This window comes from Daphnia carinata, chromosome 1 (assembly GCF_022539665.2).
Source record: "Daphnia carinata strain CSIRO-1 chromosome 1, CSIRO_AGI_Dcar_HiC_V3, whole genome shotgun sequence".
NCBI classification, from domain to species: Eukaryota; Metazoa; Arthropoda; class Branchiopoda; order Diplostraca; family Daphniidae; genus Daphnia; species Daphnia carinata.
In genome coordinates this window covers 5,957,037-6,168,461 of record NC_081331.1, presented here as the reverse complement: position 1 = coordinate 6,168,461, position 211,425 = coordinate 5,957,037, and the positions used below count along the sequence as shown (strand labels likewise).

Genomic DNA, 211,425 nt, shown 5'->3' with positions numbered 1-211,425 from the left:
GCAAAATAATTGAGATCTCTATAAAAGGTTAATCGGATAAGCGCGTTAGAGAAAAAAAAAACCGGAAATCGGATAATAACCATAAAACAGACAACATTGGTTTACGAATAGGGAAATCTCGTGTCCCCCTTTTCCCTCTCACGCTGAAATTTAAGAAGAGGATAAATAGAAAAGCCCAACGGGTTGAACTTGTTCGGAATTTAATACCGACCGAAGATGAAAAGAAATTTCTTCATTCCCCATCACTCGTATAACAATAACAGAAAAGGGGTACCTCCAAATGGTGTTACTCATAAACGAGTCATTTTCACACAAAACATGTGAATTATTGAACAGATAAATTTTTATTAGGTTAAACATGCAAATGAATTTTGACTGTTCTGAAATGAACAAGCTTTAACTTACATGTTTGAGTTGAGGGGGGGGGAAGCTTGAACACGAAGAAATAGAATTTTCGAGGAATATAGTAACATTTCTTTCCTTCACCCCAATAAAGCGTGATGCTCAAATGCCTATTGGGCGCCGGTTAAGGCAACCAGCGTGAAATGAACTTCTTCGGGATCGACGGCCATCAGTTCGCGGCATACTTTGGCTGCGTCCTGCAGTATACAGAAAATAGCATCACATGAAAATGTCGGAGAAAAAGAAGATGAGACACGAGGGAGAAAGCATTAGGTAAATAATGGAAAATGACTGGAAAATAAACAGTAGAGATGGGAAGCGACGACGCCTGTTGATTCAACAGCTACCCGATGTTGACTGAGATTTCTGTCGCTTCTACGGTAAAAGCAATTGACTACACCGAAAGGAATTATTGACGTCTCGTTATTTCCCCACAAGAGAACAAACAAGATTTTAAGCATGGCCAAAACCGGAAGCCACAAAAATCTCTTACAACATGTGGACAAAGTGAGACCCTTAAAGCGCTAGAGGCGACATGAAAAAGACATGCACGCAACGACGGACGCACTTCCAGAAAAAAAAGGAGTGTTTGGCGCATCAAAAGCTATGTGCAGCTGAACTGATGAATTTTTAATGATTTTGGCGTGGGATATCGTATGATGTACTTGAAAAAGGAAAAAAAAGAAATTTCCCTTACCTCAAGAAACGTTTCTGGTGTGGTATTGCCGTGCGGCATCGGACGAGACTTGCGGCCATCTACCGTCGAGGAAGAAAGTTTCGATGCACAAACCAGGAGTTTTAAAAACAAGATATTTAGACCAACTTGTCAATTTCGGTAATGACCGCAAACTAACCTAATTCGTATAGTCCTCCAGAATGGTGGATCAACGTAATAAAATGTAAGTTAACATTCTCGTCACGGCTCGGGGCTTCAGTTTGGCCTCCTTGCGCGCTTTCTTCGTGGGCAGAAGAAAGACCCTCGTCGGCCTCCAGCTTTTCTGCCCTAGCTTCCGGAGAGAGATCTTTAGTGGCGTCCAAAAAATTCTTCAAATGTCCAGGAGTCAGATCAATTCTACAAGTATAATTCAGTTAAATTTCCATAACTGACATAGTTTAACTACAACTATATAATGTGTACTTGTCCAAGTTGTTGGCCACAGCATGGATCAAAGCGATAGTGCCACACGCATTGCCAACTGTCTGTTTCATAAAGTAGAGACTGGGAGAAATAGCTTCAGATTTCTTCTCCTCCTCTTGCTTCTTGAAATAGCTTTCAAACTAGAATATTAAATTTTAGTATAGCCATCTTTCACAACCCAATTTTGTGCTAACCTTCTCGTTGATGGGAAACAGCAAGAGAACAGCCAAAACAGGTTGAGGAACGGTGGCCAACAATTCAGAGTCCAAGCCATAAACATCATTGATTTTCCACGTGCTTGATACCCCAACAGTTGTGAGAAACTACGTTTCCAAACATAAATTTAAATAACTTATGCATTAAGGTGTCTTCTACAGTGAAATATGTATGTACCTTGTTCATCACCTAGTATGAAGAAGAGATAAGAAAGGGTTGAATTAGTGGCTCAATATATGTTAATTGTATTTAAGTTACTACCTCGGGGTTCGACTCAAGTGGGATCCAGCGTTTATTGCCTGACATTTTACTTGGAAATACCTACAACAACGTGATAAGAGAATAACTTTACTGGACTTCGTAGCTACGGCGTGGACGATTCCAAAGTGAAGCACCCGACTCGTCGGACACTGACGTCGATTGCTCGAAACCTAATGAAAGAAGGAAATCGCAAAAGCAACGTGATCTAGACTAGTGGACAGCCTGCAGGGATAAAATGTGCCCCTGAATTGTCCCTAGAATATGGAACGTAACCATAGTAACGGGCTTACGAAGCCAATGGCAGACAAGAATACAGGCACGTGTGACATATCTGGGGATTTTTCATATTTACGGTACGTGCAATCCAATTTGGAAGGAGTGATGTAGTCTATGAAATAATTAGGGTTATCTGCCTCGCAGTTCATTTTTGACGTTTGCATTCCCACTATATTCAGAAATCCTTCTTATTGTTCTTACGAAAAGATGGCGTTGGTTTTATCTACCAGACAAGGAAAGATAATGACACATACAGCGGGCAGTTGTACCGTTCGAATTCCATGGAATACGTGATTCGTGAAATTAGATAAAATTCTCGCTTTACAGTTTTCCCACAAAAAAAAATCAAGTCCCCCTTTACATATCTTGTACAGCACCTTATTCTGGAATCTTCCCATTACATGCTGGTCGTTTCAGTTGGGTCATCAAAATTAAAATTTGTCTGCTGCATTGATACTTAAATGTAATAGAATAAAGCTAAAATTTGTCTTTCAAAGTCATTACACTTCTCAAAAGTTTCTCACGGCTTTTTTATCGATCGCAGCTTTGCACATTTCCATAAATAGATTATGAATTTAGTGCAAGTAGCGCGCGTGGCAGTTGTGCTGTATGTGCAAACCAACGTAAATGAGTGGTTACTGGTTAGGCAAGCCTCCACGGTAGGTCGTTGGCAGGTAAGGCTGTGTTGTCAAAGTTTCTAGACCGAAAGTTTGTTCACGCTCCCTTTTTCGCGAAATAAAAAAAAGTGGAAAATTAATTGGATCACACTTTTTCTGTTTTACATTTTATGTTGATGTTTCTCATTTCAATGGGGCAACGCGTGGATGTCACAACTCGGTCTTCTGCGAAAGTCGCCCTTCATACACGTTTTTCCATCTTGCAGCCAATAGTGTCAAGCTCAGTCAAACACATAAAAAAAAAATAATAATAAAAAATGAAATTCATTTTCTTGTTTATGTACTTTGCATTCGAAGTACGACAGCTGACGGTGGCATCCAGAATGGTGTTCACATGGGTTTCTCTGAAATGGAAAGAAACAAAATAATAGAATAAGTCCTCTCAGCCGTCGAGAACTGGAAATCAAACAAGACATTTTAAAGGCACAAGCTCCATATGGCACGTGGAGATAGAAACATTCTTTGCTGGCTAGCTTGTGTCAATGCAAGGCTCCAAACTAAGCAGTTAGTATGCTTCAATCAAGTACTTTAGCATTAATCAAATTATTGTCATGTGACTCTGTAAACGCGAAAGTGACCTCGTGAACTTTCAGAAAAAAACATTAATTGTGTAGGTAAATTACCGTCACTACCACACCCATAAAAAATCTCACACTCTGTCGAACAGTATTTTTCTGGGGCGCTCATTTTGCCGCCATTTTTTCTTTCTTCCCTTTTTCTTCCACCCCGCCAAAACCGAGAATTACAATAATTTACTCCCTTAGCTATGACGCTATCGTTTTTCTTTTGTTTTTTTTTTCTTTCGTTGGTCGGAATTTTTTCTTTCTTCTTTTTCGTCCATCCCGCCAAAACCGAGAATTACAATAATTTACTCCTTAAGATATGACGCTATCGTTTTTCTTTGTTTGCTTTCGTTGGTCGGGGAGAGGTTTAGCCAGCCACTACTCTTCTTTTTTATTTACATTTATAAAAATAATAAAAATTTTTTTGAAGCAATGGCGTCTATAAGAACCGAACACGGACAGTCGACGTATGATCTCAGTGCTATACCACAGCGCCCTACCACAGCGCAACACCACTATTAGTCACATATTATATAGCTCCGGTATTAGAACGAAGGTCGATGAAAAATAAATTTGTTTGAGATGTGCGGTCCTGGCACAGTGGTTACCACCTTCGCTTCGCATTCTGAAGGCCCTGGGTTCAAGTCCCGACACCGCCAATTTCCCCCCTCCCTTTCCCTCCAAATCTTCATTCAAGATAATCAAGATACGCAACATTCATCGGATTACGCAAGCTTCTACAACAGATCAAGACGCAAAATTCTACGCCTCTTTCAAGAAAGAAAAAAAGAAGAGAGAAAAAAAGAAGAAAGAAAAGAAAAGAGAAAAAAGAAGAGCCATGCCTACTATAAAGGGGCTAAATGGCACACCAAAAAAAAGCATTGCCAGGCTAAAAATCGATCTGTAGTACTGTTCACTACCTTGAAGATCGAACCACAAGCTGAAAGGTAGAGAAGAGGTGATCGTTGAACGTAGGCTGTTCGTTAGCCTCCCCACGGCCTGAAAGACGGCTCGTGGATGCAGGCAGCTTATCATCGGGATATGTGACCCAATTCGCTACCCGTAAGTTTTTGTTGTTATAATAGTTTATGTTGGTATCTAACAATATTTTTCTCTAATATTTTTCTCTAACTTTCTGTAACGTGCCGATGAAGTTCAAGCATGAAAGAGGTTGGTTTTGTAAGTAGAGAATGGTAATATTATTTATTGACAACAAGCTATATATAAGCTATATAATGTTATGCTATATATATGTTATATAACAATATAACAAGCTATATATAAGCTGGAGATCCGAGCCTCAGTCATTTCTTTTTTCCCTTTCCTACCGTAAGCTGGCCACGCGCGGCGCTAGGTTCCACTTTCCACTGTTTTTCCCACACATTTCAATTCTGCATTCGTTACCAAACAGTGGAAAGTGGAGCTCGGTTTGGGGTATTACGCCCCTCTGGCAATGCACAGACAGGCCGTTATTATAGTAGGCCATGTGAGTATGCCATGAAAGTAACAGGGATTTTTCTGGGGATTTTATTTTTTTTAAATAGGGATTTATGTCCCCAGTCTGGCAACGTTCTAGGGATACCACTTTGCGGAAAGTGGAAACACTGGGTTAGCGAGGTCAGTTACTTTTTTTGCTTAGCCCTAGCTTGTGGTATCGTTTTCGCTCTCGTGCTCATTTATTCTAAAGTGCTATCTCAGCGTTTTGTATTAAACCTCTGGATGAAATATGGTGTACGGACACACTAATGGTATTGTGGTTACTTGCACAATTTCTAATATACTCGTAACTTGTAATTGCTAAGATAAAATATTTCGTGTTTTGTAAGTTCCGGCGGTAAAAATAAAGAGCCATCTAGCGGTCGCTATTTTAAACAGCTTTCTAAAAAGCAGTTCGTTCCCATGAAACGTTCGACTTCAGAGAAATTTGCCACTGTGGAACTTCATTTGTTCTTCGTGAATACTTACTTTGCAAAATGTTCTCTCTTTTCGTGACAGCCGTAATTTCATCAAGACATATCTAGTGTTGAATTCTGCTTATGCAAAACTTTGACTAACGCTTCGTTGCGAAAAAGAAAAAAACGGATGTGAAAGTGAAAGCCAAATAGACGACATAATATCATTACGAAATAATACGGAGAGTTCCAAATTTTTATCGTTTTTCTCTTTAAAAAAAATCCTTTCTTTTCGTATCCTGCTGACGAAAAATAGGTCGGATGAAACTTCCAACATCTATTTACATTCCTGAGGAGACAGGGACTTTTTTTTCTTGGGTTCGATGCTTCGCCAATCCATTGTATGTCGAGCTCCACTTGTTCGCTTTGCCAATTTTTTTTTTCTCTTTCATTCTCATCAAACCATTCTGACCGGTATTAAAAGTTCACGAAACTTTTGTTCCCGTGTGCGAATAATGCTGGCGAGGACAGCATTAAAAGAGGCTTTTGTCTGCTGGACTTTGTGCCAGAGACTTCGACGATGATTTAATACGATATAAAGCTCAAAAAAATAGAAAAACTCTGAACTTCTTTTCTTTATCAATCCTCTTTTCATTCGTCTTTTATTGCTAGATTCGGCTGTTCTCATCCAAGTTTTCCCCCCTCGTGGCCAATATATTATTTGCGGGCCCTTTGAGTTAAGCAGTCAAATTTAAATATTATGCGCCATGCTGAAGAGTTAAGATGTTTCTCAGCCACTCGCAAAGGTCGTGGCACATCCGTTTCGAATGAAAAAAGGGGGGGTTTCTAACTTTGGATATCAAATGTTTGCATCGATTCCAAATTTAGTAGCGAGACGCGATGTGGATGTTTAATGTGTAGGAAAAAAGAACCCGATTTGAAGTTTTATTCACGAATTATTTATTCCGCATTTTCGAGCCCATACAATACGATAGGATGTAAATCTATACTTAAAAAAAAACGGCTTAATTCCGTTTCTTTGCTTTTCTTGTTACAGTTTTGCGTCTGTGGGGACGTACGGAGGGCTTATTTCTATAACGATGGAAATCTCTGAGTAATAGTCCTAAAGATTTATTATTATTTTTTTCTAAATAAGAAAAAATCAGGTCTGGAAGAAGCAGCAAACCGCAAGTTGGTTGTCCTGGACGCATTGTTAAACTTTTTTTTATTATTATTTCCTCCTTTCCCTCTGGCCTCGTAGAAAAGTTATTCCGCATTGATATAAGGCCGGGTAAAATTCGATTTATTTTAATTGGATAGATTTTGAAAATGCAGCCAACTCTATTGTATGCACTATTTACACAAAATACCAGAGAAAAAAAAAAAATAAATAAAAATAAATAACTTCCCAGGAATGGGGCGTGTCGTTGGCAATGCATCGATCGTCGACTTTATGCGTTCTGCAATTTTTGTGTTACTGTTGACAAGTTTCATATCACGCGAGGGCTGTTATTCCAATGGCCCGAGACGACGCTTCCCGTCTGACATGGCTAATAAAACGGAAGTATATAGAGGTATCTAGAACGCAGGCTATTGTTTATGCTAACTAGTAGACTCTGCTCACAAGGAAAAGTATAATGGAAAAGTTCACGGAACATGTGCATACGTCAGCTGTCAACTTTCTCCATGCCACTTAATATCTTGGGACACGCAATTTACCTGCGCTGGCAAATAGCTCGACGCCTAATTCATTATCTCTTGAAAACTCCCATGTGCACAGATCGCGTCCTTGTCGAGTACCAGACATCAGAGTTTCTAATTAACAACAACTTGTTGTTTTTTCTTTTCTTTCTTTCTTTTTCTGAACGAGCAGAGGATACATGGCACGAATATTCTTTAGAGAACCGCAGAAACAAGAGATGATGAAGTGCTTGTCTCACTCACACGACGCAGTAATTCCATTGTTACGCAAATTGCAGATGGCTTCTTTCGACGTTGAACGAGATCGTTTGATAAGCAGTTCACTTATTTCAGCCATTACATTTTATGTGCTTCTTTTTTTTTAGTATTTACATGTGTCTGTTCTGCTATTGAAAATTCAATGACAATTCAAAAGAGCAATGGATTATTATCATTTTTTTTTATTTGGTTCAACCTTCGTATGACAAATGAATCACGAGACAGAAAAGGGTGTCACGAATCCGACAACCATACATTATAAACAATGACAGGGTTTTATGAGATATGGACATTTTTTATTTCTATACGTATGTTTATTTCATTTTTTTATTTGTTTTCGTTTTTTTTTTTATGGCGAGAAGTAGACGTTTTCGCCTTATGTACACAAAATAGGTACGGCAGAGTTGTTTAATAACACACAACTAAAAAAAAATGGAGAGATGCAACGTCAGTAAAGTACCGAATGACCAATCACGAAGAGAAGAATCCAAACGCTAAAGTGCCGTACGGCCACGCCCGTCAATTCTTGAACGGCCGCCTGCTGTTCACCTGTTTCGCCCGTCCCAATATTTAAAATAAGTCAATAATCAATTCAAAAGCATGGCATTTTCAAATGCAAATTAGCAACTCGTTCACGTGTCCTATTTCTGTATTGGTGTAAATCATTATTCCTTCTTCATTGCCATTAGAATTATTACCTTGGATGACGTGAACAGACACGATGGCCTCTGACCGGTTGTCCACTGAACAGCTGTAGATTCCCGAATCGCGTGAATTCGCCCTAGCCATCAGAAGCCAGCTGACAGCGTCCCGACCTTTCCGCTCCGTCTTGACACTTTCATGTGCCAACGACGGGGTACATCAACAAGATTAATCGAAAAAGATGGCTTTAGAAATCAGCAACAGTCGATGGACCTACCTGACACCACCTCGCTGTGTGTCGTGATTGAGAATGGTCGATCCGAATTTCCAGTGCAGTGAGAAATTGTCCCTGTCGGCCTGTCGCACTTGGCACACCAACCGGATTAAAGCGCCATTTTTGAAAACAGCTTCGCTAATAGAAATGTTTCCTTCGTCCACAATGGCCACAGCTGGACCTGCATGAAGAAGTGCATTTTTTTTTTTTTTTCATATCTCTGCGCCGCGAGGTAATTTAATCAATAACAGTCAAGTTTAGCCTTCGCCGAGTATCTGCTTAGCATTTCCTGCTTCTTCTTCTTCTTCTTTTTTCTGTTTGCTGCTGAGACATTTAGATTGATGTCAAACACAGACAAAAGTTTTTTTTTTTTCGTTTAATAGAAAAATTCCATTGTCCCCCCCAAAAAAAAGTTTTTTTGAAAATAAGGGGTGGGAGGAGGAACTAAAGGACTGGGTAAGGGATTGGAACGCTTTACAGTACATGTATGCAACATGATACACGTACAGTACTTATGAGAGTATGCGACATCATGGATTATGACAGCAGCGGTTTATTTAGACGGAAAACTTTTTTAGTTCCCCTCCTCTCCCTGTACCCGTCCAACTTTGGCTCCAGTCTGTCCCGCACGACTTTTCAACCATAAATGCACTACCCCGTTGACAGACATGACACGTCTCTCCGGATTTGCTTCTTTTCCAAAAAAATAAAAATAAAATAAGAAATACGCGACTTAAGAGAGGCCGCATTTACGTTTGAACTGTGCGGCATCTCTCTGACGCGTTTCTTAACGCAGACAATCTCATGGGGGAAAGGGTGGGGGAAGGGTTTTGAATTTCCTGCCGATATGTCAGATAGCTAAAGGCAATCAAGCGTACACGATGATCGTAATAGATGCATATATGGCAAGCAGTTTCGCTATGCTCTTTGAATGTTCCGAATTTGAAATAAGAAAAAGAGGTGCAAGGAGATGAAAGAAGGACGTTGCGTTATTACGTAGCCGAATTGAAATGTCGAGTTCGTTACATCGGTATCGGTTTGCCATTGATCGATATGAACAACCCCCCTCCGCACGTCATCTCGGTCTTTATTTTGGATGGAGGCCTCCCCCAAAAGAAAGATAGAAGCGATACTTAATTTTAAATGTAAAAAAACAAGAAAAATTGAGAGCATATGTAATTTGACAGTTGATCCTGATGGGGATTTTTTTTTTTTTTTTTTTTTTAAGAAATGCCCGTCTTTTGATGTCTCGATTTGTCCTTTTTTTTTTTTTTGTTACCTCTTTTGTTTCAAAATGAAGCCTTTTTATTAGGTTTTCGGGTTATTGAGTATTCACGGAAACGCCGTGATTCTGCTTTGCATCTGCTTCGAAGAGGCTTCAAACACGAACGGCAAGGGTATTTTTATTTTTTTATTTTTAAAGAAAAAAAAATAAATGTTTCAAAATAAAACTGTCGGCTTTTTTGTGGCGTAGTTTCCGCTTTTTTTTTTTTTTTTTTTTTTTTTTTGGCAAGAGGGACCTTGACAGTGTGATACATTCAAGCCTTTTGTGATCCTCTACACACTCTCGGGACTGGATCTATCCCGGCACAGGAGCAATCTGAAAGACTTGCGCTTGAGAAGTCAACAAACTAAAGCAAAAAAAAAAAAAAAAACCAATTCTGTACAGACTCACGCCTTACTTTCAACTATCTGTTGACGAAAGAAAGGAAAACAACATATGAACCTCTCACTCGTTGCCTTCTGGTTCCAACATCTCTGAGCAAGACACGGGCCGCAAAGGGAAAGATTCGGCCGTTTGATGCTATAAGAAAGCCACTTATTTTTTTTTTTTGTGTTTTTCACGCAAAAGAAAAACAGTTGTAAAAAAAAAAAAAAATGATTAAGATAGAACGCCTACGTGAGCGCGTCCAGTTCCTCTTGCAAAAAACAGAAATTTAATGAGTAGACCAAGTCTTAGCCCCGGATGGATGTCAAAACAAGATGGACCGCACTCTGGGCTGGCAATGGGATTGATGAGGGCCTGCAGTGCCGTATATACTTTGCGGCAATGGTCGAATCGATAACAAAGTAGGATTGATGCCGACCCAAGGGTCAAAGACAACTTAAATATTATATATCCACGCTCACGAAAGAGCATTTTTTTTTTTTTGTTGATTAAAATCTCTTTTTTTTTTTATTACATACCTCGAATGTGCAGATAGACGAAGAGGCCGATAGGCGGATGTGTATTGACCTACGCCAATATGAGAAAAAAAAAATCGCGTGAAATTAGTTTTTATTTCATGTCGTGTAATGTATAAAAATAAATCACACGAAAAATCAATATGTACTTGACACTGGTAGCAGCCGGTGTCCTGCAGTTCGAGCGAAGATATCTGCAGCGTCCAGTTGCCGGGGTAACGCCACGCGATGGCTAACCGATTGTCATTGGAATACGTTCCGTTGCCCACAGTCAGTAGTTGGACGCTGTCCTCAGAATGTTTCATCCAAGAAACCTGTTTTTTTCATTTTTTTTTACGCATCCCCCCCAAAAAAGAAATACAAAGAAAAAACGTGTTGTATACACATTCATTAGTAAACAAACAATCATCCGACTGTATAACAGCCCATCGGCAACATCGTCCCTTGTCTATTAGCGGAACGTTGCTAGGAGGACATCGACGTGGCTACATGATCTAATCTACAATACCAACGGCTATTCCCAACGTTCCTTTTTTTTTTAAATTAATCAAATGATAGCGACGTCTCTTGTTTTTTTGTTTTTTCGGTACTGCGTTCGTGTAAGTGCTTCATAAAAGAGCCGTCGGACGTCAAGTTCATTGAGGGAAATTAGAAAATAAAAGAACTATATCAAAGTTTTGCTTTCGAAAATCAAAAGGGAACAGGCACATTGGACAAAGAAAATGGTAATTAAAAAGAAAAAGAAAGTAAAGTTTTCTTCAGCTTGCACACCCGCCCTCGGAGGAATTAAACGCGGATGAGAGGGCATTGTGCGAATGAGGCGAAGTTTGAATTCCCCGCGCTTGCACACGCCATTACAACAGTTCTCCCTAAATCGGATGACATGCTTCTTGATGAAGCTCTTTTGACTTGCTTGACGAAGCCTTTCAATTCTCCAAGCAAATAACAAGTGATGTGTCTTGATATTACACTCTCTCTCTCTCTCTCACCCTCCCACAAATAACATTTGATTGAAAGCTAAGTTTGCGTCCGTGTTTGCAAATGGCCAAGTTGAGGTCAAAACGACGTCTTAATAAAAAAATGCGAGACAAATTGTGTTTACTGTCTTGTTGCCCAGTTGCCTGACTGGACAGGGCAGACGAGCTACGCCTCCGTAAGCGATGGCCATTTTGACGGTGACGTGATGATTAGGCGATTGGATTCCGTACGGCGGCCTCATCTCCATGCGCATCGGTTCCAACTCGGGCAGATACTGGTGACGGTGATGATGATGGTGGTGATGATGCTGCCCACTAGACCGAATGCTCGTCCAACCAGCATCCAAATCCAGGATGTCTTTCTGCCAGCATTTACTCTGCGCGAATGCCTGATCGCTGTCTCTCCACACTAAATCAATATTTAAATGACAATCATCTCTATATGTTCTTCCCTATATAATCTTTAGCGCTTCGTTAAACTTTGATTTCCGGCGGAAATGAAACCAATTCACCACGTCTGAGTCCCGCCCCCCCCCCCCAAAAAAAAAGGGAGTTTTCTTTCGATGTTTACAAGATTTATCGTTAATGCAATAACGTCAACGGCTGAGATATACATCCACGCATTTAGATGTTTTTTTAATGACGATACATTATGGACCCCGGGATGGCTAGTCCTGCGCGGTTAAGTGCAAAGTTTGTCGTTACGTTAACTACCTGGACGATTTACAGTCCTTCTTATTTATTATTTCTATTTTCTCCTCTTCTTGTGACATCTATATTTGGGGTCTTTGTCGCAACAAACTTTTAGGACAACCATACACGCAGTCCACGCCAAAACCTTATGCTGTCATGGTGATCAATCTCACTACATTTATATAGAACCATTATTCCCGTTTGGCCAGGCAGCACTACACACACTGAGGATCAGCCACTCAAAAGTTTTATTTTTGTTGTTGTTGGGATTTCAACTTGGACGTAAATCCTGAATTAATGCCCAAGTTAAAGGTTTGGGTACAATCATGACTTCGATCATCTTTATTAGAGTTTCATTAAAAGTGCGGGATGAGGGGGGGGGGGGGCGAAACATTGTTATAGCCTTTCTTCTTGGAAGATCTTTTTAATCTCCCGCCTTGATTTTGTACTTTTTTTTTTCACCTTCATTTTATTTTATTTTTTATATATATTTAACCTACGCAACAAAACAAAAAAAAAAAAAGGCTTTACGTTCTACGAATAAGTCTAGACGGAGGTGTTCTCTTATTTCGCAGCAGGAGGTTCTTTTTTTCTGTGTACTGTGTGTGTGTGTGTGTGTGTGTGTGTAAGAGATCGTCAATGCCGACGGAGCTTCCTCGTGTGCCATTAGCAACGCTTCGAATGTGCCGGTAATTAGATCAGCAAGTATAAGACTCTGACATCGAGTACGAGATCCATCAGTATCCTTTTCTGTGTGCGCTAGATACAGAGAAGTAGGTTCTATGTGTGTGTGTGTGTGTGTATCAATATAGTGCAATACAACTGCATCAAAAGGGCCAACACACACGCTGATGTTCTACTGTCTTTTTTTTTTTTTCCTAGTCACGATCTTGTTCCTCGCTAGTGGCAAAGCTTTATTTTTTGCAGCTTCTATCGCAGATGCTGAGTGCTGTTCTAATCAAAAGAAACACACTTGAAAAGCTGTCGAGAATGAAAAAAAGAAAGGCTTTCACGTAGCTCCGTTCAAATTCATCGTGTTATTAAACGTTAATAAATCATCGTTTAAAAGGGTGGCAGGTGATGTAGTACGCATTTATTATTTCCGGTGGGGAAGTCCTTACACTACGGCTTTAAAAAAAGCCGAACAATAGAAAACATAATAACCGTTAATTTTTTTTTCTTTTTTTTTTTTCACATCCTACATCCGCAGCCATACGTCAACTGTCAATGCCCCCGTTTATGATGTGCACCCTCCTTATAATTTCACACTCGGAAGTGGGCGGCGTGAAAAAAACAAAACAAACAAAAACTAAGAGGAGGGCTGTATAGGATAACTCCAACATTATCGATCGGTCTTTTTCCTATATATATATATATATATACAACGTCTGGAACAAACAGAGCGCGGGGCCTGTACACAGGAATGAAATAGAGCTCCAGTATATGTGTCTCCTTCATTCGCTCCTTAAGTCTCAAATTTTTTTTTTTTTTTGTTCTGCTGTTATATATTCAACCAATATAAACAAAACACGCCCCCCCCCTTCCATATTTTTCATTTAGTTTTTTTTTAACTATTTCCTAATACATATATTTTTGAAACGCGATTTACGTAAAAAGGCAGTGGGCCATGCAGAGCATCAAATGTCGTTGGAACCAAAAGTTTAACCTAATAGAGTAGAAAATGCGATTATCGTGGCTGTCGCTCCGTTTGGCCCGCCTATTTTTCAAATCATAAAAAAAAAGAAAAGGAGGAGGGAAGAGGACAATCAGCACGAAAACATCAAACGAGTTTCTCGCATCAGCAACAAAAACGGAGTGGAGGGGAGGGAGAAGAAAAGAAACTAAACGATTCATTTGTTTCTGCGTGCGTTTGAAAATCGAACTGCTTGATTGCGATCTGTCTTGATCAATGGCGAGCAGAAAAAAAAGGAAGTGTGGCGGCCAACGACAAACTATACGGGACCGATGGGTACTGATTCAAAGTCGTTGCTTTTTATTGTGTTCAACTTGGCTCTCGTTCGGCTCCTACTGGAACAGAAAATGGGTGGCTGCATTTATTGACTCGACCGCCTGATGATCACCTCTCTTTCTTTTTGCATTTCTCTTTTAAATCTTGCGCAATTCTGGCATCGGCAATGTAACACATTGTGTATCACGGCATATCGAATAACGCGAATAAACAAAACGATAAAGAGAAAAAAAAAATGTAATAATAAAAAATGGAATATGTGCGTGTCGCGTCGGGACAGTCCAACGGCCATCCATTTGAAAAGAAAAACTCACACCCGAATAAAAATAAAATAAAAACAAATCTAGCGGTTCGTTCTTTGATTGCCATCACATTTATCCCAAAGAGATATGGCACACATCCAAGCTCTGACGTCATCTAAAATAAACGAGCGAACAATAAAGAAAAAAAAAAAAAAAAAAAAAAGCGGACAGACGGGCGGGACTATTCTTTTACCCTCATCGCCGGGATGGACAAATACTTTTGATTTTTCTCCCACACGTCTGCGAGACATCGTTGACGACATTTATCGCACGTCACGGTCGATTCCTTTTAAAAAACGCACATCTAATATGAGCGCCCCAGCTTCCCTCCACCCCATCCGTTTGTTTCTGTCCTCCCACCAACGGGAGCAAAGACAACAGAACGGGCCAAAATCTCTTTTGCAAGTCACGCGTCGTCGTCCAACCGAGCCGCTCTTTGCTGGACGTTTCTGTTTGTTTTTCAAAGTTAAAAGGGGGAAAACGCGGGACTCATATATATATATATATATATACGTATATATACATAGCTCCTTCTCATCCCTATTTATGGTGTTGCTTTTATCCTTTTGATCTCCATTCTTTTTCTTGAATGGTCTCCAAAGGCGACGCCAGGTGCATTATCTTTAAGAAAAAAAAAAACGCGAAGCCGCAAAATATATATATATATATATATAAGAGACAATGAACAATTTAGCCACGTGTGGTGCCAACCGAGAAATGATGAAAAACCTTTGTAAATGAAAAATATTATTAATTAAGAAAAAAGCTTTATTTTGTTTTCCCTCTTTTGTGTGTGTGATTTCGAGACGCGGTTATTCGTTATTTTGCGTGCGTCTTTCTTTTGTTTGTCTCACTTTGTTGTTGTTGCGAAAAAGAGACGGGGGCTTTCGCTTCCAGGATTTTCGTTGTCGTGTGTTCCACCGAAAACAGAACAAAACAAAAATAAATAAACACCGAGGACTCCGCATATATGAAGTTTGATGTGGCAGACCGAGTGGAAAACATTGGCGACCGGCTGCCTTTCCTTTTGTAATTCATTTCCTTTTTATTTTCTCAACGCGGGCAAACGCAAAAGCAAAAAAAGAAAAAGGGAGTCTTCTTTGAATAGCAACATTGTTTTTTACGTACTGGCCAGTCGCGTGTATCGCGGCACACGCAGCTGCTCGATTTATCGAGCGGACGGTACAACAAAAAAATAAGCGACCCGTGAAGAAAGATCCAAGTCGATGAGACGCAAAGTCAATTGTCTTTCCTTTATTTAAAAAAACAAAAACAAACAAAGTGTGTGCCCTTGTATTATGACCGACTGTTCAATTGGATATCGAAAACCACTTTGTTCGTTCATCTTCGTTTCATCTTCCGGTTATAACACTCTCCCTTTTTTTTCCCCCAAACAACACCTACAGAGATTGATTGCCAAGTAGAGGGGGGGGGGGGACACGCCTTGCCATCAATTGCCTTTCATTTTGGTGTGGCACGCCGCTATTTTATTCACTTATATCAATCAAAACGACAATGCGAAAAGAGAATTGCGAGAAAGTCCTTTTTACTAAAAAGAAAGGTCGCCTACATATACATAACACGTAAGCGATCCAACGAAAAGATTAGGTATTCAAAGGCACCTGTGGCCCCCCTCCCCCCCGCCCGACATGGAAGGGGATTTACATTTTCCTTTTCGCGCAGCAGCAGCCAGTTGTTTGCTGGCAAGGTTACCCATCTTAATAATGAGCTTAACAATAACTCAAACGAAAAAGAGGAGAAAAACGGGCCGACGTGAATGTTTCATTTCCACGGATCTGAGTTCTGCAAACGCGGGACGCTATCCCCCCCCCAAAAAAACAAATGGGTTTCGCTGCTTATTATTTTTTTTTTACTCGCACCGGATTAATAATGGGTACGGATGTTTTCTTTTTCGATTGTGTAGCGTTTGCTGATCTCGTTTTTACTCTTGTCGAGATGAAAGAGGATAACCAAAAGAAAAACGTGCACTTTTGTTTTTTCATCTGCTATTATTTTGTTTTTAATTACTCGTGAGAGCAAACATAAACCGACATTAAAGTACGATGTAAAACATTAATTACACGCACCCCGCGTGATTAAATCGAAACATCACAGATACACGTAAAAAGCAGCCAGGGGTTTTTCTATACGTTTTTTTTATCGCTATCAATTTGATCTCGGGGAATGAAAAGCGTTCGCGTTGCCTAACCGAACGTTTGACTTTTCCCAATCAAAATTGAAGGGCGGGGTGATGAGATTTCAAATGTTGGGGCTCTTACCGTCTTTAACGTCGGTCTCGTAAGCGACACCGACGTGATGCACGGCAAGGTAACACAAGACCAACAGTCGGCCATAGACGATCCTGGATGGCCATATTTCGGCCGCCATTGTAGGTACCAGTTGGGGACGACTAACGGCTGATTAGGTCTTCGCTAATGTACGTCGCACGGCTCTATGCACGCCAATGAAAAAGAAAAAAAAAAAAAAGAAAATCTTTAGAAATGGAATCGTGAGTGAACACATAGACGGGGGCATAGGTATATCGTAAAAAGTCAAACGTATAGTTCCTTAAAAAAAAAAAAGGGAACAGTAACGATGGTGGATTTCTTTCCACTAGATGTGTCGCTCGATGTGGATATCTTCCAAAAAAAAGGGGGGATTTCTCTTCGTGTCTTAGACTTTGTACGTACCAAGCCGAGTGTAAAGTGACTTAGAGAACTGTCGTCTAAAGTCGTTCCAAAAAGCGAATGAAAAAAAAAAGACCTAGATCACGTTATTGCAGTATGTAATTAGATTACACTTGTACAGTTTGCCACTCTGTTGTATGAAAAAAAATTGAGGCCCATCGGCACCACTCAGAGCATATTGATTCACTTGCGTAAAGATTGCGAGAATTGCTTTGAATCGTTCAGCAAATTGAGAGGTGTAACGTAACGATGTCGAACGCCCATCTTCTTTTCGCCCGCAATAATAACGAAACGTCGATAAATAAAAAGGAAGAAACTGTCCCAGCTGTAGAGCAAAGCTTTCCTTTCTGTTATTGGCCGTGCGATGAGACAACTCTGCGTTAGTTTATGTGGCTCTCAACACTTCGAACGGAAGGAAAGGAGGAGACGCAGATGATAACCGTTCGTCACGAACGTCCGCAACATACTGAAGAGATCCTGGCCCGTTCGGTGCGCCGGCCGACGAGACACACACCGTCCTTCGTGTATAAGGACCCTTTTGCGCGATTAGACGGACGTGTTTTTTTTTTTCACATCCCCTATCAGGAAAGCGCGCACATTCCGAATTGTTTTTGGAATCCATTTAAGAAATTCTAGGATCACCTCCATCAGAGTGTTGCACCTTTCCAACTGTCGAATCCGAAGGGGGGACTGATTTATCTGAATTTCATCGACTAGTATTGCATTCCGGTTGTTCTTTTTTGTTTTTGTTTTTGTTTTTCCCGGAAATAAAATAAAAAAACCAAAAACAATAAAAAAAATTCCGCTATAGACGCGCAAAGGGTTTTTTCATGTGCCTTCTGGTGTGATATTGATCGTAAGCAAAAATGGAGAGAGCGTGACGGCCTGCCTTCTCTATTCGCCCGAAAAGATGGGTGCAAAAAAAAAAAGAAAAAAAAAAAATCCGTTGAATACTTGAAGTTGATCGCCCAGTGCCCGGTGTTGGCATCTGCAATGCTGCGACATTATATGTGGCCGTTGACGATGGACGCAACCGCTGATTTGATGGCTATTCACGAGAATGTCATCAGGCCGAACGACTCTGTCGTGGCCGCCTGACCAAAACCATCAACTCGCAAAACAAAATAAATAAATAAATAAATAAATAAAAATAAATAAATACCCGGTCACGATATACAAAGTTGAGTTCCACGTATGCTCGGCTATAAGGTCAAAACGCACGCATAATGGCATGCGTGGAAAAAATAAATTTCTTGTTTATGATTGTTTTTGATCAAACAACAACACAAAGTTACAGGGCAAGTTATACTCGCACGTTGGTGAGGCTAAAAATATTTCAAAAAAAAAGATAAATAATTCATTCTTGATAAGTAAGTCATGTGAGGGCTTGACAACGAACGTATGGCCAAGTGGGTTTCCAGACGTCTCTTTAGATTTGCGTCTCGTGCAAAAAAAAAAAAAAAGAAAGAAAGAAAGAGAGAGAGAGAGAGAGAGTAGCGCAATGTAATTAAGCGACAGTAAAAGGCGAACAGAACTTAGTTATACGAACGACCCTAGAGATGATATAAACTCTTAGTGTTCAACACTAAACGAGATTTTGTTTTTCGTACATATAGGATAAGAAATCACGCGGCCCATGCAGTCGAAATTCTGTGTCATGTATTTTGTATTTATTTATTTCTTTATTTTTTTTTACCCGCAAAATACTCGGCGAGGCTCCGTCATCGCATAGCGAAACCATCGATCTTGATTAGTTGTAGCTCAGCCCGACGATTCGATGTGGCTATTCGGGCAATTCGCCCCCCCCCCTTCCCTTTAAGCTTCGCTCTCGTGTGATTGCTCATCGTGATCTATTTCATCGCACAATTATTTCGTCCCTGAAAGACTAAACAATGCGCTGTAACGCTACAATTTGTTTGATCGATCTATAAATAAATCGTGCGAAATACTCGGCGACGTTCTACTTTGTTTCAACTGGCGCAAAATTGACGATCATAAAAAAATGCGGTTTAGTTTGAATTTTTTATTAAGGCTTTGCTTTATTCGTATATTAAAACAAAAACAAAAAAACAAAGCCAATTGGAACTGTGGGGTATAGCCAATGCGGCCGCTATTCCATTCGTCCATAAAATTCGTCATAAGAGCGGAGATGCCTGAAGTCAACTACTGGGGCCTGCCCCAAGAATCCAGTTACCAGCATCATTATCCTTTTGCAGTGAATGCATAGGTATCCTGCAGAAGCGAAATAGAAAATTTCCCTCTGAAAAAAAAAAAAACATAAAAGAAAAAAAGAGAAAAAAAAATGGAGAGAAATTACCTTTGGAACTCCCGGAGGCAATAAACTGACCGTGCAGACGGCCAAAGAACTAGAGAGGGGAGGGGGGGTTGACAAATCCTGTTGCTTTAGGTAATTCTCCACTTGACAAGAGCACAGAGACGAAAGTGATGTGTATTGGACGAATGAAATAAAATAAGAGGGGAGCTCTTCACGGGCCGGGTAACTTGCCTCTCAACTATTTGATGTATTGCCTCTCCACTCGTGTGGAAATACCTGGAAAATGCAGGTAATGAACGAAATACTTAAGACATACAACATATCTGATAAATACTTTTATTTCTATTCCATGTTTTCCTTTTTTTTTTTAATTAAAAAAAAAAAAAGAATAAGAAAAAGTTTGAAAACAAAATGTGAAGAAGCTCGTGAACCGTTTGACATTCGAAAGATGTTTTAATAATAATTTTTATATGAATTTAATATTAAAAAAAAAAAGGGTGGGTACACGATGAAGGTACCAAAAATAAGGTCTCCTTGTTATCGAGTTTGCCATTTGATGCCTCTTTTTATGTCTTTTCCTTTTAACAAAGAAGAAGAAACAGTATTTATTTTTTTCCTTCTGTCTATTTTCTTTATCTTGGGCCCTGCATCCGTTTACGGTCTCTTTCACACGTAAGAGGTCTGATGTCGTCCCGCAATGTTATTACTTAGCGGCTCGGGGCAAGCAGCAAAAAAAAAAAAAAAAATAGAAATCCAATCCCCTTTAGACGCCCACTAATTAATTGGAAATGTCCACCTTCTTTTTTTTAAAAGTTTTGCAATTGCTTAAAAATTCTGTTTGAATTCGTGGATTTTATTTTTGTCTTAATCATTTAAATATTCATAAAACTCTTCAGTGTTCGTGTTTCTTTTTTTATTTCTTTTTTTTTTTGCAAATGTCTGTTGCTGGCGAACGATGTTCGAATAGCGCACGAGAAAGTGTAATCAACTATTCAAGTTCCGGCTCGACGATTTCCATTTCGGAATTTCGAATGCAATTCCCGCGTGCGATTTTTCCCTGACATTCAAACGAAAAAAAAATAAATAACGGCATTAGGTCAAACAATGAAGAAATCAGCGTGAGCCAGAAAAAAAGGGAAAACATGATTTTTTGTTTGGCACACTTGTCGGACGCACTTTCCAATGAATACACAAACAGGGAAAACCAAAAATTCTTCCATTTCCGTTTCAGCGGTCACTTTGAACGCGCTTCATTTTTTTTGCCTTTTATCCAATCCGTAAACATTAAGAAACACGAGTATGTTTTTTTTAAAATTATTATTTCACTTTCACCCGACCACTAGAAATCGTGTAGGCTTTTCGCCGTTCATATACCAACGCAATTTCCACGAATGTATTTGCAAAGTGGCTGCGCTAACGTCGTCATTGGCGGATCGATCGTGCATACGAAATTCATTGATTTCTACAAAGCGCAAATGAAGCAAAAGAAAACATGTTGATCAAACAACAGAGTCTTTACACACACGTACAAAGTTGCTTGATGTTAAAATATATATATATATATATATATAGGGGGCTTATAGTTTTCTTCTATAGCATTTGTCGTGTTTGACATGCTATCCGGCTCGGGAAATATCCCTGTTTTATCCGCCGCTTCCTTTCCCTTAATCGATAAAAGCCTCACGTTGCGAATAGGCCTCGCTATAATGTCCGCTATATACGGCGAAGAGATCTTCCATCCCGCCGGTTCGGGCTTTTGCCCCGCTCAACTGTCGCTCATCAAGGACACACACATTTTTTTTTTTTTCTTGTTTTTCTCATATTACAAATGAATCCAATCGTTGTGATGTAGCCGCTTCTCGGCATACAGAAGAGCCGCGAGCTGATTTGAATATTCTCACCATCAACGTGTTTGACCTGATTATACAGGCGGCGCACCTCTCGCGCAGCTGACGATCAACCTTTTGTTGTTGTTTTTTTAGGTGGACTGAGCGTCTCCTAAGGCGCGAAATTTTGAAAATAACGTGGCGTGGGTTTGTGGCTGTTAAAATTGTTACAGTTTTCTTTTATTACACGGCTCTTTTTTTCTTTTTTTTTTCATCGCGTAATTACGAAATTGACGTTGTAATCATTTTTATTGGGCGGATGAGTTGCTCGCGTCGGCCGAATGGGGGCAGAATTTCCGTCTCACCTCGATCAGCGAGACTAATGAGCCCCCGATTCACGTTGTTCTCTCTCACCTGATGGTCGGTTATTGCCATTTTTGTTGTTCTTCTCCCCACGAACCAGTAAATGGGGGGTCTGCATCCAAGGTACGCAGAGTACGCAATGGTATCATGTTGTGCTTTAAACAAAAACGCGGGTTTCCTCGTACGCGCACGCGGCCGAAACGGCAGGTCAAACACCTGACTCACCAAAAATTTAGTTGGAAGAATAAGTTTTGTCATCGACGTAGATGTCACTACGTGTTGTATATATTGCGAAGTCGAGAGAACTGTCGTTACTTGTCGCAACGAAACCTGACGAAAAACTTACAAAAAAAACAAGAAGAGAAAGCAAAGAAACAAATGGACGAGGGGTTTGAGACTCAGCCAGCGCTGAAGATGCGTAAGAAATAAAATAAATAAAAAACAACGACAAGGAGAGAAAAAGGAGGAAAAAAAAAGAGGAACGTTGGCCTCATTTTTTTTTTTTTTTTTTTACCGGGGCTGCTGGTTATATAGTATGTCTATATAGCAGCAGTTTTCTTCGACCCAGTGAGAGAGAGAGTTTGATGGAGAAAGCGTTGACCTCGTTACCGGAGCTGCGGACCTGTTTTCGTTTTGTTTTCTTTCTTTCTTCTTCTTCTTCTTCTTTTTCATTCTCCTTTTTTTCTTTTTGCCTTCTTCTTCTTTGATAGTTGGGCTACCCTGGGTAAAAGAAGAAGGGAGAAAATATAAAAAAAAGAAGTTTTGCGCTTAAGACACATTTTCACCTCCCCTCTTTCCGTCTCTCCTTTTTCTTTTTTATCTCATCATAGTTTAGTCGACTCGGGAATTCCGGCCAGTGCGGGCGCTGGTACAAGTTTTTCTATCCCTTTATAAAAAAAAAAAGAAAATATTATATTTTCATGCCCTTTGATCTGGAGCTGTATATATCTCTTGTTCCACCTTTTTTTTTATCTTTCTTAAACCTCCGGCCGTCGTGGAGGTTACATCCTCAGCCACCGCACAGCAACATTACAGTTTCAATTCTTGAGTGTGTATGTGTGTGTCTGTGTGTGTGTGTTGTGTGCAACAGTGCGACGTCCATCTTACGTCCTTTGATATCGAAGCACGTTTGTTGTTGGGATTCGAACTCGTTGACAGGTGTAATTGAATTGTGAATTGATTTGAAAAACAAAACAAAAATTCAATGGATTACATCGTGCGGAATCTGTACAGGCCTACCGGCATCCTCATCAGCCTAGTTTTAGTTTCGATCCGGCAGCCCGTAGTCATAGCTCGTTCTCAAGTGAATGTTGCTCCCTACGCCTCCGGTACATGCCCGCTTTTTCTTATTTCTTATTATAATTTTTTTTTTTGTTCAAAAAAAAAAACAAAAAAACAAACGTGTTGTTATATTTTTCAAAACACCTCCGGCTTTTGTAAGGTTCTGTGTGACTGGAACGTGATTTGATTTTGATTTTTGAAGGGGGAAGTGGACTTCAATTTAAATTTTTTTATTTTTATTTTACCTGGACGTATAGGACGGGCGGGCCCGTTCGAGGCTTGTTTGAATGTCACCAGCGGAGAAGAGGGCCGGTGCATGTTTGCTATGGTAATTTCGTTTTTTTTTTTTTTCTTGTATTCTCCCCTTTTTTTCCTTGTTTGACGGCTTGACATCCATCTAATCCAACACCTTAGCCAAGGCGCTAGCGTGTCACCAATTTGACACGACCGCGCTCGATGTTGTACCTCACCCCTTTGAAAATGTATATATAAAAAAAAAAAAAAAATTCAGCTGCTTGTGTATTTATTTATTTATTATTTTCTTCCTTTTTTAAAAATTCTTGTGTTCCAGGATTGTTTCCGCGCCAGAGGACGACACGTTGGCATCTGCACGAAAGGTTTTTACTTTGGCTCGTGTTGCTCGTTGCCGACCTATTCATCATCGACTGCCGATCCACCACGTCCTGAGCGGCCAACGCCAACGCCACCGCGTCCTGAGCGGCCAACGCCAACGCCACCGCCGCTGTCAGCCGTCCAATCGCCGGCGATGCCGCGTCCGCCGCCTCCGCTGCCGTTGACATCATCCGACACGCTGCCTCGGGTGCCAATCGTTTTCGAGAGCAACGATATTGACGGCCCCGCGGCATCACCTTTCGATCCGCTTGACTTGAGCTTTTGGCCCGACCTGCTGGCCGACATCTACGGCCTCAAGCCACAGCCGATTGCAACGCACAAATTCCCCTATTCGACCTTTCACGCGCCGGCCATCAACGCCAATGGTAATAACGATAGCGCAAGTAGTTCGGTGAAAGCGGACGTGAACGTAACGACATCCACGACTCCGTCTACTGTAAAGACGACTTTAAAGACGACTGTAACGACGACCATGACTTCTACCGCTACTACTGCCACCACTTTCAGCTGTTAGTTGTCATGACTGTTATGTTATTATTATTATTATTTTTTTAATATTTAAAATCCCCAAACGTTGGGAGGGAATTATAGAATTTCAATTTGAGTTTTAGCGTCAATATATTTCTTTTTGCTGTTTGACAGCAACAGAGAGCTCGTCTTCCAATGGGACGACGATGGCGATGGGATTGATGAAACCCAATGTCACCGTCATCTACGCCAACGCCACAGTTCCAGTCGAAAGCGAAGCTCCCTGGGTAGTTCCTGTCGAGAGCTGGCTCGAGGAGGCGGTTGAAGAACCCACGACATCGATCCCGACAACATCATCGACCACTGGGAGACCCACGTCAACGCCACTACCCAATGTTACATCATCGACAACGACGTCGACACCGACGACTTCGCAAACTGTGGCGATCGCCGACGAACGTAACACGACTTTTGCTTTTATTCCGCCGTCCGTCCCGGCCTCCTCATCGGGAATGCAACGCCATGGAAGCGTTGAAGCAGGTAACAACCGAAATAAAAATTCTGATGTTGTTCATACCGGCCAAAAGATGGCGCGGACTGCTATTTTCACCTGTAATAATCACACTCTTCATTTTTTATTTATTTATTTATGTATCCATGTGTGTGCGTGTGCGTGTGTTAAAACGCTATCAAGTTTGTGGCAAGCCCGTCTACAGATGGCCTAAAATCGTTTCGGGAGAGAATGCTCGGCTTGGCCAATGGCCGTGGCAGGTAAAAAAAAAAAGCACAAAACATTTATTTAAGCTTAAAACTTAAAATAATGTCGACAACATTTTCTTCCAGGTGACGCTACAAGAAAAGACGAGACGTGGATATTACCATAAGTGTGGCGCTTCTCTTTTATCCAAAGACTGGGTCCTCACCGCAGCGCATTGCCTTAGCAAGTAAATTCATATTTATCGTTTTCACGTTCATTTCGTCCGCGAAAAGAGTTAACACCTCCACGTTCTATTTTTTATTTTTTTTTTTTTTTTTGCGTTTTATTGCGGTTCTCCATTAAACCAGCGTCCAGCCAGAAAGCCTCTTGGTTCGAATGGGCGGCATCGATTTCGCCAGCGTCGAAGACAAATGGATAGAGAGCCGGGTGCAGCTCTTTCCTCACCCGCAATTCAATATTCAAACGCAACAGAACGATATTGCCCTACTGAAGCTTCTCACGCCGCTCGTTGCATACCAATCGAGTACGTTGCCCATCTGCTTGCCGGACAAGGATATGGAATTCGATGGTGCCCAGTCGTTCGTCTCCGGTTGGGGCAAACTTGGCGAAAGTAATTCTTTTGATTTACTTTGAACAATGCGAATGTTTGCTGATTTTGAATGTGTTCCTGTTGTTTTCAGAGAGCCCGATTTCGACGCGGCTGCAGTACGTCGGCGTGCCCATCATTAACAATACGGAATGCCAGAAGATCTACCAACCGATTCATAAACAAATTGACCGGCAATCGATTTGCGCCGGTTATGCGGAAGGCCTGAAAGATTCGTGCGAAGTGAGTATTGATCAATAAACAACCGCAATCTTTTTAGACGATGAAACAAGAGGCTAAAACGCTTTCAAGAAAAGAAGGGGAGGTATCTCTAACCCATATGGCGTAGTATTTTTTTTTTTTTTTTAGCTCAGAAAGAAGAGAATAGAAGGCACTAGTGATAGTGACGGTCGTTTCTGTTGGTATTTTAACAATCGCCCTTCCACAGCCGGATGATTTTGTTCCCAACACATTCATTTGTTTCGTTGTCTTGTGTGCGAGTTTTCTTTTAACTTCAGTTGGCCATACGACTGTACAACATTTGAGCTTCTTCTCTTGTTTTTCCTGGTAATTAGCAACTGTCGTTCTGTCTTCCAAACGGCCCGCATGTTTAACGAGCCATCCGTTTTCGGGATTTCCTTTTCATTTTTTTTTTTTTTTAAGGGCAAACGAAGCTCTTGGCCTTGATACGCCAAACGCGTGAGCCAGAAAGAAACCAAAAAAAAAAACGATGGAAAATGTTTGTGTTTTATCTGGCCGACCTTGTCACGAATGACACCTGCTAGTTCCCTGACCTTTGATTTTTAACGTTTCACGCTCCGCGAATTTAAACGCGCTTTTGTACCATTTTTCCCCGCTTTTAAAAAACGGCCGGTGCGGATGGATATGACCGTATCAACTCGGCGGTTATACCACACACACACACACATAGAGAGAGAGTTGATTGTTGCACCGAGAAAATACCCGCGTTAATGACATTGTCAACCTTGAAAAGAAATAAACGGAGCGATTGGTGAGGGACGATGTTGAGCAAGGGCTTTTTCTCACGTTTATCCCGCCACAAGTTGTTCGAATGGGGGATACAACAACATCGCATCCGTCACGCTCATCTTTATTTCTAAATTTACCCATTAAATTCTAATCCTTTTGTTTTTTTTATCGCAAATTTAGGGTGACAGTGGCGGACCGATGATGGTCTTCAAACGCGGACGTTGGGTGCTGGCCGGCGTCATTAGTTGGGGCGTCGGCTGCGCCCGTCCCAACCAGCCGGGAGTTTCGACCCGCGTCACCGAATATCTCGACTGGATCCAAACAACGTTGAACGGCAATTCGTTGCCTGTCACGTGAGAGCCGAGTTTCAAAAAAAAAACTCGGAAGGAAGAACGACGAAGATAATCAAAGTAAAAGAGACCCCTATCAATGATACACACACATATATATAATGTTATTTACGTCTTAATGAACGCTATCTACGTGAATGGTCATTTTTCAATGCAATGTGCTCTTTGGGATGGTGAAACGCTGTTATGTACGCCAACGTTTGTGGCGTTATATAGAGTTACGGTACAACGTGATTGTGTGCGCAAGGTGCGTGTTGTATGTGTGCGTTGGTGTGTCTCGGAAATGTTGTACATAGATACTGTAATCGGTGGGATAAACACGCAAATGAAACGTTAGACGTTTTCGGGTGTCGGACGGATCGGAAATATACGAGATAGATAGAGAGAGAGAGAGACAAACTGCCGTTAGTGGGCTATTTTTCATTGGAAAATGTGCTTATTATTTGATTCTATTTTCATTGGAAAAAAATGGTCTTCAATGGGATGGCCGAAACTCTTTTCAGCACTGGATGGCTTCGTTTTTGCACTGTAATCGGCTTTAGTCCCATTCGGACTTGTTTGAATTCAAACGGCATGCTGTTTATCGACCATGTTCCATCAAACCGTTTCATATGAATATAGCAGTACATTATAAGTGGACACGATCTCCTCCTTTTGTTCAATTGTGGACTTGAGCTACTTTAAATGCCATACAAAGTCTATTTGAAGATCATTAAATTCCCCCTTCCATTCGACTGTATCAGTTACTATTATTAGCCTTTTTTTACTATTATTATTATCACATTCTAACAATGTCAACTAACTGTTCAATGTGAAAAAAAAAAAATAAAAAAAATGCATAGCAGTTGGTGGGCCGAACGAGATGAACGAGATGTATTCAGCCACCATTGCCAACTGGCGCCGTGGGTAAAGCAATCAACAGCTATACGTTTAAAGTGAAAAAAAAAAAATAAATAACGCGTGATATTAACGTTTCGTGAAGTTTTCTCGAAACTGGCCAAATCGGGCTCTCTTTGTTGTGGTGTTTACAGCTCGAAAAAAAAAAAAGATTCCGCCCGACCCCGTTATTCTTCAAGAATTATGGACCTAGAAATCCAATCAATCCGCGCTTGCCAGTCACACAGAAAGCTCTCGCGGCACTAGCTCCGTTCCCATCGTTTCATTGAAACTGTCATCGTCCAGGCCAAGAAAATGCAAAAGCAAAGCGACACTCGGGACGATTGTGAATTGTGATAAAGGTAGAAAAATAAAACAAACCCGTAGATGGGAAGGTGGCTTTTCTGAATTGTCACTCGATGTACCGTTAAAGACAATTGAGAGACAACGTAGAAACGACATCGAGGAAGTGGCCGTAGCAAAAGTTAAAATGGCTTGCTGTGTGTGTGAAAAGCCCTGCAACCGTTTGTCACTGTCCAACCACGTCTTGTGTTCTTAACGAATTTTTTTGTTTTGTTGCTGGGAACAAAAATATCTTTTCGAAATTGGATATTCAAATCTCGTTCTTTGAGTTCGTAACGAAGCTGAAACATGTGCATCGTTTTAAAACGATTTGCATATGGGAAATGTCGTTGTACTTGTTATTCCAGGGGCAACAGAAATCGAAGCGAGTCTTAATTTCCTGCTTCCTGGTCAATATGTCTTTGGTCGTCCGTGGCAACGTTTAGCAAAAATCAGACAGCAAAGGCCGGGTTTTAAAAATTTATTTAATTTTTCCTTTAAAAAAAAAAAAGAGATTTAATTTGAAATGCGAAGGCAAAATACTCCCAACAGATGGGCTGTGGATAGCCTTAGCGCTCCAGTGGGTTCCACCAGCAGTCCAGCAGCGGAGGTGTACAACGGCCAAAAAAATTAAAGTCATTCTACAGTCGCAAACGTCTCATTTAAAAGCGGTAGATTAACAATCTTTTAAACTTTTTTCGTACTTTATTGCGGCTTATAAGTCGTGCGAGGACATCAACACCCTTTGAAACAGCAAACTGAAAATTTATGATAGAAAACAAAGGAGAAAAACAAATGTTTAAATTCCTTTGCAAAGGTCGATATCCTGTACGGAGTGTGGGTATTTTAACTTGCGTCATGCCAGATGGAGAATGACAAGAAAAACAAAACAATTACATCACTTATTCGCAATTTGAATTTCACCGATGTTTGCAAAATGTGGGCTCGAAAAAACTTGAAATCGTTTGATGAATTGTTTAATAAAAAAAAAAACCTAAAATGAATGAGGACATAATCATATTGAACTACTTTAGGTTTCTCTCAATACCGGAACAAAAAGAACGACGTAACCGCGTAATGGAGAATCCTTCCGATTTCGCAACACAATGGCCGTTTTCTCTAGATTTTGTTTGCAGACAGCTCATTTTTTATTGTTATTTGCTATTTGTCTGTTTAGCATCAATGCGCTTCCGTCGCCTTTGGTGAATCGCGATGATGAGAACTGCCTTCACTTTGAAAAAAAAAAAAAAAAAAGCCCGTTCCGCGCCGTTGCATTTTCTCCGCTCGCATTCCTCGAGAAGCGACGCCTCCCATCGCGAAAAGAAAGAAAAAGGTTTAATAAACTAAAGAAAAAAAAAATGGAGAAGAGAGAAAGAAAAGAAAGGAATGAAGAAGAAGAAGAGACAAATCGCTACCCGGGGGGGGGGGGGGGGGGGGGGGGGCTTTGCCGAATCGTTGGAAGAAACTCCACCTGTCGGCCAGGTAAGAGCTGTACCTGGAAAATCAGACTCCTAGTACATACTGGCAAGCGGACGAACCGCTCGGCTTTACCAGTCAGTGTCCAGCTACGGACCGGTGGAGACACGTTCTCTTCTACTTCCCTTTACCCCACATTTTTTTTCCTTTTGATTTTTTCTTCTTGCCAAAAAAAAAAAAAGCTTTTTCAACTTGTTCTTCCATTTCCGGCTCTTCCCTGAAATTTTTGTTTTTTTTTCGTTGGAAGTTCAAGAGAAATTTCGAATATCCTTATTTTCAAACTACGCTCCGGGCCGCGGATGGATCGACAGTCAATACAAAAGTGATCGAGCCAAGTTGGATACGTTTGTTGATCCGGCTCCTCCTTTCATTTATAAGTCTCCTACTTCAACCGACTGGTGAGCCCTGGTGTTGCCGGAAACGACCTGATTGAACTTTGGTCACGCCAAAAAAAGAAAAGAAAGAAAAAGGGCCTGACCACTCGAAGAACTTGCATCATCCACGCACACACACGAGCTGGCCAGCGTATCCAAAATTCCAGGGTGAGTGAACTCTGTCCAGTGCACCCAAGTTGTATAGTAGCATCCAAACACACACACACACACACTGAAAGGCGGACGCCAGCTGCATGTGACTTTTCTTTTTCTTTCTTTTTGTGTGCGTTCATTTGTCTTTTTTCGTTCGTCTTTTTACTGTCGTCGCTGATGGGGTAGACGCTCTGTTCGTTTTTTATTTTCAATGGCGTCGCATGAATTCACGTTTAGAATGTTGTACACGTCCAGTGCCTTCGTCACCATCTTTCCTTCCGGCTCTTCTTTGCTCTTTTTTTTTTTTTTTTTTTTTTTTTAAAAAAGAAAAATATTCCGGATAAGAGGATCTTTCAGGCTTCGATTCGCATTCAATGATCCGCGTAGTACCCGGACCATTGGCCAGCAAGTTTAAAAAAGATTCCCTTTCGTGTGTTGTTCACGTATTTTTGACGAGGGGCCATCATTTTCGCGAGGCCATCGTATGTACAAAAAAAAAAAAAATTCACGTTTATTGTGGTTATGTTTTTGTCACGACGTTTGCAAGGTGCAAGATTGGGCACTTTGGTCACGGAAGTTAAAGAAGAGGTGTGTACGCGTGGGCGTGTAGTGATTTGAACGAACAAAAGAGTGACCGCCAAAAAATATGAAAATAAATTTCAAAAAAAAAAGGGACGAACGGATCATCATCGAGAATAGATTGCGCGCATCATCCGTAAGCCATTGTAAAATCAGAATAGCGAGAAAACACCACCATCGGTACACAAACGCACGCACTTGAGAGATAAACCACAACTAATTTTCAAGGTTGAGAACAGCAAAGATGTTGGTTTCTTCTTTTTCAAAAGAAGCGTCGACGTCGTCGTGGCCGCCCCACGTCTGTTCTCAGTTTTTTTTGTTAGTGGTGTACATTTAAAAAAGAAAGAAAACTTATGTTTTTGCTGTGCGTGTGAAAACGGTGCGGACATCGACCGGGGAGCGGGAGTAGTACCCTCCCGGACTCTTGCGCCTCCAGCTGTCCCTCTTTTCTTTTCTTTTTGGACTGTCGTGATTTTTTTTTTTTTATTAGACAATCTTCTTTCTGCATTTCATTTTTCTTCATTTCTTCCGACACACTCACGTTTCACTTTAACTCATTTGAAAGTGCGAGCGAGACGAATCTTTAAATGAAGAGGTCGTGTACGCGACATTCGAGCGTGAACATCACTGACGGAGAGCCTCGAAAATCCGGGTTTAAAAAAAAAATTAAACACTTTATCATTGTTAGTGTTATTTTATTTTTCTTTGTATACAAATAGAAGCCAGAGGAACAGACACCTTTTTTTTTATTCAGCGGGGGGTAAGAGTGGGAAATGTTATTGTTCTTCTCGTATAATAAAGATGTGTCAACACGCTGCCAAAACGTAACAGAAATTTATGAAAACAAAATACTGACCTTTTCTTTGTCAAAACATAATTGTGTCCGGGAACTGGAATGGTTGGCTATATTGCGTTATAACTGACACATATAGCAGTGGAACGGACCAAACGGGGAGAGAGGGCCGGACGTGAGAAACGAAAGGGTTCCGTTGGGTTGGACAGCTCGCGCAATGCCTTTTACAGTGTTGAACTACTCGTTTAGACTCAAATCTTTGATTTTTAGACTGAATTGGCATACATTTTTATTTGAAAACCAGTTTCATTTTGAACGTCTTCAATCAACGTGTTCGTCGTGAATTTTTGGATTTCAAATATTTGTTTTGCTTTTTTTTTTCTGTGTCAATCCAGGAACAAAAGTTGGAGATTGCAAATATACCTTTGATCAGAATAAGCCATTCAAACCGGTTCGAAAGCACACACAATGATGGCGTCTGTGCGGTGGTGCGTTTTGGTGACAGTGACCCTGAATTGGCTCACGATCACGCCGTTGAACGCGGGGCCCGTATCAATCAACCCGGCAAGTAAGTCAAACATTTCTTTTCTTTTTTCTTCTCTGCCTTACCGTAAAATGATCACGTATTTAGCTGACGGCGGGTGGGTAAGAAAAAATAAAACAGATCGTGATGTGTAGTGTCAATCAAACAACGATGCGGTCTGCATTGGGGAAAAAATAGCCGGCCGCAAAGTAGCGTGTCCTCGGTGTCGTGCAAAACAATTGAGGCTGACCTGGAAATGTCTGACTTCATTTTTATGTTTTCGTAATCATTCGACTTATTCGGCTGTGGAAACACGGAAAAAAAGATAAGAGAGAAACTCGTTGAATGAGCGCTTCTTTAAAAAAATGTATAACAAACCAATTTGAAAACGTTGACGTTAGGGCAATTACGTACCGTCTACTGATACGTAAAGAAGCTATAGATAATAATGTACTGTATCAAAATGTATAGAGCTGGTTCAATTGAGGTCATTCCAAAACAAGAAAGAAGCCCTAAAGTGCCTTATTTTCTTGCCGCTGACATTATGTGTGTTATGCGTTCCAGAGCGGTACATGCATAAAAATCTATACAATGGTCTCCCCTCCCGCGTCGCACCGGTATTTAAAAAAAAAAAGAAAAAAACCAAATTCTAACGGTACGTCTCTTTCTCTCTCTCTCTCTCTCTCTTTTTTTCTTTTTTTCGTGGTTTTTTTTTTGTATATATATGAACCCTAACTCCTTTTTGTATACGTATCCGTCTATGTCGGGGACGGGTGTTCGACAGTTTGACAACACTGGCGTTGCCGGAAAAAAAAAAACCCAGAATTCCTTTTTATTTCGCCATTTTTAGTTGAGTTCAGAGAGTGACGACGTCATAGGGTCGTGAAGAAATTTTTTTATTTCGTCAAGTCGGATGTGTAAAGGTGAAAATAATCAGCGCGCTAAACGAGGCCGGAAGATGACGGTACTCTCTCTCATTATTATTCACGTATTTATGGATGAGTGGAGAGAGAAAGAGAAAGAAAAGAAGAGAAGATGTGTTGCAAGAGTACCACACGTCGTGCTACAGCTGATAAGAACTAAAAGACAACCTCGTGGGGGTACCGTTAGAACTTTCGGCTGAGTGGCTGGAGAAAGAAAACGTGACGACAGGACGAGCTAACAATTCGTGCATGGAAAATGACCTGTTCGTTACATGCCGGGGACTTCTAATAGTAATGTTCTTCTCATTATTTTTTTTTTAGAATAGGAAAGAAAAAAATAATAATAATTGAACTCTATATGCTTTCGTGCTACTGATGGTTGCATAATGATGATGGAGCGAAACATTATCCCTCGTTCAAACCGACGCCTTTACGATGTCATTTTTCTTCAGTTCACGCTAGTCCTCCATTTCACTTCCAGTTTTAGCTCTTTTTCTCTTGTTTTTGTGGGGTTTTTTTTTTTTGCCTATGCCAATGAGAAGCTCATCGTTAGCGGCTTCTACTTTTTTTTTTATGTTTTGACCTTCCACCTTGACTTTGCGTCGTGGAATTCCGGACTCCTACGGGCTCCATAAGCAGAAAAAAGGGAAAAGATTTTCTTTTTGTTTTCGTTCATATATTGAATTGCTGCTGCTGTGTTTTTTTTTTTGTTTGTTTTTTTTTGGCTTGTCTAGTCATCAAAAATTATCCCCCCACCTTTTGTTCTCTTTCGCCTCAAGTTGCGTTTGAAATACCGTCTTTCTTTTTTTTTTTTTTTTTTATTTTTCGCCCGACAACCTGTGGGGAGAGACTGGATAGGCTGAGGTTATTGAACTTTGCGCGCTGTGTGTAGGCAAGACGTTTTGATGAGAAGGGCACCTGAAGCGCGAGAATTTTTCTTTACCTGTCGTCATGTGGCTGTTGACGGTGTCGACCTTTATCTTTTTTCTCATTTCACTTTTTGTTATATTTTTTCGTTTCTTTCGAAGAAAAACAAACTGGAACGTGCCAGCCAAATTCAGGAACACTCGACACGTCCTGGGAAAAATGAAAAGACGTTAACATTTTGTTGGGTTTCCCCCCCCCCCCTTAAATAAAATATTTAAACCGCATTTTTGATGTCAGTAAGTGGGAAGACCATTTCTCCTTTGGTTTTTAGCCATGGCGACACGAGAAGGAAGGAGAACGAATGAATAAAAGAAGAACGAGGCGTTACGGAAGAGAAAACAGACGAATATTTTTTTTTTTTGCAGCCGACTTCCGTGTATGTGTGTCTGACGTAAATTGATGAACAATCGAGGTCGAGCCGAAATGGCGATGGGAAATTATGTAATTGCGAAACAGGGAAATCAAGGAACTTGGAAGGGACTTTATTTTTATTATTATTTTTTTTTCACCCATTGCGTGATGCGGAGGCGATTGCAACACGCGCGACTCCACCCGAATGACCGGTGACCAAGTGACCCACATGCCGCACCTCATTACGCATTCGATCAGCCAAAGAAAAATAAGAAGAAGTTTTGGACTTGAATTTAGAATTCTTGTTTTTTTTTTTGCGAGCTCACACATACGAAAAAGGCCATCGGCGAGTGGGGGGAATAAATGGGAAAACGGTGAATCACCTGAACGTCTTTCAGAGCTCCGAGGGGAAAATCTCAAAGAAGTTGATGTCGAAAGAAAGAAGGAGGGTCGAATAATTTAATGCCAACACACACACACACACACACACTGGGAAAAAAGAAAAAAGAAAGAAACGGGAGGCAATGACCAAGTCAAGGCCAATAGCAGGTCAAAAAGAAAACGGCCTTAACGGTACCTGACGATAACGTGGGCTGGCCACACAAACGCGCAGCCTCTTGAACGTAGAAAAAAAAAAAGAAGGGCGTTACCCGATTTCTACGAATGCGCCATTTGCAGACGTTTTGATTAAAAATAAATTCATTTTTCAAATGATTAAAACATTAAAATAATTCTTTATCTTGTATTTTTCAATTTAGTTTCGCCGTTCGGCAGGAACATCCGACCCATCACCTGTAAATCTCGAACAGGTCAACTGGGCACTTGCATGTTCGCTATGGATTGCACGCGCATGAACGGCCAGCATTTGGGCACGTGCATCGATCGATTTTATTTCGGCTCGTGTTGCGCACCTTCCGATGCTGTGCCCTTCCATTCGACCACAACGACCGAAGCTTTCAACGGCGCAAACGATATCGGCTTTTCCACAACGTCTCCGTTGGCACCCGCCTCGCCCTTGACGACGCTCCTCATGTCCATCACGTCGCAACATCCGAACGTTTTGAACGAGTTGCCCTCGACGACACCCGCAGTTCCCACGTTGGGCATCACCGCGACTTCGTCTGCTCCGGTAACTACCGCATCAACAAGTGGCCCGACATTGGCCGAAATTTTGGCTTCCACGCCGCTGTCCACCCTCCTTGCGAACCTGTCCGTCCCGACGACAGAAGCGGCCCTAACGACATTGCAAACATCCAGTTCGCAACAGCCCATAGGTACAGATTTGCCATCCTCACCTGTTGTTGCAGAGGCTTCCGTTACTAGTACTACCATTACCACACCCGCAATAACCACGAGTGGCACAACGACCACCGTTGTAGACACTACTGTCTCCACTTCCACACTCCCTGCTCCTACTACCATTGCGGAAATTAGCACTACTACCACCACGGCCTCACCCAGCACCAAGGTGGTGTCGTCTGCACCACCGGTAGAGATCATTGTGCAACCTGCCCTAATCCATTCAGCTGAATTAACAGCCGTTGGCAGCACGTCGGCTCCGGAAGAGCCTATTGCCACGGACACACCGCAAGGGCTCCAACAGGATGAATTCACTACTTTAGAACCTGTCACTGATTTGCCATCCGCCTCGTTAGAGCCCGGGGTAGAACTGGCGGTGGAACCCGTTGTGGCCGAGACGGACATTCCGTCCTCCACCGAGGACGAATTTATCGAACTAACCACCACCGTCGGCGTAGTAGAAGAGGCAGTGACCGATGTTGTACCGGATGTGACGGAAGAAGTCCAGGAAGATGTTGTTACATTGCCAAGTATTGTTGTTGTACCCGAAGTCCCCATTACGACGACGACGACGACGGCCCCCGCTCCGCCCGCAACCGAGTTGGTTACGAATCCGGCCACTACGAGCGCTGCTCCAACTACGGCCAGCAGTTCGTCCGTTCCGGACACGACGGTTGTATCGATAACGACGGCCGGTCCAGCAGTTGAGCCTGAAACTATTGGAACTAGCACGACGCTTGCGAGTCCAACTGTCGAGGTAGTTACTAGTACAGTGGTTAGTACTTCAACGCTACCTGTCACGTTTGCGCCATCGAGCGCGGTGGTTCCGGAGGAACAATCTACCGCTGTGCCGGAAACTTCGTCCGCTTCGACTGAAACGCCCGTTGTGGAAATCACGGCCGAACCCGTTTCCAAAGAACCCGCAACGACGACGGCTACCGTGTCGACGACCTTGGCCGAATTGAATGACACCGTCGAAGGACCAACTGTTCAATTTCAAAATTACCGCGAAGGTTCGACATCTTTTTTTTTTTTTTCAATTCAATTTCTTTTTCTATTTCATTTTTTTTTTGTTTGAAGTGTTTGGCGTCTTTAAATCTATTTTTTTTAAACTTCCATTGATTGTGTCTTAAGGAAGGGAATGAGGGACTTTGCACCTGTTGCCGGTGTTTCTTTTCGGTTTAAATGGAAAAGATTTGGAATTCAAGAGAAAAAAAAAACGGGGACTTTTTTTTTGTTACACTCAAGGTCTTAAAAAAAAAAAATGAGAAGTAAAAAACAGTAGTGTATAATTTGACGGATTTCTATTTGGGGACTGTGCCCACAGCGCCGTCGGTTCTTCTTCATCAAGTCAACCCTCCCCCCCCCCCTCCGTCTTTTTATCTTTTCTTATCCGCCTCATTTTTTTTTCTCCCCCCCATTTATATACTTTTTCAAGTTCAATGTCATGGGAATGTCGTGATTGGCCTCTTTGCTTGACTACAGAAACATAAAGGCGGAAAACATCATTGAAAACATGCTGGCCGATGTACGTGTGTGTATGTGCTAAGCATATCGTTCACGGTCTTTGATCTCTGCAAATCTATTTATTCTAGAGCGAGGAATGATAAACTTCTCTTTTGTTTCATTTTTCTAACTTAAGGGAAGTGAAAGTACCATCGATAGACCTAACCGGTAACATCGCCTTCTTATTGGTTGCTAATTTCATTTGATAGCTTCCAATTTAGTTAGAGAATTTTTATTTTTTTTTTAAATTTTATTTTCTGCACCCTACAAAATGAAACGCTTCCCTACACTTCCATGTCGCACGATTGCCTATTAAACCTCAATAGGCCAAATTTTTAATGGTAGACTTTCAACCGCAATCGTATTATAGTTGTAGTTGAACTATAAAAAAATGTTGTGGGATGCACTTGATTCGATTGTAGTTGTACAGACAACAATGTCGGTGTGTCTTTTTTGATTCTTATTAACATAACCTGTTTTTTTTTTCTCGGTACATCGATGTGGAGCAGTCTGCGGCCGGCCCAAATACCAATATCCGTCTGCCAGGATCGTCGGCGGGACGACAACTCAGTACGGCCAGTGGCCGTGGCAGGTATGGATTAAACGAGTCCAACTTTCTTTCGTTTGCGGTTTTAATTGATAGTTTGACATGAAAAATTCAAAGGTTTCGCTTCGTCAATGGAGGACGGCCACTTTCCTGCACAAATGTGGAGCCGCTTTGCTCAACGAAAACTGGGCCATCACTGCCGCTCATTGTGTCGACAAGTAAGCATTTTATTTACAACAATCAACAGTGAAAATAATAAAATTTCAATGTATTTATCTTTGCGGTCCACTTGTGCATCTTTCCCCCCCCCCCCTACAGTGTTCAACCGGATGATTTGCTATTGAGGATGGGCGAGTACGACCTAGCTACCGACGAAGAAGATTACCCTTACATCGAACGCAAAGTGCAGATCGTCGCTTCGCATCCGCAGTTCGATTCGCGTACTTTTGAATACGATCTAGCCCTGCTGCGTTTCTACGATCCGGTTCGATTCCAGCCCAACATTGTTCCCATTTGCTTACCTCCACCGAGTGAAGTCGATTTCGTTGGCAGAACGGCCTACGTCACTGGATGGGGACGTCTATACGAAGGTACGTATTTTTTTTCCTTATTTCTAAAAAAAATGGGGATACAGACGATTCAAAAACGATTGTTTGATGTTTAATGGATTACTTTGCCTCTTCAGATGGACCTCTACCATCAAAGATGCAGCAGGTTTCCGTACCAGTCATCAATAACACGGATTGTGAGAGCATGTATCGACGAGCAGGCTACGTCGAGCACATCCCCAACATCTTCATTTGCGCCGGATATGCCGATGGCAAAAGAGATTCTTGCGAGGTATATCCGTTCAAGACGCTTCATTTTTCAAACCCCGTGTGCAGATGATAACGAGAACGAATCTATTTTTGTTTCTTGCAATCGAACAGGGTGACAGTGGCGGACCCATGGTCATTCAAGAGGGACAGTCTTGGGTGCTGGCGGGTGTCATTTCATGGGGGATTGGGTGTGCCGAGGCCAATCAACCCGGTGTCTACACTAGGATTAGCGAATTCCGTGAATGGATCGACAAAATTATTGTTTTTTAAATGTTAACTAATGTAGGGGGAGGAAGAGATCTACACTTTTTGTTATCGCAACGTGTGTTTCAAGACAAAACAAAACTACAAAAAAAAAAAAGAAAAGAAAATGACAACAGCCAACACTAACTTCCCGTATTTAGTTAAAACAAAAATTTAATTCCATCCAGCGACAAGATGATGGAATTAATGTGACACCAGTGATGGATCGAGCCAGATATACATCCAAAACCGTTATGGCTGTTTCTCCCACTTTTTGTTTAAATTATCTGCTTTTCCAGCATTCCTTCCTGTTATTTATTTTAATTCTTTTATGATCCAGTTTCGCTCTCAAACATTCCCCACTTTTTTTTTTTTTGGTTTTGTTTCTCCTTATTCTGTTTTTTTTAGACGAGCAGGACACGAAGGAATCCAGTGGAGGGAATAACAGGAAACAGGTTATGTTGTTTCTCCTTCGTGACTACATACGACCAATTAAGGTAATCGCGAACCTGTTCGACTGATGTCCACCTAACGCCCCCAAAACACTTGTATGTAAAAATGTAGCGAATAGTGCCTTTTTTATATTTAAATTTCATCTGCTCATCTTCCTTCTCAAATCCTTCATTTTCTTTCAACTTCCCGATGCCTTATTAGTATTATTATTAAAACAAATGGTAATATTATTATGACAATAACGGTGACTACGTGTCACAATGTGTACAGACCTCGCGTGTTATGTCAGACCGCTATACTACTTTTTTTTCTATTCTGAATGACGATGTATTTGATTTGTTGACTTTTTTTGCAATCTTCGTAAAAATACTAGGAAGCATCATGGTGTATGAAAAATCTTTCAAGTGCAATGAGCAAAATAAAATGAAAAAAATCGTGTGCATGAAAAAGACGAAATAACGGAGCCGGCTTATTGTACATACACCTCATCCCGAAGAGTCAACAGGCATGGCGACAGAATAGAAAATACGACATCACAACTACTCGCGATTCGTTCTACTTAGTCGAACTGCCACCAGGTAACGGCGTTGAGCTGACGTCTTTGACGTTGAAGAAGGTACCCTGGTTTGAAAAGTACCGAATGTTGGCCTCACTAACTTTCTTTTCAGCTGCTTGCGGATTAACGATTTCAAGCCCCTGGAACAAATAAACAGACAATAATGATATCATACGTACGTAGGTCGAGAAAAGTAGGACAAATGGTATACCTGGAGCGGAGTAAAAGCCACAGAGGAAGCCGTACCGGCCACTTGGCGTTTGACGGTAGTAGCCCCTCCATACGCTTGCTGACGCTGTAGATTTCTTTGCAGGGCTTTCGAAATGCGCACTTTCGTCTTCTCATCAATGGTCGGTCCTCGTATGCGACCCGGTCCACCTTTACCCATCATGCCTCGGGTGTAGCCCAAATCTTCTTGGTATGCGTCTTCTTCAATCTAAACACACAGAAAAACACGGTAATTTCGCATTCGAATTACGTGCAACAGAGAACAAGGAAGTGACATACTTCTCCGAACGTCATGCGATTTGCTTGTTTACGCATTTCAGTCTGGGCGTACTTCTCCTTCATACGGCGAACACGCTTGCCACCACGTTTTTTCCGAGGGGCTTCCAACGGGGCCGCCAATGGTTTAATAGCCTTCACAGGCGGTGGCTCTTGGAGTCGGTCCAATCTACGTTCGACATCCTCGCGAAAGTTGCGCCCAATAGTCCCGTCGCAACTCTCGTGGAACGCATCCACTCTAGCTGCTAGAGTACATTTCGAGGAAACCAAACGTGCTGCTTTGCGTCTAAGATCCTACAATTGAAATCGAAATATTAGAGCAGCCATTTTGTGCCGGAAATAGAACAAGGTTTACTGGAGGTGTATCTTGCACGATTGGCGATTCAAAGATAAAACCCGTGTGGGGCAAAGTGGCTGTCTGAGAAAATCCAGATAAGGTACGCTTTTGATTACCGAGTAATTGGATGTTACAGGCTGGCATTTTGGAAAGGGCCGTTAATCCACCAGCTACACCTGTAATGCAGGAAACCTTACAGTATAAAGATGTTTGTGCTCTGTAGATTAATAAGATCTTCCTACCCATCAACTTGGCAGCAATGGGTGCGCCAACTAGAATTGACAAGTTTGGTGCTATGAACGTCATGCGACTCTCCACGTAGGAATAGATTCTGGTTTTGCATTTATCTAGTTCCAAAGCAGTGTCGCAAGCTTCCATGACCCTACTCAGTTCCGCACCATCTAGAGGTTTCCTGTGTAATGCAAACACACATAAAACCCTGTTTTTATTGAAATGTCCCTTAAAAAACAAGTTACCCTTGTGTGGTGGAGGCTGTCACAGAGAGCACCATGATGGTTGCCTGGGTAAGATTCTGTTGCAATACTGTACTATGCTTAGCTTGGCTGATTTCATTTCCAAGTTCCTTAACAGTTGTAATGTATTCCAATGGATTCACCACCAATGACTCCAACTCTGAAAATCTTTTGGCATACAAGTCCCTGACAAACTTGTGTATGGCATTGACATCATTGTCAATCTCAACAGCCAAATTATTTGCTTCAACAATAAGTTGATATTCTGGATCTGCTTCTACAGGACCCTAGTTATAACATTCAAAAAGGTTAATATTTACTTCTTATTTATGGTATTCAGAAATATACCTGAATATTCTCAGACGTGCGATTCTGCCCACAGTATTTCTCTATTTCTTCCAGGATGCTGACAAGCTGGGGTGAATTTCTCAGTTTACAAACATCATCAAGAGTCAACTTTGCAACCGGTGGTACAAAGAATTCTTGCTTGATTTCCGTTTTTACTTCAACTGAAGGTTCAGGAAGCTGCATCCCTACATCCATGTGAGTGTCCTCATCATCCATTTCCAAATCCGCAAGTAATTCGTCAGCCAACGACATTTTGGAGACAAATTAAGGTATTCCTATAATAACAAATATGAAACAAAATATTTAATACGATGCGATTGTCGTACATAAAATTTAAACAAGTGGATTACCGGTAAAAACTAAGAAGGCAAACTATGCGTACACAATACATCAAAATCAAAATAGTCTGCCACAATTTGCTTACTTAACTAGCAGACCGCTAGATGGCATAAGCATTTATTTTCAAAAATCGCCTGGGTAAAAGGCGTAGTCTGCTAAAGTGTTGCGTAAACTAGGAAATAAGGTTCTGCAAGGCGAAAAGTTCTAATTAAAGTGTAAGTGGTTCTGGTAAGGTTATCTTCACAATTCACTAAAAATAAAGGATTATTCTTTCTGTGGCGTTAAAAACTTAATTAGTTGATTGGTCAAGCTGACTTAGCCGAAAGCGCCTCGATGGACGAGTCAAAGGTAATTCTTAGTTTCTCCCCATCACTAGAAGAAAATTCCGTCTTAACCCACACAGTTACTTTCGAATGTAGTTATGTCACTAAATAATTTTTGTTCGAATGAGTCGGTCGTGGGTCTTACCGTGGCAGTGTTTAAGGGGAGAAAATGAAACATTGTCCCGCAGCCCGCACAGTCATCCCGCACTGCATCCCACCAGTTTCCGAGACCAACATCCAAAACCCCACGTTTTACCGACTTTCCCTCGCAAAACGTAGTTACGTCTGCCATCAGCATGGGAGTTGACTGAATAATTTTACCGGTAAAACATTCAGAATTCTTCGAAAATGGATATGAAAGAGCAGCCCTATGTTTTGGTCAAACAGGGTTCTGAGGCAAAAATTTACAGTGGTTCTTTTCATGGAAAACCTTGCATCGTCAAAGAACGGTTTCCGAAGCGTTACAGACATCCTCATCTTGACCGAGAAATTTCAACCCAAAGAGTTAAAAATGAAGTTCGTTCACTTGTCCGTTGCCGCTTGGCAGGTAATCTTAAACGTAATTATTATGCACTGGCTTCAAATTAAATCAGTTGTGTACATAGGTGTTCATGCTCCAACTGTGTACTGTGTCAATATGGAACTAAACCATATAATGATGGAACACATTGTTGATGGTGTGACTGTCAAAGATTATATCAAAGATCCTACATCAAAAAGCAATCTTGATCAATTGGCCTCAACTATTGGAACAACGATTGGTCTTTTGCATTCACAAAACATCATCCATGGGGATTTAACTACTTCTAATATGTTGATTAGAAGTGGTGATATTTCTAAGCTTACGATGATTGATTTTGGCCTCAGCTTTATTGACCATTCAGCTGAAGATAAAGGTGTTGACTTGTATGTTCTTGAGAGAGCCATGTTAAGCACTCATCCCAATTCTGAACCTTTATTTGAAATCATCCTCAAGTCATACCTGATGTCAAATAAGAAAGATGGTAAAGAAACCCTTAAGAAACTTGATGAAATTCGCCTCCGTGGTCGAAAGCGTTCTATGGCCGGTTAAGTTCTTTAAATAAATAGTTCCTTTCATACCCGGAATAATATCTTTATTAGTGCTATTGTAAGCCCTCTATGATACAAAAATACGTTGTATGTGATTTAAAGTCTTGACTGAGCTCCACCAGCGGCAATAATATTTTCCCCGGTTATGAAAGAAGCGTCGTCGGAGCACAAAAAGGAAGCCAATCCTCCCATATCTTCTGGTTGTCCAATCCTACAAAAATTTCCAGAAATGTTAGGTTCACCTCATAGTCTTTTTTAAAGGAATATATTTACCTTTGAAGCGGTATGCCCTCAAGGACTTTGTTACGTACGGCATCGTTGTCTACCAACTACGCAACAAAATGTATAGTTACAAAACCACAGACAACCAAAGAAAAAAAAATTTAAGAATTGAATTGCGCCCATCGATGGTAGAGGTAAATTAGAAAGCAAATTTGATTGTTACCATTGAACTGAATTTGGTTTGAATGACACCAGGTGCAATACAGTTCACGCGGATGCCACTATGTCCAACTTCTTGTGCTAGCACTTTCGTTAAGCCTAGTAGTGCCGTTTTACTTACAGAATATGCCCCTAGAGCCTATAATGGTTTTAATTTCTCGTTAGGACTAGCATTGCGGAACATGAAACGTGGAGCAGAATCCTTACTGAGAATGGCTGAAATCCAGCAATTGAAGAGATGAAGATGATGGATCCTTTCCCTCTCTTTTCCATGTGAGGGACAGCAGACTTAGCCAGTAAAAAAGCTGTCTTTACATTAATGTCAAAAATTTTGTCCCAGGCATCTTCAGGGCACTTAGGGAAATTATTGAGGCTAATCATGTGAAACAATCATTGTAATTATTGGTTGCTTACGCTCAGCACTGGTCCAAAAACAGGATTTACTGCAGCATTACTTATCAAAATGTCTAGTCCTCCAAAAAGAGAAACAGTCTAAAAAGCAAAGTAAATAGTGATGGGAATTAAACTGGGTATCATAATTCAAATAATCAAAAATAATAGTACTTTTTCAATCAGTTTTTCCCTGTCTTCCTTCAAACCAACATGACAAACCATTCCAGTGACAGTTAGCCCTTCCATTTTTAGTTTAGCAACAGCAGCGTCAACATTCTTCTGTTTTCTACTACTAACAACAACTTGTGCTCCATCTGCAGCTAATCGCTTGGCGATCGCAAAGCCAATTCTTGAAAAATACAAACACACACAAAAAAACATTTAATACAACGGTATCTATATAAGTTCGAGTAAAACACAATGTAAACAATAGATATGTACCCATCTGTTGAAGCTGTTACTATTGCAATTCTGCCATCTAATTTTTTTGCAGTAGAGCTCATCTTTGTAGTCGCAGTGGTGAACAGGAATCGTCGAGATAGTATGCCAGCAGTCTTCAATATCATAACGATAATCAGGTTAGTAGCAAACTATTTATACAAGTAAATTTTATCAAGTGACTGATGTTGTCAACATGAAGTGGGAGGGGCTTATAGATCTTCTTTTAGCTTTGGATGAACCAATCACAGCGTAGCTTTTAGATTTCTTTTTAGTTAGAGCTAAAACACCTGAAATTTTTAGGTATTACTCACCTGCTCAAAACTTCTAATTTCACAAATGCCAACTGAATTTGTGCAAGTGAAAAAACTGAAGCCTTAATGAATCCCAAATTTAACACACCAAAGTATACAAAAGGAATCGTTTATTTGTTTTCCCTGTCACGAATCAAAACAATTTTCACAAGCTTCAAAACTAAAAAGCATCATCATGAGTGTAATCTGCAACAGTGGATTGTAGTCCTAGTTCTTTGAGTCTCTTCATTCTTACTTTTTCCTTGGCCTGTTTTTCTTCTTGTTCTAGTCTTTGGGCTTCAAGGATATCTTCAACACCAACTTGTGTGAGAGGAATTCTTTCCTCTTTTTCCAAGTCCTATAGTCAACAGAGGCTTGGTAAGACTTGACCAAAATTTAAGAAGTTATAGCATTACAATTTCACCCAAGAGGGCAACATTCTCTCCTCTGACGATAAAGACTCCACGTGGGATATCACCATATTCTTTCCCAACATGAATTCTCTCAATTGTTTTATGAAGGACCAAGTTGGCAAACTGGTCCACACTTCGAAGATATCCTATTAACGTCCGGCCATCGCGAAGTACGACTATGACCTTTTCTGAAAATAGGTAAACATTACATCATAACAACTAGGTGTTTTAGTGGCAAACACTTACTGTCCAAATCTTCAAGTAGAGTCGCCGTGCCGGGTAATGAAGCGACATTCATTTTCTAGATATCATTAGCTTTTAAAACAAAACTCGTGCTAGACGTGCAGTTTGATGGGTCAAGAGTGCATGCGTATCTTATGAAATGGCATGCGTCAATTCGTCTGCTTAATGAATTTTAAAAAATTCTAGGAACGAACGGCTTCTAGTGACACCTGCCCCAGCGTTGAATTTTCAACGTTATTGAATGCTTATCAAAATATTTTTAAAATTAATATTTTTCCAATTTATCGTATTTAAAGAATAATTATCAAGATTTCAAGAATTCGTGTTTTTCAAGCTCTATCAATCAATTTACAGATGCTAAAGATTTTTATGTTTGTCTACCTCGCAATGTTAGTCTGCAAAATAATTCGAAAGTAGTAGAATAAACGACGAAATGGTTTGGCCGCAAAACTAAAAAGTTTTGTTGTTAAAAACTGAAATCTGAAATGAAAAAAAGATATACGGTGTTTTTCGCCTGGCTGTTTTTGTTGTACTCCAATGGTGTTTTGCACTTTCTTCAAGGTTTCTTGCTAATCCGTCGTGAAGTTCATCTGAAGTCTACAGCGTTCGACGGTGTTTCTTGTTGTTTGGATCCCAAGTACAGGCAAGTAATAATTCTACTTATCGATGCCCTCCGATATGATTTCCTCGCCTACAATGATTCCACAAGTGATGGAGCCATCTACCAAAATAATCTTCCTGTTGTGCACAAGTTGTTGAAAGATGACCATGGTGTTCTATATCAGGTATGCAATAAGTTTCAACACATGAAAGCTTATTTTATGACCCTTAATTTTACCAGTTTGTCGCAGATCCTCCAACTTCTACAATGCAACGTCTGAAGGGTATAACTACAGGCAGTTTACCAACTTTCATTGATGTTGGAAGCAATTTTGCAAGTGATGAACTCATTGAAGACAATCTTCTGAGCCAAATAACTTCATCTGGCTTGAATGTGACATTCATGGGTGATGACACTTGGATGGGATTGTTTCCCAACTCTTTCCATCGATCCTATCCATTCCCATCATTTGATGTGTGGGACATTAATACCGTCGATCGGGGAGTGGAAGGACATTTGGTATCGGAAATCTTGAAACCAGATTGGAATTTGCTGATCGCTCACTGCTTAGGGGTCGATCATACAGGTCATCGTTACGGGCCCGAACATCCTGTCATGCCCCGAAAATTAAAAGAGATGAACTCTTTAATTGAAAAAATTGTACGCAACATGAATTCTCAAACGCTGCTACTAGTCATGGGTGATCATGGGATGACAAGAACTGGTGATCATGGTGGTGACAGCCCAGACGAAATCAACGCTGGTTTATTTGCCTACAGTCCTGGATGGAATATAAAATTCAATGATTCGAAGACGCAAGTTGTCAGCCAAGTAGACCTTGTACCAACCTTGTCTATATTGCTGGGCATACCAATACCTTATTCAAATCTAGGTTCAGTGATACTAGACTTCGTTTTCCCCGAGCAACTTTTGCAAGAAATCCACACCAGTGAAAAAGATAATTTAGCGATTGCGTTATCATACTTCTCCGATGCCCTGTACATAAACGCCAAACAAATTTGGCGTTATTTGGAAACATATAGGCGTGAATCGCCTTTCCCAGAGGCAGAATACCAACAACTAAGCAGCAAGTTCACACATGTCTCCGATCTCTTCAAAGGACAAAAAATTGAAGGATGTTTCCAAAATTGTTCATCTGATTCAAGTTGTTGCCCCAACCATGAAAAGCTTAAAGAATTCATAACGACGGCACAGACTTTCCTCTCAGAAGCTAAAGAAATCTGTCGTTCAATGTGGGCTCGTTTCGACGTAATCTCCATCATTGTTGGATTGGCAATTTTTACTTCTTCTTTGCTGTTGAATGCAACTATGCTCATCGACTGCGAATCGACTTCCATGAAGCCTGTCAGTTACATTGGCGTTGCCGGGGCGTTCTTTTCCCTTTTACTTCAACGATTGCACATCATGGTGATTCTTGGCTTGAGCTTAGCACCAGTTTTGATATATTTGACTATGGCAATGCGTGTTATGCGATTTAAGGGATTCCACTTGATTTCCCTAGTTCCATTTTTCCTTGCTGTTTCTTATACCTCAAATAGTTTTGTTGTTGAGGAACCATACGTAGTTCACTTCCTAGCACAAACACTGATCTGGCTACCCCTTTTCTTCAAGCGTAAAACGGGCCAGCTTATAATCAGAAGTGGATTGAGCTTGTCTGTACGATTGGGGTTGGCTTTCTTTCGTTGCCGGGAAGAGCAGTTCCCTGTTTGTGAAGCACACAGCCTCCATCGTAGTCTTACCAGTCTTTCAGGATCCAACTGGATGCTGTATCAAAGAATGTCCCTGGCTTTCGTATCTTGCATTGTTCTTTATTTACTTCTTACCCGATACCTTCAAGTCGATCAGAAAATCGGATATCTGTTTGCCATCGTCTGGTGCCATTGGATTGTGCAAAGCGCCTGTTTCCTTTTGGGTGGCGACACAGCTGCATTAACTTTTCTGCCAAAAGTATTCTATTCTGTCTTTGTCTTAAAACTAGCCCGTGATATCTATCAGTTTGTAATCGATAATGAGCACGCCAAGGTATCTAATTACCGCAGAAAAACATCGGACATGGTGATCCTACTGTCAACCCTTGCCGTTCTTTTAGCTGGCGACGGCCTGGCGCCAGGTATTATATTAACACTTGTCAGTATCGTGCTGTTTTCGCAACTCTTCGCTGAGGCCAGCAGCAGCGAAGAGATGTGGCCTCTCTACGGAATTTTATCCTTGCATGGTTTCTTCGCCAGTGGGCACCACACTAGCCTAGCCAGCATTCCGTGGTATGTTTCCAGTACAAGTAACTCATTTCAGCATTATATTCAATTGTTTCTTTTTTGTTTTGATAGGGAATCAGCTTTTGTAGGCTTCTCACACGCCAACAGCCAAGGCGGTTTAGCTAACGTGTTGCCAACGTTCTTCGTTAGTTACAGCACAGCCTTCTCAATGCTTTTGCATGCCATGGCTGTACCCATCGCGGCCCTGTCAACAACTACGGTCCGAAAGAACAAGGAGTCGCGGATGCGTTTAGCGAATGGATGGCTCTACATCCTCTTCTTTCATGCTGTGCGCGTAAGTAGCAAAATTTTTTTATTTGAAAAAGATAGCGTTAGTTACTTACCTGCGTTACCGTTAGTTGTTTGGTTGCATGGGCGCTGCGGCCCTGCATCGCCGACATCTGATGGTTTGGAAAATATTCGCTCCTCGGCTTCTCTACGAGCTACTTTTCGCCGTTTGCTCTTCGATAGGAATCATAGCATCTTTATTCCTTTTTCAGGCAACGATGTAAATATATTTCATTCTCGTCTTACCCAATCCGACCAAAATCGTTCAAAATTTTTTGTTGAATAATTCAATTGAAGAAGTGAAAAGATAACAGACAGAAGAACGGGGATATTGGAAAATTGTTTTCCGATGCTGGCTTTAAGAGAAAAACAATCGCAACGAAAAGGAAGCCCTCACAAAATATCTTCGTATGAAAGGATTATTTAGGAAGCGAATTTGTGTTTCATTTGACGTACGAGTAAACAACTTTTTTAATGATGGATGTGCATTCAAGCATTTCCTTCTCGTTGATGACCAATGGCGGAGCAAAACGAATAATGTCACCGTGAGTTGGCTTTGCGAGCAATCCTTCGTTACGCAACCGTAGGCAAATTTCCCAGGCGTCAAATTCTAGATAACGACGACGAAGATTAGTCTTTGGCTTAACTTAAATGATAACAATTCGCTTGTCACCTGGTTGGATAACGATGGCGTCTAGCAATCCTTTTCCTCGCACCAACTTGATCACTGAGCTGGGAAGTTCCTGCATTTCACCCCTTAAAATCTTTGACCAAGTTTTTCTGCATTATCTGCAAGTTTTTCTTCCTCAAGAACCTGTGGGTGGGTAATTTTAGTTAAACGCGATTTCAAGGCATTGCATAGGGAAACGTAGATGTGTTAGTACTTGTAACGCTGCCATAGCAACTTTGCAGGCCAAAGGATTTCCGCCAAATGTCGAACCGTGCTCTCCAGGTTTGATGGTCATCATGACATCATCGTTGGTTAGTGCAGCGGAGACGGGAAGAACACCACCGGACAGGGCTTTACCGAGGACTAAAATATCTGGCTTTACGTTTTCATGGTCGACGGCCAAGCGTTTGCCCGTCCGACCCAAGCCTGTTTGCACTTCATCGGCAATCCATAGAACTTTGTTTCTCGTGCAAAGCTCCCTTACACCCTATAAGTTAAAGTTTCGTTCGTTGTCATGCTATTTTTAAAAAAATAGATTAAGTTTTTACTTTGAGATAGCCGGGATCAGGAACAACCACTCCGGCTTCGCCTTGAATCGGCTCCATCATGAATGCGCAGACAGTCGGGTCTTCCAAAGCCGTCTATTAATTACCAAAAATAAAAAGAATTAGTATGAAATTGCAGAATGTAAAAATGGAGTAATGCACCTTTAGAGCGCCCAAATCATTGTAAGGAATGATGACGTAGCCCGGCATGTATGGGCCAAATCCGGCGTAGCTGGATGGATCTGTGGAGCTCGAAATGGCAGCCATGGTGCGGCCCCAGAAGTTGCCTTCGACAAAAACAATCTTGGCCTGGTTGTCGGGAATCTTTTTGACTGTGTAGCCCCATTTGCGAGCCAATTTGCAAGCCGTCTCTCCACCTTCAACTCCCGTGTTCATTGGAAGAACTTTATCGTAGCCAAAAAGCTTCGTAACATACTCCTCATACTCTCCCAAAACATCCGAATAGAATGCTCTCGAAGTTCTAATAAGAAACAATTTTTTTCCTACAGTTGAGAGAAGTGCGCAGTAATCACAAGGCATATTAAATAGTTATTTGCTTACAAGGTCAGTATGTCGGCTTGTTGATGCAGAGCTTTGATGATGCGTGGATGACAGTGGCCCTGATTGACGGCTGAATACGCGCTTAAAAAATCGTAGTAGACGCGTCCCTCAACATCCCAAACTCGCACTCCTGAATCAAACTACCGCATTCAACAATCATGGAGACGACTTCACTGACTTATTAAGTTGAACCGACCTTGGCCTCGGCAGAGGGCTACGGGCAAAGGGTGATAGTTGTGCGCTCCGTACTTGTCTTCGCGTTTGAAAATGGCCTCTGATGCGGCTCCCATGGAAACGGACATATCTTCAGCTGTGGCCGCCGATACTTTCGTTGCTTTCGAACGAACTAACGGTGCCCTCCAGCCGTTCATAATTCCGACCATTGGCCGCATTGTTTTGTTCATCGTCGTGGCCATTTCTTTTCAATTTCTCAGCTAAAAAGTTTTAGAAAAATAGCATGTACAACGGCTGTGTGCAAACATAATTATAAGCAAGAATTTTTATAGCACCAATACGGTTTAGAATTGTATCACGCAGAAACCTTCTGTGTGTGACGTATTCGTATCACGCCACACTCGGTGCACACATTTCCCGACTCAGATTACGAATTTTGTGCTCTTGGTCAAAACATAATCCAAGGTCGGTAGGTTATTTTCATTCGGCAAAGCACCCACTGCGTCGGCGTGAAACATCCGTATTATTTTCTCTACTTGTTGTCGTGCATAATTTAAGGAAGTTTCAACACAACAATTTGGAAATTCGCTATCAATTATAGTGCATCGTATATTAAAAATTTAAGGTTAACACTTCCGGATTTAAATCAAGGCTCATTGAAATTCCAAGAAAATACTATGTTTCGTCGCATTACGTATCGATCAGACGTCACTTTCAGTCACATCGATCTCTACACTTTATTATGGAGCAAAACAGATTACGTACTTGCTGAATCCCATAATTTGGAACGGAATCCACGCAATAGTATTGATAAACTTGCGTCAGACTTATTTGGTGCGTAACGGTAGTATGTTACAGTTATACAGCAGAAAGAAACTTACTTGCGAGAGGTATATACACTTTTGTGCAGCAATCGTCTCAGGTGGCACGAGTTTCCCGTAGGCTGTCGCGAGGTAGAATGCCCCTGTTCTGGCAAAACTCTGTCACTATATTGGCGCATATCTTTGCTTCTTCTGGCCATTCATTTTTGCGATCCTGCCGCTAGATGTCATGGAAAATTTACTCGCATATACTAACCAAACATAGGAAATTCGAAAGAAGATTCACGTAGTGGTTGCAGCAAGTCAACTTCGAAAATCATTTGCAGGTAATGTGCAAAATTTCAATCTCAGGTAACCAAATTGAAACATTATGTATGTCCAAGATCACCCATAATAACCTGATCGTACCAGTTACTTCAGTTTCTGGATAGATCGAAAATCAGTGTACTAACTACTCCAAGTTTCAAAGTTATTCAGAAAGTGGTAAGTCCATAGTTAGGAACTTGAGAGTACTCAAGTTAACTTTCCTCTATCAAACCCGGCATCTTGGACTAGCTATGGGAAACGGGGTCAATGGCTAAAGGTTGACGTCCCCCCCTCGTCATGTGCCATCTTCTTTTCTAGAGTAGCAGAGCTCAAGAAAGAGGCTTTTGTTTTATGGCGCAGAGATCTAATCAACACCTGAGAGGAAGAGAAAATACGTTTCGACGAAAAAGTCCCCAAAATAATATGACCTTGGCAATAACGAATTTTATTTTCTATGCATCTTTAAAAGTCTTGTTTAAGAAATAATATCCCATTCAAATCAAATTAAAATTTAGATTTGAGCAGTTTTTTTTTTCATAATCTGTTGTTCCTCCTCGATCGAACGGGCTAGAGCTGTGACGTTGCCGGCACCGAACCCTCGAGCCCCTTGTCTTTGTACCACTTCCATAAAAAACGTTTCTTCCTTGAACAATGGAAGTGTGAAGATCTGCAGTAGAAACCTGTCACAACAATATATTTTATAAAAAGCTCGTCGATTGGATAAGTGAAATCGGAATTGAAAACAAGACTCACTTGTTGTCATGTTTTTCTGTGCTGGTATCTGCTTCAGAGTCGATCAGAATTCCTAACCGCTGAAATTCGTGAATGTTGTAACCAGCAGCTTGGATTTCTTTCTTTTTCTGTTCCTAAAAAGTCAATTTTCAGAGCAGGTTTATTTATATTTTTTTCGATATTGGCAGTCCAATGACATTACGTTGCGATAATATGCTGCAGGCGGTGTTCGGAATGGAACTTGTTTTCGTATCATGTCATCCACGCAACTGGTAATGTCAGTTGTGCTGAGGCCGATGTGCTGAAGACCCGGTCCTCCGTGACCGCTGAGGAAGGCACCAATGTGCGAGTTCTCTGTTTTGGCGTGTACCGTCACGTCATTAAAGAAATACTACGTTCGTCCGTATTATTACTTAAAAGAGCATCCTAACGGCAAATGAAAAGCATTATAACAAACGCCGAATTTACCTATTCCGGGAAGAGATTCTGCAATGACAATCTTCAACGAAGATTCGTCCATGCCATCGGGGTTGGAATTGCAAACACCCGATTCAGCGCAGGGCCAATAGTCTATAACGCGGAGCCTCATGCCAACACCGTCGTTGATTACCAAGCCTTCTTTCAGATCTTCAGTTGGGTTGGTCTTAAATTTTTGCATGCCCAAGCAATCCTGATACCATTTTATAATACCAGGTGATTCACCAGGACAGCAGACATATGTCAAATGATCAATATGAGTGATGGGTTCTTCTCCTTGAATCTTTTCATCTTCAGAAGCACAGTTAAATGTAGGAAGGAATGGTCCCATGTACTGTGATTTGTCCAAAAGGGTATGGACTATGTTGCCACAACAGGAACCCACAATAGAATATCTCACTTTTCCTCTTTTGTCTTCTACTTCTGTGACAGGATGATATAGTTTACCTCCAACTTTTTGCATCCTGTCAGTTACGGATTCTAAATTTTTCACTTCCAAAGCTACATTGAAGACAGTGTCAACATGACGAACAGGCGGAGAAAAATATAAGAACGGCACAGATTGTTCCTGGTAAAAGTTTTTCCTCTCGGTTACAACAAAAATGGATTTTTTACTTCCAACAACCCACTGGCTGCTTAACAACGTATCTCTTCGTGCTCTAAGTGAAAAGCCAAGTTTGTCTGTAAAGTAGGAAACGATCTTCCTGCCGTTAGCAACACACAGTTCAACATGATGCAAGGCACTTGGGTGCATTTTAAGACACTATGTAACTTTGTGAAATTGAGTCGTCGGTTTTAGAAGTAATAAGCTGTCGTCAGAAGTTCGTGTAACGGTTACGTGACCACGAACTCGATCTATATAGCAGACGACGGGAATCGGGATAGTCTTTTCGTCTGAAATAAATAAAGAACGTTAAAACTTACTTTGATATCTAACATTGCATCTCCGTTCAAACTATCCCCACAATTATTTCCGGCCATTACAAAAATCTCAAGCTTATTAATCACGTTTTAAATATTCGTTAAGAGAATTTTGAATAAAGATGTCTAAGTAAATCATCGAACCCGACAACGCTGTGGCTTCTATGAAAAAAGACAGAAAAACATCGGTGCACCCATTAACGCTTTGGATTAGAACCGCAAAATAACCTTACCAAACAACACAGTCATTGAATCTGCGCTCCCAGAATTATTGAAAATAAATTTTGTAAATTTAATCGTTACATGACACTACGAGTGACAATATCAAAGAATGGACATTCTACTGGCAGAAAGGTTTTAATTTCTGTTTGCCTATTTTGATTACCCTATAATATACCTTAGCATGTTTTGCAGGTCATTGCTGTTCCTCCAACATTTGTTGAATTTCTTGCAGCAGTTAGTTTGTCACTAGGAATAAAGGCAAAAAGGGTTTTCAACTGTCATGGAGGAGAAATACATGATATTTTATTCATAAGGTACATATTTATCATCTTTTTAAACTATTTCTTTCTCACTTACAGTTTGAAGAAAATTAAATAAATCCTGAATTATTTCAGTTCTGTTGGCCTAGGCCATTCACTAGTCTTTGCTTTGAGTTACATGTAGTGGTACGTCTTATATAAACGTTTTTGGTTGCTGTGGGCTACATTTGACCTTCTGTAAAGATTACTTTTTTTGTAGCCTGATCATTTTCCATTAAAAGGGATTATTGGTTCTAGAAATATGCAGTAGAGATATGCAATCTTTGCTAATAGGACACTGTGCCTGTAAATAAGATAAACTATTTGCTGAAACTAACAATAACTTGTTTTTGTTTTATTTATTTATTTGTTTTCTATCCTTTCTAGGGATAATGAATTACTATACATATCTGAAGGTGGAGATTTTTGCTCAGAAAGAGAATGGGTAACCCTTAATGTTGGTGGAAAATTGTTCACCACCACTCGAATGACTTTAACAGCAAAAGAACCCTTCAGCATGCTTTCACGCATGTTTACCATTGATTCTGGTCAATTCAACCTTAGTCCGAGCTCGGTAGATTCCAGCGGTGCCTATCTGATCGACCGTAGTCCAACTTACTTTGAACCGATTTTGAACTATTTACGTCACGGAAAGTTGATTCTTGACGTTGGTGTTAATGTTCAAGGCGTCCTAGAAGAGGCACAGTTCTTTGGTATTGAATCACTGGTACCGCAACTTGAATCTCTTGCCGATGACGAAAAGCTAAAGAAGAAGCAGCAACCGCTGACCAGGGCAGAAGTTATCAAAGCTCTTGTTCGTACTTCACCAACCACTGAGCTCCGATTCCAAGGGGTCAATCTAGCTGAAGCTGATCTGTCAAAACTTGACCTGAGAAGCATCAATTTCAAAGTAATTATATTATTGGAATCTCAATGGTCACAGAACTCTAAGTTTTTATTGTTATCAAGTACGCTTGCATGCGTGGTTGCAATCTTTCCGGAGCAAACCTGAGCTGGTGCAACCTGGAACGGTGTGACTTATCAGGTGCAAAGATGGACGGAGCACAGCTTCTTGGAGTAAAAATGCTATGTGCTATTTTGGAAGGTAAAGTAGATCCGTACTTTAGGAAGTTCGTCATAGGAGCACGCAGCATTATTTATTTATTTTTTTTTTTTTACTTTCTTTCTAAGGGGCGTCGCTGCGTGGCTGCAATTTCGAAGACCCCGCTGGCAGTCGAGCTAATATGGAAGGTAGATAAAGTGTTTATCAGTTCCCATAAGGCTATGTATCGAAATCGCTATACTCGTTGATACGCTGTAGGTGTTAACATGAAAGGGGCCATTCTTGAAGAAAGTAATATGGCCGGTGTGAACCTCCGGGTAGGAACCTTGAAATACGCAAATCTTCAAAACTGCACCTTGAGGTTACCTCGAAATTTATTTTGGTTTTCGTTCTTTTTTCGGGCTCAAATTTCCTTCTTTTGGTTTATTTATCCATGTTTGTTTGTTTTTTTTTTTCCTTTTTTTTTTTTTGCAGAGGAGCTGTTTTGGCGGGAGCAGACTTGGAGGTAGTTGGCGAATAGTTGGAATCATGAATGATTTGTTAATAACTTCCCCTGTGTTATCTTAGGGTTGCGATTTATCTGGAAGCGATTTACAAGAGGCCAACCTTCGTGGAGCTAATTTAAAAGACACAACACTGGAATTAATGTTAAATCCGCTTCATATGTCTCAGGCTATTCGTTGAGTTGTCTACTACCAGTCCTCTGTTCGTTTTGATAACGAATTGGCGAGCTACTAAGCTTTATTTTTCACCAAACGTTTTATTTCAAATACTATCCTTTCACAGTTAATGTTAGTGATGGACGCTTTACCTTCTATATATATATTTTTTTTCCTATTTATTGGATTACGGAAGTCAGAACGTATTAATATTTGAAAAATTTTCGGTTTGGGCGATTCGGGGTTCTTGATTTTTTAAGGAAAAATAACAATATACGTGGAACATAAACTGTGCGGATATTTGTTGTTTATGTCCACAGCTCCACTGTCATGGCGTCTTGCTAGTAATTGTCTTTCGTCTTGGAAAGCCAACGCCCAAAACCACAAAAATTTCTTACAATGTTGGTAGCTTATTACAACGGTTAGCAGTTTCAGTGAAAACATTTATATTCTGAAAGTGATACAACCGTCAGAATGCGAAAATGCGGGATAACTCTTCAGTTGATGGCCAGAAGCTGGTCAATAGCGGTGTCCCCTTAACACTAATCGTAGTTGTATTGTTATATGTTTTGGGGCATTCTCTTGTTAAAGGAAACGCAGAATTCTCAAAAGCAAATATTGATCTACAGGCCGCATCCCTTTGCCCAGCTACATGCACATGCACAGAGCAAAAGCTAAAGCTATTGGAAGGTGGTGTGGAGCAAGACATCAGTCCGAATAATCATGAAGAAGTTATTGAAAATCTCAATGTAAAAAGCAAGACAAAGCCTGAAATACTCAAGAGTGGAATTAAAGTACAGTGCCAGAATCCTGCCTTTATAGTATCTGTGAAGAAATTAAACCTACAGGCGCTGCTGGTTGAAAATGTTGTTCAATACGATCTTTCTGGAAACAGCCTTACAAGGTTATCAAGTGAAGATTTTGCAAATGGTAATTACTTAATGCTTCAGAAACTGATTCTCAAGAACAATCAAATTGAAGAAATTGCAGCTGAAACTTTATCATCATTGAAGAATCTCAAATATTTAGACCTCAGCAACAATCAATTGACAAATTTCTCCAGTGCAATAATTGAAAACTTAAAGAGCTTAGACAGAGTGAAACTGAATGGAAATCCTCTTAAATGTGACTGTCGACTCAGCACACTTCTCACTTATGTGTCATCACACAAAATCAGGCTCCAAGGAACATGTGCAGAGCCACCTCGACTGAAAGACCGTTCATTGACCAGACTTGTTGTAGAAGAACTAGCTTGCCCTCCTGAAGATCCAGTTGGCGTTGAAATCAGGCCGAATACGAACCAATTGGTATTCGAAGGTGATCCATTGAAATTGACATGTAAGTTTAAGGCTGGTCGAGCTGTTGCTCCCAACTGGCTCCATCGAAATACCAATAACCAAACAGCCACGGTTTTGCCTGGTGGAGCTGTTGAATTAACTACCAGCAGCCGTGGGACGGAACAAGGAACAGAAACCGAAAGTCAGCTCCTCATCCGCCACTTACTTCCCCGGCATGGTGGTACTTGGTCCTGTTCTTGGGGTGGCAGGACGGCGTCAGTAGAAGTAACAGTTTTGTCCCTCACAACACCTACTTGTTCCAGTCAGGTAACCACTTCCAACAAAGGGCGTTACAGCTGGCAACGCACCATGGCCAACCTTAAGATCGCCTTGCCATGTCAAGCCAATCCGAATTTACAGGCTTTCAGATTGTGTGGAGCGCTTGGAAACTGGGAAGAACCAGACCTAAATTCTTGCTTCTATCTTAGCGAAGTGACTAAGGTGCTGGAACAGTTTGCTAAAACAAATTTAACCTTCAGCAAAACTTCTGCGTTGGAAAGTGCGCGCAGGTTAAAATCCTACTTAACAGACGTTATGAGTTTGACTGATCCACATGAAGCCATCTTCGTCACGCAAACGCTCCACAACTATCTGGAGGCTAGCACGAAACATCCAGAACTGTTACCCATAATTATGGATATCTACTCAATTCTGATTACTCAAGATTCGCAGCTATTGACTGACTCACGTCATGGCCTTGTTATGATTATCCAACAGGCACCGTTGAAATCGTCTGAATTTCAATACCGATCTTCAAGTTTAGTCATTGAAAAGTGTGGAATCATAGGGAAGTCGCTCAGTGCCGGAACTTGTACATGGAAACGGATGCCTGAAATCGCTGGCAGCAAACCAGATTCGCCAAAAGCCAAAAATCGGAGCCGTTATCACGCCAGTTGCGGACAAAATACCACTGGCCCAGGAACTATTGAAGCTTCAGTACGGATCCCTTTGATTTCAGAAGGGACTTTTTCAGAACAGAGCATCATACTTTCACTAGTACTCAGCACTAACGCATTCGTCAGCGCCAAAATGAAGCCACTTGCCACTCCGGTATTGGGGATTACCTCTGGCCCTGTCACCAACTTGATCAATCGGACGACACCCTTTGTCATGACGATGCGTCTAAGTCGAGCAATTGGTCCCTCTGACCGTCTAGTCGGAGCCAGGTGGAACCAGTATACAGACCAGTGGAGTCCAGATCAATGCCAAACTCTGAAATCATCAGGGTTAATGTCGGAAGGAGATTCGGTGACGTTCCAGTGTTGCTGTGGTTTCGGCTTCTTTGCCGCATTCACCACCCAAGACGATGAAAATGAACAAGATATGGTGGAACAGGTGACAACGAGGAGTGGTACCAGCAATACTGCTGGTGGCGCATTCTATCCTGGACAACTACATCTCCTACCGTCCCCAGTCTACGTTGGAAGTGTTATTGGATTACTGTGCCATCTGACAGCCTGTCTCTGCTATCTTATTCATCGAAGGCAACTAAAGATGACCCAACCGACTAGGCATTCATTAATCAATACCTGGATATCAGTGTCGTTGTTAATGATTGCTTTCACATTGGGTGTCCGCCCAATCCTTGGCAAACTGTCTTGCCAGATTGCTGGGCTATTGCTCCACTATTTGACTCTAAGCTCTCTACTTTGGATGGTGGTGAACGCATCCAGCCTATACAAACACATAACGAAGTCGTCCCGGAATGTAGATCCTGAAACGAACTCGTCGCTCATGGAAGAAGCTATGGCCGTTGGTCATGATTCACCGCCAAAACCTGCCTTGCGCTTTTACTTAATTGGATGGGGAATCCCACTTATTGTTGTGGTACGATTTCTTGTTTCGTGAAATTTTAGTTGATAATCCAGTAATGCCATTATTGGTTCTATTTATTATAGTTAACTCATTTTCTCATTCATTCGTTTAAGAAAAAAACTTATTTATGTTTTTAGGGAATCGCGGGTGCTATCCATCTAGAGCAATATTATGGCTCTAGGATATGTTTCTTGGCTTGGACTCCAAGTTTGGGGGCAGTAGGACTTCCTTCTGCTATTTTGATATTGCTTATCCTCACTTTCCATCTCTTGACCTGGTGCTTCCTGAGACATACCTCTCGTCTAGCAGCTATTCATCAAAAACAGTTGGCGTCACAAATTGCGACGGCAGAGCCAAGTGTAATGGCATCAGCAACTGCCACACAGACGGAAGCAAATAAAGATTTGGGCATATGTGGGCGGATACCGAAAGAGAAGAAGACCTGTGGACTTCAAGGAGGTTACGTTCCACTGGCAGTTGATGGTGACGTTACCAGCTGTCCATCTAATGTAACGAATCAAGTAACGGAAACAAGCGATTTAGCTTCGCTATCCAGTGATCATGAGCGAATCGCTCTGTTGATCCAACGTGGCGAGGCGGAAGGGGCTATGTCAGCCAACGGAAGCATAGCTCTTCATTCCGGCCGAAGTGAAAGCGAGCGTCCTCTGCTAATCGTTACCTCATCAGCTGCGTCGAGCAGTGACGATCGGTTGGAGGATGGCGCAAAGACTGATGTTGACGAACAAGGCCACAGCAATCCACTCATGGCTTCTTTTACTGATGACGGTGATAGTAAGAAACGAGAATGTGCCATGAGTGTCGCACCTTCTATGCTTGAAACCGGAGAAAATGCCGTAAGAAAATTATATTGTTTTTTGTTTTCCAGCAGGGCGACACGTTTAATGTTTTTATGCGCTTTTTATTAAAGGTTTTTCATTTACCTGTTCAACCTAGTATTACCACGCCAATCACGGAAGATGCGGATGAAAAGAGCACTTTGAGTCAGCTGCGCGGACAGTTCGTCTTCCTTGTTCTTTTCTGTCTTACATGGCTCTCTGGATTGTGTATTGTGGGGCGTCCTCTCCGTGGTGTTCTGCCCCACTATGACGAGCTTGTCTCTAGCTTATGCTACGCATTTTTCAGTGCAGCCACCGGACTGCACGCTGTGCTTTTTCATCTTTTAACTAGGAAGGATGTTTGCGCATCCTGCTTCGAGCCGCATATCAAGGAGAATTTAGAATCTATGGTAACAGCTCCTGCCACTGGCACCAACAGTCATACAGATCTATCCACTCATCATCAGCAGCAGCATCACCACCACCACCAACAACAACAACAACAACAACAACAGCGGCATCATCATAATCATAATCCACCGCAGGTGGTTCACCAACCGGTGCCTTACACAGCTCCGTTGCATCATCCCGAAGTTTCAGAAGAGGTAGATCGTGGAACGGAAAGAGCAACGTTGGGACAAACCCACATTATCGATCCAGCCCTTGCGGAAGCTATGAATGTCACGATCATGGACCCTTCCATGGTGGTAAATTCGTTTTACGATCCCCGTCAGAGTAAGACAGCTCGCCGTTTTTTCCAGAAGCAAAAATTGCTCCAACAGATGCAAAACAATCAACTTAATCGGCATCATCATCATCACCACCACCATCATCATCGACACTCGCGTCATTCATCTGGCCATTCGATCAACAACGCCCACTCATACCGATCCCATTCATCACATTCACCTATTACGGAAGAAGCTTTGTTGAACGCCAGCACTTCGACCAAGGCTAAAGTGAGCAATGTCAACATTCACGTCGAGATGGGCGCTTATGATTGGCATGAGCTCCAGTCTCGACTATCAGACAACTCCTGGGGTAAAAGCGGAAAACATATGCTACCGCCGACGAAAACGGAGAATGGAGCCTCGCACAAGCCTTCTAGGACGGAAGCATCTCTTCACGATGAAGCTGATGTCAATGTCAGCGAAGAACAATTCGAATCTCAACCTACTTCAAATAGCCGGTCGGCCGTCAAGACAGATAAAACAAAGAGAAAACGACACGTCATTTATCATCAGCGGATCCCCAAAAAATCGAAACTCGAGGAACAAATGGTCGTGATGGCCGAAATGGGAACTCAGGTAGAAGGTGAGGCGACAGCAGAACCACAAGAAGACACAGCTCGACGAAATCCTTCCGCTGAAAAACCTGTTTACGTCTTCGTTGACACCGAGTGTCGCGAACGCTCTACTGCCCATGACGGATCAAACGACGAAGCCATGAAGACTCTAACTTCGACCAAGAACAAGAAAATTACAGATGAATCTATGGACGAAGGCGCCTATCAGAAAAGAGAAACTAGCGTCTGATGTTTAATTTTTTTTTTCAGATTTCGATTTTTTTTTTCTTTTTATTTATTATTATTATTATTTTTTTGGCATTACGATCGACTGTTACTCCGTTTGGTTCTACGCTGTACATATAACCAACAGTATTGTCCTTTTCGACGCTTTACCTCTTAACCTTTTTGCCCATCGAATTTTTATATTTAATAAAACCGACGGAAATTCTTTGAAATTCTTGCATTTTGCACAACATGACAAAAACTTGATCATAATTTTTTCCCTGATGGTTTATATTCCTCGTCGCCATCATCCGTCCCTCCATCGTCACCAGATGAATCTTCATCATCTCCGGATTCTTCCAGATTATTATCATCCAACTGCAGGTCTTCTTCTTCGCTATATTCGTCGTCTTCGCCCTCGTCCAATGTTTGTTCTTGTATTTTACTTTTCTTTTTTCTATTTTTCTCCGGTTTCAGATCTAGGAAATATGGTAAATTATGATCGTGAAACTTCTCAATAACATTTTTGTTTCTTTCTTACGTGCAAAACTGTCACTTATATAGTTGTTCAGAATCCGACGACATTCATCCTCGAAATGTGGCGGATACCAGCCGTACCGTTCATCGCAGCTTTCCGCCACAGTTGAAGTTGAAAGAAGTTCTTCAATTTCTGGAACATGCAGGTCAAGGTACTAGTTCAAAGAGAACCATGAAATTGTACTTTACTCACAAAGTTTTGTCCCACAGCAATTTATTACCTGGTAAAACATTTGCCTGCATTGTGGAATCATACCCGGTCGGTAAACGTACGAGTTTTCACCTTTTTTCTCCACCGCGTTTGTTGAAGTGGAGGGGATATCAGCAGTTTGTCGTATAGATGATGTTTTCGTACGCATCGTGCTGACGTACTTATGCGGCTGATTGTACTTTGAATAGCTGCGTTTGGGAACGACTTTATTTCTGTAGTTCTGGCTGATGCGGAAATCGAGTATTTGGTAAGTCCTTTTCCAATTACAAACAATAATAGTATAACTAACTCCAGTATTTTAAACCACTATGATAAATCCATACCTAGCTTCAGGGTCTTGGCGCGGGTCATAGCCTATACGGACCCAAGCATTCCTCCACGGGCCGGTCGTGAAATAATAAGCGGCAGATGCCAAGATGAAACGAAGCGAATTTTTGTCGACACCGGCAACATGGTACGTAAGGGCAGCTTTCGTCCAGACAGGTCTTTCTTCAAACATCTTGGAATACCCACAGTCAATTATGGTATTTAACTTAGACATTTCCATTCCGTATACCTTTTTGATCAAGGCTAAGTCATCGGGCATTATAAAACGAACGGTTAAGTTACAAAGAGCCATGTCACGCGGCTTTGTTGGTGCGGGCCCTCCACTGTAATCAAGGAATATCGTTTGCATGGCTCGTTTCTTTCGCAGACGACCAATTACATTGCCGTCGTATTGCATTCCTAACGCGTTCGTGGTGTCTTTCCTAAAATGGTAATCCTAATAGGTTAAAGTTAATAGTGAGCTGGTTTTAAAAGACAGGATTCTAAATTTTCCACTAACAACTGGCAAGTCCATCCGAGAAAATACAGGTGGAGACATGAACACAGGGGCAGATTCCTCCAACCATTCGAGGGTTTCTAACTTTTGTGGAACAACAAGCTCAAGAATTGAAACAAACTTGTCAGTAAGCTCCTTCCTTGTGGTATCAGTATTTGCCACCATTGGTAGGTATTGAAAATCACATAGACCTATGGTTAAATATCGATAAATAGATAACACCATAGAAACACAGATTGTTAGCCAAATAAGTCGCTACCTAGGAATCTGTAGGTTTTTCTGATGACACCCTCAAGTTTTGTTTGGTATGTGACTTCTTCTTTTTTGGTTATTCTATTTTTTTTAGTTGTTTTTATGATTTTAAATAGTAAGTTTGAAGTTTGGACCTGTTCCCCATGAGTGGGTTTGCAGAATGGGTCATCTGGTCTAAACCTCAATTCAATTCTTGAAAAGAAATTATAAATATTACGAAAACTGCCGAAAAAGATTCATGAGTACATAATACTTTCTATTTTCCTTTGAATGAACTGCTGACATCATTCCAAGTCCACCCATGGTCCTGAATGCTTCATTGTCGTTTACCACCCGGCCTGGGTATTCGACAGAAACAATAGTGCGTTTCAGTTTCGAAACATCTAATTCCGGAGATTGCTGACGGGGATTCTGCTCTCGAGTTCTTTCAAGCATTTTTTGTACGGAAAATAATTGGTATTAACAATGTAATCCAGCAAAATTTTCGGCTCTCCAGGTCTTGCGATTCGAATTTTCATTTACGTGTCGACTGCTGGTATTATTGTTTTCTGAGGTCTGCAACCTGCATAACATGCGGCCATTGCTGCCATACATTTATTCGCTCCACTTATTTTGGATTGTTATTATTTATGTTAATTATTTTGTCGTGTTTATTTTAAAACACAATTATTTAACGAAAAAGGTGAACCATTTGGAATTCTATAAAAATTACACGGTTTACAAAGAATGTAACGCTGATTTGTATGGCAATCCGTTTTACCCCCCCCCAAAAAAAAAAAATCGCCAAAAAAAAAAAATCACACTTTTTTCTTTTTTTCCGACACGTAGCCATCTACCGCTCAGACTCGTTATTACTGGCATGTAGGCAATTTCAGCCCATTGGATGCCATTCGCAGTTAGTTGAGTAGCGTGGATGGAGAATAACGTGTGGCTGGAGAAAAATATGTTAAAATGGATAAGATAATAAAAGATAAGGATGGTAAGTACAAAGATTATTATATTAGTTTTCAATTATTAATTATTGTTTTTTTAGCTCTAATTATGAACCTGCAGGCTCAATTATTGTTCGTAATCAGTCCATGCAGCGATGGAACTGAACAATTGTGGGACCGTACTTGGGCTGAAAATGGGTGTGGTATGGAAACCCAGAAATGGCACGAGTTCAACATAAAACATGAATTAGGTACTTTTCGGTTTTTTGTCTATCGAAAAAGTATTAATAATGCTATTATTTTGCATTCACAGAATTTTAGCGGGGGATCAAGTCAAGTCTGGAAGTGTTACAGGATGGAAGAGTGAGCCTACAGTTGAAAAACACTGAAAGTGCATTACCATTAAGATATGAGGTAAAGTAATAGAGTATGCAAATTGTCTAATGAGAAGTACCATCTTGTGTGAATGAATCCTGTGTAACAGCAATCCTTTATAGTTCTGTCACAGCTAGAAGCCTCAAATAATTCTGGTTCTCTTGCTAAAGAACAATTTGTCCCTTACCTTCAGAGTGTTGGTGAAGCTGGTTACTTAAAATGGCCCTAAAGATGTTTTAATTTTGCTGCTATTGCAGAGATGAACATCATACATGGACTCTTTAGGTATGAAAGGATTTTTCTTCAAATAATTTTGAATTTCTGATGAAGAATTTCTCCTCCTTTTTGCCAACCAGGTCTTATCTACCAAAAAAAATTTTATCCAATAGGAAAGGATTTTCATGTACTGGGAACACAACTATCAACAATGCAACATTCTACAGGTGCTAGTTTATCATTCAAGAGCCTTATACAATGAAGTTAATCTGCAATTTGTATGTCCTTTCCCAAGCTTCCAACAGAAGTTGAATCTATGAGTCATGTAAGTTCCATGATCAACAATTGATGTGTTTAACGGTGTTGTTTTTCTTTTCTCAATATAGGTTAATAGTAACATTGGATCTGAAAAGATTCTTGGTTGGGGCAAGACACTGAATAAATTGTATTGATTGGATGGATGACATGACATTGCTATACTTAATTCGGATTCCCCATACGGTATTTGATATTTAAAAAATTGAAGTGCATATCTGGGCTCCCTTCTTTTCTGAAGCCCCGTTTCCCCTTGACTCATAATAAGCCCGTAGGGGGTCATGCCCCTACTGTACGGTATATATAAAAACAACATATACCGAGGTTTGGAGGGCTCTGGCCGGAAAGGGGACGTGGGGTGCCGCTTCGTCCGATGATGTGTTCACGGAGGGTGACGTGGCTGCCCACAAATCCGAACTAAAGGTTAATCGCTCCTGTAAAAATGTTCCAAATCTTCAGCTCTTCTTCCGGCTTCTCTTAGCCAATCACCGGGTAATCTCCCCGGTGGGTCAACAAGGCAGTGTCTCCCCCTGCCTGGGTTGACGGCAACTTTTGAAAGGGCTATTGTGCCTTTTTAAAGTTGCAAAAATAATTGTAATGTGCAGAGAATTGTCAATAAATTTTTTTTTATAAAATGTTTTTTGCCAAAATTTTTTCTTTCATTGTCTGTGTTCGCTTTGTTCACACATTACATTTATCAACTTTTTTTTTATTTAGCTTGCTTAATTCACCTTTATTGTTTTTGCCACCGTTGTATCGCTTATCTGTTAGTATTCAATTAGTATTTATTACACTTTTTGAATTCATGAACTTAGACAAGGAACAACGTGTATTACCTGGATATTTTCTGAAGTAATTTTATACTTGTATATTGTTTTAGTGGTATGGGAATCGATCCCCAGACATTCAGCGTGCAACGCCGATACTCTAACATTGAGCCACAAGATATATCTAAATTTGCTATTATCGCATATCATATGTTATAGTCTAGGATGTTTATGTAGTCTTTCACAAGTATATATTTATCTTTTTATAGCTTTCATAAGGTTCATAGCTCTGTGGTAGAGCATTCAGCTGCGGTGACTGTTTCCCTGGGTTCAAACCTTGGTAGATGTATAAAGAACTACGTTTCAATTTTATTCAAAGTGTAAATGCAAGTCCGCAAGTGACTAGAAAAAAGCTAACCTGACATCATATGATTCATGGCTCATTGGTAGAGCATCGGCGCGGTATGCCGAACATCCAGGGTTCGATCCCTGGATAATAATTGAATGCTTACAGATAAACGATAAACCAAGGGAAACAATGCTTACCATCAAAGGTGGCATAAAAAATAAAGGTGAATTAAGCAAGCTAAATAAAAAAAAAGTTGATAAATGTAATGTGTGAACGAAGCGAACACAGACAATGAAAGAAAAAATTTTGGCAAAAAACATTTTATAAAAAAAAATTTATTGACAATTCTCTGCACATTACAATTATTTTTGCAACTTTAAAAAGGCACAATAGCCCTTTCAAAAGTTGCCGTCAACCCAGGCAGGGGGAGACACTGCCTTGTTGACCCACCGGGGAGATTACCCGGTGATTGGCTAAGAGAAGCCGGAAGAAGAGCTGAAGATTTGGAACATTTTTACAGGAGCGATTAACCTTTAGTTCGGATTTGTGGGCAGCCACGTCACCCTCCGTGAACACATCATCGGACGAAGCGGCACCCCACGTCCCCTTTCCGGCCAGAGCCCTCCAAACCTCGGTATATGTTGTTTTTATATATACCGTACAGTAGGGGCATGACCCCCTACGGGCTTATTATGAGTCAAGGGGAAACGGGGCTTCAGAAAAGAAGGGAGCCCAGATATGCACTTCAATTTTTTAAATATCAAATACCGTATGGGGAATCCGAATTAAGTATAGCAATGTCATGTCATCCATCCAATCAATACAATTTATTCAGTGTCTTGCCCCAACCAAGAATCTTTTCAGATCCAATGTTACTATTAACCTATATTGAGGAAAGAAAAACAACACCATTAAACATATCAATTGTTTATCATGTAAGTTACATGACTCATAGATTCAACTTCTGTTGGAAGCTTGGGAAAGGACATACAAATTGCAGATTAACATCATTGTATAAGGCTCTTGAATGATAAACTAGCACCTGTAGAATGTTGCATTGTTGATAGTTGTGTTCCCAGTACATGAAAATCCTTTCCTATTGGATAAATTTTTTTGGGTAGATAGAAGTACCCAGCTTCACCAACACTCTGAACGTAAAGGACAAGTTGTTCTTTAGCAAGAGAAGCAGCTCATACCTTAATGGTAATGCACTTTCAGTGTTTTTCAACTGTAGGCTGACTCTTCCATCCTGTAACACTTCCAGACTTGACTTGATCCCCTGCTAAAATTCTGTGAATACAAAATAATAGCATTAAAAAAACTTTTTCGATAGACAAAAAACCGAAAAGAACCTAATCCATGTTTTATGTTTAACTTGTGCCATATCTCGGTTTCAGTACCACACCCAAATTTCGGCCCAAATACGGTCCCACAATTGTTCAATTCCTTCGCTGCATGGACTTATTACTGACGATTCTTTTAGTGCAGCACTAGCAGAATTTAAATTTAACACACTGTCAGGTGGTGGACTGAATAACTAAACAATAAATAATTGTTTGTTAAAATTCTATACTTATTTTGAATTCTTATTTGAAAAGTTTAGGTACCTGCCTGTGTTCGCCTAATGCCAACTCATCCTAATGTTCAGTTAGGGAAGAGTTTTGAAAAACCTCTTTCACTGTTTGGAAACTGTTCCGTTCCAATTTGTTTTTTCCCCCTAGCTGAGCTTGTAGACTCAAAATTTGAGCTACAAAACACAAATGAATAAAAGCAAATAAATAGAATCATTACGTATTAGGCCTTACCATCCTTAGCTTTGCTGTTATCTAATATTTTGTGTTGTTCCAATAATTGGGCCTGCAGCTTCATAATTTGATCTAATAAACAATAATTAATAATTGAAAACCAATATAACAATCTTTATACTTACCATCCTTTTGTTGTATTATCTTATCCATTTTTCATTTGTTCCTCCAGCCACGCGTTATTCTCCATCCACGCTACTGAACTAACTGCGAATGGCATCCAATGGACTGAAATTGCCTACGCCAGTAATAACGAGTCTGAGCGGTAGATGGCTACGTGTCGGAAAAAAAGAAAAAAGTGCGATTTTTTTTTTCCCGACATTTTTTTTTTTATGTAAAACGGATTGCCATATGCCATAGGCTTATAGCTTTTTAGAAAAACGAAAAAAACGGGAGAGAAGTTAAGCCCGACAAGAAAAAGTCGGGCTTACCGACTTTTTCATTTTATTTCAAAAATCAAGATATAGCTATAACAATACATGAATTTGATTCGAAATTAAATGAAAATCATAAATATGTCGTAAATTTTTTTCCCGTCGTAACCGTTTTTAAAATGCATTGAATACTTGTGATGTATCGCGCTAGCGCTGGTGCGTACCGGCGCGGCGCTAACGTTGTGTTGAATATGCGCTGTATTTAAAAAACGATTGATTTGACGCGAAAACAATCCATTCTATCGAAAGCACCATATAATTTTACTTGTTCTGTGTGATTTTTATCGGATTCCAAGAGTTTTTCTTTTTTTCGGATTTTGACAAAAGTGGGAAGGCACTCTCACTTTTTCATTTTTGGCCAATTTTCAAATTTGGCTTAAGATACATGACTTCGATTCAGCATTGAACGCTACTCACAGAAATCAAGTTTTTTTACCCAATTAGTCTTATAATTTTAAATTAAACGTCAAAAACACCGTCAGAATTTTTTCGGGCTTATTTTGTCGGGCTTATTTTCAGTTATGGTTAAATTTTTAATTTGGCTACAAATACATCATGTCGATTGGGAATTGAATGACAATTGCGAAAATTAAGTTTATTCTCCCATTAACGTTATATTTATTCAAAAAAAGGTGAAAAGCATAACATAAAGATGGTGCGCCTACAGCACATTGTTTCCGTTTATTTCAAAAACGGCTCGTTTTACGAAAAAAAATCGATTCGTCAGAAGCAGCGTTGGATACTGATTGTGCCGTATTATTTTTGTTCAATTTTCCGTACGCCTTAGCACGCTAGTACGCGACAGCGCTAGCGTGATGCAGTACAAATATTCGGTGTATTTCCAAAACTGTTGATTTAATGAAATAAAACACAATTTCCCCCGGAATCAGCGTTCATGGTTAGTCTCATCTGTATTGCGCCTGTAAAAAAATAAGTTTCACAAGCCGTATGGTCTTAGACTGAAGTCGTTGGCTTCACGTGGTCTACTTTTAAAAACAGTTCGTTCCCTGGTTTTACCCCAACGATTGCCTTTTCGTGCCACACTGGCAACTAGATTGATTAATTGGCGAGAGCTTTCTGAATTTGTCGAATAGTGGGCTAGTGATTCGTTATGTCAATCAGCACCTGAGCTATATGTTATAGTTCTAGCGCCAGCTTGCAATGTTAGGTTCTCCAAACATATCAAATTTCTAAGACAACTAAAAGCGAAGACGGTTATCTCACACGAAATATTCCTGCAAGCAACAATGTTAATGTCCGACGTTGCTGTTTACCGGTTGGCTTTATTAAAACAATCGGTGGTGGTGACTTCTTGAGACTCATTTTGTCTTACTTTTAGGAATGACCTTTGGTCAAATGCACAGAGTGGCATCATTGAATCCTTCTTGCTGTTGGCTCCTCAAACACGGTATATATTGTCGATAAAACGCCCATAATTAAAGCGTAAACGGTGATATTGTTTAGTGATTCTGGTAACTATGAGCGCAGTAACTTAAAGGAGGATATAGAAATCAAAACAACCGAAGATCTTCTAAAGATCACAACCACTGCAGGCTACGGTCCACTGTGTACTCGATCGAATAAAACTTGTCCAATTTTTTCTTTACTGGACATTTGCTGTGGGTAGTAAACCATTAAAAGTCTTCAGCGGTGGAAATATTACTGACGTCCGACGTAGTTCACTCAAATCGTGAATGAAATCAACTTCTTTGCCATTTTCAGCCAAGAAACGTAATTTAGTTTTGTGATCCTCTTCCAGACTATGTTCCTCGTTTTTCTTGCTGTTGCCAATAACCTGCGAATCATACAAAATTGTAAAGGAAAAACATGCAAAGGATATAGCTTCAGCAACTTGCCTGCATGGACAACTTCCTTCGTTCAGAACATTTTAACGCTAAGCCATACTGCTCGAAGAAAGAACGAATTTCATCCAGGCCCACTAATGGCAATTGTTCTATCTATATAAAAGACAACAAAATTATACATTTTCTAAAAAGCGTGGAATAACCCTTATAAGAAATATACCTCTTGTTGCAAACGATCAAATAGATACTCCTCGCTTAGGATTTCATTCCAATTGCGTGATACCTCTTCGTCAAGCGACACATCCGGGACCTGCTTTAGTTTTATCAGAGATTGCACTCGAGTTTGTAATTCATTCTCTGTCATAGCCTTCAAGTTGAGGTTGAATTGGTTCAAAAACGCCTCTATCCTTTCATCCACATGTGAAGCACTATAAGGAAATAAATAGGTTGAAATCACTGCATGTTACGGTACATTGGTTCAACCGAGCATTACGTAACACTGAAAAAAAAACAATCGATAAACAACAAATATCAATGACGAAAACTATCGGCTAGGGCTATAGTGCTCTGTCCGATCGATAAGGCTCTGCTCTCAAGGATACGAGTATCTTGACCTTGGCCTCGAAACTACTTTGCTGTGTGTTACAATCAGGGACGGTTGGACTAGTTCCCGTCAGCCCAGTAAGCTTCTCCCAGTGTCTTTGACCTACAGACGGATCTTCCCCCCATGGCCTAGTCACCGTGAATCCCTCCGCCAACTCGATCTTTGAAGGCTGGCCTTGAAGTGGAGCTGAGCCTGACCCATATCAGCCCCGACTCCTTGCCACCCCTCGACTGTAGAGTTTGACGGCCAAACAATGCCCTTGAATTGATTCAATCCTTTGCCGTACATGTCGCTCTCAGTCAGCCTATAGGTTTACTATTTCACGCTGCACGATATATGCACCGGCAGTGTTCCCGTATTGCAACTAACAGGGCGACTACATCGGTCAACGAACTTTTTGCCGGGATGGAGCACAAAACAATGTTCATGAGCTGCGCAAAAGCTATAAAAGTTTACGCAAGTTGTTCTAAACACGACTCTTTAAAGATAAGTAAAAATGATACCTGAACTTGTCTGCTTGAAAATCGACGGTAACTGAGAATCCCAAAACTCCAAAAGTGTTCCGAAGTGTAGCATACACATTATATCCTAATTGTTCACGAGTCCGTAGAATATCGAAAACAGGCTCTTCCATAAGATTCTGTTCAAGGATTTACAAAAATTGAACGGTTATTATTATGAAACATGAAAATATTAAATTATAGATGCTGTAATGGAAAAGATTTTAAAGCTACATACGACGAGAATCTCCATAACTGCAGTCTGGCGCATATTTGTTGGTCCTACTTGATAGTAGTTTACAGCTACCGAATTGGAATCAGATGGATGGAAACTTGCAATTCGGCAGTATTTATTTCCTAACGGTACTTGGCATATTCTGATAGGAGGCAATGTATGATCGTCCAATGGTCCTTTTTCTTGCAACTTCCTCTTGAAATCAAGCGCCACTTCCAATGCTTGTTCTTTAGAATAATTTCCTTGAACAAGACACTTCAAATCGAAGCTCTCCTTTAGTTGCGTCGAAAAGAGCTTCAGGTCGTTTAAGGTTAGACTCTTCACTGCTTCCAACTTTTCCAATACCGACCAATGAGTTGTGTGTAGTAAGGCAAGGCGTGCATCCCTAATAACAAACGGGCATTAGAAAATAATTTCCGCTAAAATAAACCACAAAATTATTTAGAGTATTTACGTAACGAGTTTAGTAGGCTTGATACAAAAGTTCCGGTACGCTTTTTCTTGTTGCCCCCGTAATGCATCGAAAACCTCCACTACAACGTTCTGTTCAAACTTTACAAACTGCTCTACAACTGCAGTGATTAACAACTAAAATTTAAATGAAATGAATATGGGTAAATTTTAATTGCGGAAAGGCTGCAATTTTCAATGTATGTAGTTAAGCTCACATGAAGTTTGTGGTTGAATCCAGACACTTTTATGACTAGACCTCTGTCATAGTGATGAATGGCCAATTCTAACTGGGCTACTAGTGCATCATACACTCTTTCCATTAACTGATGTTTAAGCATTTTGGCTAACAGCTCAAATAGAACCGCACTGAAGAGAAACAAAATTAATTAAGTAATTATGCCTAACAAAATTTCTCTGAATTCTCTTACTTTCGAGCACAATCGACAGCTATGGGTGTCACCAGGTAAAAGTTCAAAACTGCTTTTGGGACGCGGAATTTGCTGTCAGGGCGATACCATAAGGAGAAGCCACTCTCAGAGCAGTCAACCTTGGCTGGAACAGAACTTGCGATAGTGGCTGAAGGGGGTTCAAGAAGCGAAAAATCTGAAGCCAAGAATGGATTTGGATCGGGAATTGCAAACGGTGATTCATCTTCTACTATCTTGGACCACTTCTGCTTCCATTCCTCCGGAATGGCTGGAATAATAGATTCATTGGATTATTAAGTAAGTAAAATGGTTAAATGATTTACCTTTGGCTTCATAGCGGGTTTGAAACCATGGTTCAACCTGGTTACAGATGTTCGAGCTTTCGAAATCTTTAGATAATATCATAATATTAACGTTATCCATCAGAAGGGCGTTTATGCATTTCGAAATGACCTAAAAGATGAATGCATGTAGAATTATTATAGAATAAAGAAGGTTACCATGGAAGCCACACTACTCACATCAGGATAATAATCAAATACGAGATTGTCTCCAGTAATATAATCGATAGGAGAATATTTATGCATGTGTTCGCTTAAGGATTCCACGTTTTCAACTGGAGGGCTATCTTCTGTATAACGGAAACTAAGATCTTCAATTGATTGAATCTCGCGCCATATGCGTTCATCAGGCCCTCGAATCTTTAACATGTTTATGTACTGGAAAACGGCACCGATAACCTGTTCGATCTCCGCCATGCCTCGTTCAGTCAAACTTATGTTGATGCTAAATAATGCGTAGGTAGAGTTGTGATCTGAACCACTTTCATCATTTCCACTTGCCAAGTCCAAAGCCCATACTCTTTTGAAAACGAGAACATATAAAATAAGAAGAGTTTCAGTAAACAGACGAACGTGAAGTAAGTTGTGAATTCTTACTTTTGCCTTAAATATGCCAACAAGCTGCCTCGGCCTTCGTGCCCGATCAGCCAAGAGATATAACCCAATGGCTTGACGCGATAATGCTCCAATTGAGAAGGTAAAGCCCATGACAAACACAGCTAAGTTTAAAAAACAAACAATATTAAAATTACATCGACAGCATTTACCAGACTTTACAAACCTGGTGTACATCCTTCACTGGGACTATTTTGATTACTCGCTTGAAACGGGGTGTATCAAAAGGAAAACCCAATTCTTTAAAGCTCGGTGGAGTGGCAGGTTGGTCACTGACTGAGGGGATTCCTTGAAAGATAGATGTTGCCCATTCGTCTAGCTGATTCAAATCATGCTTTGATTGCAACACTAAGGTCATTCGATCGGCAGTGTAATGTTCTTGCCAGAACAATCGAAGTCGCCGATTTAGTTCCACGCCATCTGGATCTCCAGCCAAACTTAATGTAGACGAATTTCCCCAGGTAAAGTTTGTCATTGGATGTCCGTCTTTGGCTAGACTAGCAAATAATTGCTGCTTTCGACAGGAGTCTGAAGGTAAAGCCATCTGGAACTCTGGAATATCAATATGAGAAGACAAATTTCAAAGGAAAAACGTCAAAACCATATTACCACTGTCAATAGCCTCTTTTTCGCGGTTCATGCTCTCTGGTAAAAGTAAAGGCGATGCGAAAAATTCAGCAAATATTTCAAGAGCTTCATGGAAGAAACGCTGATGAATCTCAAATTCAAAAGTGGTGGTTTCGTAATCAGTTGATGCGTTAGAACTTCCTCCATACGTCTGCCAACACATACAAAAACTCTTTGCATGTGCAGATCAACTCAAGTTAGTGAAAAAATATGTATACCTTAAGGAATTCGTCAAAGGCATTTTCAATGGGATATTTTTTTGAGCCCATGAAAACCATATGTTCAAGAAAATGGGCCAAACCGGGCAAATCAGGGGGATCAGAAAAACTACCAATATTAACGCATAGCGCAGCAGCTGCCATACGCTCGCCATCTTTGCTTAGCTGCTTTGATTTTCGCACCAAACCATTATCGTGACCATTAGATTCCGTTGAATCTGGATCCGCTTCAGACTCTTCGTCCGTTTCACTCTCACTACCATCTTCTTCTTCACCGCACTCATCATTTTCACCTTCTTCGTCACTCCCCTCTGCTTCGGACTCTTCTTCCTCTGCTGAACTGTATGCCATGTTATCAACTCCTTTTGATGAATCAAGATCAGGCTCAGTTTCACTGATATTAGGATCAGAAATGAGTAAAACTCTCATTCCATTAGGCAGTTGCAGTGTCCTGAGAAGAAATGGCCATTCTTAATAAGCCTGACAGCAATAAATTTTTAAATGTTAAATAAATTAGTATTGTGCCAACCTGTATTCTTTCTTGTCATTTTGTGATTTCACAGGGTTGGCTAAGTAAACAACTTTTCCTAAGCATAATTTTTTTTCTCCGTCAGCTTTGTCCATTATGACTGGGTTTGGGATAAAATCAGCAAATTTTCGTTTTTTTTGCACCAAGGGAACTGTGGGAAGTGATACTTTAGAAATCCGTGGATTCTTCACTTTCCTCTTGCCTGAACTAGCCGACATGCAGGAAAATTTTATGGGTAGGGTGAATCTTTGAATAAGAAGAGAATAATAATTTCTTTGCATAGAGAGCTTTATCCACTAGGGAAAAGCTTTTCCACCTGCAAAAATAAACAATAAATTTTCTTCCCAGTTTCATAACAAAGCATTTATGAACAAACCTTCCGGCGAAATTGATCCCACGATCAGAAACCGTACTCGTTTCTAAATTTATAAGTCCCGTATTTTGGGGGGGTTTGACACGCAAGAACTATACCATTCAACAAACTGAACTATGTTGGAACGAAACAAGACTATAAGGATGAAACTTTTTTGAAGCTGTTGCACTGGCAGGTAGGTACAACAGCAAAGCAATATAAAGTTAATTGGCTAAGAACATAACCATCTACAATTTTACTTTTGAAAACAACTTAAGATCGTCTGCAGAACACGTGACGTAGAAAAAACTAAGCAGCATTGTGGAATATTCGTAACCTACGAAAACAAAACGTAGAAATGTTTGGCAAATATGGCCATATTAAAATAAATTTTAAAAAAATATTTCATTGCAGTGTAATTTTTTTAATTTTATAGATCTCATACTTGAAATCATTTCATCGCGATCACGGTATACGGTAATCGCAAATAAAAAGATGTCGGCGCCCAGTTCAAAAATAAACAAAAATGTTTTGCCCTCTGGATTTTTTCAGTTCATGCTATACAATCGTGCAATTTTGGTTGTTGTCCAAGTACGTAATATAATCAATCCCACTTTATACACCAGTTGATAACGTATTTATCACATTAGGTTATTTTTAACCATCTAATACCTGATCATCAGTCAGATGGATTCCAATCACCCTACAAGCATTTCACAGTCAATTCCAGCATGTTAGATACAGTTGTGGAATTCACGTTAGGTGGATTTTCACGCTGGGATGGACAGTATTTTATTCATATTTCAACCTTAGGTTACACCCATGAAAACTGTCTTGCATTCTTCCCTGCCTACCCTATTCTTTTACGTTTCCTAGCTATTTGCCTTTCTCCTTTTAGTCTCTACACACTCAGTGACTGGAATATTACTTTACTTAGCAGTCTTCTCATCAACATTCTCTGTTTTACGATAGCTTCCAAATATTTGTACTTGATCACAGTCAAGTTGTTTAGCAACCCATATTTTGCCTTTCGAACATGGGAGCTTTTCTGTTTTTCCCCAGCAACAATTTTTTTTCTAGCCCCCTACTCTGAATCCCTCTTTAGTGCACTCACATTCGGTGGTATCTACTACTGCTTGGAGTACAAGTTTCTTCTGGCTAGCATCTTTTTTTCTGTTTCCACTTTAACTAGATCCAATGGTCTTGTAAACTTAGGATTTTTGCTGTTTTTTGTGGCTAAAGTTGCATTTCAAACCAAATGGAAAAACCTGCCGGTTTTAATTGCAAAATTTGTATTATCAGTGATTATCACTGTTGTTCCATTTCTCTGTTATCAGTATTATGCTTTTAGACTGTTCTGTTTCCACAATTCTCATAATCTCCCTGAAGTCATTCATCGACACCTGGTAGACGGGAATTTTACTGTTCGCGGGGAAAAAATACCAGTGTGGTGTCACAAAAGTATCCCTCTTTCGTATTCATACATCCAATCCCATTATTGGAATGTAGGATTCTTACGATATTTTGAGTGGAAACAAGTACCAAACTTTCTTCTGGCCTTTCCCGTTCTATTGCTTGTTGTTCTCTATGCACTATTCTACGTTAGAGAAAACCTCGACATTCTATTTGGTTACAATCCATTCAAAAATGGTCATTCGCCATTTCATCCCATTTTTCGTCGAGATGCTGGAGTTTTCGCAGCTCATTCCATCTTTCTGGGTCTTTTTACGTTTTTCTTTGCTCACGTCCAGGTAACCGTTAACACTGAAATGTGAATGAAAGACTCCCATTAATTCTTGTACGCTTCTTAGATCTCAACTCGTTTAATCGGCTCTTCATCTCCAGCATTCTACTGGATAATGTGTTGGCTAATGGATGATAAACGCGAAAAACCACAAAGGCCCAACAATCGCACTCCTATGGAACAATTAAGTCTGTTGCGCGAGCAAGACCTTTCAGTTTCGGGAAAATGTGTACGTTTCTATTGTTTGTCGTATGTAATCGCTGGTACTACTATGTTTGTCAATCACCTACCTTGGACTTAAAGCAACATACACATGAATGTACATGGATGCATATATCAGCAATGTGGGATGTACATGAAAATGTAAATATAGCTATCTAATAGTAAAGATTCCTGTCACGACTTAGGTTAGTTGCACGCGTTTAGGATATTACACATCATTAAGAAGGGTAATAGTAAATAGGTACCAGTAGACGAATTGCCATGAACGTCCTTTACCAATCAGTAATATCCACGACAATAACCAACGCTTCCTAAAACAGATGCTTAACATGACACCGACAAGACTGGACGTTGACGACTCTCCTTCAGCGTATTAGCAAAAGTCTAAAACAAAACAGAAAGTTATCATTAAAATCTATTGAGCTTAAATTTTTTTACAAAAGATGGTACAAGATAGTCAGCTTAAAAATTATTGGCCAGATGAATCGCTGATGAGGTGGAAAGAACCAAATCGAGTGTAGGCAGTCGGATTGTTGGAGATTCCATTCGTGATCGCGGTTTACGACGTCGTTTAGCAATGGATCGCTCTAAATCCACGCGTACGAATGACCGCAGATATGGGAGCACATCGGCTGAATGACTGCGATGATTTAGTAAAACGTTTCTTGGTACTGAGCAATGTAGTAGAACGCGATTCGCAGTTTTCGTCACGTGGTTGTGTCTAGATTGCAAATAATAAATTCTTATAGGGAAAGCAAAACATAGAGAAGACGTAGCAAACGAATGATAAGCATACCGTAAATCCGACAGTGAGCTCTCAATAGATGTTCGCGCCATGTCGCCCAGGTCTTTCTCCATCAATTGACTACAGCGGTCCGTCATAAGCTGTTGAATTTCATGCAGTAAACAGGCGTCATTCCACGATACATCATCTCTCACGAGACAAGAATTGAACAGTTCTTTTCCTGCGCGTAAATCCATGCAGCGTGCGAGATGTGTCAAATCTCCATGCCATCCTTTCGTCTTTGATAATGGCTCCTCGTCGACTTCTATTGTTTCTTCAACTGCGTCGGGTTCAACAAGGCTATCGTTCGACAGGATTCGTGAGAATCTTTTCTTCGCCTTACTGTCGGTCATGAGGATGGCTTCGGAATCAGCATCGTAAGTGAACCGTAAAGACCTCGGGGCAGCGGCATAGGGCCATTCACCGAATGTCTCGATAAGGGGGAGTTCTATAAGCTGAACTGGGATTGTGTCTGATGAATCGCTGGAACTCCCCCAACTCCGTCCGCCATTACTACTGGCGCCTTCTTCGTCATTCTTCAGCTGCAGTTGGCTAAAGTTCAACTTTAGCCGCAAAGGATGAGACTGGAGGAGAAACTGTAACTTGAGCAAAAGCGAACGAAGATCGAGGTTCATTACACCTCGGCTTCCTACCCAATTTTCCAGTGCCTTCCATTCCAAAGGATAGCCTTCTGCTAGGCACACACTCCACAAATAACCGCCTGTCAAATCACATTGAAAAATCGTTTCCAACTTTTTCGATTAGGTACAAGAAAAGAAGAACTTACAGGCGGTTGCTGGTTCTGGGCTCAAGAAGTAAAAAATGTCAAAATAGCTTTTGATTTTGTCCTGAATCTGTGTCAAAGCACGCTCATCGGTCGTACCGAGCGTTAGGATTATTGGCCGCTTGCTGGTCTGGATCAATGTTGTAAGAGCGCTATAGAAAGATTCATCTTCCGATTCAAAAACAATATCGACCTGAGATTGCACGTAAAGTTACTAACAGTAAAAATTATGGCTACTGTAAATTACGGCGTTATTACATCTTCAAAAAGTACTAGCGACAAAGCTGTTTTAGTTTCTGGGCGGCTAGCTTTTACTGCAGATTTACCACCACCAAAGAAGAGTTTGTCCATGCTGTTCGTAATGGCATTACTATTATTGTTAAGCGAATGCGATTGGGTAGCCTCGTGAAGGTGGGAAAGGACGGTTTTGCCGTTTCTTCTCGAGGATGCATTTACTTCCAAAACATTGTAGCCTAATTCTTCGGCCAGGGCGTAAATCGTGGCCGTCTTGCCGCACCCGGCAGGCCCTACCAAGAGAATACAGTTGCAGACCTACGAGGAGAAAAAATACGATCGATGAATTATCGACGGAAAGGGCCTGTTTTTTATTTACCTGCTCTTCTGGATTCCAGCTTGCATTTGATGATTCTTCAACCACAACTTCTTCCGAATCCGTGCAATCTGAAGATATCCTTTTTCTCTTTCCCACTTTTTTGTCCTTCTTTTTGGGCAACGTGGTAATTTCTTCACCCGCTCTCGATTTCCATTGATTTAGCCAATTTTTTATTTGTATCGAAGACCCACGATTGTTGGTTAAGATGTCGTTTGAATGCTTGGGAGCATAGGCATCCGTCCATGGCAAGTGTTGGCTCCCATCGTCTTCCTTGTTTGTTCTAGGAAGTAAAGTTCGCAAAGTACGAAAAAAAGGAAAGGATAAAGAATAGTCTTCTTTCAGACGAGTAATCCAGTCTTTGCAATAACGCCACTCGAGGTAAGATGCTTGTTTGAGGGATATCGATCGATAGGACGACGACCTGATATCGACGTTTGACGAGTTTAAGTTCGATGAAAACCCAGTGGGTCGATTGATCTTAGAGTGTGGATGGCTTTTCCGCAATAGACGCGATAACTGATCTGGATACGGAAGTCGCCATGGTCGAGAGCCGGACTGAGTTACGTGACTAATTTTAGGAAAGATTTCCACTGGACGCTGCTCCAGGGCTGTGAAGACGGCGGTTTGCTGTTTCAGCACTTCTGGTACCCCACTGAAAAGGAATTCTTGCTTTGCTTTCTTGACAGCTCGTGCTTCCTCTTCCCATTTCTTCTTTAAGAAAATAGGAGCAATATCTTCAGCTATGATCTCTAAATCATCAGCGACTTCTTTCATTTTCTTTTCTCCCTTTTTACGTTTTTTCAGGGGTACGTTTTTGCACTCGACCTCTGCAGGTTCATTCTGTGTACGCACTGGTCTGACACGTACCCTCGTACTGCGTCTAGGTCCTTCTTGCATCTTACAATCTTCGACGTCATCTAAGAGAAAAACAAAACAAAAAAAGCATGTCAATCTAGTTAATGATAGCTGCAAACATTTTTACGATTCTCTATGGAATGCTCAGAGATCAAAGTATTAAACTTCATTACAGTCTACTTCTCTAGGAAGGCCTCTCAGAGCTTCACTCTCATCATTGCAAAAAGAAAAAAAAACAATTTTACTTTCTAGCAGACTTGGTGTCATTATTACCATCCGAGACCTTAACATTGCTAGAAAGACAAATTTTCATTTTCCATTCTGCTTTGGGTGTTGGAAGTTGTGGTTCTAAAAGTTGAATGGCATCCATGAATTCAGGACTGGGACTTGATTCTGTTGTTACCAACTCTTCTGACGAGATGAGTTCTATTGTGTCAGCTATGGCACTGGGAATGCCAAGCTTTCGTTTCTTTTTCTTCTGTACTTTCTTGGTAGTGTGAATTTTACTGCCTTTTTTGGAAGGAGATCCATGAACTTGGGCTTCCACAGTCATGACACAAGGCTTTGACTTTTTTGTAGACTTGTTTGTAGCAGCTTCCCTGTCAACTCGAGAGAAGTATTTGGTGATGGAATTTCCAGCCTGAGTAGTTCGAGGAAGAAATAAGGAATCATTATCGAAGTCGTCATCGTCTTCATCATCGACGACGACGGGCCTAACTTTTCCCGTACGAGAACGCTTAGTAACACTCTTTGCACTAGTCTCAGGCAAGTCTCCCGGGATGCCATCACAACTCATCATTTCAGTTGGCTTTGTGGCATGTGGACTGAAATAATGCATCAAATTACGATTGGACATGGCGTACTAAACTGAAAAATCGATTATGCGACTAGTTAACAAGGAATTTCATGATGGAGAAAACAATAAAAGGCCACGATAAAGGCTAACAAGGCGTACAATGGCCTAGAAAAAATCAACACAGGAGTTCGCCATTTTTCCCGCTCTCCGAACCCTGTTGTCAATTTTCTTCTAAAACTTGCCAGCGGCCAGTAGGAAACGTTTTTCTCGACATTTTTCATCTACTTCTACTCGTTTATTTCTTTTGGTTGGCAAAAACAACAAAAAGGTTGGTTAGAAATGCGTAGGGTATTTATCCTCCTGCTTCAACACAAAGATGGATTCATGAATTGTAAATTCTAACGTTTACGTTCTACATGTTTTGGTGATTGTTTATAGTTAGTCATGAAATCATAAGAAAGAGGTAATTGCACTGCGAGACCTTCGAACTTTTCATGGTCATTTCATGGTCCACGGCAAATTCAACTTCAAGGTAGCAGAGGTACCAAAACGAAAAGTCCTTCAATCCAAACGACATGAAACCATAAATTTCCATTTTCCATTACAAAGGTTTACGATAGGAACCACCAAAAACGCCTCGAAAGAAAAGAACATAAACTGCTAGCTGTGGATGATTCTAAAATTGTTCTTTTCCATTTGATCAAAGGAAAAAAAAAACAAAGAAGGCTTCGATATGAAGGAATTGACGGAACGCAGACTTTCATCATCCGAGATAAAGGCGTGAAAAACATTTTCTACAATGGAGCTTTTCTTCAGATCTTTTTTGCATTTTTTTTTTTTCAAAATCATCAATCACTCAAGACATCAACGCCTATACTTGAACGAACGTCGTGAAGAATAGTTGAGAAATACGCTGTAACGCAATTTTGGTGTATACACATATTTTTTCCAATGATATGCGCAATCAATATACATCAATATATATATACTGCATACAAGATACAATAGCATGCCAATGGGATTCGTGTAATATAAATGTATATGCGCACACGACCTTGTGGATCCTTCTTCACTCGTCGCAAACAAATTACACGTATTTGTAGCTTCAAAGCTTGGATATAACGTTCTCTGCTCATTAAATATGCGAGACCCTTGTTTCTATTTTTTTTTTTCACGGGTTATAATTGTGAAACGACATCATTATCGTACAAGTACGTGATAGTGACTAGCAAGAAAGAGGGGAGCGGCAAGTAAGTAAAAAGAATCGCGTCGGTAACATTGTTTCTCAAAAAAAAAGGAAAAACATTGAATTTAACAAAATTATCATGTCAAAAAGCAAAACAATCATCTTGCCAAGTGCAGACTATGAAATTTGGGATCTCGTTATATCTTTTTTTTTTTTTTTTTTTTTTTTTTTTTTTGCACAAAGCGTACTGTAAGTGTGTCTTCCAAGAGGTATGGGGCACTACAAAAAAAGAAAACGAATTTATAAAGGCTAAATTTTAAAAATGGCGAACAAAACAGTGTCACGTGATTCATAAATTCACGCTTCTATAGCTTGAGGGTAGGAATATTTCCCCTTTTTAAAAATATTTGCTTATCGTTGATTTTATGAGACGGTACATGAATTACGTTTGGCAAAGCTGCTGGTGCCAGTAGGTGATGAACTGACGGATGCATTGGCGGCGGCGGTAGCGGCGGCTGCAGCGGCTGCGGCGGCTACGTTCGATCCGTGCAACGACAAATGGTGACCCAATTGAGGATGAGGGTGACTGCCGCTCGTTCCCGGAGGGATGAGGGTTCGTGCGGGCAGCGATTGGCGTCGTTTGCGGACGGCTGGGCTCAACGCAATTCGCGACTTGGCCTGAATAAATAATTCTTGAAACACCTAAAAAAAAATTTAATACAGTCATTTTAATTCGTGTTCAATATTGAATGGTGAATATTTGATACCTGGACGACGTTGATGTTGTTCTTGGCTGAAGCCGGAACAAATCCGTGACCCCAGTCGCAAGTGACGAGCGACTCCACCATCTCCTGACAGAGGAAAGTTCCCACCGTCGCTTCCGGCACGACTTCCACCTCCGCCAATCGCTTGATTTTCATTCTTCTCTTCATCGGTGGGTGGTTCGGAAGAGACGGAACCGGAGCGGATGAGATCCGTTTTATTCAATACAACGACAACCGGACAAGCCGGGCCTTTGACTTCCAATATTTGAGATCGACAATGTTCCGCTTCCTAATTAATTTCACGAGATAAAATACGGTAAATATATTGTCGAAAATTGCAAAGAAAAACACACGTCGTTTAGTGCTAATGAACAACCAAAATTTTTAAAATTTTCCCGGCTATTTTGTTTGAATAATTCGCATAGGCTGTTCCATAAACGTAGAGGAGGGCAATAGATCTGTCCAGCTTACGGAGAAAACGATGAGGAGGATTAGACGATATGAAGCAACTGCATCATTAGAGAAGCATACAGTCCAACTATGTATTTTTAATGAACGTTAGAAAAATAAAGAAAGCGTTTTTGGGGGTTATATGTGTACAAGAAGCCCCGCTCTTGTCATTGTAAATCCCTTCATCATCTAATACGCGGAAAAGCTTTTTGCTTCAGTAGCGAGATGTTCGTTCATATCGATGAGACCTTGACGAGGTACGTATGCACCTTAAGCTGTTATTTTCCTTTCTTATTTTTCGTGTGCTATACGTCCACGTCGAGGAGAGAATCAATAGCATCTCTCTAAAAAAAAAAAAAAAAGGATGGTCGCTATAAGTGAGCGCTGCCGTCCAACGTGAATTGGAGCGTAGCTCTTCCTTTGAGCAGAGCAGGATCGATTCTCATTTAGTTGCAGTTATTTCTCATACACAGATACTATATGCTTAGTTTCAAACAAATGCAAACACAAAAAGGAATTTTTTTTTTTTTATAACAATAGAACGCACTGCACCAGACAGGCACATTCAATCACCCATATGTGAATGGCTGATGAATTAGTACGAAAACTGAACGGTTGGGCCAGTGACTTGTTTGCATAAAAGAAGAAGAATAACGATACCTCTAGAGACGAAGGATCATCAGAGGCGCAGACTAGGATGAATCCGTCGGCTGATTTGATGGCCAGAGATCTCATAGCTGGGAAGACGTAACTGCCGCCCGTGTCCAGAATGTCCAAGCGGAGATCCAGTCCTGTATTTCACAAGATTTATGTTTATAATACACACGTCTCTATAACATACATAGGGGCGTGTATATTTTATGTACATACATAGACGAACAAATTGCGTGGAGTCAAACAACCCCACCAGAACGAGAGACAGCCATTACGATTAGGAATAAATTATCGTGCGGGTCGCAGAGGCATGTGCACAATAAAAGCTTTTGTGTTGTACGGACGCAGCGTGCACCCAATCTATAGCAACATATATATAAATAACAAGGGCAGGACAATGTACCTTGACAATCGAGCTCGACGGTGTGCATGTCCTCGACGGTGGGTCGGTAGCGAGGACTGTAAGCCGCGTAGAGGAACTGGCCGACCAACGAAGTCTTGCCCGCCCGAGCCGAACCCATTACCACTACCTATAGAGGAATAACAAAGAAAAAGCCATAAATTTTGTATGACGCGGTTGTACGCAACCCGCCTATAACAATAAATATGATATCACGACTACCTGCTGTTCTTCAATTTCAAAACTAGAGGATATACGGATTTAAGTGATTTATCGTAAGAGATGTTATTCAATTGATGAAGGATGTATCGACCGACCTAGATTTTCTATCTGTTGTGTTGACAAACGTGTTTTCAGCATCGATCCCAATCTTTTTGTTAATGCAAAAAAAAAAGAGGGGGAAGCTGTTATGTCTACATGAGACTGAAGGGGATTTAAACAATGTGAATGTTCTTCTAAACACGGATCGTGGAAATGCCTAGGACATGTGTGTATGTGACACGTATATTACACATGTTTACGCATATACACAGACATGCCGAAACTGCCGATTACAGCCGTGTCGAACGCATTGTAGTCGACTAATCAAATATCAATTATAGAAGAAAGTTGAACGCAGGTTCCAGCTATACAAAGGGAGCCATAGAATGGTCGAAACCAAAGATGAATGGTCGACAAAGGAATGGAAATGTGTTTATCAATATTATACATATTAGTGGAATATGTGCGGATATACGTTACACTAAAGAACCCTTAGCGTACAATACGTATAACAATAAAACGGGTCCAACTGCACGAAAAGTTCACGATATTTGTAGTGACTCACGGTATAATGAAACATGTGCCAAACTTCGGGACTTGTCGGCCATCTCAGAGTTTAGATTCACGGATCGTCGAATTCAATCTTTTTTTTTGTTATATACGTACACTCTACCATATCTATGGCTTCTACTTTCCCCGTTGCAATAATGCGCATCCACTTCTCGCGTTGTCAACTGATTGCCCCCCCCCCATCGTATTTTTACGTACGAAACGTGAAAAAGCTTCCAACGACTGTCATGCATAATTTGTTTTTCATTTCTCACGCACGCCTAATGGATATACAATGCAGTTTTATTGGTACAACTCACTTCGGATATGGCTATAGCCCGTCGCTGGACCTAAAACGTTCGTGTTTATTACACGCTATTATGCAAAAAAAATTTATGCTCTGATTGAAACACATAACAATTCAACGGTATTTTAGAGGAAGAGATCGTGTAATAGGAAGAGAAGTTGTCGTGATAGGGCGTGTTATTTGTCCATCGAGGATAGACACGTGATGTTCTATAATAAGCAACAAATTATTCATATTTCTCTGCTGAACGTTACAGAAATTATGTGTATCTATTGGCTAGGTTCCAATTGGGCAATAAATTGGCTCGTTTTGATATTGGGCCCATCGCTGGGCAACCCTCACAAACAAGAACATAGATTGGTTTCGTCTCTAAAGGACACGCGTAACCTAGTTTGATTCACTTTCTTCGATTTTGGGTAGGGCAACGAAACTAACTTGATACACATCCATAGTCATTTCCTATGTATATCCAATTACATATACCCACTATGTATTGATTATATGCAGATTTTCGCATTTCCAGCGGTCCGTGATTTTATTTTTTATTGGAAATAAATTTTCGATATGTTTAACTGTCGTTCCACACCCCGTTGTATCGCCTGCTTTTGGCACGATGCCATGTCATTTGTTTTGATTAGACTCACCGAACAGCGGTCTAAAATGAAAGTCCCGTTTTTTTTGTTTCCTCGTCGCAATTTGCATAAATCATGGAACTCTTGGGTGGAACCGTTGGTTCGCCCTTTTGCAATAATGCACAAATCTAACAATTTTCCTTTTGGCGGTGAGAGTTTGGTCCTTTGAGTACACTAATTTGTTTAAACGTATTTACCTTGCCAAAACTGCGATGCCCTCCAGAAAAAACAAGAAATAAAAAAAAAAAACTGCTTTTTTTGGGGAGGGGGAGATCGATTTGATACTCGCGTCACGTTGTTGTGTGTGTTAACACAACCAAAGGGATAAGAACAATAGCGTGGCTGCTGTTTGCGTATGCAAATGGCGTGAATCTATATTGGGAGTGCGTCCCCACGTGCCAATCTTTCCCAATTCTAACAGATAACATAAAACAAAAATAGGGAAAAAAATAAGATGCAAACACAATATATCCACGTCGATGTTTGATAGTGGCTGAGCTACTCATCTCTAAGATTGAAAATGTTGATCGTTTGATCGTTCGAATGGCACACATCAAAAGAAATCACGCCGACAGATCAAAACTATTTTGAAGCCACCGTTTCTTGATGAAAATAGCTTTCACCCGGGAGCCATTATAGTTATTAGCAAATCACGACACGCATGTATCAAACTGCAGAAAAGCTGAAAAATTATATCGCCATGTTTCAAATACAATCCCACCCATCTAAACCTTGGCTGATTTGAAACGCTCGTTCTATTCGAAACATTTCGTAAATGAAAGAAAAACACACACATTCCACCCCAAAAGAATTTAATAACTTACATAAAATTTTTCCTTTTCCTACCTTGTAATGAGATTTGACTGGAGTCGAAGGAGCCGGTGGCACAAGATTCTTTCCGGCGGATGATTTACTGGCGGATGAAATGGCTGGCTCGGTGGAAAGCGGGCGACGCCGTCGGCTTTGCCGATGGCTACTGGATGGTGTTCCACATCGACCTGCAGATTCTTCCAACGACATTTCGTCAACCGTTTGATGGCAATGGCTGCTGGTGTTACCCAGTGGCTCCTCTTCGCTCGTTGGAGATTGCACGACGCACAGAGCTTGCTAGATACATCCGCAAAAAAGGGAAGAAAAATATTAGGTCAAACAATTTGCATATGAAAGCGGAAGCAACTTACGAGCGAGAAACGGCGCCTCTGTGAATGTCCTCCCTTCATTTTCTATGTGGTTTGCCGAAGGCTATGGTCCAAATCAATATAGAACTAGTTCTATACTTTTTTCAAAATGGATATAGACGTGGACCGCCACATAAAAATCCAAACCTGCCGCCTAGCAACGTCGTTCCTGTAAATTGGAGAAAACAAAATCAATTTTAAATAAATAACGAAAACAAAAAAAAAAATGGATTGATTTGTTCGTGTTATAGCCTATAAAAGTATAGTAGTAAAAGTACATACATAAATGTTATGGGAAGATGTCGACATGATAATTCATTACTATTTTATAGACGTCTATTATTCACCTTGTATACCATGTAAATGGACAAGAGAAACCATAATAGATTCTAACTCTTTTCGTTTTCGTTCAAGAGAAACAGGTTTCGTATTTCTTAACGCGCTTATCATACGTATTTTGTAGAACTAATGCGGGACATAATAAAAGATACAAAAGAACTAAGTCCGTCAGGATTGTTTGAACAAAGAAGTATTAAAATAAACAGCTGATATACAAGTCAATAAGCAAATGCATGCGGACGCGGTGCACCGGAGATGTAATTACATTTTCTTTTTGATATTTTTCCTCATTTCTATTGTCGCAACGAGTTTCGTGTGTCGCGACAGTTGAATGGACTCATAAACTATTTGATTTAATAAGAATAAAAAGTATAACGCATAGACGGCAAACACGGGGAGGAAACATTTACGACCTTCGCTAAATTATAATTTTAAAACAAAAGGCCATTCTTTTTTACGTAAATAAATTTTTAAGCGAAGCTTATAACGAATACAGCCAGTAACAAAAACAAATGGTTCCAGCGTTAGCCAATTTTGCGCGTGCCATTGGATTTCTCTCGCGTCATCAGATATCGAATTTTCAGAAAAAACATGATGACGTTCGTTCCCTTTGTTTTCGTTCTCACAACACAAAAAAAATATAGTAATAATTGGTAACATATTGGGCAGCTTTCACTACATTTCACGTATCGTGTTTCACTTTACTCTCGTATTAAAATGAGATTTTTCTTAGAGTAGTTCAGTGCCACTAGATTTGCAATAACATCAAGTAGCTCACCTGCGCAATAACATCTAGTAGATTTGCGTACAAAATTAAACAAGAAATAATATACAGTCAGTTGGGTATGGTTAAAGCAACAATAGGAGGAGAGCTAACATAATAGAACTCAAGTGCCTTTTGTGGTTATTGCATTGGGGACTCGCTACCAGGCTCGGCAGTGCTTATCGTTATTTTTATGGTACGCATGTTTACATTGTGTTTATTCGCTACAATTGAGGTCAATCAGTTTTATTGCTGCCATTATGCACGTCGGTTAGGCACAATTTTCAGGTAAGAAGAAAACTCATTTGCAAAATTGCTGTCAAAAGGAAATCAACAGACCAGTGACCTTTGCATCCTCGATGTGCATACAGCAAATCAAGCAAGAAAAGGAAACGGTTTTTTGTATAACAATAGATTTCTCTTGATGCAAAGCAAAGTCATCACTTTTCGATTTCAAATCAACGTGGTGGTTTTCTTTTGTTGGATCTTTAAAAACTATACGCCCCATGGGAAAAGCAATCAACTAAACAGTTAGAGTTTTGAACAAAAAAAAAACAAGTTTATACCTTTGTCATCTGTTTTCACCTAAACAAAAAAGGTAGGGAAATTATAAAGCCCTCCCCGCCAACAGTTGTAGAATACGTCGACGACTTTGTGTCGACGTTGAAAACAAAAAGTGCCAGATGCGACTCTGCATAAAACAAAACCAAAAAAAACCATCGAAAAGCAAGGAAAACAGTCAATCTTTTTATGCAACAACCTTTGTTTTCAGGGTGTGAAACTCGCAGGTGCAGAGTTACATAAATTCAATTCAAACGGGAAAGATGCATAGCGTCAAAGTGATTTATACCAATAGCTCAATGAGATTCTTTTTCATTTGGACACTTTTGTCCATTTTTCTCTGGCCATATTGATGCACGTGAGATGCTATCAAATATTCTGAAATCCCCTTTTTTTTTGTGTGTGGGTGCCATTCCTTTTTCTTTAAATTCCGCTTTTCTTTTATGCAACTCACTTTCATGGAGAAGAAAAGTTTGCGTAGTGAAAGGATAGAAGGCGAGCATTCGAGATTGAATCAGCCTCATATAATACAATCAATAATTCTTGAAAAATTGAATGGTGTCATTGAAGTGATCATACATTTGCTTATACACTGTGTATAGTCCAAATATAGATTTAATGAGATGCAAATGTGTAGCTCTACACGGTTAACTAAACTATGGAAATGATTCAAGCAAAAGCCTTAACGAGAAAAATAAAATTTCCGATTTAAATATTGGCACTATTAAAAATAAAAGAACGACACGTGGAGACAAATTTTCAAAATAGAAAATTTATCACAAAGAAAAAAGAACGCACGTACCTTTCTTTTAAAAAGCGAGGGTCAATTCATAAACGCAGCAGATAATTTGGCATCTGGTGTACATGTGCGACTAGACAGGGGGATGCCGTTACTGATTGCAGCTACAGCAGAAGTCTGATAAAGTTTGATTGCCAAACCAGAAGTGTAGTCCAAATTTATAGGCAAAATTTTAACAATTAATATCTCCCTATACTAAATACGACGTAAAAGTATGTCAATGACCACGTGTTTTTTTCCAAAATGAGCCCAAATCACCGAATTTAATAAAGCGAAATGCTAAAACTGACTGTAAAATTCGCACCGACGCTGACTTGTTTCACGTTCACGGGCTGCGTGACAACTGAGTAACGTTACGATCCCGTTCTGCCTTCACATGAACACAGATATAAAAAAAAAAAACAGGCTGCGCCGTTCTCACTGAACGTCTGTCGTTGCGCCGTACTTGGATGCAAGTGTCCAGGTCTGCATACGGGAACGGAGAGGGGGAAGGGATAGCTATCAGTTTTGTTTGACTCCGGCAGGGAAAATAAAACAAAAAAAAAAGGAGGGAAAATTAACATATTTTTCAAAAACTTTTTTTTTGTTTTCCCTAGAGTGCATTTCGTCACCCTTCCTCCAATGACGCACCACATGCTTTTGCATTTTCAAATTTCCATTCCGTTTTTCGACCCATCTTTTCAAATTGCCATTGATTCGTAAACAAACAAGAATGCTAGGTGATGACACAGTGGGAAAAAACCTGGTCAATGTTGGATATCCGACAAAAACGTATGCGACACAGACTTTTGTATATTGTTCGCCATTGTTCCCTACCCCTCATCGATAAGTAGAACATAAAGGAAGTTCGTTGACACTGTACATTTAAGAACCGTACAGGCATATACATGGAATAATTAACTTCAAAGGGCATTTTGTTTGGTAAATTATAATCACGATGTTATATCTATTACTTGGTACAATCTAACATCGCATAATGATTTACGGAAAAAGTCCTTACCAAAGAGACATGACCTTTTTTACGAATTCATAAAGGTGAATTCATTAGATGATCCTGATTAACGACCGACAGTCTATATGTATGTATAAAAAAATATACAACCTGAAGAAGGTTGTTGATGTACGGCTGCTTGTTAAATAGTATATTGGCATAGGTCTGAACCAAATAAAAAATGGCCTAATAAGGGGAAACCGGCCAAGTCATCGATAAACACACAAAATTTTCCTCTTATGTACGTAGCCAAAAAAAAAAAATTTATTGTAATGCCTATGTCGAGGCTTTTTTCTTTATATGATGGTATGGTTGAATATAAAAGGATCACATGTATATAGACATTGTATTAGAATAATGACATACCCATATCAGCGACATTTATAGATCTTCCCTCGTGATTTTTATTCCTTCCTCTGTACGGATTCTTCTGCCAAAAAAGCAGAAATAACAGAATTTCGATCGAAGCAACGGCATCGAATTCTTTGGTCTTTGTTCTTACGAGAGTATGCGTATGCAGGTAGTACGGCTCTTGGCAACAGCTGATCCATTTTCTAAATAGCTTCTATGTAGGTATTATTCGATGTATTTGTTGTGAAAAGCTATTTGTGGAGATGAATAGCCGAGGGCGTACCAATCATTGAAGACCTTCCAATCTATATACTGCTGTAGTTGATTAAATCACTACTTATAATTAGAGACACTAGGGTAGACTAACAGCTCATCAATCCGTCGTCTTTTTTTATTATTATTTTTTTTTGTTATGTAAACATTGTCTGTACGGAGGTTGTTGTGTAGTGTAAAGATGTTGGAAAGAGACGCGTTTAAGTGAGAAAAATCTATCGCAGACATATCTTTTAGACACATTTCAAATTGAAACAAATTGAAGTCGATATATTCGATGGCTGGGAACAGGAAAATCGGATCACTTCATCAGTTCCGCTGCTTATATAGTATAGCAAAAAAAAACTATGAGAGTGCACATTTTAGCTTATGCATGAAGAAAATTCACACCTTCTTATTGATTTACTGAGAGATAGAGTCACGTTGCATTTGCAGCATTATGCCACCCAGTGGCAAGATGGACTTGCTCTCTTCTTTCACGCCTCCAACAAAAGAAAGGCGATACCATTGTTATCGTTATTAAAAGTTTGTATCACATTACACCGTCACACACACACAGGCTGCAAAAAATTATTGATCGTATACACTTTTAAGGATCGATGCATATTATTCCTTAATTTTGCTTTCCAATTTTTTTTTCTATTGATCACACGCTCTGGTTCAACACTTTTTCCTGTTCCTTCCTGAAATTGCCTTTGATCAGCGTCGCAGATACTTGCAGTATCTGCGCTTGACAAGGTGCCGCATTTTTAATAATGCAAAGTATATATAGTAGCAGCCACATGGGCATCTGTCCACGGATAACCAGTAAAGAGACGTTGGTAGGCACACATTAAATATAAATGAAACAACTTTGCAATTTTGACTTTGACGTTTATTCAATGGTATAGATCGTTGGTTACCTAAAATTCTCTCCCTTGTTTTAAAGCCAGAAATTTAATAGTCAATGAGGACATATGGCTGCGTAATCAGGGCCATATCTTTTATGAAATACCTTCATAAACAAGTTAACTCTTTCGGTCTCGCACGAATGAAACAAAGAGCCAGAATGAACAACTTGTCCTCAGCGTCCATGACGTCAGTCCACTGACCCCAATGCAAACATTTATTTACTGTTATCGATAGTTTTCCATACAAAACAAGCTGACTGTTCATTGTGTCATTCATTTATCAAGGTCGTCTACTGGTGTGACTGAACGTCCTCATATCAGGATTTGTTCAAGCGTTAATAATGGATGTTTTTGTCAAGAGGAAAATAATTCAAGTTGATCATGAAAGTTGAATGACGCAGAACAACTTCACCGGGTTTACTATACATGTACCTGAGCATCGACCGAAACTCTAGAGAACTTTTCATGCGACAAGACTCGACCTGCTTTTCATCTTATATAAAAACCTTTTGTCAATCGATATATAGAACATTGATGTTCATCATCGTTTGGCACCGCTGCCCGTGTAACAAGACATCGCTATAGAAAACGCTAAGCTGATTAACAACTTTCCCAGTATATAGGTACACATAGACGATGTTCCACTGAAGAAGAGCTTGAAAAGATCCCGAAAGTCAATACTAGAGAAAATGAAGGAGTCGTTCAGTTGTACGACAACCAACATGATTCTCAAGGCAATTGCCCTTTAAAAAGTTCATTCGCGGTGATGAGAGAGGAAAGTTTAAATGAAATAAGACCCTCATCCAATCTGATGACGTCAGATTCCAGATTCCAGCTTTTGGCACGTCGTCGTTTTCTACTGATCTTTTCTTCGCATAAACACATAGCTAGACTGCGGAATACTTTTAATTGTGTCATCCATATTTTAAAAAAATCTCGTTCGATTTCGTGGATGACGTTCAGTGCGGTCAGACATACAGAAAGAAAAGCCATAAATGTAAAATCGATGATAAAACGAGATTAAAATAATACTTAAAAAATAGGCTGTTGTTGGCACGGTAGCAAAACTTGCTATCCGATACCCAAGAGAGCCACCCACAAAATAAAAACCTTTAATCAATGTCTACTAATCGCGTTGCAATTATGCCCTTGAGCACTTTGCCGATATAGTTCCGGCTTTCAGCAAATTGTACGCAACCAGAGTAAATAAATCCGTTTAGAAAGGTAACTCCCTTTTGGGTTTCTATGATGGTGGATATTTCGTGAACGAATAATTATACCGAAGTGGTAGTATAAACTGCATGACCGGAAACCTTAGACATTTTCATCAGTTTGTTGTGTGCGGAAATAAGTCGAGTCGACGTATCAGAGAAACAAGAAGGCGACTAATTTGGAAAGAAAATCAATTGAGCTACAGAGGCAGGGAGTGAACAACATCAGATTTAAGTGAGAAAGCGTGTGGTCAACATGTTGACGATAGAGACTTGCGTTAGAAGTATACGCACATAGGGTTGAATAAACGACGTGCTGGGGAATTGGAACAACAACGAAAGAAAAACAAGTTTTCGGCTGCAGTCGACACTCTCTTCTTTATTGCTCATCGAGGAAATTGCGGCAAACGTGTGGCAAACAAGTTCCATTACCAGAAAAAGGAAACAATCAACACCCTGTTTTGGTTAAAGGTATAAGAAAAGAAATAAGGCAGTTGGCAACAGCCCAAAAGTTTTCACGTTTAAAGGAAAAAAGAAGTTTTTATTGAAGTTGTGATACGTTTTTAGTTCATGTTTTTTGATGTACGAGAACAACAAAAGTTTTGTCGCCGATTCCAACCACATCACGTCATATGCAAATGAAAAGAAGAAAAATGTTTCATCTAGATTTATTTTTTTGAAACCTGTTCATTAAAACATCAATAAACAATAGAAAATAGCGAGCTATTTGCTTGTATACAATTCTGAAACGCTTAACGGAGCGTGTTTTGATGTTTGCTTTAGTTTTACACGAATTCCGTCGTCAACGACAAAGGCATAATCTACTACATCATTTCCATTGAACTGGAAAACGGCGAATAAATCAAATGAGTCTTTCTCCATATATTCGACATAATTGTGGGATGATTCTAGTTGAGTGGAAATTTCCAAATGGTTACCTTCCTAAAAGAATATTCCATCTTCTTTCAGCACGTTTGCGTGATGACGTAACAATGTCTATTGTTTTTCTAACTAAATAGGTTTAGGTCGTTAGCAGGCCGCTTGTCGTTTACACGTCCAATGCAGAAGAGCCAGTTGTGTGTACACACACGCACAAGTGCGTAACTACTCTGGGTGGTATAATGAAGAAATGGATGGAGAAAGTATAGGAACAAGGAGGGTCATGTCCGCGACTGCCAACGTGATGGATGACAGTGAGGGTCGTTGAGTTTTCCGGGCAGAGTACAACGACCTCTTCTTTATTTCTTTTTTTTTTCTTTTATTCGTTTAGTTTATCGGTACAATCAGTTGAAAGTAGACGCTGTTACGTGCATGCGTTTTTACAGACACTCGCAACAAAGTGTTGGATGTTCAACTTGAAGGGTTCTCTATAATTTAATCAGAGCTTCTATAAATAGTAGCACCACCGACCTGGGCGTCGAATACATTTCAGCCACTTCGTTTCTTTGTCGAAAGCGCTGGCATAAATATTTTTTCTGTCTCGTCATGGCAACAGGAACATTTAGATCTGCATACTTTGTTTCCTTTTTACACGACGAGTTGGACTGTTTTTTTAAACATAGAAAGAGAATTGCATGTACATGCTTAACAAACAGAAACTTATGCGCAACGTTTAATAGAAATGCACAAAGTAAACAAAAGGCAGAAGACGCCATATTTACATTGATCACCAACAAAGTGAATCATTAATTCATTTTCGTATGTCTGGGTTTTGTTATACCCATTTCCTGTGTATTTGTCCGTCAATAATTGAAAGTGCCGGAACGCACGATGTCGGGACACATCACGTGATGTCTACACACATCAGTCTGAAAGATAAGACTGTATACCAACACCAATTTCCAAAAATACAGAAAAAAAAACGAATTCCTTAGATTTATCTTTACACAAGTTCTTTATTCCATTTACACTTTCTACGAAAAAAGGCCTTTTAAATATCGTCAAGTTAAAAGTTGTTCATCCCAATTTGTATATATTGCTCCTCCCCTACCAACGACGTCACTCTATGGCTAACAGTGATGAATAGCTGGGAATAAGCAGCAGTCGCTATCTACACTGAAAGAGGGTAAATACGCAAGTTGCGTTCCTCTATAATGTTATCTTTTCTTCTTATTATTCACAACACATGCAATAGGCAGTTAACTCCTACGTCTATAGAAACCAATCAGGGAACTGAGAGACGGATGGTAGAGACACGGTTCCAGCATTCCTTTTACTACCGTCATTCAATCGAGATGCAATAGAACTCTATCAACATCACTGTACCGCCAACCGTCATTCGATATGATCATCAATTCATAGTCGATGTGTGCAAGTAATTAAGACCCTTGATTCTGCCATACGCAGTTTTCGTTTTAAATAGTTCGGTATCTCCCATATATTTGAAAAGCGGACTTGTGTTAGACTCCTACGATCAAGTTGGCGGATGTGACTGTCCAATTACGTACGGATGCCGGGAGCAACCACGGTTTTCCCGTAGATCCATTTTCACCCTTCCGTCGGTTCGGTTGCTCGTCAACTTACACGCTATCTACTGCGCATTCACGTCGTCAAAGAAGATGGTTATTTAGTTCATTATACAAGGTACTCTTCGGTCTTTCAAAACTATACTGGAACATGGCAAATTCTCAAGAGACTTACAGTTTCGCTTTGATCGTTTTGACAGTCTTTTGGTCAAGTCCATTTCCACGTTATGAATTGCTATTTTTTTTCAAGAAAGAGGTCAGAGCCAAAGTCATACCATGTTTCATCTTTTGTCAGGTTTACGATACAAATTTACTGACCGCACTGTATCTCAGTTAAAACGAGCAACACATGCCCGCATTTCGTGTTATCGATCACCATCTCCCCCTTCGCGTTTTCAAAAACACGTATCCCTCATGTATATTGTTAGGAACAAGTAGGTCAATGGGACGAAAGTGACGATATGTCATCCATAGGCGTGTGTCAATATGGAAGGAGGGTCTCCCGCAAGAATCGTTTGGTTCATTATTATTGTTTCCGTTTTTTTACAAAAATTGCTGCACTTATACTCCCACGTTCTTTTCTGCGAGGTTCTTTTCCAATTTGTTTAGAAAATGAGAAGAAGCTAAAAGAGAAAAACGAGAGTGTATCAGATGGTCATAGAGGCCATCAACCAATAGGGAAAGTCTAGTTTCGTTCGCTTTATGTATTTGCTGATAGAAGAGGGTCCGAGATGGAAAACGAGATGAAAGGAAGGAGATATATACGAAAAAATGCAATCAGGTTGGGGTCATGTTATCCCACATTTTTTTTTTCTCTGCGTGTCTTTTAGTACATCGAAATTGTGTGCACTAAAAGCCGATCGCAATCTTCGCTGCGGGTGGCCTTTGCCACCTGCGGATTCAATAAAGAAGAAAAAAAAAATGAGGTGACAGCAGCTGGAGAAAGTCCGACGCTTTCAATTCGTGTGGCATGGTCAGAAGTAGCAGTACTGAAATCTATTTTTCGTGTATTTTATTTAATTATTCTTGATTTTTCGAATCGAGCTACAAGGAACATAACGCGAGCAAAATGGGAACTAGAATTAAAGCGCAACAAATCAATTTGGAACCGTCCAATGTGAATAAACAAAAACCGTATAGAAAAAGTTTGTTCTTACAATATACCCGCACTTTTACGTTTTACTTGATTTTTTTTTTCCCTACCACGATACAATAACTCTCCCGGAGATGCATGGCATTCAGTAGAAAGAGAGAGCTGGCTTCACGCTGAAATGTTTTAACAATGCGGTGTGTGTATGTCAATCAAGATAACGATATATGATGAAATGTTTTCTAGACCTAACCGACAGTATAGTTTGGTTTTCATCTAGCATCTCTTATACAACTTGAATACATCATCCAAGCGTCAAATGGCGTACTGTACAGAAAAAAAAGAGGGATCGAGTGTTGGATACAAATTCGTGGCTGCTTTTAGCTACAATTTCAATCACTGGCGTCCGTTTCCAAGAACTGGGCGTACTTGTCACGGGTGCATTCGCCCTTTGAGTTGAAAACGAAACGATAGTACGATCCATCAGCACAAATAGCTGATACGTATTTTTGTTTTTGAAAAAAAAAAGAATAAATTAAATATAATAAACAATACAAGAAGAAATGTCGAACATGACATACCTATCACTGAGTTGGGTTCCGCTCCAAAGGCACAGATACACTGATGACTACCAGGAATGTCGAATTTCGTGAAGGACCACTGTGACGAAAAGTACTTGGGAAGAAAGCTCGCTGACAATCTGTAAAACAAACAAATGTACAGCGGATTTTATGATTGATTTGAATATCGCTTCATGTTGATTTTCGATTTCGTGAGATTTATGTTTTACATAGTTCTCATTTGGGATCAATGAATGCTAACTTACGAAGAATGTCGATTCTTTTTGGAATCCTCCACTGCGAAAATATGAACTGTACCATGGTCGCTAGCCGCGCAAAGCAGTGACGAATCAGAGTTGAAATTCAAACTGTTTTCCGAAAAGGAATTTTATCAGATCAGATTTTGACCTATGATGACTACGCTAGAGAATTCTTACCAATAAATTGTTGCTGGTTGTGCCCCTCGTCTTAGTTCACTGATCAAATTACCTGATGATGTGTCGAATATCCTAATTAGCGTGCCCTTAAATACCAAGAAGAGTTCAACATGAAGTCATTCATTCACCACAGCCCATTGGGCATAAGAATATTACCTTTTCAGATGCTGTTGCTAACCGTGTACCTTGAGAGTTAAGCGCCAGGCAGGAGAGGGCAGCTTGATGGGCCGCTATCTCAACAGGAGCCTTCTCTGTACGTGCCAAGTCTATGAGTTGCACTTGACCAGGCTTACGTCCTGCAAACATGATCAGCCAGAAAAACAGTGTTTCAATCGAGGCATTAGCAGTTTATAGTAATAGTTACCTGGAAGTGCCAATAAAGAGTTAGTACTGCTGGGACATAGAGTGCACAATCCACAAGAATTCATACAGGTTTCAAACACATGTAGTTGTTGAGGAACAAGTGTGAACGTGTAGACCTAAAACGTTTTTATTTGTAGACAGATGCTTAGGTTTAATGTGTAATACTACAAACCTTCACCATTGTGTCAAGGACCACAACAATCCTGTCCCTCCTCAAACGAACTGATTTGATTGAACTAGATTGCTCAATTTCTATTACTGGTCGTTTCTGAAGGTCATCCCAAATAAGTACTGCAGGAACACAAAAAAAAAAGGAAAATCCAACTTAACGTAATGTCAACAATGACTTTGAAACTAATTTTACCTTTATTTGGGGGATATTTTGGTTGGTTGCCACCCCCTACCAGGGCTAAATAATTGCATCTGAAAAGCATCTCAACATGTGCCACTCCACCTGAAAATGGAAACTCTTGAATTATATAAAAAAACAAGTAAACAAAGATATTATAAAACAACACCTCCATCAACAAAATGTTGCCTCTCTTTTTCCCTTAAAGGATCACAATTATATATTCGAAATCCGTTTTCGGTTCCGCAAGCAAAACATCCTACATTGACCATGAAGTGACGGCGTTAACGCGTAGATAAGTAAATTTTTATCACAATAAATACCTTGATCTTGATTAAAACCTGCGTAAATTAATCCATTTTTTACAGACGAGCTGCAACCGATGTTCATTCTTTCTTTAAAAGATTTGTTTCGTTTATTTTATTTCGCTAGACATCCAAACTGAGATGTGACAGGGGAGCAGAGGCTCATTGTTTAGACTCAAACTGGGTTGCCAAGTCAATTGACTGCACATTTAAAACTCAAATTTGGTAAAAAAAAAAAATCTCAAAATACAAATAGCTATATTTAGCTATAAGCTAATGTCACGATCAAAAATTCAGTAGATAACGTACCGAAGGAAACAAATTAACACAACCGGTTAATTCGGAAAGTTTGTAGAAAACTAATTAGAAAGCTAATCATGATTTCAACCAACAAGAGCTTATTATTTCTGATGTGATCAAACACAATGGAAAAACTAAAAAAATCAAAATTATTTTATTTAAATTATTGTTTCATTATATTTTTAAATTCCTTAACTCAACAGTTAACTTAAGAGCTTTGGTTTTATTTCAAGTAGAATTCAAATCCCACAAATCAGCTATGTTAGTCTCTTTCAAATTTCAATTGGTCAAGTAGAGGAATGATTTGCAGAGCCAGTTTTTCTGACGAGGCACATATCATTCGCCGTGACATCAAATCCAATGGTCCTCCTTTATGTAAAGAAAATTATTCGTGATGTCATGGAACGATCTAAGATTTAATCTACTACTTTAGATTTCAGTACCTTCAGTGTCAAGACAGATACCTCCTGCCTCCTTTATAATGAGCGCTCCGGCGGCTGTTTTGAATAAAATTGCATAATAGGTGGTAGGTTAACGTCTGAAGTCAGTTTTTTTATGATTTAAACACTACCTATGTCCCAAACATGAATCCCGAATTCGAAGTAGCAATCCGCCCCGCCAGCTGCGACTGAGGCCATATTCAATGCAGCGCTTCCCATAGCACGTAATCTATCGCCCAGAATAGAAGGAATTAGTTTTATTTTCATGACATAAGCATGTGGCACTGAAAAGATGGAGAGAAATGGTTATGTGTGTTAACATGTACAATATGATACTCAAATCGACGACGGGCTGAAACAGAACTCATTACTAATACATAAAGGCTAGACATTGTCGAACTTTTGTTTCTTGGGAAATTGTTTTCCTACGAAATGTTCGTGCGCTTGTGACAACCGAGCTATTAGAAGTTCACCCTGTTAACAAACGGTAATTTGTACTTACCCATGAACTTTGTTCATAAGCGCTGAGACGTTTTTAAGAACGCTTTCCATTTTTTTGGTATCACGGTTTGTGCCAAATTCAGCAATAACTAACGATTTGCTCAGGTCTTGGGAGAAGTAAAAAATAAACTTTAAAAAATTTTTAAATTATCCCTTTTCTTAAAATACCTTCTTCCTCAGAGACTCGGATTGGCTTATCATTGAGAAATGCTCCCTGATTACGTTTGGCTGTGTACATTTGGTCTAGAATTGGGTTGAAGATGATGCCAATGTGAACATCTTTATGATACAAGACCGCAAGAGAAATGCATGAATGAGGGAAGGAGTGCACAAAGTTCATTGTCCCATCAACTGGGTCAACAATCCAGGTGGGGTCATTCGTAAGGTCACACTTTTCTCCAGCTGCCACAGATTCTTCTCCTATAAACCTGTAAACCACAAAATGGAATGTATTGATTTGTTTTAAGTCTAACAAAACAAACAATGAAACAATTACATGTGATTAGGAAAGTTTTCTTTAATCCTGCCAATCAACATTTTCTCTACCGCCTGATCGGTTTCTGTCACGAGATCGACCTCACAAGATTTGGTGAGCACAGATTTCTTCTTATAAAAAGCTTCTTTGATAATCTATTGTTAATCACAAAGTTCGTGAGCATAATTTAGTTTCAGCTCAAAGAATTATAAATTAAATAGTGAAACGTACCTCTCCTGCATCTTTCACTGCCTTTAACGCGACCTCAAAAACTACTTCTACATTGAATTCTGTCATAATGAAGAAAAACTAACCACCAATTAGCTTTAATGTGAAACCGGTTAAGTTTCTCGCGGTCAGAATTTTGACAGCGTAAGAGTCGTCTGCTAAAATGTCGATTGCATATCAATCGATAGCGAGAGCAGGTTTCTTTAAATTAATTAGATCACACTGCAGTGTGCTACAGAGGACGAAATCGGTACGCTATGGTTTCCTCAAACACAGCACGTTTTTCCAAAAATGTACCAACAAAAGAAACAGCTTAGAAGTTAACGTGACCTGCGTGACAACTTTCCACAGCCCATTAGCAATAGGTTAATAATTTCTGCTGGTTGTCGTTCGAAATTTTCCTAGTTTCTACGCTTGGCTTTTATATTGTTCAAAGAGCTGGGAAAGAAAACTTTTGTAAGTAATAACAACTAGTATATTCGCTCAGCCACGGTGAGGGGGTTTTCTTTGGGGAAAAGAAAGCGTTACATTGAAAAGTAGAAGGTGGGTGGATTTTTATAAGCCATATCAGAATGGGATATTACTTGTCTCTTTCTATAGCATAGTCAATAGATTGAATATAGAGAGAATTTGGTAGAGTATGAAGTTGTATTATGTAATACGATGCATAGCAATTTGGGTTTTTTTTTTCTCATGTATCATGCCGAACATACCTCTGCTATAGGCAGCCGGGTGAACCAAATAATAAGACACGCAAAATACATACCGATGACATTCTTGCGGTCTAACCGCTAGCATCGTTGAGCCCTTCTCACGCGGAACAACTACACGACTTCGACAGTCAAGTTCCGAATGTGCGGAAGTTGTATTGCTTTTTTTTATTTTTTTTAAACCGAACTTACTTGCTTCACTTGCTGGCAAACAGGATGAAGAGTTATCGAGCCGTAGGGCATTGCAAACGCCTACAAAACAAACAATCAATTCTTAGGGAATTCAAAATGGAACGAGCAAAACACGGAAGTAAGATTACAAGAACAAATCGAGCAATCATACAGTCGCCGTCGAATGAATAACGGGATGACTTCCATCAGTATTAATTATTTCCCACAAGTAGAAATAAATGATAACTATTCTGTAAGAATTTCCACATGAATGAATAGGGTTCATTATCTAAAAGCAAATTTTTTTTTGTTTACCTTCTGTTTGGCCTACTCTGTTTAGTATTCATTTGTTGAGAGGAGGCTAGGATGCAATAAAAAATGGCGTATCACTGCACGTTTTATTTAATGGGAGGAGGATCCATTAAAACGGAGAAAGTGGATAGAGAAAGTGCAATGAACCGAGTTAAACGAAAGTGGTAATAGTGTTTTCTGTTGAAAAGGCAACCAGCTCTCTAGAGTCTAGAATTACCCGTTTACTTCGAAAATCGCATGGTGGAAAAGATTGCCTTTTTAGCAGACGATATGGGAAAAATACGTAGCCGCTGTAGCGACCGTTCAACGGAATCGGCATACGGTTTTTTTCTTTTAAATTTTAAGCAACATTCTAACTTAGGGAGTTCACGTTTATGTGAAAAGAGACGAAAAAAGGTATTGGGCATGAGAATGTTAACGGTCAAAAGGAATGTTTGCTCGAACGAAAAAAATTGTGATGAGACAGAGTTTCAACAATTGGTCGCTTGGAGGCGCTACAGTAGTGCGTAGGATAATGGAACCCCGTAAACACCACCCACCCAAACCAGGTGAATACGAAAGGTAAGACATAGCAAAAAGGTGGTAGCCCGGGGCAACCGACAATAATAAGGGCCATTCCTTTTCCCTCCTTGCTCTATTCAAGTGGCATACACACACAGAGAGAGAAAGAGACCAGGGTTTCCTCTTTCTCCCACTATTCCATTGCATTCTTAGTTCTGCACCGCTCGGCGACAGGTTGCTTTAGCGTTTCTCGTCTGCAATATTAAAAAGAAACCCACGCACAGCAACAATACCACCCAACCGCACAGTTTTTGCAGTTTCTCTACGAGATCTTTCCCATTTCGACTAGTGGAGAAAGACAAAAAAAGTGTACGCCGAGTGTTTTTGCAGTTTTTTTTAGTGCATCGTCAGTGGCAAACTTTCGTTCTATTCAACAATACAGAACAACTACGTTGGAATTTGGTCGCTGTAGCCGCGTGAGTCACGCAGCTGCTGATCAGAGAATGCCACGGCGATTGTGACCTCGTCAGGAGAGAAAAAAGCAAAACAAAAGAAACGGTAAACATAACACAGGTTTGTTGCCTCTTTTGCCTTGAGGTTTTCTAGAGGGGTGGGGGCAGCCTAAGAAAATTTTCAGAGATAAAATTCGTTTATTTCGCCAGTGTTTATGGATGAGGTGTGCCTATTGTATGAATAATGCATGTGCCAAGTCTTGGTAAAGAATTATCAAATAGGTCAGAGACCAGAAAACTATGAGGGCTGTTAGTAATGGCGACTAAACGGACACAGAAACTGTACAGCCTCTAACGATAGTCAACGGGGGAGTTTGTGTCCCAAAAGAGTCTGATTTGCTAAACAAGACAAACGTATTTTCTTCCTTCATTTGTTTTCTACTTTCTCGAAGAACCTTTCCTTAAGAAAATCCAACCAGGTACGACACGGCCATGATGGCCTCGAGGAATTTGTTTTAACCTTGAATCGAGTTCTCTACCCAGTAGCCATGGCTTTTTTGGTTCTCTTCATTGAATCCATTTTTCAAAAAATAGAAAAAATTCGTTTGAATATGGCAACAACGAACAATGATCAGATACTTTCTACATCAAAGTAGTTTGGTGTTTGTTTTCGGCCCATCGTTTGGATGTGTAAAATCTGCTCTTGTGTTGTTTGACGTAAACGAATAATACCGTATGAGAATTGTCGTAAAACATAAATTAGTTGCCATTATCGTTAAAATCAAGACGCGGGTTTCACTTCCGTCGACGTCGTGCGTCTGTCGCAGTGGACGTTGGCGCCCGTAACGGGTTTTAACGACAAAAAAAGCGTCTGGCGTCCAAAAACTTTTCCTTTACAGCAAAAAAGAGACAAAAGTAAGAAGATTATACCGAAATTGTTTGTTGTCAGGTAAAAAAGTAGAATCCGTTGACGATGAACTTTCGATGTGGGTTACCATCAGGGGTGGAGAAGGTTCCAACGGAAGTGGCTCATTCAAAATTATTTTTTTTCATTCTATTCCACAACGTATTACACATTTTTGTGTCCTTTTTATATCCATTTAGTGTATCGTATACGTCATGCTAGGCCCTCATTTCCACCCCAATTTCCTTTATACACCGCGATTCCATTATTTACAAAAAATTGGGTAAAAGGGAGACACCAATGTTCCAACGTCCTTTCGTTATGGGAACGAGAAATTTCACCTTTTTTTGGTGGTAGATCATATCGTAAAAAAAAGAGAAAGAAGAAAAGTTAAGTTCGTTATGGTTCTAGAAGCCAACTTGTCTTTTCCCCCAATATATTGTGTTTGCACACGTTTTGTTGTGGTTACCAGGCACTGAGCTGGGTTGGCAAGGTAGAGGAAATTGTACACCCCGTGAATGTGCAATCCGATGCCGTATGAATGGTAGGCGTGTTTCAGTTTCTAATCTCGACCTGACCGCGATTCTGTATTGTTTCTAGTTGTTTTGAATGTTGCGTCACAATTTCATTCGGCAAATCGGAAACGTGCCACCCCAAACGAATTTTCATTTCATTTTTTTTTTGGTCGTGATGCCACGTGATACGGTCGACTAACGAGGTCTGTTTAACGCACGATCTCCTTGGTTTTCACTTTTCAGGTAATCGTTTTAAATGGCACATGAGATGATGAATGGATTTTCGTGGCGAATCCTTGTGAAAGTTGCGTGACCTATGCGCAACTAGAATAGATAAAGAAATATTGATTTATAACGAAAACTGGGATGAATAGTAAGGATCAATGGAACCTCGGCCTTAATCCATAATTATATCCAGGAGGGAAACAAAACAAAAGTGACTTTATTAGACCGGATAATATAGAGTCGCGAGTGGTAAGCTGAGAGAGTAGGCTGGGAAGTGCGTGACTTGATTATCGATTGGTGCTCTATTGTTTTTGATAAATGTTGTCCTTTTGCTTATCCAGTTGCCATGAAGACGACGGTCGTGATGCGGATTGAATTGATTGTTGTCCTCGTTGGCCTCGTCTGTTGGATGACGGCTGCTAGCCAGGAGATTCAGCCAGATGAGATTACCACGGAATGGATCACCACAGATGCTCCAGTCACGCTAGTGCCGGCCTTGGAAGCCACCACGGTCCGTTCAGTCGATAAGGAAATAACAGCCCTCCCGCCGAACGATTTACGGGCAAGAATTCTTCTCAATTCGGATTTTGAAGACGATCCAACGCAGCTTATCGCCTCGCAAACGGGTAGCCAATCAGCAGGCTCTACGTTGGACAATAGCCTACGGTCTAGCAATAATAATGATTGGACGCCAATAGTTTGGGCCTCCACTCGTCTTGTGTCACCACCTTTGCCGCAATCGAATTTCCCTCAAGCGACTCCCTTTCCGTCTCCAGTTTCTGTCCGACCACCACCACCTGGACCTTCGACACTTGTCATTCGACCAACACCATTACTGCGACCTCTTCCGACTATTTTGGCCACTCAATCCCGGACTGCAACAACCAGCACGGAACGAACGATATCTAGCAGTATCCGGGTACCATCTACGGAAACGCCGACGGCCACACTACCTCCTGTTTCATCTCGGCCGGCTGTCGTTCGTTTTGATCTGGACGATGCTAGTTCTGGTCCTACGTTTACAATCATAGCTGATCCACAAGCTAATGATTCTGTTGTCGCTTCATCCGTTCCCGTTCCAGCAGAAATTACACCCATATCGTCAAGTCCGGTTCCAAGCGAAGTTACTACATCCATAGGATCAATTCCAGTTCTTAGCACGATGCCAGTCATAGTGCCAACGGTTGCTCCAGTTGCAGCCACAGATCAAGTTCCGAGTGAAATTCCAGAAACAGGACACGTTTCGGTTACAAGTGAAACTCCAGCCACAGGATCTGTCCCAGTCTTGGTCAATCAAACACAACAACTAAACGATAACCCTCTTTTAGTTGATAACAGTTCTCTTGTTCTTCCGATTGTAAATTCGGAAGATGTCGCTCATAATGCAACAATAGAACTGACTGGCCAACTGGATGGAGTAGAAGAAACCTTCAACGCTACAGAAAACTCGTTTGCAAATGAAACGTTTCCAATGATCAATGAAACGTCTACCGTTATACCTATCGATATGAATTCTACAGATATCGAGGTGGAAGACAATGTTGTGTTGACATCATCGAGCGATGATGGAATGGCCAATAGTAGTTTAATCACGCAACCGTCTAACGTACTAATAGCGGGAGACGAAGAAACGAGCCAGCTGGAAGATGTTCTTACAACACCGGTAGAAGAGAGTCCAGTAACAACGGACTTGTCCACTGTTTTGAGCTCGAGTAACCAATCGTCTCCTACGATCAATGTTCCTTCGAATTCTTCTGTAACTGATGAAGCAAACGTCGCCGTTTTGTCTACAACAGAAAGCAATGTGCCATCAACTAGTTTACGAGCGGCAATCATGGCGGTTAGTACGAGTGATCCAGTGACCACAGTTACCTGGCAGCCGGAGGAATCGACTGACCAAGAAAGAAACATCGATAACGGGAAAGGTAATCGAGAAGAATCAGGTCGTTCTACTACCCTTTCGGCTGGGCTAGCCACATTATTTCCCGCATTAACGCGACCACCCAGTACGACCGTATTGCCGACGGAGACCAGCAAACCAATCACGACGTCGGCACCGTCGACGACGCTAAAAACAACAACGGCTAGCGCTGTTGTGTTCACGTCATCCGGTTGGTCACTGCAGCCAGCGCCACCTACGCCATCCGCCCCACACGATGTTAACCCACTAGCTGGTTGGCCAACAACACCCAATGTACCTGTAACTTTCCACGAACCATCTGTGCCGCCGTTTTACGATCCAACTTCAACGGAATACTATCCCTATGATGAATGGCCTAGCACAGAGGGTTCGCAAAGTGGCGATGAGGATTCTACTACTACAACTATTGTAGCTGTTTCCGTCAGCATTGCAGCCATTCTCTGCCTGGCAATTGCTATTCTTCTTCTGTTGGTGTTCCGTCGGCGTCGTGCAAGAGCCGTGCAGGGAACGTGCCAGCCTGCACGGATGGATGCCTACAGTTTGGATAATGTCAGCCAATCCAATACGTGGCAGCGGGGCAAAGTTCGCAACAGTTTGCGGGCTTCGAAACGATCGTATTGTAATCAGGCCTTCGACGACTCGGTAAATTTTTGTTTTTCTTTTGACAATTAAAAGTTAGCTAATTTCATCTTTTCGAATGTAGACGGTGTTTTCGGTGCCTCTAACGGCAGCTCAACTGGCTTTGTATATGGAGAAACCTATTACAAGCATTGAGGCTGAGTTTCGTAACATTGCCACGTCTACTGTGCGCATCGATGAACTGCCTGTAGGCGTCGAAACCAAAAATCGTTATGCTAATGTTTTACCTGTTCCCGAGACGCGTGTTCATATTCGTGTCCAAGACAATCAGCCAGCAGATACCATTGAACAGTATATCAATGCCAATTATATAAAGGTAGGATTTATTTTATAGTTGAAGTCACAGGTGGTAAACTATTTATCTGATTTTGAATGGATAGGGGCCGAAAGAAGAGCCTAATTTTTATATTGGTTGCCAAGGACCTATGGAGGAAACAGTCGAAGATTTTTGGCAGATGATTTGGGAGAATCAGTGCAAGATAATAGTTCAATTGACGGACTTGTCTGAGAATGGTGTCTCTCGCTGCGCAGAGTATCTTCCTCCATCCGAAGTTTTAGATTGTCATCGCCTTTACGGTGACTATCAAGTACGTTCCTTTTTCGTAGCTCATGTTTATGGTCTGATTGTTTAATTTTTATCTAAATTGTAAATAGGTTACTCTCAAATCGAGAGAATTACGCGATAATTATGTCACTTCTCACATCCAACTGAAGCGAATGGAAGACAACCTAGTGCGCGAAATCACGCATTTGTGGTACAGTTCTTGGCCAGCTACAGGTGTTCCAGAAGACGGTAAAACTATCGTTTCACTGTTGCTGGAAGCTCGTAAAGGACAGTCCAAGGAGCAAAGAGCTCCTATGGTGGTCCATTGTAGCCCAGGAACAGGAAGGACAGGTGCTGTTTTGGCCATCGATGTCTGCATGAGACATCTTGATTCGAGCCGAAGTATCGATATCCCACGGTCCGTCCATCGTCTTCGACAGGACAGGGCCGGTTGTGTACAAACTGGGGAACAGTACGCTTTCATATACAAAGTATGAAATTGAAATCTGTTTGCCATTATTTCAGCTTTTAATTATCAAATGCTTTCTTTCTAGTCGGTGAATTACTACGCCTCCCAGTTAAGCAATGCTGCCTTGGATTCGCTGTAAAACAGCAAGTGAGATCGCAAGCACCTGTTGCCTGCGTTGACATGAAACGGGCAATGCACTCACGATTCTGTATATCCATGACCACTGTGAAAGGGAGGAGAAAAAAAATGATCTTGTCTCTAATTCTTTGTTTTTTTGCTGTTATCATGTTTCACGTTTTTCCCTCCACTTCCTCCATCAACACCGCTTGAAATGTAAATGCGGAGGCTAAATATTCACGGACAAAGCAGAAACAAATCATAACCAGTGACTTAATATTCACGCGCTTAGTACATCCCTATCTATTTACATGATTAGTCCGATGATGGAGAATAAATTCTATTTGTTGAGCATAAAAATTAAGGCAGTGGACGCTTTTCTTGAATTTTGAATAATACGAGTTCTTTAACTCGCTCGTAGCAAAAATATTGAGTTATTTGACTAGTATCAATCTGCATGACATCGTACGAATTAAATTCTTGTAAAAGATTTTCATAGAAGTAATTGTAACATGGGGCTACTACGTCCAAATCCGACAAAGTAAACACGAATCTAGAATATAAGAAGAATATTTAGTTGGGGAATTCGATGAAATACATTAATCGACCACTAGCAATCTTACCTTTTCTCAAGGGCAATGAGGGCAGTTTTCGGACGACCCATGCCCATCAGTTTTTTCAAAGTCGACAAAAAGGCATCCGTCAAATCATCATGATATACAACTTTAAAAAAAAGTAAAATAAATTTGAAGTGTTCTGTTCCATCATCTATGGGAAATTAATGTCTACCATCTGCTGCTAGGAGCAATGTTGAGTTTTGTAGCAGACTGACTAGCTTTTCTGGATAATTTGAATTGCAAAAATCTAGTTCCATGGCTTCAACCTGGCCTCTAATCCACTTTGAATTCTGTTTAATATTTGTATCAATCAAGGACAGAATGTTTCCTTTTGAAATGTCTAAAAACAAACAAAATTTATTAGGTAGCAAACTTTATACGAAAAAGTTCTGATGGATCATTACCTGTACTCACAACATGACCAGCCACCATTCCTGCAACAATACTTGTTAATCCTGTACCAGCTCCAAGCTCAATTACAATGTCATCCTTACAAATTTTGAAATCTGTGTCCTCATTCATGGCATAGTGAAGTAGGAAATCAGCCAACAAAAATGCACCACGCCAGACTTGTAACCCCACTAAGTCAAGTGAAGTATTGACATGATGTTCTGCAAGAAGCAACAATAGTTCCAGAGTAGTTAATGGTTATTTGCTTCTCTCGAAGAAAAGTATATTAGTATTTACTTATAGAAAGGGAATAATCTGGTGTGTAGTTCTTCCTTTGGACAACTAGATCACCATCATCATCAGCAGCTACTTCTTCGTTCACATTTTGGTGAAGACTAAAACTATGATTCTTAGGTAGACTAAATTTGAAAGTTGAGATCACTGATTTAAAAAAAATGCACAATATTACTATTTCTATGTTTTAAGGAAATATTTGTGTTAACTTGGACTTTACCAATGTGTTCATCATCACCAACAGATTCTCCTTCACTGAAAACATGGACTTCTGATGTGACTTTATAATCACTAATGTCTAGGTCTTCCATATCAGCCTTCGTATCAATATTAGAATAAAGGTAAACAATACGTAATATACGATTCAAAACAAATTAAGTGAGAACAATAAATAATTCCCAAGCAGACGAATCTATCAACATTGAAAAATATTTCCCTCTGGTGGCGGGAACTGTAGTTGTTCAATCATTATTGAAACTTCGCGACGTATTTTCCCCCCATTGACCCCCCCATTGACCCATTGAGGGGGAAGCGAGTGGGGGGAGAGCCGAGCCAAGGCGATCATGAGCAAATGCGGATCGCCGGATGGTGTACAGACTGCACGGGCAAGGGTCCAGCTGCTGGATCTCCTCAAGGATGAACATTCGTGCGTGGTCTCAGCGCCACGTGGAATGCCATTACCACAAACGTCAATCGAATTCAAACCAAAACCTTTCAACAGTTTCTACACTTCCAGCATCTTGTTGCAGACAGTTCCAGTGATAGTGCAGTGTGAACAAACAATAAACAAACAACCGTGTGACAAAAGACACATTACTAGAAATAAACGTGCATCAGACACTTTCAGTGATAGTGCAGTGTAAAAACAAAACTACAATGCCTTCCATTGGAAAAATTGTTTTGGCTGTCGGAGCCGTTGCTGCCTTGGGATACGTAGCAAAGAAGTGGATGGCGGCTTTAGGTGGCCGAGCCGTTGCTGCTCCTGAACGAATTTTTCCTGCTCCAGAGATCGAATATGTTGCGGTCATAGCAATTGCAGTTCCTGACCACAACCAGGGAAACCAAAGACGTGAGCTTGCTGAACTTCCCCATTCTGCTAGAGCTAGGGCTAGGCGGGCACAGTGGGGTCCACGTTTTCGCCTACGAAAAGTCCCCCTTGTCCATAACCCAAGAGTGTTAACCGACCTGTGTCGGTCGGTGGTATTGAAATCGTTAGTGCCCATGAAGACTCCAGGTTTCATAGAGGCTCTCGAGCTTCCAAAGATATTGTCGGATTTCGTTTTCTCTGAATGTATTGTGATTGAGTAAGTTAATAGATTAAGTTAACTTAAGTTAAGTTGAGTTAAGTTAAGTTAAGTTAAGTTAAGTTAAGTTAAGCAAAGCTAAGCTAAGCTATGCTAAGCTATGCTAAGTTAAGTTAGGTTAGATGATGTTTCGAAATTCCACTATCAAACTTCCAATATCAAAATTCCAATATCAAAATTCCTTTTATGGTTCCCTGTGTTTAAGATCCACTACTTGGTTGTACTTTGCCAGGTAGTGGAAGGGAGGTGGATTGACTGTCTTGTTAGTTATCACAAGCAGCAAAGAACCAAACTTCCACTACTAGGGTAACATTTCATCAGATTTAGTTGCATATGTATTCTTTTCTATTGCTTGTTTGGTATGGCTTAATATGTGTTGATCAAATAATGCGGATTAAAAACTCATAGCTTTACCTGAACTCAAGATTCACATGCAGAGAAAACATATCCGCCACGGTTTATGGTACCAAAAACGTCTTAAGTTGTGGGGTATAGTTACCCAGGTCCATAGATCAGGAACATTGTTTTGTTTTATTAAGAATTTGTTAAATTTAAACTAAACAAAAGGCTGAAATGCTGATCGTTCGTTTTGAATCTATCACGTTTTGAAAAGGAAAATCCGCGGTAGAACTGTCGTCTGCTTTTTCTGTTTTCTTGAGATCATATTGCTCTTCTTTACTGTAGCTTCCGTCCTTTTGTTTTAAGTTCAAAGCAGCATGGATATAATTCAACCGCAAATTATTTGGATTGATAATAGGTGCTACCGCAAGAATCGAATCTCCCCATTATATGATGATGGGAATAGCGTACCAGATGGCATTGAATTGTCCAACAAACAGCATGAAGGACAACATTTGGGATCATGTAACTTCCGTCACATCTCATAACTTTCCTGCAGGCTACAGTTATACTTTAGGTACTAAACCCAACTCTTTCTTTTAGTTGAATCTTGTGAGTATGATGATGAAGGTGATTCTTGTGAAACTGCAAATGTCCCAATTGAACAACTTGGAGATGGAAGGTTTCGTGTAAAAATGTGTATAGCAAGGTGAGATTTGCAGTGTAACAGCTACTCATAGTTACCGTGACTAAAATTTTTTTTTTTTTAGTGAATATTATTCAAAAATAATCGGGAGGAATGGAGATGCAAAGCGGCAGATTGAAAAAGATACCAAAGTCCAGTTATATATTCCTAAGAAAGGCCAGTCTGGGGATGTTGGTAAGGGTCCGAGATTTTGCACACTTTTTCTACATAATACTTGGATATTTTCCCTTTAGCTATCACTGGGTTTAGTGCTAAAGATGTCTCATCCGCTTTTATGCGAGTCAGCCTTGTGGTGTCAAACGCGCGAAAGCGAATGCCTTTCACACATTTCGTTTCCATACCCCTGACTACTCCTAATGTTAAAGCGCGTTTTGTTCAATTTAAAAATGATGTGCTTCAATTTTCACGAGGGGTAAATTCTATTTAGTTTACTTGATAAAACTCAAGGAGGCCTTTTATAATTCGAAAACATTTTCCACAGGCCATTGATCAAGAATTGTTTCAAAATCCTGAAAAGCTTCATCTAACGATTGGAACATTGGTACTTCTCAGCAATGAGGAAAGACTACGAGCTGCACAAAGTTTACAAAATTGCGCAAAACGCATAAGGTATCCTGTAATCCAGTTGCTTAAGAACTTTTTATAAAATAATTTTTATCTTTAAGAGATCTCATGGGATCGACTCCTCTTGAAATCGAAATTCGAGGCGTGGAATACATGAACGATGACCCAGAGAGGGTAGACGTGTTGTATGGAAAGTGCGCCGATAGTTCAGGTCGCCTACAGCAAATGGCTGATGCCATAGTGGATTCATTAGAAGCGGATGGCTTGCTCGATCGCCAGTATGATCACGTCAAGCTTCATGCAACCCTTATGAATTCGCTGTTCAAAGTAAAAGACGATTCCGAAAATGATCCTGTACGTTCCACTTTCAACGCTAGACCTATACTAGAGGTAAAGGTGAATTAAACTGTTTTTAGTAGAGGAGATGTAATACATTTCTTTTTTTTTCACGTTTTTATGGTAGAACTGGAAGGACTATAATTTTGGCACTGTCATAGTCGACGATATCCACCTTTCGCAACGGTATTCGACTTCTCAATCAACCAAATATTACGTGGCTAGCGCGCAAATCGCCCTAAGTCAGGCGATGTAATTCCAACTCCCATCATGTCCAAATCGGTGGTATGTTTCTAACGATTTTTCCATCAAAAACCAAAACCAAAAATTGATTAATTTCATTTTATGAGAGGTGTGGAACTGGTGATATATTTGCAGGTCATCTATCGGGGCAATATATGTATATGGAAAGTGACGGTGGATAATGTTATGAGTTTTTCGAGCACACGTTCTTTTCAATCTTCACAACTTGCTGAGATTAATTACGAGCACGGTGATGTTGTCTACCGATCCACGCTGATAAGCCTGCATAGCAAGACTTTTTGCACCGAGGTGCGGTTCGTGAAGTCGCTGACGAACGTAAAAAGCAGCTTCTTCGTTAGTAAAAGCATCCCACAATCCGTCAGATGCAAGAATGAGGAAGCTAGGCTGATGAAGTCGGAGTTCGTGAAGATCAAAAGAAAGTACATCCGGCTCGGCGATCAACAGTTTGCGATCCTGCATATTTAGGTGGAATTTACATTATCGCTTTCAGCGTTGTGTATTCATCATACCTTAAGAGGAAAGTCTCCTAGAGCACGGGAAGTTGCTAGAATGCCGGCCACTCGCCACACACCGTTGAAAGATATAAACCCACCGGCCTCTTGGATTCGCTTTCGTTCTTTCAACTGTTGTACCACAAGCAGAGATGATCCATTGGTCCTCAAGCACTTATGGAGAACTTATTTACCTGTTGTGGCTTGTGATCGAAAGACAAAGGGATAACAGTTCCCTTGGCATCACAAAGGATACCTCTCGAATCTCCAACGTTCGCTACAGTCAGTTGCCCTGATGCTGAATCCAAGATCGCTACCAATGCGGTACTGCCTTTTAGGAGCGTAGGAGTGGAACAATATTTGAAAACGGTGTAGGATGTTATGGAGTTATTGACGTCTATTTACCTGCAACGTCATTAAGTTTCTTGGCCTCGACCAGCAGGGCCTTATCCGACTCCATGATCGCTGTTGTGAGCTCACTAGACAGGTCAAATTCCCCATTTGCAACAAGCGATTGACGCTTTGAAGTGGTGGGTATCGGCATTCGTGCGCTGCTTTTTCGCCTTAGTTCAACTTTTCTAGTGGCTTCTCGTCCACTACTTCCCCGCCTCAGCATTCCACTGACATTAGGTGAATCTCCTTGGCCTGAAATTATAAAATATTAATTAATTCTGTTATTTTTATTTGAAATCTGATGATAATGCTTTCGTTTTAAAATTCAACTCTTTTGTTAAACAGGTTTGTCTTAAACGTAGCCACAAAACAGGGTGTGAATACTGATATCCGACCTTCTTGTTGTGAATGCTGCCTTCTATTCAAGGACGGAGTTTTAGCCATCTCTGATTGCGAAGGCAACTCCTGTTGCTGGCTGGTTAAGCTGTTCCTGCGGCCAATTTTTGCTGCTGTTCCATTTTTATCAGGTAAAGCCGGCTCGGGTTGATCGTTGTTGGTGTTCGGTTCTTCTACCCGAACCTCCTGATGACCGCTTGGAGGAGAAACTGATGTGCATGGTTCGTACAATGGAAGCCGACTCTTGTAGTTTACAGACCGTTTCTCCAGCCAATTGACTATCCAACGCTGAGCGAAATCAGCCGCGAACTATAAGACCAAAAAAAATTGGATGCTTAACTAACCCGTCAAACTTGCATTGTGCTTCGTACGAATTTAAAACAAGAAAACAGATAAAGTGGATATTTATAGCTCTGGGAACAAATAGTCGCTTGAAGTCAGTAGATGGCCTTCATTTTGTTCAAAGAGTAAACGGGGGGCTATTTTTGAAAGAGGTCATGATACTTTTATGACGGCGCGAGGTGTAGGAAGGGATGAAGACTTAAATATCTTTACCTCAAAAGAGAAAGGAACAACAGGGACTTGACCAAAATAGCTGCGTTTTATCTTGGCAAAGAACATTATGTATGTCATGCGTGTCTACGAGCACGAGCTAGCGTCTCCTGTCAACTTTGACTTTTTTCCCCCAGTAATATATTACTGAAAATCCCTTACCATAGATAGAAAAAAAAATGTTCTGCGTCAAGAAAATGTTCACGTTTGAACCGGTTCACTAAGTAAACGAACCCGCTGTGCTCCCTAATGAGGAGCACAGCTGGCCCTCTTAATGCGTGGAACGTGATGATGGATGGCGTTAGCTATTGCCACTAATGAAATGACAATGAATCTCATTCTACTATGAATGGTGATTAATCTGTCGGTTCTATTCATCAGACGAACTGTATTTCTTACTTCGCCTCCATGCCCGTCATAAATAGCAAAGAGATGAAGGGGAGTGCTTCCGAGTTTTTCGACTAGAGTGAAGCGATCCTCCATTTTGGGTCGCCTGCCTTGAAGGGCAAAACAAGCAGACTGCTCAGTGCTCGAACGTAGATCCCACGTAGAACCGGGACTCTTCATATGTAGATTAAGTAGATCACCTTTTCGGACAGGTCCGAGAGTGACAATTAACCTGGTGACATGTGTCTTCACCTTTCGTATCAATCTTCGTAAAATTCTTGACAACAACAGGGTCCAACCTTGAATGCGTTCGTTACGGGCAGCAGCCCCGATTAGACCTAGGGCGAACAGGCCAAATAGTAATGGCACGAAATTCAAGCTGCTGCTGTTGCCGATTTTGTCAGCCTTATAAAGCGATGATTCTTCGAAATTTTGAAATTCGAGTGACAAAGTTGGTAACTCAATTTGATCGATATCTGCCCTAATTCCTTTGATAGAACGAGCTGATAATCGCATCAGGATTGAACACGCTTCGTAGAGAACATCTGACTCTGTAGAGTCATCCATGCTCTGGCTAGTAAGTTATCATGGGCGGAGAAGGAAACACTTTCGCACAGCAGCACGAAGAAGACGAAAAAAAACAACAATAAACAGAGGAAATAGGCGGAAGCGGAAGTAAGAGACGAGAGCGACCGTTGGGAACAGTTGTCTTTCCGTCCTGAAACTGAATTTGTAAAATGTGGTTGGCTGCTAACGTTTCTTTGGGAGATGTCTCTCCTCGAAAATCTCGATTGCCAGAAGAGGGGTTTATTTTTAACCTCGGTAGCGAGAACTAGACACAAGAAAAAAAGGAAGAAAAAGAAAACAAAATGGAAAAACCCGCCTACTCCTTCCATGTTGAAATTTGGCTTATTACGATGCTTACATCAACGCCGACAACTTATTCTTACAGACCTTTTTTTTTGTGTGCCCATTACACTTTGTTTTTAAACAAACAAATCAATTACGTTTTCTCTAACTAGTCAAGGCATTTTGTTGAAATTCTTTTTGCGATAATTGTCGTTTTTCTTTTGAAATATCCTTATTTTTACCTGTTTGTCAGTCTGTTGGTTCAGTGCTTGATAACGGATAACTTATCACCAGGTTGGTCTGCTATCCTCGAGAAGGCAACGCATACGCTCTGTGGAATATAGCAACGCGTCATACTCAAAATATTATTTACAATGCAGTAGAAATGATTGAATTTTAACAGCAAGTAAAGATGACTGTAATATCTTTACAAGTTGTGCAATTTCCTGTTTAGTTGCCAAAGGTTCTTTTTGTTTTGTATGGCGTTGATCTTTTCTACATTTTCTCAGCGCGTTTCAACACGCTACGTGATGTCATGCAAAATTTGCTCCGGAAAAGAAAAGAATTGTTTCCTAAATAGAAAAAGTGCTTATACTTATTGTGTACGTTTAGTCGCTGAAATACTGAATGACGAAATAACCCAAAACTGGTTAGCTATATTCCATCGTTTTTACCGCACGTTTCTACATAATTTGTTTTATTCAGGTAGCGTTTCACACCTCAGATGTCAGATAATCTTGCATAAATGAGTACATGCACGTTATGCAACATTTAACTGAATTATATCAACAAAAAAATTTCTTCGAACTGTGAATACATAGGTCTTTTACTCCCCCGGAAGGCGGTAAGGCATAATCTCTGGTGCGTGCCGAAAACGAAAGACCATAGTCGAAATTGTTGCATGGGCCATAGATAAATTGCTTGTCGGTTCTTGAAATAGCAGACCTAGTGAATTTTGTTATCTAATATCCTGCAACAGTTGCAGATATGAATTACATTAGGGATAGGGACTTAGGGTGCCATCAGTCATTTCCATCTATGTATCGCCAACTTTAGACGGAAATAGTGCTATCGATACCTTAGATATCGATCTTTTAAAGTGACAAGCAGTCTTGAAACAACTCCCCAAGTCCATCGGAAAAAAATTCTTGCAGTCGAATCGAGTAATTTGTTCTGTTGTGGGTGGTATGTGTTTCCGTCTTACCATATTTCGCCTCGATTCACTATTGTTTACTTTGGAAATCTTCCAGTCAAATATTTTTTTTGACTTTGTATTGTATTTATTGAGAAGTGAGCAAACAGTCAGATGTTAAAACTTCTAATGTTGATATAGAGTTGGACCATTAGCACTTTATTTGTGTATCTACACGAAGTTTCAACAAACTGAAAGCTTATCCTCGGTCGTTTTGTTTATATATTGAAGAGGTGAAAATTGGAGAAAATGGCTGATGAAGAGGATAAGCCACCTGCACCTCCTGTCAGACTGACTAGCAATCGGTGAGCAATAAAAGAAAAGGATGAGTTGTTTTCTAACAACAATGTTTTCACAGCCCAAAAATTTTAATCTCTTTATTTTTGTTTAAAGGAATGAAGCTGTTCCCGTTGTTCCTGTTGATCTTCGACCTTTGCCAAAAGAGCCTGAATCTGAGAAGAAGAAAACTATTAAAGTGAAGGTCCCTCAAAGGAAGAACAATGAAAGATCTGATAAGCCCAACATTTCCTATCCTACCAACTTTGAGCACACTGTTCATGTTGGTTTCGATGCCATCACTGGAGAATTCACGGTACTTGTCTCAAACACATGCATGGATTATAATTTTTTTTTTTTTTTTTTTTTTTTTTTTTTTTGCATTATGGGTCATGTATTAGGAATGCATGGCTGTACAGTTAATGTATAGAAATGTGGTTAATCAGCATAAAAATTTCATTGTCTAGATTAAATTGAATGGGAATTTGATACTTAATTATTTAAAATATTGGTAGTGAAGAAAATCCACTAAATCCGCTTTTTAGTGTGTGGGGATGTATATGGGTGTGTGTTCTCGTGTAGCCACTTCATCTTTTGTATTAATTTTAACTGTGTTTTCTTGTATGCAAGCAGCAATGTCAAGTAAGGAATGATATGAGGCTAAGTCTGCCTGTTAAAGAATTAGTAGATTTATTTTCTTTTATGAGCTAAATGGGCAATAAAATTTTTTATTTAATTGACGACCCGCAGGGAATGCCACAAGCTTGGGCCCAGTTGCTTCAAACTTCCAACATCAGCAAACAGGAACAGAAGAAAAATCCTCAAGCTGTACTTGATGTGTTAAAATGGTACGATATTTCTTCCCAAGTGGGCAATGAAACCAAATACATGGAGACGCATACGCAAAAGAGCACAGGTTTGCACCAGTCGCCAAAATATATATTTATGTATTTTTCTTTGGCTAGTATTAATAATTTACTCTTCATTAGTGGATGGGTTAGGCACGTATTCGAGACCTACATATCAGCAAACAGATGTTTCTTGCCCCAAAATCTCGTTGGTTGTCAATAGCCCGAGCCATCACAGTCATTCTTCCTCACAACATAGCTTGACGACTCCCCTTCACCTTACAAGTTTTGGGCGACAAGGATCAGGTTCAGGCTCAGTGTCTACACCGGAAACGGAATCGAGTCAAGCCACGGACACCATTGGCAGTCTTGAACGAGATGATGACAAAGGGAATGATCATCTTGCTGACCTTGCAAATAATCAGGAAAATGAACGAGATGGCGAAGATAAAGCCCCCCCTCCACCAGTGGCTGCTCGTCCTGAGAGAACGAAATCGATAGTAATTGACTTGATAAAGATTTTTTCTTTAAAATGTATATCAGACTTAAATTATCTTTTAACTAGTATACCAAACCTATCGAAGAAGATAGTCACACCACCAACGGTGCCTATGCTTTGGATCGTAATAAAAATGCAAACGCCGCCCCTACTCCGAATGCACGAAAGAAAAAGATGTCAGATGAAGAGATCCTTGAAAAATTGAGATTGATAGTTAGTGTTGGTGACCCTAATCGTAAATACACCAAAATGGAGAAAATTGGACAAGGGTAAGGTATAATAAAAAGCAAAATAGTTTCAGACTAAATTTTAACCTTTTATCTTTAGAGCTTCAGGTACGGTGTATACTGCAATAGAAACGTCAACAGGTCAAGAAGTAGCCATCAAGCAAATGAATCTGTCCCAACAACCTAAAAAGGAGCTGATCATCAATGAAATCTTAGTGATGAGAGAGAATAAGCATCCCAACGTAGTAAACTACCTCGACTCGTACCTGGTCGGCGATGAGCTCTGGGTAAGATCTCTGTCCTTTTCGTGTAAAACAATTTTCTTTTTCCTATATTATTGTTTTATTCAGGTCGTGATGGAATATCTACCGGGTGGTTCGCTGACAGACGTTGTGACAGAAACATGCATGGATGAGGGTCAAATCGCTGCCGTCTGCCGAGAAGTCTTACAAGCCTTAGAATTCCTTCACTACAATCACGTTATTCACAGAGACATTAAATCGGACAACATTTTACTTGGGCTGGATGATTCTGTCAAACTCAGTAAGGCCTATTTTTCGATTTACCGCTAGTTTCACGTTTTCTTAATCACCTTCAACTTTTATTTCTTTAGCTGATTTCGGCTTCTGTGCCCAAATCAGTCCAGAACAGTCCAAAAGAACCACAATGGTTGGCACTCCCTACTGGATGGCCCCTGAAGTAGTTACCCGTAAACAGTACGGACCAAAAGTAGATTTGTGGTCTTTGGGCATCATGGCTATAGAGATGATCGATGGCGAGCCGCCCTACTTAAATGAAAATCCTTTGAGGGTATGCCTTGTCAAAACTTAAAAAGAAATCTTAATATTTGTCATGATGACAACATTTGTAATCTTTGTATAGGCTCTTTACCTCATCGCTACTAATGGAAAACCCGATATCAAGGACAAGGATAAATTATCTGCCGTTTTTCAGGACTTCTTAGATCGCTGTTTAGAAGTTGATGTTGATAAGCGAGCTTCTTCTTCTGAAATGTTGAAGGTATTTTTCACTCAAAATTTTGTAGCATACATTATAATCATATCTGTTTCACGTCGTTATTCCAGCATCCGTTCTTAAAACTTGCCCGTCCGTTGGCCAGTCTGTACCCGTTGATTGTAGCTGCCAAAGAAGCGGCCAAAGGACATTAAATTTTTCCGCCCCTGGTTGTTTTATGCTGCGTGTAGTGTTTAGTGATGTTCCGTATTTGAGTAACGGGGAAAATAATATCGTTTTGTTCTTCCTAACCTTTATAAGAAAGCAAGGGGCAAACAGACAACACAGAACGAGTGTACTTATATGCTGCTCTACGCCCATCGAAAATTTCACGCATGAAAATGATTTATATCGGACTTTGTTTCTGTTTTATTGAAACGACATTGATTGAAGTGTATTAGCTTCTGGTCAAAGATTGGGAAATTTTCATTGTGGGCTACTGCTTTCGTTATTTCAAACCCACAAATGGCATTTTAAAATCTTTCCCTCCTCCCATCGTCTCTGTTTCGACAGGACCTGAAAGTTCCAACCACCCGACCCTCCGCCCTATAAGCTGGTATGAGCGTTTGTTGACACCATAATGAACTTGGAAAACTTAAAAAGGTAATCGCATCTATTGACTTTATCACATTCTTGGAGTTTTCCATTTTTTGCATTGTAACTTAAATAAACATTTAACCTTATTAGTTTATCGTTTCCAAAATCTATACATTAGGGTTTTAATTTTTTGACGCCATTTAGAAAATCCGTTATACATATATGGTATATGGTTATACATATTACATATTGTTATTACATATATGGTTTTTTATGTTCTAGATGCGAGATCGTTGTTGGTGTGCAATAGAAACAGTAAAAGAGAAATAACTTTTTTAAACTTACGAACTACATAATAACTGTAGGTATTGCAAATAAATGAAACAGATTTAAGTCAACCATTTTTGAAATACACCACAAAACTGGCACATCAATAATGTGACAGTGCTAGCGCGATGCTCCGAATATACGGGGCATTTCCAAAGCGGTTGATTTAGTAAAAAAAATATTTTCGGAATCAGCGTTCAATTTTGAGTATATTTTGTGGTTTTCAAAAATTCAAATGAGTATCAGATTTTGCAGATTATTGGGCGGTATAGCGCCGTAACGTACTAGCACGCCATTATTTGTCAACCGATTTTTCCGTTTATTTCAGAATTTTCTTATCTACTGAAAAATACAAAGTCAATTTTTGTGATTCGTGTCGATTTTACATCTAAGGGACGTCTTTAAAATGCTATATTAAAGATTTTTGAAAAATATTTAATTAGTTGAAAAGTCGGGCTTATTTCGTCAGGCTTATTTCGTCGGGTTTATTTTCAGTTATGGCTAAATTTTAAATTTGGCTTAAAATACATCATTTCGACCGGGAATTGAATGACAATTGTGAAAACTAAGTTTATTTTTCCATTAGGCTAGATGCAAAAAAACGTAAAAAACCATAACATAAAGTTGGTGCGCCTACAGCACATTGTTTCCATTTATTTCAAAAACGGCTTGTTTGACGTGAAAACAAATTATGTAATCAGTATCAGTATTTAATTCTGATGATACCGTGGGATTTTTGTCAAATTTCCAAGAGATTTCGTTTTTGGCCGATTTTGACAAAAGTGGGAAGGCTATAGCCTTCTCACTTTTTCATTTTTGGCCAAAATTTAAATTTGATTAAAAGTACATCATTCCGATTCAGAAATAAATGCTTGTCACGGAAATCAAGTTTATTTTCCAATAGGTCTTATAGTTTTAAAATTATACGTCAAAAACAAAGTCGGGCTTATTTTGTCGGGCTTAAAATTTATACCTGCAAAAACTGACACTCATTGGAATTGGATGAAAATCACAGGATATACTCAAAATTGAATGCTGAATCCGGTAAATTTGTTCTTTTTTCCATTAAGTCAATCGTTTATGAAACACACGGAATAATTGAAAACACTAGCGCGCCAGTACGCTACGGCGCAAACAAAATGCCACTAACAGCACTTTGTTTTCTTTTATTTTCCAAATGGCAGGGTTAAGGAGAAAATTAATACCCGAATCGAAATCAGCGATCAATTTTGATTATACTGTGTGAGTTTCATCGAATTCCACGAGATTTCGTTTTTGGCCGATTTTGACAAAAGTGGGAAGGCTATAGCCTTCTCACTTTTTCATTTTTGGCCAAAATTTAGATTTCATTTTAAGTACATGATTCCGATTCACAATTGAACCAGAATCACAAAAATTAAGTTTATTTTTACGTTGGACTTATAGCTTTTTAGAAAAACGAATAAAACAGGAGAGAAGTTAAGCCCGACAAGAAAAAGTTGGGCTTACCGACTTTTTCATTTTCTTTCAAAAATCAAGATATAGCTATAACAATACATGAATTTGATTCAAAATTGAATGAAATCATAAATGTATCGTAATTTTTTTCATTGGGCCAACAGTTTTTGAAATGCATTGATTATTGGTTCTGCCTCGCGCTAGCGCTGATGCGTACTGGCGCGGCGCTAACGTTGTGTTGAATATTCGCTGTATTTCAAAAACGATTGATTTGAAGCAAAAACAAACCACTCCATCGAAATCTCCGTTTAATTCTACTTGTACTGTGTGATTTTTATCGGATTCTAAGAGTTTTTCTTTTTTGCGGATTTTGACAAAAGTGGGAAGGCTATACCCTTCTCACTTTTTCAGTTTTGGTTAAAATTTAGATTTAATTAAAAATACATGATTTCGATTCAGAATTAAATGCTAATCACGGAAATCAAGTTTGTTTTTCAATAGGCCTTATCGTTTTTCAGTTAAACGTTAAAAACACTGAAAATTTTGTCGGGCTTATTTTGACGGGCTTATTTTATCGGGCTTATTTTCTGTTATGGCTAAATTTTTAATTTGGCTTAAATACATCTTTTCGATCGGGAATTGAATGACAATTGCGAATATTAAGTTTTATTCTTCCATTAGGCATTTTCCATTCTATTTTTTCAAAAAAGTCAACCGTTTTCGAAATACACCGTATGTTTGTGCGGCATCGCACTAGCGCGACAGTACGCTACAGCGCTAGCGTCATGCAACACAAATATTCCGTGTATCTCCAAAACGGGATTTAATGAAATAAAATACAATTTTTTCGGAATCAGCATTAAATTCTGAGTGTATCATATTCTATGATTTCCAAAAAAATTCCAATGAGTGTCAGATTTTGCAGATTTTTTAGGAAGATTCCCACGGTCGTTTTTTATGTTTATTTCACAAATAGTTAGTTTGACCACAAAACAAATGCATTTTCCGAAATCAGTGTTAAATTTTACATTATAACAGATGATTTTGATCAAATTCCGGAAGATGTAAATTTTTGCTGATTTTGACAAAAATGAGAAGGCTCTTGAAATTGGAAAAAAAACGAAAGGAAAAGGTTGATTGAAATCCGGTTGTCCATGGGCACATGTGAATAGGGTTTTGATAGAATCCCCATCAGGAAATTCAAGTTTTAAATTAAAATAGGTCATATCTGACAACAAAATGAAGCCTAAGTAGTTTGTATGCAAGATCATTTATTGACGACAAAACGCAAGTTATGGACACGACATACAGTAAACAATCATGATTTAGTCTACAGGGCCGATTTAATAGCGAAGTTAAATCCCAAACTGTATGTTTGTTTTAAAAAAAGTGATTAAAAATGAAAGTGATTAAAAGGGTTTGATGAAGAGTGAAACAAAACACTTGTCTTTGTTCAAGAATTGTTGGGGTTAGCAGCAGCCAGCGTTTCCACATCGGGTACCACACCTGAAGTGCTTCCTGCTACAGTCGCCGTACTAGGTGCCGTAGCCACAACAATTGGCTGTGGAACTACAGTAGCTGTAGCTGTGCTAGGGGTAGTGACAGTTGGTGCCGGCGTCGTTGCTGTTATCGGTGCAGCGGCAACGGATGTAACGGTCACAGTGGTAAATGTCGTCCCAGGAGTCAGAATTCTGGTTTGTCCACCGCTAGAGTTAGGCCCTGCGCGGACTGCCAATGATACGGGCTGGCCACTCTGTAATGCAGCAGACACCTGGGAGAGCAGGGCTTTCTGTTGAGCATCGGTTCCTCCAGCCACTTTCCATGTTCCAGCAGCTAATGCAGATGCTAGGCTGGGAGCCATGGTACCACCCGTAGCAGATGCACTTAACGTAGCCACTCGCGTCGTTCCGCCCGCCGATCCCGGTTGGCCTGTTGTGACCACCTACAAAATCAACCAATAATAATTAAGAAGCTTAGCCCGAAATGTCCAATTCTCGTATTATACCTGGATAGTCTGTTTCAATCCTTGTTGGGAAACAGGAATAACTCTAGCCTGAACCGTTTGACCTTGCTGATTTTTTGTAAGCAAACCCGTCCCGCTTACGCCAGAACCAGAGCTTGGCGAAGATACCAAGACTTGGGCATTACCAGCCGTTACTTGCCGGATGACTTGCTGCAATTGTTGCATCGTCACAGTGGTGCTCATGGCTCCCGGTTTTGAAACTGCAGTGGCCCCTCCAACTGTAGTTCCACCAGCTGTAGCATTGGCCCCGACGGGCTGCACCAACTGAACTGTTCCAACCGCGGTTGCCAATTGCTGGCCAGGCACTCCTTTTACCGTTCCTAACGTGACAGTCTATAGATGAAGAAAAAAAAAACATTTACTAAGATCCGGCGATTGACAAGCTCTTTTAATTTGTTTTCTTTACCTGTGCAAGATGCGACGTCTTTGCTTGCTGTTGTTGCTGCGTTTTACGCTGCTGGAGCAGTTGATGTTGTATGGTGAGCTGTCTTAGCTGTTGCTGGGATGCAGTTCCTGCTTTTACACCAGCTGCTGTTAATCCTTTCATCTGCACCTATAATTTAAATCCCATGCTATTCATGCGATTGCCGATTTTAATGATATATTGCAATTGCAGTACCTGAGGGAGCCCGACACTTATAGCGGAAACTGGAATCGTCACGCTGGGTGCTCCGCCCATAGTGCCTGGTGTAGAAACGGTCTTAACTAGCGTCGCGACTTGTGGCTGACCGCCAGCCGCTGGAGCCGTTTGAACCTGGAGACCAGCCTGTGCAAGGAATTGAGCTGTTGTAATCCCGGTAGTATTTGGGCCTGCCCCAATCTGGACAGTCTGCTGCTGTCCTAGGCTGGCTTGAAGATTGGAAGAACCAGCATTGGCGGCAGCGACAGCTTTCTGTTGCTGTTGAAATTGTTGTTGCCGTTTGATTAGCGCTGCCATTTCGGAATCGGTAACGATAGCTCTGGCCACAGTTCCTCCTTTTCCGAGTAATGCAGCAGCAGTTGCATTTCCTTTAAGGAGCTGTGTTCTTGCTCCAGTTTGGGTTTGACCTGAAAAGAAGATTCAGAAAACTTTTAAGTAAGAACAGAGGCACACCTTAGTGTGGAAGACTCACCGGCAATCTGTACGGTGTTCAATGAGCCTAAGGATGAAGCTGTTCCTGCCAAACTAGTGGCCACCGTTCCGACCAATGGGAGTTTTTGACCCGTCGTGGTTATTCCCGTAGCAGTAAGCTGTTGTGTGGCACCTGCAGCCCCAACACCACCAGCCGTCACTAATTGAAGTTTCTTCAATTGTTGCTCTTGTAGCCGCTGTTGCTGTTGTTTAGCCAACGCTTGTTGTCGTAAATACTGTAATTGAGTCGGTGTAATTGTTTTGGTTGCCCCTGTCGCCGGTGAGACTACTGTCGTCCCCCCTGTCTGGACTAGCGTCACAGAGGCTCCTTTATTGATACCAGCCGCCGTAGTGGTGACTGTGTTCAACTGACCGGCCCCTGAGACGGCTATGCCGGCAGAAGCCAACATCTGGGTTGCGGCTTGGACTTGGACGGCCGTCAAGTTTCCAACGGTGACCACAGTCTGTCCAGCAGCCGAAGTGCCCGACATTAGTGTACCTGCCTGTTGTTGGCTACGTACTGGGCTAGCACCGGTAACAACTTCTTGGACGGTCAAAGTACCTAACGGACGTTGTGTACGTATGCCAGTTGCACTCTGAAGTACAACTTGTTGCTGAACCTGCTATAAACGCGAAAAAATGCAACTTTTGTTTTATTTGTAAGAGGAAAAAAATGTTCATTACCGGCGATCCATGGATATTGGTACCACCCGACCCTTGCAACAGGAGCGTGTGTTGCGTATTTGCAGCCGAAGGTGAGGAAATTGTGTTAACGACAACGGTAGACCCCATTTGGCTCGAAACAGTTGCAGCTCCAGCCATAGGGTTGGCTGCCAAGGTAGATGGAGAAGCAGCGGACGTAACGCGGGCAGTAGTTATTGGACTGCTTGGCGTCCCAGGAGCTCCACTTACAGTAGGAGATGCTGTCGTCAAATTGGCCAATCTTTGTTGTTGTTGTTGCACCTGGACTTGTTCAGCCATTGCAACGGCTGCTTTTTGCTTCTGGGCAATTCTTTCAGCACGAACAGCAGCAACCTGTACTGGATTCAGCGGCGTATCATAAGAGATACCAGCTTCCTGGAGAACTTGCGCATGCTTTGCGTTCGTTGCATTCCGGTTCGCCGATGCACCACTGCCGGTCAACATTGATCTGTAAGAGGAAAACAATACGTAGAAATTTGACGTACAAAAATACTTTAAATATGATGAACATACCTATTGGTTGGAGCCTTCTTGTGAAAAATGCTCTTAAGCGTTTCGAATTTCTGGTGCCAAACAGTCGTGAAGGAATTATTCCCGTCGGCTGCGAAAAGCTGAGACGTTCGCATTTGCCTATTGCCAGTTTTGGTGGGAATTGGAGGTTGCTGGTAAACGAAAAAACTTCACCTTAAACAAATTCCAAGGAATAATAAAAGAGTGACACGAAACCTACCAGGGCTTTAGTCTTTTTTATTTTCTTGGGACTGGAATCGATAGCGGCCTTACCCTCTTCCCTGGGTAGAATCACGTGGAAATATCTACAGGAAGACACATTATTAAATTCTAATCCTTCCGAAAAAGATTGAAAGGGGACCAACCTGTTCCGGCATTGCTTCGGCGAGCGGTAGGAACGTGAATAGGAATTTACCATATCAGCAACTAGATCCCAATTGGGAGTGTGTGCTGGGGTAAGAACCACGAGATTTAAGGGAAATTCAAGCAAGTTCTGCACGGCTTGCAACAAGATCCAATCCTCGTGAATGAGCCATTCCGGAGTATTTTCATTCTCCTCAATCGGACGAATGGGCAAGGCAGGTGTTTTGAGAGTAAGATTAGGCAGTGGAATGGGTGGCCTAACGATACCACGGCATTTTTGAAGCTTCAAATCGCGCCGCAACTTGGCTAAAGCAGGTGAAGGGCGATCGAACAACGAACGAGGAGCGTACACAGTTTCTTCTTTGCGAACTTTCGCTGGTCGTCGACCTAAGTTCGGAAAACAGGATATCGTTCAATTACATTGGTGACTTAGTTGTCATCAAATCGCAGTTTACCATCATCAGGTGGAACCTGGTTGACGGATTCTTTACGGGGACGTTTCAATTCCTTTCTTACGTATACGGGGGGCAAGGACGCTTCGTCCATGATACGAGTCTCATACAAGTGACCCAGTGTGTAGTCCATGTAAACATCGCTGTCGTCTTGCGGAGGAGTTGGAGGGCACCATATCTTAAGAAGAAAACGCAAAAGCATGTTAATGTCCATCGATATCAAAGGTATAACTATGTGTGCCTCAAATAAGCTCTAGTCTACTAGTACCTGCAATTAGTTCATAACATTTCTTTTCGTTTTACTTTAAAGCGCTGCATGATTGAATACGCATTAAGAGACAAGAGGAAACAAAATTTACTTACCGGCATTTCTTCCAGGCCGTCCATGGATATCCACCTCTGTGAACCCAATTAGGATTACGTTAGTTAAAAGCCTACTGTTCCACTCGCATTATGACAAATTTAATCTGAGTTTCCTATGTGTTTTGTGGCTCAAAAGTGCCGGCTTTATTTCTTGAGCTCAGTCTCAGGTTTGGCATGGCAAAACTCTCAGTTTTGGTGTCATCTAATTTTCTTTCGTTTGAAATCTTTTACGTAGGAGAAATGGAAGACAGAGAACACAAAAGGTTTCCAAGTGCCAGTGCCATTCCAACGAAATAAAGCTCGCACTTGAAGCAAGAATTTCTTTTAAGGAATCAGGAATTGGACATTTTTAAATGAAAGAAAGGGCCCAAACGTTAAACAGGTCTCCTTTTGTCTTTGCATAAGTGTGCAAGACACCAAAACGAGGTCACACAATGCAAAACCATTTGGTAGAGCGAGAGTCTCAAGAAATAAAGATTCAATAACACGTGGGAAGGTTACATTTTATTTCCAGACAGAAGACAGAAACAAAACGAGCTCGTTTTTTAGTTTTAAAATGAATGGTATCAACAGTGTTCGGTGATTGAGATGGGTTGGGAGGTTAGAGAAAAATGTCGCATTTCACTTAAGTCTTGAAGATGGCAAGTAAAAAAAAATTATCACAAAGCACCCTTTGTCGACTGCCATACGAAGAGACAGAGGCTCATTTCAACTTATTACATCCAGATCGGGCTCGATGTCTAAATCAGGTGAAAGCACGCGTTTAACCTTTTTACTAGGTACGCTGTTTTCAGGATCGCAACCGTTGGAAAAAACTTCATTGGCAGGGACAGGACTGCACTCATCTTTGACTTTGTTCGAAGCCGTTTTAGGACTTGGAATAACCTTGGCGCCAGGTAGCAAAGGTTTCACGTCCAACGTCCACAAATTGATGTTTACTGTGCCGCGAGATCTAGTTCTCGGACTAAGCGCCTTGGCACTGTTTGACAGGGATGAAGCATCATCTGAAACGTCAGGCGTAGTCGAGTCGCTTTTCAACGAAACGCGAGTTCGTTTCCGTTTAGACTGCTCTGGTGTCACGCATAGCTGGCTATCATCTGTCTCAGCAACATTGGCATCCAACGAACAATCAACTACTTCCGCTTTCAACACTGTTTCTACGCTCCCTGCTTCTCTAAGTTCGTTGCTTACTTTCAAATGATTTCTTTTCTTTCTCCGAGTGGGTGCTCTGACGCACGAGACGTCGGATGGAGTACCAACAGACCGATTTAAATTAGACTTAGACCTGGGTCTACCAGGCTTTTTTTTAACCTGATTGACAGAATCCTGGTGGGCGTATGTGAGTAATCCATCGTCGGGCTCCAATGTTACACCGCCGTTAGAGTCGTTCAGCACTCCTCGTTCGTCGTCATTCCCGGTTAACGTTGCCAAACGTTTTAGCTCCCAGGCTCTCTTCTGTTCCTCAATTTGAGCTTCGGCCGCACGGAGCTGTTCGGCACTCCAACATTCTTCGCTGCTCTCCATATATTTCAGAGCGTACCTTTCGACTGGTGTTAGCTGTATAATGGTTCAAGAATGTATAAATTTTATGTGATTTCAATTAAATATTTTCTACACCTGTTCTTCAATTTGTTGAAGTTCAACTTCAGCTTTGTTAATTTCAGCATCAACAACGTTATTCTCACCGTCTTCACCAGACACTATTGGCGCTGACTCGTCAAATTCTGCCATTTCAGCAGCAGCTTCCGCTCGAACGATGCGCGCAGCTGCAACGTCCGTCTCATCTTCTGCAGCAGCAAGCGCCGATTCCAAAATGCCCAAAGCAGCTTTGTTGGGAGCCACTTGACCGCCGCCCTCAGATACGTTGTTTACAGAATTAACAGACGACGCAGTTGCATCACTGTTTTCTGTTTTCGGACGATCCAGCACTTCCGCCATCCTTTTAGATGCATCCGCTTCATTAGCATCCACTTCAAATAGGTCGTGAATTGTTTGCTGTTGGAAGTTAATAAAGAAGGAGTATAAATTTTAATAAATAAATGAAAAATAACAGCAGTTCGACGAATTTAAGACTTATTTACATTCCATCAATCAAATCGTTTAACTCTCAGGCGTTGAAATTTTAATTGAAATTACCTTTTTGAACGTTGCTGCTGTGAAATTGCCGCCCTCGATCGCTATATCGCCAAGCAACCTTTTTTGGTTGGCCTTTTTCAAAATATTTTCCTCAACTGTTCGTTCACTGATCAATCTACAAAGAAGAAAAAACATATTACAGGGATAATGAGATAACTCTAATAAAATCATATACGAAAAATGCAGAATCGCTTACCTGTAAATATGCACGTCTCGTGTCTGACCAATGCGATGACAGCGATCTTGAGCCTGGGCATCCATGGTAGGATTCCAATCCGAATCGTAAAATATGACTGTATCAGCCCCCGTGAGGTTAACGCCAACACCACCGGAACGAGTAGACAGGATGAAGCAAAAAATCCTGCGGTCGGCGTTGAAGCGCTCCATCAATACCTGAAAAAAGCGATATTTAATTTATCAGTGGAACATTTTTTTCCGAGTGTTGGTAGTATTCTAGAAGGTAGATTTCACTAATCGAAATTACCAGCTGGTACGTGCCACATTTTTCTAGCATCACTGCAAAAGTTATACCTCATCTTTAAGGGAAATTACTAATCGACGATGCATAAATAGGAAAATTTATAGCTCGGAGTTTTACCTGTCTTTGATCGACGCGGGTGGTGCCGTCCAACCTCAAGTATATGTGCCCATGGTGGTTAAGGAAAGCCTCAAGCACATCCAACATCCGTGTCATTTGTGTGAAAATAAGCACACGATGTTTCCCCGTCTTCAAGTGCCTCAAAAGATTATCCAACGTTTGCAGTTTTCCTACACGAAACAGAAAGCAATGTGTCCCGTAATCAATCACATACCAGACGTAACTTAGGTTTAATTACCGCAATCATATTGTATGAGACGAGGATCTGGAAACTGGGTCATCATGGCAGACTGGATTGGATGCAGGATGGAAGCAAGAGGAGACAATCTTGTTTTTACATCATATTCTCTTTTCTGTTGGCCCCATAGCTTAGAAGGAGGAGGATGGGAGGCATGGAATACAATTTGTGGAGCTGTCACAGCAGGGGTGTACACCACGAACCTGAATTTCGAAAATTGTCATCAATAAAATGTTTCACTGGTAAGGGCAAAAAGAACAGAAACTGATACCAACCTTTGAACTATATCTGATAACTCATCAATATACTGCTCAGGGGTATGCAACAAATGCCTTATTGCATCTGTTTCAGACCATAGAGATTCGTAATTTCGTCGGCCCACGAGAGGTTCAGTGGCTTTCAAACACTGAAGATAACAATCTCCTCGCCTCGAAAAAGGGAGCTCCTCTTGGAGTACTTCACGATCACTTTCGTGAACACTTGACGATCGCGTTTGTGATGTCGTTGTTACCGCTATGATCACGTCAGACCCCCAGATTGGACTTGCTTCGCATTTAATTTTATTCAGCTTAGCAAGGAATATCAAACGATCGCGTCGCTCTTGCCGTTTCTTTTCGTCAACAGGGTTCTGAAACACAAATCAATGAATTAATTTCCTTTTTGTTTTATCAGCGACAACAATGGATACTATGGGCTAACTCTCCAAAGATCTCCAAGACTCTCCAAAGAAAAAAGACGAAGAGAAACTAAAAAAAGGTCGATTCTTACGTTTTTGAAGAGACTGCGGTCATAACTCCATTTACTGCTTCTCTTAGATCCATTGGGATGTTCAGGCCCATTTTGAGAAGCACGCTGTTGCGGCGCGATTGCCGAAACGAGGGGAGGTGTGCTTGGCTTGATGCACATAGCGCTCGACGAGCTGGAAACCGCTATTAGGTTACGTAGATTGGAACGCAACCCTTTCGTTGAAAACAAATCAGTTAATTACTAAACAAGATGTTCAAATAAAAATTTAAATTCGTGATAATGCCACAATTTTGACACAAATTATACTACAATTTGTAAGCTAAGCTTAAACTCGATTTCAAATTATGTAATGAAACCGAGAGTTATACTCGCAATTTTTCTTTAGCGTTCTAATTCCATCGTGCTCAACAACGTCAATCAAACACGACTACTTGAGAACGCAAGTTTAATTTAATATTTTTGTAATTTGGGACTTACCGGCGTTTGAAGCGCTGTCATTTTGGTTAGCTGCAACATTTAGGATTTGTTGGGCGACAGCCGATGACAAATTTAATCTACCATCTCCGGATCCAGAATTTTTTTCATTAACACTATCCTTTGAGGGTACATCCGATGAGGATGCCACAGTTGAAGCACTAGATGAAGAATTTGTATTCATCGCTCCTGTTGGCTGCGGTAAGTGAACTTGTAACGGTGGACGTGTTAGGGCTCCGCTGGTGGCAGCCGTGGCCGCGGAAGAGGATAGTAAAGGGGCAGGAGCTCCAAGCCGAGGTTGCTGAGGAGAAGCCACGCCCCCAGCATTTCCAAGCACAGAATTAGTGCCTGGTCTGGACACCACTCCCACTGCAGGGGACGGTCTTGTTACAGGGACACCTCTCCCTGCACCCTGGCCTTGGTGTGCTTGTGGTTGCCTGTTTGTCGTAACGTGCAAACGCAGCTTCCCTCGAGGACAAAGAGGGGGGAGAGGGGGTGCTCTATCGATCTCCTCAATCAGCTTCGCAGGCACTTGGAACTTTCGGATCCTGTGAGCTGTATAAGCTGTCATGGTGAACTCCAAGTCAAGAAGCATCAGATTCAACGTATGGAGATTTATGTGCTATAAACGGTAGAAACGTTAGAATACAGAGGTTATATAAGAGCAACTCAAAGCTGGACAAACATACCTCAAAGGGATTGTAGTCAAGGAGTCCATAAACGGGTGATGCTGTATGGTAAACGATTGAATCCATTTGAAAGGGCGAAACAATAGGTCGAGGCTCGAAAAGGTTCGGATGATTGCAAACTTTTCGCAACTGCATGAGGACATTGATAACACTTAAAAGGTTGCCCGTTGATAGAGTCTCTTTTGTTCTGTAAGACGAAGAAACATGTTCATGACAGCAGCGATCAAAACCTTCTTACAGAAAGAAATTTACTTGGCTTTGGACATAAAGTCGTCGTATAGGTATCGCTGCCGTTTTGACAAGCGGCACATAACGACATGTTCATATTTTTGAGGCATCTGTTTCTCAACTTCGCTTTTTAGTCGGCGCAGAATAAATGGTCTAAGAACCTACAGTTACGTAAGAATTTTAGTTTTATGAATACAGGACTTCTGGCCAAAGAGCGATGAAGGTCTGCACATACCTTATGTAATCTACGAATGATAGACTCGTTGTACTCTGCATTGCCTTCTATCATGCCTGTAACGGGATTGGAGAACCATTCTCGAAAGTCCCGATGAGATCCAAATATGTCGGGCATCAGAAAATGCATGAGTGACCAGAGCTCCATCAAGTTATTCTGCAGAGGAGTGCCAGTAAGAAGCAGCCGTCTAAAAAAGATACAAAATTATTGTTTACTTGAAATTAATAGAAATAATTCCGAACAATTACCGTTGGGATTGAAAATTCAGAAGCAATTGCCACCGTTGTGACTTGAAATTCTTAATGTTCTGTGCCTCGTCAAGTATGAAATATCTCCATCGTTTTCGACGGAAAGCTTGGTGGTCTTGAATCACAAGTTTGTAGGAGGTAATGCAGACGTGAAATGCATTAGGTTTCGTCCAACCTAATTTTATCCGAGGAGCCCAAAATGATTAGTTTTTTTTTAAGCTATCGCTTTTAAATGTCACCTCATACCCATTCGCTTCTGACGGCGATCTTTTTGACTTCCGTAATAAGTCAAGATCTTAAACGATGGGCACCATTTTTTGAACTCCATTTCCCAATTGAGCATGACGGAAGTCGGTACAACGACGAGATGTGGTCCCCATATACCTAAATATATACCGCTGAATAGAATTATAATCCAATTAAACATCGTAAAGCATTCGTACCCTTTTCACAGGCTAGCCATGCTAGTAGACCTATGGTCTGAATAGTCTTGCCTAAGCCCATTTCATCAGCTAAAATGCCGTTTAGTTTCCGTTCGTACATAGCAGCCATCCAATCGAGGCCAATATGTTGGTACTCTCTCAGGGAGTGTTTGAGCAAGAATGGCACTTTGGCTATCACCTAAGAAGCAAAGAAAAGGAGAGAAAAATGAGTTACGGGTTTAGGTTAATATGCATCATAATTCAAGGTTTAACGGTAACTCTTAGGGCTAACACTCGCAATTCAGAAACCCGATGCTGAGACCAATGGAACTGGCCGTCATCAGGAATGTAAAGCGTGCTAACACTAATAGTAGATGGGTTTACCTTTGTAGATTCTAACGTGTTGCCTTTTGGCTGAAAGCTTTCGGCTAGGGCGGCGGCGTCAGATAACTTAGAGGTGGCAACATCCTGGCCACCAAGGGAATCATCCAAAAGAGATTCAATCCCAAGACCTTTCTTTACATCTTGATCGACTTCTATATTGTCTTTTGAATCGTCTTCAAACTCAACCTCGGAATCCGATGCACCCGACAGACCTGAACACGTAAATACAATCTTTGTAATGGAGAATGTAGTTGCATGTAGGAACTTGTAAAAGCTACCTTCCGAATCACCAATGTCTTCGCCTCTCTCTTCTTCTTCTTCTTCCTCCATATCTTCGTTATCGACAAGGTTGGGATTAGGGTTACCACTATACTTTGCCAGAAGCTTTTCTAGAGGCATGTCTTTTTCAGCTTCCAATTCCATCAGTTCATCGTCTCTCGATTCTTCCTCCTCCTTTTCAGCTTGATCAATTGTTTCTTCATCATCCTCATCGCTATCGTCCGAGTTTATTTCGAACTCGTCGTCAGAAAATTTCTCCTAATAACAATTATCATTTTTAAATAACTAAGTAACTTAATAAAAAAAATTACGTTGTAACACGGTTTTAGTTCTTTAATAGTCGCTTTTACCTCATCAGTTCCGTCAGCATCAACTTCGCGTTTGCCTAAACTTTCCAGGTACTCAGGCGGAAGGTTATCAAGGATATCTTCGAGTGGAATTTCAGATTCTCTTTTGAGAGCATCGATTTCTTCCTTTTCTCTGTCATTGTTTTTGGCTGCATCGACGGAGTCCAGCGTTTCTTCCTGTGCTATGGTTTCTTCATCATCCGTAGAAGTGGTGTCATCAGGTTCAAACTCATCATCAGATTCGCGTAACCTTTCTGCTTTCACTTCGGTGACCCGCTAAACAAAGAACAATGTAATGCTACTCTTAAGTGTTTTCTACATGGGAACTGAAAGCTTTACCTCTTGTGGTTGCTTTAGACCTTCGGTGAGTAAAGACGAATACTTTTCGGTTTCATTGACGATGAAATTAAGATGTTGATCTAATACTCGTTTCCGCTTTTCCTCTAAACGAATCTGTTGCTTGTATTCGACCAACTAAATTGGAATTTGCTAACGTTAAATCATGTACGAAGCGTTGGTGAAACGTAAGAAATTTTTACCTTTTCAACATTTGACCAGAATGTACGAATTTCTTTTGCAACAAAGGACGCGATTTTTCTAAGTCTCTGTTCTTCTTCCTTTTCGGCTTTTGCGGCAGCGGCCGCCTTATCTTGAAAATGCTTCAGAACCATCCTGCCACACTATTAAAAAAAAAAGACAATGATTGGGAACTTAAATTTTCCTTTTTCTTAAGTACCTTTCTGGCAGAATTCTTTTTCCACTTGCGTTCCTGAGCAAAATCAGCCGCAAGCCAGACCATTTCTTCCAAAAGATAGTCCCAATGAGACTTAGCTCGGGGCGGTTCTGCTACTTTAGGCAATCGTTTTTCAGACCACAATCCTTCGCGCTGAAGTTCTGCGATCCGTTGGACAACATGCGCCTCCTGAATTTTTGTGTTGCATGAATTTCAATTGATATTATCAATACAAAGTTAGGAGATAACTCAACGTGATCACATACCTGCTTTGCTTTTTCTACAATTTGTTCTGGAGTCATGACAGTAGTTGGTGGCCTTCCAACTTGTGGTGTCGTTGGCGCACGAAGAAATGTTGGAAGACTTGCTGACACAGCATTTTTTGATGGCACATTAGTTGGTAGTTTGACTGGAGTGCTTGTTTTAGTTGCAACTATGGAAACAGAATTTTTTTGTCCAGGGGATTCTATAAAAGCAGTATGGTTATTTGATGTGATTATACAAGCAAATACTTTATTTACCAGTTGTGTTTGGCGGGATAAACAAAGGAGAATCTTCTGCAGCTGGGATTTGAAGTTCGAGAGGCTGAGTCTTTACAAATTCAAAGTATGCAGTTGGGGGTTTCCTTTTCCAGCTCAAGAAATCCATCATGTTGCCACCACTCTGAAGGAAGTATAATTCTGACAAGACTTCTTGGAATTTTTCCTTGGTCTGAAGCCCCATTGCAATGTGGTGATCCTTGACTCTCTTTCTAAGAGACTCCATTTTGTGATCTTCAAAATTATTTGGCAAATCAACAGCAGGCATTCTGCAAAAATATTTAAATAATGATCTAGAATTTCAGAAAGAAGACACCCCAAGATTTCTGTTTAACTGATAGCACCATCTTCTACAAATACTATTCCAATATGAGGTACTAAGAGTATGCTAAGGAAAAATAGCTACTTGCTATTTTCTTTTTTTTTTAATTAAAATTTCAGGATAAAAGTTTTTACGTATATAATTTAGTTTTCTTTTTCAATTGATCAAAAATTTTATCGATTTGCTTGAACCACGCTATCAACAACAAAAGAGACACGATGATGCGTCACTAGGAATCGACGGTTGTTTTTCTGACGACTTACCTTGTACTTTATCTGGAAAAATCTTGATTCAGGACAGCAATCCAATTTGAAGAATTCGAACTATGTAATTGGAAATAAACGCAAATTGATCTCACTATTCCTTGTTCACAAGGGTCGACCGGCATTTTAGGACAAATACATATATATATCCCCTCGTACCATAGAGCGACCAACGCTAAATTGAGCCCCTTTGGTCTGCCTAGGCCGCCATTGGGGTAGCTGGGAAATGCCATCTACGCTGCCCTCTGGTGGCAAAACATTTCGCTTACTCATCGATCAATAATAAGCTATCGATAGAAAACAGCACTTCATAAGTTGATGGGAAAAAAATGAAACGCGTGTATTTGTGAGGACGAGAGTTTGATGCGCATTGCACCTTACAGCAAAAAAAAAAAAAAAAAGATAGGACGAAAAAATTTTCATTAAAAAACCCTCTCTCTCAACCGTGTAGACGGTGGATCACTCGATGCCATAAATTTTAAGTGTACGATCCATACTGACAGATGCAAGGGACTGCGCATGGTTACCAAATCGGACACCCATTGCTAGAGCAGTATGGTCATTGAAGGTTTTTAGTGTTTCCCACTGTTTGCAGAGATAGACACGAACGTCCGTGCCAGCCACAGCCAAATAGGTACCGCTTTGATCGAAGCATAGATCCTTAACTTCGTAGCCTTCGTCAAGCTGAATCGTCTTGAAGTTCTTTAGTTTGCGCAAATCCCAAAGTTTGACACAAGAATCTTCAGCAGCTGTGGCTAAGTAATAGCCGTTTTCCGAGAACGATAATGCAACAATCGGACCCGAATGACCTGCTCTCATAAAAAATGAAAATTATTTAGAGCCATATTCATGTTATGCTTTCTAAATATCTACCTGGAAAATTGGCAACGTTAGATTGCTCTTTCAAATCCCAAATTTTAATCTGCGAGTCCTGTGTGCCAGTTCCAAAAATAAGTCCGTCGGGATGGAATTGGGCCGTTGTGAGTGGGTTTCCATCAGTATCGGCTACTTTAGTCAACAATCGTCCAACCCGAATATCAGAAAATGCCCAATGCTGATCCAGGGAGGTCGACAGTACGTATTCTCCTGTTGCATGAAGTGACAAGCCTGTTACCGGTCCATCATGAGCACGAATAATGGCAGATTGCGAAGAGCTGGTTATATTCCAAACGCGAATGGTGGCATCGGGGGATGCCGTAATCGCTACTTCCTGTAAAACAGGCAACATCAGAATCCTATTAAACAAAAATAAAAATAGTAATATTTTTGACGAAAATACCTCTTCTGGATGATAAAGTACTTTGGTCACTTTTTTTGTATGTCCCTTGAGGACAGCCACAACCTGTTCGGTATCCTTGTTAAAAACAGTCGCGCATCGATCGTTACCTCCAGTCAAGATATGTGAGGTATCGGCCGCATGAACATCCATCGTCAGAATTCCAGGCATACTGGCGCTGTGCAGCGCCTAGAAAAGATAATATGTTAAGTTCGAATAAGACTACAGGGGCAAACTGTAATTACTGGATGAGATGCCAAAATTTTGTATCCTTTTATTGCTTCTGCTGTAGCCAAACCTTCAGGCATAGTTTTGCCTCTACGTTTTCGTTCTTGCGTAAGAACAGTGGCCTTATCTTGTAATTGTGAAATAATTTCTGGTGTTAGTCCGGCTGCTTCAATGGGCTGTGCTGCAACTCCTCCAACTTCAGCCTAATTCGTAACAGTTTGTCAATAATACTACAATCTTATTACTATTTTTTCAGGGGTGGGGGTTCTTTCTTACTGAGGTAGCAACAGAAGGAGCAGTGACAGCAGCATAGCCAGTATGTGGCTTCAAAGTTGCAAGTGCTTCTCTAGCTGTAGATACCTCTTTGTGGAGGCGTGCAATAACACGGCATGCTGCATCATGTTGATACAAGGCATGGCTGGAATAAAACAATTAGGCTAAGTAACCTAAATGGCTACAAATATGATTTCTTAAATACCTCAATTCTTGTCGAGCAGTTTGCAACTGTTGCCTCAAAGTGAATGAATTCAGCATTACAGCATCCCATTCATCTTGTAAAGATTTCAGTACTGCTGGAATGCTTGTTGCAGATGGTACTTTGGGTTTCACAATTGGAGGTGCTAAACACAAAATTAATAGGCAAAAGTTGTTGAGCAAAAAAAAAGCAAATTTTTATACTTTTTATTTCAATGAGTTGGTCAATGGTTATTTCTTTTCCGTTCGTGGGATCGACTCCATTATCGGCAATATACTTTTCAATCAGTCGACGTTCAAACACCGATCCTGACACCGGCGAGACCACAGGGTGCTCGGGAACCTCGTTGGACACTAGAAAAAACAAAAAAACAAACCAAGTTTTGACTACCATATGATTATATCTATTTGTTTTTGGTATCATCATTATGACAAATGAATTATGAAGTATTAATTAAAGATTTAATTTTATATTTACGTGAACAACAGAGCGCCATGGTTAAAATGTGCGACAAAATGCGGTACAGTGGCTTTCGGATATACTAAACAGAGGCTTAACTACGGTGTTCAGTTCAGCGCTTCATTCGTCGATTCGAATACGAGCCGTTTTTCTTTCAAAACAGATCATTACGTAAATTTTTTTAAAATAATTATTTATATTTAAAGTTCTACAACAAAATATATTTCTTATGATAAAAAATAAAATTCTTCTAAATTGTTCTTTTAAGCTAGTGATACAGTGGCAACGTTGCAAACTCTGAAAAGCCGGCCATTTCCAAGCATACCCAAGCGTTATTAAGTTTGATCGGAACTCACCTTGTCGAGGAACAGAAAACACTCATTTATTGTTATTCACATAAAGACCGAAAATGACTTCTCAACAGAAATTTCCTGGAAAAGAGGGTGGCGATAGCTCAAACGAGCAAGGGTAAGAACATATTTCTAAAAATAGTGTTGACGTGTAAGGCTGTCGAGAGACCTGAGGCCATGACGAGATTGACGCCGTACCTCAAGCTGCTCGTGACCTGGCATAGATGTGCATTTGATGTAATTTTGCCTTTGCTTTCAGTAAAATGTTCATAGGAGGCTTAAGCTGGGAGACGACTCGCGACAACTTACTACGATATTTCAGCCAATATGGTGAAGTAGTTGACTGTGTGGTGATGAAGAATCCAGAAACTGGAAGATCAAGGGGCTTTGGGTTCATTACTTTTGCTGATCCAAATAATGTTGGTTTGGTTCTCCAGAATACACCCCATATACTTGATAACCGTACAGTAAGTTCTTTGGAAATAATACTTTCTTTTTTTTTTCCTTGCACCACTTGAGCGGTGATAAAAATTTTAAACAATTCTATCTCCTTTCGCTGTGTTGCTACATTGAAATGAAAGTAATTGAACAAAAAATCACTTTTGGGATTCCAGTTCAATATCTTCCTACAACTGTTTTTTAAAATTAGAGTTCTTGTTTTTAAACTTAACCTGTTATTTCCCCTTGTAGATTGATCCCAAGCCATGTAATCCACGTGCTGAAATGGTGCGCGCTCCTCGTCGGAGTATGGGGACAGGCAATGGATACAAAGTATTTTTAGGCGGGCTTCCATCGAACTTGACCGAAACAGATCTTCGCAACTTCTTCTCCCAGTACGGGAAAGTTACTGAAGTCGTCATCATGTACGACCAGGAGAAGAAAAAATCACGAGGTGAGTGTTTTTCCTTTATTAGTGGGCAACTCAGTTTAATTAAATATCGCGTAAGTGAACTACAAATGTCCTTCATACTTTATGTGCGATGAAAGTGTAAGTGGCTATGTTCCGAAGATTGGATGGTTTCGTTTAACTGTGCTAACGTTAATAGTGTGGTTATTTTATTTCCTTAGGTAAGCAAGTGGCTAAGTTCCTATCCACATTTACTTCTACTGCTCAAAAGAAAAGTTTCTGATACTTTTAAACAGTAGATAAGATGCCATTAAGAAACATGGGAGGGTGGAATACAAGTGACTGAATATTGGTGTACCCTTTGGGTTGCAGTCAATATTTCTTTCATGCTCACTACTCTAGAACTTAATGCTTCTCAAAGTATTAGATTTATTTCTCTCCAAGTATTAGAAACCCGGTATCAAACTCATCAACTCTGCAGTCAAAGCTATGGTTGGCAAATAATTTAAGTCAGGCCTGTCCCAAGCTTGCTTTGAATGATTATTCATGAGATGAAAGCAAAGAGTAGCAAAACATAGTTGTTTACGCGTGTAATAAGCAATTTGGAAAACCTTGGGACAGGCTTTGGCTTTTTGACCTTTGAATCGGAGGAGTCGGTGGATCGCTGCTGTGGTGAACACTATGTTTCAATCAATGGAAAACAGGTATTCTATCATCAAACAAACAACCAATGTCCCTCTCCCTTCATTCTTTGTGAAAAAATGGAAGTCGGAAGTATTAATAATCAGGGCTCACCATTGTTTAAACCTCGCCGACACTTGCTCTTATATTTTAAAGTTTGTTAAGAGAATGTATCCAACCGTCGTATTAAGCTGGTGTCTGTACTAGTACATGTAAGAGAACAATAGATAACGCTAATCAATAATGTAACAAGTTAAGGTCGGTGGTGAGCTCTCTTTATTATATTTAAAAGAAGAACTGCAATTAATGGTGTTAATGTTAGAAATAGCATTGATGACTACAAGAAATAATAAATCGTTTTGAAATGTAGGTTGAAATCAAGAAGGCTGAGCCCCGCGACACTCGAGGATCATCCGCTGGAATGAGGCGTGGAGGACACAATGGTGGATGGGAAGGTCCCGGCATGGGGATGCATGGGGTAAGCTCACCTGTCACTGAAAGGCTTTTAATCTGTTATAGAATTGAAATAATTGTTTTCCCCGTTTCCTTTAGGGTATGGGACCTATGGGTGGCCCAATGGGAGGACCGATGGGTCCGCCCATGGGTGGCGGATATCAAGGATGGGGTGGACCGGCAAATCAAGGAGGTTACGGATATGGACCCCAAGGTGGATATCAAGGATGGGGCCCACAAGGACAATGGGGAGGTTATGGAGGGGGTCCAGGAGCCAGTTATGGTTATGGTAATGCATTTATTGTCTCTCCTCCAGGATATATTTCGAAGATAAATTGGCTGAGATTTCCTAAATAGAAGTTTTCCCGTGAATTGAATTGTTTTTGGTACCGAGTAGATGAATAAAAATAAGAACGTATTAAACCATACAGGCCCCCAAGGTGGACCGCAACAAGGTGGATACAACAACTGGAACTGGGGTGGACCAGGCCCTCAAGGAGGTCCTGGTGGCCCAGGTCCCAATGGGGACATGTATGGTAGAGGTCCAAATCCTACAAATGGAGGTCCTCCGGGTGCTGCTGCACCCACCGGTCCTGGCGTCCCTGGAGTGAAAACAGAGCCTGCTCAGTATGGTGCTGGATACGGAACCAATGGTTATGGCACAGTAAGTAAACTTTTTTAGCTAAGAGAATAAGCATCTCATTTATTCTTATCGTTTTCTTCTTAGGACGTAAACCAAGGGTACCGAGGAGGTTACGCTCAGGACGCTAGTGCCCAAGGATACGGTGGTGGGCAAGGTAAGAAAAAAATTCACAATACTTGTTGAAATATAATTTTGGAACATCTAATATTCTCGAACTTTTTTCCTCTAAGGCTATGGCAATCCCGAAAGAGTTCCACCCCCTGGTGTAGCACCTGCTGGTAATGGAATCGGTGTTCCAGGAACGGGAGCAGGCACTGCCGGTCCTGGAGGGCCAGGTCCTCAAAGAGGTGGACACCATCACCAACCGTCGCAATCTCAATATCACCCGTATCGCCGAGGAGGTGTCTGAGAGATCCGTGTTCTTGTTTTTGTGTTTTAAGTTGCACATTGTCTAGCTATAAGCTGGATAAAAGTTTGAATGATGGCCAACGTATCGTGCATTCGGTGTGTTCTTGTCTGTATCGTTTCCACGTTTCTCTTTGAATCCCACCCTTACATTACGTTCTGAACCTGAGCTATTCATGACTTTTCGATGCATAACGTTCGAATAAAACTGTAGTTTATTAGGTCTTAAATTCTTGTTTGCAATTTTTTTAACTTTTTCCGAATCATTGCACATCCAAACTTCCGATTACACGATGCTTGAATTGCAGTTCTGCTAGTTTTTTTCTACTCGAGGATTATTACAATTTACCGTTGGATATTTAATAAACTGATAGTTGATCATAGAACTTGTCATTGCATTTCATTTCTTCATAGATGGCCACCGTTTTACTATGATGAAAGATCGTCTGCAAAGTTTTCTAGAGCTGTTATTGAATCATACACCAAACAAGAAAAGGAATTATTCAGTGGCAGTGCGAGTTTAATTAATTGTTAGGCTTCCTGGTGAACAAGAAAAATGACATCGTTAAATCTTTTGGTGGGTTATGGATCTGATGAGTCCGACACTTCAGAAACAACCGAAAACATTGAATTGCCATTACCTGAAGAATCTGCAACAACAAAGAAAACTAACTTTTTTCAAATTGTTGATGATAGTAGTAGTGGGTAAGGAATATTTCCATGAGAGCTGTAGGCCATATTCTGAATGTTTCTTTTTTAGGGATGAAGATCAAACAGATGATTTTTCTTTGCAGGATAAATATTCAAGAAACTTAAAGAACCCTTTTCGAAGTTCAGAACCAACTGTTACAAAACATTCTGTCTTCACAAATCCTTACAAGGAAGCTGAAGATGCAGAAAAAGGAACACTTGAAAAACATGTGAAATTTGCACCTAAACTTGAAGATGTTAAAGAAATAAATGGAAGAAAGGTCTGTTGGAACTACAGAAAAGGTAGATGCAGATTTGGATCAAACTGTGTCTTCGCTCATGACTCAGAATTGTTGCAAAAGAAACAAAAGCAAGTAGATCCTTTGGAAAATAGCATATGCAGCCCAGACTTTGATGATAGCACTGGAAACCCCACAATATCCCAAAACTCTAGATGTTCAACAAAAAGACATTCTGGTGATCAGATGGGCAATCCATCGGAGAAAAAAGTAAGACTCCATCAGCACCATTAAAAGGAATTTTCAAAGCAAAACCAATATGTACTTGTTCAAATAATCCACAAAGTGTTCAGTTTTACTACTGCAAAAATACAGTGTTTGTATTTGTCTAAGAAAATGAGGGTTAATGATATTAATACTACATGGGATATAATGCACTTGTAAAGGATAAATGAAGAAAATGTAACATGGTCGCTCAGTATTGACGGCCAGGTGCTACAATTTGTCGGTGACAATCGTTTAGTAGACTAGCTAGTAATTGTAAAACGAGCGTATTGCAACTTTCTAGTTACAAAGCAGCAGTAAGAAACCTAGTTATCATGAGAGTCAAGTGTAGGCTACCCATTACTATTCCGTTTCCTTATCTTCTTCTTTGTCGTATAACGTGAGGGAGTCGATATATTGAGTTGAACAATTTGAATAAGAACTGAGACTCATGTAGCAATCAGATGAATAGTAGGTTGCTTGTTGAGCCCTATAAACCGTACGTGCTGAAAATTTAATTTTAAACTCCATTTACGTGTGGCCCCGCCCAGCCATTGGTTCGAGGGCTTCCAGTCAGGTCATCCTCATCATCGGCTGTTGGTATTTGATTTTCCGATATGAAAAAGGAAAACACGTATCAGTTGAAATGTATAGAAACTAATTTAAAAAACAAAACAAAATGGAAACAGCAGAAACAGCGATACTGTAGGAAAAATAGTGAATTGCTAAACAAATTTTGTGAATAAAGATTCCTATGATACACATGCATCTGATTCGAGCATTAGCCATCAAGCTCGATGATCCTTACCTCAGCCCAATTCCTCGTGCAATTCAGCTGAGTCAATAATTTAAAATACGGAACCTTTAATACATCATTAGACTAAATGCAATTTTTATCCCACTGTCTATCAAATCTCCCCTTGGACATTACGAAATTCGACCCAATTTTCGAGCAAACAAAAACATCGTAATTAACTAATCATTACCATTGAATATTATTGCGTACCTGCTAGTTTGAAGCAGAACTTTTTATTATTCAACCATTCCTCTTTAAGAGAAAGGTTGTACATAGAGTGGGTTGGGTCACCCGTCACATTACCGACGATGTCGAGGAAATCGGGCAACTTATGAGCTTGGAATTCCTCCAACGACTGTGTCGTATATGTTTCCAACAACACTAAGCCATGGCATCTGTGATGAAGAGTGTTTTCTTGTAAATTGTTTATATTGGACAAAATCCAATCGCTAAGTATACCTTGGATGGCAAGGCTCTTTGTAAATATCCAGTTGAAAATATTGGTTGTGGTAGAGAAAGCAGCGTCTTTTCTTTAAAATGGTAAGGTGAAATGGATCGCGTTGCTCTAGCATGTTAGAGTAGTCTCTGCTTGTGATTTGCGTCTTGATTTCTACCACTTGACCGCGTACTTCGGGTCGACGTACTGTTAAAGTATAGCTCCAACGATCTACCAATATCGCATGCAATCAATACATGCTCACTGCAGTTCAATTTTTTGTGATCTAAGATCATGTAACTCACCTTTTTGACCTCTCTTTCTTAATCGGGCTTGGGTTTTCTTTGAATTTGTTTGCAAGTAGTCATGAATGACATCAAAGTCTTCAAAGGGAGGAAACTTACTATCATCAGGTAGCGAACGAACCAGAAACTTTAACTTCCTTGCGTTGGTTTCCAGCCGATCACCAGTATCCAGGCCCATCCGCTGACAAACAGCCTGCATTTGATTATAAAAGATGCAGTGCTAATAAAAATAAAAACTCATGTTTAACATACGCTTATCATTCGACGAAGTTTGGTGTCAAAATTAGTCGAATTGTCTATAACATCAAAGTAAGGATGACCAATCCAGGCTTCAGCCGCACGATCGTCCAAGGTGTGGGCTAAATCAAGATTTTCACTTCGACAAGAATGATCCTGTTTTGATTAATGTAAAGAAAAAAAATACGATCACATAAAATAACAAAGCGCTGAAGATTCTTACAGCTATGCAGCATTATTTTACCTCGGTGGTGTAGAAGTCCTCAGCGCCTTTAGCTGCTGACACCATGTGGATGATTTGATTGTATCTCGTGTCCCTCAGTTCGACCGGATTCCACCCGTTTGTCTTCATCAGTTGCTCCCAAACTTCTTTTGAGACAACTAAACGAAATAAAAAAAAAAAATTTAACAAAAGGCACGAATGCAGTCATGTGTGGATCATTTACGCAAGATATAGGAATTAACAAATAAATATAAAAGGACACCATATCTCGCTATCTAAGGCATAATTTAACTGTTACACCTAACTGATAAATGTTCTATGCCTGTTTGTCAGACTAATCAGAAAAAACATCACAAGGGTATTTCTTCTGCGTTACTGAACGTGTTTCGAATAACCTTCAGCAGTTTTGTTTATTCGACATGAAACTTACGATTAACGAGATCAAGGGCAATCGCACTAAGTCTACACGCCCAACTTCCAATTGCAATCAGTAAACCACAGAATTAAGGTCTAGTCGCAATAGTTATTCATGGAAAGTCTGGTTAAATCATTTAATCTGCATAATGCATCAGCAATCGATACTGTGCACTTGCATTTTCCTTTCGTGCGTGTCTGAAGAATAACGCAGTTGCTGCACGAACTGCACATCTCGTTTCCTTTAGTTTGATACCTTTGCGGTTGATCGAAGGTGAAACTAGATCACTCGTATTAGTTTACCAGCATGTCCCTATTGCAATGGTCAATCCAACTATTTTTCCCACAGCTATTGTAACTTGACATTTCAGTTTAGAAGACGAAACGAAGACGAAATGTGAATCATGTAGAACAACTTACAGGCGGATGCGTCCATGGTTCCTCGGTCGCAAATGATGATGCAATCACGGTTGAATCGTTCAGCCAACGCAAAGAACGTGTTTTCCATTTGAATCATCGTTTTCAGCAAATTTTCTTGAAACATGATAGCTGCGTTGGAGAGAATAAAGTGAAATTAAACTTTGGTTGAGTTACACTGTGTTAACTATACGGTAAACAACAGTCTCATGGCCAATCAATACGGGATGAATGTATATTTGATCGCGTCCTTCCGATATAGTGACATACGATCGGTAGGGACGAGATGGACCATCAATGATTCAGTTCGATCGCCCCAATATGATACGCGGATGATACATGATCGGTGAAAGCGGATAACGGGAATCGACTAAACTTCGGGTAAGGCGCATTCATTTAACCGTTAATATTTTGCAGCCGGTTCCCATCGATAACAAATCGCAGTGAAAAGGCTTTGCTTGCCAGCAAATTAGACCCTAACATACGAGGTTCGTATGTCATCTTACATGAAGGAGCGATATCCAACCCATCCATAAAGGAAACATGGCAAAGTTTCGCAATTTTTCCTATCCTGATGTTCACAATACGAGAGGAAACAATTACAAACCGTGCCAACGAATACGGGGAACATTAAAGGCATCTGCTGCATTACGTCAATCGGAGAATATGTAGAGGAACACCATCCGGGCACATTATTGGCAGGTGACCATCTTCTCCCTTCAACCGAGAAAAGGAAGAAAGAAAGAAACTAAGAATGAAATAGAAAACAAAAGGGGGGCTCGCGAGCCATGCTGACAAACACGTTTACCCAGGCAGCTCCTTCAACCAGCAGATTTCCCGACGCACGAAGGCTATTTTTACCCTTTTAAACTTAACAATTCGAAAGCAGAAACACGGACTACGGCCGATTTTTGTAAAGGAATACAGTAGCGCTGCTGACATCGATCAGAAAGGACCCAAGGTTTTCATTTCGCTTGCCCGTATAATGGATCGTTAACTGCATTACTTGACCCTGAGCTTGAGCCTAAAAAACCACTATTGCTATCGTATACTTGTTTTTTAGTCACATCAATCACATCATATGACAGAGTATGAGCACCGTTCCGAAATTAAAATCCGAGTAACAATTCATGAATGCAACACACGAGTCTTCAAGAATCACGAGGGACAAAGGGAAAGTAACTAAATTTAGAAAAAACTAGAAAGAATTGCATCTTACCATCTTCAGGCGACAGATCGGCAAACTTCACTCCGCCACTAGATGAGAAACGAAGCGTATAAAAAAAATGCTGAAAATATTGCTTAGAGATAACATGCTAGGAGATTATTTTAAATACTACTGTAAATAATAGGCGGTAAAGGCTAAAACGTTTGAAAAACGCCCAACGGCGACATGCGATCTCATCGCAGGCAACTGATTAACCAAGAACAAATGCCGTTGATTCTAACCTGAGTAAAGTTGAGGCAGTTTCAGGCACCCTGAACACCTAAAATGAAAAATAAATAAATAAAAAAAAATGACGATGTACTAACGTCAATAAAATAAACTCTACGCCCCAGTAGAATACCTTCCATCCCAGATTTTCAAAGAAGGTGCACAGCCTCGACTGGCCGGTTGTTTTCCCGCCACATGGGCCTAAGTGAATTCAGTGAGCAGAGTTAAGAAAAAACAAAAATTTGATTTGGCTATTCTCTTAAATTTTTAAGGCTCTACTTGAAAACGTAATTTATGAAATATTTCAAAATACGAAGCCAACAAATATTTGTAAAACGAAAAATCAATAAAAGTCTGGCAAGCATCGACAAGCCCCTGTCGCCCATGCTGCACTAAGTTGTAAGCACGTGCACTAGGACGTTTTCCTTTGAAATTTCACATTTTTTTACCTCCGGTCAAGACGACTTTATAAACACGCTTCGATTTGGCACTGGCAAGTTCCATTTTCGAAGAAATCAGCAAAATTCTGTTCCTGAACTATTATTAAAAGAGAGTAAACAGGAACCGCCACACCACGGATGGGCACTGAAGAACAAAAACGAGACCGATCGGTTTGAAAGATCAGACACAAATAACACGTCTAACAGGAAAACTAGCCATTTGTGTAAAACGGACAGGCAAAAGTATTTCGTCAGATTTGACTACGATTTTTGCCTCACTCGACGGAGTAAGAAACTAGTAAAAGACTCCTCTGGCTGTCCGAGCCGTTTTGAGCCGAGCTGAGAACCCAGCTGATAGCAAGGAAATCCAAAGCCCCCCCTCCCATGCCTCCTGTAGTAAAGCCCGCCATCCAGTAGTGGCCATCAATAGATTGTCAAGGACGTAGCCATTGCCCTCTGCCGTCAAATGTTAGAACGAATTAACCGGTAATGTTTCTGAAAAAAAAAATGCTTTGTTGCGTTCGATGAAATTAAATAATTCAATTAAGAGTCAACAGTTAATATTTTTAACGTAAGAAAAAACACGAAAAATGAAATAAAACCAATTGCTGCATGGAAATCGATATTGAAACTATCGACTATCGGGATTCAAACAATCAGTTTTGTTTGACGTTTCAACTTTTAGGTCGTCAACGTAATTTTGAATCACGATTTTATGAAAAAAATTTTTGCATACGTGCTTCAAATTCAAATATGGATAGTGGAATATCCGCGGATGGTGTTATGTCGGAAGATGTGCTTCAGCAACTAAGGGTTTGGCAGCAAGAGCAGAAAAACCGTTTGATAGAACAACAGCAACAACAAAGACTGCTTCTGATTGAAAAACAGAAAAAACTTCTGTCTATGATAAATACTTGTGATGGTGCAACCATCCCAGAAAATACATCACTTGGAACCCTGGAGCCATCCAATTTTATTGTGGAAGAAGGACTCGAGAATCCAAAAGAAAACAGATGCAACAGTCCAAAGATTTCTATAACCTCACCAAACAATGTTGATGATGTACCACTGAAAAAACCAAAGTCTGTGCGCACATTCAGTCAATTGCTAGAAACCTCAATGAGTAGTAAAGATCAAGTTCTGTCATCGCAAAATGCTGGCCAGGCAAAGAAATTCCCATTTCTCAAAAGAGGACAGGGAATATCAAGGTTTGGTGTGATTTCAAAGCCAAGGGTAGAGAAGAGAACTCAGTCCAAAGCAACAGCCGGAAAAGAAAACAGAATTCCATTTAGTTCTACAACTTCTACTGGAAAAGAAGCCCCATGCTTTGAAAACAAAATTCCATTTAGTTCTACAACAAATGCTACCACAAAAGAAGCCCCAAAGACAAATAAACAGCCAGTATCCCACATGCGAAATCAGGTTAAACTGAAATCAGTTCCCTTGGAACCATTGCAAGATACTAAAGTTAGCATGGAGATTGTACCGTTCCAGGCCCAAGTAAATGTCGACGAGTCTCTACAAGAAGTTAATTCTTCTAAAAACGAAGAAGACCTTGCAGTATTTGAGCTCTTGGAACGGTTTGCCAATATTAACGCTAGTTTCTCATCCAGTTCATCTCTTATTGGCCAACTCATTGATAAAGGAGTTACACATCTTCCTTCACCGTCAAAAGTTATTAACTTCCTTTCAAGAAAACAGACAAACTTTTCAGTTAACAATAGTGAAGAGGCCGGCATTGCGCCAGAGAAAAAAGCGGGAAAACCAACTAGGCATGTTCGCTTTGCAGAGACTGTCGACGCAGATCAGCCACGTAGCATGTCAAACGAAGATTGCGAAAAACCATGGTTGGCAGATATCCCGGAAGAAAACGCGTGCGAATCTCACGCATCACCCTACATTTCCAATACAATTCGACCCAGCCATCAGTCAGACCGTCCGGCGAGTCCTATAGAAAGCTGCTTCGATTTGGATGAAACGCCTACTTCCCCAATAGGGTTTCCCGATTACCAAAAACTTTTTGGCAACCCGATTCGATCATTATTCACGAATGAAGAGCTCCCGTCTCCCACTCAAGACAATAGTTTTCTTAAAAATAATAATCCCCTCGGTGACCTATCCGATCCTGTCGTCAATCAAATGAAAGGTATCTTAAAAATTACATTTCGCGTAGGGCATTCACCTTCATTTTAAATCATTCCAACAGGTGCAGCGTTACCATTACCGATAGAAGATCCTCGTATCGTTTATCAAACGTCACTCTTGCGATCCAGACTTACCAGCCTGGAGCGCGAAATAGCAAACTACCGACGCGAAACCGATGCCGTACGTCGGGCAAGGAAAGAACATGACGAATCGAAACAAAAGTTGGAACAGGAACAAGAAAAATTTAAGCGATACGCAGAAAACGAAAAGCGAAGACTGCAGTTGCTGTATAGCGAAGAACAAAAGAGAGTGCGAATAGAACAACTTAAAGATCTTCCTCAACTAAAAGGTATCTGCTGGCTAAAAAGCTTTGAGAACTCCACTGCTAAGTAAGTTGTTTTGTTCTTTTGAAGAAAACGAGGAGCAATTAAGCAGGTTAAGGGAAGAGTTGAAACAAACAAAGGAAGAACATCGACAGAAAGAAAATAAATGGATGGCAAACCAAACCAAGGTTCAGGAAAAGATACGCACGCTTGAAATTCGAAACCGCGAATTAACTGAGAATCTTGAAAAATTGCGTACAGAAGAGCAAAATTTACGACGTCGTCTAAATGCTAGTCTTCGACCTGGGGCTTTGGTATTTTACATATAGCTAATATCTTAGAATTTCCAATAGCTATAACGTACTTGTAAAATGCAGGCGAAAAATTCAAAATCTGATAAACCACTCCCTGTAGTAACAGAAGAAAGTGGACCTGAACCTCAGCCGCAGAGTCCACAGGTGGCTTTGGTTATTTCTAACGAAGCCATTCCATCGCCTCGAAATGCCCAGAAAGAACCAAATAAAGTCGGTGAAACAGTTAATCCCAAAAAAATGGAAGAAATCTGCGCCACGAATTCCAGTCCAGGATCTGGTTTGTTTAGAATTTCGAAATTTTTTAGTTTGTTACCTTGTCATAAACGATTACTGTCGTAGGAACTGTTTCTCAAACTGTATTACCGGACGGAACCAAGCTAGTGCTCTACCCCAATGGCAATCGTAAAGAAATCTGGCCGGATGGCAGAGGAACCCAAGTCGTCTACTACAACGGTGACATTAAACAGAAGTTGGCTGATGGAAGCGTAGTATACACCTATGCAGATAGCGGGACGAAACATACAACCAAGCCAGATGGAACAGACATTCTAGAATTTTCAAGGTTTGGTGTTGCAAATATCTTATGAAAGCTTTAGGTGTCGCTAAGGGATTATTTACTTGTAGCGGACAGATAGAGACTACCTATCCAGATGGCCGATCTCATGTCTTGTATCCTGGAGGTGCACAGAAGACGAAATATCCCGATGGACGAGAGGATTCTCAGTTGCCTGATGGCACAAAGCTATGGACGGATGGCAAAGGACATGGCGTTATGACCTTTCCTTCTGGCATTCGAGAAATCTACACACCAATTTGCAAGGTGAAATTTGTTTTAAAATCTTGTCACAACAGGAACTTCATCGTTACATTTTTTTAACGTCGACTAGAGAAGAGAATATCCTGATGGCACTGTTAAAACAGTTTATGAAGATGGTCGATCAGAAACCAGATACGCTAATGGAAGAATACGTGTTAAGAACAAGGACGGACAAGTAATTACCGACACTGGTGAAGCTCAGACCCAAGAATAAGGCCATACCCATCACTTAGTTCAATGTTTCAAACTCTATATTTGTCAGCCGTCATATCCAGTTATTCAGTATAATTCACATGAATTTCGATATCAGTGAACAGCGGACACGACTTTTCCTGAGATCCATTCACTAAGTGGTACATTTGGTTGGTTTTCTAACTGTGCTATTTTGGACTGAATGTTCTTCAACTGCCGTCCAAATGGCAACGCCCTCATTGAATCCTCTGTGTGAAAGAATTTTTTTAATGCTTCACGTGCTGCCATTTCTTTGGCGACTTCTAAACTTTCTCCTGCACCTATATCGTATACAATTTTATAGAACCCAAATTTTTTTGTGAATACGTATAAAGTACATTTACCTTCTGCAATAAAATTTTTATCGGAATATACTCCCACGTAGAAAACAGCAAGAATTGAATTTGATCCAGCCTGTTTTATAAGCCGAAATTCTGGCTCAGCTTTTCCTTCCCGCTTGAGGATTGCCGTCAAATTTCCTATAGGATCAACAGGATTCCACAATTCATTTACATCTTGACCATACAACTGCGTAACAACCAGATCTTGAACAAAAATTCGGGCACGTTCTTCACCCGAACTTTCAGCCAAAGCCGCAACAATTGCCTTAAAGGATTTGACATAGGTTTCTGTTTCACAAGGGAAATCCTAATGTTTGAAATGTACATTATTTACATGGATTAAGGAAAAATGTCATGTGGAAACTTACAGCACACAGCATCAGATCACCGAGCCCTATATGTTTCGCAACAGTTTCTAAAGTTGGGTTGGAAGTCAGGAAGTCATGCATTGCTCTAATTGTAAGAAGTTTGAATTTACAAAACCAAATCTTGGTGAGCAATGTAAGGCAAAAGAATTATACGTTATAAGCTCTTCAGGTACTTGTGTGAATACTGCTCTCAGATAACCATTGATAAACTTGCTCAACATTTCACCCCCTTTCTGGGAAAGGGCTTCATTATCTTGGAACTGTAAGTTTGATTCCACACCAATCTCTGACAGCCTGGCAGTTTCCCTTTCAATGTAGGATTTATGTGTTAATGCTGCTCGTAAAGATGAATCATTAAATTTCTCTCCCAGTCTGTTGCTGAAGGCAAAGATTTCTGCATCATAGTTCCTAAAATGGATTTTGCATTTAAAATATTGAGTTAATTAACCTATGGAATTTAAGCATAGTACCATTCAAGGAAAGTACTTCGATGAAAAATTTTTGGACCTCCATTCCGGTCCTCCTCTACTACTTTTCTTTGTTTCAACTCCCTCAATGTCGGCGCAACCCAACGGGCCTTAAAATTTCTCTTGGAAATTACATTTACTGCTGTTATTGACGTATAAATAGAGACGTTTGAAAATCCATAACGGAGACATTGCTGGCATGTCTTCCACAGAGCGGCCATTTTTTGGCTTTTCAAACAAAAGACGCACGTGTTTATCAGCTGTTACTTTTTTCGCTCGTTATACGAACATCAGTTTTGCCGGTTGCTGTATTGCTGTCAGGTTTTCTAACGTGAATTCAGTTATGCATCCACGCAATCCTTACCGAATTGCTCCAGACTTCAAGGAACTGGCACTCAAATTCCCAGAGTTTCGCAAATACGCAAAGCAGGTGACAATCTCATTTTTGTTTTCAGTAGCATTTAATAATTGTACAAAACATCTATACTTAACCTGCTTTATCACTCTATTTCTTTCTATGCATTTTGATATTCAAATGCTGTAATACAAGATGTGTCCTTTTCATTTTATCAAATATGGTTTCAATGTTTGGTTTTTTATTTCAGAAACTGTCAGGAAAAATCGAAATTGATTTCAAGGATGCAGCTGCAGTCAGAGCTCTGTCCACTGTTCTTCTAAAGCGAGATTTTAATCTTGAAGTGGAATTGCCTCCTGATAGATTAGTTCCAACTCTTCCATTACGCCTTAACTACTTACTGTGGGTTGAAGATTTACTACAATCAGTCAAACCAACTACAGAACAATTGGTACATGGGATTGATATTGGGACTGGGGCATGCTGTATCTACCCCATACTTGCAGCTAGAATGAAAGGATGGCATTTTACTGCCACTGAAACAGATGAAGTAAACTACAAGTGCTCTGTGGATACATTGGAGCGTAATTGTTTACAAACTCATGTGACAGTCATAAAAGTATCTGCTGAATCCATGCTACATGGAAACATTGACACCACCAAACAGTATGACTTTACAATGTGTAACCCACCCTTCTTTGACAGTGATAGTTTTGGACCCAAATCAAGAAGTGAAAAAAGGCCTTTACCAATGTGTCCCAAATCTGGTGGGTCTACCTCTGCCACTGAAATCGCTGTGAAAGGTGGTGAGGTTAAGTTTATAGAAAATCTCATTAAAGAGTGTCATGAATTAAAGCCTTGTGTGAGGTAAAAAAAATGGCATTAGTTTTCTTAAACCTTCTTTTACTGATGGAAGCTTTTTGCTTTTCAGATTATTTACCACTATGGTAGGCCACAAATCAAGTCTAGTTCCAATAAAAGCTCTTCTGAAGGAGGCAGGTGCCTGTTCTTGGAATGAAACTGAATTCTGCCAAGGCCGCACTACTCGTTGGGGTTTGGCCTGGACTTTCTGTGATAACATAGTGCTCGCTAACTCACCCCAAAGTCGGCGGAAAAATAACGCAAAAGGACCACCTCCTTTAAACTACTCCATTTCCCGCGAGCGGTGGAGCTCTAAAGGAGAATTCAGCGTTGCCTGCGTTCTCCTCAAAAGTGTAGAGCTTTTAAATTCTTTAAAAGTAAGATCTAGTTTAAAGGGCAAAACTTTTTACAGAAGTCTGTAATGTAATCTGTTTCCAGATGGAGATCAGGAAAGTAAAAGAAAAGAAGAACAGAAAAGCTGTTGAGTTCATCGCAAAGGAAAATACATGGTCGAATCAACGTAGGAGGCAACGAGAAGAAAAACGCATCTCAAATCAAGCTTCGGAACAGCCCGAACCGAAGAAAGCTAAAATTGATGTAGATATCCCTGAAGAGCAAAACAGTCACAAGTTTTGCTTAAAAGGATTACTTCTTGTGGAGGAAACAGATGCAAATTTAATTTCCTTACAAATGCAGTGGATCGAAGGAGGTTTGGGTAGAGAATCGATGAATCAAATCTTACAGTATATGAAGAACCATTTATTTGAAAAATAAAACGTATATTTTTCTTCGCAAACTTACAGAATACGTGACTGGGTAAGCTATTCGTATTCAAGTGCGTACACCAGCTGGATGTAGGCTGATAACGCTGGCTCAGCTGTGCACGCAGATATTGAACAATTTGACTTGTGAGCAGGAAGCAGTAGCAGTGGGGAAGGTGCGTAGGACGTGCAGCTTCTCCATGAACTTTATATAGTTAGGCTGAACCCTATCGTGCAGATTTCCTTCACTAGGAAACAGCATTTTTCCATCCGTACGCTTTGTTCACCGACAAAGAGAAAGGTAGGTGAAAAAAATAGTATTTCATTAGTGAGTGCATAGTTTAACCTTAATTGGGTACTTACGTAAACTATACATTGGTCATAGGAAGAAGGTTTAGAGATGTTTAAATTTTATGATACGTTTATTGTTTGATGAATTTGTAAACAATGTTATAATGACAGGGCTTTTTACATAGAACATGATGTTGGCGAAAATTTATGTCTAAAAGTAAGCTATTCAGAACTTATTCCGATAGAGAGTTCCATAGGTAGGAGGGTAATTGGATTGAGAATCCAAGGTGGTGTATGTTGGCTCGTAAGGAATTGGCTTGTAAACTTCTGGGTAGTTGGGCGTATACGTCGGTTCGTAATATGTAGGTTTGTAAACAGGCGATGGTTTGTAAACAGCCGGATATTCCGGCTTGTAGGTTGCGGGATATTCCGGCTTGTAGGTTGCGGGATATTCCGGCTTGTAAGTTGCGGGATATTCCGGATTGTAAACTTCTGAATATTCTGGTTTATAAACTTCTGAATATTCTGTTTTATAAACTTCTGAATATTCTGGTTTGTAAGCCACTGAGTATTCCGGCTTGTATTCCGGGTAGGAATAGCGAATATAGTTTGGCTTTTCATATTGCACTTGGCCTGAAACTAAGGCAATCAATGGAACGATGATGAACACCTTGGAAAAGATAGTCCATTATTCTCTTTTTAATCAAATGAAATAACTAATGCAAAAGGATACCTTCATGTTTTTCGGATGTGCTGTGCACTGGATCGAACTGATGCCTGTTGCTGTGTTCGCCAACCGTATTTATAGTGAGGAAGCATTATGGAATGTGACTCCACCTCTTACTGTTGATTTCATCAGTATCAGGACGTCTATGACGAAATTACGCAATAGCCATTGTAGTGGTTTCCATTTCGATTACAGTTTCGTCAGACCGATCAAAAGAAACTTGGCAATATTTCACTTCCACGTTGGAGCGATTTTTGTCGTGAGGTGGGATTTCTCCTAGCTGTGGAATAACATGTTCTATTGCTACTACGGTAATTATTTGAAATAATGCTTTGCCGTTCATTGTTATTTCACAGCCATTCTTTTGCTATAGCCTAACTGCTGCGTATTAGCCTCGCTCAATAATGTGCTGTCACTATAGTTTTCTAAATATTGATCCAGTTTGCAATGTATTTAACTGGCGTATACGTTTAAGTTGATCTCGTTTCCTACATTGGCTAAATTGCGCAATCAAGCCAAGCAAACCAGTACAAAAAAAATGTGGTGAAAGGGAAAGACAAATTTCTCTGACACATGCCGCAGATGATGGAAGACAAGGAAACGTATGCAAGGATAGTGACCCAAATGCGGAAGAGACGGAGAGGAGGAGTCACGCATGTAAATAAAAACTTTGGTATACAAGACAGAGTCATTAGTTGTGTTCTGACTGTTCTACGGCATACGTTTACCTGACAAACATGAAGGTACTTTTATTTCTTTAGCGAATGTTCAACATTATTTAAATGTTTACGTAATGCCTTTAGGTTTTCATTATCGCTGCTGCCATCATAGTAGTTTACGGGCAACCACCCTATCATAAACCTACAGATTACGTTCCTTACCAACTGTTAAACGACTACAATAGACCACAGTATCCAGCACAATCTTACAAGCCGGAATATTTAACACCGTCTTACCAGCCGGAATACCCAGCCCTAGCATACAAACCTTCATACGCTGAGCAAACCTATAAACCCTACCGAGAAGTCCCAGTGTATAAACCTGTATCTTCGGCATTGAAGTACCCTACCTTTGCGTCACCATATTCAGTCAGATACTAACAAATGTGTTAGTAACTCATTCATGTTTTATGTTCTCAATTTCTCAATTGAAATAAATGAAAAAAACGTTGTAAAATTCAAAAGCCTTATGTGTCTTTTTGTACCAGCATAATTAAAGAACTGAATTTTGCTATCATACGAATAGCTATGAGTAATATTTGTATATGGATCGCGCAAATATATGCACAACGTACAGATAATTAAAAAGGATAAAGACAGCTCTCTAATTAAAACGCTGTCGGCTGATGACTGAGAAGGGAAACGATATAAGAAGCTCTAAAGATACAAACGCATATTGTCCCTTATAATAAAGAATTGTTCGGGGGCACTTTTCCAATTGATTACCTAATCTGTGGCAGTGGTATACCTCAAGAAAAGATCTGCCTTCACAGTTAACGCCTACAGGGAAAAGTAAAAGTGGCGTTCTTTAGCGGAATTGAAGAAATTTTAAAATTGAAATCGATACTGAAATTTTGTCATACGATCACATGAATTCTGTATTGGAGAAAATTGGTCATGGGGAAATGGGAATAGAAATTTGGTAGACACATAACTGCAGGTGATGAAACCAAAAGGTGTAGTCCACGATTGCACTGCACACTGCTACGCAGCAGTTATAAAACACTGCAAACAGGACACACGTATCAGTCGCGTTCAGTCGTTGTTCAATATCGGTTTTTTTAAAGAATGAAGGTATGTTTATCCACGAAGGAATTTTTTCAGACAATGATTCATTTGTTGTACAGATTTTTGTCTTTGCTGTTTTGGTGACTGTCGTTTCGTGCCAACCGCCTTATGATCAACACAATTACCTTCAAGAGGAATATCAAGCGCAATTTACTCTTGAAGATTATTATAAACCAGTCTATCAGTACAAACGGCCGTATTACGGTTATCATGCCCCAGAAAATCAACCTGCTTCGTTTAAACAAATTATGAATTTTATTAAGAAATTTCATTTATTGCAAAGACCGTATTGATCTCCTTTTTAGATGTTTTCAAAGCTGTTTTATTTGTGTACACAATAAAGATTTTATGTAGCCTAAATCAAATATTGGTTTTGGAAAAAGCATTCAGAATTCAGGTTTACTCTGACAGTAATAAGAAAACCATATTTCACTGTACTATTATGATTTATTAAAATATATCTTATTTGAATTTGACACTTCTCTAGCTTGGGATTCTATTCTAATATCTGGCGGGGTATTTAGGAGCTGGGTAGGCTGGATACTTGGCTGGTGGGTAGGCGGGTTTGTATGCCGGAGCAGGGTACGAAGGCTTGTAAGCTGGGGCTCCATACGAAGGTTTGTATGCTGGCTCGGGGTAGGAAGGCTTGTATGCTGGCTCAGGGTAGGTAGGCTTGTACGCTGGCTCGGGGTAGGCAGGCTTGTAAGCCGGAGCAGGGTAGCCAGGCTTGTATGCTGGTTTGTATTCAGCCGGGTATTTGGCTTCTCCCTCGTACTTGACATCAGCAATGTATCCAGTGTAGTCATCGGCTTTGTAGTTGACCACTTGAGTGCGCCCATCGGGAAGGAGAGTGCGGTAAGAGCCGGTTACTTGACCCTTGTCATCACTGGTCTCTTCATGGGCATAATCGTTGTAAGTGTAATCGTCCTTAACGGCCCATTCGAATTTGTACGGCATTGGGGGCTACATAGTTAAATTAAATCAACAATTAGTAATTGAAGATAGGAATGGAAGATGAAAATGCCTCACGTAATCGTAGCTCTTTGATGGGTAGGCTGGTTTGTAAGCTGGAGCAGGGTATTCAGGCTTGTAAGATGGTGATGGATATTCAGGTTTGTAAGAAGGATAGTCTGGTTTGTAGCTTGGCTGAGGGTAGGCCGGTTTGTAAGCCGGAGCAGGATATCCAGGTTTATAAGACGGGTATTCGGGCTTGTACGGAGCCACCGGATAAGTGGATGGCTTGTAAGGTCCTTGGGCTGAGGCAACAGCCATCAATGCAGCGATGATAAAAACCTAGAAAAGATTATTGCCTTCAGTATTTGACCGTTCATCGAAGCAAAAAAAGATGGAATTATCTATACCTTCATGTTTGTTTGAGATGTTGGAGTACAGCTGGATGTAAACTGATGTCTTTCCAGTAGGATTCCGTCTCTTTTTATAGTTCGCTGGCGTCGTCCGACTCCGCCTTTCTCCTTTCATTTTCTTTCGGTAAGCGTGTGTCCCAATTTTACTCAGTCTTTAATGCCATAAGTTGCTCTTTGCCTTTGTGGGTTACTAAATACACCTTACGTATCACTCTTCTATTTTTAACGTTACATTTTTGGGGTATAAGATATTACACGACCTTAAGTTTTTATCCTTCTTTAATTTATTTTGACTTGTTGAGAGCATTTTTTCTTTCAAATTATGGAAATAAAATTAGAAATTCGCCCTTCATGGAATTCCATTTGAAACGCAAATGGATAACCGTGGTACTTAAGACCTTAATTTATACAAAAACAGTTGGGACTTCATGAATATTTTAATGGATGTGCAATTTCCAAATCAATTGATATCCATTTAGGTCTTTAATAGGGACTTCGAATTCAAAAACGTATCCGAAGTGATTTAAATGTAACAACTTTGAAAGTAAATAATTGGTAAACTATAAGTCCCAAGTAAAAACAAGCTTAATATTTGACATCCTAGTTAAATTTAACATATAAATCAAGTAGTTTCATAGGAATATCTGTGTTTTAAAAAATAATTTAAAAATAGGAAAAGTCGGGTTTATTTTATTTGTCGGGCTTAATTTTTGGACCAGATTTTTTCATGAAAAAGATGTGGGCTTAAAACCTCTGATTTATAAAACCTATTATAACGCAATTTTAACGCTGATCATGAATAAAATATTAGTTTTCCTGTAGATTGTGTAGTTTTTGAATAAAACGTAATCAATGTGGTTTTAGGTTGCAACCGCTTTGAATTCAACTAACTCAAAACATACAATCCACACGTAAAAACAAGGCTTATTTTCGTGATTCTCATTTAATTTTGAATTTAAATAAGGTATTTTCATAGCTATACCAAATTTTTAAAGAAGAAAAAGATTTTTCCATAAAAAATCGGCCTTGTTTTTGTCGGGTTTGTTTTTATCTGATACCTCTTAACCCTTAACGTTCTTTAAATTAACATGCCACGAACTACCTAATATCTAGCCTCTCATCCTGCTCTTGTTCTCTTTGCCTAACAATATTTGCAAGGTGAAAACACCACGCCCATGTTGTGATAACAATCCCTCAAAATCAAAACGACTTTTGCCATGAATGACACCTAATAAAAACTCCACAGGGAATCTAACTCTAAAATTTTAAAGAAAAAAGGTACTAGCGGTGAACGCACTTTTACAATCGACCGTTTATTCTGCCGGCGTGATGGCCTCTATAGAAAAACGGGAAAAAGAGTTGCAGGGGCGTGTCATCTACATACAGAGAGGGGACCATGAATCTCTTTTTTTTGGAACAAGGTCACAGCTGCAGAAAGTGAATCGAGCTATTCTTTCATCCGAAAGATAGTTGGACTTCTTTTAGCCGGTATTCATTAAAGAGAATTTTGGCGAAAAAGGGGAGCAATCCATGGGGTTTGTGTTTAAACGAGATAAGAATGCGTAACGGTTTTTGTTCTCGTTGAAAAAATAGCGACCGTGCACATCGTGTTTCAAAAGAGACGTTTGCTATTCAGTTTCTTAATGCACGTTTATCTGGATTCAAAGTAAATGGCTACTTTCTGTAATGGCAATTCTTAGCGTCTATAAATACAAGAGAAATGAAAACAGGGTTTTCGTGCTGAATTTATCCAATCTTCTATTCTTTATTGGATCTTAAGTATATAGGTGAGACGTGAGTTTCTATTTGAAATAGAAACGAAAATTATGATTAAAATCACATTTTTAAAAATGTATCTGGTCTTTGCGTGACTGCGGTGGCCTCGTCAATTATGACAATAGCGCGTTATGATTTGTATCAGGATTTACAAACTGGCGTAACCAAATATTGCATTCTTCTTAAGATTTTTAAAAATCACATTATTAATAGTTGCATGTATTTTTTTTTAAGTCTTTCTGTTGGGATGTTTAAGTACAACTGACAAATGAATGGCAGGTACCAATCTGTCCGTATTTTTATTACTGTCTCTTGCTTTCTAACTAGTTGCTTGGGATTATTTGTATGATTATACGATATGGCTATTTTATGACTTTGGCTGGAGATAAGTATTGTACTTAAACAGGAATTATGCATGTTTTGGGGACTGAGGTTAATAGCTGAGATCAAGGTTTAGTTTTCGCTATTGCCTTGTTGGAACGGATTCATTCCATGCAATTACGCGGAGAGCCAATAAACTTATTAGAATAAACTTTCAAATGAAAGCTAAAGTAAACTCGCATTTTTTAAAAGTTTTCTCGAAAACGCATCAGCAAAAAAACCTTAGATATCCGCTATGAAATTTAAGGTTGTAACGAGAAAAGTGGAGCAGACCTCTTTAAGGTAACGCTGAATGGACGAACGAGATGATTATGATATTATTAAGATCATTTATTTGATAAGTACATGTAAGATTTAAGGTAGATATTTTCACACGTTTCTCTATATAATATACTTTTTTTTACTGATACTTGGCGGGGTATTTGGGAGCCGGGTAGGCTGGATACTTGGCGGGTGGGTAGGAGGGTTTGTAAGCTGGACCAGGGTACGAAGGCTTGTAAGCTGGGGCTCCATACGAAGGTTTGTATGCTGGCTCGGGGTAGGAAGGCTTGTATGCTGGCTCAGGGTAGGTAGGCTTGTACGCTGGCTCGGGGTAGGCAGGCTTGTAAGCCGGAGCAGGGTAGCCAGGCTTGTATGCTGGTTTGTATTCAGCCGGGTATTTGGCTTCTCCCTCGTACTTGACATCAGCAATGTATCCAGTGTAGTCATCGGCTTTGTAGTTGACCACTTGAGTGCGCCCATCGGGAAGGAGAGTGCGGTAAGAGCCGGTTACTTGACCCTTGTCATCACTGGTCTCTTCATGGGCATAATCGTTGTAAGTGTAATCGTCCTTAACGGCCCATTCGAATTTGTACGGCATTGGGGGCTAAATAGTTAAAGAAAAATCAAGAATTAGAAACGAAAGATCAGAATGGAATACGAAAATGTCTTACGTAATCGTAGCTCTTTGATGGGTAGGCTGGAGCAGGATACTCGGGTTTGTAAGACGGGTATTCAGGTTTGTAGGCAGGTGGAGGGTAAGCCGGTTTGTAAGGAGCAGGGTATGATGGTCTGTAGCCTGGTGCTGGATACTCCGGCTTGTAAGGTGCTGCAGGATAGTTTGATGGCTTGTAAGCCTGTCCTGCGACCACAGCGATCAATACGGCGAAAATGAATACCTAGAAAGAATTTATCGTATAAGATGATGGTTTCATAACAACTTAAAACGAAGCCATACTTTCATGTTGTTTTTGTTGTTGTACAACAGCTGGATGCAACTGATGTCTTTCCATTCGACCACTCCGTCATTTTATACTGTTTTAGTCGACTCCGCCTCTCGCCTTTCATCTGCTGTCAGGCGTATATGCCTCAAATAGGGTCCAATGAAAAACGAAATCAAAAAAAGGAAACTTTTGGTTTCAGTCTCTCTCTCTCTATACTTTTTTTTAGAAATACACAATTGTTAGGGTGGGATGTCTCCTTGAAGGGTAAAAGAGGTAAGCAATGTGCGATAGCTACACCCACCACCGATCTATTACGGACGTACCTACCGCCTCTATGATCTCTTTTAGTCACGTTCATCGCGCAACGTTTCATCCATATCTTCTGCGCTCTTTGCAATTTAGCGTGAGCCTGTTTGACCTCTAACGAAATGAGAAGTCATCAAGCGTTTCGTGCCGTCATATCTCTATACAAAGACCAAAGGATCGTTACGTTTTTAGAGCAAGGACACTGGCAGAAAGTGAATCGGTACGTTAGCAAATATTCAATACTACTGTTGATGCATTTTTCTTATTTGCAATAGTCAAAGTGCACAGGTTAATTCGCTGTTTAATCGCATACGTAACGTAGATTGCTGAACCCAATTGTCAATATAGAAACCAAAATCGAGTGCTCCTTGTTCACGTTTCGATCTATCGACGCCAGTTTCGGTGTCATTGAAACGATTACAACAAGAACGGTGGTCTTTTTCGTGTAAGATGTTGTATTGTTATTGTTACACTTTTGAAAACAGCGGAGAAATGGATAGGTATAAAGAAGAGGCATGTCTTTTCGTATGGAAAAAGAGAAACCCCCGTGTGAGATTTTAACGTTGGTTTTCCACAGTTAATGATGACGGATTGTTGCTTCTTATATTAATAGAGTTGCGCTTTGTTTCAAGTACTCCGCTTCTGGTATTATGGTGGGAACTGTACGTCTATAAGTCTGTCACAGCCGAGTCGATCTACATAAATTATCGTAGACTCAACTGCTGGAAGGCAATAATTTTTAGTTACACTTTCGAACAGGGAGGTGAAGGTTGGTGTCTTTCTCAGAAAAAAGACAAACAATTTTATAAAGAAAAATTTGGAATGAATAAAGTTATATAATCAATGATATCTGACGTTACAGTATGCCATTGATGTGTCGTTATTATCTCAGTCGTGACTCTTGTTGATCTTGGTATTCGCGAGTCGTCTATTGATTTCGTATTATGGTTTGCATATTATATTCTACTACAATTGAATGTGTCACGCCCAAACTCTTCCGCAGAAAGTCTCTAAGATTATTAGCCAAATTTATAGATCAAATTTCTATTCTGAATTCTTTTCTACTGATCAAACTTGTAGTTTCATATAGCCATTCATATGGCAGCGTGAATTTGAATTTTAGAGATTTGTATGATACCCGAATTCTGGACCAAAATGATACTTGATGCGACATTGTGCTTTATGGCGTACGGTGTAACCATGACACAAATGTTTGCACGAAAGCAAAAAATGCTCGAATCACTGCGTCTTAATTACACCATTCTCACGCAGTTGTGCGCGCTTCAGCTATTACGTGATTTGCCATGCGTGAGTCTCTACTAGATTCTTAGACCATCCCCGTACATTCAATTAACGTGGCGATGGTTCGAAATATTAACGACCTACAGCAACTATTATTATGGAAAATGATGAAGATGTTCCCGTTCTTAACAAGGTAAAAAGGGTAGGCTATGATGAAATCGAGAGCTAGTCATTTCTATGGTCTTCGTTCATTTGTACGAATTGTGCAAAATCGTGATGTTTGTGTAACTTGCAAGGTTATGCATTTCGAGAAAATTCAGTTTATAGAATTACAGTGCAAGTCACGCTACAATCGTGTAACAAGCCAAGCTACAAAAGAAGGACTAGCAATAAAATGTAACGAGATCCTCTATGCTGCGTGATTTTCTCAAAGAAATCTGACATGGTTTTGAAAGTATCGCTACAATCAATTGCCACTTTCTCGTATCGGTTCTTATATTTCTTTTTAAGACGAACCGACATTTCATGCAACTTAATTCTTTTCCGATGTCGGCTAGTAGAAAACTTTTTTTGTGGGGATAAACTTTAAAGTATCTTTGTTACGACATTTTCACAGACGTGGAACGTAAACCCACTATGATCGTCTGTTCGCTTGTCTTTACAAGGACACACATAAGTCTTCTTATTCAACTTCTTAACGCTTCAGTAAATCTCTTTGGCAGCCGTAGCGATGGGCAGTCACAGAGCCACGATTTCAAGCGGTTAACATATATCTTTAAAGGATCGTGATGAGGGCCTTTCCCTTTTATTTTTACCTAGACTAGTAATCCCAATTATTAGCCCATTGCGTTACACTTTTAGGTAGGATTCGTTGACGAGTTCCTTGCGTGATACACAGGATTTAAATTTCAATGAATAATGTACAATTAAAGCATTTTACCCCTTTTTTTAAACATTGGTTAAGGAAATTGTTCCACCAAAGTCGATTACAAGAATTATTCACTATCAGATGTTTTCATCACCTGTTGGGTTCCATTTCGTACAGTATTTTGTATGCATTAAACCGTTTTCCACTATGGTATATGCATCACTAGATCTAGAACGTGAGTTTGGTGAGTTGAATACACTGCGGTGTCTCTTGTTATTAGAGGGAAAGTGAAAAACCATCCTTTTTGTTATCCGTTTGGCTTTCGTGCAGTTCGCAGAACAGCCCTCATCATTGAAAATGACACGCTCATTGATGTAAAATATCTGGACCAATTGTCACAGCATCCTGATTTTTATTTCAGATAAGAAAAAGCAGTATCTTGGTGAAACGACACTATAGGATTCTTTTACATAGCTTTGTGCTTGTAACACTATAGCAGAAACTAAATGCAGACGTATGTTTTGTTTAAAGCGTGGTTACGATAAAGAAGTATTATTCTATTTGATTGCTCCAATTTCGTAATAGCTTTCCCATTCACGAATTTTTCAAAGCGTCAGCGGATCGAATTTTCTTTGAAAAGGATTTATTACCTGTAATCTTCCACAAAGGAGGAATTTCATTTTTCTTTTTCATAAAATTATTTAGGTGGGCAAGCAATTGGGAGACAAGCCGTTAGGCAAGCCGCCGGTGCATGCGCTGCAGGGTAGGACCCCAAGAAGGCCCACCACTGTTTGGAAGGCAAAACGTGTCCCGCGCTCTAAATCGTGCAGCACGCCCAACAGCTCTACGGGGGCAGGTGAGAACACGTAGTTACTTAAGCCATAAGATCGTGTCACAGCAAAGGTGACCTGTACGTGGGGTTGCTTTGATCTATTCCAAGGCTAACTTTCGATGGCCTAAACATTTTCACATTCTCGTTTCATAATCGACCTCAAGGTTTTTAGCGTACGGTTCGAACAAGTACGTAGGCGTTGTTTACGCCCGTCATTAAATTAAAAGTTCCATAGTTCTTGTATATATCTAACCTAGTAGCCCAGTCCATGAATTGCGGTCCGAATGAACTCCACGCAAGGCAAAGTTCAAAGCATGTGGAGTTCAGTGAAGCGGTAACGACCACCATAATGGGCAAAGTCAATACATGGATTATCAAGTTTTAACATTGCTTTCGCTCTTTGGTACAACACCTACGTTAGAAAAAAAGAGAAACAACTTTGCGGCTGCGTACAATATGCACGGACAAATAGTGAGGTAAAATTGATAGTCATAAAACTTCAATCCCGTTGAGCACGAATCGTTCCAATTTGTGACGAACGTCGGTTCTGCAATTGCGTTCGTGATGTGTAACAGGTGGGGCGGGTATCTCATTATTCGCAAGCCATGCTTTTCACTACCGCCTTCCAGTCCATTGATTCTGTTGAACACATCTATTAGATGGAATTGAGTGATTCACACGAATGCCACTCGACGCGTAAAACCCAAAACTTTCTTCTAGATAATCATTAAAATAAAGCAAGAAAAACAAAGAGAAATGAAAACAAAGAGTTCAGCTCGTGTTTACAATTTTTCTTGTAAAATAATAGATCATTTCTACATAGTGATGCACACGATCCGAAAACCAAACGACTTCGACTTTCATCGCGCTTTTTTTGTATAACAACTACGATTGTGTGACGTAACTGGAAAAAGGACTTGGTTTAGCTGGATCTTGTTATTGCTAGGCGAGATTGCTTTGACGCAACAAGTTGAGGAAGATTGTGTTCATCAATCGAGGACTACAGGTATAGCACAAAAATATTCGCACCTTTTCAACCATACCTTCTTGCAGAAATTTCGACGCAATGAACATAGACAAATCTTGATTTCAAAGCAAAATAAGTATCAATAAATCATGATTTTGAAATTTCCTCCGAGATATCAGGTAACCAAGTCCATGGAGGTACAGGGACGGGAGAAGATGGGAAGGGGAAGAGATGATGTTTAACTTACTACAATAATCAACTGTTGAGCTACAGTAATGCCAGTTTCGGCTCTCTCATCAGATCGTATTCGTGCAACGTGACGATGGACAAGGGGGCTCGATAGAAGCTTTACTCACTAAATTGACGACTGAAACACAAATGTCTGACCGAGTGTGTACGTTCGTTGTGGAAACTCATGAGATGACTTCTTCGTCAACGAAAGACGGGATTCAAACAAAGAACAACGAACAAGGAGAAAAACTATTTGGGCCTGAGGTTCCGGTCTAACGACTTAACTCGTCACTGACATTCGTTTTCTCTAGGCGGAGAAAAATCGAAAACACGTTTTTCTATCAATAACAAATAATTAAAAAAATCTAACGTTTGACTACGGCGCGGGAGACCAGGTCTTTTTTCTTTTCTTTATGGCAACTATTTTCTTTTAGCATGTTGAACAATGTCGTTGCTGACGTCCGCGCGGAAAAGCGCTTCCATGCGTGTTGATTAACTGCAAGATTTGACTTGACTACTATCTGTTGACACCACCTCCTCATCTTTCATTTCAAGCAATTTAGGTGGACTGCCTTCTGTCATCTGACGACGTTCCATCTCTTCACGGAACGCTTCTATGTCTTGCGGACTAAAGGGAAATGTTAAATAGATTTTGAAAATATAATAATAGTAAATGGAAATAGTGAATCACCTAATTTGAACAAAAAGAATGCCGTTGATAACATTGAGCATATCGAGGACGCTTCCCATGGAAGGCGGTTGGATTTGAATAGGAGGTAAGGGCAAACCAGTGGTCGGAACACCGGCTCCCAAACGCCCTTGGTAAAGTTCGTTCATCTTTTTCTGTAGCACAACAGCCTGCTGTGTGAGATGCCGAAGGCATTCTGACGACTCCTTTGTCTTTTCATGTTCCTCTCCCAACTTGGAAAAAGTAACAGGATTCGGTTAGTTAAGGGAAAGAAGTGTAAACGAAATTTCGAGGCCAATCAAACACAAATCAATACCTGAAGCTTATAAATGGTGTAAGTTTCTTTTTCATTCTGAAGGGCAGAGCGGAAATCACCCATACAGCTTTGAGTTCTGGCAACCAAATGGTAACTGACGGCAACTGAAAATGCAATAGAATGCAATCAACCAATCATTGTAGTCTAGGCGAGACAACGCAATTACCTTTCAAAGAACGGGATCCATAATACTTTTTGTTCAAAGCTAGTGCTTTTTCAAGGAAACGCAGAGAGAGATCGTATTCTCCAACGGCGTGTAAAATGAGACCGATGTTTGAGTCGAGCAAGGCTACTTCAGGGTGATTCTCTCCAATGACAATTAAAGTCAAATAACGTGCTCGATACAACAGTTTCAGGGCAGTCGAAATCTGATTGTTGGCGAAGCAGTATAAAGCGAGGTGAGTCTATAAAAAAAAGTTATTCAATGTCAACAAGAACTACGTCGCATTATGATATTCAGATTTGGCACTTACGTATTCTGTGATTGTGTACGGATGGTCAATACCATTAACTCGCTCCGACATAAAGACGGCCTTTTGCTGATAACCAAGAGCTTCGACATGCTCACCCATGATGTAGTTTAGTCTCGCTAGCATTCGGAGGCACTGAGCAATCTCTGGATGCATAGCTCCGTAAACGTTGTTTAGAAGGTTAAGAGCTTCACTGATGAGCTCGTAACCTTCTTTTAAGAAGCCTTGCTGAATCTTTTGCTGACCAGTTGTGTAGAAGTGGAAAGCGTCGCTAGCACGAGGGTTAATGTGTTTGACTACGGGGAAGACGTTAATGATATCTTCTTCGAAAAAAGTATTACGATTCTTGACTTCGTAAACATATTCCCTCATAAGAATCTGAAACAAAAAACTTAAGTTGAAGAAACTGTAAGAAAACTCGGGGGTAATGCGTTACCTGAATGCCAGTGCGCTGGCAGAAAGCTCGAAGTAATGATACTTTTTGGCCCATGTACTTTTCAATCGCTGCGTCAATGCCATCAGCAGCTAATTCCCAATCCCAGTATGAACTCAATTCAGCTTTAAGGAGGGACCACAAACTTTTGGGGGTCATATGAATCCAATCTGTGCTTTCGTTGTTGGATAGAGGACTCTGTTTTCCCCTGCGTTTATTGCGACGTTTGGATGGCTTTGTTTGTAGTTCATCAGCTCCAAGTGTGGCCTATGTCACGAAATAATTGATTAAAAACGGGATCTTACATGAACCGAGCTCGAGTTTTAATTACCACGGGAGTTGGATTTGATCCAAGGAAGCAATTAAGAAAATGAGCGATCGCCGCCGATAGCCCCATCATTTCGACACCTTGCATATAGCTGGTAAAAAGATGTTTAGCCGCTCGAACAATCAACTCGGAAACACCAATCACATAAACGTATTCCAATTGCGGTACTTTAGATAGCATGGTTACAATTTTGCCCAAGTAACGAACGTTAATTCCTAAATTGTCATAAAATCAATTAATAATAACTGGCTTAATTCATTTGAAAAATCCAAACTAACTTACCACGACTATGAACTGCTTCGATTAAAGTGCTGCCATCCAAAGGAGCAGACGAGTGATCCAAACAGTCACGAATAAAAGTAGGGATTTGAATTGTGATGAGGAAATCTGCCGCGTCTTTGATAAGTTGCTTTTCTTTCTTTAGCCGCTCGAGAGCAACAAGCCCATCAGGATGGCGAACTCCCGGGGACAGTACATCCGGGTTGAAACGGATATCGAATTCCGTGTCTTTCAAGGAACCTACGGCTGCTGCAGCTTTACGGACAATTTCCTAAACAAAGACTTGGTCAATAAAGAAGTCAAGCGATAAAACTGTTATTCGACAACGTACCTTTGTGCTCTCTTCTACATCAGGTTTTTCTCCATGTGTGATCGAATCGGTAATACTCTCCACAATTTTCTTAGCCTCGTCAGAATTCAGTTGCTGCTGTTCTTCTGTTCCTTTTTCTGATGCACACGTGACTTGAACACCAGCAATTTCCGTTTCTTCTGACTTGGCTGCTTCTTTTTCAATAGAAGTGCCACGTTCCGATGGCACTTTTTGCTTTTTAAGGCCAACTTGTTGAAGATGAAACGCGGCATACTTAATAAACAGCATGTAACGGGACTCGACAAATGCGTCAACCAGTTCTTGGCGTAGGCAACAAAGCTTGTGTTTGTGCTCCACAGGGAAGCCGAGGGCTCGGGCCTCTTTACTTAGTTCTTCTCCCTCGATTTTTAAGAAGTTAACATCGGGAGGGAAAGTACGCAAAAGGTCGAGAATATAATGCCGTCCATCATTACCAATAATACCCTTGCACTCGACTGACGAACATAATTCTACTTCTTCATCTTTGTCGTTGAGAACGCTGTGCTGGAAGACCTTTAGTTGTTGTCCGGCTTTACCCAAGAGCTCCAAATACTTGGGATGGGTGACGACTGTTTTCCCAAAATCTATGGACCCGTATACAACAGACTGCTCTTGTTCTCTTTCCAAAATACCAGGAATAATTGACTGGGCTGTGACGCGATAGCCTCGATAGTCAATCACCACAGTTCCCAGAGTGTACAGCCCCTCTTGGTCGACACTATTGTAAACTTTTACGCCCTACGCACAACAGTAAAAAAAAAAAAAAAAAAAAAAAAAAAATGTGAACAAAAATCCGATAACATCAATTGCCGAAAATGTCCTTTTACCTGAAGATCATTTTTAGGTGCTACATATGCAGCAGCGTCACCACCCAATTCTTTGTAGTGATCACGGACATCGAACCCAAGAGAAAAAAAAATGTTGTTCCAAATAAACATCTGCATACGGGACTCTTCGCCAGGATTAATGGCCATAACATTCCCGTCAATTACAGCTTGAGCTCCACGGGCAGCGGCAGCAACGAAATCTGAGTGCACCTTAATTTTGAAAAATTTCACCACAAATTAAATAACTGGTTATACGCTTCTTTGTAAAAATATGTACTGCATACCTTGAATATAGCTCTCTCTCTTAAAAGGCGTTCAGGTAAATTTTTTCGGGGAAGCTCTCGTGTTGTTTGCAACTCTTCGTTCCAGTCACGAGTTTGGCCAGGGATGTGCTCTTCATAGCCTAATTTGGAAGAGAAAGCATCTTCTGCTCTGATAGCATCGATTGGATGATCAGCCATTGGTGCAATCCAGGAGTAAACCTTGATTTTGATGAAGGTAAACAGAGTTACATGAAAGCCTAGGAGGGATTTGACGAATGTGAAATTACTTGATAAGGAGTCGCAACCCTTTCGAATGGGTGTCTCTGAGTGCGTTTTCGCTGCAACTGAGTAAAATTTCGCTTGAATGATGGTGACACTTGAGAAAGTAGCTCGATCAATGAATGCGAAAGATGGTTTGGATTCGCTGGTTTTGGGTTGAACTCTTCATCGGTCGACTGGTTTATGTAGAAACCTCGGGTGCATGCAGTAATATGCAATCTCTTTTCTTCGAGAGTAACAGCATACAAGTAAATTAGGTCGCCATGTAACTTGCGGTAACCTGAATATAAATGAAGACCATTTAATTGTTAGATTTCTTCTTTGGGGGCTGACCAATTCTACCTGGGGGAGGATTCCAACCGGAAGTAGTGAGCACTTTGATGCAACTGGGCCCTTTTTGCTCTTTACTTTGTGGTTGCAATGGGAGCAAGGGTCTCTCGGATGAACCGGGTATGATGGAATCCGACGGAGTGCAGTCTACACTTTCTGGACGACTTTTTTTCTTTTCTGCAAGAAAATTAGGATTTTTAAATTTCCGATAAATATTGACACAGTTACAAATACGGATTGCATTAAGATACCTTGCAATCGCACTTGAAAATAAATGAAGCATGAAAAAACAATTGCAGTGTTAAATGTCAGTGATCAATGAGAAGGCTTTCTACAAAATATCACACAAGTTTACGCGACTTTCACACAAGAAATATTTACCTAGTATGTCTCCCTGCGTAACAACGTTCAAAAATGATAATGAACTGCAGTCAAGTCCATTATAGGCGTCTGACGGATCCAAAGACTTCAGCAAGTCTCTAACGTGGCGCAAATGAATCCTTGCCTCACGCATCGTGTACGGTTCTTCAACAACCTTGGTATACAAAATAACCCTTAGCTAATACCTTTTTAACAATAATTACTGAAGTATATGTTACCTTGATAACAGAACCCTCTTTAAGACCTTCAATGCTTTTCAATTCTGCAAAATTATCCAGTGTTGTTGCATTCAGTTGAAGAGAAAAGCAAGTCCGATGGCAAGTATCTTCACGATCCATCAACAATTGATGAATTTCCTGGACCATTTCCATGCTTGAAACCTAATATTGTAAAATTGGATAGTTAGATTAACAAAACAAAGAAACCGTGCACTCATCTTTACTTGGATATCAAAAGGCTCCACTCCTGGTGCCATTATTTTGATGGTAAAGCCAACATCTTGAACAAAGACAACATCTTGTTCATCTTTTTTTTCATCTTCTTTATCCTCAGTAGATTCTGTGTTCAAGTTCAGATTCTTTTCACCATTTATGCTACTCCCTTTCTTCCCTGCATTCTGGTCCTCTTTGTGTTGCTTCGATATCTCTTTACTTTTACCTAGTATGTATGAGTTATGTTAGATACACACTGCATACGAGGTGAACCTCAAATTTGACAATTTCACTTTAAACTAATACAAAGGATTAGTAAATTGTGTTGGACTCAGATTACATAAGATTTCATATAAACTAATAAACATGTAGCATTAATTATTGTAAAAACAGTCAAGTTAAGTCATACACGTGAATGTACTTTAGGCACGTACAAAGTTAGTGTTGGATATCTAAAAGCTATAGACTTCAGTCGTTTTTTTATGCACATCACGTATCGGAACCACGCATGGGAAAAAAATATGGCTATCTCTATGACTGTGCGGTTCGTCTTACCTTCGCCGTTGATTTTGACGAATTCCTCTCCTTTAGAAGCTTCTGAATTCACCGTTTTTTCTGCGCTTGTTTCATTCTTCTTTGACTCGACGGCCATAATCGAGAAGCACAAGGCAAGGTCGATTTTCCGTGAAAACGGTAAGAGTAAAAATGAATGCGGCACTCTTCTTGCAGAAGAGATGAAAAAAGATGAACACGTGACGAGCAGAGTAGAATAGCCCAAACGTTGCCAGATTAGACTTTATTTTTTTGTTACCGTCTTCAATAGGCAGCACTTTCTGAAGAAACAAGAATGAAAGACTAGCCGTATCTCGCATGAAACCACGACCGGTATGGATAGATAGGTACATACATAATTACATCAAAACGTCATCACAGTAACAATTTCAGCAGTCAGATGTATAACATAATGGAATATAATGCGATTATATGGGTTTGCCCCAAACTCGTTTTGTCAACAATTTATTTTAGACAGTAGGGTATTGGGATGATATAGAAGGGACACTATGTGGCACGAGGCGCTCCCCTTCCTAAAGTTATTGCTAATACATCTTTGATAATAATTTCCGCCATTTGCCAAGCCATATCCTGTTTTTCCTGGAAGCAATAATAAAAATGAAACTTGAAATTCTATACTGGATAGAATAAATATTAATCTATTGTTTTACCTGGTCCTCCTCAACGAATACAAATTTCCGTACAGCTTTGGACAGTTTTGATTCTGCAAATGAACAGTATTTCTCTTATTCCGGCTTGTAAATTTGTTTGGAGGTTAACGTAGGCATACCATACCTGTTTTCTTTTCAAGTGGAAATTCTATTTCACTATAGAATCTGCCGAACGGAGTAAGCCGTCCTAGGCTTAACCTGAACCCCAACGTAAAACAATAATAATAATAATTAGTTGTTAATTTAAAGCGTCTAAATCTTAAGTTAGATTACGCAATTTTCTTCCTCTGCCACAACGAGTCTGGGTCATTCAACTGTCGAATGTCAATCATTAAGCTTTCGTTACTAATACTGTTGACCAAGCGTATCATTGAATTTTCGGTATTGTTAGCTATAGGAGGCGACACAACTCCGAGAGGTAATGTAGAAGAGACTCCGGCTGCTAGGTAGCTTGAGACGGTTGCTGATGTTGTACTACAACTTATACCACTCACTTCGCTGTTAATCGTGCTAGTGGAACCTAAAATAAATCCATGTTAATACCAAGTAAATAGATTTGGCGAATTTTAAGGTTTAACTAACCCGAACGCTTGCATCGCGCTAAAAGATTTGTTGCATTTTTCAGGGCACTTACGATGTCATTTACGTATTGGCAAAAAACGGGAGAAGATAAGAACGGTTGAAGAAATTTCTAACAAAGAAGTTTCATCAATAAAAGAGCGTCTCAGAAAAATTACTTTTTACCTTCTCCATTGCAGACAACAAAAGATGAAGAGCGTTTTCGAAGCAGTCTGGACCAGGTCCGTTTTGGGTCATACAAATGTTTTCTTCTATACTGGAACGCACAGCATCTGCCAAACCCAATGGCTGTGTGGCTTGTAGGGAAAAATATCTGTAGTAACAGGACAAAAAAAAAATTATATTCTTTGTAAACATTTTGTGGGTATGCATGTTAATTTACTTGTTATATATAATCAAGGCGTCCAATGAAGCATTAGGAGAGTTCCACTGAGATCGGTAGTTGTCTGCGGCTAGCCAAAATTCTAACCAATGACGTTTCCCTTCTTGGTCCATGAACTACGTCCAACAATAGTTAATAAAATACCTAGAATAGAGGGCGGAGAATTGAAATGCGATATTTACCTCCATAAAGTAAAAGAGACAGGCATCGCTATAGATTATGTCTGTTATCGACAATTTTCCAACTGTGATGATATCTAACTGATATCGATAATAAAACTCAGAGTGAAGAAACTCAACAAAATAATCATTTTCAAGCAGGTTGCACACTCCAATTTGCACATCATGGAAAACTTCAGAAACTGGTTCGGCTATATCCAAAGAGCAAGGATCAATGTCTCGTAAGAAACACGAAACCGTAGGAAGATAATCGCTTGAATCCGATTCGAAATATTTCTGTATAATTCTCCGTCTTTCACTGAGTAAACTATGAACCATCGTGTCTGTTCCTAAAGGCTTTATAGAGCGGGTGGATATATTGTGGCCAGGTGAGTCAAGACTGGTATCATCACTGAAGCCTGAACTACTCGAAGTCGAATTCAGAAGTCGGAGTACTTTAGTATCGTTATTTTTTGAGGGGCTCCATTTGGCTTCAGGCAAAGTGTCTCCATTCATGACAGGACTATTAGCGTTACTAACGGATGTGCAAGCATTTGCCGATAAAGATGTCGCCAAGAGATGATAATTCTTCAAATCGTTTAGCAGCGTCAGGTAGCTGCTTACTTGTTTGTTCTCAAGATACTGTTGAAAGTACGACAGGGCCGTTAAGTCCACCAAGACTTCATGAAGATTCTTTGAGAGGCGAGACCTTCGAGACCAAGAACGAATGGTATCAGGATGGTTCAAATCCCCCAGGTCTCCGAAATCACCGCTTGATTTTTCCTGTAGCTTTGAATCTTTTACAACCGTATCGTCTTTTTCGCTGGGAAAACGTTGAAGATTGTTATGTAAACTTTCTCCCAAATCTCCACTTGTAGATAGTGGCAATGAAGATGATCCAGATTCATTATTATTTTGAGGCAAATAGTTTTTGTTTGAAATTGCCCTAGTGGTGCTAGATGAGCCAGATTTTTTTCCTATTTATAGCAATATAAAAGAAAATATATTATTTGAAAAAAAAATTTATTATTTGTGAAAAAGTTACCAAGTCTCTTCCAAAATGCCATGTTAACTACTATGGCAGCTTAAAAAAAGGGTAGCAGTATATATTACTTAATCGTCTAGGTAGATAGCACTTCATTGGTCATCTTCTGAAAAAGAAACAATGTTATTTAATTAAAACAGTTCAGTAAATATAACAAAACAGGTAGAGGCTTACAAGATAAGTCATCTGTCATCATTTTAACCAAAGCAATCTTTTTCTAACATTTGTAACATTGATCAAATGATGTAATGAAGACATCTAACTGGTAATATTGAGCAACAAAGTTTACTTATTTCACAGACTACCCATTGTGTGTGTAAAAGTTCACGTATAACATATATGAAGTGTGCGGGAGGTGAGAAAACAACATACCTGTTCCGACTTGCACAACCAAATTTCGTGATCTTAAGTAGGATTCCAACCAAAATTTGTTGCTAGTGGTCTCATGAGTAGAGATTCTTGTTTGAGGAATGGTTTTACCAAAATTACTATTCACCTCCAAAAATCATAGTCTAAACGAGGACGGAAAATTTACAAGGTCGAATTCATGAGAGGAAAACAAGAGACGTCAACTCTAAATATTCCGTAAAACAGATTCCGTCTGCTACTGGATATTTCAATCCGGTAAATATGAATAATCTTCTATGCCACCTGGTGGCCGAAAACGCTCAATTGATAGTCGTTTAGTATCTACTGGTTCGAAGGGAAAGGGGAAAACCGAAAGAAAATCAGCAATATGCCACTTTTTTTTAGAATGTATGAACATGAACTCCTAATCGAGCTTCATTTCTATAGTGCTTCAAATTTAAACCCAATTTATACGAAAGTAGTGATGAAGTTTAAGGGTGAATGACCAATGGGCAATGACCTTTCTTCACTGAGTAAAAAATATAATGTCCCCGTTATCTAGAGAAAAAAAATTTCATAATCATCGTTTAACAATTTCAATAGGGCCTCAGACATTATGCGTTTGAAAAAATTATCCGTTAACAAATTCTGATGATACGCATTACATCTGGTGAACTGGCAGCCTAGCTGTCCACGTAAACATTCTTACACACATGCTGTCACAAGTCACAACACTAAACGGCAAGGCGCTGGCGGGCTATGTAAAAGTTATCTCTTCTACTATTGGCTTATCATCTTTGGGTTATCATGAGCTGGTTTTCGGTTTAAAAGGTTAAAAGAAGTCGCGAAGACCATCGGCTGTTCGCTAGCTTTCAGGAAACATTTAATGCTGTGCAATAAAGTGCTTTGGACACCTTGATCTACAAAATTAAAAACATTTTGGAAATGGTAGACTTATGTTAGTTTGTGATATTCTTATTACTAACTTCATTGTACTTTAGGCAAGCAAAAAAGAAGCTGTGAGATCTCGACTCAATCCTGTGGCATGGGTGATGTTCACTTCACTTGTTATTGATCTTATTGGTTTCACCATTATTTTGCCACTTATGCCAAAATTACTGGACCACTACAGCCTTAGTGGTGGTGCTTCCATCAGTTTTCTAGAGAGCACAGTAAAAACCTTACAGGAAACGTTACACATTCCTGAAAAATTCAATTCAGTGATGACAGGAGGTTTGTGAAATTTTTTAGTTCATTTTACCTACCCTGTTATTAACCAAATGCTTAAAATATCCAATGTCAGCTGCAGTGTACTTTGAAAACAAGTATTTATGTATCATGTAGGTGTCCTGGGTTCCTTATTTTCTTTTTTGCAATTTCTGGCTTCTCCATTGGCTGGATGTCTGTCTGATACCTATGGTAGAAAACCTGCATTGCTTGTTAGCATGGTATTGCATTGATAATTTTTTAGTCTCTCAATAGTTGTCTTTAACAATTGTATTTTTCAAAGGTTGGAATTGCAGCCTCTTATGCTCTTTGGGTTGTATCTGACAACTTTGCTCTCTTTGTACTAGCCCGAGCTGTTGGTGGTATCAGTAAAGCAAATGTGAGCTTGGCCACAGCTGTAATGGCAGATATTACAGACAGCTTAACAAGGGCTAAAGCCATGGTAACATTTTATTTTGTTGCAATAAATTTTGGACCACATATTTATTAATATTTATTGTTCATGTTTACATTTGCCAATACCGTAGGCCTTGGTTGGTGTTGCCTTCGCAATCGGTTTCATAATAGGACCGGTAACGGGTGCAGCATTTTCTGTTTGGGGTGTCGATAGCAGCACAGGAAACTGGTGGTTTTGGCCAGCCATTTTTTCGTTAACTTTAGCTGTTCTAAACTTCGGATTTCTATCAGTATTCTTTACCGAATCGTTACCCAAGGTAAAGCCATGGTCACCGTCTTTCTGCATGTTTCGTTAACGTAAGCCCTGATTCTTTATAGGAAAAAAGGGCAAAATCCCTACAGTTATCTCAAACTTGGAATCTCGTCAATCCCGTTTCTCTTTTTAAATTTCAGCTAGCCGATGGCATCGCCAAAAAAGGTTTTATTTTGTTACCCAACTAAGCGACGGCCATATCATCCGCTGTCCTCGCAAGCTAATTAGAGCTTACAAATCTTTTTTCTCTTGCCCATTTTTGTCTAGATCTCGAAAAATTGAAAGTACTTGGAAGAGTTTATTTTTTGTTTTTGTTCCTGTTTTCGGGACTGGAGTACACGTTGACATTTTTGACACATTTGCGGTTCGACTATAACGCTGCTCAGCAAGGGAAAATGTTGCTCTTCATCGGCTTGCTGATGGCGTTCTTCCAAGGTGGTTTAGTACGACGTGTCAAACCTGGCAAAGAAAAAATGCTCGCGTTAGTCGTAAGTTCTTATGCCGTTTATATCATTCTTACTTGTTATTAATGTTCGACAATTCTACTAGGGTCTAGGGGTTATAATTCCTAGCTTTGTTATTGTGGGTCTCTCAAACAGTGCAACAGCGTTGTATTTCGGACTTGGTTTGTATTCTCTGGGTAAGTTGACCGCCATTTCTCTTCACAGTTAATGATGTACATTTTTGCATTGAAAATATGCTGATTTTCAGGATCAGCCATTGTCATTCCGTGCTTAACTGCAATGACAGCTGCGTATGGGCGAGCCGATCAGAAGGGTGCAGTGATCGGCACCCTAAGATCATTGGGAGCACTTGCTCGAGCCTTCGGTCCATTAGTATCTTCGTTTGGTAAAATTTTATAATATTGACTTCGTTGGATAAACTCGGTTGATGTATGATCATTTAATTTCTAGTATTCTTCGTGTTTGGGGCCGGGCCGTGTTACTGCATTGGTGCTGTTGGTCTTATACTGCCATTCGTCTTATTGCAACAATCTCCATTGTAATGAGGCACTAAATGACTAACCAACAATGTGATCTGAGCTATGTTGATGCATCACAGACCTGCCACGTACGTACTAGGGAACTTTAGTTTGGTTATGGGACTTTAAAGATAGGGCTGAACAATCATTTAGCATTAACGGTGTCAACTGTTGATGATATTTCTGTGCAAATAACTAATTGACATATTCCTGCATTCCAGTTGTTGTGTTGCATCTGCTTTTTTTAAATACATTGAGAGTTTATACTTATTTTCTTTCAGTATATTAAAGATTCTTGTATCGATTTAGTTTTGATTTATTAGCGTTTTAAAATACGCTAGCACCACCTATTCTCCGGCCCTGGAAGGGCCCAAAGTTACTAGTGCGTTGCTAAACGCAAAAAAAAAAAAATTTAAATAAACAACGCTTTGAACCCGTCATAATGGCATGGCAGCCGCGAACAATATCACAGCGCCATACTTCAATTACATTTACTAGGTACCTTTGCTGCCTATTTGAATGGCTTACACCAAAAGCAAAATTTGGTTGGGTTGTGCGGTCCTGGCACAATGGCTATACCCTCGCTTTGTATTCTGACGTCCCGGGTTCAAATCCCGCCACCTCCAATTTACAAGCCCTCCCTTCCCACCATACTATCTCGCCACCACCCTCGTCCTCCCGCCCACCCCCACTAAAGATTCATCACAACGGATTCGCAAGATTCTTCATCTTCATCGCTTCGGACATCATCTTCACAAAATAACCTTCAAGAAAGAAGAAGAGCCATGCCTACTATAAAGGGGCTAAAAATGGCACGATGCTAAAAAAAAAATACACACTCGACTCGACACGTATACAGACGTTTCACATCGATCTGTAGTACCGTTCACTACATGTTGAAGATCGACCCAAAACTGAGGTAGAGAAGAGGTAATCGTAGCTCGTAGGTTGTTGGTAAGTCTCCCCACTAGGATGCATGGATGCAGGCAGCTAATCATCGAGCTACGTATACGATACTCGCACCTATTGGTGTTAGACACAATACGTACCAAATTGCACCAATAGGGCGTACAGTTACCATGGTGTATTAGTAATGGTGAGACAACTCTTCGTTATAACGGCCTATCTCGGCTGAAGCCTATTTGTGGTCCAGGTTACCTATAGTGAGAGACGCTTAGTGGCCGATATTGAATAAAAAGTAAAGGCTGCACCTACTTTAAAATTTTTCTAAGTCCAAACAAGGGGACATGTCCCATTATCCCATTACCTGTTACATATCAAAATTAACTTCTAACCTTTATGTAGTTATATTATCGTATTTTTATGTTTACTTCGTATAGAATGTGGAAGAAGTGGGAAAAAATCTTGTTTGTACTTGTCGCTCCGTAACAAAATAAAAATCAACAAAACTTTTTAGCTTTCCACTTTCCACGGTTTGGTAACTAATATAGAATTGAAATGTGTGGAAAAACAGTGGAAAGTGGAACCTAGCGCCGCACGGGGCCAGTTTACGTTAGGAAAGGAGAAAAAAGAAAGATTTATACTGGGTTCGAACTCGAGACTCCCGTACTGCAATCGAATGTTCTATCCATTAGACCACTGTATTTGTAATTACTCCTCTACCGCGACACTAGTACATCTCCTCTTTGCCATTCAGTGGTTGGCGAATGATCTAGTTCCTAAGTAGTTCCGATGGTGGCGTTGGCTATAAGTCTCCTCAATTAGGCCACACCCACCTCCTCTGAAAACAGGCTTCATTCGAGATAGGCCTTAAAATGGAGAGTTGTCTCACCATTACTAATACACCATGCAGTTACTAGCAGATTAGTATGTATATAGTATATATATAATTAAGTATGTCAACCTTGTTTTTTTTTGGAATTCCGCCCCGGCTTCCAATCAGTTCCCAGCAAACAATTTTGTATCCCATAGGTGGCATGTTTGGCACGTTAGGTGTAATGTTTTAACGTTTGCAGTTCGTCTGCTAGTGCTTTTTCATCTAGATTTTACAGAGCGTTATTAAAACCAAATGGATCGAAAATTCTAAGATAAGGAAAACGTAGTGTGCAATAGAGTGTTGTAACAAAAACGAAGACACAAATGACTTCGAAAAGCATGTACTGTTCACAGAATAGAACTCCAGAAAGTAATACTCTTCTCAGTGTTGTGGAGGTAGAAGAAAAGATACAGCAGCTTATTAAGGAAAATTCCGATTTGCGAAGTACGTAATATTCCATTTTATTCCGAGAGTCACTTGTTGTTAATGTAGTTAATTAAAAATTTCCAGATACATTACAACAGAATAATACTTATATGCAACAACTTTCTTCAACACTTGTGGAATGGCAAGACGAAGTTGTAAAAGTACAAAACGTATATCACAGTAAAGTTGAAAAAGCTAAGGAACTTATAACTAAGGTATTATATCAAAGTGCTAAAATATCGGGAGTATTTATAACACTGTTTGATTGATCGATTTCCAGCTGAAAGAGGAAAATGCTATATTAAAGCAAAGAATTGATTTGACTGGGAATAATACTTGTTCAAGTTTAAATGTTCCTGGAGTTGTAAGACCAATCCATACACAGGTGTGTAATAATTCTTTCTCTTAGTTTAAATATATTTGTTCAATTGTGTTTCCTGTAAATAAATTTGCATCCTTATTTTGCTTCGACTCTGTACCTTTCATCATTATCCTTTTATATTTAATAGGAAGGATTGGAATCCCTTGATAGCTACGTTCTTATTGCTTCTCCTCCACCAAGCGACCAAACTTTAAAAGCAAAACAGCAAGGTGATGAATTACCAAGCTATGATTCCCTTTTCCACGAGCGCGAAAACGCTAAACGAAATACAGGTACGTTCACGAGCCAAATGCAAAACGAAACAGATTTCCTAAGAGAGCAGCTGGCAAATGAAATGGAAAGCAACAAGAACAAACAGTAAGCAAATTGCTGTTCATTAGCTGGATGACTGCCTATTTATCTCCGAAATATTTCAAATTATTAGAATTTTACTGAATCAAACAACAGCTCAGCTAGATCAGTTGATGGTTGACTTTCAAGAACTGTCAAAGAAATGGGGACAACGAAGCCAGGTTGTGGAAGGCCCTAGCGTTGCAGAGTTAGAGGAGTTGACAAAAGCAAACGTACAGTTAAAAAAAAATTATCTTGAATTGGAGGAGCAAGTGACTTCTGCAAACACTCGGCTGGTCGTCGCAGAGGAAATGGTGCTTAGCAAACAAGTTGACATCACGGAATTACAGTCTGAAATATCCCGAATGGAGAAGTGTCTGGAAACCATGCCTATCTTGAAAGCACAGGTTTGATTATTTCTTCTTTTTTGGTCTGTTTGTTTTTCTTTTCTTATCTCATTGGTGTAAATACAAAGGCGGATTTTTTAAAATTGCAGATGGAACTCTTTCGATCTGATTTCGAGGCCGAACGTGAAGCACGTCAAACTTTAGCTGGAGAGAAGGATACTTTGGAACAAGAAATCCGTCTATTGAAACGACAACTAGAAGGTACGGTAGAAAATTCTTTCGTGTCAGTATCAGGGGATCCGTCGGACGACGTGGTAATGACAAGTTTTGAGTGCCCGAAATGCAACTTAGCATTTCAGTCAAACGACGCACTCAACAATCATTTAGATGTATGTTTAACGCAACACATGTTTCCATAAATTATTTACCTACTAAAGATTGATTTAAAACGTTATTGTAAAAACGTTAAACATACATTTAAACCGTTTCATTTAGAAAATGATATAGAGAATTTATTCAAGAAACAAAAAAACTTGGGCTCGCAAAACACAGAAGTATTCAGGCTGTTGAATCGTTAACATTTGTTTGACTTTTAAATTGATTGATTAGGTCATTGTAGCAAATCGCGTGCCTTTGTAATCCCAGATAGTTTATTACTTGTTCAACAAAACTGTTTGGGAAACTACAACAAAACCAATGCAGTTGAAATATCAGCTTTATTGTTATATTTTGTAGTTTACTTAGATGGCTGTCGAAGGCGATGTTTTCGTTTGTGAATCCACAATTGTCCAGGAGCGTTTACTTTTGTTATGCGAAACTCATAAAGGACGAAAATTGCTTTACTGTTGATTGCTACCAGTTTGATCTGAGCAGTTACCATCGTTTAGCTTTGCACACTTCCGCCAATGGCGCCTTTGTATTTCGGGGGTGTATGGAGTTTGATTGTCACCTTTGAATGCCTGCAGCCCATCATTGCTACTAGTCGATGAAGTATTTTTTTCTTGATCAAGCTGACGGGGATAAGCGAAACCTTCAAAGTTCCTAGGCAGGAAATATTGGTTCTTCCAGCTCAGTAAATCGGCTAATTCCTTCTTTTCATATCCTTCAGCCAGATTTCCAGCTGTAAGCCCATTTCGGTTTTTCTGTCCTAAAAAAAAATTTTATTATTCAAATATTCAAGATAAATTCTTTAAAAAAAAACTTTAATCTGTATAACCAAGACATATCATTCGGTGGACTGCGCTTAATCGGTCGAGGATGATTGCCACTATCTCCGTTAAACCAAGTGAGGCGGCATGCATTAATGCACTGTTTCCATCTAAGTCCTCCATGCCGTGATCTAGTCGTTTCTGTTATATAATTAATTATCTAGAATTCTTTTAAGTCTTTAGAAGAATGTGAGCCATCTTATACCGATTCCAATAGAAGACGGATAGAGCTCGTTTGTCGTCGTAAAATAGAGTGCATTAGTGGTGTCATGCCGTACCTATCACCGATGTTTGGATCAGCTCCGGCATGTAGTAAAAGAACAATTAAGCGATTTCTTATTGATTCGTCGTCCTTTAACTGGGTAACCGCCAGTATCAGGGGGGTGCTTCCTATATACCCATATAATTTTTGTTTACATTTTCTTTAACAACCTTAAAATGTTTAAATTGTGTTTTACCTTCGCGATAATGATCGATATAATCCTGGTCATAGCCAGCGTCTAAATAAAATTTGACTTGGCGATAGTGGCCACGAATAACGGCATCAGATAAATACGAAGCCCGATCTGCTGCTGACTCCATCGGCATCGACAGATGTTTGCCGACTGAACGTTCCCGCAAGACTTCGATCGCACAGTACCTCCCGAGGATTTGTACAGGAGTAACGTTGCTCGTTGCAAAATCCCTGAATGCGCACTGGGGGGTGCGTGGTAAGATGGTTCAATTGAACGCACTCGCGCGTTAGCCTTGTGTGTAGTAAAACATGCGCGAGGGAATGATTGTATTATCAATGTCAACATATTGGCCTCCATCGTCCCCGCAAACAGTAGCCTAATACCATTTATAGGGACAGATTACATCGTTTCGTGCCGCTCGCAATACATCAATTCATGAACAAGAATAGCTCAACCCTGCATGATTGGAATTGGCTGCACCAAGTAACGCCCAAACTTTTGCAACAAATACCTTCGCGGGCCTATTGCGAAAAACGGAAGATTATAGTCATTTTAGCGTTTCGATCGTAACGTAGTTAAGTAACATGAAATTCGACGTTTTTGAATGGAAACCTAACTAAACCATGAATTGGAAATGTTAAAAGGTATGATCCTTTGTGGTTATTAAGCATAAGCTGAACTGTGAAATATAGAAAGTGGCCACAATACCAAAAGTTTCTTTTTAGTTGTCGCACCTATTTGCAGGTTGCAACGTGAAAACTACACGTTGCTTGGCTAGGAAAAAATAAACGACGACTTGTCCTAAAGATTTATTACTTCTATTCGTGTTTCTTTTTGTAGAATGTCATGCAATTTTTAAGGAAACTTGCAATTTCCGGATAGGGATTCTATCAAAACTAGGGGCACTTGCTGCGTTCGGGAAATTACCGATTGGAATGGTTACTATTGAATCGCGACAACCATATACCCTGATTAAACTAAACTGATCAACAAACAAGGATAAACTTAATGAAAAAAGTAACAGTTTTCCCAGAATCAGCATTCAATTTTGAGTATATCCTGCGATATTCAACCAATTCCGATGAGTTTTACTTTTTGCATAAAATATTTTTAAGCCCGACTAAATAAGCCCGAGTTTTCTCGGTCGGGCTTAAAAACTTTTCTGCAACAACTGACACTCATTTTAATGAAATAAAGTTATTAATTAAAAAAATTATATATTTATATGGCTAGAATTCGTAAAGTTGTATTTAGAAAATTAAGTAGGAATCTGGCCGATAGATGGCCATAGCTGTAAAAAAAGAAATCGCACTTTTTTCTTTTTTTCCGACACGTAGCCATCTACCGCTCAGACTTGTTATTACTGGCGTAGGCAATTTCAGTCCATTGGATGCCATTCGCAGTTAGTTCAGTAGCGTGGATGGAGAGAATAACGCGTGGCTGGAGAGAATAACGCCTGGCTGGAGGAACAATTGAAAAATGGGTAAGATAATACAACAAAAGGATGGTAAGTATAAACATTATTATATTGGTTTTCAATTATTAATTGTTGTTTATTAGATCAAATTATGAAGCTGCAGGCCCAATTATTGGAACAACCCAAAGTATTAGATAACAGCAAAGCTAAGGATGGTAAGGCCTAATACGTAATGATTCTATTTATTTGCTTTTATTCATTTGTGTTTTGTAGCTCAAATTTTGAGTCTACAAGCTCAGCTAGGGAAAAAGAACAAATTGGAACGGAACAGTTTCCAAACAGTGAAGGAGGTTTTTCCAAACTCATCCCTAACTGAACATGAGGATGAATTGACATTAGGCGAACACAGTCAGGTACCTAAACTTTTCAAATAAGAATTCAAAATAAGTATAGAATTTTAACAAACAATTATTTATTGTTTAGTTATTCAGTCCACCACCTGACAGTGTGTTAAATTTAAATTCTGTTAGTGCTGCACTAAAAGAATCGTTAGTAATAGGTCCATGCAGCGAAGGAATTGAACAATTGTGGGACCGTATTTCGGCCGAAAATGGGTGTGGTACGGAAACCCAGAAATAGCACGAGTTCAACATAAAACATAAATTAGGTACTTTTTGGTTTTTTGTCTATCGAAAAAGTATTTTTAATGCTATTATTTTGCATTCACAGAATTTTAGCAGGGGATCAAGTCAAGTCTGGAAGTGTTACAGGATGGAAGAGTGAGCCTACAGATGAAAAAACACTGAGAGTGCATTACCGTTAAGGTGTGAGGTAAATTAATAGAGATGCAAATTGTCTAATGAGAAGTACCATCGTGTGTTAATGAATCCTGTACAACAGCAATCCTTTATAGTTCTGTCACAGCTAGAAGCCTCAAATAATTCTGCTTCCCTGGCTAAAGAACAACTTGTCCTTTACATTCACAGTGTTGGTGAAACTGGGTACTTAAATGGTCCTAAAGATGTTTTAATTTTGCTGCAGTTACAGAGATGAACATCATACATGGACACTTTATGTATGAAAGGAATTTTCTTCAAATAATTTTGAATTTACGACGAATAATTTCTCTTCCTTTTTGCCAACCAGGTGTAATGTACAAAAAAAAAATTTATCCAATAGGAAAGGATTTTCATATACTGGGAACACAACTATCAACAATGCAACGTTCTACAGGTGCTAGTTTATCATTCAAGAACCTTATACAATGATGTTAATCTGCAATTTGTATGTCCTTTCCCAAGCTTCTGCCAGAAGTTGAATCTATAAGTCATGTAAGTCACATGAGCAACAATTGAGATGCTTAATGGTGTTGTTTTTCTTTTCTCAGCATAGGTTAATAGTAACATTGGATCTGAAAAGATTCTTGGTTGGGGCAAGACACTGAATAAATTGTATTGATTCGATGGATGACATGACATTTCTATACTTAATTCGGATTCCCCAGACGGTATTTGATATTAAAAAAATTGAAGTACATATCTGGGCTCCCTTCTTTTCTGAAGCCTCGTTTCCCCTTGACTCGTAATAAGCCCGTAGGGGGTCATGCCCCTACTGTACGGTATATATAAAAACAACATATACCGAGGTTTGGAGGGCTCTGGCCGGAAAGGGGACGTGGGGTGCCGCCTAGTCCGATGATGTGTTCACGGAGAGCGATGTGGCTACCCACAAATCCGAACTAAAGGTTAATCGCTCCTGTAAAAATGTTCCAAATCTTCAGCTCTTCTTCCGGCTTCTCTTAGCCAATCACCGGGTAATCTCCCCGGTGGGTCAACAAGGCAGTGTCTCCCCCTGCCTGGGTTGACGGCAACTTTTGAAAGGGCTATTGTGCCTTTTTAAAGTTGCAAAAATAATTGTAATGTGCAGAGAATTGTCAATAAATTTTTTTTTTCAAAATGTTTGTTGCAAATTTGTTTCTTTCATTGTCTGTGTTCACACATTACATTTATCAGCTTTTTTTTATTATTCAATTTATCTTTCTTGTTTTTGCCACCGTTGTATCGTTTATCTGTAGGTATTCAATTGTTATTTATTACACTTTTTGAATTCTTGGACTTAGACAAGGAACAACGTGTAATACCTGGATATTTTCTGAAGTAATTTTGTATTTGTATTGTTATATATATTGTTTTACTGGTATGGGAATCGATCCCCAGTCATTCAGCGTGCAACGCCGATGCTTTAACATTGAGCCACGAGATATATCTAAATTTTTTATTATCGCATATCATATGTTATCGTCTAGGATGTTTATGCAGTCTATCACAACTATATGTTGATCTTTCTATTTTTTTCATAAGGTCCATAGCTCTGTGGTAGAGCATTCAGCTCCGATAACTGTTACCTTGGGTTCAACCCTTAGTAGATGTATAAAGATCTACATCTAAATGTAGAAAATAGTATTGCAGTATTGCATTTAAGTTTTATTCAAAGTGTAAATGCAAGTCTGCAAGTGACTAGAAAAAAGCCAACTTAACTTCATATGATTCATGGCTCATTGGTAGAGCATCGGCGCGGTATGCCGAACATCCAGGGTTCGATCCCTGGATAATAATTGAATGCTTACAGATAAACGATAAACCAATGGAAACAATGCTTACCAACAAAGCTGGCATAAAACAATATAGGTGAATTGAGCAAGCTAAATAAAAAAAAAGGCGATATATTTAATGTGTGAACAAAGCGAACACAGACAATGAAAGAGACAAATTTTGCAAAAAATATTTTATGAAAAAAAAATTTATTGACAATTCTCTGCAGAGTACAATTATTTTTGCAACTTTTAAAAAGGCACAATAGCCCTTTCAAAAGTTGCCGTCAACCCAGGCAGGGGGAGACACTGCCTTGTTGACCCACCGGGGAGATTACCCGGTGATTGGCTAAGAGAAGCCGGAAGAAGAGCTGAAGATTTGGAACATTTTTACAGGAGCGATTAACCTTTAGTTCGGATTTGTGGGTAGCCACGGAGCCCTCCGTGAACACATCATCGGACTAAGCGGACATCCACGTCCCCTTTCCGGCCAGAGCCCTCCAAACCTCGGTATATGTTGTTTTTATATATACCGTACAGTAGGGGCATGACCCCCTACGGGCTTATTACGAGTCAAGGGGAAACGGGGCTACGGAAAGGAAGGGAGCCCAGATATGCACTTCAATTTTTTAAATATAAAATACCGTCTCGGGAATCCAAATTAAGTATAGAAATGTCATGTCATCCATTCAATCATTACAATTCATTCAGTGTCTTGCCCCAACCAAGAATCTTTTCAGATCCAATGTTACTATTAACCTATGCTGAGAAAAGAAAAACACCATTAAGCATCTCAATTGTTGCTCATGTGACTTACATGACTTATAGATTCAACTTCTGGCAGAAGCTTGGGAAAGGCCATACAAATTGCAGATGAAAATCATTGTATAAGGCTCTTGAATGATAAAATAGCACCCCTAGAATGTTGCATTGTTGATAGTTGTGTTACCAGTATGCTGAAAATCCTTTCCTATTGGATAAAAATTTTTTTTTAGATTACACCTGGTTGGCAAAAAGGAAGAGAAATTCTTCGTCATAAATTCAAAATTATTTGAAGAAAATTCTTTTCATACCTAAAGAGTCTATGTATGATGTTCATCTCTGCAACAGCAGCAAAATTAAAACATCTTTAGGGCCATTTAAGTACCCAGCTTCACCAACACTGTGAACATAAAGGACAAGTTGTTCTTTAGCAAGAGAAGCAGAATTATTTGAGGCTTCTAGCTGTGACAGAACTATAAAGGATTGCTGTTACACAGGATTCATTCACACAAGATGGTACTTCTCATTAGACAATTTGCATACTCTATTACTTTACCTCATACCTTAATGGTAATGCACTTTCAGTGTTTTTCAACTGTAGGCTCACTCTTCCATCCTGTAACACTTCCAGACTTGACTTGATCCCCCACTAAAATTCTGTGAATGCAAAATAATAGCATTAAAAATACTTTTTCGATAGACAAAAAACCGAAAAGTACCTAATTCCTGTTTTATGTTGAACTCGTGTTATTTCTGGGTTTCCGTACCACACCCATTTTCAGCCCAAATACAGTCCCACAATTGTACACTTCCTTCGCTGCATGGACTTATTACTAACAATTCTTTTAGTGCAGCACTAACAGAATCTAACTTTAACACACTGTCAGGTGGTAGACTGAATAACTAAACAATAAATAATTGTTTGTTAAAATTCTATACTTATTTGGAATTCTTATTTGAAAAGTTTATGTACCTGACTGTGTTTGCCTAATGCCAACTCATCCTCACGTTCAGTTAGGGATGAGTTTGGAAAAACCTCCTTCACTGTTTTGAAAGTGTTCAGTTCTAATTTGTTATTTTCCAGTAACTGAGCTTGTAGACACAAAGTTTGAGCTAAAAAACACAAATGAATAAAAGAACACAAATACAATCATTACATATTACCATCCTTAGTTTTGTTGTCATCTAAGATTCTGTGCTGTTGAAAAAATTGAGCCTGCAGCTTCATAATTTTATCTAATAAACAATAATTAATAATTGAAAACTAATAAAATAATGTTTATACTTACCATCCTTATCTTTTATTATCTTATCCATTTTTAAATATTTTTCTCCAGCCACGAGTTTTTCTCCAGCCACGCGTTTTTCTCCAGCCACGCTACTCAATTAACTGCTAATAGGATACAATTAACTCAAATTGCTTACATGCCTGTAATAACGAAACCGACTGGTAGATGGCTACGGGTAGAAAAAAGAGAAAAAAGTGTGATTTTTTTTTTTTTTTTTTTTTTTTTTTTTTTTTTTTGTTATGTAAAACGGATTGCCATAGTGCTATAAAATTTTCTCTTTTTACTAGACCATATTTCATCTTCTTAGAGAAAATTATAAGCCTTAGTAAAGCATTTGTAAGGAAACGAAATCTTATTCGACTTTGGCCCATCCCATTTTTCTACAGCATCCGACGAGAGTAATACGAATTATTTGCTCCTTTGAACGTTGACGAAACTAGTCAGTTACTCTGGCTGTGCTGAAGCGGTAAGTGATATATTTAGAATTTGGTTACAGCACACGAGATAAAGTAACTGAACTTCGGGGAACATCTTTAGGATTAGAACTGTGTAAAAATGAGTTTCCAATGGGGTTTGATTGCAACCTTTCTCTATATTGAAATAGCAGTTGTTTTCCTTCTTCTTCTGCCCTTCATCTCTGCCCAAAGGTAAGTAAAATGTAACTTTTTAACTACTTGTACCATACATTGATTCTACTGTTTTTGTCTTCCCAAGATGGAACAAGCTTTTCAAGTCTAGTTTCCTCAGAGGTTTGGGTCAACAAGTCCACATCTACTTCTATGTCATTCTTGCATTCTTGGTCCTTTGCTTATTTGGTTAGAGTCAGCAGATTACTTACATGGAGACTACAGCTATTATGTGTTGTGATAAATTTCACTTGCTTTTCCAGATGCTGTTCGTGAAATGAGGAAGTATGACGTCAGTCATGATGGTAAAGCAAAGGAACAGCAGCATCAACACCTGGAACAAGAACTTCGAAATTCAATGGTGCTCTTTAGAGCCCAGAGAAATTTTTACATTACAGGATTTTCTCTTTTTCTGATATTGTGAGGACCATTTGTTTCAAGATGATGTTGAGGCTAACATACTTAAATGGTTTGTTCAAACCACCTAGTGTTATTCGCCGTTTGATGACGCTTCTTGCGGCTCAAGCAACTTTGGCAGCCACCAGCGAGGCCGCTATTCGTCAGGCTGCATCTGCTTCAAAGGCAGCTGAAGATTTGCTTGCCCAGAAAGAAAACGCTGCCTCCGACGAAAATACCAAAGAAGTTGAAGAAAACTTGTCCAAACTGAAGGAAGAATTGACTGAGGCCAGAAAGGGTAAGCATTTTTATGAACGTGATTGCCAAACCATTGTCATTACCAAAACTATTCCCATTACCTTGTTGCATAGAACGGACCCAGGCCGTGAAAGACCTTGAAGCCTTTAAGTCGCAAAGTGAAGGTGTTGCTCGAGAATATGATCGTCTTACCGATGAACACAGTAAACTTCTAAAGAAATTGGCCATCTTGGAAGGAGAAAGTGCGCCAGACAAGAAAGATGATTAAATTGTTGGCGTTTGTGTCGAAGACAAAGGGAATGCAATCTCATGGAGGTTTTCTTCAATGAATGATCTGTTTTAACCGTTATGCCGTGGAAACGGTGAAGCTTTGCCACTTAAATTGTTTCGAAATTAACTAAGTATGAAAAAAAATTATGGGTGGGGATATTCATCTTTATTTATCTCCCTACTTTGATGAATCAGCAAAGATGATAGAAACAGAATAATTACACATTCGAAATGGTCCTTAAAACATGACGAGTAACTTGTCGCGATCTATTTCAACGCATCCTGCATCATGAGGAATTTTTCAAAAGCTTCAGCCATCTCATCATCCATCCCGGTATCTTCCTCATACGCATACCTAATTGAGGATATGGGAGACATTAGTACCTCATTAAATTTTATTAGAAATGTGCGTACTCGTATTCTTCTTCATCTTCATGGCGATTAATTCCTTGGTCAAGAAACTCCGTCTCCTCAGCCGTTAGAGCTTGACCGTCGGGCCCATAGTATACTCCCATTTGCGGATTAGATGGCTGACTACTCACCGCATGACTTTCCCGAACTACTGGGGAAGTGGGTGCTCGTCCCCAGTCCGTTACTCTGAGTTCAATCATGTTAAGAAGTAAGTCTGAAAATGTTACAAAGCAGGTTAATTCATATTCATTAAATCAAATCGCTGACTAGGGAGAAACCTTTCATATGCATTTGCATCTCGACTGTGCGCGCGACCCTTTCAATCTCCGTCATCAGCTGATCCATTTCGGGGGTTTTTCTTTCGTGCGTTTGGCGATCATGGTCTTCAATGTAAGAGCCCGACAACTAAAGGGAATGTTGAGGTCTTCGCCACAAATTGGTATTTTGATATAGTCGTCTTACCTTCAGAATTTGACAAAGACACTTAACATTGCCAGGTGTTGGATGTTCTAGAAGTGTCAACAGCAACTCGCGTACTGCTCCTGCCAAAAGATCGAATCTGCCAGAACCATCTTCCCTGTGCATGTGTACAAAGAGCTCGCTCATAAATAATGCGAATCCCCTCAAATACTCTGCATCGCTCTGCATTAGGCTTTTTCGCTCAGCGTGGATAACTCTACAGCTGAGAATTCAGAAAGATATGATTCCATACCAACTTCAATTGCATCATAAATATCTATTCCCACCTGTTTAACAGTATTTTTCGAAAATCGATGGAATTGCCAGAGGCCCGGAGTCCTCGAGTAATGGCATCACACAGTCTTGCGCCGTTATACCGGAAATTGGGTTCACGTATAGCCTTGAAACGTACAATAAAGATCAATATATTTAAACGAAGTAGAAGAAATAAATCATATAATTACTAGACTTATAATTTCATCCACCAATATCTGCAGCACACTTTCATCCAAAGCTGGCCAACTATTCAAGTTGGACACAAGCTGATCACACAAATTTGTAAAATGCCCAGGACTATATGTTATTTCATATAACACTTGGAAGGCATAATCCAATAGTGGATCACTCCTTTCACAATCTGCCGTCACATCTATTTGTTCATGATATTCTGCTTCCTGTAGACCAAAAAAGTTACAAAAACAACTACTTTACAAACTATTCAATATTTGTACCACATATGGTGAGAAGCTCTCAGTGTAAGATGTAGCAATAACTGATTTTGGAACAAATTCTTTTGCTTCTACAGACAGCTGGGTGGCTGCTGGACGATCAGATGTGAATTTGAAGGGTTCAGCACTGATTGATAAGGTGGATAGGGAATCTGTAATCAAATTCTTGCCAATGAAACCACCTCCTTCCTGCTGCTGGGAGGAGGGCTCTACAACTGGATTCTGCTGATGAGGAGACTGATCACTTGTTTCAGCTGGACTTGGCCCAGTCCCAGAATCACATTTTGTGGGGGAAAGGGGATCCATGGTGGTGGTTGAGGATCAAATCTAGAAAGTAGTAATGAAATCAATGCTCAAGAAAATAAAGAAATTGCAATATCTGAAGTAACTGCAAACATTATTTAGGAGCATAATTTTTTGTTGGTGTCAATAACACATGAATATATTGGGTGCTGGGACCTCACAAAGGGCAAGAATGATAATATCTGTCCCAAATCTAAGGCACCAGCAAATCTAACATAAAATTTAAAAATGCATGTGAAGAACTTAGAAACCTTGTAGGTGTTATGAGATGAGAACGACGAAATGAATTGCTTGCGCACCGAACTTCGTCTTCCCTGTTGAAGACACTTGGTCAGGTAAACGACAGTGCCCAAGTAACACGCACGCAGGTTAAAAAGCAGACTACTCCGTACTTGTTGTCAGAAAATCAGAATCTGCGATTTTACGATTTGGGAGCTGCGAGCGATTGCTATGTTGCCAGAGTGCAAGCAGACTACGCAAATAAACCCCAAGGGAAGTCTTTATACAGCCATTAAAAATCGATCATGAATTTCATCGTGTCTCACTACTGTTTTGTCTTGATTACATAACAAGTGTTGTGGGACATACAGACCACATTACCTACAATGCATACAATGCCTTCACCATATTCTATAGAGCGTCCACTATCTTGAATGCCAAACAATTTGTGCAAAATTCCTGGTTTTATGATTATTTGACTCCAGATGCATATGAAAGAAAGGGCGAAATTATGATGCAATGGCAAACGATTCTTATATAGTAGAAAGCAGACAATAGATATTGCAATAAGGCATTTATTGAAACAAGCAATATGTGTATGGTGGGTAGTTGAAGGACATCTCGGCATAGCGACAAGCCGAATTGTTTCTTTGCACGTGAAAACAAATAGCAGGTAAGTGACGACCTCGTCACAAAACAATGATAACATTTGGAAGACGAAAGATAAATAACATCTCCATTGAACATGAACAGAAAACGTAATTCTAAACTGGTCTTTTTCATTATCAGTCACACCAAATAGAACACAAATCACAGGCATGTTTTTTTCGGGCTTTTCTTTTCTTAGGAAGTACTTTTTATGCTCTCATTCTGGCTTCGATGGTATAATCTAAACGAGAAGGCTCAGATCATAACAAAATATAAAGTAAATTAATAAACTGTCTTGGGTTTGGTTCTGGGAAAGGCATTTGCGTATCTCCAGCAAAAAAAAAGGATGAACAATCATCTGTACAAGGTTTTTGTCACCGTTAGTTTCAACACCACATGTTCGCAGAAGATCTGTGTAGAAACATAATTTACCGGCGTCGGTTGCATGCCACTTGGGCTAGCAAAATGAATTCTTTTCTCACGAGACAATATTATAGAAGAGTAGACAACGTTCACCTAGTGGACACGACAACTAGAACGGGCTCAGGTGCCAGTTTCTGGATACTTGTGCTCGTCGTGTCGGCGTAATACTGCGCTTGGAGTTGGCGGCTTTGGCGATCGGCCGGGTTGAGAGGAATATAGAGCGGTTGGTGCTCTTGTAAGTGTAGCCTAGACGGTCGCATTGCCGCATACTGATGTGGATAATAAGTAGATCCGACAATGGCCACAACAGGGGAAGAAATGATCTGCTTCATCCGAGACGTCTGAGCTCTACCAGACCAGTATTCATCTCTTGCCTGGCCTAGTTGCTCCGGATCAGGATATAGTTCTTCAGACAGTAATATTGGACTGCTACCACCGTCAGGTGCTAGTGGATAATCTGACCACAATACTGCTGCATTCGAGTTCTCTTTCACTGGCTGAATGAGAACATCTTCGACAGTGGTTATTGATAACGTTACATTGCTCGGACTGATGGTCTGGTGCGTAGGGATCAATTCGTCATTGAGATCGAGTGTTGTTGCAGTCGTGTTCTGAGGTGTTGATGATGTAACTTCCGCCGAAGACGAGAGATTATTATTAACAGGTTGAATAGTCGTTTCGTTTATCTGACGATGATTAATCGAAGGAGGAGCCTTGACTGAAAGCAACGTAGCTGCTTCGATGGTAGCAAGAGACAGTCCCGGATCTTCGTTGGCTTTCATTCCGTTGTTGATCTGAAGATTCTCAGATTGCTCTAGGGCTGTATCTACTACTAGATTATCACTCGGTGTTGAAGCTTGTTCAATTTCAGGTTGTCGGATTGTTTGCTGGCTGTGGGATTGCATTGTGTTGCTGATTGTCATTGTGGTCAGTGTTACCTGACTGCTGGAAATGGTGGTAGAAGATGATGGTACACTGTTTGCTACAATTAAACTACCCGTACTTGTTAGAGTCGGAGTAGTTGTTAGCTCTGTACCTGGAACAACCATGCTTGACCGAAGTTGATGAACGTTCTGCTGTTGTTGATTCCTAAATCGTTCAATAAATTGCTGATTGGATGGATTTAGTAAAGTCTGAGCAAACGTTTGTTGCATGTGATCCAGTGGCATTGACAGTTCTCCTTGTACAACAGGCTTCGTTGAATAACGTGTTATTTCCGCTTCGACAAGGGCATCCGGTCGCCATTGAGGTGGTGGTGGTGGAGGAGGAACTACCTGACGTTGTGGGACCCACTGTTGGTAGTACTGCTGGTTCGCAAGAGCTTGTTGTTGCCCTCGAATGGAGAGCTGTTGTGACCTGTTGGAGTTTCCCCATAACAACCGATTGGCCTGTCGAATTTGCTGTTGCTGCAAATGAAGTTGTTGTTGTCGGAGCAGGTAGTATTCGACTTTCGTCTGATCTTCGACGCTCATTGTTTGCTGTGGATTATTCCGTCGAGTGAACGGCCGCCTGGAATTTGATGGGCTTTCCTTGTTCGACTGAACTACGACGCCTTGCTGTAATTGCTGAAGGGATGGTGGAGTCAATTGCCCTTGTGGCTCGTATTTACGACCTGATCCTCCATTACCTCCAAGAGACTTGAAACGAGCCCGACCGTTACTGCCGAAGAAATTGCCCACCAATGGCCACTGGTAAAAGCTGGGCCGTTTGCTACTAGTCGGCACGTTGCTCCCGCTATTTCCTCCTCCACCACCCACTTTGATATCAGCTGGAATTTGTTGTTGTAACAAAGCCAAGGGAACATTCCCGTACGGGTAGATGTTATTGGTGGCATTGGAACGAGTAATCGATGAAATTGTCGATTTGGGCTCAGCTGTTTGGTTTGGTAACAGTCCACCAATGGATACCGTATCGCCATCAAGTGAACGGAATCGGATTTCGTTCAATACCGGTATTTCGTTATCTAATGGCTGAAGAAAACGAAAATTAGATGAGCGTCTCTTTGCCAACAAATGTTTTGTGTAAACTCACCCCGGAATCTAGTGGTTGCCTGCTTGGGAATGGCGTTTGATTGTTATTGACGAGGCTGTTGGTCAACGTTGGAGAAGGTGGAGGTGCTGGATTACATTCACCTGGGTGGAGAGTTATGGCAAGAGCTTTACCGGATTCCAAGTACATTCCTTTCTGGCAGAACGATACGCTGGAAAGCAAACATCATATTCAAGTGGACTGATTTCTTTTTTGCGTACCCAATTAGCTTAGAATCACAATCAATTATTTACCTTTTTCCGTAGCTATCTGTCAGGACGAGTTTGTCGACGGGCCATTTAGTCAAACCACTGTAAATCCAACCTTGATAGGCCGTGTATACGACATGAACTTTAGCCGGTGGAGAAAAGGTTGGGTGTGGCACAATCAGCCGTACCAGTTTACCACCGCTGGTTAACTCGTAATCAGGGCCCCTTCAAGAAGCAACCAAATATTTTTAGCAAATTCATTCAACTATATCAATTCACATGGTTACATACTTTGTCAAGGTGAAAGTCTCGTTGAAATTGTTGGCTCCAATGAGAATGAGTTCGATCTTACCCTGGGTGGTAACAGGTTGCAGCGTGGTAGAGCTCTGTAGCTGCACTCGATATTGATTGGCTATTAACGTTTGATATCAAACATAAATTCTCTTTAGATATGACGTAAAATAATTGAAAAAAATAGCTTTAACTTACCACAGAAGGGTTCCTCTTCGCGTGTTGCTAGGTACATGATTCCCCGGCCGGGCGATTTATCGGCATAGAAACCCATATTGGAACATTGTTCAGCATCAACACACGGGAAGCAGTCACCTTCCAGGAGCTTTAAAAAATGAAAAGCCGCAAAGCATTCAAACGTTTTATTAAAGAATCGAAATGTGGTTGAAACAAATAAAGTGTAAGTGAAAACTATGCTTGATGTCATACCTTTTCGTAAGACTCGCAGGCGAAGGCTGGAAAATGGCAACCGGGTACTACCGAGTCCGTGAACAATTTGTAGGCCTTTATAGACGACACGAAGACAAGTTGATGATGAGAAAGTTTCATTTGTTGATGTATACGATTCTAGCTCTTTTAACGTTAGGGGAAAACACTTACGCGTCGGTGGTTGCACAAACTCCGTCCGTTTTCCTCGGCAGATGCTGTGACGATAAATGCCACCGGCCAGAACAAACATAAAATAGGGAGGAAGAAAAGGAGAAACAAAAAAAAAAACACGGATGAATATCAACAGCATATAAGGGCATGAAATAGGAAACTGATTGGCCTACATAAAAGACCAATCATCGACAACGTCGGTGTGTTTTGTTTTCAAAAGTTGTATGGACTCTATGAAATCAAAACTAGGCTGTTTAACCTAGAAATTGGTCACGTTGTACCTCGGGACGACCCTCTTATCTAAACTTCCCCCGTGATTATGGCTCGTCATTAAAATAAGAAGGCCCCCACGTTAGCAGTTGGAACATGGTAGGGTACCGCGTAAAGAATTTTACGACTGCGTCAATTATGATTTGAGGATCATTGCCTATATGGAACGACACGCAAAGGAGAGCCACTGCAAATAAGCGCCGGTTTCGCTCGCGAAAATGACTCACCTAGCGTTCTATTGAGCCACAAGGAGAGAAACATATCTTTCGTATATTTTCTCTTTTACTTTAGTTTCTTTTTTTTTTTCTTCCCTCGCTTCGCATGACCAATTTTCATTTTCTAAACAGAACGCAACGTCTTCAATGCCCCCTCGTATCGGGGATATCGTGGCAGTCGTTCCCTTTGCGTGAAACTAAAAGAAACAAGGGGAGCTGGACAAAGTTTTGGCTTTGTGCCCAACGTCTGTATGTTACATTTCAAAGGCAATCAAAAGGATTAACAAACTATGAAAAGAGTGAGAGCGTAGTCTGTTGACGCTAAACGCACAAAAAACAGATTGACGACTTTTAAGCGCATTACATGAAAAAGAAAAAGACTTCTTGTCGTGAAATGAAAGAAAAAAAAGAGAAAGAGAGTAAGTGGTCCACGAGAATGTGCCTTGCAAAGCTCTCGCTACCATTAACCGCGGCAAAGATGGGTGAAAGTTGCAGACCAATTTTCCGGTGGACATGCTCAGTATGTGAATCATTTTCACTATCGTAAAATAAGAAAAATTTTCACTGGAAGCTTTTTGTTTGTCTCCAAATGTCACCGTCTCTTTATAGCTTGCATAACATTTGTTTGATGTATAGAGTAAAACCGCTGTCAGCCATTCCTGAGTGAAACAAGCAACTGCTGTTGGTATTCAAAAAAAAAAAAAAAAAGGTCCCGCCGATAATGCAGTCGGGATTCTCCCCTGGCTCTCTACTACGATTTCTTTTTTTTTTCTTTTGTTCAGAGAAAGCTATAATGAGCTTTTACATATACATGTATATTTAATTTTATTTAATGATATGATAATTTAATTTATGTGTCGCGTGTATATGTAAATCGCAAAGGGAAAAGAAGAAATTTGTGTGAAAACTTACACCAAATCATGTCACTGACGGCTCCGACGAATAGATTAGTACATCCTTTCTGCATCCTGCCACCATTTGGGTAGAAATCAATGTCGCCCATCGGTGCCCAGGCACCTAACCCTCCCATGTAGATTTTCTCGCCGTTGGAATGGATGACATCGACCAAGTCCGCGTCGGTCGAATCGAGTCGAACTCGCGGGTCATAGTTTTCGAACAGCGGGCCAGCCGGATCCAATCCTGGATAGAAACACATCGATCAAAATATGAATTAATTTCTTTCCGTTGACCAACTTTGAATATGAATCAAGTTAAACTAAGAGTGCTCTGAATAAAGAACGTACCAGTGATGCGACTAACGTTGCGGAGTTCGGAACCAGCAAATCCGGCCACATGAGCGCCCAAACTGAATCCGATGAGATGGAAATCGCCGTTCTTCGAGCCGAGCATTCCATTGATGGCAGTGACCAAGAGAGACACTTGACGTCCGACCAAACGCGCGTTAACAGCTGCTCTGACGTAGTTAGGCAAATTAGCACCGTTTTCCCAATCGACGCAGATCACGTTGACGTCTCCCTAAACGACACAGAAGGGTAGGGGAATCCCGTAATTATTTGCTTAATACATTGTTGTAAAAGATGTAGAGGAATTGGTTTATTGTTTGACCGATCCGGCCGACTTACGACACTGATGAGGGCCGTTCTCATCTCTTTGGCCCAGATACGCTGACACGAAGAGCCGAAACCGTGGATCATGACTTTGGTGGGTAGCGAGGCGTTGTAAGGTGACGTCATGATTGTGCTGGCGTTGTTATACCACAACGGATGAGGGGTATCGCGGTTGCGTGGAGTGTAGAGGAAGAAGCGCGTGTTGATCTCTTCCGGGGGCGCCGGCAAAAGGTCCAAATAGTTAAACGGACCTTCGTCGCGGAAGCAGCCCAGCTCGTTGTAGCAGACCATCGCCTCGTCGCGACGACTGCGATGTCTGATATTCAAATGTTTTAATTTGGGATTGCATTATTCAAATTTGAATTGATTAGGATCGAATACCTGTCTGTTTTGCGCTGCATCTTTTGCAATTTGCGCAGATTCCATTGAGCCATGCTGGCAATAACGGCCTGGATAATTTGACGGTCGTTGATTTCGTCCAGCAATTCTTCTTCGGGGTGAACGAGATTCTCCAAAAGCACGAGACTCTCCTCCGTCTGTTTTTGGCTGGTGGAATTTGCGCTCGTTTCTTGTTCGTTGGTTACCTGGTCGTCATTCTCCTCGTCGAGTTTCTCCTGCGCTCCGTTCCACATTAACCAGAGTTTCCTGTTTTCTTCTTGCGATCTGACGCGTTGATTTTGCTGCCGTTGCCGCTGATGCAATTGCCATTGGTAATGCCGTAACTCGGCATTCACGTCCGACCGGTTGTCTTTCGACCTCCACCAGCGGGACAGCATCGATGAATTCAAACCGTTTCGCGCGAGAATTTGATCGCCATCGTCCCGCACTGCCGAAGTGTTGGCCATAACACACAGTCCTATCAACACTACATTTTGTGTAGGGAAACAGAGAAACATAAATTGGAGAGAAAGAGTTGATTAAAGTGAAACGAAAGAAAGGCGATAGCATCGTTAGAGGAGAAGGTGGTCGGTCGTTCACAAGGAAGTGAACAAGTTCGTTTGCTGTTGGTCGCTATTTCGAGTATTGTCGCAATCATCGGAACTAACCGAGCCAAACGTTTTTTTCGTTCTACTTCTTTTTCCCCCTCCGCATTGGAAAACGTGTCTCTTGCTATTTGGTTCGGCAGCGAATGAGCCGTTGAATACGAAATTGATGTTTATTCATACACTCATTAACTAAACGCGCTTTTATAAACGTGTACAAATGTCGCCGTACTTCGCGAACCGGCTTTTTATGTTCTTAAACATATTCATGACAAGCAAAAATGTTTTTATTTTTCAAAACAGATAGCACTTAGTATTCAACAGGTGCGTCCCACCTGCTGTACTTTCTTTTCCTTTTCGTTCTCTGCTTTTTAATGTCGGCATATTTTTCCCGATTTGTTTTAAGGAATTAGAAGACGATTCAATTGATTAAAATTTAATTAAAAAAGTAAAGAGGAACGTTTAAGTGGTACAACACCTCCTACTGTCCATCTCTAGCTAAAAAAATGTGTATGATCTCTCGAGTGGTTTCAAATCATTTTCGAAATCGCCTATGGACACGGGTTATTTTACCTTTCCGGAATATCTTCACGCTTCGCCATTTTGCCAATTCGGATCAACAACGGCAAACCATTTGCCCAACTGCCGGAAAACTTGTGCTATTTTTTATTTTCGCAAACGTTGTTACTATGTTAAAAAAGAAATGCCATTATATGGGTGGTTATCGGGCCTTGTTGAGTTGCCGCCGGAATTTGCTGAAATAAAACAGTTGGCAACACGAGTTGAATAATACATTCCCTATATCCCCGTTTTCTGGAAAAAGAGAGGTCGGAGGATTTCCGCAAGGAGATGGAAGTAAAAAAAAAAAAAAATGAGAACAAGCTGTCTGGAAAGTTTTGCTAATTTTGCATTCATATTTCGGACTGGCGATAGCCTATTCGCTTTCGCGAGATCGTGGTAGCCAACAGTAATTATTATGCGCCAGCTTTAGTGTCTTCAGGGCGTCGGAGAAACTGAAGCCCATTTTTATATAGTCAACATTTTTTTAGGGCAAAAATTATAATCGTATGAAATAAGGTAAGCAAAATCGTGAGTTTGGGGTCTATTAGGGTCATGGCGTCTGACTGTCTACCAAAAGTCTCTCGTCAGCTGACATAAGAACGTGTCATTCAATGTCTTCCCCCAGCAATTCTTTTTTTTTACGAATCTAAGAGGGAATGGCAACAACACTTGACATCCTGACTTAACGGCACTTTAACTTCCTCGCTTTATCTAACAACATCTATTATCAAAAATGCATTCTTAAATTGTTTAAAAAACGTAAGCGGGTAGCCTAGTCTGTAAGAGGAGGAAATGCGTGCGTTCCCCTTTATGTTTTTTGTGTACGTATAGGGACTGAAAAGAAAAAAAAAAAAAAAAGACTTGGGCGCGATGTGGGTAACTGTGCTGGGCTGCCGTGTAGAGGTGAGTAACCTTCGGCTCCAGTTTAAAGGGGGCGGTCATTGAATGAGACCGTTCTTCCCGACAGTCTAGCCGGGCATTGACGAACTGCCTCTCGTCTTCCCCCTGCCGACATGGGCAAACAAACCGAAAGAAAAAAGTGAAGGGACCTAAAAAAATAAAATCTGTGCCAGTCGTATGCACACAAAGAAATGATTCTACACATAGACACGTATTCTTCGGTATATGCCACAGGTGTTTTTGACCCTTTTTTATGCAGCTCTGCCCGTCTAGTCTGTACACATCGAATGGTCATCATCCTCTTTTTTTTTTCTTTTTACCCCGAGTCATTCACATCGGACACATAAAGAATAAACACTGGGCCTTAAACGAAACAAAACCCCGTTAGGTTCTTTTTGTGCAGTTAGGTTTCTATTAGAAGCGGAGGTTTGCATTCAAACGATTTACAAGGGACGGTTGAATGGGATTTATTGTTAATCAAAATGGCGACTTACCGGCAAGCAAAATCCAGCGAATATGTTGCATCTTGAGAATTGAGCGACAGACTTCACCGTTAGTCATTTTTTTATTTTCCTTTTGAGTTCGTTGGTGTCTGTTGTGGCAAGGTCGACGACCGGGTACTTCTTTCTTGCGAGGGACACTGGGAACGTCGGTGCAATTCACTAGCAATATCTTTTGAATTCGCAACTAGGATCGTAAATTAATTTTCAAACAGTCGGCGATTCCTCATTGACGGCTGTTAGTTTTTACATCGAAATGGAAGCTTCATGGTCGGCTCATCAAGTAGACTAAAACGAGTGAGTTAGTACCGATGATTGATTGACAGTTGATGTTCTCTGTTTGGGTATCCGATCTAGAAGAGAATAAAACCTAAAAAAAAAACAAATAATAAAGAGACTGTAAGTAACAAGAATTGTACCAAGAGATTAACATTTCTAAAGGGTTTTCCTCCAAGAAAAAATAGAGAAAATACGATGAATCAATTCCGGTCCACTTGAGCTGATGGCCAACCGCAAGAAAACCGAACGCCCTAAGTAGCGTGTGCGCATAGCTATTGTGAAGCTTATAGATATTTTTGACGGATGGGAAAATGTAGCACACATACAATATAGCCAAACACGAAACGAAGCTATGAATTGTATTATGTTCCAGACACATTATTTGACAGGAAATGGCTGAGCTATTCAAACGCACACGCTAGAAAAAGAAAGGGTATACCTTTGACTATTGGGCGTTATTCAATGATAGTACACACTTCTCACGTATGTAAATGATTTCCTTTTCTCACTGCTATTACGTTTGGTTGATTTGCGTCGATCGGCGTATCGAGAAGAAAGTTTGATGTTAGTTACACACTATGGGAATTTTTCTTTTCTTTTTTGCACTGACAAAAATCCATAAATCAACGATTTGTCTGGTTTTGCCCAGCACGACATTTGCTAAGTGGAAACCGCACGCGATCAATTTACTGTGACGCAATACGAGAAGATTTTGGAAATTCCTTTGAAAAAAATTTTCCCCCCTTCGCTCGAGGGACGTGAATTCCAGTAGCAGGAAGAAAATTTTTTTTTAATGACATTGGTGGGACTATTTGGACCACAACATTACGACAGCCATCATTACTATAGATAATCCCTATAGCTTTTTTTTTTTGTTAACGAGAAATCAATGAATATTGCCCAATTAAGACAAAGAGCTATAGAATAGGGAAAACACACCTGGAATCAATTAATATTAACAGCTGCCGCGGATGCCCAAACACGGACGATCTGGGCACTTTGTACGTCATTACTAATTGCCAACCAAAATGGAAATTCGAAAGGCGATTTCAACAAGGCGATGACCTAAAGACGAGTAATAAAAAACTGGGTTGTTTTGAATGCATAGGAGAGGTAATCACGGACTAGGTCGTCAACTGCACGCAGCTTCATCGCTTGTGCGTGTTTTATTTCCGTAATGAATGGGGAAAAAAAGCCTTGCTCTAGCACGTTACAGAGAGTTTTGTAAACAGAAAAAAAGGAGGTCATACGTGATGTCGCATGATGACCAGACCTTCAACACGCGTGCAAATGAGTTTTTCATTGACATGAAACGAGCGTTTCAAATGTCCCGTAGTCTCCTTGGATAATATCTAATAACAGCTATGCACCAATCATTACAAAAACAAGGATGAACATTGAAAAATAATCTATGAAAATTGGTTTAATTTTTTTCGGTTGGCAAACACAATTTCGCAAGGCAGTCGGGTAAGGAATGTTAGCATTTTGTGTTTGTTGCACAATGATTGTCTTTGAAGTTAACTGCATTGACGTGAAAATCCGGTGTCGGCTTGTATGGAGAACGGACGCCCATAAACGTCTTGATCGGCACACTTATTCGTGTGGGTGAAACGGAAAAAAAAGGAGGAGAATAATGGCCAGTCCGCGTTTACTGATGGCACCATTTTCCCAACAACCTCAATCCGTCAATCGCGCCATGCATAATATCAAATTCTGACGGTAAGGCTATAAGGAATCAGGCGTAGCCGACAATTGCGTATTAATGTCCGTTGCGAATCCATCAAGCAATTTCCACGATTTCTCTTCATCGCTAAACGTTTGATTGGCATCCAGGGAAATCCATGTCAACGCCGCACATTCGAAAAAATAAAACGATATGCTCTGAATAATGGCGATCAATTTTGCTATTGAAAAATCAAGGACTTTGATTATATGGTATAGCTCTGGAATCCAGTTGCAGTCTTCGGTCATTGATAAAAACCCTCCAATAATCAAATGGCGAATTCGAAAAGAAACCAAAAGCCTTTGGCTGAATGTTTTGGAAGGACGTTCACCGGAAGACGGTTTTCGCCTTGGACGACGGCCAAAAAACACATCGGATTACAAACAGGACAAACACAAAAGAAAGAAAAATGGACACGTAAAGTGGATCAGTGGAACAGATTCAGGTTCAAGGTTTCTCCGAGCGACACCCCGGCCCTTTCTTCGCCTCCAACTATCTATTTGGTTAGTTGCATGGCTTACACGCGTTTTGGGTGTGTGTATGCGTGTAGTGGTGGGCTTTATAATCGAGAACAGGTCGAACGCGAATTGCAGCGTTTGCCAAACAAAAAAAAAAAAAGAAAAGACGTCATCGTTTGCTTTGGGCCAACTTGTTTTGCCAACGGCTAAATTGGTACCGACACATCTTGCGAATTTTCGACGTGAACAAGAACATGGAGGGGGGGAGATGGAAAGAGAAAAGATATGGTCGTTCATTATTGTTGGGCTCACGCTTACCACGCTGCTATTGCAATGCAAATGACGAGAAATCGAGACCATCCGATTAAATAATTCAAAAGAAAATCATTGCACTTTTCTTTTTCATTGTTGCCAATCTGCAATCCTTTGCTGTACAATCCAGGCCACACATCGCGACTCAATCCAATTCTTTTCACAAATTCCAAGCTGATTCTGAACATATTTTTTTCTTTTCTGTTATGCCATCCCGATGGCCAAGTGCCTCTGGTATGACCATCCCTATGTATTCCCTCTTTCAATTCCATAAATATAAAAGAACGATCAAACAGGAAGCTATTTCATTACAACAGACTCATTCAAAAGAAGGACATGAAACTCTTTCAGCGGGTCGTCTGCTCTTTCATTCCGCAGAGTTCGGTCAGCTAACGTGTCCGATGGCCCGTTGTACAAAAAACAAACACCAACTGCTTCCGTGAAGACATTATCGACACAGACGCGTACACTTGTCGTTTGTCGCTACTTGTTGATGTGTAATTGACCACGAGAAATGACCAACAACGCTTCTGGAACATTTCGTGTTGCGTGTGTGGTATAGTTTTTTTTGTTTTTTGTTTTAAAGCGCTTCGGCTTATAAACCAACACGTTGACCAGCAAGGCCATCTACGCGGCCTACAAGTGGCCAAAATAGTGCATCTTTACAATAAAAATGGAGTTGAACAATGCCATCGTGTCCAGAAGCTTATTTGACCCAGTCAAGCAGAAAATGAGAATGATTACACACACATACATGTACACGCAGGTAGCGCTTTTAAAAATACAACATCGCCCTTGAAGTTTCGGAGCATAACGGGACTTTATCGTACTTTTTTTTGTTGTTTCCATCCGCTGTAGGTCGTCGGTAGCGCTCACGCAAATAAAACGACTCGGCTGACCCAATCAGATCCGCTATGTACCGTCGTGCGTTCTCGTGAGTTTTACTTTTACTCTGGACAAAATTCCTTGCCAACCGAAAGTCTCGAATAAATGTGGAACAATTACGGCTACTTTGGTCGTGAGTTCGATGACGTTCATCTCCGATGAACGCGACCCGCATTCGGCTCTTGACGGACTTTGCTCATTCCTCGCATTCAACGTGAAAACGACGTTAACTAAGCTCCCAACAGCGTCAATTGCTTCGTATAAATGTAAAAAGAAACAATCGAATTGACTTACAGGTGTTGAATGGTTTGAGATACGATTGTTGTTGGCAAACAGGTGCAAACGTCGGGTCGTTTTGGCAAGTGGGGCGAACACCTCGCATGAAACACTAATGGTTTACTGCGACAGCCACAAACAATTAAAACAATAACAAACGGCAACTGTCGTAAAATAAAATAAAACTGTTTTTGAACGAAAGAAATGTGTTGCAGTAGACGTGAAATAAGTCCACCGTTGTGTTCGTTTGCTTGTGCACAGTGGCAGAGCCGGCGCTTCACTGAGTTCGGTTGAGTGAAACCGGGACACACGATCCCCAAGTTTCGGTCCACCGCCAGCCCGATCGCGCAAGGTGCCCGCCTGTCTTGGCCGCGCTGTGGCAGCACAGCAACTCTACATAGTCTCTGTGTAAACAAAAAAAGAAAAACCTCCTTCATCTTCTATTTAGGCTCCTCCTCTTTCTCTTCTTCTTTCCTTTTAAAATTTATTTCTCTCTTATTTTTTTCCTTTTTCATCTAATATCTTTTCTCTTCTTTTTTTTTTTCAACCTCATTTTGATGTTACACAACTGGCCGCATCGGCGTCACCAGCTTGGATACACACACTTAAAAAAAAAAATTGTTTTACATACACGATGATTGAATGGGATGTCTCAACTATTGATTATGCACACATCGAGCTGGTTTGAACCAAATCTCTTGTTCGCGTTGAGGTGGACATGAAAAATTGTGATCGTTTCTCCCAGATTACGAGCTGGACATCAGGAAGAGATGTTGGTTCCTCTTTAGTTTTAAACCACCCCATTAATCAATATTCGTTCGTTCATCGGGTCAGGACATTTCCGCTTTTTAATTCTTTTCAATCTCGAAAATCGAATTAGCTTTAAAAAGAGGTTAGAAAAGTTCAATCACATTTTCATCATACGTGGGAGGGGGTTGTTTTCGATTGCTAAATAGCTTTTTCACGGAAATCATTAGCGCTGTAAAAAAAAGGAGGGTGGGTTCGCATCGGAAGAAAAGCTTGAACACGAGGCGTTTCTACATTTCCAGTGATTTTCACTGTACAGGAATATAAAGGTGGGGATCGAATCGTGTAAACTCTGAAACGCATTTTTGAAAAAGGTTGTTTCTCTGGAAAACACCGAAACATCCCTTGAAAATTGTCCTCCATTGAAAATTTGCTAGGACAATAGAAAACGGGTTTTTCTTTCTAGGGGAAATCAGGGATGAAAAGAAATGAATGTCGAAGAAGCGTATAGTAGAGCATGATAAACCGTATTAAAGCACAACAACGTAACCATCTCAAAGGCAATTTAACCGTGCGATGATTTTCCATAACGAGGTCATATTTCTCGCGATTCGATTGACCAAAATTGAAAAAAAAACAAAAGAAGAGGAGATACTGGAACGAGAAACGACAAGCGAGCTGTGTCAGCGTCATCGACGCAAATTCAGGAAATTCTAGTATAGGAAGTCGACGCCGGCAAGAAACGCGTTCATAGCCTTCGTCGCTGTCCGTCGTTTTTTGTTTTGTTTTCAAATTTCTGTTGTTGTACCTGGTTGACCCGCTTTACTTTTCTCTTTCTTTCGTGTACGCTTATATAATACTGAGCGACTGGTTGCTGCCTTGCGGTACATCAGTTCTGTGATTTTTTTTTCATCACTGTAACAAACGAAAAAGAAACAATAAAAAGATCAAGGAAAATCCAAAGAAAATTTCGAAAAGTGATTGTACCGTGTTCTCAAAAAAACAAAAACATCAATAATATCTTTTTTATTGGGAAAGAAGCCGGAAAAAGGAAATCGATGTAGAACGATGGCTCATTCAAAGGGTACAGCCGTCGATGAGGAAGAAGTTTAAGGTGAGGCACATATACGGAAAGAGATTACATTAATTTAAAGACACGTAATGACGGTGGGTTTTGATGATTTTCGGTGACGCCCTACAGATACTACACACCGGGCGTGTTAAATGTATTCATTCTTGTTTCTTTCCGTCTCCATTTTTGTCACTATTTCCTTTTTTTTTTTCCTTAAAATATGTCGTTCTGTTTACGGGAAAAAAAATGTTTCTTATCATTTTTTTTTCTAAATGGAGCATTATATGACTAGGGTGTTTCCTTAGTACCACTTAAAGTGCCGTCAGCACTCCCGCAGTAGGTCATCATTCTTTTTCTTTTTAATTCTTTTAAAGCTCTTATCATTTCTATCTTCTTCACTCTGTCGAATGGCGATGAGTCCTCATTATTCACGACTTGAAAACCCATTTAACTAAATTTCGGTTGGTTACCATCAGAAACAGGTCCTTGTGTATTTCAATTTGAATATTTAAAAGGCAGTTGCTCATGAACTGCCTGCTGAGCTTAAACGTGTATGACTTAGTCAATTGAATGCCTCGGCATTGTGTACATACGTGTGCGGGACACGTGTTTTTCCACGACAATCACATAGACGAAGGGCCGAAAAGAGTCTTCAGGGGAAAGTCGGTTCTAAAAGACAGGTTCCTTTTGTGCCTCAACAGACAATAACAAGTGCCCGATAGCTTTCACTACCAACAGCTCAATCATCCACATTTCCTGCCATTGATAAGCGGCAGGAAATTCTCCAGTTTGATTATCAGCGCACAAATATGACGTTATAATATGTTGCATTTTATAATGACAAAATGAAAGCGAAAAAAAAAAAAATGTCGTGCGGGAATGACTTGACATCGATGCCATCGTTCCCTATTCCCGTTCGCTGATGGCTTTCGGCGGAGAGAAGCCGCCAATGCTGACAGGTTGAAAAAAAAAATTTCTCGTTGTAAACGAAAGTTTGATTGTTTGATAAGAGAGATACATTTGAATTTTATATGATCTTTTTGAGTTGATGATAAACCAACCGTGCAATAAAAATGGAGGCAGTCGCATAACGTGTGTTTCATTCAGATTTGCCTGTCGATTATATTGATACGTGATATTTTACATTTTGGAAAGCTGGATCATATACTCTTCCATTTCCTTGTTGGGAACGTTATACTTTTCATTTCAACCGACTTTCTATCCATTTGTGATTATACCCCTGACGCATTGTTCTCGCTGGTGGACCATTTTACATTCGTTTTCTCTATATATGTGTGCTCTGTGTGTAATATCTCTGTTCAACAGGCCTATGAGAATCGACCAACAATGTCACGCCACCAGCTGTGCCCAGAGTACGTAGAAAGAAAACAAGAGAAAGAGAGAGAGAGAAAAAAAAGGGAAGAACAGTGAGCCGCTACAATAGCGTACGATGTAACAAAACCACGTAGAGTCGACGCAGTTACGTTCACGCGTTAGATTAAAAGCCCGTAGTGAAAGTGGTGTGTTTCTAATCGGAAAACGAACAAGCTGGAAGGCGAGGAAGCCGGAGAAAATTGGGGGACGTGATCACAAACTTGGGAATTTTTTTCAGTTGTTCGTGTTTAGAAATCATGTTTCCACAATGAATTTGACCGTTGCTTTCCTTCGTTTACCGCTATCTTTTTTTTCCCCGACAAATGGTGAGGCCAGTTTGATTTATTTCCGGGACGCTTAATCAGAAATTGGAGAAAGGGGACCGTTCGTCCAGTTTTTGTTTTTTTTGTTCGTTATATTGTGGCTTGGTCGTTCAATCAAGTCCGTCACCGAATCCGTTGAGAATACGTACTGTTAGATGTTTTGTGACGACGAACACTCAAAAATTTTGCTTCGTCATTGCCAAGCAGAAAGTCGACGTTTGCTAAACGTCCTTGAAGTGCCGTTAGAGATTTAGTTTGGTGCAAAAGTTGAACGTGTGTGGTGACTGACAATGTTGATCCAAACAAGTTTGTGTTTCTTTTCCCTTTCCAAAAATTAGGAAGATAAATACTTTCATAAGAAAACGAAGAAAGAAGTTAAGGATATGAATGTGTACAAACGTTAGTGTGGAACAGACACCGTTGAGCTGTTAACTAACTATTGTTTTACCACTTGTCACCATATATCTTTGCGTGAAAGCAATACCCAGAAGTGAGATATTTAAATGTGTGGGAAAAAAACACTGTCAGCTGCTGGGAAGTAATCTTTTTTGTGTGACCATCAAATTACTCTTTTTAACTAAGAGTTTTGATTGCACAGAGAAAGACAACGAAGAATGACGCCATTACCTGCGTTGTTTTGTT

General features: G+C 40.3%; 44 protein-coding genes and 3 long non-coding RNA genes across 54 annotated transcripts; 19 read left to right on the top strand and 28 right to left on the bottom strand.

Moving 5' to 3' along the window:
• Positions 1 to 325: 325 nt before the first annotated feature.
• On the bottom strand, positions 326 to 2,243 carry LOC130691164 (ubiquitin carboxyl-terminal hydrolase isozyme L3-like). Its single transcript, XM_057514075.2, has 7 exons — positions 2,018 to 2,243; positions 1,934 to 1,945; positions 1,735 to 1,863; positions 1,541 to 1,680; positions 1,257 to 1,474; positions 1,100 to 1,158; positions 326 to 599 (listed from the first exon to the last, which is right to left on the bottom strand). Exons 1-7 carry the CDS (start codon positions 2,060 to 2,062, stop codon positions 513 to 515), a joined length of 690 nt encoding a protein of 229 aa, XP_057370058.1. The 5' UTR covers positions 2,063 to 2,243; the 3' UTR covers positions 326 to 512.
• A 5,397-nt stretch (positions 2,244 to 7,640) lies between these two features.
• LOC130691149 (zwei Ig domain protein zig-8-like) lies at positions 7,641 to 17,559 on the bottom strand. The gene is made up of 8 exons (XM_057514057.2): positions 17,116 to 17,559; positions 16,705 to 16,877; positions 11,587 to 11,870; positions 10,634 to 10,798; positions 10,488 to 10,536; positions 8,304 to 8,481; positions 8,083 to 8,219; positions 7,641 to 7,933 (listed from the first exon to the last, which is right to left on the bottom strand). Exons 2-8 carry the CDS (start codon positions 16,811 to 16,813, stop codon positions 7,833 to 7,835), a joined length of 1,023 nt encoding a protein of 340 aa, XP_057370040.1. The 5' UTR covers positions 16,814 to 16,877; positions 17,116 to 17,559; the 3' UTR covers positions 7,641 to 7,832.
• Positions 17,560 to 22,451: 4,892 nt separating this feature from the next.
• On the top strand, positions 22,452 to 27,367 carry LOC130691128 (serine proteinase stubble-like). Of its 2 annotated transcripts, none has more exons than XM_057514033.2 (9): positions 22,452 to 22,904; positions 23,115 to 23,185; positions 23,429 to 23,999; positions 24,133 to 24,498; positions 24,653 to 24,729; positions 24,802 to 24,902; positions 25,024 to 25,286; positions 25,357 to 25,505; positions 26,433 to 27,367. In XM_057514033.2, the coding sequence occupies exons 1-9, from the start codon at positions 22,781 to 22,783 to the stop codon at positions 26,607 to 26,609; spliced, it is 1,899 nt and encodes a 632-aa protein (XP_057370016.1). In that variant the 5' UTR covers positions 22,452 to 22,780; the 3' UTR covers positions 26,610 to 27,367. The 2 variants fall into 2 exon arrangements, with proteins under 2 accessions (XP_057370016.1, XP_057370017.1); XM_057514034.2 differs by having other exon boundaries at positions 22,455 to 22,904; positions 23,429 to 23,855; positions 26,433 to 27,364.
• Positions 27,368 to 29,641: 2,274 nt separating this feature from the next.
• Positions 29,642 to 38,883, top strand: LOC130691126 (serine proteinase stubble-like). The gene is made up of 8 exons (XM_057514031.2): positions 29,642 to 29,838; positions 31,591 to 31,763; positions 34,678 to 36,231; positions 37,234 to 37,316; positions 37,389 to 37,489; positions 37,590 to 37,861; positions 37,957 to 38,111; positions 38,201 to 38,883. The coding sequence occupies exons 2-8, from the start codon at positions 31,664 to 31,666 to the stop codon at positions 38,357 to 38,359; spliced, it is 2,424 nt and encodes an 807-aa protein (XP_057370014.1). The 5' UTR covers positions 29,642 to 29,838; positions 31,591 to 31,663; the 3' UTR covers positions 38,360 to 38,883.
• A 269-nt stretch (positions 38,884 to 39,152) lies between these two features.
• Positions 39,153 to 41,453, bottom strand: LOC130691183 (U4/U6 small nuclear ribonucleoprotein Prp31-like). 2 transcript variants are annotated; one of them, XM_057514092.2, is made up of 8 exons: positions 41,354 to 41,453; positions 41,004 to 41,278; positions 40,659 to 40,942; positions 40,425 to 40,594; positions 40,201 to 40,358; positions 39,849 to 40,139; positions 39,553 to 39,777; positions 39,153 to 39,481 (listed from the first exon to the last, which is right to left on the bottom strand). In XM_057514092.2, the coding sequence occupies exons 2-8, from the start codon at positions 41,253 to 41,255 to the stop codon at positions 39,341 to 39,343; spliced, it is 1,521 nt and encodes a 506-aa protein (XP_057370075.1). In that variant the 5' UTR covers positions 41,256 to 41,278; positions 41,354 to 41,453; the 3' UTR covers positions 39,153 to 39,340. The 2 variants fall into 2 exon arrangements, with proteins under 2 accessions (XP_057370075.1, XP_059352393.1); XM_059496410.1 differs by lacking the exon at positions 41,354 to 41,453 and having other exon boundaries at positions 41,004 to 41,295.
• A 271-nt stretch (positions 41,454 to 41,724) lies between these two features.
• On the top strand, positions 41,725 to 42,775 carry LOC130691165 (EKC/KEOPS complex subunit TP53RK-like). Its single transcript, XM_057514076.2, has 2 exons — positions 41,725 to 42,212; positions 42,271 to 42,775. Exons 1-2 carry the CDS (start codon positions 42,014 to 42,016, stop codon positions 42,735 to 42,737), a joined length of 666 nt encoding a protein of 221 aa, XP_057370059.1. The 5' UTR covers positions 41,725 to 42,013; the 3' UTR covers positions 42,738 to 42,775.
• A 28-nt stretch (positions 42,776 to 42,803) lies between these two features.
• Positions 42,804 to 44,197, bottom strand: LOC130691157 (dehydrogenase/reductase SDR family member 4-like). The gene is made up of 7 exons (XM_057514067.2): positions 44,012 to 44,197; positions 43,742 to 43,919; positions 43,592 to 43,669; positions 43,385 to 43,531; positions 43,182 to 43,316; positions 43,010 to 43,065; positions 42,804 to 42,947 (listed from the first exon to the last, which is right to left on the bottom strand). The coding sequence occupies exons 1-7, from the start codon at positions 44,134 to 44,136 to the stop codon at positions 42,833 to 42,835; spliced, it is 834 nt and encodes a 277-aa protein (XP_057370050.1). The 5' UTR covers positions 44,137 to 44,197; the 3' UTR covers positions 42,804 to 42,832.
• A 218-nt stretch (positions 44,198 to 44,415) lies between these two features.
• Positions 44,416 to 45,125, bottom strand: LOC130691172 (U6 snRNA-associated Sm-like protein LSm1). The gene is made up of 3 exons (XM_057514082.2): positions 44,961 to 45,125; positions 44,718 to 44,902; positions 44,416 to 44,659 (listed from the first exon to the last, which is right to left on the bottom strand). The coding sequence occupies exons 1-3, from the start codon at positions 45,010 to 45,012 to the stop codon at positions 44,483 to 44,485; spliced, it is 414 nt and encodes a 137-aa protein (XP_057370065.1). The 5' UTR covers positions 45,013 to 45,125; the 3' UTR covers positions 44,416 to 44,482.
• Positions 45,126 to 45,387: 262 nt separating this feature from the next.
• On the top strand, positions 45,388 to 48,372 carry LOC130691125 (GPI ethanolamine phosphate transferase 3-like). The gene is made up of 4 exons (XM_057514030.2): positions 45,388 to 45,742; positions 45,799 to 47,840; positions 47,907 to 48,129; positions 48,194 to 48,372. The coding sequence occupies exons 1-4, from the start codon at positions 45,443 to 45,445 to the stop codon at positions 48,344 to 48,346; spliced, it is 2,718 nt and encodes a 905-aa protein (XP_057370013.1). The 5' UTR covers positions 45,388 to 45,442; the 3' UTR covers positions 48,347 to 48,372.
• On the bottom strand, positions 48,303 to 50,314 carry LOC130691138 (ornithine aminotransferase, mitochondrial-like). The gene is given in 8 exon segments (XM_057514044.2): positions 48,303 to 48,732; positions 48,796 to 48,886; positions 48,889 to 48,936; positions 49,007 to 49,279; positions 49,341 to 49,433; positions 49,500 to 49,818; positions 49,899 to 50,028; positions 50,095 to 50,314. Coding segments are annotated over 8 exon segments (1,341 nt in total). The 3' UTR covers positions 48,303 to 48,565.
• A 1,396-nt stretch (positions 50,315 to 51,710) lies between these two features.
• LOC130691142 (4-hydroxyphenylpyruvate dioxygenase-like protein) lies at positions 51,711 to 53,282 on the bottom strand. Its single transcript, XM_057514049.2, has 4 exons — positions 52,400 to 53,282; positions 52,134 to 52,285; positions 51,953 to 52,065; positions 51,711 to 51,879 (listed from the first exon to the last, which is right to left on the bottom strand). Exons 1-4 carry the CDS (start codon positions 53,160 to 53,162, stop codon positions 51,711 to 51,713), a joined length of 1,197 nt encoding a protein of 398 aa, XP_057370032.1. The 5' UTR covers positions 53,163 to 53,282.
• A 233-nt stretch (positions 53,283 to 53,515) lies between these two features.
• On the top strand, positions 53,516 to 55,861 carry LOC130691145 (BTB/POZ domain-containing protein KCTD9-like). Its single transcript, XM_057514053.2, has 8 exons — positions 53,516 to 53,683; positions 53,744 to 53,865; positions 54,238 to 54,760; positions 54,820 to 54,955; positions 55,042 to 55,101; positions 55,172 to 55,274; positions 55,388 to 55,418; positions 55,481 to 55,861. Exons 1-8 carry the CDS (start codon positions 53,633 to 53,635, stop codon positions 55,595 to 55,597), a joined length of 1,143 nt encoding a protein of 380 aa, XP_057370036.1. The 5' UTR covers positions 53,516 to 53,632; the 3' UTR covers positions 55,598 to 55,861.
• Positions 55,862 to 55,902: 41 nt separating this feature from the next.
• Positions 55,903 to 61,299, top strand: LOC130691119 (adhesion G protein-coupled receptor A3-like). Its single transcript, XM_057514024.2, has 3 exons — positions 55,903 to 58,736; positions 58,862 to 59,578; positions 59,653 to 61,299. The coding sequence occupies exons 1-3, from the start codon at positions 56,055 to 56,057 to the stop codon at positions 61,093 to 61,095; spliced, it is 4,842 nt and encodes a 1,613-aa protein (XP_057370007.1). The 5' UTR covers positions 55,903 to 56,054; the 3' UTR covers positions 61,096 to 61,299.
• LOC130691133 (general transcription factor 3C polypeptide 5-like) lies at positions 61,294 to 63,415 on the bottom strand. The gene is made up of 8 exons (XM_057514039.2): positions 63,147 to 63,415; positions 62,901 to 63,085; positions 62,645 to 62,832; positions 62,375 to 62,581; positions 62,142 to 62,317; positions 61,829 to 62,072; positions 61,612 to 61,762; positions 61,294 to 61,549 (listed from the first exon to the last, which is right to left on the bottom strand). The coding sequence occupies exons 1-8, from the start codon at positions 63,326 to 63,328 to the stop codon at positions 61,338 to 61,340; spliced, it is 1,545 nt and encodes a 514-aa protein (XP_057370022.1). The 5' UTR covers positions 63,329 to 63,415; the 3' UTR covers positions 61,294 to 61,337.
• A 363-nt stretch (positions 63,416 to 63,778) lies between these two features.
• Positions 63,779 to 64,239, top strand: LOC130691187 (uncharacterized). Its single transcript, XR_009001151.2, has 3 exons — positions 63,779 to 63,872; positions 63,927 to 64,076; positions 64,139 to 64,239. It is a non-coding gene; the product is annotated as an uncharacterized LOC130691187 (long non-coding RNA).
• Positions 64,240 to 65,143: 904 nt separating this feature from the next.
• On the top strand, positions 65,144 to 143,931 carry LOC130691166 (uncharacterized). Its single transcript, XM_057514077.2, has 3 exons — positions 65,144 to 65,154; positions 143,097 to 143,310; positions 143,366 to 143,931. The coding sequence occupies exons 2-3, from the start codon at positions 143,162 to 143,164 to the stop codon at positions 143,826 to 143,828; spliced, it is 612 nt and encodes a 203-aa protein (XP_057370060.1). The 5' UTR covers positions 65,144 to 65,154; positions 143,097 to 143,161; the 3' UTR covers positions 143,829 to 143,931.
• Positions 66,917 to 67,849, bottom strand: LOC130691189 (uncharacterized). Its single transcript, XR_009001153.2, has 4 exons — positions 67,778 to 67,849; positions 67,653 to 67,724; positions 67,455 to 67,594; positions 66,917 to 67,384 (listed from the first exon to the last, which is right to left on the bottom strand). It is a non-coding gene; the product is annotated as an uncharacterized LOC130691189 (long non-coding RNA).
• LOC130691122 (nardilysin-like) lies at positions 69,531 to 75,032 on the bottom strand. Its single transcript, XM_057514026.2, has 16 exons — positions 74,818 to 75,032; positions 74,442 to 74,757; positions 73,913 to 74,363; positions 73,677 to 73,845; positions 73,234 to 73,619; positions 73,050 to 73,171; positions 72,633 to 72,972; positions 72,435 to 72,564; positions 72,112 to 72,379; positions 71,899 to 72,049; positions 71,685 to 71,818; positions 71,234 to 71,615; positions 70,999 to 71,135; positions 70,112 to 70,319; positions 69,943 to 70,044; positions 69,531 to 69,881 (listed from the first exon to the last, which is right to left on the bottom strand). The coding sequence occupies exons 2-16, from the start codon at positions 74,720 to 74,722 to the stop codon at positions 69,690 to 69,692; spliced, it is 3,453 nt and encodes a 1,150-aa protein (XP_057370009.1). The 5' UTR covers positions 74,723 to 74,757; positions 74,818 to 75,032; the 3' UTR covers positions 69,531 to 69,689.
• LOC130691136 (GPI mannosyltransferase 2-like) lies at positions 75,234 to 76,839 on the top strand. The gene is made up of 3 exons (XM_057514042.2): positions 75,234 to 75,384; positions 75,444 to 76,544; positions 76,605 to 76,839. The coding sequence occupies exons 1-3, from the start codon at positions 75,289 to 75,291 to the stop codon at positions 76,836 to 76,838; spliced, it is 1,431 nt and encodes a 476-aa protein (XP_057370025.1). The 5' UTR covers positions 75,234 to 75,288; the 3' UTR covers position 76,839.
• LOC130691124 (enhanced level of genomic instability 1-like) lies at positions 77,172 to 80,754 on the bottom strand. The gene is made up of 6 exons (XM_057514029.2): positions 80,069 to 80,754; positions 78,941 to 79,857; positions 78,586 to 78,879; positions 78,331 to 78,520; positions 77,556 to 78,264; positions 77,172 to 77,480 (listed from the first exon to the last, which is right to left on the bottom strand). The coding sequence occupies exons 1-6, from the start codon at positions 80,649 to 80,651 to the stop codon at positions 77,222 to 77,224; spliced, it is 2,952 nt and encodes a 983-aa protein (XP_057370012.1). The 5' UTR covers positions 80,652 to 80,754; the 3' UTR covers positions 77,172 to 77,221.
• LOC130691146 (GTP-binding protein Rhes-like) lies at positions 82,182 to 89,770 on the bottom strand. Its single transcript, XM_057514054.2, is given in 8 exon segments — positions 82,182 to 82,479; positions 82,545 to 82,640; positions 82,642 to 82,830; positions 83,652 to 83,782; positions 84,049 to 84,175; positions 86,641 to 86,901; positions 86,976 to 87,141; positions 89,438 to 89,770. Coding segments are annotated over 7 exon segments (1,122 nt in total). The 5' UTR covers positions 87,015 to 87,141; positions 89,438 to 89,770; the 3' UTR covers positions 82,182 to 82,200.
• LOC130691184 (WD repeat domain phosphoinositide-interacting protein 3-like) lies at positions 96,606 to 98,905 on the bottom strand. Its single transcript, XM_059496431.1, has 10 exons — positions 98,738 to 98,905; positions 98,588 to 98,673; positions 98,430 to 98,520; positions 98,238 to 98,356; positions 98,067 to 98,181; positions 97,859 to 97,998; positions 97,703 to 97,788; positions 97,532 to 97,633; positions 97,287 to 97,405; positions 96,606 to 97,201 (listed from the first exon to the last, which is right to left on the bottom strand). Exons 1-10 carry the CDS (start codon positions 98,802 to 98,804, stop codon positions 97,098 to 97,100), a joined length of 1,029 nt encoding a protein of 342 aa, XP_059352414.1. The 5' UTR covers positions 98,805 to 98,905; the 3' UTR covers positions 96,606 to 97,097.
• LOC130691158 (inositol monophosphatase 1-like) lies at positions 99,226 to 101,637 on the bottom strand. 2 transcript variants are annotated; one of them, XM_057514069.2, is made up of 7 exons: positions 101,575 to 101,637; positions 100,457 to 100,590; positions 100,129 to 100,388; positions 99,962 to 100,067; positions 99,591 to 99,688; positions 99,463 to 99,516; positions 99,226 to 99,388 (listed from the first exon to the last, which is right to left on the bottom strand). In XM_057514069.2, the coding sequence occupies exons 1-7, from the start codon at positions 101,614 to 101,616 to the stop codon at positions 99,282 to 99,284; spliced, it is 801 nt and encodes a 266-aa protein (XP_057370052.1). In that variant the 5' UTR covers positions 101,617 to 101,637; the 3' UTR covers positions 99,226 to 99,281. The 2 variants fall into 2 exon arrangements, with proteins under 2 accessions (XP_057370052.1, XP_057370051.1); XM_057514068.2 differs by lacking the exon at positions 101,575 to 101,637 and adding an exon at positions 100,667 to 100,930.
• Positions 102,511 to 108,392, top strand: LOC130691123 (mucin-2-like). Its single transcript, XM_057514027.2, has 6 exons — positions 102,511 to 102,915; positions 104,795 to 107,016; positions 107,078 to 107,329; positions 107,394 to 107,600; positions 107,668 to 108,048; positions 108,112 to 108,392. Exons 2-6 carry the CDS (start codon positions 104,800 to 104,802, stop codon positions 108,163 to 108,165), a joined length of 3,111 nt encoding a protein of 1,036 aa, XP_057370010.1. The 5' UTR covers positions 102,511 to 102,915; positions 104,795 to 104,799; the 3' UTR covers positions 108,166 to 108,392.
• Positions 108,403 to 109,838, bottom strand: LOC130691155 (methyltransferase-like protein 22). 2 transcript variants are annotated; one of them, XM_057514064.2, is made up of 6 exons: positions 109,665 to 109,838; positions 109,448 to 109,591; positions 109,165 to 109,371; positions 108,933 to 109,100; positions 108,767 to 108,866; positions 108,403 to 108,696 (listed from the first exon to the last, which is right to left on the bottom strand). In XM_057514064.2, exons 1-6 carry the CDS (start codon positions 109,753 to 109,755, stop codon positions 108,504 to 108,506), a joined length of 903 nt encoding a protein of 300 aa, XP_057370047.1. In that variant the 5' UTR covers positions 109,756 to 109,838; the 3' UTR covers positions 108,403 to 108,503. The 2 variants fall into 2 exon arrangements, with proteins under 2 accessions (XP_057370047.1, XP_057370048.1); XM_057514065.1 differs by having other exon boundaries at positions 109,654 to 109,773.
• On the top strand, positions 111,419 to 113,108 carry LOC130691147 (activating signal cointegrator 1 complex subunit 1-like). The gene is made up of 8 exons (XM_057514055.2): positions 111,419 to 111,612; positions 111,691 to 111,796; positions 111,858 to 111,967; positions 112,027 to 112,205; positions 112,275 to 112,402; positions 112,459 to 112,747; positions 112,821 to 112,978; positions 113,044 to 113,108. Exons 1-7 carry the CDS (start codon positions 111,465 to 111,467, stop codon positions 112,947 to 112,949), a joined length of 1,089 nt encoding a protein of 362 aa, XP_057370038.1. The 5' UTR covers positions 111,419 to 111,464; the 3' UTR covers positions 112,950 to 112,978; positions 113,044 to 113,108.
• Positions 113,021 to 116,009, bottom strand: LOC130691132 (uncharacterized). The gene is made up of 6 exons (XM_057514038.2): positions 115,189 to 116,009; positions 114,237 to 114,546; positions 113,854 to 114,093; positions 113,643 to 113,779; positions 113,467 to 113,580; positions 113,021 to 113,410 (listed from the first exon to the last, which is right to left on the bottom strand). The coding sequence occupies exons 1-6, from the start codon at positions 115,741 to 115,743 to the stop codon at positions 113,156 to 113,158; spliced, it is 1,611 nt and encodes a 536-aa protein (XP_057370021.1). The 5' UTR covers positions 115,744 to 116,009; the 3' UTR covers positions 113,021 to 113,155.
• Positions 117,111 to 120,767, top strand: LOC130691130 (serine/threonine-protein kinase Pak-like). Its single transcript, XM_057514036.2, has 11 exons — positions 117,111 to 117,210; positions 117,451 to 117,522; positions 117,611 to 117,809; positions 118,244 to 118,409; positions 118,483 to 118,841; positions 118,907 to 119,109; positions 119,168 to 119,354; positions 119,418 to 119,610; positions 119,681 to 119,877; positions 119,950 to 120,087; positions 120,153 to 120,767. The coding sequence occupies exons 2-11, from the start codon at positions 117,467 to 117,469 to the stop codon at positions 120,234 to 120,236; spliced, it is 1,782 nt and encodes a 593-aa protein (XP_057370019.1). The 5' UTR covers positions 117,111 to 117,210; positions 117,451 to 117,466; the 3' UTR covers positions 120,237 to 120,767.
• Positions 123,330 to 137,017, bottom strand: LOC130691176 (helicase domino-like). 2 transcript variants are annotated; one of them, XM_059496399.1, is made up of 35 exons: positions 136,789 to 137,017; positions 136,186 to 136,472; positions 135,931 to 136,130; positions 135,668 to 135,853; positions 135,471 to 135,611; positions 135,271 to 135,405; positions 134,935 to 135,207; positions 134,584 to 134,842; positions 134,306 to 134,517; positions 133,943 to 134,120; positions 133,746 to 133,883; positions 133,500 to 133,674; positions 133,252 to 133,438; positions 133,041 to 133,177; positions 132,789 to 132,975; positions 132,103 to 132,721; positions 131,647 to 131,837; positions 131,154 to 131,506; positions 130,879 to 131,081; positions 130,641 to 130,810; positions 130,239 to 130,435; positions 130,043 to 130,157; positions 129,524 to 129,901; positions 129,218 to 129,463; positions 127,907 to 127,942; positions 127,547 to 127,721; positions 127,094 to 127,478; positions 126,949 to 127,033; positions 126,732 to 126,880; positions 126,201 to 126,666; positions 125,518 to 126,139; positions 125,025 to 125,452; positions 124,812 to 124,958; positions 124,388 to 124,738; positions 123,330 to 124,324 (listed from the first exon to the last, which is right to left on the bottom strand). In XM_059496399.1, exons 2-35 carry the CDS (start codon positions 136,469 to 136,471, stop codon positions 123,836 to 123,838), a joined length of 8,499 nt encoding a protein of 2,832 aa, XP_059352382.1. In that variant the 5' UTR covers position 136,472; positions 136,789 to 137,017; the 3' UTR covers positions 123,330 to 123,835. The 2 variants fall into 2 exon arrangements, with proteins under 2 accessions (XP_059352382.1, XP_057370070.1); XM_057514087.2 differs by having other exon boundaries at positions 125,518 to 126,136.
• Positions 137,110 to 139,352, bottom strand: LOC130691135 (pre-mRNA-processing factor 19-like). Its single transcript, XM_057514041.1, has 8 exons — positions 139,245 to 139,352; positions 138,971 to 139,120; positions 138,771 to 138,912; positions 138,569 to 138,710; positions 138,310 to 138,495; positions 138,068 to 138,253; positions 137,662 to 137,998; positions 137,110 to 137,597 (listed from the first exon to the last, which is right to left on the bottom strand). The coding sequence occupies exons 1-8, from the start codon at positions 139,261 to 139,263 to the stop codon at positions 137,248 to 137,250; spliced, it is 1,512 nt and encodes a 503-aa protein (XP_057370024.1). The 5' UTR covers positions 139,264 to 139,352; the 3' UTR covers positions 137,110 to 137,247.
• Positions 139,518 to 142,835, top strand: LOC130691182 (heterogeneous nuclear ribonucleoprotein 27C-like). The gene is made up of 9 exons (XM_057514091.2): positions 139,518 to 139,694; positions 139,836 to 140,043; positions 140,267 to 140,468; positions 141,045 to 141,127; positions 141,475 to 141,582; positions 141,657 to 141,846; positions 141,989 to 142,221; positions 142,285 to 142,354; positions 142,431 to 142,835. The coding sequence occupies exons 1-9, from the start codon at positions 139,636 to 139,638 to the stop codon at positions 142,607 to 142,609; spliced, it is 1,332 nt and encodes a 443-aa protein (XP_057370074.1). The 5' UTR covers positions 139,518 to 139,635; the 3' UTR covers positions 142,610 to 142,835.
• LOC130691141 (TRPL translocation defect protein 14-like) lies at positions 143,883 to 148,850 on the bottom strand. 3 transcript variants are annotated; one of them, XM_057514047.2, is made up of 11 exons: positions 148,511 to 148,849; positions 148,195 to 148,262; positions 148,076 to 148,113; positions 147,846 to 147,883; positions 146,630 to 146,758; positions 145,817 to 145,953; positions 145,588 to 145,728; positions 145,336 to 145,528; positions 145,054 to 145,261; positions 144,805 to 144,989; positions 143,883 to 144,392 (listed from the first exon to the last, which is right to left on the bottom strand). In XM_057514047.2, the coding sequence occupies exons 1-11, from the start codon at positions 148,563 to 148,565 to the stop codon at positions 144,319 to 144,321; spliced, it is 1,266 nt and encodes a 421-aa protein (XP_057370030.1). In that variant the 5' UTR covers positions 148,566 to 148,849; the 3' UTR covers positions 143,883 to 144,318. The 3 variants fall into 3 exon arrangements, with proteins under 3 accessions (XP_057370030.1, XP_059352405.1, XP_057370031.1); XM_057514048.2 differs by lacking the exon at positions 143,883 to 144,392 and adding an exon at positions 144,593 to 144,633 and having other exon boundaries at positions 148,511 to 148,850; XM_059496422.1 differs by lacking the exons at positions 148,076 to 148,113; positions 148,195 to 148,262.
• Positions 148,851 to 150,191: 1,341 nt separating this feature from the next.
• On the top strand, positions 150,192 to 155,519 carry LOC130691181 (uncharacterized). Its single transcript, XM_057514090.2, has 11 exons — positions 150,192 to 150,647; positions 150,708 to 150,995; positions 151,060 to 151,283; positions 151,347 to 151,560; positions 151,623 to 151,845; positions 151,908 to 152,103; positions 153,137 to 153,138; positions 153,829 to 153,937; positions 154,113 to 154,729; positions 154,794 to 155,100; positions 155,162 to 155,519. Exons 1-11 carry the CDS (start codon positions 150,320 to 150,322, stop codon positions 155,495 to 155,497), a joined length of 2,844 nt encoding a protein of 947 aa, XP_057370073.2. The 5' UTR covers positions 150,192 to 150,319; the 3' UTR covers positions 155,498 to 155,519.
• LOC130691148 (large ribosomal subunit protein mL44-like) lies at positions 152,371 to 153,758 on the bottom strand. The gene is made up of 5 exons (XM_057514056.2): positions 153,511 to 153,758; positions 153,194 to 153,448; positions 153,041 to 153,125; positions 152,676 to 152,979; positions 152,371 to 152,612 (listed from the first exon to the last, which is right to left on the bottom strand). The coding sequence occupies exons 1-5, from the start codon at positions 153,726 to 153,728 to the stop codon at positions 152,407 to 152,409; spliced, it is 1,068 nt and encodes a 355-aa protein (XP_057370039.1). The 5' UTR covers positions 153,729 to 153,758; the 3' UTR covers positions 152,371 to 152,406.
• A 374-nt stretch (positions 155,520 to 155,893) lies between the features above and the next one.
• Positions 155,894 to 156,667, bottom strand: LOC130691169 (adhesive plaque matrix protein-like). Its single transcript, XM_057514080.2, has 2 exons — positions 156,509 to 156,667; positions 155,894 to 156,445 (listed from the first exon to the last, which is right to left on the bottom strand). The coding sequence occupies exons 1-2, from the start codon at positions 156,512 to 156,514 to the stop codon at positions 156,002 to 156,004; spliced, it is 450 nt and encodes a 149-aa protein (XP_057370063.1). The 5' UTR covers positions 156,515 to 156,667; the 3' UTR covers positions 155,894 to 156,001.
• Positions 156,668 to 157,020: 353 nt separating this feature from the next.
• LOC130691175 (uncharacterized) lies at positions 157,021 to 157,685 on the top strand. Its single transcript, XM_057514086.2, has 2 exons — positions 157,021 to 157,245; positions 157,306 to 157,685. The coding sequence occupies exons 1-2, from the start codon at positions 157,240 to 157,242 to the stop codon at positions 157,600 to 157,602; spliced, it is 303 nt and encodes a 100-aa protein (XP_057370069.1). The 5' UTR covers positions 157,021 to 157,239; the 3' UTR covers positions 157,603 to 157,685.
• Positions 157,686 to 158,716: 1,031 nt separating this feature from the next.
• On the bottom strand, positions 158,717 to 159,711 carry LOC130691162 (adhesive plaque matrix protein-like). Its single transcript, XM_057514072.1, has 3 exons — positions 159,651 to 159,711; positions 159,319 to 159,582; positions 158,717 to 159,252 (listed from the first exon to the last, which is right to left on the bottom strand). The coding sequence occupies exons 1-3, from the start codon at positions 159,654 to 159,656 to the stop codon at positions 158,791 to 158,793; spliced, it is 732 nt and encodes a 243-aa protein (XP_057370055.1). The 5' UTR covers positions 159,657 to 159,711; the 3' UTR covers positions 158,717 to 158,790.
• A 2,408-nt stretch (positions 159,712 to 162,119) lies between these two features.
• Positions 162,120 to 163,139, bottom strand: LOC130691163 (adhesive plaque matrix protein-like). The gene is made up of 3 exons (XM_057514074.2): positions 163,027 to 163,139; positions 162,743 to 162,967; positions 162,120 to 162,675 (listed from the first exon to the last, which is right to left on the bottom strand). Exons 1-3 carry the CDS (start codon positions 163,030 to 163,032, stop codon positions 162,211 to 162,213), a joined length of 696 nt encoding a protein of 231 aa, XP_057370057.1. The 5' UTR covers positions 163,033 to 163,139; the 3' UTR covers positions 162,120 to 162,210.
• A 4,771-nt stretch (positions 163,140 to 167,910) lies between these two features.
• On the bottom strand, positions 167,911 to 173,586 carry LOC130691177 (clustered mitochondria protein homolog). Its single transcript, XM_057514088.2, has 17 exons — positions 173,388 to 173,586; positions 172,844 to 173,058; positions 172,620 to 172,781; positions 172,402 to 172,555; positions 172,033 to 172,197; positions 171,699 to 171,970; positions 171,433 to 171,630; positions 171,149 to 171,358; positions 170,304 to 171,059; positions 169,976 to 170,243; positions 169,697 to 169,908; positions 169,369 to 169,632; positions 168,936 to 169,310; positions 168,629 to 168,866; positions 168,463 to 168,566; positions 168,150 to 168,379; positions 167,911 to 168,086 (listed from the first exon to the last, which is right to left on the bottom strand). Exons 1-17 carry the CDS (start codon positions 173,482 to 173,484, stop codon positions 167,951 to 167,953), a joined length of 4,056 nt encoding a protein of 1,351 aa, XP_057370071.1. The 5' UTR covers positions 173,485 to 173,586; the 3' UTR covers positions 167,911 to 167,950.
• Positions 173,587 to 173,597: 11 nt separating this feature from the next.
• Positions 173,598 to 176,778, bottom strand: LOC130691129 (A-kinase anchor protein 10, mitochondrial-like). The gene is made up of 10 exons (XM_057514035.2): positions 176,592 to 176,778; positions 176,220 to 176,325; positions 175,199 to 176,151; positions 175,017 to 175,132; positions 174,800 to 174,947; positions 174,638 to 174,746; positions 174,329 to 174,575; positions 174,180 to 174,253; positions 174,056 to 174,108; positions 173,598 to 173,984 (listed from the first exon to the last, which is right to left on the bottom strand). Exons 2-10 carry the CDS (start codon positions 176,239 to 176,241, stop codon positions 173,892 to 173,894), a joined length of 1,815 nt encoding a protein of 604 aa, XP_057370018.1. The 5' UTR covers positions 176,242 to 176,325; positions 176,592 to 176,778; the 3' UTR covers positions 173,598 to 173,891.
• Positions 176,779 to 177,279: 501 nt separating this feature from the next.
• LOC130691137 (major facilitator superfamily domain-containing protein 10-like) lies at positions 177,280 to 179,739 on the top strand. Its single transcript, XM_057514043.2, has 10 exons — positions 177,280 to 177,515; positions 177,569 to 177,800; positions 177,912 to 178,015; positions 178,078 to 178,236; positions 178,322 to 178,507; positions 178,569 to 178,668; positions 178,771 to 178,991; positions 179,053 to 179,143; positions 179,215 to 179,352; positions 179,418 to 179,739. The coding sequence occupies exons 1-10, from the start codon at positions 177,513 to 177,515 to the stop codon at positions 179,507 to 179,509; spliced, it is 1,326 nt and encodes a 441-aa protein (XP_057370026.1). The 5' UTR covers positions 177,280 to 177,512; the 3' UTR covers positions 179,510 to 179,739.
• Positions 179,740 to 181,470: 1,731 nt separating this feature from the next.
• On the top strand, positions 181,471 to 183,460 carry LOC130691144 (NF-kappa-B essential modulator-like). The gene is made up of 6 exons (XM_057514052.2): positions 181,471 to 181,706; positions 181,773 to 181,903; positions 181,969 to 182,073; positions 182,198 to 182,427; positions 182,495 to 182,807; positions 182,897 to 183,460. The coding sequence occupies exons 1-6, from the start codon at positions 181,586 to 181,588 to the stop codon at positions 183,164 to 183,166; spliced, it is 1,170 nt and encodes a 389-aa protein (XP_057370035.1). The 5' UTR covers positions 181,471 to 181,585; the 3' UTR covers positions 183,167 to 183,460.
• A 51-nt stretch (positions 183,461 to 183,511) lies between these two features.
• LOC130691161 (ankyrin repeat domain-containing protein 34B-like) lies at positions 183,512 to 184,613 on the bottom strand. Its single transcript, XM_057514071.2, has 4 exons — positions 184,414 to 184,613; positions 184,161 to 184,345; positions 183,964 to 184,096; positions 183,512 to 183,894 (listed from the first exon to the last, which is right to left on the bottom strand). The coding sequence occupies exons 1-4, from the start codon at positions 184,541 to 184,543 to the stop codon at positions 183,587 to 183,589; spliced, it is 756 nt and encodes a 251-aa protein (XP_057370054.1). The 5' UTR covers positions 184,544 to 184,613; the 3' UTR covers positions 183,512 to 183,586.
• Positions 184,614 to 185,819: 1,206 nt separating this feature from the next.
• LOC130691173 (uncharacterized) lies at positions 185,820 to 187,412 on the top strand. Its single transcript, XR_009001148.1, has 7 exons — positions 185,820 to 185,893; positions 185,971 to 186,042; positions 186,101 to 186,240; positions 186,311 to 186,494; positions 186,557 to 186,658; positions 186,728 to 186,902; positions 186,974 to 187,412. It is a non-coding gene; the product is annotated as an uncharacterized LOC130691173 (long non-coding RNA).
• Positions 187,413 to 190,742: 3,330 nt separating this feature from the next.
• Positions 190,743 to 192,078, top strand: LOC130691185 (B-cell receptor-associated protein 31-like). Its single transcript, XM_057514094.2, has 6 exons — positions 190,743 to 190,934; positions 191,006 to 191,115; positions 191,183 to 191,283; positions 191,358 to 191,514; positions 191,583 to 191,788; positions 191,862 to 192,078. Exons 2-6 carry the CDS (start codon positions 191,024 to 191,026, stop codon positions 192,014 to 192,016), a joined length of 711 nt encoding a protein of 236 aa, XP_057370077.1. The 5' UTR covers positions 190,743 to 190,934; positions 191,006 to 191,023; the 3' UTR covers positions 192,017 to 192,078.
• Positions 192,079 to 192,162: 84 nt separating this feature from the next.
• On the bottom strand, positions 192,163 to 194,324 carry LOC130691139 (polyadenylate-binding protein-interacting protein 1-like). The gene is made up of 8 exons (XM_057514046.2): positions 194,171 to 194,324; positions 193,620 to 193,943; positions 193,353 to 193,562; positions 193,176 to 193,288; positions 192,892 to 193,111; positions 192,708 to 192,834; positions 192,433 to 192,643; positions 192,163 to 192,373 (listed from the first exon to the last, which is right to left on the bottom strand). The coding sequence occupies exons 2-8, from the start codon at positions 193,920 to 193,922 to the stop codon at positions 192,286 to 192,288; spliced, it is 1,272 nt and encodes a 423-aa protein (XP_057370029.1). The 5' UTR covers positions 193,923 to 193,943; positions 194,171 to 194,324; the 3' UTR covers positions 192,163 to 192,285.
• A 380-nt stretch (positions 194,325 to 194,704) lies between these two features.
• On the bottom strand, positions 194,705 to 207,514 carry LOC130691121 (uncharacterized). The gene is made up of 13 exons (XM_057514025.2): positions 207,286 to 207,514; positions 203,329 to 203,704; positions 200,772 to 201,255; positions 200,406 to 200,706; positions 200,067 to 200,298; positions 199,735 to 199,962; positions 198,338 to 198,381; positions 198,167 to 198,241; positions 197,936 to 198,062; positions 197,738 to 197,858; positions 197,492 to 197,671; positions 197,241 to 197,409; positions 194,705 to 197,179 (listed from the first exon to the last, which is right to left on the bottom strand). The coding sequence occupies exons 2-13, from the start codon at positions 203,393 to 203,395 to the stop codon at positions 195,299 to 195,301; spliced, it is 3,909 nt and encodes a 1,302-aa protein (XP_057370008.1). The 5' UTR covers positions 203,396 to 203,704; positions 207,286 to 207,514; the 3' UTR covers positions 194,705 to 195,298.
• Positions 207,515 to 211,425: the final 3,911 nt, after the last annotated feature.

Bases quoted from the DNA above. Each gene is read 5' to 3' on its own strand.
- LOC130691164 (XM_057514075.2), bottom strand. From the start codon at position 2,062: ATGTCAGGCAATAAACGCTGGATCCCACTTGAGTCGAACCCCGAG. The intron at 1,681-1,734 runs GTTAGCACAAAA...TTAATATTCTAG, and splicing joins TGTTTCCCATCAACGAGAAG to TTTGAAAGCTATTTCAAGAA. The intron at 600-1,099 runs GTAAGGGAAATT...TGTATACTGCAG, and splicing joins CACCAGAAACGTTTCTTGAG to GACGCAGCCAAAGTATGCCG.
- LOC130691149 (XM_057514057.2), bottom strand. From the start codon at position 16,813: ATGGCGGCCGAAATATGGCCATCCAGGATCGTCTATGGCCGACTGTTG. The intron at 11,871-16,704 runs GTAAGAGCCCCA...ATATTGATTTAG, and splicing joins CGAGACCGACGTTAAAGACG to TGTGGAGAGACAGCGATCAG. The intron at 8,482-10,487 runs GTATGTAATAAA...TTCTTCATGCAG, and splicing joins CGTCTATCTGCACATTCGAG to GTCCAGCTGTGGCCATTGTG.
- LOC130691128 (XM_057514033.2), top strand. From the start codon at position 22,781: ATGGATTACATCGTGCGGAATCTGTACAGGCCTACCGGCATCCTCATC. The intron at 24,000-24,132 runs GTTAGTTGTCAT...GCTGTTTGACAG, and splicing joins TACTGCCACCACTTTCAGCT to CAACAGAGAGCTCGTCTTCC. The intron at 24,730-24,801 runs GTAAAAAAAAAA...ATTTTCTTCCAG, and splicing joins TTGGCCAATGGCCGTGGCAG to GTGACGCTACAAGAAAAGAC.
- LOC130691126 (XM_057514031.2), top strand. From the start codon at position 31,664: ATGATGGCGTCTGTGCGGTGGTGCGTTTTGGTGACAGTGACCCTGAAT. The intron at 31,764-34,677 runs GTAAGTCAAACA...TTTTCAATTTAG, and splicing joins CGTATCAATCAACCCGGCAA to TTTCGCCGTTCGGCAGGAAC. The intron at 36,232-37,233 runs GTTCGACATCTT...GATGTGGAGCAG, and splicing joins ATTTCAAAATTACCGCGAAG to TCTGCGGCCGGCCCAAATAC.
- LOC130691183 (XM_057514092.2), bottom strand. From the start codon at position 41,255: ATGTCGTTGGCTGACGAATTACTTGCGGATTTGGAAATGGATGATGAG. The intron at 40,943-41,003 runs GTATATTTCTGA...TGTTATAACTAG, and splicing joins GCACGTCTGAGAATATTCAG to GGTCCTGTAGAAGCAGATCC. The intron at 40,359-40,424 runs GTAGGAAGATCT...CCTGCATTACAG, and splicing joins CATTGCTGCCAAGTTGATGG to GTGTAGCTGGTGGATTAACG.
- LOC130691165 (XM_057514076.2), top strand. From the start codon at position 42,014: ATGGATATGAAAGAGCAGCCCTATGTTTTGGTCAAACAGGGTTCTGAG. The intron at 42,213-42,270 runs GTAATCTTAAAC...TTGTGTACATAG, and splicing joins TGTCCGTTGCCGCTTGGCAG to GTGTTCATGCTCCAACTGTG.
- LOC130691157 (XM_057514067.2), bottom strand. From the start codon at position 44,136: ATGATATTGAAGACTGCTGGCATACTATCTCGACGATTCCTGTTCACC. The intron at 43,920-44,011 runs GTACATATCTAT...GTATTTTTCAAG, and splicing joins GTAACAGCTTCAACAGATGG to AATTGGCTTTGCGATCGCCA. The intron at 43,670-43,741 runs GTACTATTATTT...TTTGCTTTTTAG, and splicing joins GGGAAAAACTGATTGAAAAA to ACTGTTTCTCTTTTTGGAGG.
- LOC130691172 (XM_057514082.2), bottom strand. From the start codon at position 45,012: ATGAATGTCGCTTCATTACCCGGCACGGCGACTCTACTTGAAGATTTG. The intron at 44,903-44,960 runs GTAAGTGTTTGC...ACCTATTTTCAG, and splicing joins TCTACTTGAAGATTTGGACA to AAAAGGTCATAGTCGTACTT. The intron at 44,660-44,717 runs GTAATGCTATAA...TGTTGACTATAG, and splicing joins TTGCCCTCTTGGGTGAAATT to GACTTGGAAAAAGAGGAAAG.
- LOC130691125 (XM_057514030.2), top strand. From the start codon at position 45,443: ATGAAAAAAAGATATACGGTGTTTTTCGCCTGGCTGTTTTTGTTGTAC. The intron at 45,743-45,798 runs GTATGCAATAAG...TAATTTTACCAG, and splicing joins ACCATGGTGTTCTATATCAG to TTTGTCGCAGATCCTCCAAC. The intron at 48,130-48,193 runs GTAAGTAGCAAA...CGTTACCGTTAG, and splicing joins TCTTCTTTCATGCTGTGCGC to TTGTTTGGTTGCATGGGCGC.
- LOC130691142 (XM_057514049.2), bottom strand. From the start codon at position 53,162: ATGCACCCAAGTGCCTTGCATCATGTTGAACTGTGTGTTGCTAACGGC. The intron at 52,066-52,133 runs GTAATGTCATTG...TTGACTTTTTAG, and splicing joins CTGCAGCATATTATCGCAAC to GAACAGAAAAAGAAAGAAAT. The intron at 51,880-51,952 runs GTGAGTCTTGTT...TTGTTGTGACAG, and splicing joins ACAGAAAAACATGACAACAA to GTTTCTACTGCAGATCTTCA.
- LOC130691145 (XM_057514053.2), top strand. From the start codon at position 53,633: ATGACACTACGAGTGACAATATCAAAGAATGGACATTCTACTGGCAGA. The intron at 53,866-54,237 runs GTACATATTTAT...TATCCTTTCTAG, and splicing joins CATGATATTTTATTCATAAG to GGATAATGAATTACTATACA. The intron at 55,419-55,480 runs GTAGTTGGCGAA...GTGTTATCTTAG, and splicing joins TGGCGGGAGCAGACTTGGAG to GGTTGCGATTTATCTGGAAG.
- LOC130691119 (XM_057514024.2), top strand. From the start codon at position 56,055: ATGCGGGATAACTCTTCAGTTGATGGCCAGAAGCTGGTCAATAGCGGT. The intron at 58,737-58,861 runs GTACGATTTCTT...TTATGTTTTTAG, and splicing joins GAATCCCACTTATTGTTGTG to GGAATCGCGGGTGCTATCCA. The intron at 59,579-59,652 runs GTAAGAAAATTA...TTTTTATTAAAG, and splicing joins TTGAAACCGGAGAAAATGCC to GTTTTTCATTTACCTGTTCA.
- LOC130691133 (XM_057514039.2), bottom strand. From the start codon at position 63,328: ATGCTTGAAAGAACTCGAGAGCAGAATCCCCGTCAGCAATCTCCGGAA. The intron at 62,833-62,900 runs GTAGCGACTTAT...ATTTAACCATAG, and splicing joins AAAAACCTACAGATTCCTAG to GTCTATGTGATTTTCAATAC. The intron at 62,073-62,141 runs GTATGGATTTAT...TAATTGGAAAAG, and splicing joins CGCCAAGACCCTGAAGCTAG to GACTTACCAAATACTCGATT.
- LOC130691122 (XM_057514026.2), bottom strand. From the start codon at position 74,722: ATGCAAAGAAATTATTATTCTCTTCTTATTCAAAGATTCACCCTACCC. The intron at 73,620-73,676 runs GTAATATGGTTT...TTGATATTCCAG, and splicing joins AAAAGAGGCTATTGACAGTG to AGTTCCAGATGGCTTTACCT. The intron at 70,045-70,111 runs GTATATTTCTTA...TCTTTTATATAG, and splicing joins TTGATCGTTTGCAACAAGAG to ATAGAACAATTGCCATTAGT.
- LOC130691136 (XM_057514042.2), top strand. From the start codon at position 75,289: ATGTCGGCGCCCAGTTCAAAAATAAACAAAAATGTTTTGCCCTCTGGA. The intron at 75,385-75,443 runs GTACGTAATATA...TTATCACATTAG, and splicing joins CAATTTTGGTTGTTGTCCAA to GTTATTTTTAACCATCTAAT. The intron at 76,545-76,604 runs GTAACCGTTAAC...TACGCTTCTTAG, and splicing joins TTTTCTTTGCTCACGTCCAG to ATCTCAACTCGTTTAATCGG.
- LOC130691124 (XM_057514029.2), bottom strand. From the start codon at position 80,651: ATGTCCAATCGTAATTTGATGCATTATTTCAGTCCACATGCCACAAAG. The intron at 78,521-78,585 runs GTAATAACGCCG...GTGCAATCTCAG, and splicing joins CGCTAGTACTTTTTGAAGAT to GTCGATATTGTTTTTGAATC. The intron at 77,481-77,555 runs GTATGCTTATCA...TTTGCAATCTAG, and splicing joins AGCTCACTGTCGGATTTACG to ACACAACCACGTGACGAAAA.
- LOC130691184 (XM_059496431.1), bottom strand. From the start codon at position 98,804: ATGAACATCGGTTGCAGCTCGTCTGTAAAAAATGGATTAATTTACGCA. The intron at 98,182-98,237 runs GTTTGTAGTATT...AAAACGTTTTAG, and splicing joins TCCTTGACACAATGGTGAAG to GTCTACACGTTCACACTTGT. The intron at 97,406-97,531 runs GTAAGTTAGCAT...TTTGTTTTACAG, and splicing joins AAAAAGAATCGACATTCTTC to ATTGTCAGCGAGCTTTCTTC.
- LOC130691158 (XM_057514068.2), bottom strand. From the start codon at position 100,732: ATGACAGAATTCAATGTAGAAGTAGTTTTTGAGGTCGCGTTAAAGGCA. The intron at 100,389-100,456 runs GTAATTGTTTCA...TGTGGTTTACAG, and splicing joins GAAAACTTTCCTAATCACAT to GTTTATAGGAGAAGAATCTG. The intron at 99,689-99,961 runs GTAAGTACAAAT...TCTGGGCGATAG, and splicing joins CTTATGAACAAAGTTCATGG to ATTACGTGCTATGGGAAGCG.
- LOC130691123 (XM_057514027.2), top strand. From the start codon at position 104,800: ATGAAGACGACGGTCGTGATGCGGATTGAATTGATTGTTGTCCTCGTT. The intron at 107,330-107,393 runs GTAGGATTTATT...TTGAATGGATAG, and splicing joins TCAATGCCAATTATATAAAG to GGGCCGAAAGAAGAGCCTAA. The intron at 108,049-108,111 runs GTATGAAATTGA...CTTTCTTTCTAG, and splicing joins AGTACGCTTTCATATACAAA to TCGGTGAATTACTACGCCTC.
- LOC130691155 (XM_057514064.2), bottom strand. From the start codon at position 109,755: ATGGAAGACCTAGACATTAGTGATTATAAAGTCACATCAGAAGTCCAT. The intron at 108,867-108,932 runs GTAGACATTAAT...TTTTTTTTAAAG, and splicing joins ATTGCTCCTAGCAGCAGATG to TTGTATATCATGATGATTTG. The intron at 108,697-108,766 runs GTAAGATTGCTA...CTTATATTCTAG, and splicing joins CTCATTGCCCTTGAGAAAAG to ATTCGTGTTTACTTTGTCGG.
- LOC130691147 (XM_057514055.2), top strand. From the start codon at position 111,465: ATGGATATAATTCAACCGCAAATTATTTGGATTGATAATAGGTGCTAC. The intron at 111,797-111,857 runs GTGAGATTTGCA...TTTTTTTTTTAG, and splicing joins GTAAAAATGTGTATAGCAAG to TGAATATTATTCAAAAATAA. The intron at 112,206-112,274 runs GTAAATTCTATT...CATTTTCCACAG, and splicing joins TGCTTCAATTTTCACGAGGG to GCCATTGATCAAGAATTGTT.
- LOC130691132 (XM_057514038.2), bottom strand. From the start codon at position 115,743: ATGGATGACTCTACAGAGTCAGATGTTCTCTACGAAGCGTGTTCAATC. The intron at 114,094-114,236 runs GTCGGATATCAG...TTATAATTTCAG, and splicing joins GCAGCATTCACAACAAGAAG to GCCAAGGAGATTCACCTAAT. The intron at 113,581-113,642 runs GTAAATAAGTTC...GTGGTACAACAG, and splicing joins TCGATCACAAGCCACAACAG to TTGAAAGAACGAAAGCGAAT.
- LOC130691130 (XM_057514036.2), top strand. From the start codon at position 117,467: ATGGCTGATGAAGAGGATAAGCCACCTGCACCTCCTGTCAGACTGACT. The intron at 118,410-118,482 runs GTTTGCACCAGT...ACTCTTCATTAG, and splicing joins GCATACGCAAAAGAGCACAG to TGGATGGGTTAGGCACGTAT. The intron at 118,842-118,906 runs GTAATTGACTTG...TCTTTTAACTAG, and splicing joins CTGAGAGAACGAAATCGATA to TATACCAAACCTATCGAAGA.
- LOC130691176 (XM_059496399.1), bottom strand. From the start codon at position 136,471: ATGCCTGCTGTTGATTTGCCAAATAATTTTGAAGATCACAAAATGGAG. The intron at 133,439-133,499 runs GTAATTGTTCGG...TATCTTTTTTAG, and splicing joins CTGAATTTTCAATCCCAACG to ACGGCTGCTTCTTACTGGCA. The intron at 127,943-129,217 runs GTTAAAAAAAAG...TTGGGTTCACAG, and splicing joins ACCAGGATTCTGTCAATCAG to AGGTGGATATCCATGGACGG.
- LOC130691135 (XM_057514041.1), bottom strand. The intron at 138,496-138,568 runs GTAAGAAAGAAC...GTTACGAATTAG, and splicing joins CTCCTTCTGTTGCTACCTCA to GCTGAAGTTGGAGGAGTTGC. The intron at 138,254-138,309 runs GTAATTACAGTT...TATCTTTTCTAG, and splicing joins AAATTTTGGCATCTCATCCA to GCGCTGCACAGCGCCAGTAT.
- LOC130691182 (XM_057514091.2), top strand. From the start codon at position 139,636: ATGACTTCTCAACAGAAATTTCCTGGAAAAGAGGGTGGCGATAGCTCA. The intron at 141,847-141,988 runs GTAATGCATTTA...TAAACCATACAG, and splicing joins AGGAGCCAGTTATGGTTATG to GCCCCCAAGGTGGACCGCAA. The intron at 142,355-142,430 runs GTAAGAAAAAAA...TTTTCCTCTAAG, and splicing joins AGGATACGGTGGTGGGCAAG to GCTATGGCAATCCCGAAAGA.
- LOC130691166 (XM_057514077.2), top strand. From the start codon at position 143,162: ATGACATCGTTAAATCTTTTGGTGGGTTATGGATCTGATGAGTCCGAC. The intron at 143,311-143,365 runs GTAAGGAATATT...TTTCTTTTTTAG, and splicing joins GTTGATGATAGTAGTAGTGG to GGATGAAGATCAAACAGATG.
- LOC130691141 (XM_057514047.2), bottom strand. From the start codon at position 148,565: ATGGAACTTGCCAGTGCCAAATCGAAGCGTGTTTATAAAGTCGTCTTG. The intron at 148,114-148,194 runs GTATTCTACTGG...TTTTCATTTTAG, and splicing joins TTGAAAATCTGGGATGGAAG to GTGTTCAGGGTGCCTGAAAC. The intron at 145,954-146,629 runs GTAAGTTGTTCT...TATTTCGTTTAG, and splicing joins AACCATGGACGCATCCGCCT to TTGTCTCAAAAGAAGTTTGG.
- LOC130691181 (XM_057514090.2), top strand. From the start codon at position 150,320: ATGTCAAACGAAGATTGCGAAAAACCATGGTTGGCAGATATCCCGGAA. The intron at 150,996-151,059 runs GTATCTGCTGGC...GTTCTTTTGAAG, and splicing joins AGATCTTCCTCAACTAAAAG to AAAACGAGGAGCAATTAAGC. The intron at 151,846-151,907 runs GTTTGGTGTTGC...ATTTACTTGTAG, and splicing joins GACATTCTAGAATTTTCAAG to CGGACAGATAGAGACTACCT.
- LOC130691148 (XM_057514056.2), bottom strand. From the start codon at position 153,728: ATGGCCGCTCTGTGGAAGACATGCCAGCAATGTCTCCGTTATGGATTT. The intron at 153,126-153,193 runs GTATAATTCTTT...TCTTACAATTAG, and splicing joins GTACCTGAAGAGCTTATAAC to AGCAATGCATGACTTCCTGA. The intron at 152,613-152,675 runs GTAAATGTACTT...TATACGATATAG, and splicing joins TAAAAATTTTATTGCAGAAG to GTGCAGGAGAAAGTTTAGAA.
- LOC130691162 (XM_057514072.1), bottom strand. The intron at 159,253-159,318 runs GTGAGGCATTTT...TTAACTATGTAG, and splicing joins CATCAAAGAGCTACGATTAC to CCCCCAATGCCGTACAAATT.
- LOC130691163 (XM_057514074.2), bottom strand. The intron at 162,676-162,742 runs GTAAGACATTTT...TTAACTATTTAG, and splicing joins CATCAAAGAGCTACGATTAC to CCCCCAATGCCGTACAAATT.
- LOC130691177 (XM_057514088.2), bottom strand. From the start codon at position 173,484: ATGGCCGTCGAGTCAAAGAAGAATGAAACAAGCGCAGAAAAAACGGTG. The intron at 171,971-172,032 runs GTAGAATTGGTC...ATTTATATTCAG, and splicing joins CGGTTGGAATCCTCCCCCAG to GTTACCGCAAGTTACATGGC. The intron at 169,633-169,696 runs GTAATTAAAACT...TTCGTGACATAG, and splicing joins GATCAAATCCAACTCCCGTG to GCCACACTTGGAGCTGATGA.
- LOC130691129 (XM_057514035.2), bottom strand. From the start codon at position 176,241: ATGGCATTTTGGAAGAGACTTG. The intron at 176,152-176,219 runs GTAACTTTTTCA...TGCTATAAATAG, and splicing joins GGCATTTTGGAAGAGACTTG to GAAAAAAATCTGGCTCATCT. The intron at 174,254-174,328 runs GTAATCTAACTT...GTTGGGGTTCAG, and splicing joins TGGCAGAGGAAGAAAATTGC to GTTAAGCCTAGGACGGCTTA.
- LOC130691137 (XM_057514043.2), top strand. The intron at 178,016-178,077 runs GTATTGCATTGA...TATTTTTCAAAG, and splicing joins CTGCATTGCTTGTTAGCATG to GTTGGAATTGCAGCCTCTTA. The intron at 178,669-178,770 runs GTTTTATTTTGT...ATTTTTGTCTAG, and splicing joins CGATGGCATCGCCAAAAAAG to ATCTCGAAAAATTGAAAGTA.
- LOC130691144 (XM_057514052.2), top strand. From the start codon at position 181,586: ATGACTTCGAAAAGCATGTACTGTTCACAGAATAGAACTCCAGAAAGT. The intron at 181,904-181,968 runs GTATTATATCAA...ATCGATTTCCAG, and splicing joins CTAAGGAACTTATAACTAAG to CTGAAAGAGGAAAATGCTAT. The intron at 182,428-182,494 runs GTAAGCAAATTG...TCAAATTATTAG, and splicing joins GAAAGCAACAAGAACAAACA to AATTTTACTGAATCAAACAA.
- LOC130691161 (XM_057514071.2), bottom strand. From the start codon at position 184,543: ATGCCGATGGAGTCAGCAGCAGATCGGGCTTCGTATTTATCTGATGCC. The intron at 184,346-184,413 runs GTAAAACACAAT...ATGGGTATATAG, and splicing joins TATCGATCATTATCGCGAAG to GAAGCACCCCCCTGATACTG. The intron at 184,097-184,160 runs GTATAAGATGGC...ATTATATAACAG, and splicing joins TCCGTCTTCTATTGGAATCG to AAACGACTAGATCACGGCAT.
- LOC130691185 (XM_057514094.2), top strand. From the start codon at position 191,024: ATGAGTTTCCAATGGGGTTTGATTGCAACCTTTCTCTATATTGAAATA. The intron at 191,284-191,357 runs GTTAGAGTCAGC...TTGCTTTTCCAG, and splicing joins CTTGGTCCTTTGCTTATTTG to ATGCTGTTCGTGAAATGAGG. The intron at 191,515-191,582 runs GTGAGGACCATT...CAAACCACCTAG, and splicing joins TTTTCTCTTTTTCTGATATT to TGTTATTCGCCGTTTGATGA.
- LOC130691139 (XM_057514046.2), bottom strand. From the start codon at position 193,922: ATGGATCCCCTTTCCCCCACAAAATGTGATTCTGGGACTGGGCCAAGT. The intron at 193,112-193,175 runs GTGGGAATAGAT...CTGAATTCTCAG, and splicing joins CGAAAAATACTGTTAAACAG to CTGTAGAGTTATCCACGCTG. The intron at 192,644-192,707 runs GTTTCTCCCTAG...TAACATTTTCAG, and splicing joins GATGCAAATGCATATGAAAG to ACTTACTTCTTAACATGATT.
- LOC130691121 (XM_057514025.2), bottom strand. From the start codon at position 203,395: ATGACTAACGGTGAAGTCTGTCGCTCAATTCTCAAGATGCAACATATT. The intron at 200,707-200,771 runs GTATTCGATCCT...TTTGAATATCAG, and splicing joins ATGCAGCGCAAAACAGACAG to ACATCGCAGTCGTCGCGACG. The intron at 197,410-197,491 runs GTAAATAATTGA...TTTGCTTTCCAG, and splicing joins ACAGATAGCTACGGAAAAAG to CGTATCGTTCTGCCAGAAAG.